Source organism: Staurois parvus, unplaced genomic scaffold, assembly GCF_062004578.1.
Source record: "Staurois parvus isolate SC_StPar_1 unplaced genomic scaffold, SC_StPar_1.0 ptg000011l, whole genome shotgun sequence".
NCBI classification, from domain to species: domain Eukaryota; kingdom Metazoa; phylum Chordata; class Amphibia; order Anura; family Ranidae; genus Staurois; species Staurois parvus.
In genome coordinates, this window is record NW_028317807.1 from 27,727,145 (window position 1) to 28,015,502 (window position 288,358).

The 288,358-nt window shown below is 42.2% G+C and overlaps 1 protein-coding gene and 1 pseudogene across 2 annotated transcripts; one reads left to right on the forward strand and one right to left on the reverse strand.

The window, feature by feature from the left end:
- Nucleotides 1-36,559: 36,559 nt before the first annotated feature.
- ADARB1 (adenosine deaminase RNA specific B1) lies at nt 36,560-203,191 on the forward strand. 2 transcript variants are annotated; one of them, XM_089671932.1, is made up of 12 exons: nt 36,560-36,905; nt 90,087-90,139; nt 146,473-146,499; nt 160,925-160,999; nt 167,864-168,792; nt 171,009-171,123; nt 172,005-172,173; nt 173,346-173,494; nt 177,193-177,361; nt 198,688-198,869; nt 200,328-200,506; nt 201,258-203,191. In XM_089671932.1, the coding sequence occupies exons 3-12, from the start codon at nt 146,490-146,492 to the stop codon at nt 201,432-201,434; spliced, it is 2,154 nt and encodes a 717-aa protein (XP_089528058.1). In that variant the 5' UTR covers nt 36,560-36,905; nt 90,087-90,139; nt 146,473-146,489; the 3' UTR covers nt 201,435-203,191. The 2 variants fall into 2 exon arrangements, with proteins under 2 accessions (XP_089528058.1, XP_089528050.1); XM_089671924.1 differs by lacking the exons at nt 36,560-36,905; nt 90,087-90,139 and adding an exon at nt 110,674-110,937.
- On the reverse strand, nt 192,318-192,433 carry LOC149474131 (U2 spliceosomal RNA; annotated as a pseudogene).
- Nucleotides 203,192-288,358: the final 85,167 nt, after the last annotated feature.

Sequence of the window (288,358 nt, forward strand, 5' to 3'; positions counted from 1 at the left end):
CAATGGCTGGTCAGGGTGCGGTAGACGTGGCGCACAGATCTCAACACCACATGACCCCTGTGGGGGCAGGACAGGAAGAAGAGGAGGAGGTAGAGGAGGACATTGGTGCTCAGGAATTATTGAGTGAAATGGGTGGTTTTTCCACTCAGCGGACAGGAGTGGAGGAGCAGGAGCATCTGGTAGAGGAGGAGGAGGAGACAGAGGACCCAGACGCACCGTGGCAGTATGCTGTGGAGATGGAGGCAGGGAGTCCCTCGCATTCCTTGGCACAAATGGCCCATAGCATGCTCGGTTGCTTGCGTAGCGACAGCCGAATAATAACCATCAGACAGAGGGATGACTTTTGGCTGTCCACCTTGTTGGACCCTCGCTACCGTTCAAAAATGGTGGCCTTTTTCACACCTGCTGAGAGGGAGGCCAAAATAAAGTACTATAAAAACCACCTATGTAGTCAGTTGGTCTCTGCCTTTCTGCGCCAACGTCCATCCTCAGACACTGTGGGCCCTGTGCGCTCGCGTTCCGCTGCCATGGCAGCAGGGGAGGGGTGGGGTGGTAGGAGCAGTGGCAGCTCCACCAGCAGCGGCTGCCTCAGTCTGCAGTCGATGATGAGTAGCTTTCTTCACCAGCGCAGTGAGGAAACTACTAACCAGCCACAGCAGCAGCAGCATCAGGTGGACCTGGAGCAGGACCTCAAACAACAGGCTTGGGCCTACTTGGACAGCACCCTGCCAACCGAGGTAGACAATCCCCTTGACTACTGGGCAACGAAACTTGACCTTTGGCCCCAACTAGCTGAATTTGCCCTTGAAAGGCTGTCATGCCCGGCCAGTAGCGTGGCATCGGAGCGCGTGTTTAGTGCGGCAGGAGGTATTGTAACTCCGCGGAGGACACGACTGTCCACCCAAAGTGTGGAGAGACTCACGTTTGTGAAAATGAATCAGGCGTGGATTAGTCTGGATTTCAAACCACCAGTTCCTGACACAACTGACTAAATCCGCCATGAATCATGCCCCAAACATGTTATTAGGGACAAATGGAAGACCTCCACCTGATCCGTACATTTGTATATATATTTTATTGAGAGGCTGCTGGTCGGCCGACTCATGTTTTGCACATTTTTAATGACTTATACTCTGCAGGTCGGGCCCCTCATGAATTGGGGTTTTTAAATTATTTATACTTCGCTGGACGACCGTCACATGAATTGAACCTTTTAAATGACTTATAGTCTGCTGGTCGGGCCCCTCATGAATTGGTGTTTTTAAATTATTTATACGTCGCTAGACGACTGTCACATGAATTTAAACTTTTTAATTATTTATAGTCGACCAGTTCCAGACCGATGGAATAGCAATTTTTTAAAATATTTATTTGACACGTGTTGTCCATCTCATCATATGTACTTATTGTCCGCTGTCCGGACAGCTCATGAATTACTTTTTGTATATAGCCTTCCAAACCACTCTCAGAATAAGTCATGATATTCATGCTGTGTATAGCCTTATAGGCCAATGGTCAATCAAGTCATGATTGTTATAGTGTGTATAGCCTTATAGGCCGCTGTCTTTACAACTTTATAATTCCATGCAGTATATAGCCCTATCGGCCACTTTCTGGCATCCAGTTGCTGTAGCCCCCATCACCACACTGTGCCACGGGCCCCTGTACCGCCTTCTCATACTGCTGCCAGATCCATCCTCTGCCATGTGCGTCTTTGTCGTCTGCTCACGCTGCTGGGTTCCAGTTTTAAACCTAGGCCTGTGTATGGCTTCCGAATACTGCTGCCTCCACCGCCACCCTGCGCCATGTGCCTCTGTCGTCTGCTCACGCTGCTGACGGCTTCCGCTTTGTAACCTAGGCCTGTGTATGGCTTCTGAATACTGCTGCCTCCACCGCCATCCTGCGCCATGTGCCTCTGTCGTCTGCTCACGCTGCTGACGGCTTCCGCTTTTTAAACTAGTCCTGTGTATGTCTTCCGAATACTGCTGCATCCACCGCCACCCTGCGCCATGTGCCACTTTCGGGTCTCCTCACACTGCTGCCAGGTCCATACTGATTCATGGCCCCCTGTACCGGCTCCTCATGAACGTGGTTCAGTGGGTTTGCATCACTTAACGGCAAATCGTTGACAAATGCTGGGACGTTCAGTGTTGTGCGCATTAAGCCAGACACCAAAGGGCAGCACAGACCTGTTATTACTCGCTCAAGCATGGCTGAACAAAACCAGTCTCTACCACAAATTGGACCCAGACCTGCCCAGGGTCTCGTAACTAGATTGCACGGAGGAGTAGAGTCCGTTATCGGAATTAAATAGACAAAACGCCACACCAAAAAGAGTGGCCATTTCCAACACTTATTCCAGAAAGAGGAACAACCCGTTTCATATACGGCCCGTAGACGTTTCACGTCTGCCACATTCAGTCGATTTAAGACGCAAGCTCCACTTCCTGTGGTCTCTGACCGTCGATATACCTTTAAGTGTCAGCTTTGAAGCTATATTCCCTCCGGAGCACTGACATTGGTGCCCTTCCGTCAACATGCCTTTAAGTTTCAGTTTTCAACCATATTCCCCACACAAACTCTTGGGTATCCCAGAAGCTGCTCAGCGGGTCAGGGCAATAAAGCTCCCGGTTCGCAGGTTGTTCCGTCTTATGGATGGAAGTACGACGGTATATGATCTTCTTCGCACCCACGGCATTACCTCATAAAATTTCTGCATTGCATCTGCAATCACAACGCTGACTTCCCGGATCGCCACTCAGCCATTGGACTCTTGATAGTCGTCTCCCCACACTGCTGCTGGGGGGACTTTTTAACCTAGGCCTGTGTATGGCCTTCAATTGAAGCTGCTTCCGCTCCGCCACTCTGCCATTGGACTCTTGATAGTCGTCTCCCCACGCTGCTGCTGGGGGGACTTTTTAACATAGGCCTCTGTATGGCCTTTAATTGAAGCTGCTTACGCTCCGCCACTCTGCCATGGGCCTCTTGGGTATCCCAGAAGCTGCTCAGCGGGTCAGGGCAATAAAGCTCCCGGTTCGCAGGTTGTTCCGTCTTATGGATGGAAGTACGACGGTATATGATCTTCTTCGCACCCACGGCATCACCTCGTAGAATCTCTGCATTGCATCTGCAATCACAACGCTGACTTCCCGGATCGCCACTCAGCCATTGGACTCTTTATAGTCGTCTCCCCACACTGCTGCTGGGGGGACTTTTTAACCTAGGCCTGTGTATGGCCTTCAATTGAAGCTGCTTCCGCTCCGCCACTCTGCCATTGGACTCTTGATAGTCGTCTCCCCACGCTGCTGCTGGGGGGACTTTTTAACCTAGGCCTGTGTATGGCCTTCAATTGAAGCTGCTTCTGCTCCGCCACTCTGCCATTGGACTCTTGATAGTCGTCTCCCCACACTGCTGCTGGGGGGACTTTTTAACATAGGCCTCTGTATGGCCTTCAATTTAAGCTGCTTACGCTTCGCCACTCTGCCATGGGCCCCTGTACCACCTCCTCTTGCTGCTGCCAGGTCCAGAGTGTGTCATGGGTCCCTGTACGGCCTCCCATTGCTGCTGACTTCATCGCCAGACTCTGCCATGTGCCACTTTCAGGTCTCCTTACACTGTTGGTGGGTTCCATTTTGTGATAGGGTGCTGTATGGCCTTCCATTGCTGCTGCCTCCACCGCCACCCTGCGCCATGTGCCTCTGTCGTCTGCTCACGCTGCTGACGGCTTCCGCTTTTTAACCGAGGCCTGTGTTTGGCTTCCGAATACTGCTGCCTCCACCGCCACCCTGCGCCATGTGTCTCTGTCGTCTGCTCACGCTGCTGACGGCTTCCGCTTTTTAACCTAGGCCTGTGTATGGCTTCAGAATAATGCTGCCTACACCGCCACCTTGCGCCATGTGCCTCTGTCGTCTGCTCACGCTGCTGCCAGGTCCATACTGATTCATGGCCCCCTGTACCGGCTCCTCATGAACGTGGTTCAGCGGGTTTGCATCACTTAACGGCAAACCGTTGACAAACGCTGGGACGTTCAGTGTTGTGCGCATTAAGCCAGACACCAAAGCGCAACACAGACCTGTTATTACTCGCTCAAGCATGGCTGAAAAAAACCAGTCTCTACCACAAATTGGACCCAGACCTGCCCAGGGTCTCGTAAGTAGATTGCACGGAGGAGTAGAGTTCGTTATTGGAATTAACTGTGAGGGACTTTTAAACCTAGGCCTGTGTATGGCCTTCAATTGAAGCTGCTTCTGCTCCGCCACTCTGCCATTGGACTCTTGATAGTCGTCTCCCCACGCTGCTGCTGGGGGGACTTTTTAACATAGGCCTCTGTATGGCCTTCAATTTTAGCTGCTTACGCTCCGCCACTCTGCCATGGGCCCCTGTACCGCCTCCTCATGCTGCTGCCAGGCCCGTAATCTGCCATGGGCCCCCGTACCGACTCCTCATGCTGCTGCCAGGCCCGTAATCTGTCATGGGCCCCTGTACCGCCTCCTCATGCTGCTGCCAGGTCCAGAGTGTGTCATGGGTCCCTGTACGGCCTCCCATTGCTGCTGTCTCCATCGCCACACTCTGCCATGTGCCACTTTCAGGTCTCCTCACACTGCTGGTGGGTTCCATTTTGTCATAGGGTGCTGTATGGCCTCCCATTGCTGCTGCCTCCACCGCCACACTGTGGCTCCACACTCTGGTTTTGGCCCCGTGACTGCCCAAATGAGTGAAGTGTGCGGTGATTCTAAGATCGACGGCACTCATCTGCATGTCATACTGACTGACAGTATTATTTCTCTTCCCCAGCAGACTCCAAGGGCATTTAAATTAAAGGTACAGTGTTCTGCACTAATATAAAGGCTCTCTGAAGCCTAGAAACACCCTTTTTATAAGTTAAATTCGCAGCGAATATATTCGGCTCGAAGCGAATTTACTCGGCGAATTCGGCGAATCAGCCGAACCGAATTTTTGAATAATTCTCTCATCTCTAATTATTTGTAGAAAGCTATACAGCAGCCCAGCTATTTTGTGCAGCAGATCTCTTCCAGAAGAAGCAGAATGAAAAATGTATTGGTATATTGGAGGATCATCAGCTATTATCTGAAGACTCCAAGCATTTCTGAAAGCATTTCTGGAGCTAGAGCTTTGTTTCTGGATTGGAGATATAAGTAACGCTTTCTCACATTTCACTGAATTTCTCTGTATTTTGCTTCTGTGATGTTTCTATCCAATCCATTTTAAAAATTGATTGTAATTTCTCCTTAAACTGTCTCCGGATAGGAGGGTGGGGTAAGTCTATTGTTGTAAAACATAATTCCATTTTACAGTACTGCAAGTATAAAATAAATTATTGCAGTCTGGCAATTTTGAGGCACGCATGTGCCATAGTGTAAATTTAGCTGTGTCTAAACCCCTGTTCTAAGAATGACACATTCAAGTGTTTGTGCTACATAAGGCTTCAAGTGACAAAACTAACTACTTGCAGTCAAAGCCTGATATAACTACTTTTCCAGAAATTATAAAATAAATTTGCAATGTCTATGCACATCTCATGCACACTGAGAGTTTGCTCAGCTCCTCTGAATGCCTTTTTTCCTGGCAGGATAAAAGCTGCTTAAAAAACACGCATATTGCACATGGGTTATGCATTTATGCACATTAACACAGTCTATTGGCCTAGCTTTAAGGTGTGTTTAGGTTTATGAGCGTATCAAGTTTTTTTTTTGCCCAAATGCCCCTCTCTTGAATGTTCTGGTGGTTTTTCTGCCCTTAAAATAGGGATGTACTGATACAATTTTTTTTTACACCCAGTACGAGTGCCGATACCTTTTTTTTGCACTTGGCTATACCAATTACTGTACCTGCCAGCAACTGTTTTGTGGGAACCCTGCTGACAACTGAATGATGAATTCCAAAGGACACGGCTGCCCCGCACCTTAACCACTTCGACTCTCACACCTGTTCACTCCTTATGGGCCAGAGCAATTTTTTCATTTCTGCTATGAAACTGGTTATTTGGCGATAACTTTGTCATTATTTAAGGTAACAACATAACACAAATATGTTTTGTTAAGGACAAACAAGGCTATCTTTTCGTGAATATTGTCTTGCAACAATGATATTTTTCACAATTCTTAGACAATTAAATGTAAGAAAACAAAAAAAACTTCATCATGGAAGTTCATTCCTTTGATATGTAGATGAATAAACAGAAAGATACAAAATTAAACAATGTTTCTTTTTTTATCTTTATGTTTTAGCTGAGCAATGATGTTGATAAACATTGTCAAGCTGCTTTTTTACTGACAGTTCCACTGATTTAGGCTTCATGTGCATGAGCCTACCTTGACCACTGGCCATGGGAAAAATGCAAATCGCGTTACCGTGGTTTTACTGCATTTTGCGGTTTCCCGTGGTTGGCAGTCAAAACTTTACTATCATGAACACAGTTCTTCCACGTTCAGGACAGGGAGGTTTAATCTCACCTAAACACTGCACCTCCTAAACTCTGCTAAAAGCCTATGTGTAAATGGACACATAGACTTTTATGGAGTTGAGTTTAGAAGCTTTGGCAAAAAAATTCAAAAAGCTCCTAAACTCAAGTTTAGGAGCTGCTAGTGTACATGAAGCCTTACACTTCAGTTGTCAGCAGGGGAACCCAGCTGAATGTGTCATAGGTTGTTAAGAACATGTGTCAGGAATGGACTCGCCAATGGTGGTGGGACTCACCTGCCTTGTGGGCTGCAGTACCAAGGCTGGCCAGCGGGTGCTCTCAGCAGCCAGAATCTCACTCCTGCAATCAGGCCATCACCTGAGGTTGATTGCAGGAGGTGTATTTAAGCAGGACCAGGCCTGTGAACAGTGCCTTGGTGTATGTTTCTCATGAACCCCTGCACCTTGTATCCTGTGTCCTGTTCCTCTGCCTATCTGATTTGTTGCCGACCCTGCCTGATCCTGACCTCTGCTGACTTCTCCTGCTTGATCCCTGGCTCGTTTGACTACTCTCCTGGACATCCCTAATCTGATCTGAACTCCTGTTACCGACCCCGGCGAGTGACCTGACTACTCTTCTGCCTGCTGCCTAGTACCACGCTGACCCGCTGTTACCGACCCGGCCCGTCTGACCACACTAACTACTCTGCCATCCATCCATCCTGCACAAATCCAGCCATCCCTGCTCACACCTTCTGCCTCTTCACATCAGGCTTTCTACCTGCATATACCTCTGGCAGATCCCTCTACCACAAGCAGGTGTACTCAGGGGCCACGACCTGGTTCCTGTCTGCTCCAAGTCCATCCCCACCATCAGGGGCCCTGGTGAATAAGCAGACTGGGACTTAGACTCCGCGCCCTGGGGAATCCTGTCCCGAGGACTGCTAGAGGTACCACCAGACGGTCGTTAACAGAACCATATGGCCGGCCTGACCATTCCACCTCTCCAGCCCTGACTATGCCTGTGTTCCTGCACATACTAAGATTAGTGGAAGGTTGGTTTGTTTACTGTGCGTTGTATATTTGGGTGGCTAATAATAAGTATATTTTTATTATATCATTCCTGAAGCCTGTTACTTCCCTGTGTCAGTCCACACATTTCTGATCATACCCGGATCCCTGACAACATGGCTGCCCCTCTCCTTACCAAGAGGTAAATTCTGGCTTTTTTTTTGTTTTTGCTGGCTTTTTTTGTATATTCAGCTGTCAGGGGGGAATCCCGCTGACGGCTGAAACAACCGATCAAATACTTTTTTTTTACAAATCAGGAGTGCTTTATTTAAAACAAGAACAGTACAGTGCAAATAAATACATATACAATGTAAAATGCCATATATAAACACCAAATCCGATAGAGTCCAACTGTACAGTACATCAGTGTAGAAAGCATGCATGTATGGAAAAAAAATCATGAAGTCACCGCTCGATCAAAGAGACCTTGAGTTAAACTGTGGGAAGACACCAGAGTCCCATAAGGGAGTAGCTGTTCAAATGAAAAGATAGATGAAGGTAGTGGGGAAAACAAGGAGAGTAGGACAAGGGAAGGAAATAGAGGGGAGAATTAGGGAGAAAAAAAAGGGCAGAGAAGGGAACGATATTTCGAGTTTAAGGGGGACCACACTTTATCATACTTCCAGGGGCAGCCTCTACTGTTATATGTAAGTTTGTACATGGGCTGGGCAGCATTCATCATCGCCTCCCAGGAAGACACCGTAGGAGGAGTGGGAGAGGTCCACCGAAAAAGGATTTCTTTGTTGGCATAGAAGAATAGGAAATAAATCAGTAATTTGGTATGATGAGAATGTTGATCATCTTCCGATCATCACCGAGATATAGCACGGCATCGTCTATATATAGTGATATCTTCTCCTCCAGCATCCCCACCCACAGACCCCAGACCTCCAAAGATCCCCGAATCAAAATGGCCAGGGGCTCCAAGGCCAAAGCAAAGAGATGCAGGGAAAGAGGACAGCCTTGATGTGTACCATGATATAAAGGAAAGGAGAGAGAAAGAGCCAGTTGCTGGTGCGCACATATGCTTTAGGGGCACAATATAGCAGTTGAAGCCAGTGTAGAAATTTCAGCCCAAACCCATATCGACGGAGAACGTCCCAAAGGTATACCCATTCCACTGAATAATTTTTGGCATCCAATGAGGCAATAACTCTAGTACCCATATTGTCATGAGACCAGGGGCGGACGGACAACTCATGGGGCCCCCGGGCAATAGAGGATCATGGGGCCCCTGTGTCCTTGCATAAACTCAAAAAAGCCTACGAAAAAGGTACCAGGGGTGTCTCATGGGGCCCCCTACTGACCCCGGGCCCTCGGGCAGTGCCGGGTTTCCAAATAGTCAGTCCGCCCCTGCATGAGACATAGACAGATTAAGGAATAGATGCCTGATATTAATGTCAGTGCCCTTGCCCAACATAAATCTAGTTTGATCCACATCAATCAAGTCTTCAATCACTTTAGAGGGGCGCATGGCCAAAATCTTAGCAATCTTAGGCATCAACGTTCAGTAATGAAATAGGATGATAGGAGGCCCAGTCAAATGGATCCTTACCAGGCTTAGCACCAACATAATAACAGCCTTCCCCAGTGTTTCAGGCAAAGAGGACCAAGAATCCTAGATCCCTGAAGACGGGTTTCCTGGAGTATATAAACATGGGGGCCACACTTCTGCAGAAAGTGGAAAACCAGCAAGCATTTTACTGCAGAATTCAGGCCCCAAACCTTCCCAGACACGATAGTAAACTGAGACATAGCAGGGCTATAAGATAGAAATGCAGCGAATGAAAGCTCATGGGCCCAATCCCACAGGAGGACCCAACCCGAATGATCGACAAACACTCTGACACATAGAACATACATGAGCAAGAATAGAGCATAATAAAGGCATAGGTAGTATGGCAATATAAAGAAAGAAAATCAGTAAAATGTGCACATCCTGAAAACATGAACAAAATAGTCCAAGAACAACCTCCCAACCCCCCAGCAGAAAAACCTGAGGTTTGTACATCCCTCCTCCATTCCCACATTTCCAACCCCAACACTGGAATGCTCTCCAAACATTTCAACCTTAACAGAAAACAGTAGGGAGGCGTAAGCCAGAAGAATCAAGTCCTGAACTAGGCGCCTCAGTAAGTCTAGAGATACCAGAATGGCCTGTATAGTAACTGGAGAAGAGTATATTCCATAGACAAAGGTATAAATGTCCAGTAGAGGCGGGGACACTGCTGAATATCCTATAAAACAAAAAATTGCGCCCCCTCAGGATAATGTCAAAAGGCGCCAGGGCAGATGTAGAGGGAAAGTATTCTGCAGACATGAACAGCCATCAGTAGTAAGGCAGGGGAAAAGCTTTGCAATACAGAGCTCCTCCAAGCACGGGAGCCAAGGCAATCCACCAGACTCCTGTAGGCAAAGAAAGGTTCAAGATACTGTAAAGATGGCCAGTGATCTCTGTTGTGCACTTCAATAAATGAGTCAGTTCAAGCATATATAGAAAACAGAGGCAAACGCTCAAGAAGTTCTGGGGTGACCAGGGGAACACACTTAAGTACAAATAAACCATTGAACAGGCACAACTGGTGCAAAAAAATCAAATTTAGTTGGGGAATGGTGATGGTCACCTCTCCCCTACACAGGTAGCAGGACATCAACAGCAATATTCCCGGACATAGGCTGGGACGAGGAGTGAAGATTGTGCAGTAGGGACACTCACGGAGACTTGGTCAATGGTGTGGTGGATGTGATTCAACCTAGGAGGAGGCCTTATAGGGTGAGGTAAAAAACCTGACCGTCTCCCTGTCCAGAACCCAGAGCCGAGCTGGAAAAAGGACACTGTACTTGATGCCATGTGCGCAATGGCTGCCTTCACTTGATCAAAGGATTTCCTGACTTTCTGTGTCTCAACCAAATAGTCAGGAAAAATAAGCAGCTTACTATTCTGATAGCAGAGCTCATCCTGCAGTCTGGCAGCACGGAGGACCTCATCTCGGTCACAAAAATTGAGGAATCGCAGGATAAAAGTGCGAGAAGGGCTCCAGACAGTCCAGGCTAGGCTCACTCCACTGTGTAGTAGAGGGAGAACTGAGCCGCCGGCAGTAGATCTCGTAATATACCTTCTGCAAAAACTACCCGTTTGTCACCATCTGCACCTTCAGCCAGCCCCACAATCCTAAGGTTGTTCCTCCTGTTCCGATTTTACACATCCTCAGCCTTATACTCCGAAGCCTGGATTTTAGTTTGGAGTGGACCATTGAGTGGTCAGAGACAGCACTCTCCACCTGGCCCAGTCTCTGTTCTGCAGTACAGAGCCGGAAGCGGATCTTATCCATGTCCTGCTGCAGAAGTCCGACATCCAGTTGGACGACCTCAATTTTGGAGGTAAGGGTGGCTTGACATGTCACTATGGCCACCACAACATCAGGAATATCTGGAGGAGCAGAAGCTGCTGTCTTCTGCTCTGTCTGCTGCGCCATGTTTGCCACTGTTTTGGCATGAGGCTGTACTAGGCCAGCCGAGGCTGGAGGGGTTTCCTCAGCTATCAGCAGGAACGCTGGAAGTACGTCACCGTGTACCGGAACTATGTCACCGTGCACCTACATGTTACGTCACATTCGTCACGTGACTTCCTCAGGGTAAACCTATAAAATATATTCCCTGCAGCCAACAATAGACCCCCCGACACAAAATAGATCCCCCAGCAAGAACAGACCTTACCCAGCAAGAACAGACCTCTCCCAGTAACAATAGCCCTCCCCCAGCAACAGTAGACCCCTCCAGAAACAATAGACCCCCATCAACACTAGATCCCCTCAGCAACAATAGAATCCCAGCAACAATAGACCTCTTTGGCCACATTAGTTCTCCCAGCAACAATGACCCCTCTCAGCAAAATACCTCCCAGCAACAATAAATCCACCCCAGCAACAACAGACCCCCACCCTGCAAGCAACAATAGATCTCCTAGCAGCTAGCATCAATAGACCCTCCAGCATCTAGCAACAATAGACCCCTCTCTCAACAGTAAATCCATCCCAGCAACAACTGACCACCCACCAGCAACAACAGACCTACCCAGCAACAGTAGACTCCCCCAGAACAATAAATCCCTCCCAGCAACAATAGATCCCCCAGAAACCAAAATTAGACCCTTCAGCACCCCATGCCATTCAGTGCTGGAGGTGCTAGAACTGCCTTCTCCTGAATTCCCACTGAAAAGAAAAGCCTTGAGTTTTCACATATACAGTACATTTGTTAATGTTAAGTGGATTGGGCAATTTAGAATTTGGTGACTTAGTTATCCACCCTTGAGACAATGGTGTTCATGTTGGGACCAAAGCAGGAGTGATAGTTTTGAACCGCAACCTACCTGGAGTACCCAGAAGTACAAGGTGTTCAGTGCTTAGAGACATTGCCAAAGTAGGGAGGGCTGAAACCCAACCACCACTGAACAAGACACTTAAGTTGAAAGGGCCATTTCACTGTGAAGATTCCCTTAGCCTTCTTAGGTGTGCTCAAATTCCTCTTTTCCAAGCTCTAGCCCCCACCTAGGAAAACTTCCCATTAGTGACCACTCATCTGGTAGTCACTCTACTGCACTCTTTATGGATCCAATCAAGAAGCACCAGAAAAGGCCTTCCTTACAATTGCAAAAGGGAGTGTCATAGTTAAAATATAAGACGAATGAAGGGGGGTGTACAGTATTGTTACAGTCTCAGGCATTTGAGGGAACTAAAACACATGAAGACATAGTAAAGATGTAACAAGAGATTCTATAAGAACTGTAAGAAGAGAAGGGGGGCCTTACAGACCTGGCAGCAACCTAAAAATCTACAAAAGAAAGAATGTACTGTACATGTTGGTATGCAAGAATCAGAAGGCTGAGGCAGTAACAAGTCTTTTATAGTGCCATGGTGGCTGTGTGTCCTTTCTGGTAGATGGATCCATCTCTACTGTCGTTTACTGAAAGTTGACTTGAAAAAGATTTCTGTAAATAATTCCATGTTTGCATTTCAGGAATTCAAGTTAAATGTCCAAACACTGAATTCCGGGGGGGGGGGGGGCCTGTGCCCGCATTGCATGGGTTAACTGTTTGTTTTTGTCTAGAGGTAAGGAGAGCAGAGATATACTCACATAATCCACACATCCTCCAAACACAAGACCGGTCCCTGCCGATCCTGTCCCCCCCACCCGCTAGTGGTTTTGTGTATGAACTGTTCCTGATGTTATCATGACAATAGACCGGCTCTGGACTTGAGGATGGCAGGAACAGTCCACTGCTGGATTTGGGGGAGCACTGTTTTCCGGAGGATCGAAGGATAGCATAAGTCTAGCCTTTCTGTGTGCCTCTGGACAGAATGAGCAGTTACCCCTGCAGTGAGGGCACAGCCCAACTGCATGAGGAACAAAAATTCTCAAAGTTCTCCTTTACGTGTTCATGAGTTTTTCTAAATTAGATCACTGACCTCTCGGGCTCATCAGAACAATCCTAGTATTTCTGGACAACAGGTGAAATTCCAATGTGATGACATCATTATTAAACAAAGTACTAGAAGAGACTTCATGCAATATTCCCTGATTTGCATGCAACATGCATATACATTAGATAGAGTCAAGCCACAATTCCTAATCTGTATACTTGTTCCCAATCACTGACCAGGAAAATATTACAGTCATAGGATCACCATGAAAGCCAGCCAACTAGCCTTTTTAAAGGAGAGGTTAGTAATAGTATCCTAAATATTCATTTAGGTTTCCTTAAAACGTCAGAATTTTCTAGTTTGATCTATAGTTCTGTGCATTGCTCTTAATCTTTGGTGACCTGATAATCTAATAAACTCTTCTTGCTCCAACATAGGACTAAAGCAATACAAATAGAATTAATCATTGCTTCTAAGGAAAGAAGGAAAAGACATTATCTTCGTTCAATGAGCTAAACCCACAGATGCCTATATTCTGTGCTTTAACTTGACACAGGGTCACAGCTGCTCTTTCTGCATGATAAATTTCCGGCCCATTACCAAAAAGTCACCTTCTGGGCTTCCGAGTTCTAGCACAGTGACAGCTTCAGAATGTATAGCCATTTAAAGTACACCCAATCTTTATAAACTGACTGCTAATAGAGACTGTATGCAACTGACGACAGAGAAACTATATCTGCAATTAAAAATAGGTGATAAGAGTTGTGGCGTTTGGTTGATGGTGGACACACACTTTTGGTAGGAGCTGGACAGTGGCAAACTGCTTGTGAATGTTCACATCACCATATGGCATGCAGGCATCCTCAATCTGCTTTGTGCATCCCTGCAGAGCTTTTCCTAAGCTGCATATGTACACTATTTTACTCTACATCCTCCCAATCTCCTGTGAAGGATGAAGGTCCTAGACCCAACCATACCTGTAATCCACACTTCACAGGGGTCCCACAGTGTCAGTGTTAACTTTTTTTATCTCTCAGCTAGTTGCAGCACTGAACACCAGTTTCAGCACTAGTTATCTTCTTATCATCCAGTCTCTAATGCTCCCAGTACCCAGTACATTCATATAATATAGAAGGATGCCAAATATTATTGTATCTAAAGTGGTAACACTAATTAGCCCTCAGGATTTCTTCAAAAGTAATTAAACTCAAACCAAAATGTAATCTATTGCAGTGAACTAGTCCTCAGTGTGGAAACAGTATTCTTTTTCTTTTTAAAAGGTTTACTTTATTTTTGCATGGTAATCCTACAAATAACTCACATTCTTTCCCTGGGTGGCTACATCACTCCTCCTCATATCTATGGAGAGAGCTATGGTTGTCATCCTAAACTGCTCTCCTAATACAAACATGTCTGTGTCATCATCCCTATCACATGGGGAACAGGGCAATTAGTAGATTACGGAAGATAGCTAGGAATGATATTCATCTGTGCAACTCGCAAGACAATGACACTGCATTTCTGGCAAGATCAACAGGTATTTTCTGGACATACCTTGGAAAAAAGAAAACATTTTTAGATGAAATATATTATGTTTTTGTTCTTGGGTATAGTTATCTATTCAGTTTTATCAGTCCAGCACATGCTATGTGTCAGGAATGGATTCACTACTGGTGGTGGGACTCACCTGCCGTGTGGGCTGCAGTACCGGGGCTGGCCAGCAGGTGCTCTCAGCAGTCAGAAGCTCACTCCTTCAATCAAGCCACCACCTGAGACTGATTGCAGGAGGTGTATTTAAGGAATGGCCAGGCCTGCAGTCAGTGCCTTGGTGTATTGTTCCCATGAGCCCCTGTACCTGCATCCTGTCTGCTTCCTGCCTTATCCTGACTCTGCTTGTACTCTGCCTGCACCGACCTCAGCTACTCCTGACCAATCTTTTGCCTACTCCTTGTACCTTGTCTGCCCGTTAGCTACCGACCCGGCCCGCCTGACTATGTTGTGCTCCATATATATATATATATACAAATATATATATATCAGTTTAGGTTTGTTTCACCTTGTTGTATGTATTTGTGTTAGCTTTGTGTCAGGGATCCCCGCGGCGCTGGTCCCGGCGCAGGCGCAGTGCGCCGCCCCGTGCAGGGATGCGGGCACTAGGTCCTGGCCGGCCGCGGCGTCCGGGTTCGCACATGCGCAGTAGGAGCCTTGGGCGCGCGCCTGGCACCAATGACAGCGCAGGACGCGATATTTAAACGGCCCTGAGCTGTCATTCAGTGCCTTCTGGTCTTTCCTGTATACCTGTATCTGCGAACCTGTGTATTGTAAGTTGCTGACCCGGATTGTACCTGACCATGCTGTATTCTCCTGCTCTGACCCTTGGCTTGCCTGACCTCTCTCCTGGATGCCCCTTATTAGATCTGACCTCCTGTTGCTGACCTGGCAAGTGACCCGACTATTCTCTGCCCGCTGCTTTGTACCGCACCGTCCCCACGGTTACCGACCTGGCTTGTCTGACCTCGCACCTGCTCAGCCATCCATCCATCCATCCCATCGGGATCACCTGACCTCCTCATATCAGGCTCTCCCCCGTGGGAGCCCCTGGCGATTACCCCTACCACTGACAGGTATACTCAGTAGCCACGACCTGGTCTCAGGGTACTCCAAGTCCATCCCCACCATCAGGGGCCCTGGTGAACAAGTACTCTGGGGCTTAGATTCCGTGCTCTGGGGACGCCTGATCAGTGGGGTGCTAGTGGTACCGCCAGGCGGTCCCTTACAGTACCAGTAGGCCATGACTGAGCCTAGAGGAGGGCCCTCCCCATTGGAAGATATTTGCAGGCACTTGTCAGCCCTGACACAGGCCGTAGTGGCCTTACAGGACAAGTGCATGCATCTGGAGAACCGTTTCCAGACCCTCTCTGTATCTGACCCTACCCCACAGGCCCGTTTCTGCGCCTCCGGCTGGAGAGGCTCCTGGACCAGCCATGGGGGCTTCTGCGCCGCCCCCTATGGCGGAACCCCGAGTACCCTTACCGGAACGGTTTCGCGGAGACCACACTCGCTTCCGGTCTTTTCGCAATTCGTGCCTCCTGTTTTTTGACTTACAACCCCGCACCTTCGTGACCGAGTCGGTTAAAGTGGGATTCATAATCTCCTTATTACAGGACGAACCCCAGGACTGGGCTTATCGGTTAAGGGAAAACCATGACCCTCACCTTGAGACGGTGAATTACTTTTTTGAGGCTATGGCCATCCTATACGATGACCCACAGTGGGCAGCCTCCGCCGAAGCAACGTTATACGCGCTAAGACAGGGCCGCCGGGTGGCAGAGGAGTATGCCTCAGAATTTAGGCATTGGATGGGGGACACACGCTGGAACGAGGTCGTTCTGCGGCACCAGTTTCGTATGGGTCTTTCAGAATCCCTAAAAGATGAGCTGGCCCGAGTAGGGGTACCAGAGTCTCTAGAAGACCTTATTGCACTGACGATTCAAATTGACCGGAGACTGCGGGAACGCAGATTTGAGAGGTCCGGTCAGGGCCGCGGAAATACATGGGCTCCAATCCAAGGCCCCGGTCAACTAACCAGACTGAATACCCAGAGCCCACCGCCCGGAGACACTCAGGAACCGATGCAGCTGGGTCTGGCCCGAGGAACGCCCGAGGAACGCCAGCGGAGAAGATCCCAGAACCTCTGCCTTTACTACGGTGAAGCCGGTCATATGGTGCGATCCTGCCCTCTGAAAATGAGTAAGTCAACCTCCTTTTCTTCCCTATCTATTGGCAGTATCAGCCCTTCCCAGTACTTAGTTGTGCCCCTCTCCTTTCAGCTTTCAGAAAGGACCATGGAGGTGACAGCCATAGTTGACTCGGGGGCATGCAGTTGTTTTCTGGACTTAGACTTCGCTCACCAGCAGGAGATTCCCCTTCAGCCCAGAAAGAGGGGTCTTAACATATTTTTGGCAGATGGCTCCCAGATTAAATCAGGAGTGGTTAATCAGGAGACCCCCCTCATCGCCACCACAATCGCCAATCAGCATCAGGAGTTCCTCCACCTAGATGCCATTGCGTCACCCCTTTTCCCAGTCATTCTGGGGCTCCCTTGGTTGCGGGCCCATAGCCCCCAGATTGACTGGGAGACCGGGTCTATCCTGTTCCCTTCTCCATACTGTCAGGAACACTGTCGCACTTCGGGCCCAGCAACCCCCCAGGTCCTCCTGTGCTCCGAAGGGGACTCTAACCTAAAACAGGTTATTCCCGCAGTTTATCATGACTTCTTGGACATTTTCAGCAAGCAAGGGGCAGATACCCTGCCCCCCCCACCGCCCCTATGACTGTCCCATCGACCTGTTGCCGGGCGCCGAGATTCCTTTTGGGCGGATTTTTCCCCTATCTGAGCGTGAATTGTGGGTCCTTAAAGAATATATTGAGTACAGTCTCCAAAAGGGGTTCATCCGCCCCTCCACTTCACCAGCAGGGGCGGGAATCTTCTTTGTGGAGAAAAAAGACAAATCTCTGAGACCTTGCATCGATTATCGCGAATTGAACAAAGTCACGATTAAAAATCGTTACCCTTTGCCCCTGGTCCCAGAACTATTTCAGAGCCTGAAGTCTGCGGCCATATTTACCAAATTAGATCTAAGGGGGGCCTACAACCTGGTTCGCATAAGGGAGGGGGACGAGTGGAAGACGGCGTTCCGTATCCGGTTTGGGCACTTTGAATATCTGGTCATGCCATTTGGGCTGTGTAATGCCCCAGCCACATTCCAGCATTTCGTAAACGATATCTTCAGAGATTACCTCAACATTTTTGTAATCGTTTACTTAGATGACATACTGATCTTTTCACCCTCACTTAAGGATCACAGGATACATGTGGCAAAAGTGTTAGGTCGGTTGCGCCAGCATGGGTTATATGCCAAAGCTGACAAGTGCAGCTTTGAGCAGTCTAGTATTACGTTTTTGGGTCTGATTATCTCCACCACGGGGGTCGCAATGGACCCTTAGAAGGTCTCTGCCATTTTGGATTGGCCTGTGCCCACAGATAAAAAGGGCATCCAGCGTTTTATTGGGTTCGCAAACTTTTACCGAAAATTCATTAGGAACTTCTCGGGTCTGGTCTCCCCCATAACTCAGCTAACCAAACTTGGAACCCGTTTCAGATGGACACCGGAGGCCCAGAGAGCCTTTGAGGCCCTGAAAAAACTATTTACCACGACACCCATTCTGGGGCATCCGGACGCTTCCCTGCCATACATTCTGGAAGTAGGTGCGTCGGAGAATGCAGTAGTCTCCATCCTGTCCCAGCGAAAAGGCACCAAAGAACTCCTACATCCCGTAGCGTTCTTCTCAAGGAAGCTTACTCCAGCCAAGAAGAACTACGATATTGGCGATCGAGAATTGTTGGCCATCAAAACGGCATTAGAAGAGTAGAGGTACTTGCTGGAAGGAGCCGCACACCCAATCTTGATTTTCACCGATCATAAAAACCTTGAGTACCTGAGAACTGCCAAACGGTTACGCCCGCGGCAGGCGAGATAGGCACTGTTTTTCTCCAGGTTCGCATTTCATATTACGTACAGACCTGGTTCCAAGAATACGAAACCCGACGCGCTGTCACGCATGTTCGAGGACCCCAAAGAAGAACCAGTACCTGATACCATTCTGTCTGCAGGAAACTTCTTGGCCCTCTAGACAGACCTTCGGTCAAAACTAATGGACGCATCCACGGCTATGTCCGCCCCATCTGGGGTGTCCCTCCAGAACAAGGGGGGACTCCTATGGAAGAAGGGGTTGATCGTGGTTCCTGAAGAGGTCCGAACCCTAGTCTTGGGACATTGTCATGACCATCCGATGGCAGGACACTTTGGCCCAGCAAAGACCCTGGAGCTTCTCCAACGTTCATTCTGGTAGCCAAACATGGCTAAGGACTGCAAACTTTACGTGAGATCCTGCACCATCTGTCAAAGGAACAAACCATCAAGGAACAAGGCTTGGGGACTGCTGCGGCCACTGCCGATACCCGAATGACCATGGCAAAGGATCGCAATGGACTTTATAGTCGAGCTCCCTCCGTCCCAAGGCCACACCGCTATCCTTGTGGTCATCGATCGACTGTCTAAGATGGCCCACTTCTTACCATTGAAGAATACTCCGTCGGCATCCGAGACTGCACGAATTTTCATTCAGGAAGTTGTAAGACTACATGGAGTCCCAGAAGATATTGTATCAGATCGAGGGGTCCAATTCACATCTAAATTTTGGAGGGCTCTATGCAAGGCACTGGATATCAAATTATCCCTCTCCTCCGCATTCCACCCACAGACCAATGGACAGACAGAGAGGACTAACCAGACCCTGGAGCAATACCTGCGTTGCTACACGTCCTTCCTACAGAATAATTGGCTACCACTTTTACCCCTGGCAGAATTTGCCTACAACAACGCAAACCATTCAGCAACGGGGCAATCCCCATTTTTTTCAAACTACGGTTTTCACCCTGTCTTTCTCCCTGATCTGGTCCCTGAATGTCCAGTTCCGGCAACACAAGACACACTTGCTTTTTTCTCCTCCAACAACAAATTACTGCAGGAGGCCATCGCTCGGGCCCAGGAGGATAACAAGAAGGCGTTTGATAAGAAACGAAGGGGGGACCTGGTGCTGCAGCCTGGGGATAAGGTTTGGTTGGCAACGACAAATTTGAAAATGTTATGTCCGTCAAAGAAATTAGGACCAAAGTTTGTAGGGCCTTTTTGTGTGAAGCGAATGATCAACGAGGTGGCATATGAGCTCATCCTCCCTGAAACGTTCAAGATTCATACAGTATTCCACGTGTCCTTGTTAAAACCAGTGGTCCCAGATTCCTTTCCAGATCGAGAGTCCAGACCTCCGGAGGCCATAACTTTTGAAGAACAAGAAGAGTTTGAGGTTGAAGCAATACTGAAGTGCCGAAGGAGGGGGGGTCAGACCCAGTTCCTAATTAAATCGAAGGGTTATGGTCCGGAGGACAATTCCTGGGAACCTGCCCAAAATGTCCATGCACCTAGACTTGTCCGGGGGTTTCTTCGTGATCACCCGTGGTGGAGAGATCGGGTGGGCATCTGGAGGTTGCCCGTAGGGGGGGGCAGTGTCAGGGATCCCCGCGGCGCTGGTCCCGGCGCAGGCGCAGTGCGCCGCCCCGTGCAGGGACGCGGGCACTAGGTCCTGGCCGGCCGCGGCGTCTGGGTTCGCGCATGCGCAGTAGGAGCCACGGGCGCGAGCCTGGCACCAATGACAGCGCAGGGCGCGATATTTAAACGGCCCTGAGCTGTCATTCAGTGCCGTCTGGTCTGTCCTGTATTCCTGTATCTGCGAACCTGTGTATTGTAAGTTGCTGACCCGGATTGTACCTGACCACGCTGTATTCTCCTGCTCTGACCCTTGGCTTGCCTGACCTCTCTCCTGGATGCCCCTTATTAGATCTGACCTCCTGTTGCTGACCTGGCGAGTGACCCGACTATTCTCTGCCCGCTGCTTTGTACCGCACCGTCCCCACGGCTACCGACCTGGCTTGTCTGACCTCGCACCTGCTCAGCCATCCATCCATCCCATCGGGAACACCCGACCTCCTCATATCAGGCTCTCCCCCGTGGGAGCCCCTGGCGATTACCCCTACCACTGACAGGTATACTCAGTAGCCACGACCTGGTCTCAGGGTACTCCAAGTCCATCCCCACCATCAGGGGCCCTGGTGAACAAGTACTCTGGGGCTTAGATTCCGTGCTCTGGGGACGCCTGATCAGTGGGGTGCTAGTGGTACCGCCAGGCGGTCCCTTACAGTACCAGTAGGCCATGACTGAGCCTAAAGGAGGGCCCTCCCCATTGGAAGATATTTGCAGGCACTTGTCAGCCCTGACACAGGCCGTGGCGGCCTTACAGGACAAGTGCATGCATCTGGAGAACCGTTTCCAGACCCTCTCTGTATCTGACCCTACCCCACAGGCCCGTTTCTGCGCCTCCGGCTGGAGAGGCTCCTGGACCAGCCATGGGGGCTTCTGCGCCGCCCCCTATGGCGGAACCCCGAGTACCCTTACCTGAACGGTTTCGCGGAGACCACACTCGCTTCCAGTCTTTTCGCAATTCGTGCCTCCTGTTTTTTGACTTACAACCCCGCACCTTCGTGACCGAGTCGGTTAAAGTGGGATTCATAATCTCCTTATTACAGGACGAACCCCAGGACTGGGCTTATCGGTTAAGGGAAAACCATGACCCTCACCTTGAGACGGTGAATTACTTTTTTGAGGCTATGGCCATCCTATACGATGACCCACAGTGGGCAGCCTCCGCCGAAGCGACGTTATATGCGCTTAGACAGGGCTGCCGGGCGGCGGAGGAGTATGCCTCAGAATTTAGGCATTGGATGGGGGACACACGCTGGAACGAGGTAGTTCTGCGGCACCAGTTTCGTATGGGTCTTTCAGAATCCCTAAAAGATGAGCTGGCCCGAGTAGGGGTACCAGAGTCTCTAGAAGACCTTATTGCACTGACGATTCAAATTGACCGGAGACTGCGGGAACGCAGATTTGAGAGGTCCGGTCAGGGCCGCGGAAATACATGGGCTCCAATCCAAGGCCCCGGTCAACTAACCAGACTGAATACCCAGAGCCCACCGCCCGGAGACACTCAGGAACCGATGCAGCTGGGTCTGGCCCGAGGAACGCCCGAGGAACGCCAGCGGAGAAGATCCCAGAACCTCTGCCTTTACTACGGTGAAGCCGGTCATATGGTGACCCGGATTGTACCTGACCACGCTGTATTCTCCTGCTCTGACCCTTGGCTTGCCTGACCTCTCTCCTGGATGCCCCTTATTAGATCTGACCTCCTGTTGCTGACCTGGCGAGTGACCCGACTATTCTCTGCCCGCTGCTTTGTACTGCACCGTCCCCACGGCTACCGACCTGGCTTGTCTGACCTTGCACCTGCTCAGCCATCCATCCATCCCATCGGGAACACCCGACCTCCTCATATCAGGCTCTCCCCCGTGGGAGCCCCTGGCGATTACCCCTACCACTGACAGGTATACTCAGTAGCCACGACCTGGTCTCAGGGTACTCCAAGTCCATCCCCACCATCAGGGGCCCTGGTGAACAAGTACTCTGGGGCTTAGATTCCGTGCTCTGGGGACGCCAGATCAGTGGGGTGCTAGTGGTACCGCCAGGCGGTCCCTTACACTTTGGGTTTGGTTTGTTGCACTGCGTTTATGTTTGTGTTGTCCTTAATATATTATCTTGTTTACACGCTATACCTGAAGTCTGTGTTTCCCTGTGTCGGTCCACACACCTCTGGTCATTCCCGGAGCCCTGACACTCTGTTTGATCAGTAAGACTAATAGAGGGGGACCATTTGAACCCCCCCAAAACATTTGGCTTTTTATGATACAAGAATCTGAATAAAATTAAATCTATACATTATATGTTTTACTTTTGGCACTTTCCTCCTTGCATGCTCAGGCCCAGGACATTCTTTTACACGTGCAAACATCTGCGCTGCATATATCATGGTCTTGCCTCCATGTGCTCCAGGCCATAGTTACAGATTACGTATGTCTACACTAGCCTAAATGCCTTCAAACATCTCCGAGGAATTATATCTAACTGTCCTCATTCACTTCAAGGCCATTGCCACTGCCATATTTTATGAAGGAATGCTAGATACCACTGCCTTGCTTTCATCTATTGTATAACACAAACCCTTGGATGCCTGCAGAAATTGAAATGCTTTCATCATTTGCAAGGTACACATTTATAACCATCCCCACATACTCCAGGCACAGTGCTAACATTTTTTGCAGGAAATTGTTATTTAATCATGGTAGTGGGCATCCTATGATATATAGCGGCAAGTATCACAATTCAATAACAGCTCCTGTAATAAAAATGACAGCTGAACATCTATTTGATATTTATATTTGTGAACTGGACATTTTGATGGGAAATATATTATGAGACAAGAACAAATGCAGTTAAAGTATTTCATACATATTAGCAAACTAATCCTTATTATTGAAATACTGCAATTCATAAGTGAATACCTTGGGACAAAGAGGTCTAAGTTTTGCAATCCTTTTAACATAATTTTGTATGATTCATGTTTCAACACCAACAAAACCAAACAATGGGACTTTTCAGGTGCTGTTAGCAAATAACAACATACACAGTATATCAATATATGAATACAAGTGTATTTTATTATCTCTTATTTATGCACATGTTAAAATGAATCAGCAGGGGTAATAAATACAGTATGTCAACCAATGTAATGACTTTGTCCACCGTCAATACTTTTAAAGATTACCCCAGAACAGCCATTTTCAACCAGGTTGCCTTCAGGTTTCTCCAGCGGTGTCTTGACAAAATGCCTAAAAATTGCCCAAAAATTGTATACAAGCCAGCAGGTGGATCAAGCTTGATTTTTAGTTACACAAAACCACGGGTTTTCATTGTGCACCATTACAACTTTCTAGCTGCTGGTGACATAACCAATTATGTCATCAGTTGATAAGAAGCACATCAGGCACCTGTACAGCATCCTTGCTTTTCCCTTCCCTGCCCCTCTCCGTAAGCACTGGACTAACACTAGCTGAGTAAGAGAGAGAAACAGAGAACAATGGAATACTAGTCAGTACCAGTGAGCAAAAGTGTATTTGCTTTGGAAGAATCAATCACCTCTAACTTTGGGTGGCCTACATGTCCAGATGTTGCTGCATTTTGTAAAACTATATGTTTAGTTTTTTACATTTTGTAATGGGTGCCTTAAGATTGTGCAGAATTTTAAAGAGTGCCTCAAGATTGTGCAGCATTTTAAAGGGTGCCTCGAGATTGTGCAGAATTTTAAAGGGTACCTTGAGATTGTGCAGAATTTTAAAGAGTGTCTTGAGATTGTGCAGAATTTTAAAGAGGTTGAGAAACACTGCCCCATGGATACTTTAAACAGTAAATACTATATAAGAAGATCATTATTTTGTCCTTATAGTGGCCACTGTGTTTGGACCTATGGAGTGGTATCTTGGTTCTTCAACACATTTCATAGGCAATTTATCTTGCTTCATCAGGAACTTGTGGACCCATTTAGATAACATAAATTGTATTCCAATATTCCACAGCAGGGGGACCATATTGACCCAGCTCCAACTCATTAGGGTATAAAAACAGAGGGGGATAAGAAAAACTCCAGCTTACAGAGACTAAGAAGGAGAGACAGGGGCCACGAAGGGGCCAGTTCACTGTTGCAAAGGACTGATTTGCAATTACCAAATTAGAGCAGGTGCATACCTGCTTAAAGTGGTTCTAAACCTATCCATTTTATTTCTCTTAATGCTTCCCCTGCTTTAAAGTAAAAAACACCCACTAACTGTACCCCCCCCCCCCCAGGAGACACAGGCTGCAGCTAAGCCATTTGCTACTGCTGCTGTCAGTCAAATCCTGTAAGGAGGTGAGGAGGGAGTGGGGATGTGTGGCTGTGCTGTGTGTATCTACAGATACACACAGTCCTGCTCTGGAGTGCGCCTGCCAGGGTGCCCTCTTTGCACAGGGCTTGCTGTGGGAGCACCTGCAGGAGAGAGAAGAAGTGGTGTGGGACCACTGACGAAGTTAAGGGGTTGCTTTGTGCACTATCCTTCCACAGAGGAGGTGAGTAAAAAAACTCTTTTTATTTTAATTTAAAAAATATTAGCCTTTACAATCACGATATTAGTCAGTAGTTGTCATATTAGGCATGTAAATTGGTGTTACCCCTCTGATCATCATATTTGCCTCAACAGAGAATCAGGGAGAAATGCTGCTCCCAAGAGCGGCACCTGCTCTAGTTTGGGGATAGCAAATCATCCCTTTGCAACACACACTGTATTCATTACTCCTGTAGATTCATTTTTAACCACTTGACCTCCAGAGGATTTACCCCCCTTAATGACCAGGCCTCTTTTTGCTACTCGGCGCTGCACTAATTCAACTGATAAATTTAATTTATGTACCGTATTGCATGACCGGACAATTGCGCGGTCATGCAATACCGGTACATAAATTAAATTTACATCCTTTTTTCCCACAAATTGAGCTTTCTTTCAGTGGTATTTGATCGCCTGTGCGGTTTTTATTTTTTGCGCTATAAAAAAAAAGGCTGACAATTTTGAGGAAAAAAAACAATATTTTGGACTTTTTGCTATAAAACATGTCCAGTAAAAAAAAAAAGTAAAAATCAAATTTAGTCATAAATTTCTGCCAAAATGCATTCTGCGACATGTCTTTGCTAAAAAAAAAACCCAATACGTGTAAATTAATTGGTTTACGTGAAAGTTATAGCGTTTACAAATGGCGGGAAAGATACTGGGATTTTTAGGTTTTTTTTATACTAATAATGGCGGCGATCAGCGACTTATGGCGGCGATCAGGGACTTATGGCGGCGATCAGCGACTTATGGCAGGACTGCGGGACTGCGGCGGACATTCTGACATTGGGGGGTACTGACTTGGGGTCACTGACATCCCCAGTGACACCAATGCAGTGATCAGTGCAAAAAAAAAAACACTGACACTGTACTAATGTCACTGGGGAGGAAGGGGTTAAGTTTATTTTTCAGGGAAGGGTTATCTGTGTGAGGGGGAGTGTTTTACTAGGGGCCGGGGGTGTGTACTGCAGGGGACACCGCTGATCGGGAGAAGCTCTTCTGTCCCGATCAGCTTGTCCTGAAGCTGTCAGGGAGCTGACAGAAAGCACAGCTACTGCAGCTGTGCTCTCTGTCAGCTATTGCCGCTGATCGCCGGGACACAGCCGGTAACGATTGACTGTGACCCGGCGACTGACATCCGCGGCTGTGATCGGTGGGACAGGTAGGGCGGCGGCGCGCCTTGCGCGCGCCCCCTACCTGTTTACAAAACACACGTTTTAAAACATGGTTTTGCCTGCCCATGCCGCCCTGCCGCCGTATTTCTACAGTGGCTGGGCGGCATATGGTTAATACAGCATTTTTATTGTTATAAGATAATAAAATACATTTTTATGCATATATTGATTTATATGTTGTAGATTTACTAGTAGCACCTAAAAAGTCCAACTGTTGTATCAACTGTTTTTGTTGGTGTTGATATAACTTTAGGGATGTGGTGCAACCTCTTTTAAAAGCTGGTCATCCATTTAGTTTATGATTAAAGCATAACTAAAGGCAAAACTTTTTGTTAGCATTTGACAGAGTAGAGATGGATTGGAAAACCTGTCAGATTTTATTGCTGTCTGTTCCCCCGATAAGGAGATTCAGCTTCTCTATTTGTCCTGTTTACCAATATCATTGAAAGTGAAAGTAAAAGAAAATCCCAAATTTTGGGTTGTCCCCAGAAAAGTAATGGAGGAGAAATCATCAGATGGGGACACTAGTTCTGGTAACTTGTGGGTCTCCAAGGAATTCCCTTAATTTTCAGGGATTTCCTATCACTTCCTGTTTGGCTGCGGGACAAGTAAAGGGAAATCTTTGCAAGGGAAACACAGATTAAAAAACAAAATCGGAAAGGGGTTATAACCCTCCCTTACTCTATCCAAAATTAAAAAAAGGTTTGGCCTATAGTTCGATTTGTGTTTGTTATGTGTTTGATAGACATTTGCTATGATTTCCAAGCGAATGCATTTAAGGGGAGTGGGAGTATGGTTTCACTTTCAGTTTCTAAATATGTGTTTATGGATTGTTCTCCCACTTTCTTGAAAATTAATGGTTGAGAACCAAAAACAGTAGGTTATCAGTTTTTATTGTATTTAACTGTATGGTAAATAAGGCAGGTAAAAAATGACAAGGGTAAAGCTGGCCATACATGGTTCCGTTTGCTCAGCCAGGTATCTGAATGAAAAGAAATGAACCGATTTCTCCATCCACACACAGGTGGATGGGGAAATCCTCTCCGCTGTGTAACTGTATTCTGACAATGGGACTCCCCTACCATGAGAATATACTGATCAGTGCTGCAACTGATTAGCTGCATGTGCTGTGTAGCAATGTAGGCCCCTCAGCTAGCCTAGCTTGAGCCCGGGTGAACAGCAGACACATGGCAGGCTTTCCCAGGGGGCAAACAGCCCCCCCCACCCAGGCTGTGATCTCCTCAGGAACAAGAAACCTCTGTTCTAGGTCTCAGATGATTTATACACCTTCCCAGCAACTATCTGTGCAGTTTCCCACAGGGATTGGCTGAGACAGTATAAATATTCACGCTGCCCATTTAATATTAACAAAAAAAATGTGCTAGTGCTCTATTGGATCTTAAAAAAACATAGCAACAAGCACAATACCATAATACAAAGCATAATAAACATCACAAAACAATAGTGCGGCGCTAACATAAATTCAAATGTATGTGCAATACAATAGTGTAAAGCAAATATATCAAACTGTTATGTGTCACCACAAATTGAAAAAATACAACAAAGGAATCCAAATGTGAAGCCAAAAACTGTGAATTCAGTGGTTCTTCGATTATTAGGGAAATGACAGATGTGGATACCAAATCCAAGATATCCAGCTTTCCCCAAAACCACATGTCAAACAATGGTACTGCTGTGGTATAATAGATTGCTGTGCCTATATACTCAGTTGGACATAGTATCATGAAAAAGACTTACTCTCCATAGTGTAATCTTGATTAAAACACCAATTTAATGTTGTAAATGCACTTATGATGAAAAGATGATCACCAGGCACTTCATACAATATAAACAACTCATGCTACAGAATCCAAGATGGCCACAGCGGGATTGCATTTGCGTAGTGGCGTGTGTTTCGTCTCTGCTCTACTAGTTTCATCAAAGATTGCATCATCAGGAGCACAGTGCGTTATATGATCTGAAATCCCTGATTGTCATCTGTTCATTTTCCACATGAAATTGGTGTTTTAATCAGGATTACACTATGGAGAGTACGTCTTTTCTTTTTTATGATACTACAGTGCCTTGAAAAAGCATTATTGTGTGTTACAACCAAAAATGTAAATGTATTTTATTGGGTTTTTATGTGATAGACCAACACAAAGTGGCACATAATTGTGAAGTGGAAGGAGAATTATAATGGTTTTCAAAATCTTTTACAAATAAATATCTGAAAAGTATGTCGTGCATTTGTATTCAGCCCCCCTGAGTCAATACTTTGTAGAACAACCTTTCGCTGCAATTACAGCTGCAATTCTTTTTGGGAATGTCTCTACCAGCTTTGCACATCTAGAAAGTGAAATTTCTGCCCATTCGTCTTTGCAAAATAGCTTAAGCTCTGTCAGATTGGATGGACAGCGGCTGTGAACAGCAATTTCAAGTCTTGCCACAGATTCTCAATTGGATTTAGGTTTGGACTTTGGGCCATTCTAACACATGAATATACAGTACTTTGATCTAAACCAGGGGTCTCCAAACTTTTCAAACAAAGGGCCAGTTTATGGTCCATCAGAATTTAAGAGGACCGGAGTGTGGCCAGTGGGGGTAGAAAATGTTCCGGGCTCAGCATCATTGAGAATAAGTATGGCCTCAAGGATAGTGGTCAGTAGGAGGAAGAGTAGTGCCCCATCATTGGCATTATTGGGAGGAATAGTACCACATAAGAGTTATCAGTGGAATAAATAATGCCCCATTGTTGGTGTCAGTGGGAGAAATACTGCTTCATATCATTGGGAGGAATAATGCCCCAAGGGCCGGATAAAGGCTAGCAAAGGGCCACAGTGTGGAGACCCCTAATCTAAACCATTCCATTGTAGCTCTGGGATGGTGTGTTCAGGGTGATGTTAACTTTCCGCCACACATAGCGTTTTGCTTTTAGGCCAAAAAGTTCAATTTTGGTCTCATCTGACCAGAGCACCTTCTTCCACGTTTGCTGTAACCCCCACAAGGCTTCTCACAAACTGCAAATGGGACTTCTTATGGCTTTCTTTCAATAATGGCTATCTTCTTGCCACTCTTCCATAAAGGCTAGATTTGTGGAGTGCATGACCATTATTATTATACAGGATTTAAATAGCACCAACAGTTTGCTCAGTGCTTTACAATATAACGGGAGACAATACAGCAACAATACAGTTCAATACAATATGGTTAGGAGGGCCCTGTCCTGCTGGAGCTTACAATCTAAGAGTTGTCCTCTGGACAGATTCTCCCACCTGAGCAGTGGATCTCTGCAGCTCCTCCAGAGTTACCATGGGCCTCTTGGCTGCTCCTCTGATTAATGCTCTCCTTGCCCGGCCTGTCAGTTTAGGTGGACAGCTATGTCTTGGTAGGTTTGCAGTTGTGCCATACTCTTTTCATTTTCGGATGATGGATTGAACAGTGCTCCATGAGATGTTTAATGCTTGGGATATTTTTTTATAACCTAACCCTGCTTTAAACATCTCCACAATTTTATCCCTGACCTGTCTGGTGTGTTCCTTGACCTTTATGATGCTGTTTGTTCCCTAATGTTCTCTAACAAACCTCTGAGGGCTTCACAGAACAGCTGCATTTACACTGAGATTAAATTACACGCAGGTGGACTATTTACTACTTAGGTGACTTCTGAAGGCAATTGGTTCCACCAGATTTTAGTTAGGGGTATCAGGGTAAAGGGGGCTGAATTCAAATGCATGCCACACCTTTCAGATATTTATTTGAAAAAAATTTTGAAAAACATTTTCCTTCCACTTCACAATTCTGTGTCACTTTGTGTTGGTCTATCACATAAAATCCCATTGAAATACATTTACGTTTTTGGTTTGTAGCATAACAAAATGTGGAAAATTTCAAGGGGTTTGAAGACTTTTTCAAGGCACTGTATGTCCAACTGTAATGCTACCCCCCCAGGAGCCAATTGTATCTTGCTCAGGCTTTCCCCTAGATCTTCTCCCACAGCCAAGCACACAGCATTTCCTTTAGCTAGGTGCACACAACTTCCGCTCGTTACTCGGATGTTCAGTGTAGGGGTTGTAGTTTTTGTTGTTTTTATTTTGTTTTAGAACTGGGATAGGGAAGGAATATAGTGGGATACTCAGAATCAAACTATGCACAATTGAGGACAGCAAAGTCCCTCTGTAGATATGCAGGAATTAGTGGACAGGTGCTCTACTGGACACCAGCCGATGTCCCCTCTAGCTTACACCCAGCAGCTGACTATATATAGGTCCCGAGGGGGGGTTAAGCAGCACAAGTCCCAGCATCCATGTACAACAGTCTGTACTCACAAGGCCCTTGCTGCAGTTCACCTGCCTCCGTGATACCAGACAGGATCTGTAGACATCTGCTCACAGAATATAAATAATAGTAACTAGCATTCTCTGGGACAACACTCCTTGTATTTGTCTAGAACTGCATCAACATTCATGCTGCTGATCTGTATGGGTCACTCCTGTTCACCCAGAACTTTCCAAGGTCTCCTGGATACAGAGGAGCCAATCACAGCAGCAGCACTGTGAGCCACACAGGATCTCTCACTTAACCTCCTTAGTGGTTTTCTCGAGTGTAGCTCGGGGTAAAATTTGAGTACCAAGAGCGGTAACCCCGAGCTACATTTGGGCTTACCATACGGTGTTGCTCAGGGGGTCCCTGCAGCACTTACCTTGTCCTTCACTCCCGCGATGTGTCCCCTGCAGCGTCCCCAGCCATCTCCTCCGGCCGATGCCAGCATCCGGCTTCCGTGTTCTGGTCCCTGTGACGTCGGGACGTATGGGCGCCGGAACCGGCGGGAAATTTTTTGAAATTTTTAAAAAATGTCATTTTTGCTGTCATTGCTGTTTCAATGCATTTCACATATATTTTGTCCCTACTGCTTTGCCCTGTGCCCTGCCTGCATTTTGACTGTTCTTTCTGCCTGGAAACTTAGAAAAGTCCATGGCGTCCAAAAAGCGCCCCTTTACGTCAAAAGCGGTTTTAGAACAGCGATAGTAAATCAGAACCACTTGCAGAATTGAGTGATAATGATTCGTGGGGAAATTCGTCATCAGACACTGAAAACGATTTTGCAACTTTGCTCAGCGATGTGCGAATTTGCCTCTGTATTTCAAATTTCAGTGTTTTTGGTTTGATTATATTATTGAATTAAATTTATTATTATTATATTATTATTTTTTATGATTATTTATTAAATTATAATTTATGATTTAGTGTTTCAAGTTTTATCATATCTGGAATGTTTACTAGACTCTTGTTCGGACAGATTTCAAAGAGTTATTCCTAAAAATTACAGCCTACAATAAAAAACTACATATTTCCATGCAAAAAAATGGTACCACTTTCAGCACAAAAAATCGAAAAGAATCATACCGCCAAGGAGGTTAAAGGAGAAGTACAGCCAAAGCTTTTTTTGGCTGTACTTCTACTGTGGATCACAGGACTGCAGTTTGTTCTGCACTCCTGTGACCCGTTTTCAGCTGACAGTGGACTGAGTCCGCTGTCGGCTGACGTCACTCAGCTGGTCCAGTCGGGATCCACCTCACAGTCTAGAGAATCACCTGGATCAGCCTCTCAGCCAAGCGCTAAGAGCCTGAGCCAGCTGCTCCCTCCCCCTCCACACCCCAGCGCTGCAATGAGGGGAGGCTGAGCAGACAGCGGTGACTGACAGTCCCACTCTCTGCTCAGAGCGGCTGTGAGAACTCAGTGATCAGCGATCACAATTTGGTAGAGCCCTACCAAACATATTATTTACAATGCACCCCCCTTCCAAAAATATGAATTATTGATGGTGGCGGGCAGTTAGCAATCACAATTTTCTAATTAGTCCTAAGCTAGCTAACATATTTACATAGTTCAGTAACAATCAGCAATGACAATGAAGTGGCTTTTTCCAAAGGTGGGATCAATCCTTGCAGTCCTGCAAGAAAATATATGCAAGAAAATACACATCAACAAAGAGATTGCCCATTCTGCTTGTCAGGTAACCGTGGGAACATCCTCTCCTAAGAGTCGACCCTCCTACATGGAAAAAACAAACACATCCTAGATTTCTATATTACATTTATGCAGAAGTCCTCCATGGACTGCTCCCTTAGGACAAACTCTTGCCATGTCTTCTTCCAGAGCCCTGAAAGAAAGAAAAAGAGGCAGACAGTCCTATCTAACCTAGCTTGCTTAGTCTCATATCCTTTTTCGTTTGAGGCACACAAAAAAACTTTAAACCCCCTCTTTCCCTTTTTTTAGAATGGAGGCCAAATCTGGGCCTCAGTAGCATCAAAGCATATACTCAGGCACCATCTCCTCACTGGAGTGCAGTATTACTTCTTAGCTGGGCAAACAGTTCCATCATGGAACTGATTCTAGATGTGAAAGTGGAGCTCTCTTTATTCTCCTGTTTGCAAGAAGTCATAAGGAAGTGGCGTCACTTCCAGTTTCCCCCTGGAACGCACGCAGGCCCCGAAAGGGATCGCGGTACCTACTTGGGGTGTTTACAACTGTACTGGTTTAGGCACAGTATATGTGAGTGCAATATTTTTGCCTTTATGTATTTTAATGGAAAATAAAAATACTACACTTTAGTCCTTCTTTGGTTTTTGGTGCTTTGGTTCATGTCCATGGAGATGAAGTTCTACATTATACAAGAGAGTGGAGAGAACTGAGATTACCATAGGTTGGAGGAGTAAATAAACCCACGTGATGTCTGACCTTTAGTAATATAAGGGTCACTGGAGTGTCGGTGATTGTTTTTCTTATGATGGTGTGGAGATTGTTGGCACAGACACAAGATTTTACTTTGAAACACAAGGAGTATTCGAAGATTTGTTGCACTTTGGTACAGAGGACTTTATAAAGAAAATATATGTTTCACATGTTAGTTTTATGTTGTGGTAGCTCCTGTTAATTTCCTATATTTTGTTTCACATATAAATATATATACCGCTATAGCAGCGGTCACTTAATGGCGGTCCCAGATCGGCCACAGCAGCGCTCCCTTCTAGACTGCCAGCCCACCATGACAGATCCGCCGCTGAGCAAGCCGTTCGTCATGGCAAAATAACATCACGTGTGCGCCCCACCCCTTGCAGCTCACTGTCTCTCCGGCTCTCGCTCCCTGCCTGTCCACAATCATCCTTCAGCAAGAATCCTGGCACAGATCCTGTCTGCCCTCAGGGTAGGGTGTAGTCTTACAGGGGCACTCTGATGGGCACATTTAATGTTAAAGGGTCATGCTGATGGGCACATGTAATGTTAAGGTGCACTCTGATGGGCAAAACATAGAATGTGCCCATCAGAGTGCCCCATAACATAAAATGTACCCATCAGAGTGCCCCTTAATATAAATGTGCCCATCAGAGTGCCCCTTAATATAAAATGTGCCCATCAGCATTTTAGGTTAAGGGGCACTCTGACAGGCACATTCTATTTCCGGGGCACTCTGGCGGGCACATTTTATGTTAAGGGGAACTCTGATGGGCCCATTTTATGGTAAGGGGCACTCTGATGGGCATCTTTTATGTTAAGGGGCACTCTGATGGGCATCTTTTATGTTAAGGGGGCACTCTGATGGGCACATGTTATGTTAAGAGGGCACTAATGGGCACATACTGTGGAAAGGGCACTCTGATGGGCACATGTGATGGAAAGGGGCAGTCTGATTTGCGCATGTGATAGAAAGGGGCACACTCTGATGGGGAATATGATGTAAAATGGCACTCTGAGGGGAATACCTGATGTAAGGTGGCACTGTGATGGGGATACCTGATGTAAAGGGGCACTCGGAAGCGGACAACTGAGGTAAAGGAGCACACTGATGGGCACACCTGATGTGATGGGAATACATGATGTAAAGCTGCACTGTGATGGCGACATCTAATGTAAGGGAGCACACTGATGGGCACACCCTATTTGGACCTCGGCCAGAAGAAAATTTTAGTGACCGGACCTCCTCGAATTTTAATTAAATACCCCTGCGCTATAGGAAGGCAGCATCACAGTTTAGATATTGTATTTTGTTAGCAGGCGCCTATGAGATATAACAACTGCTTAAAAGGTGTCTCTGTTCCACAGTGTAGGCACCCTAATACAGCAGGTACAGTATGTTACTGGGCAAATCATCAGGTGAAAACAGATGGTAAAAACACCTAAAAAAAAGAATATGAATCCAGCCACCGCATCTAATGTTTTTTAAGCTACAATATACTGCATTTCTGCTTTTGAGTTTAATACCGCTTTAACAAAGAAAAACGTTTGTCCTGTGTTTTTGCACATTTAAGTCGTGTGTTTTTTTGTTTATTACTTTTACTATTCACTGCTAGGGGTAAGCAAGAAGCTGTACTACCCTTTAAGCAGAACTACACTGCTTATGAGCACCACACACCAAAAATGCTACTTAATTCATTTTTAACCACTTGCCTTCCAGGCACTTATACCCTCTTCCTGCCCAGGCCAATTTTCAGCTTTCAACGCTGTCGCATTTTGAATGGCAATTGCGTGGTCATCTGACACTGCACCCATATGACATTTTTATGATTTTTTTCACACAAATAGAGCTTTCTTTTGGTGGTATTTAATCGCTGCTGGGTGTTTGATTTTTTGCACTATAAACAAAAAAAAGCAAACAATTTGAAAAAAAAAAGTTTTTCTTAGTTTTATTAGTTTATATTAAAACTTTTGCAACCAGGTAATTTTTCTCCTTCACTGATGTGCGTTGATGAGGGTGCACTGATAGGCAGCACTGATAGGAAGCACTGATGGGCAAAAATGAGGTGGCACGGATAGGCAGCACTGATAGGAGGCACTGATAGGCAGCAATGATAGGCTGCACTGATGAGCTGGCACTAATAGGCAGCACTGCTGGGCAGCAATGATGGGTGGCACTGATGGGCACAGGTGGGTGGCACTGATAGGCAGCACTGCTGGCTGACACTGCTGGGCGGCACTGCTGGGCACAAATGGGCAGCACTGCTGGGCACAGGTGGGTGGCACAGGTGGGCGGTACTTCTGGACACTGATTATCAGTGCCCAGATGATCAGTGCCGATCACTTCTCTGACAATTGCCAGTTATCGGCAGTACTTTCCTCATGCTGTGACAGTGATGCAAAGTTCAGGGGTCAGTAGTAAGAAATGCAGAGTTCAGGGGTCAATGGTAAGTGACAAACTGTTCAAAGGTCAGGAGTATATAATGCGGATTTCAGGAGTCAGTGACTCAGAGTGTAGGGGTCAGGAGTAAGTGATGCAAAGTTCAGAGGTCACATGGTTAAGGGGTCAGTAGTATGTGATACAGAGTTCAGAGGTCAATAGTGACCCAATGTTCAGGGTCAGAAGTGATGCAGGGTTCAGAGGTCAATAGTGACACATGGTTCAGAGGTCAGTAGTAAGTGTTGCAGAGGTCAGTAGTAAGTCATCTCTTATTAACCCCTGAATAGGAGCCCCATGGTCTGATGTTGGGCCCTGGCCCCTCCAATGTGCCTCCACAGATATTGTATCGTACATTCCTTATTCAGCACCATCTCATTCTATACTATGTAAGTCAACTCAGACCAGGGGCGGACTGACAACTCATGGGGCCCCCGGGCAATAGGGGATCATGGGGCCCCTGTGTCCTTGCCTAAACTCAAAAAAGCCTATGAAAAAGGTACCAGGGGCATCTCATGGGGCCCCCTACTGACCCCGGGCCCTTGGGCAGTGCCCGAGTTTCCAAATGGTCAGTCCGCCCGACTCAGACTCTCTGTAAGCACGCCTCTTTAATTAAGCCACACCCAAATAGAGACATGCCAATGTTTGTACACTGCATTTTGTCATTCACAACCTAGAGAAAAAGAAGGCAACCACCCCAATCTCTGACTGGCCTTTGCAGGAAGGTTCACATGGAAGAGCAATGCACATCACAAAGAAACAAACATTTCCCGGCACACTTATCAGCTAGCCTACAAAAGTAACCACGTTCAGCCCTGGTTCACACTGATGTGCGGAATTTGCAGCATTTTCAGCACGAATTCCGCACATCAGAATCGCACCCCATTCATGCTAACCGTTGCGGGTGTGTATGTTAACACCCTGAAAGCAGTCCACAAAACGCAGTGCGATATGCAGAATCAGATTGCAAAGATGTACCCATGTGATCCAATTCTGGTGTGGACCCAAAAAAGGGTCCTGCACATTTCTGGTGCGGGTGCAGTGCGAATAGAGCCGTACAAAATGTATGACTCCAATCACACCGCACACAAATGCCGTTCCTGTGCGAATCACATGCAATATTCCGCACCACATATATGTGAACCCAGGATTCCAGGTGAACTGGGAAATGTGTCTGTGGAGGCCACCCTCTAGTCTCCCACACAGACCACCTGCTTTCAGAAAACATCCCAGGTGTGAAGGGATTCCAGTGCACAGTAATAGGGTGAAAGGGTCACAGCAGACAGCCCATTGTGTATACAGGACGAGAACCTCCCATGTCTCATACATCTGGGAACACAAGGTGAGGTCGTGCTATGGGCGGAGTGAAGGGGTTAGAAGGCGCGAGAAGACGGCGCTAACTAGAACTCCCATTGGACAGTAAGGGTGAACGCGAGCTGACGCGGGAAGGAAGGGGTTACAGTGAGCCGTAGGCGGGGACAAGCGACACGGCCACAGCAGACAGCGGGAGAACATGATAAAGCGCTCGGGCACTAGGGAGCTCCCGTGACGCGAGAGGGGGCGTGGCCGGGGCGGGGTCACATTCCCTAATCTTCTCCCGCACAGGCAATCGTGAACGTGCGAAGTGAAGGACTGAACGTGCGCAGTGTAGGCAGGGGGGCTGCGGGGAAGCGCATGGGAGCGTGCACGCACATAGGGGATGCTTGTATTCGTCTGAGAGCACACACACAGCACCGAGCTCCGGTGTACAGGCGGCGTGCACCTGATTGGCAGCCTGAGCGGCCGACTGCTGAACTAGAACCGAACCAGTCTGGGGAGAGGCAGGCACCCGTGGCTTTCCCGGCTCCGTCCCATCACCCCCGGTCTGCGAGTAGTGAGCGCCCAGTGTGGAGCCGAGGACAGCACTGTGATAGCCCCGCATACCCTGACACCGTGCAGCACAGAAGGTGAGGAGCCTGTGCAAGGGTGTCATCCCTTGTCGTGTTACCTGTACATTGCATTCTATACAACACATACCTACATACAGGGACGGTGTACTGCCTGCTGCTACTCTCCCTCTAGGTCGGGGGTCCTACCCATCCCAATATGGGGTCCTCCCACCCATACCTCTCTTTATTTGGTTGGATCATTGAAGATCACAGACCAACATTGTCCAGGATGACCCTTGTTCTTAGGCATGTGCTGCCTTTTAGATATTGTTTTTGTTCTTCCCAAAAGAGATTTCACACCCTAATAATCTATTCCAGCTGTGATGAAATGAATGACAGGATAAAGCCCAGATGTGGGGCCATCCAGTATGATCAGAACAGATGACCTCCCTTGGTACCAATACACGTATGACACATCCACACTTAGAGTTTTCATAGAAAAATGACCACATATGTTAATGCAGCCTTTCACGAACTTTTCACCCCAGGGGAACCCCTAAATTCATTTGAAGGTCTTGAGGAACCCTTACTGAAACCAATTCATTTAGGGTCAGTAGGAGAAATGCCCCGTACAAGTCATGGTCAGAATGTGCCTCTTTTATATGGCTAGAAAAGTCATTGGTGTCATGCTGCTGGCTCTGCCGAGTGGTGTTGATCCTAGAACTTTGTAGACACCATGAAATGGGTCAATCAGCCTTGGCTCAATGAAATCCTAGCAACCTCTGAGGAGGACCTAAAAGGTTCCACGCAACACTGAATGAGAGTGGCTGCATTAATTCATATTGTTTCAGAGACTTTGTAGGTATCTTTGGTTCATCTGTCAATGTTCTTAGTGATTTAGGTCATGGTTTAGCTAGTATTGGTTAGCCACATTCAACTGGACTTGTTCTGTAATGTCAAAATATTTTAGCACTCAAGGAACTTTTTCAATTGAAGATCATTACAGAACTGAAGAACTTTGTCCTGCTGCTGGCTCTGCCAAGTGGTGCTGGTCCTAGAACTATATAGGCATCATAAAATATGAAGTCTATTGGTCACAGTTCAAGGAACCCCTAGCAACCTCTGAGGAGACCCTAAGGTTCCATGGAACCCTGAATGACAGTGGCTGCATTAATTCACGTCTGAGTAGGACTTTGGAAGTATCTTTGGTGCATCTGTAAATGTTCTTCTTGATTCAAGTCATTGTATAGCTAGTAGTGGTTAGCCACATTCAACTGGACTTGTTCTGTAATGCTGAAGATGTTTTGCACTCCACGAACTTCAACTGAAGATCATTACAGAACTGAAGAGGCTACTTGGTTGAGTGCTGAAACAACTTCTAACATAACAGGACATGTTCAGGTGAATGTGACTAACTACTGGTGGTGATCACTAACCAGCATTTCAAAGTGAGAGGTCTGGAGACATGTTGGCACTCATTTAAGTAGCTGCAACTGAAGAACATTGCAGAACTGACAAAGCTACTTGGATAAGTGCCGAAATAGATATCTTTGACATTAGAGAACATGTATAGGTGAATGACTAACTACAGGTGATGAATGCTCATTTAAACCGCTCTTCACAGTGGCAGAGGTCTGGAGGATCAGTCTGAAGATGTGTTGGCGATAATTTTAAGTAGCTTCTTCAAATGAAGCACATTACTGAACTGAAGAAGCTACTGTGCTTAGTGTGGGAAACGAACATTTTTTGAAATTACAGAACATGTCCAGGTCAATGTGATAAAATATCCACAAACCAGCATTTCAGATTGACCCACAAGAATTTCCTCATTCAAAAGGCTTTCTAAAAGTGATTGTATATCACTGTGACAAAACCACCAATTCCATCAAATCCCAAGAACTTTTCCATGCACCACATATTCAAACATCCATTTTTTTACCATTATACATGCTTACTAATGTGACACTTGGCCAAGTCATAGGATTAAACCTGTCACCGTTTAAAAGAGCTAAAAGTCTTAGTTCTTGGTACTGGTCTATCTTTACCAGCAGCCTTTGTCAACAAGGGTTCTGTGGAACCTTGGCATTTGTCAGGAGGCATTCCTTGGGGAGAGAGCAGTGGCAGATTGATGTCTTGTCCACACTGACCACCAATTTAAAGGGTCACTAATATCATTGCTTGTGTTTCTTTACTGCTCAGTTTTCACTTCAGAGTTATTACTGAAGTTTTGTCATATAAAGTGTGGTGGGTGGTTAAGTAAAACCAATTTTCTTCTTGTTCTTCACAACCTATTGATTGAAATGTACTGTAATATATATTGCACTGTATACTATAAATATATACACTATATTCTATACTGAATCTCAATTAAGGTGGTGGTTCCCTTACACCTGAAAACTTTTTCAGGGGTTTCCTCATGGTAAACGGGTTGAGAAACGTTGGTCTACAGAATGGGTTGATTTGGGGATTTCAGTATTGGATGACTTTAGATTAGCTGTTTTAAATCTTCCTGTAGAACGTGTTTGAACACAATGTTGCTAGGTGGAGTTTGAAGGGCAAAGTGACTCTCGGTAATTTGGTAGATGGTTAACTGTTCTCAGGATGAAAGTACAAGATGTTGCAGCAAGCACTTTTTATCCACTGTATTTCATTTCTAAGGCTGAAGTAACTTCTTTCTTTTTTTTTTCTGGTTGATAAAATGTGGCTTTTGGTTTTTTGTTTTCTTTGCATTATTTGTAACATGAGTGTTTAGTCTGTGAGGAACCCTCCAATTACAAGCACATTGGCACTAAATACATGTGTTTTAAGCGTGTTCCTTGTTTGTTTACACCTTTTTTTTTTTTTTTTTTTTTTTTTTTTTTTTGCATATGTTTCAGGGGCAAGCTATTTTGTGTGTAATTCCATACATAAAATTGCAAATAAATTCTTGCCATTTATTCCTATGGAAGAAACCGTTGTTGAAAACACAGCAAAGATGCAACCAGCGGAAATTTAATGCTCATTACACTAAAATGCATAAATGAGAGGCTCACCATTTAAAAATAATAGTAGGGAACTTCCCATTGACTTTAGGTACAGTTTAGGATGTCACAACATGTCTGGATTGCAGAGTTTGAATAGGACCTACCATCATTTTGTGCGAATTTTTAAAGAAAAAGACAAAAAGGAATAATTTACATAAAATCCTAGTGTGTAATTTCCGGGTATTTTATATTAAAATAGTGCTGTAATTAGTCATGTGCTGTAAGAACTTGCAGCCAATTATGTTCAACCTTTTTTTATACCTAAAATCTAGTGGCTTATTTTGCTGTACTTTGTGCGCTATCATTTGTTTGCACTGCTTTATTTAACAAATGCCATATACTTTTTATATTTATTTATGCTTTCTGCAGTTTACAAACTAGTTGACCAATTTGGGTACTTTTAGATTTGTAAGTAATTTTAATGTCTGGTATTTTTTGTCTCACATTTTCTAGCAATGATTGTGGCATTGCACAGGGTATTTATAAACAATAGTTTTAATTAGTGGACTTAATTTATAGCCCAGCTTGACCATCTGCTTCTTCGTTTCCAGGGTCTGTTCTGATTGGCACGCATTAAATGACCTTGTGTCCCCTACCATGTGAGAACTGGTTGGCGATGCAATGTAAATGAATATAGCTAGCGTTCGAAGCTGCTGTACAGTAATCAGACTTTAGGGTGCAGGGCCTATAGTACAGTTTGTTGAATATGGCTTTATAGTAACACAGGGAAATCTTTGAAAATGTGGTACATGGAAAGGTTCTTGGGATTTGATGGAATTGGTGGTTATATTTGTCACAGTGAGGAGGCTGTACAGTAAACCTATGATTGTGAATTGAGGAGCAATCTAAATCAAACTGATGTCTAAATTGCTGTACATCCCAAAAGCCTGCTGCAGTAGTCTTGACCCATCCCCCACGCATGGATCCTGTCATTAGAAAGCTGATCACAGCATCCTTTAGCACCATGCTAACATATTCCTCTGTATCTTATAGCTAGCATGCTTCGATGGTGCAGCGACCAGCTGAGAAGTGAAAATAGGACCTCTCTACGATTGAAAAGGACTGTTCCTCATTATGTCTTATTATAGATAAAACAAATACTTTGCCAGGACTTTCCTGTACATCCTTTGCAGTGCTGTGTACATTTCTTTTGTCAGGTAAGCAGTAAAACTGCTGCTTAGAATGTCTCTTTTTAAACACTGTAAGATGCTACAATCCATCCTTAACTGTAAGACATGACAAACGGACATTGCATAGAGACCGTAAACCATTCTGTCAATTTGATGGATTGGTTGACTTTGTTGAAATGAAATCTTTTGTTGCTGTGAAGCGTTAATTGTTCTAATATCTTAGGTAAATCTATTAATACATTTTAATGAAATTAGAATATATGATCTGCTTGAAAACCAATTTTATGTTAATGATCAGAATGATTGTGGTTAGCGAACAATAAAGCAGCTTTTTCAGGCATGTCATTAATGATAACAGAGTATGCTAATCGTATGACTTGAACCTGCTAGTTAAAAGTCTAATGATATCTCTTATTATTCCTAGGGACCACTTTAAGTCTTTACTATAAATGGTTCATAGTTGTGTGCACTTCTCCAATCCTTTGATTATTAGAGCTCCAAATTTCTATCTGCTTTTTCGGGGGCTGAGCAATTTTGGCTTTTAGTACAGATTATAAAGGATTTAATGTTTGTCACTGTAAAGCCTAACTACAGGTTTCTTGTGACTTTAAATTGTTTGAACCTATTTGCTTTGCCGGCAGATGTGCCAACTGGGAGCCTTCTATGAATTGTACGTACAGCACTGTGTTCCAGCAGTGGCATTTGGACTTCCATTGAGTTGGGCTGATCACTGCTGAGCCCTTCACAAGAATCTTGTAATCCACCAATAAATACAGAGCTTTTATGATTGGCTGAGTTGGAGAGGCTGCCAGATGATGTAATGTGCATCTCATCAAATCGGAGGAAGCTTTGCATTCATTGATAAAATACAAAGCTTCCTGTACCTGTCTGAGCAGTGTTCAGCTCGACTCAACTTTGTTGCCGGATGGGGAAGTCCCCATACTGCTGTGGAAACACAGCTTTGAATGCAGCTTACATATGGTTTTTATATACCATGCAAAACAAATAGTTTGTTTGGACCAAGAAACTTGGGGTTAGGCTTTAGGGCCAGTTCACACCATTCTTGCATCCAAGTCGCACAGGAACACACAGAGTTCCTGTGCGATTCAAGCCGCATGCAATACGTACTACATTTGCGGTCGGCAGCTGGTGTCAAAATGTTAATGACACCCCAAATGCAGTGTGTTCGCCTACACCGGATTGTATGGTACTTATACCATGCAATCCAGTTTCAGTGCGGTTTTAAAAAGTAGTTCATGCACTACTTTTGGTGTGATGCGATTTCAGTTAATTCAAGATGAATGGGATGAAATTGCACTGCACAGAACCGCATTTGAATCGCACTGGATCACCCTCTTCCTCCATCCTATGCTCCCTCAGATCTTTAATCTTTCCCTCTACTGGCACCTTCCCCCTCCCCTCTAAAGCACGTGCACATCACCCCCATACTTAAAAAAACCCTCCCTGGATCCCACCAACCTAAACAACCTAAGACGCATCTCCCTGCTGCCATTTACATCCAAACGCCTAGAGTGCTTAGTCTATAATCGCCTGCGTTCCCACCTCACCGACAACAACCTCCTTGATCCCCTACAGTCTGGCTTCCGCCCCCCCCCCCCACTACACTCCACCGAAACTGCCCTACTCAAACTCACCAACGACCTGCTATCCGCCAAAACTAATATCCACTTTTCAGTGCTCCTACTCCTCGACCTTTCTGCGGCTTTTGACACTGTTGACCACCCCTTCCTCAAAAAAAAAAAAAACTACTCTCTCTTGGCCTCAGACTCCGCTCTCTCCTGCCTCTCTTCCTATCTATCCCAGCGCTCCTTCAGCGTTTCCTATAACGCTGCCACCTCCTCTTCACTCCCCCTCTCGGTTGGGGTCCCACAAGGGTCTGTTCTCGGGCCCCTTCTCTTCTCCATCTTCCTTGGCCAATTGATACATTCTCACGGCTTCAACTACCATCTCTATGCGGACGACACGCAAATCTATCTCTCTACCCCTCAGCTCACCCCTTCAGTCTCTGCCCGTATCACAAGACTACTGAGCGACTTATCGGATTGGATGTCACTCCACTTCCTCAAACTAAATCTTTCCAAAACTGAGCTCCTAGTTTCCCCCCCCAGCCTGCGCTCGCCCCCCCCCCCCCCCCCGCCCCCGACTTCTCCATCAAGACCAACAACACTACCATCAGTCCCACCCCTTAAGCCAGAGTACTAGGTGTCATCCTAGACTCCAATCTGTCCTTCCTGCCCCAGGTCCAATCGTTGACAAACTCAAGTAGACTCCACCTCCGCAACATCTCCAAAATATGTCCGTTCCTAACCCCAGAAACCACTAAGCAACTCATTCATTCCCGTGTCATATCACGCCTCGACTACTGTAACTCCGTCCTCATCGGCTTACCTCACCGCAGGCTATCCCCGCTTCAGTCTATCTTGAATGCTGCGGCCAGACTCCTCCACCTTCCTAACCGCTCCATATCCGCCACCCCCCTCTGCCAATCCCACTGGCTTCCGATTACCCAACGGATAAAATTTAAAATGCTAACACTGACGTATAAAGCTGTTCATAATACTGCCCCAAACTACATCACCGTTCTTGTCTCCAAATACCACTCGAAACGTACTCTCCGCTCCTCACAAGACCTCCTACTCTCTAGCTCCCTGGTCTCCTCCTCCCATGCTCGTCTCCAGGGCTTCCCCCATCCTCTGGAACTCCCTACCCCAATCCATCAGACTATCACCTACTCTGCTCACCTTTTTAGGCGCACTCTGCAAACCTATTTCTTCAGGGAAGCCTACACCGCCGTCAGCTAATTACTGAACTCCTCCACTCTTCCTACCACTCCATCCCCCACAGCTATTTCCTCCTGTACCACTATCCCCTCCCTCTTAGCTTGTAAGCTCCAAGGAGCAGGGCCCTCGAACTCCTCGTGTATTGAATCGTATTGTTACTGTACTGTCTCGTGTACTGTCTCCCACCATAATGTAAAGCGCTGAGCAAACTGTCGGCGCTATATAAATCCTGTATTATAATAATAATAATCATAATAATGGTGTGAACAAGCTCTTAGGGCTAGTTCACACCAGATGTGGTCTGTGTTTTTAATCTGCATGGTGTTTTGCATGTATTCCAGTAGCCCTAGTTAATACCAGTGTGTTGTGTTCCAGTGCAGTCAACAAAAGTACTGCATGCTGTGTGTTTTGTTTTTGTTACTTGTGTTTTTTTGTTTTGTTTGTTTTTCTCTGTATGGAAGGCAGCAAAACACATAAATGCATTGGATCCAGATGTCTTGAATTGAGTTGGGGGAGCTAAGCATCAGAAATGTGCTTGCAGAAATTGTGATGTGATTCCAGGTATGGCATTTTATAGATTTATCCAGCGTGGACCAATGTAACATTGTGTATATACTATACCTGTGGGATCCATAGAAGCTGGAAATCACTGGAGTGGACACTATAGTGACCTCCACTTGCTTTCTGGTACCATGCCGAGCAGCTTTCTGAACCCAGGAGGTTGGCTGCTCTGCACAGATTTTTCAGGGAATTTCTTTGCATTTTCTCAAGAATGCAAGGAATTCAGTGATAGGATTATGTGGGGAACATGATGTCACTGCCAAGCCTCTTCATCTCCTCCAAGCAGGTTGGGGGGGAGGGGGGGGTTCACCCAACTCTTTTAATTTTCAGATCAAAGAATGTGAGTCAGTAGGGTGCTGATAGGGCTACCCTGTATTTTGGCCATTTCATCAGGTACCTATTGAAAATCACGCCATGTATGGCTAGCTTTAGGTTGGATGAAAGGTTGAGGGGATTGAATACTGTGAATTTAGGAACTTTTTAGAGGTATTGGTAGAAGGGTACATTTTTTTTCTTTTCTCCTTTCTTTTCTCCCTCTTCCCTTCTTTTTTTTTTTTTTGATAGGGGAAGCAAGAGAAATAGGAAGGGGGGGAGATAAAGACTTTTTAATGTGGTTTAGGAGGGGAACTGAAGGAAGGATGGAACCTACTGCACCTTTGTTTCCATGTCTTTGAAGAGGCTATGCAGAGTATAATTTCGAATAATATTTGCTAGAGTTTGTAAGGCCAAGTTCACCTTTAGAACATATGACATAATCCATTTTTAGCGTGTATCATGTTCCTGCCGCCCCGTTCCCCCTTCCCATGTGACAGTGAGCGGGGGATCCTCTCCCCAGCAGCCACTGTCACATTTAAAATTGGCGCATATGATTGGTGCTCCACATACACAGCAATCTGTTGAATATACAAACCTCATCTATCACAGTGGCAGATGAACTTGTAGCTCTCAATGGACTACGAGTGAGCTGATCAATGCACTGATCATCCATTCACTCTTTCTCCAGCTTTCTATCGGAGAGTGTGCAGAAGCCTGCCATCATACCCGCCATCCACTGATTGTGGATGTAATGCTTTGTAGGCTCCTGTAGAAAAAGAATTATAAATGCACATTTTTATTTAAATTTTTCTAAAGGTAAACTTTTTTTAAATCCAATCCATTGGTAACAGATTTTCCTCAATATCTGTTGCTCACTGTAGGCAGGATATGTGTAATGTTTTTTACCTGGATTCTTATTTCTGTGCCGTCAGTCTTGTGATCCAGCAACACATTGCTGAAGTCATCGATCTGCTCACTCCTCCCATTGTTATGACATTTGTCAGCATGTGTGCTGTGCTGTAAGCACATTGGCTATGATGAGTTTGATGATTGAAAGATGTATTCCATCCTATGCCATCTTTATACTGCATATGCTTTGCAAATATATTAGCTGTGACAAGATGCATCAGTTTACCGAAGTTCAGGATCCTTAAAGTCCAACTCCTGGCTAATTTTTATTCTTTAAAGGTTGCCCTCAGCATCTTAAATAAAAATAAATTGGCTTCAGTACTTGGCTCCTCTCTAGCTCTGGTCCCTGCTGTAAATTTCTTTTATGCAACCTAGATATCCTCATTCTTCCAGGTAAATGACACCCAGTGGACTGAGAACATCCTGTGAATGCAGGACATCACCATGTTATTCTTCAGAGCGCTTTGTGAATTGAGTACTGCCCAGTGCAGGTGGAGAGGATCCTATACTTTTACCTGGCCAACCACATATTTTGAAAAGGTGTGTCCATCCCACGTTTGGGGTGGGGTGACTTAGTGGTGGGCTTAGTCTGGATTTGGGCTTTAATATTCAGTGATGCATATAAGCTGTGTCTGGTCAGACCTTGTATATTTCTAAAAAAAAAAACAAAAAAAAAAAACACTGTACTTTATAAAAGTGCACAAGAAATATGAATTGTTAAAGTGCACAGAAATGGGTTATCAGTCTGTACTGACAAAATGAGTAACTTTTATTGTATATTACAGTACTTGTGTAGTGCTGTCAATTTCCACACTGCTTTACACATATATTGTACATTCACAGTCCCTACCCTCAAGCTTACAATCAAAGATCCCTAACTCACAATCGTACATATACTAGAGCCAATTAACTTACCAGCATGTCTTTTGGAGGGTGGGAGGAAACCAGAGGACCCAGAGGAAACCCACACATGTACAGGGAGAACATGTAAACTCCAGGCAGGTAGTGCCATGGTTGGGATTTTATATTGTGTGTGTGTGTGTGTGTGTGTGTGTGTGTGTGTGTGTGTGTGTTGGTTTTGTTTGTGTGTTGTTTTTTTTTTTTGTTTCATACATTTTTTCATAGTAAATGCCTGTAAATAAGTTTACTATTCTCATAATATATTGTCTAGCAGTATGTAAAGTAAGGAGAAATTGAGTGGAGCCCTGGATAGCCCTAAAAACCTAACAGGTTCTAATCTTTCCCCATTCTGTCCAAAACCGATAGAACCTTGACTTGAGTGACACTAAAGCTTCATTTGTATGTTTTTATTACAAAAAAAAAAAAATCTACAGTGGTTTTGCACAGAGCAGCCCCGATCCTCTTCGGTCCCTGACAGTGTCTGGGCTCCACTATGTGCTCATTCCTGAGCCACTGCTTTGCGTCCACAAGATGCACAGAGCCATATCTCTGCGCCCCCCGCTCTCGCCTCATTGGTTCACTGGCTGTGATTTGACAGCAGCGGGAGCCAACGGGCTCCTGCTGTCGTCTCAGCCAATGAGGAGGAAGGGTCCCCAGACAGCAGAGGCTGTCCAGAATGTCGCTGGATCAGATGGGGCTCCGGTAAGGATAGAGGGGGCGCTGGGGGGCCTGCTGCACACAGTTTATTACCTTCTTGCATGAAATACATGAAGGTAAGAAAACATTGAGCCTTTACAACCACTTTAATGTCAAAATGAGTAGATCTACAGATATAGGCAATTGTAGGTATATGTGAATCTAAAACCTTTCTTGTAAAAGTCAAGCTTGGCCTACTTCTGACCTAGAAATCGATGCCTGTCACATTTAAAAGACTGATAGTGAGCCTTGGAAGGTAAAGGGGCTTTTATAGATCCAGCTTCACTTTCGTGTTTTTGTTATTGCATTTAGGGTCTCACACCTGTGCAACGCGGTTTGTGGTGTGTGTGGTTTTTTTTTTGTTTTTTTTTTTCCTCTCTACCTGCATTTTGGGAGCCATTAGGAAAGAATGGCAATGTTTTTTCTGCCTGTGTTCCCAGGGCACTGGGGTTTGAATGTAGCCTTAATGAATTGCAGATTACCTTTCCTTAGATATGTTGGCTGAATTTTCTTTTCATCTGATCATGCCAGGTACATACTTCCTGCCCTAGGGTGACAACTGTACTGGATCTGGGAGGAGCAGGTTTGTTTCCCTAGAAAGGGAATTATATGGGGCTATATAGTAATTGTCCACACAAACAGAGAAACACGGGAAGTTTTCAGTGCATCCTTGTGGATGCACTTTGTCCATTGAGATGTATTGCAGCCTAGTAATTTAGAATTGGCTGCCTAATGCAATGTCAACGCATGAAAACATACTTTTTGGCATTGTAGTGTGAAACCTGTGGAACTTTGCACACCTAAGTATTTGTGTTGCCAAGCACTTTATCAGGTGCACAAGGTTTTAAAGGGGCCGTAGAAGTCCAGTTATGTATATAGGTCCTGTAACCTGTATCTTGAAATTACCCGCTCACTTTGATATTTGGTTTACGGACAATAACATCTTTTATCTTTTTTTTTTTTTTTTTTTTTTTTTTAATTTCATAATATGCTCCATTTTAAATTTTCCAGTTTTGTGACGGTTTCATTTAATGTTCTATTAAGTGTATTTAGAATTTGCTCAATCTATTCTATAGTTTCTTTAGTTTGTTGCAGTGCTTCAACTGTGGTTTTTTAATTTTTGTTTTAAATATTACTTTTGTACTCTCTTGATATACCAGATCTTCATCTAGCTGCTCGTTCACAAACTTGGCTGGGGGTTGCTCTGACATGTTTGGTGAGCAGTACTACTGCCAAACATGACTTGCTCACTTGATGCAAGCTTTTAATAATTAAAATAGGTGCTGAGGAGGCAACATGTCGCCTTCCAGCCACCTCCTGGCCAACCTCAATTTTCAGGGGGGCAACAAGGGCTACTGCAAATGTAAACAAGCCCTTAAAGAATTTCTAAATCTGAAGGATTCACCTTTTTTGTTCACAGAATATGAAAGCCTGCGTGTATGCATTTAGGTACCAGGCCAGAACAGTGGCACTTGTTAGTCAGTGCACATGTGCAGGGATTTTATCTGAATCTCCATACGATTGTCTAGCAAAAGATGAACCTTGAAAGTTGTTCTTTGTTTCAGAAAGCTGGAACACTAGAAGAGCAGTCTTGAGATTTGTAAATTCTTTGATATAGTTAGGTCAAGGGGGTAACGTTTTTGTGATTAGAAATGTTGGCTACATGGAAAGTAATCGTACACAACATACCGTTCCAGATGGAGAAAACTGATTTCAAGTGTGTGGGCTTTTTTTTTCTATCCTTGCCAAATGTCTTTATTTAGGTATTTTTTTTTAAGGTAATTCTAGGAGATTTGTGCATTAAAGTAGATGTCTAAAATAAAAAGCTATTTATTTATTCTTTGTATGGTTTGTGTTGGCTCCAAGCATTGATTAGGGATTGCAAGGTTTGCAGTTTTGGTAAACCCTCTACAAATGCTAACGCTACCGTTTGGAAGATATAATTAATGAATTCATATTTGCAACAAAAAATAGTTTTGTGTGTGGGTTATTTTTTGGCAAAGGAGCCTGCAAAGCATTGCAACAGTAATTGGTGTGGATTCAATGCATGGGCTTCTGCAGACTCTTCCTCTGGCTCTAGGTCTGTACTGTGGTACAGACTTTAAGTTGGATGAAGTGTCAATCATTGCACTTGTACTCTTTAGAAAACTACAAGTCTGTCTGCTATGATAGGATGGGGACACTTGCAACCAAGCAGGCTACATATTGCTTGCAACCATGTTTTATCCTAAATTTGGGTGTAACATAGTCCAAAAGGTTCAGTTAGCCTTTAATAGAAACTTGCCATTAGATATTCGTTGTCATGAGGCATTACCTTTTTAATATTTGGAGTCTAACACAGAACACATATGCAGGGAACTGGTATATAAGTCAAAACTCCCCCCAATTTTTACTGGCGGAGGCTGGGGATGGGAATAAGAATTAAACCAATGTTGGGGTGTGGGTTTTTTGGTTTTTTTTTTTGTCTAATTGGGCAGATTTTTCACTTTCTGTAAACTTAACAGGAAGTGAACAGACCTCTTTCTAATGTGAGTGAAATCCCGTTAGACAGTTGTCACATGAAAAAATGTCCATTTTGTCAAATTTCCCTCTATCCCTGCTCTAGTGGTATTTACCCTCATTTTCGTTCCCTGTGACCCTAGCAATCAGAACAGTTAGGCTGCATTTGCTCAGGTATTAACCACTCCAAGTCCCAATGGCACGAATTGGATTCCTGATCAACAGCTGTGTCGATGGCTGCACACACAGCGCATTGAGCCATGATAACCACAGGTAAGCTCCTGGCTGTGCGAACAGTCACTAATAGTTACAGCTGCTGACAGACTGTCATTACACCGTATGAACTCCGCTATCAGATTCTTGCTGCTGGGGTTCACAGGGCAGTTAATGCAGCCTTAGAGAATCTCCAGTGGGGGACATACAGTGGCAGTGGCTCTATTCTCTCTCCACTCCAGTCAAATTTTAAATAAGTTACTGTATGTGTTTCATTATACTTAAGGCCCTTTCACATGGGCTTTCCAATCCGGTCCGCTTGTCAGTTTTTCAGGCAGACCCGTGCAGAAGCTTCACTTAAGTGTGGGGGCAGGTGGATGTAAACAGATGCATGTCCGTTTACATCCCCTTATCTCCGAGTCCGTCCAGGCAGGAAAAAAAAAGGAAAAAGGTGTGCATCCTTTAATACTTTTCTCGGCCTAAACATAAAAGATTGGAGGTAGTGTGATGTACAATATCAAAGTCCGTTTTACATCTGGCCACCGAAAGATCTAATCTAGGCCTGGAAAGCTCTGATTTGGAGCTAAACACTAAATTAACATGAACATCACAAAAGTAGTATCCATGCCGTTCTGCTCGGATTCAGCAAGGGACCTATTCACAGATCTGCTAAATGGATTGGATGGCAGCTGTGTGAAAGGGATCTTGGTGTATCCAACCTGATCTCATACAGCTTTCTAAATACATTTGTACAAAACGGGCAAAAGGAGAAAATGGTCAATTTTAATTCTATTTGCCCTATTCTTAGTGACATTTCTTGTCCATGCGAGTTTCCTCCTCACTTTTCTTGCAACACCAGGTTACCTATTTTCAGGGATATTATTTTAGTGACTGTGGGTAGTCTTTAGTAAAATCAGCATAAAGTAAATGCAGTTATAGTTGCTCTATGCATAGGAGCAGAGACATTGACTTGGCACCACATGACAATCCCTGGGCTTACTGATTGGGTAGTTTGTGCAGTGGGCATTGAATTTTGGGGTGATCTCCATTGCCAGAAAGGAAAACTGCGGGAAGCTGAGGGCCATGCAGAGACTAGACATGTGCTGAAAATCATTGGGTACTTGTTGCTATTTCAGACATTTCAATTTAAATATAGCCTAATTTTTAAATCTAAAATAAAATGCCGATGCATTTTTAAGGGGGGGGAGGAGGGATTCCATTTTGACTCTGACCATTTTTCCATTTTGACTCGATTAGTTCAGATTACAGGGTTTGTGTTTTTTTGTTTTTTTACTCATTAATTTCAATATTATCCAGGAATTGTGTGTGTTTGTGTGTTTTCTCAAGTACATTTTACATAATGTCCAACATCAGCAATGGCATTCTTACAGCTTTACACATGCTATTAGTACAATTAGTGGTGATAAGCTGTAATCAAGGGAGGAAAAAGAGGAAACTCCACTGCCAGCTCTATTGTATTAGGACAGCTGTGGCTGCTTTAATATACTAGTGCTGTCGAACAGTGACTGCATCTGATAGGATGCAGTCACAGTTTGGCCAACTATTTGCCAGCTGACTCAGTCGATTTTAGAATCAACTTTTGTCGAGCCGTGAGGTGCATTGCCACCATCAGCTTGAATTTCCACAGATTCCTGCTGAATTCAAACCATTAGGCTCCATGCACACTAGTGTTTTTTTTTTTTTAAGCTCCTAGAAGCTATTAATAGTTGTTTGGGGTTTTTTTTTTTTTTTTTTTCTGCTCCTAAAATCTAAATGGTGTTCTCCTATGTGTCCATGTACACTGCTTTAGGCTATTAGCATGTCCTGAGCTTCAGCGTCTATCAGCAGCAAAAAAGAATTGTTTTTGCAGAGTTTTTTTTTTTTTTTTTTTTTTCCCCTATACATGTACTGTAAAAATGCTAATAAAATGTGAATGGTACTAAAAACCGCTATTACCAGCGTGTTTTATTTTGTTCAGCTTTTTTTTTCCCCAGTGGGTTTTTTTTTTTCTTTTTTTTAGCTTGAAAACGCCAGTGTGTATGGAGCTTTAATGTTCAGTCTGTTATTTTTTACTTTATGTACTATTGTGAACTTTCATTGCAGCTATCAGGTGTTAAAATACTTTGTATTTTATTTAAAACATAAGCATACATACATAAATCCGTGACAAACGGTTTTAAATGGAATTCTATGGAAATATGTATTTAAAAAGAAAAAAAAAAAACTATTGCTGTCAGCCCCTGGGGTTTAAGGGATTTGTAGCTGGCATAAATGTTTCTCTGTGCCTGTCTATTATATCAATATAATGTACACTGAACCGAACAGGCGCAGCTTGGCGCACATATACTGCTTCCTCCTCTGTGCCATACAATCAGCCAAATGGACCAAACTAGAAAGGAGACCTGGAGAAGATGGAAGGTCCCGTGATAACCGAGTGCTAGCAGTGCAGCTTTGGAGGAAATGTTTTGACAGGTAGATCTACCATAATGGTGGTGCATACATTATAGCATAAAAGGGTGTTTTAACTGCACTTTAAGTATTGGATGTATATCAATTATTTTTGGAGGATAAGGCTTTTTTTTTTTTTTTTTTTTTTCTTTTTCCAGCTGGACCTGATTGGACCATCCATTCACTCCTTTTTGAACAGTGGGTGGAAACAGACTTGTGTCCGTTTACACCTGTCTACCTCCAAAAAAACCCCCCAAAAAAGTGGAAGGGGCTGCGATTGCATTGGAGGGCGGTCATGTGTCTGTTTACACCCACCCGCAGAGCCGGTTGTATCCGTGCCCACTCTGCAAAAACTGGGCAGACATGGACCTGTCCTCTGCCCGTTCTGCTGGGATCAGGAGACCGATTCCCCTGCTGATCTAAACAGAGCCAGCCCCGTATGAAAAAGGCATAAAGATATTGTTTAGTGTTACTTTTATTTAGACTTCAGAATATAAAGTATACAAAGTTCACCATGAAGACTTTATAAGTAAGCATTCTGTTTGGGGACATGGTATAGAAGTGTCTGTTGTTAAATTTGCCATTCATCTTAAAACAATCTTCTCCATTGACACAGTTTACAGAATCCCTGCCAAATGAACTTTTTTGCTTTTAACCAACTCACTGGTGCATAATTGGTAAACATTTCCCAGAGACCTAGTTAATCTTTAAGTGAATAACGCCATCTCGCCTCTCAAAGAGCATAGAGAAGAAGAAACCAGACTGTCAATCACAGCCTGCACATCAGAGACCCTTGCCCTTCCTCTGACATTCATGTGCCTCTTTGCTTTGCATATGTCAGCTGCCAAGGAAAGTGCTTACAGATGAAGGGCTTAGCTGCTGACTTTGACTGTCAAAATTTGAATATTGGTAACCGCATTGTCCATTCTGCTTAGACTGCATGAATTAGGAGCAGAGTGCCTTTTAAAATGGCTGATGAAGGAAATTATCAAGGTTCTGCTAAGTCTATTTTTTTTTTTTAAATGGAAATATTCAGCTTAAATGGGAGGATGAGACGACTTCTAAATCTGTTGTTGCTTCTGTTGTGTGGGTTGTTGGGTGTTTTTTTTTTTTTTCTTTCTCTCTCTTCCAGGTCTACTTGACTAGTTCCCTCTCTACCTGCACATTCCCTTCCCTTTACTTCTCCAACAGTCCATTTTTACTTAAAATAAATAGGTGCAGCGCTATGAAAATGACAAATAATAACGTTCATGAGTATGCCAATAAAATGATAGTCAGTTAAGATCTAAGTGCACGTAAGCTGTGGATACTTCAATCAGTGCTCCAATAACGTATGGAAGAATTACACACTCACCAGATGCGTAAAGTAAATATGCATTAAATATCACTGCAGGGGTCTCACCTAGGTGTTGGATGGGGTCCTAATCCTGGGCAGTCCTCCTTCTGAGTATGGTGGTGCTTTTCAGGAGCTCATGGATGGGAATATGGTCCAGCTGGCCAAAGACCCCTTAAAGGGATGGGCGGGTTGTAGAAGCCTGCTTAAGGGACTCCTCTCTCTGGATACTGTGTTGGCTGGATCATGGAGGGCTCTAGAAATAAATCGCTTAGCTCCTTTAACATATGCAGGAAAATATAACCAGCTATTTTTTTTCTGTCCACTTAGAGCTGCACTAAGATACTCTGCCACCAGTCCATTTTTACTCTACGGGAGTGAAGAGAAACACCTGGTACTTCTGGGTATGGGAATTACTTGACTCATTCCTTCTATGTTGAGTGGAAAGGATGAAGTGAAAAGAGATCGCTGGACCCGTAGTGTTCTCTCGCTGGTATTATCTTAAAGAATTTAACGTACCGTATATACTCGAGTATAAGCCGAGGTACCTAATTTTACCACAAAAAACTGGGAAAAACTATTGACTCGAGTATAAGCCCCATCATTAGTATCAGTGGGAGGAATAGTGCCCCATCATTGGTGTCAGTGGGAGGAATAGTGCCCCATCATTGGTATCAGTGGGAGGAATAGTGCCCCATCATTGGTGTCAGTGGGAGGAATAGTGCCCCATCATTGGTGTCAGTGGGAGGAATAGTGCCCCATCATTGGTGTCAGTGGGAGGAATAGTGCCCCATCGTTGGTGTCAGTGGGAGGAATAGTGCCCCATCGTTGGTGTCAGTGGGAGGAATAGTGCCCCATCGTTGGTGTCAGTGGGAGGAATAGTGCCCCATCGTTGGTGTCAGTGGGAGGAATAGTGCCCCATCGTTGGTGTCAGTGGGAGGAATAGTGCCCCATCGTTGGTGTCAGTGGGAGGAATAGTGCCCCATCGTTGGTGTCAGTGGGAGGAATAGTGCCCCATCGTTGGTGTCAGTGGGAGGAATAGTGCCCCATCGTTGGTGTCAGTGGGAGGAATAGTGCCCCATCGTTGGTGTCAGTGGGAGGAATAGTGCCCCATCGTTGGTGTCAGTGGGAGGAATAGTGCCCCATCGTTGGTGTCAGTGGGAGGGATAGTGCCCCATCGTTGGTGTCAGTGGGAGGGATAGTGCCCCATCGTTGGTGTCAGTGGGAGGAATAGTGCCCCATCGTTGGTGTCAGTGGGAGGGATAGTGCCCCATCGTTGGTGTCAGTGGGAGGAATAGTGCCCCATCGTTGGTGTCAGTGGGAGGAATCATGCGGCACTATTCCTCCCACTGACACCAATGACACTTGCTGACCCCTGTTGCAGTATGGTGCTGCTGCAGCCAGCATATGTGGTTGCAGCAGCACCTCTGCACTGCACACTTACCGGCTTTTCCCTCACTCTGTTTTCGCGGGTCCGCTCGGCTCCTCCTCCTCGCCCGTGATTGGCCGCCTGTGTACCTTTCCTGAGCTACAGTTCTGGCGGCCAATCACCGGTGAGGAGGCGGAGCCGAGCGGAGGGAGTGGCTGGAGTGACGGAAGGAGCAGCGCTTCTTGGATGGATCATCGTGGGAGCCAGGTAAGAGACAGCAGCCCTCTGCCCACCCCTGTACACGCCCCCCTTGATGGAGCCTCGCGCCCCCCCTGACATCTGCAGACGTTGACTCGAGTATAAGCCGAGGGGGCCGTTTTTCAGCACAAAAAATGTGCTGAAAAACTCGGCTTATACTCGAGTATATACGGTAAGTGATCTGGTTCCTGGGCAGGCAGCTTCTACACGCCAGAGGATTTCCACAGTCTCCTTGGCTTGTAGTGTAATGGAACAAAATTTTAAATTGAAACTCTACACCACTGCTGAGAGGTCCAGGGGTACAATTTGAAAAGGTAGCCAGTGTTTTTCAGGGTCCAAGAGTGCCCCTTCATCAGGACTTGATTGACAAAAGTGTACAAACTAGAAGTGAACTGGACTTACAATAGTGTTTTTTTTTTTTTTTTTCCTCCAATGTGCATTACAACTACAGGCCTTGTCAGCAGCTTGTTTGTTTGCACAGGACAGCTTCTCCAAACTGCCGATGGACAAAGTCATAACAGAGAACTTTCACATGCTGCCAGAGTGGTAGGTGAGCAGAAGGCACGTCAGTATGTGTAGCTAAGAATAGTAACATTTTTGGTTTGAGTCACTTTAGAGCAGCCTTTCTCAACCATGGTGCCTTGAGGTTTCTTCAGGGGCGCCTGGCAAAATGTCTAAAAAATTGCCCAAAAGTTGTATACAAGCCTGCCTTTTAGTTACACAAAGCCACAGGTTTTCATTGTACACCATTATGACCTTCTAGCTGCTGGCTTCCTGACAACCAATGACATCAGTTGATGAAGATGTCAGCTGCCTGCACAGCATTTGATCATCCCCTGCCCCTCTCCATCAGTGCTAGGGTCACATTTAGTCAGTTATGGAAAAAAAAATGATGAAGAGAAACACTGGGATACTAGTCAGTACAAGTATGCAAGTGATTCATTCTTCCAAAGTAAATACACCTCTAATGCTGGGTGTCCTACATGTGTGGATGTTGCTGTGTTTATATAAAACTATTCACATTTAGAATGGGGTGCCCTTTTAAAATTTATGGACAGTCTTGAGGCACCCCATTTTAGAATGGGGTGCCTCAAGACTGTCCATAATTTTAAAGGGTACCTCGGGATTGTCCATTTTAAAGGGTGCCTTGACTGAAAAAATGTTGAGAAACACTGCTTTTAGAGACACTGTCACTTTCCCATCCAGGGCACAATGACCGTATCTCCATATAGCTTCCACTGCCCACAGCCCTCTCCTCTCCACCACCCTGATTCTTTAGAACTCTCCCTTGCTCTTGGGCTGCATTTACACTCAAACTTCAAAAAATCAATTGTTCTCTAAGGTGCCTATTCACACATGATCCTAGGAAAAGGTACCATAGAGAACAATTGATTTTAAGTTTGAATGTTTTTGGAGCTTCAAGCTACACTCAAGTGTGAATGCAGCCTAATAGAGTTGGGCTTCAACATGTGAGGAATCCTGTCGCCTGCACAGGACTGACAACTGGACCTGCTCGCTAATTGAATATACCTTGAGGAAGGAGCAGGTGTTTGGGCAAATCTCCAGATCATCCACAGGGCCCATGAGTGTAAAAAAAGACTGCGTTTTTTTTTTTTTTTTTTTTTTTTTCTTCATGCATTATCCTTTCTAACAATGAGTAGGAAACGTACCTGCAGGCATTGGTTTGGGGCACTTGTCATCTTTTTTTCGGCTACATTTGCCAGCATAAACATCAGCTGATCGTTGTGACCTCACATATAAGGGATGACATTTTCTAACATTCTCTACTAATAGCACAGAAATGAGCAAATTGCTTGGATTTTTCTGATGCTCAGATATGTTGCAGTTGGTTTTACTTCATGCGCAGTCAGTTTCTTGATTGCTGAAGAATAATTTCTCTCATTGGCTCTGCATTGGTTTCAGATGTTGAGGTTTCATCGCTCAGCAAGGGGTATGCACTCTGCAGTTTCCTGACGAATGCACCTGTCTGTGTTCACCCGAATTGCAGGATGAAGTTTGAACACCAAGCTATAGCTGGGTATTCTTGGTTGATGATGCGTGGTAAAATTTTGCTTAGATTTTAGGCTAGCAGGGAACTCACAGGTTAATGTCCTCTCGGACTTTTAACGCTCTGAGCAGATTAGAATGAGAAATTAGACTGAATTACTGTATTCTCAGTGAGATGCAGGGAAAAGTCATTACACGTCTGGCTCTTGTTAGATATTTATGGCTAGATAATTAATTTAGGTTTTGCAATACAAATGAGTACCAGTACAACAAAAGAAAATCTATTGAAATATTTATGTCTGTTGGAAGATGCTTGTTGGATGTCTAATGTGCATTCCTTCAGATCCATAATTTCTTTTGTTTTAAATGCCACATATGGTTTTTTCGTGCATTAGTGTATTCTGTTGGACTGTCTTTACCAATTTTGGTACTGTATTTGCTTTTCTTTAACGTCAAACATTACTGTGCTTGACTGCCATCCAAACCTCAAGGTACTACACATGCAGTCTACAGCCAAATGCTGTTGCAAGTCCAATTTTTTTTCTTTTCTGTAATTTGTGTGGGTGAGCAGGATCTATTAGGTTATTGAATAACAAAGGACGTCACTGGTGTTGGGGAAAGAATGACAGCTTGTGTGCTTTGTTCTTGCATGGTCATGATGTGACATTTCCCTGCAGCATTGCCATCTGCTACCATTTAGACTGTATAGTCTGGTGTGTATGCAGTAGTGGTTTATAAATCTCCTTACTGGATTCACTGTGATCCTGAAGAGGTGCGTCATCCAGAGACAAATGAGAGCATGTGGACAATTGTACGTTCTCTACATTTAGTGATTCACAAAGATTTTCATATTTAGAAGCAACAGAGTAAAGGTGCTTTTTAGAAGAAATGTTTTGAGTGTAGACAAAATTATCTCACACTACAAAAGGATAGGTTAGCTTTAAGTTATCCAGTGTGGTGTTTGCACAGCATCCTGTCAAAGATCAGTTTTTCATTTTTAGATGTGTGTTGTTGGGTTTTGTTTTTGTTTTTTTTTTGTTTTCTGTTTTTAAGATCTAAGTCATTGAAACCCTGCCCAGGGGGAGAACAAAGGCTAGTCACCAGTATTGCTTGGTCTAGCTGTAGCCAATCTTTTCTACATTGACTTAACATGTTCTGCGCTGTCTCTGTGCAGCTATATTAGTAGAAGCTGTTGTGGAGACAGGGATTTGCTTCTCTACAGTATGTCAAATCTACCTTCCCCCTTGACTTGTGGGAGAATTTTGAGGAAGCACAACACAAATGAATCGGAAGCAGGCAGATGCTTGACATACAGAACCTGTGGTACAACTTTCTCTTCAGCAAGGAAAACTGAAGCCCAGTATTGGTGTCAGTCTCATGAAACTTGCAGCCAGAGGCAGCAGTGTCTCTTAAGGCAGCTCTACAGCTATGAGGCTGGACCTGTTCCAGAGGCATTTAAGACCTAAGATATGGGGTTTCTGGGTAAGTTTCTAGATGTTCCTTAAAAAGGGGCTCGACAAATCCCCAGGCAAATTGCCATGGCAACTGGAAATTGCATCCTGGCCCCTGGACTATACTGCAGCAGTGGTCTGGACTCGGTCTCTCCAGTAATTGAGGCCGTGGCCTGCAGGAGTGGGATACATCTCTCGTTTGGGGGAACTGGCGCTCTCCTCTGGGCAGGGCTGTGATGTGTGCAGCACGCTTGCAATTCTTAATGATGGCTTCCCCTTGCTTGCTGTCACTGCTGGCTCGCTTCAGACATCTACTTACAAGTTCGACTGCTGGGATTGCAATTGCGGGTGCCAGATTCTGCCGGTGAATGGATAGGGAGTGTGGGCCAGCTGGCTATGTCTTAAGTTCCTTTTTATCCACCTCCCCCTCCCCCACTAAGAGGGAAACACAGGTTTGAGTAACAGAATAGATCCAACCTGATTATCTGTGCGGCTCCATCAGTGCTTCCTCATCAGTGTTTCCTATCAGTGCCACCTATTGGTACCTCAACAGTGCCCATCAGGTCATAGGCAATTCCTGTTGCCCAATGCCTCAGTCATGCAGTTCTGGACACCAAGCAACTGATATAAAACAAAAAACAAAAAAAAATGGCTCCTACCTTTTAGCTGGCAAAAGCAAATTTGTCAAGCCCTGCTTTAAGACCTGACAGATCATCACTTGTTTTTTAGTTCAGGTTGACTTTAACAGTAAAGATCATAGTAGCGGCAATAGTGTATTTTAAGGATCTAGACACTGCAAAAGTATCCAACACACTAACTGAAATTTTATTTAATTCTTTGTACAAAATCCTTTGTTGGTAATGACAGCTTCAAGATGCCTCCTTTATGGAGAAACTAGTAGCATGCATTGCTCAGTTGTGATTTTGGCCCATTCTTCCACACACACAAACAAGCAATCTTCAAATCTTGAAATTTCCGTTGGCCTCTTCTATGAACTCAGATCATTAGTTATTGCCATAGTTTTTCTATTGGATTCAAGTCAGGTGATTGGCTGGGTCATTCTAGCAGCTTTATTTTCTTTGAAACCAATTGAGTTTCCTTGGCTTTGTGTTTGGGATCATTGTCTTGCTGAATTGTCCACCCTTATTTCATCTCTTCATCATCCTGGTAGATGGCAGCAGATTTTTATCAAGCATGTCTTGGTACATTTTTCCATTCATCCTTCCTTCAGTGACATGACATTTGCCAGTACCGTATGCTGAAAAACAGCCCCACACCATGATGTTCCCACCTCCAAAATGTCACTGTTGGTATGGTGTTTTGTGGTGATGTGCAGTGCCATTTGATCTCCAAATTTGGTGGGGATTATGGCATTGAAAGAGTTCAATTTTGGTCTCATCTGACCAGACTGTTCTCCCAGTATTTCACAAGCTTGTCTAAATGTTGCGCAGCAAACTTCAAACAAGCTTCAACATGCTTTTTCTTCAGCAATGGCGACTTTTGTGGTGAGCATGCATTCAGGCCATGGTGGTTGAGTGCATTACATTGTTATCTTAGAAAGACCTGGAATTAGCAGGTACAGTTGTTTCAGACGTTCTCCACAAGTGGTCATTGGCTCAATTGCTCTTCTGATTAATTCTTTTTACTCCTCTGAGAAATGTTGTTAGGAGCACCTGGTCATGGCTGGTTTATGGTGAAATTATGTTCTTTCCACTTCCAGATTATGGCCCCAACAGTGCTCACTGGAGCATTCAGAAGTTTAGAAATCCTTCTGTAACCAATGCCATCATTTGCAACAATACAGATTTGAAGGTCTTGAGTGAGCTTTACTTTTTACCCTATCATTATTTAAGACTAACTCAGCTGATTATTAATTTGCACGTCCGGGCAGCAGGATTGCTTTCTAACTCCAGATTTCAGCTGGTGTCTTTGCTTTCCATGCCTTTTTTTTTTTTTTTTTTTTTTTTTTTTTTTTTTTTAAATCTCCCTTTCTTCATGTATTTAATAATTTTTTTTTGTAATTCAATTTTATTACACATAGCTTAATTTCTGAACTTATTTGTTTTGGTTTCTTTGTATGGGTTGTTATCAACATGTGAAAATTTCATGACCATAGAACCTTTGGTAAAATTAAGTATTGAACATGTCACTATTTTTCTCAGTAAATATATTCCTGTGTGTTTTTTACAGTGGGTATGGTTATGAAGTTTAGCAGGAGCAGTAGCCATTGGCTCCTGCTGTTGTCAGTCAAATGCAGTGAGGAGGAAGTGGGGGGGGGGGGGCGATGCTAAGTCCCTTTTGTGTAAGTATGGAGCGCAACTCCATAGACACACAGCTTGGTAGCATGCAAACACCTTGTGCCTCCATAGCACGCAGCTTGCTATGGGAACACATGAAGAGGAGGTGCACAGAGCAGGTGAGTATAACAGGTTTTTCATTTTAAAAACTGTTTGACTTTAACACTTTGGCTACACTTTAGCTTGCATTCACCCTACTTTTGCACATTCTTTAACCCTGGTTCAGAACAGTACAACTTTTCATGCGACTTGACAGTTCAAAGTGTCAAGACAAATCGCACCCAATTTACAGCAATGGAGCTGTTCAAATCGTTGCGACTCAAGTTGCAGTGAATTTGAAAAAAGGTTACTGCACTTTTTCTGTGCAACTTCATTGTGACTTGCATTGACATCTGGTAAATGAAGTTGCACAGGTTTCAGCAAGCCGCATTTGAATTCGCATTGATAGTTGGCTTTGAAGTTGCACTGAAGTAGTACAACTTCAAAGCCACACAGGTGTGAACCAGGCCTTGGTACAGGTAGCTCTCCCATATTAGGCCTGTGTACAAGACTATGAATTCTAATGTAGGCCCTTATGGTTGTGTATGGGGTTTTTTTTTTCACAATTTTGGGAATGTTCCTATGTAAACATGTGGCTCATCACCAGGTTGCACAGATTTTTCTTTCTTTTTTTTTTTTTCCTTTCTTTCTTTCTACAGCCAGACCATGGTTGCTGGAAAGTACCATTTTTAGTAATATGTAATACAGCAAGTAGTAAGCATGGTAACACTCCTGTTCTGCTGTGTAATTCATTGACCTATCTGATCTTTTTTCAGATAACTTTGTGCAGATCATCCATTTACAGCCTGTAACAAATCATGTGAAGTGATTCTAAAGGTTTGGGGGAGGGGAATGGATATGGATTTTTTACTTTTTTTTTTTTTTTTTTTTTTTTTTTAATTTTTTTTAGAGCGGGGAGTTGGGCATTAAGTTGATGTGGTTTTTGTTTTGTTTTTATCACTTACTGAACCCTGAAAAAATGAAACAGAAAATAGTTTGATATAAATGCTGCATTTAGAAATTGACTTGATAAGGGTTATCACTTTGATCAGTGGTTTCAACTTTGTACATATAGGGGTATATAGGGTATTGGCCAGTTCACTCATATTGCAAACTGCTTTTGCGGTCTAGGAAACTCTGCAGCTGTACAAATGTTTGCCTGGATGAGTGATATTTTTTTTCCCACTCTTTGCTCATTGTCTGTGTGACCTTCAACAGGTTTAAGAGTGAAGTGATGTAAGTTAAATGCAGCTTTCAGAAATTGCTAGTACCTCCTCATAAAAGTTTCTCCTAAGCACCTCAAGAACATCTGAATCCAAGCATGCTCTATACTCCAATAGCAATTACATTTCTGTGCTGGTTATGGCTGGTGATTGGTGGTTATGGGTTGTTTTATTACACAGCAGACTACATTTGGCGAGAGTGGCCCTAGTGGACAATGCTATAGATGGGAAAATCCTTTTTAGATTGTACACCCAGGTGTCATTTCCAGTTGGGTAGCACCAGCAATCAATGTAACTATAGCAGAGGGTGATTTAAAAAAAAAAAAATATATATATTTTTTTTTCACTGAGGACTAAGTGGGGTGGTGTAGCAAGCTATAAACTGCAGAGAGACTTAGTTAGCCATGCTATGTAACTGCATGTGCACGATGTTGGCAAGCTGGCTTGCGGACTGGTGGCTTATTTACTTTTTCCCTACAACCCCCCCCCCCCCCCCTTCCCCCTTTAGAAATGGGGCATATGTGCTGAGAGGGCAGTACTTCAAAGGATAGATGAGCCTGTGAATTGATGCCACTGTAAACCAGGAAGTTAGTTACTTACAAAAAAAAAGAAATAGAAAATATATCTCAGCATAAATGAGTGCACCCCTTTTGAAAAGTAAAATTTGAATCAATATCTTGGTGAACACGAACAATTTCCAAAATTCTGCCAAAACTGAGTTTTATTCAACATTTGTTTTGTTTAGCTCATTACATGAAAGTAAGGTTAATATAACTTTGGATTACAAATCTTCAGTTTTACTCAAATTAGTTGATGCAAAAATGAATACACTCCAACAAAAAGTATATCCTAGTATTTTGTATGACCGCCATGATTTGTAATGACCGCACCAAGCCTTCAAGGCATGGAATGAACAAGTTGGCAACATTTTGTAACATCTTTTTCCATTCTTCAAGAACGACCTTTTAGAGCCTGAATGCTGGATGGAGAGTGATACTCAACTTGTCTCTTCAGAATTCCCCATAAATGTTTGATTGGGTTCAGATCAGGAGACATACTTGGCCATTGAATCACTTTCACCCTGGTTTTCTTCAAAAATGCAACAGTGAACATGACAATGATCCAAAACACACATCTAGGGCCAAAGTGCATGCTAATGTCTTCTTTCAATATAGAGCAGTACATCTGTGAATTCATGAAACCATTAATGAAATGCAGCTCCACAGAAGGACACTGCCACCACCATGTTTCACTGTAGGCACCATACATTTTTCTTTTTACTCCTCACCTTTGCAACGCCATTCAGTTTTTGGAGCCATCCATTCCAAAAAACATTTATCTTGGTCTCATCACTCCATAGTTCGGAGTCCCAGTAGTCTTTATCAGCATGGGCCCTGGAAAATTCTTGTAGCCTTCACCTTTTTCTTGTGTAAAGGAATGATTTTCTTTCTCAGGACTTGTGACATTTCCCTTCCATGTGGTGCCATTGATAGCATGAAATGGGAAGGGGTTTTCTGTAAGTAAACTTTTATAATCAGCTGCCTGCTGGACACCTGTTTAATAATTCCTCATACTAAACCTCCCTCAACACTTTTCTCTTTTGACCTCGCTACTACCAAAGAGGTGACTAAGGTTTTCTCAGAAACCTGCCTCACCACCTGCCCCCTGGACCCTGTCCCCTCACAACTCCTTCGGTCACCCTCCTCTTCCATCCTGTGCTCCCTCACTCACATCTTCAATCTTTCCCTCTCTACTGGTGCCTTCCCCTCCCCTCTAAAGCATGCACACATCACTCCCATACTTAGAAAACCCTCCCTGGACTCCACCAACCTGAAAAACCTAAGACCCATCTCCCTGCTGCCATTTACCTCTAAACTCTTAGAACGTTTAGTCTACAATCGTCTGAGCTCCCACCTCACCGGCAACAACCTTCTCGACCCTTTACAGTCTGGCTTTCGCCCTCCTCTGGAACTCCCTACCCATCAGACTATCGCCTACTCTACTGACTTTTAGGCGATCACTGAAAACCTATCTCTTCTGGGAAGCCTATCCCGCCCTCTGCTAATACTGGAATCCTCTACTCTTCCAACCAGTTCATCCCCCACAGTTATTGCCTATTGTACCATTAACCCATCCCTCCTAGATTGTAAGCTCCAAGGAGCAGGGCCCTCAATTCCCTCTTGTATTGAACTGTATTGTTACTGTATTGTCTCCCACTATAATGTAAAGTGCTGAGCAAACTGTTGGCGCTATATAAATCCTGTATAATAATAATAAACTCACCTGTAGTTGATTTCTTGTTAGGATTTTGTTGTCTAAAATTAGATTTGCTCCTAAGATTTTCATTGGGGTGTATTCATTTTTTGCAACGTTGTCTTCTTTTTTTTTTTTTTTTTTTTTTTGTATGGGAGAGGGCACAGTAACACAGCCTCTAGGCATATTCTCCCGGCCTCCTAATTTTTCTTTGTTCTAAAACAGCACAGGCTTTACTTTAAATTAGGAATGGCTAAGATAGTGGAAAATGGCTCTGCTCTCCATTCATTTGTCGTCATCTGTCATTCTTTTCTTGGCGCTTCATAAAATGATGCACTTAGAATGTATAAAGTGATTTTGAGCCTTACATTTTTGTCTGCTTGTGGACTTGAATTATTAAAAACCGTGGGAATCTTGCTATGTTTAGGCTAGTATTTGTTAGTGTATGCATGCTAATATCTCTGCCGTTGATGATGTGTTTGCTATTACAGTCATACATTGAATATGCAAACATATGAGGACTTGCTGTCTGTGCAGTGCCTGAAGCCTAATGATACTGCAAGAGAGAATTGGGGTGGATCATTATTCAGCTCACACAGAAGTGCTGCAGCAGAGAAGAAGCCTGTTTCTGATATATATAATCTAATATTTTTTTTTTTGTACAGTTCATTTTGTTTTGCAGGTGTCAATGGATAACCCAATGGGTTTATTTATTAACCGTCTATAAACCAGTCCTCTTATTTGACCGCATGTGCAGTCAAAGTGCACAAAAGCTTCATTTGTGCTCCACCATGTCATTCCACTCCACCATGATACAACTGAAGGCTTACCAGAAAGGTTTGACCCTAAAATCATGAGATGTCAATGTTCCTAATGGATGAATTGCAACACAGCCACAGCGGATAAAAGGGTTGCCCAAACCTAAAATGTGCCCTAAAACAGACTGGTTTGCTAACCTTTAAGGGGGAGAGAAACCCTACCTTCCAATTTAGGAAGCAAAAGGATACAAGACCCTGTGGGCTGCCCTATGCTGTTGCAGTTTTCTGTAAAATAGCAGTTTGAATATCTTGACTCATTTGAGAATGGCTACCTCCAGAGAGATTCTAGCACCCCTAACAATATTGCAGAGGGAATGGATTATGTGAGTGATGTGTTGGATGAATATGTTCATTTGGCAGCCCATTGCACTGTTCTAATTAATTCAGCAAGAAAAGCAAATTGGCTTAGAAATGCCAATGGAGATGGAGGATTTTAAGTCTGGCTCTCTGTTCCCATTTGAAGTTTGTTTGTATTTTGGGGGGAGGGCTTGGCCTAGGGAGTATAAAGGCCTCAGGAGATATATAATATTTATTGGCAAACGTATAACCAAAAAAAGTGGTCTCATGGCAGAATGTAGCTTGAATCCAGTTCCATGTTTTTTTATCCAATCCCAGTTCTAGGCTTACTTTTTTTTGTCTGCATCATGATTTGAAATATCTAAACAAGGTTATACTTTATGGAAAGTTCCTGATACTGGGTATTACTGGATAGTGATTTTTCTAAACTCCATACATTTTTACTACGCCTAATTGATATAAATCATAATGCTTGGCAGTTAACAACTCTATACTGGACGAGGGTGCGTATCCCTATGCACCAATTAGTTAATTTAAAATATAACCTTTTTTCATTAGGATTTTTATAAAAAATGTATGTGCTAAACTGTATTCCATTCAAAACCTTAGACCGAAATGCACTGTGCAACAATCTAATTGAATTCAGGTATGAGTATCAGCATGGCACATCTTGACTTGGCAATATTTGCCCATTCTTCCTTGCATAAACACTCCAAATCTGTAAGATTGCGAGGGCATCTCCTGTGCACAGCCCTCTTCAGATTACCCCACTGATTTTTGTTCAGATTCAGGTCTGGGCTCTGGCTGGGCCATTCCAAAACTATAATCTTTTTCTGGTGAAGCCATTCCTTTGTTGATTTGGATGTATGCTTTGGGTTGTTATCTTGAAAGATGAAGTTCCCCTTCATGTTCAGCTTTCTAGCAATATTGACCGGTATTTGGATCTGTTAATAATTTCCTCTACCTTGATTAAGGCTCCAGTTCCAGCTAAAGAAAAACAGCCCCAAAGCATGATGCTGCCACCACCATGCTTCACTGTGGGTATGGTGTTCTTTTGGTGATGTGCGGTGTTTAGTTTTTGTGCCAAATATATCTTTTGGAATTATGGCCAAAAAGTTCACACTTGGCTTTATTTTTCCCACTTGCTTTTGGGAAACTTAAGATGTGTGTTTGCAGAATTTAGCCGCGCTTGGATGTTTTTCTTCGTAAGAAAATACTTCCTTCTTGCCACTCTACCCCATAGCCCAGACATATGAAGAATACGGGAGATTGTTGTCACATGTACCACACAGTCAGTACTTGCCAGATATTCCTGCAGCTCATTAAATGTTGCTGTGAACCTCTTGGCAGCCTCCCAGACCAGTTTTCTCATCTTCATCAATTTTGGAGGGACGTCCAGTTCTTGGTAATGTCACTGTTGCGCCATATTTTCTCCACTTGATAATGACTGACTGTCTTCACTGTGTTGCATGGTATATCTAATATCTTGGAAATTATTTTGTACCCTTCTCCTGATTGATACCTTTTAACAATGAGATCTCTCTGATGCTTTGGAAGCTCTCTGTGGACCATGGCTTTTCCTGTAGGATGCGAGTAAGAAAATGTCAAAGACCTACTAGAACAGCTGAACTTTATTTGTGGTTAATCAGAGGCACTTTAACCTCCCTGGTGGTCTAATTATGTCAATATTTTTGAATATAAAAGCGGTACATTGTTTTGCATGGAAATTTTGTTTTATATTGTAGAAGGGTGGATTTGATTTAAATCAAACTGATTTAAATCACTAGTCAGGCTTGATTTAAATCCTAGTTTTCTACATAAAGACTAATTCTTGCTGGTATAACTTTAATATGCAAGTAGATGAAGATTTTTAGAATAACAACTTTTCATATTAGTTTTTTTATCCCCAGTGTAATAGGTTAATCATTCATATTTGGACAACTTTTCTGTTGTACTTAGGAAGGAGAAAAATAATTATTACCTTAATAACTATTTAAATAGATTTATTCAACTGAAACAATAACATTACAGCATATGTTATTTGCTTAAACAAACATCCATGTTTGTTAACTAATTTGGCTAAACAAAATATATATATTTTAAGAAAGTTAGACTGTCAGCCCCTTCCTCCTCACACTTAGTTTCACTTTCTTCTTGTGCAGATCTATTCCACTCCAAACAATCAGAAAAATATTGTTTCTATTCTATTCACTGAACTTCTTGAAACTTGGCACTGAAGGGGTTGATTCTGTATTCATAGGTTTGTAGAAGTTAGGATTAAGGTCTTTTTCTTAACTCTGTTCATGTTATAACATTTTTGCTGTGAAGAAGAGGCATGTGATCTCCGCTGAGTCAAATTCAGTTTTGAGAACTGCAAAAGTAAACCAAGCATCTGTGATAATATCTTGTAGGTAAAGAAACTGCCCAATAATCTTACAAAAACCTCTGGAAGAGCATGACATTGTGAATGGACTAATAAAATTCATTTACCAAAAAAATTAAACATATACAGCCTTTTTCTACATAATTAAAAAACTAATGTTTATTTCATGATGGAATGACCTTTGGATGGTAATATATTTTCCTCAAAAAGCATTTTATTTAAAAAAAACGATTTAAATAAAAACTGATTTTTTTTTTTTTTTTTTTGTTTAAATCATTGATTTTTATCCACCCTGTATTGTAGACCTGTAATTCTTGGGAATAACACACTTAAATCTGTCCAAACAAGAGTCTAGTAAACATCCTGGGTATGATAAAGTTTGAAACACAAAATCCTAAATTATAATATACCGTATTTGCCGGCGTATAAGACGACTTTTTGACCCTTGAAAATCTTCTCAAAAGTCGGGGGTCGTCTTATACGCCGGTACACATGTTAGGGGGGCTGCGGCATTAAGTACAGGGGTTTGCAGGGGCTGACGTCTCTTACCTGGATCCAGTCCCACGACGATCCGGTCCAGGAAGTGCGGCGTCTCCTTCAGTTCGGCCACTGGATGTTCGTGCGGCTGCGCGGCTCCGCCTCCTCACCGGTGATTGGCCGCCAGAACTGTAGCTCAGGAAAGGCACACAGGCGGCCAATCACCGGCGAGGGGGCGGAGCCGAGCGGCCCCGCGAAAATTGAGTGCCGGAGCAGCAGGTAAGTGCTCTGTGTAGAGGTGCTGCTGCAACCACATATGCTGGCTGCAGCAGCACCATACGAGAACAGGGTCAGCAAGTCTCAGGGGGAGGAATAGTGCCCCATCATTGGTGTCACTGATATCAATGATGGGGCACTATTCCTCCCACTGATACCAACGATGGGGCACTATTCCTCCCCCCCACTGACACCAACGATGGGGCACTATTCTCCCCCCCCCCCACTGACACCAACGATGGGGCACTATTCTCCCCCCCCCCCCCCCCACTGACACCAACGATGGGGCACTATTCCCCCCCCCCCCCCCACTGACACCAACGATGGGTCACTATTCCTCCCCCCACTGACACCAACGATGGGGCACTATTCCACCCCTCACTGACACCAATGATGGGACACCATTCCTCCCACTGACACCAATGATGGGGCACTATTCCTGCCACTGATACCAATGATGGGGCACTATTCCTGCCACTGATACCAATGATGGGGCACTATTCCTGCCACTGATACCAATGATGGGGCACTATTCCTCCCACTGATACCAATGATGGGGCACTATTCCTCCCACTGATGCCAATGATGGGGCACCATTCCTGCCACTGATACCAATGATGGGGCACCTATTCCCCCCACTGATACCAATGATGGGGCACTATTCCTCCCACTGATACCAATGATGGGGCACTATTCCTCCCACTGGTGTGCATTGGAAGAGGGGTAGTCTTATACGGCGAGTATAGACCAAACACTACATTTTAGCAGGAAAAGTAGGGGGGTCGTCTTATACGCCCAGTCGTCTTATACGCCGGTAAATACGGTAGTAATTATAAAAAAAATATATAATTTAATTCAATAATGTAATCAAACCAAAAACACTGAAATTTGAAATGGAGCACCAAGTTTGCATGTTACTGAGCTCAGTCGCTGAATCGCCACTGTCGTCACTTTCAGTGTCTGACGAATTTCCCCACGAATCACTATCGCTCAATCCTGCAAGTGATTCTAATTCACTATCGCTGTTTTCTAGCTGGTCTAAAACTGCTTTTGACCTAAGGGGATGCTTTTTGGATGCCATGGACCTTCTCACGTTTCCAGGCAAAACGGTAAAAGTGGACAAAGCACTAGGGACAAAATTGAGGTGAAATGGTTTGATACAGTAATGTAATCCTAACAGATTACAATGTATTGTATGTCATGTTTTAATCTCCTGCCGGTTCTGCCCCCCACGTCCTTGCGTTCGCAGGGAAGGGGACCCGTATGACTGATACCGGCATCGGCTGGAGGACATCGCGGGATTGCAGGACAAGGTAAGGATCGGGGGATCGCAGGACAAGGACTACAGTGTAATCCTGAGTGTGGCTCAGGGTTACCGATTTTGGTACTGTAAATTAACCCCGAGTTGCACTCGGGATTACCTCTAGGGAGGTTAAATGATGGCAGATGTGTACTGACTCCTATTTAACATGATTTTTGAATGGGATTGCTTAATTCTGAGCACAGCTACATCCCCAGTTATAAGAGGGTGTGCACTCTTATGCAACCACATTATTTGAGTTTTTTTTTTTGCATGTTTTTCAGTTTGATTTTCAATTGAGTTGTACAGTTTATAGGTCACATTAAAGGTGGAAAAAGTTCTGAAATGATTTATCTTTTGTACTTGCTCCCCTTTTTGGAGTGATTTGCACTGCGCATGTCAGCGCAGTGTTTGCATTCCTCAAGATAGTTGCTCCTGAATGTTGTATTTTTGTTCCCCCAATGCATGTCTACAGTAACCCAATTTGCAGGGACAAATGGGGATAAACAAAGTCTCATTTCCCTCAACTAAGTAGCCTTTTCCCCCAAAACAAAAACCTGTTTTTGCTCACATGCACACAGGCTTTTTCCAGAGTTTTGGGGCAGGTAAATGTCCCTCTTCTGAATGTGGAAGAATCGCATTCAGGAAAGGAATGTTTTGGCCAAACAAAAAACACCAAACCACATGTATTATTTTTAATTTAATGTTCAAGTACTCTGGCCAATGAAATTATTAAACGTCCAAGCGCTAAACGTGTTTTTGCTGCGTTTAGCGTTTTTCTGCTGCTAGTAGTTATCGTCTATGGCAGGCCCATTGTACATGTAGCCTTATAATTGTCCACAGATTGCTCTCTAGCTACAGTTTGAGTTACAGATACAGAGTAGACACAATGTCGGATATTTCGAGGTTTGTGTGTGTGTTGTGGGTTTTTTTTTTTTTTTTACGATTTATTTTGTGCTTCCAATATTAGTTTCACTTTATCTAGAGCCTGATTTCCCTTTTGGGAATATGTTACATGTTCTATCTGCCTGTAGCCTTCCCCTGGTTATCCCCCCAAACTCAATGTCAGAATTTTGAAAAGAGCGCTGTTGTGTGGGGCTTCACCCACACGGCCCTGTCATTCATTCAGAGTTTTGTGAATGCCTACAAGCACTGTCTTGTATTTCTGAATGAGCTGCATGTGCTTCCTGGACTTAAGTACCTGCCTGTATTGGAGGTACAGGCAGAAGGCTACCATTACTGTCTACAAGAACTTGACACTGCACCCACAATTTTTATTAAAGGTAAAATTATCCTTTTGTTGGCTAAGCTCCACCAACTGATATTCTTCTGTCCACTGTGGGCTCATTCACACAGGCACAGAGACCCATGCAGCACACAAAAGCCATTTGTTGTTTTGGAGCTGGCTTCAGGCAATCTGCTAGTCAATGGGGGTGCAGTGGCTGTAAGGACAAAAGTTGGACAGGCATGTAGGGCCAGGTGTTGTGCACCCATCCTTATGTACCTGTAAAACATGGATATTCATAAAGCAGCTGTGCTTCCATTGATTAATATGGCCTGCCCACATGCAGCTTCATACTGCACTGAAAGGATAATCAAATAGCTGTTGCATGCTGTACGGCCTCCGCCCCTGTGTGAATGAGCTCTAACCATGCCCTTACTGACCACTGAGTCGGTTTATGATTAGAACATGTTGGATGCTCAAATGAACTATGCTATTCCTTTCTAAATGTGGTCCAGTAGTAATGCCTAAAGTGGTTGTAAACCTCACACATGAAATATGAATAAATCCTATCCCTCGATGGTGTGTACTCCTCAATTAAAAATACGAAGTGTCATTTCTGTCTGCTATCTCATTCCTTTGCTGACCTCCAGCAGATTGACAGCCTCAGCTCTGTTGCTATGAGCTGTATGTAGTGGGGTGTGTCCCTCTCCTCCAGTCAGCTCTGAGTTCTCACTGAGCTCTGCAGTGTAATGTCGACTCTCAGACAAGCTTTATAAATTCAGCACTTGAATGGATGTAGAAAATACTGCAGATAAACAGGTACGTTTTTATAGGAGGATTTTTTATCTCTGTATATCACCGGAGGCTAGTCACTTCAGTGTATATGTAAGCATTTACAACCACCTTGAGTGTGAAACAGTAAATTCCCTCCTAGATTGTAAGCTCCAAGGAGCAGGGCCCGCCTGTCCCTCTTGTATTGTTGCTGTATTGTCTCCCGTTCTATTGTAAAGCGCTGAGCAAACTGTTGGCGCTATATAAATCCTGTTTAATGATAATAAATGGATAAACTGAAGTTTAGCTAAGATTGTAATGGTCTGTTTTGATCATACTCTTCTACAGAAGGTTCTCAGTGGGGGTGTGATTGTAATAATTTATTATAATTCTACACAAATTTGTTTCCACAATCATTTTGGTTGCACAATATTTGAAATGTTGAAAAGGCAAAAAGGGAAAAGACATTTTAGAATGGGATGCAAGAATACAGCTAGTAAGTAAAGGGTTGTGGCAGTTAGGCGTGTCGTGATCACATGGGTTTGGAATCGTTCTGGTCCCTTGTACCCCTATCATTCTAGGCTTCCTATGTTATTTTACCTATTGTTTAAATAGGGTTGGAATCATATTTTTGTCTTGCCCGTAAAGTTAATGTAGATGTTTTTAGATTAAATTCTCTAAAGTATTGAATACCGAAGACATTATTAAATATTAAGTACCAATCTGTACAGTCCAAAGACACTTGCTTTAATTAGATGCATAAGCACAGGAAGCCTCTAATTCACCCAGTCTTGGTTGTACAGTATATGATCGTCTTAACCCTTTCTTAAATTTGCAAATTGGAAGATATGAACACAAAATTCACATAAGCATTAAGGAACTTCTGATCTTGAAGTATACTTGAAATATAGATACATACTGTATACACATCTCAGTCATAACTTTGACCACTGACAGGTAAAGTGAATAATATTGATTTTCTTGCTACAATGGCGTCTAAAAATGGGTGAGATATATTGGCCAGAAAGAAAGCATGTTGTCCCTGAAGTTGATGTTCTGAAAGCAGAAACATGGGCATTGCAGTTGTGCATGTTTCTGCTGAACCACTGCTTAATTTTGTATATAATATACTTTGGCAGTGCAGTACAATGTTGTCATATGACTGGTGTGGCAGTGACCAGGGACCCCAGTTTGTGTGTGTGGTTTTTATTTATTTATTTTTTTTCCTTCTTTCCACACTTACTGCTTATACAGTGAAGATCACTTTTTATAAGCAATAGTTTTAGCTGTCACAAATGTGTTAACCATTCATGAACAGCTTTCTTTTTGGTTTGTGATCTGTGATTTGGCTACAGCTAATCACATGGTACAGGTAGGTGGGTACCATGTGACTGATTTGGTGAAATGACAGATCACAACAGTAAGCTGTTAATGAACGGAAAGCCATTGATGACTGTTTACATTATGTGACCAGTCATAGCGATCCCATGATACCAGGTTACCCATTACCAGTGACTGTAATCACAGGAGAGGCATATAGCAAGCTCCTAACTTGGAGCACGTGCAATGATGCACATGTACATCATTGCCCCTGCGCATGCCACCCCTCCACAGTATATGTACTGTGGCGTGTCGCCGAGTGGATAAACTGGGGATGACATTGGTTGCATAGTGGCACAGAGTGTCAGCTGTCTTTTTTTTTTTTTTTTTTTTTTTTTTTTTTTTAAATTTATTATTTTTTTTTTTAATACCTTTCCGGAGGGGTCTCTCGCCAGTCATGCAGATGTTTTAGATGCTCACCAAATTTAGTAGTTTTAATTTTGTGAAAAGAAAAGGGGGTAGGGAATGAAAGGGAGAGAGGAAAGAAAAAAAACAAAACACAGGGCCAGGCATCTCAGGGTGCCTTCCCTAACACAGTGGAGTGGAGTTGAAAGTTACTCAGTATTGTAAGTATTCATCGGACATTAGAAATTGTTTCCAGTAGAACCATCTAGTTGTATGTTCTGCCCGAAGGTAAGATGTAAGCTGCTCCATACATTGTGCATTGTTCACCCTGGCAAACCATTGTGTAATTGTTGCTTCTCCATGCTAGGCACACAGCCTCTCGCTGCAGTCAGATGCTTAAGCAGTACTTTATGGTAGGGTTTTCTGGAGAAAGCTGTAAGTTTCAAGAGGACTGTGGCCAGGTTGTCAAAGTGAATTATCAGTAATTGTTGGATTATTGGAAGGGCTTGTTGCTGAAAAGGATGTATAGATGGGACGTTCCCAAAATCCGTTTAGAAGCATCCCCCTGTGAATCTTGCATTTCTAGAACAAGTTGCTTTGTTGTGTGGAAAATTTAGCAAGGACAGTTGGGGTCTTATACCACCTTGTTAATCTATTGGAAGTAGTTCCTTGAGATTTGCTGCAAATCGAACTTTTGTTGTGTGCAAAGAAGGGACTCTCTGCATATCTGAGAACATCGTATTCAATACCTCTTCTTCTCCCCCCCCCCCCCCCCCCCTCTGTGAGAAGGTTAGCTGAACAGGTACTTTTCGAATGAGACATCAGGGGTCTGTTAGACTCCTAATGTCTCCCCTGCCCTCTGATTCAGCCAAACAAACACAGGACTTGATCAGTGGTTTTAAGTTTTTCAGCTTTTCAGCTAGGATTTTGACAGCTGTGAACTGGGACTCAGCTGAGCGCTTTCAGTTCACTTTCTGCGGGGGAGAATGAGGAACAAAGTTACCAAGACCCATTCAAAGAGCTCAAGTTGTTCAAGCCAAACTGGTGTCACATCTTTTTAATTCCAGAACTGTACTTAAACGTGTTTGATTTTGTGACTTTTTGCTTGAAAACTTGGAAAAAATCTTTCTATGTGGTCCTTTTTCAACAGGATGCTGTATTCATAAACTGAATAGAAACCAACAAAAGGCTAATGTGTCACCAGCAAAAGAAAATATTTACATGTACAGTTGAAATTTCAGATTCATTCTAAAAACAGTTGACACTTTTGTGGCTAGCATAACAGTATATTATTGGCAGATGGCCCAGTAGTGTAGGCATGCTAACATTATTGATGATTTACTAAAAGTTAACTTTTTTCACTTCTTTTATTACCCAGTCATTATTAACCAGTTCCAGTCTGCGCCAATTCTGATATTTTTCAGCATTTCTTTGCTAGAAAATTACTAAGAACCCCCAAACATAATATAAAAAAAAAAATATATATATATATATATATATATATATATATATATATATATATATATATATATTTTTTTTTTTTGTGTTAAAAGATGCTTTTCAGAGTGAACAGATACTGTACATGTCACGCTTTAAAATTTATATATACCTGTGGAATGATGCCACACTACGGTACCTGAACATCTCCATAGGTTATGCTTTTAAAAGCCTTTACAGGTTACCAGTTACGCAGGAGCTCTGGCACTAGAATTATTGCTCTTGTTCTGAAGGTCACGGCAATACGTCCCATGTGTGGTGCAATCAGTTTACATATATGTGCAGGACCTGCGTTCGCATTTGCGCTTGAGCACAGGGGACATGCTCTTTTTAAAACTTTTTTTTTTTTTTTACACTACCTTCAATTTTTGTTTTTCTTGTGTCCACTTTATTGCAATTATTAGCAATGAACAATATCCCTTGAGATAGCATGGGATCGGTTTGATCAGATGATCTCACAAGCCGTTAACATCTTGTTTAGATCCAACTGGAAGTGATGTAATCCTTGTCACGACCATCAGTTCCTCACTGTGTGCGGGGAATCCAGTGCCGCCAGTCACTTCATTTTCCGGGCTCCACCGGGACAGGAGAGCCTGGTAAAGATGGCAGTAGGAAGGGGGACTCAGTGATTCTCTTTTACATAAAAAGTAAAACAAGTGAATATACAGCCACTGACTGAAAGGAACGGTACCAGGATTGTAGCTGCAGTCATGATCCTGTATAACCACTTCAACCTAAGGCCATTTTATAAACTACCTAAATGAAGTAAAATAACAAGTTGTTTTTCTTTTTTTTTTCTAATGTCTGAATATGTGTTTAAAAAAAGTAAAATAAAGTGAGATATATTTATTCAGTTTCTAAGCCATTAATTACCTCCTGACCGGGAAAATTCTGGTGAATTGAAATGAAAATATCAGGCCGTTTTACAGGTCCTCTCTGAGAAAGTGGCACTTAAATAAATTTTTTGTTTTTGCATGCTAATTATAGAAGAAACTCTTGGTCAACCCATTTTCTTCATTGGGCATTGCAGGACACAAAGCTTTCTAATCATTACTGCTGAGTTGTGTACTGCCACCTTTGGAGGAATGGACACTGGCCCTATTCCATGCTTGCAGTCCTGTTTATTATTGCCAGTGTCTTTAGGCAAGTCACCCAGTCGTGTGCAGCTGCAGCCATGATCCTAGTATCACCACTTGTTTCGAGGACATACGGATATGTCCTAAGGATGGTCTTTCAGTGTGATGGTGCAGAGGATGGGGAGGGAGGGAGTGCACTGAGAAAGGAGGGTCCAGTATGGACCCTCCTCCCCCAGTGTTGGCCTGGACAGCATTAATTCATTCTTGTCTCTGATAGATATGTGAATCAGGGGTGTAAGCACTGTCCCTTTTGGTGCTGCTTCCCAATGGAATTCTATTGTCTATGACATCCTTTACAAATTCCCCAGAATGTTTGCGGTTTCTAGCTCTTAGTGACATTCATCCTCAAAGCCCCAAATATAACGGTGCCCAAGTCACCTTTTCTGTTTTATGAGTTGACAGTTGATGCAGATTGATTCTGAGTGATGCTCGGTGGAAACCTGCAGCAATTCATCTTGCAATACAAGTGTCCTAATAATAGTAACCAGTTGTCACTACGGAAGGACATTTCTGTAGTTTTATGCGTGGTTTGTGCTGGGAAAAGCCGTTGCACAGAAAACAAGATATTTATAAAACCATCTTTGAGAAACGTGGCTTATTTGTTTTGGTTCAACAGTTGATAACGCAGTAATGGGAAATGTATCAATTTTTGTAGTGTGTGTAATACATAAATTATTACATTAGTTTTTTTTTTTTCCCATTTATCTGCTTTTGTTATCTGTAGATATGAAATGGTAGATCACATTGGACCTGTAGTGCCACCTGCTGCCAAAATAGTTTATTACATTTCTATGTGTAAACCCCCAGACCGTTTTAGAACTTTATTTACTGTGTTCTAAATGATGATAAAACGCTATTTTTCTTAGTAAAACACTTTAATTTAAAATATGATTAAGTGAGTTTGTCTACCACTTTTCCATAACCACCCCAGTGATTTTGGCCCCTGTGTTATATGTTTGTAGAATGATTCGATTAGTAGAATTTCTTCTATCAATGGGGTGTTCTTCCTTAATTTAAAGTAGAAGTTTGTCTATTCCAAACTTGGCAAAAAAGCACACAATCATTTGAGCATTGTGTAATTAGTAATATGTTGTAATTGCTGAGTATTGTAGCAAATGTATTTTTAAACATGAAGTTTGAACTGGCCGGTTAACTGCATTTTGTTTCCAGCCATTGCTAGTACAATGGATTCATTTATTGGGTTTGTTGACTCAGAACACCAGCAGAAAGTTGGCTACATGTTATCAAGATATACAATAGAATTCATATGGGAGCTCTTCCTTTTTTGTTTTTTTTGTCACAGAAATTCTATGCAAATAGTGACTTTTCTGAAGTGTTTGCTCATTATAGTTGTGCTCCCCCACATGAAGGTCCTTTGACCTGGCTATTGGCCATTCGAACATTGAGCATTGTATAGTCCGATGACAGGGTTTGCATGCATGTGTGCAGTATACTTGCAAGTACCATAACTTTCAATAGAACTACCACATGAAGTGAATGGGAGAGCTCTGTGTAAGCAGGGATGATTAAATGAGAAGTGCTAGGTCACCGCTTTGTTCTCAAAGCTGTATTAAATCCAAAACCAAAAATGTAATCTATTGCAGCTTACCAGTCAGATGTGGTTTTCTTTTTTAGGCTTTTTTACTTCTGGTTTCACCTCCTGATCTGGCCAGTAACACCTCCTGTATTATTGTATGCCTACAAGCTGGATAAAAGGGCACAAGGGAACCTTTGGACAGCAGCATTGTCAGTCTAGGGGAGGGGAGTGTTTAGATGTACTTGCAGATTTAAATACACTAACACATTGAAGCCCAAATCGAGCTAACATTTTATAAGCCTTTAAAGAAACTATATTTTTTTCCTTTTTTTAGGGATAAAGGTTTTACACAAAAACGTTGATCATTGTAAGCACCCCTGCTAGTGTTAAATGGTTTCTCATCTTTGCAACTGATGCTTCCTGCTGGAGAGCTTGTGAACAGACTTAATGGCTGGATCACAGTTGAAAAAAGAAGTATGCAAGCCAAATAAATTAAAACAGCCATCGCCTCAAAGAAATTGTAAGCTGCAATATAATTTTTCTTTTGGGTTTAATATCACTTTATTTGGTTGTAGATGTGTCTGATTTGATGAGAATGGAACAATTTTGTGGCCCAGCCCACCAAATCTTTTTTTGTAAATTTTTTCGTATTTATTGTTACACTGTTGGGGCTTCTTCCGTTCCATTCCATACATAAGGTCTCCAGAATTTAATTTTCTGATTGAGCAGATTTGCATTGTTTCAGAAAAAACTAAAGCACATGCAAACATTTTTTTTTTTTCCAGAGCAACATATAGATATTAATGGGAGTAGCCTATAAATGTAAACTCAGTGTGGGAATTATATGAAAATAATTTAAATGTTTTCCATAGATTTGCTTTATTGGTGCCTGCTCCTCCTATTTAATTGGAAAATCCTATTTTTTGTTTGGAGTAAAGTAGTGGAATGTTTATGCATGGTCCAAAACTACATATTTTATCAAGGAATGCCAATTTTTTAAAATAACCTTTCAACAGGTTTCTCATGTTAAAACTATTTATGCTTTGTTTTGGATAATGTATTTTTTTTTTCTTCCAAACTTTTTCAATAAATCCATATATGGATATGTAATAGAAGAAAGCAGTTTGAAGGAATATTGTCAAATGCCAAACATTCTTTGTGAAAGTAGATTTTTTTTTTTCCTTGTCATTGTATTGATTTAATAACTGGACAATAAAATATCTCAGTTCCAGAAGATATTGGAATAGTGTCAGCTGTCTTAGGGAAAAAAAAGTTTACTCAGGTACTCAGTGTTACTAAACCCACAACCGTAAAATTAGTCTCTATGTGCAGTAAAGTATGCTTGTTATACTCACTGTGGAACCGAAGGGGTTAATCCTCTGCAATGTGTAAAAAGGCTGTTTGATCCTAACTTCTCTGATCCTCTCATTCCAGTGTCCCCCTCCTATCTCCTGAAAAGACATATGGTGTGGAGTTGCTCTGCACATGCTCATTTTGGTGTGTGTTGCTAGAGAGGTTTTTTTTTTTTCTTGGGATGTTGCATGTGACCAGCACAGGGCCAATCAGCACTGTCCAGACAGAGGTCAGGGGTTCTGCATCATCCTAGAGCAGATTGAAAACTCCTACAAACTTTACCATGTGCTCTGCTGGACACTGATAGAAGTCATGAGACTGCTTTAACTGCTGATGAGAAAAGGTATTTAGCAGCTTATACACTTCTTAAAAAAAAATTAAAGAAACTTTTTTTTTTTTTTTAAACTGAGCATAGCATCAAGTGATTTAATCTGGGATATTGATCTGGTCAGGTAAGTAGCCGAGGGGTTGTTAATTAGTTTCAGCTGCTTTTGGTGTTAATGAAATTAACAGGTGCACTACATGGGCAACAATGAGACCACCTGCAAAACCATTCCTGTTTTGGGGTCGAGACCACTGATATTTTTTCCCTACTCATCTTTTCTGACTGTTTTTCACTAGTTTTTGCATTTGGCTAGGGTCAGTGTCACTACTGGTAGCATGAGGCGATACCTAGGCCTTAGAGAGGTTGCACAGGCAGTCCAACTCCTCCAGGATGGCACATCAACGTGCCATTGCCAGAAGTTTTGCTGTGTCTCCCAGCACAGTCTCAAGAGCATGGAGGAGATACCGGGAGACAGTTACTCTAGGAAAGCTGTACAAGGTCGTAGAAGGTCCTTTAAAGCAGAGTTTCAGCTGAAAAAAAGTCATCCGCTACAAAAACTGTAGCTGCTGAGTTTTAAAATAGTCGCTTACCTGTCCCTCGTTCCAGTGGTGTCCTCACCACTGCTGGTTTCACCAGCCATCTTCTCTCCCTGGCGCTGGCATCTTCAGTGTGGGCACCCGTCTGTGACAGCTTGTGGCTTCACGTCCGGGTGCCCACTGCGCATGCATGAGAAGCGCTGCACTTTGTGAATGGCCCCATAGTCTTCTGGAATCTGTTACGTGCCCCAGAAGACTACGGGGAGGGAGGGGGGAGAACAGCGTCCGCTTCCGATTGCCTTAGCGATACAGGTACCTGTCAAATTCGGGTACCCACTCCCCAAAGGTGCCAATCCTTAATGGGGAGCGGGGGACAAAGACTTAAAGCGGAACTTCCCCTTTTGGGTAGAGCTCTGCTTTAACTTATCAGCAGGACCGGTATCTGCTTCTTTGTGCAAGGAAGAACAGGATGAACACTGCCAAAGCGCTACAAAATGACCTCCAGCAGGCCACTGGTGTGAATGTCTCTGACAAAACAATCAAACACACTTCATGAGGGTGACCTGAGGGTCCAGCATCCTCTACTGGGCCGTGTGCTCACTGCCCAGCACCACAGAGCTCGATTTTGCATTTGCTATTGAACATGAGGGTTGGCAGGTCCGCCACTGGCACCCTGTGCTCTTTACAGATGAGAGCAGGTTCACCCTGAGCACATGTGACAGATGTGAAAGGGTCTGGAGAAGCCATGGAGAACATTATGCTGCTTGTAACATCGTTCAGCATGACTGGTTTCGTGGTGGTTCAATGATGGTCTGAGAGGCATATCCAGGGAGGGACACATAGACTTCCTCCTGTACCACTATCCCCTCCCTCCTAGATTGTAAGCTCGAAAGAGCAGGGCCCTTGAACCCCTCGTGTATCGTATTGTTACTGTACTGTCGCATGTTCTGTCCACCTTTGTAATGTACAGCGCTGAGTGAACTGTTGGCGCTTTATAAATACTGTATAATAATAGACCTATACAGGCTAGACAATGGCACCATGACTGCCATTAGGTATCGGGATGAAATCCTTCAACCCATTGTCAGACCCTACGCTGGTGCAGTGGGTCCTGGGTTTCTCCTTGTGCACGTCAATGCCCGGCCTCATGTGATGAGCGTATGCAGGCAGTTCCTGGAGGATAAAGGAATTGATACTGCTGAATGGCCCCCAGGCTCACCTGACCTAAATCCAATAGAACACCTCTGGGATATCATGTTTCAGTCTATCTGATGCCGCCAGGTTGCACCTCACTGTCCAGGAGCTCAGTGATGCCCTGGTCCAGATCTGGAAGGAAATACCCTAGGACACCATCCAATGTCTCATTAGGAGCATGCCCCAATGTCAGGCATACATACAAGCAAGCATGTGGAGTCCATACAAACTACTGAGTACCATTTTGAGTTGCTGCAATGAAATTTCAGCAAAATGGACTAGCCTGATGCCTCATTTTTCCACTTTGATGGAAATTAACATTCTCAACCTACAGAGGACTGAATTCAAAAAGACACCCTGAAAATCAAATGATGGGGCATCCTTATGTTCCTAACACATTATCGAGTCCATATCAGTATAGATACAGTCATGGCCGAAATTGTTGGCACCCTTGATATTTCTCCAGGAAATCATGTATTTCTCACGAAACGTATTGCATTAACACATGTTTTGCTATACACATGTTTATTCCCTTTGTGTGTATTGGGACAAAACAAAAAAAGGGAGGAAAGAAAGCAAATTCGACATAATGTCACACAAACCTCCAAAAATGGGCTGGACAAAAGTATTGGCACCCTTTCACAACTGCGGATAAATAAGAATGTTACAAGCATGTGATGCTCCTGTAAACTCACCTGGGGCAAGTAACAGGTGTGGGCAATATAGAAATCACACCTGAAAGCAGATAAAAAGGAGAGACGTTCACTTAACCTTTGCATTGTGTGTCTGTCTGTGCCACACTAAGCATGGACAACAGAAAGAGGAGACGAGAACTGTCTGAGGACCTGAGAACCAAAATTGTGGCAAAATATCAACAATCTCAAGGTTACAAGTCCATCTCCAGAGAACTAGATTTGCCTTTGTCCACAGTGCGCAACATTATCAAGAAGTTTGCAACCCATGGCACTGTAGCTAATCTCCCTGGTCGTGGACGGATGAGGAAAATTGATGAAAGATTGCAACGCAGAATAGTCCGGATGGTGGATAAGCAGCCCCAAACATGTTCCAAAGACATTCAAGCTGTCCTGCAGGCTCAGGGAGCATCAGTGTCAGCGCGAACTATCCGTCGACATTTAAATGAAATGAAACGCTATGGCAGGAGACCCAGGAGGACCCCACTGCTGACACAGAGACATAAAAAAGCAAGACTACAGTTTGCCAAAATGTACTTGAGTAAGCCAAAAGCCTTCTGGGAAAACGTCTTGTGGACAGATGAGACCAAGATAGAGCTTTTCGGTAAAGCACATCATTCTACTGTTTACCGAAAACGGAATGAGGCCTACAAAGAACAAAACACAGTACCTACGGTAAAATATGGTGGAGGTTCAATGATGTTTTGGGGTTGTTTTGCTGCCTCTGGCACTGGGTGCCTTGACTGTGTGCAAGGCATCATGAAATCTGAGGATTACCAAAGGATTTTGGGTCGCACTGTAGGGCCCAGTGTCAGAAAGCTGGGTTTGCGTCCAAGATCCTGGGTCTTCCAGCAGGACAATGACCCCAAACATACGTCAAAAAGCACTCAGAAATGGATGGCAAAGAAGCGCTGGAGAGTTCTGAAGTGGCCAGCAATGAGCCCAGATCTAAATCCCATTGAACACCTGTGGAGAGATCTTAAAATTGCTGTTGGGAAAAGGTGTCCTTCCAATAAGAGAGACCTGGAGCTGTTTGCAAAGGAAGAGTGGTCCAAAATTCCGGGTGAGAGGTGTCAGAAGCTTATTGATGGTTATAGGAAGCGACTGATTTCAGTTATGTTTTCCAAAGGGTGTGCAACCAAATATTAAGTTAAGGGTGCCAATACTTTTGTCCAGCCCATTTTTGGGGTTTTGTGTGACATTATGTCATATTTGCTTTTCTGCCTCTGTTTTATATTTGTTCCAATACATACAAAGGGAATAAACATGTGTATAGCAAAACATGTGTTAATGCAATACCTTTTTTGTGTGAAATACTTGATTTTCAGGAAAAATATCAAGGGTGCCAACAATTTCGGCCATGACTGTATCCAGCATATTTTTCCCTGGGGGGGAAAAAAAAAGCAAAAGGCGCACTCTCCTCGTGCATTACCATGATAAAAAATAATTTGACAATGACAAAAGTGTATACTCACAAACCAAGAGTCATAAATAAAAGCAAGGAACCAATGCAACAGTCCCAGCAAATAATGGTCTTGCGACAGGGTGTGCTTATGCGCTTCGGGAGACTAGCTCCCTTCCTCAGAGCTCTGGGACTGTCACATTTGGTTCCTTGCTTTTATTTATGACTCTTGGTTTGTGAGTATACACTTTTGTCATTTTCAATAAATTCTTTTATCACGGCAATGTGCCCTTTTTTTGCTTTTTTTCCAGTATTCTCAAGATTCTCCGATCTTGAGAGGGCTACACCCCAGCGATGACTGACTGGTACCAAGCTCCTAGGAAGTGTATGGACCTGAGCTCTGGTTTTGCTTTTCTTTCATGTATGATTTTTCCCTATTGAGATCTGATGTGTTTTCACAGGGTTCCTTTAATTCTTTTGAGCAGTGTATTTACTAAAATATTTGCACTTCCATGTTCTGTGTACTGTGGGAGACCAGATATAGGTAATGCAGGGACCTGGGTTTAGTAACACTTTAAAACTCTAAAATGTATTTGTGTATCGTAAACCTGGGGAGCAAATAATGGTTTACATAAATTAGAGTAATTTTGTATGTATAGTACACCATATACATTATAGTGTCTGTCATGATTTATTGGGGTCGCCGCCCTAATGTCATAAATACTGGTGGTACAATATACTGTATTTTATACATCCCAGTAAACGACTCTTTATGTGGTTAAATCACTTAAAAGCTTTTTACCAGCACACATTTCTATACAGACTTTTATGTTGAAAAGTAATTGTGAAGCAGTGTGAGTGGCCAGTGACTGATTTTTATACATGAATGAGTAAAATTGCAAACAAAATGTGTTGCGTCTCAATCTGATTTGTTCCATAGTTTTTCATTCATACGGGTAATACATTGAGAGGTAGAATTTGAAGACCTGGTATAGTGACCTGATGAGAAAGGGAAACTTTTGAAGCGAATAGTTATAGGGCTTCTTTTGTTGAAGTTTGGCCCAAAAGAGGCCGTCAAAGGGCAAAAACCGAATAACAAATATTGGCTTTTTACATTTGACTTACAATGCTTTCATCACTGTGTCTGTTTGGAGTCAGCCACCATGGTAAAGTAGCAGAGCTTTGCTTTCTGATGTCATAGCTATGATCCCATAACTGGTGGGGTAATGTTAAAGAAACAGCAGGAAATGTGAGAGTACTAATCCACAAACTTTTTAAAGTAGGAGCAGAAACTCTTTCAGTTTGACCTTCTGTCCTATGTTGGCAATAACCCTGATCTATCAAACTGTGCCAGAATGGGTATAATCCATTAAAGAGGATCCCTCCGCTGTGGGGGTAGGCCCCTGTTCTTCAGTGCTGGCACATGTCTGGAGCCTTGTGCTTTTAGTTGTGGTTGCTTTACGTTTCAGAACTGGTGTCTTGCTTGGGACTGATGTCTTTGGAAATGCATAGGGCACTCTGGCTATGTGCATGGGATGCTGATGAGGTAGGTGTCCAAGGAACATAATTTGCTTACCCTTCAAGGGACGTCTATGGACCTACTTTTAACAATCATTTTGAAATGCCATGGGTGGGTGTAGTGTGCTCCTGTTTCAGCTAATGAGATTTGTGTAAGAGACAAAGGAATCCTATGGTTTCCCTCAGCTGCTCAATCAGTTAGTACTTGTAGGCCTTCTGAGCCTAATTCCTATTCGGGCTGTAGTGTGAGCTGTGTGTACTTACAAATGGGACTTTGGGTAGCTTGTCTCCTTGACATTTGAGTGCTGTGTACCTTTACCCCCACCCTCATAGTCAATAGGCTAGTGTGTTTTGTGTGTGTTTGTGACCTCTTTCAGCATCCAGCAGTGTGGTGTTTTTTTTGTGTTTTTTTTTTTTTTTTTTTTCTTCCCCCCCCCCCCCCCCCCCCAGGCTTTTTTAGGTTTCTTGCACCCCAGGGCACCCATTGTTCCCATACAGATAGAGCATTGGCTTTGGGAGTTGTATATCAGCACGAATTACACACCCTTCTTCAGGAGAAGATTGTATCCTTGAATCCCTTGCAGCAGTTGGTACCACTCAGAAATCCCCTTCTCTATAGCAGCCCTGTAATTTCCAAGGTTGGCTGGGACCATTTCCTTCTGCTTGGTTTCTTAATGAAGATCCTACTGTTTTCTTGGCTGTGGACCTTTTTGTCCTTCCCCAGAGACTTTTCCATTGATTCCTATTGTGAAATTCTTTGACAACCATAAAAGCAAAGTTCACCTTCGCAGGCAGAATTTCACTTTTCATAATAGAAGCCTTTTACTAATGTCTTCTGCCCAAGCCATCCCAGTGTGCTTATGCAGTGGTCTGCGTGGTGTGTGTGTGTTTTTTTTTTTTTTCTTGTTCATTGACGACACAGGAGTTCTTGGGTCTTACTTGCACCTACCAGAGAAATGGACACTGGCAACAAAAAAATTGTTGGTCAACACAAGATAACCTTACCCACAATCATAATGTCTGGAGTTTTTTGCTAGTGTCATCAGTAGAATATAATGGATGGGTTTTCATAATTGGAAACCTTTTCCGCTATTATTCAGCCAGTGTGTGTTTGTTTGTTTTTTTTGTTGCTGGTGGGAGGGGAAGGCAGGAATGATGTACAAAGCTTGCTGAAAACGTTACAGTACCCTCTCCCAGTACTCCTCCTAAACGTTCTCAGCCCTGATGGAAACAAAAACTAGGTGGAATTATGCAAGCCTCAAAACACCTTGATTTGAAGATGTCAGTCTGGAGGAGTAGGTGTCCCTAGGCAGACTGGTTGCTTTTGCATGCAGAGCACCCTGGGTGTCTACATGTGAGGCTGCGTGTCTGTAACTGAAACCCTGTGAACGAAAGGTGTGGGCCAGGGACGGTGAGGCTAAGGAGGAAAGTGCTTAAATGTGTTGTATGCTCTCCATCCAGCAAATGAGTTGAGCTCTATCTGACTAACTTAGAAATAATATGGTGTAGCGCAACTCCATGTGGTACAAACCCAGTTCTCACTCCTTGTATGGGTTTTTTTTTTTCTATTAAGTTCTAAATAAGGTGGAATGGGAGTAAATGAGAATGGGAGAAGAGCCCCCTCTGCATTTTGAATACTGGCTGTGTTCCAAACATTTGTGACATTTGTACATTGTTCCTGGTGGCTGATTCTTTTAGTTACAAGTGGTTGTACATTTATAGGGTCAGTTAGTGTTTGTTATGCTCAGATGTATTCAAGGGACTTGTACATAGTGCTTTACTCTCTGTGGCAGTTGAGCACTGTTGTACATATAGTTACTTGGTTACATAGTTAGTTTTGCTGAAAAAAAGACCAGAGTTTATCCAGTTCAACCAAAAAAAAGTTATAATCCTATACCCACAGTTGATCCAGAGGAAGGCAAAAATAACCCAGCAAAGCATGATCCAATTTGCTCCTGCTGGGGAAAAAAATTCCTTCCTGATCCCCCGAGAGGCAATTTGATATTCCCTGAATCAACTTTACTTATAAATGTTAGTAACCAGTTATATTCTGTGTATCTAGGAAAGAATGCAAGCCTTTAACCTCTTCCCGTCTGGCCCATGCCGATAAACGGCCAGATGGGAGCATTGCCGATGCGGGGGGACATTTCTAAATTTCCCCCTGCATCTATTCCCTGGGGGCACGCAGCTCTGCAATCTGTGTCTCGCTGCACGGGACTGCTGTGTGAGGTCCCGATTCATGTGATCAGTGATTGGCCATTCAGTGATCACATGAACAGTAGTAAACAAGATGTCACTTCCTGACATTGTTTTACTACTTGTGAATTCTGTGATCAGAGGTCACATGGTACAGGGCCATTCATAACAGCCTTGTACCATGTGATAAGCTGTGACCAATTACAGCTCTCACAGTATTCCTCAATGACTGTGGGAGTGCAGCCAGAGAGAAGGAGAAATTATTGCTTTTACAGCTCCCCCCACAAGCAGTATATAAAACATTTTAATAAAAAAAACAAAAATTTGCAAAATTAACTTTATAAAATTTCATCTGGGTACAATGTTGCATGACCACGCAAATGTCATTCAAAATGTGTCAGCGCTGAAAATTGGCCTGGACTGGAAGGGAGGTTAAAGTGTCCTGACTTGAAGTGGTTAAAGCAATCCACTGAGCTGGCCAGAACTAACTCTTGAGAGAGTCTTTCACATTTTCAGAGCTTACTGTGAAGAAACCTTTCCGTATTTGTAGATGAAATATCTTTTCCTCCAGATGTAAAGAGTGCCCCCTTGTCCTCTGTGATGACCTTAGGTTGAACCTTTTTACTATTAATATATTGGAAGAGTTTTTTGGGGTTTGTCCTGCTATCTTTTGCAATCTGTCGTTTGTTTTCAATTTTTGTGGCCTTTATTTCCTTTTTTGCATATGCTGTTATATTCTTTGTAATGTTTAAACGATGATAGTGTTTCTTCATTTTTAGTTTTAATAATTTATTTTCTTACTATTTAACTTTGGTTGTAAGCCACATAGGTTTGATTTTTAGCCTTTTAAACCTGTTGCCCATGGGAATATATTTTGCAGTGTTCATTCACTCTTTTTGAAGAACTCTCATTTTCTGTTTGTGGTCATTGATGCCAATATTCCCTCCCAGTATAAGTATTGGAGAGCAGCTCTAAGCCTTCCAAAATTAGCTCTCTTAAAATTGAGTGGTTTTATTTTTCTAGTATGTGCTTGTTTACAGCTAACAATAAATGAAATCATGTTATGGTCACTGCTACCCAAATGGTCTTTTATATGGACATTCGTAATAAGCTCTGCATGGCTTGAGATTGCCAGGTCAAGCAGAGCATCATTCCTAGTTGGGGCATCTATGAACTGTACCATAAAATTTGTCCTGTAGTTGCTTTATAAATTTTTGCCCTCTTAACTGTTCCTGCAGTACAATTACTCCAGTCAATTTCCGGGGCGTTAAAATCCCCCATTATTATCTCTGTCCCAGGCCTTGCAGCCCTTTTGATCTTTGTAAGGAGCTGAGTCTCCATATTTATTAGGGAATGGCTATTGTGGAAGGGCCTCTGATTTGAAGCTCTCAAGCACAATAATGTTGCAAGTTACCTCTTGGCTTTTGTCACATATTGTAGCAGTAGTATGATAGGCAACTCATTATTCCATTCATGCCCTAGAGATCACTTTTTTTTTTTTTTTTTTTTTAAAGATACTTGCAGTTTACCCACACAAGCTCAAAGCCCCCTCTGGCTGTTGTTTTTTAGGTACATTTCATCTACCCTAGAGATTGGTAAAGCTGGCCATACATGAGTCAGATTCCGAAAGAATTTTCTTTTAAAAATATTTTCTAAGCATTTCCGTTTGAATTTCGCACCATTATTGCGTCAGATATGAATGATTTCTATGTGACCATCGAATTTGAGTGATCGGGCATGTTGGAAATATTTTGAAAAACTAACGAATTTCTAATCAATGATGGGGAAATTGTGCGAGAAATATAATAAAAGAAATGACCATGAGCTGTGACCTGGAAAGATGGCTAATTTCAGCCTTACTGGTCTCTCTACTCATGTTTCATCACCCTTGCTAAGTTGTTGAAGTTCAAATTCTTGAATCAGAAGTTGTTAGCTCTGCATGGTCTTCAAAGTTCATTACATCTTCAGACCAATGCTGGATACTATTAGGATGCTGCTGGCTGCAAACCTTTCCCAGTTTGCAGGGTTACCACCTTGTCTTTTGTTTTAAGTTATACCAGGTGGATATTCATACATCATCTGCTCTTGGACATCCAGACAGTCTAAGAATTCCTCTGTCCTTAAATGAGTAAGCAACTAAATTTTCTATTGTAGGATCATTCTTTCAATCCAGCGAGGGACCCACCCTATTCATTTTTTTTTTTTTTCTGGTTCTGCCTTTTGCTATGATACTTAGGCAGGGTTAATGCTGTGCTGGCCGACAGATGTTATTGCCAGCGTCCATTTCTTCTGTTGGTGCCATTATTAAACAATAGTATAAGAACTCTGTGCCCTTCAATGGGCTCCAAGAAATGATTTTACAGTGAATACAATACACCTTTTTAGTTTAGCTATTTTTTTTTCTTTTTACAGAGAAAAAGTTAAAATAAAGGTTAAAAATGAGTAACCTTTCTACCTTGCAAAAAGAATGGATGGTTGTGGGCATAGGGATGTTTGTTTGGCCGATTTAGAAAAATCTGAAGTTAACCTTATCAAAGCTTTAAAGAATTCCTTCAGGGAAGACTGATTGGGTATTGGGACATTTTAGCATTTGTGTAGCCAATAAATAAGCAGATACCTTGGTATATAAAAACTTGTGTGCTGATGTGTTTTTGTCCTTTTTGTTTTGTTTAATGATATGGTATATTGTAGTTTTCAGTGTTTGCATATTTACAGGTCCTCAGTGTGTGGTAGAATGATCTCATTTCATATGTAAAATAGTATTGAATCAGCCAGCTCTTCTGTGGTCTGTAGAAGAGGATTACTGCTCTAGAGCCATCTGCTAACAAATTCCAAAAATAGATTTCTTCTGATAATTTTTTTTTTTCTTTTTGTAGGCTACACTTGCTGAACGTCTTGTGAAAGCAGGATCTACCTGAAAACTTTGCAGGTATGCCCCCGTGTGTGTGGTCTTTTTGTTGTTGTTTTTTTTTTTAATAGTTTCATTTTCGCTAACATTTAATTTTGTTGGTATTTCTGAATGTCATTTGGACATTTTATGAACACTTCTTCATTTCAGAAAAAAGAAAAAAAAAAAAAAAACAGTCCTTTCCCCCAAATATTTCTGTAGATTCTGTTTGGTGGTTTTTATATAAAATGCAGAAAGCCTTGCCACACTATAGCTTCGAGTGCAGTGTCTGACTAAGAATACCTGTTTTTCACTCAGACCCAAAGCCAAAAATGTTTTGAAGCTTACCAGTTATTAGATGTGGTGGCTGCATCACTCTTTTCTTTGGCTTTTTTTTTTTTTCCACCTGGTGATTTGGCCAGTAACACACCTGTATTATTGAGACACCACTCTGGAGAAATGAGCCCAGGATACAGCAGCATTGTCTGTCAGTCCCGGGAAGGGAGGGGGAATGTGAGTGTTAAATGTATTAGCAGATTTGAATACAATAAGAGATGGAAGCCAAACTCCTGCCCACACTATAAATCCGTTACAGCAACCATTTCCTGCCCCTTTTGGAATTCATCTGATTTTACACGAATTATTAAAAGCTGATCATTTTAATCACCCCTGTCAATGGTAAGTGGATTCTCATCTTTGAAAACTAATACATTCTGCTGGAGAGCCTGAGCTTCTGAAAAACAGCAGACTTGCTGGCTGAATCAGATGAAAATGGAGACTAAAAAAAAAAACTAACATGGGCATCACATCTAAGAATTGGTAAGTTCCAGTAGAAAACATGTTTGCTTTTGGGTTTAATACTGTTTGAAACTGTATAATACAGGGCAATAAATGGGTATGGTAGGTTGAAAAGCAGAGGAATGGGGTGTGCGGGGTCCATTTGTGATTTAACAAACAAGAATTTTCTAAAAATAAACACTTAAATGGCGTTAGAATGTTAAGAGATTTTCAGAGCTTAGTAAAATTAAAAAAATAAGCGAAAGCACACAGAATTTAAACAATCGGTGCATAAAGAGTTGATTACGTCAATAAGTGTGCTGAAACCATAGATTTTCCTCAAGAGAAACCCAGGAATTATATACTCAATGCTCCAGATGGCTAACTTTTCTGAGTTTATATATTTATAAAAGGAAGCAACAGATAAGAGACCAAACTGTAAATTGTAGTACACATGGCAAGATCTCCCCACAGTTCCTCTGGACAAGTGGCCACATGCAGACAGGTGGATCTCACTTGGGGAAGGGGTTTGTACTCAAATGTTGATTCTCACTTCCACCTGAGTGCCTGCATGCCTACTGAAGTGTGTATTGTGGTGGTTTTTTTTTTTTTTTTTTTTTTTAATTATCTATCCATGTGTTTTTTGATGCTTTTTAATTGCTGTCCTTTTAACCTGGATCTCTTCCCTGTTCTAGTGCAAATGTATATGATGCTTGAAGCGGAGTTACTTTAGAAAGTCTGTAGAACCCTGATCTAAGCAAAGACCAGATTACCATCCTTAAGATTTTAGGAGGGGTCAGACTGGCCAGTGGGAGTAGAAAATGCTTCAGGCTTGGTGGTCAGTGGCAGGGAAAAAAAAAGTACATGGCGCTTGTGGTCAGAGGAAGAATAGTTCCACATTGTTGGTGTCAGATGTAGTTATGCCCCAGTGTTGGTGTCAGTGAGTGGAATAATGCCCAAAGGGCTGCATCCAGCCTGTGGGTTTGGAAACCACTGGTCTAGATGGGGGGGGGGGGGGGGGGCTTTGGGGAGATCTTGCACATATAGTAGGTCTTTTATATGATGCTTACTTTCATAAATAGGTAATTTGAAAAAATTACATATCTGGAGTGCTGCCTATTTAGACTGTCGGTGCTTTCCAACAAATTCTAGTTAAGCCTGTTTGAGGTTGCAGACATTTTAAATTCGACAACCCCCAATCTTACAGAATTTTAGTACAGACCATGGTTATGTTCGGTTATGTTTAGTCTTCAGATGACTATAAGATGCGGTATAAATCCATGTGTTTATATTTCAGCATACAGTGTTTTGTGTGGCATGAATAACAATAGCCATGCTGTTGCAAAGCATCAATATTTAATCCATAGATACTGAGATTTACAGAACAAGAGAAATGGTAACATGCAGGGGCTATACTTGTGGCATGCAGTACAGGAACGATAGTCTTTGGCCTTGCCCTGTCCATACATGACAAACTAGGAAAGCTATTGAGAGGTATTACCAAGCCGTGGTACTGAACCATATACTGTAGACTGATGCAGAGGATTACTTCAAGCATGTGAAACAAGCACAGTAGCCCTGAGCTGCTATCTGTACAGAAGATCAAAAAAGACAATCACATTCAGAATATATAACAGAGGATTAGTGTCAGGAATTATTGGGAATATCAAGAATTTCAGTATTGCATTTACCATATTGACTGCCACTTCTTTACAATTACCAGTGGAAGATAAATAATGGTGCATAGTCTGAAGTATTGCGTCGCCCTTTTTTACCTTTTGTCTCCATTTGTGTGGTGAAATGGTTATACCGTGGTGCATGTGAGTAACATACTTTGCCATGCCTTGCAATGCTGCATAGTCTGCTGGAGCTAGGATGTAGTTTCTTGCATCCTTACTGCTGGACGGACAACTGGGGGTTTATTTACTAAAGCTGGAGAGTCCAAAATCAGACTCCCTTCTGCATAGAAACCAATCAGCTTCCAGGTTTCATTGCCAAAGCTTCATTGAACAAGCTGAGGTTAGAAGCTGATTGGTTTCTATGCAGAAGGGAGTCTGATTTTGGACTCTCCAGCTTTAGTAAATAAACCCCTTGGTGTCTGGGTGTACCTTGTTGTAAACTCTCTGGCTTAGATTTCAATTTTCTGTTTTACCCAGGTTTGTGTTTTTTCACTGTGCTAATAAAGCCTGCACTGTTATGTCTGGTATTTGTATTCCATCTAGGGTAAGTCTGAGTAGAAAGGTCCTGATAGCAGTAATATGAAGAAGCAAAGGGATTTACAATGTTTCCTTCTTTTTTTTTTTTTTTTTTTTTTTTTTTTTTTTTTTTTAATATGAAACACTTCAGGAACACCAACATTCCCCCTCCCCTAAGTCTTTTCTAGCCTCTCAATTACACAATGAAAACAGATGCTATAATAATGAAATAGACCAGGGCTTGAAAAAGCCGCTCGCCAAATGCGAGGAGAAATTCTTGTGCAGCGAGCACAGATGATGGAGCGGCTGCACCTGCGCTCCAAGCCTCATTGTGAAGCAGAGTTCCGGTTTCCAACTTCTGGCTTCTTCGGCACCGCCATTACACTGGCAGCGCTGCTGAGGGGACAGGTGCAGGAGAGGTCCGCTCTCCTCCACTGAGAGGAGACACCTGTGACGATTGCGGCGTCAGACCCCAGGCCTTCTCACCAAACTCGTGACCGAAGGACTAGCCAATCTAAAACTGTGCTGTCACCTGCGTAACAATGCCATACCCAGCTTCACCCTGCACAACGATTTTCCAGTTAATGAACCACAATCGATGTACCTGCAGCCTGAGCGTGATTGTTACTGGGTCAGGTTAATTACGCAATTAACCCTTCACACTGCCACTACCTCCTTTTTGTACAAAGAGAGGAAACTCGGCAATATCAGCAATACCACTATGATGTTTGAATAATCGTCGGTATACCACTTTCACCGCAGGCAGCGATATACCGAAGTTTAAAACGCACACACAGTAGCACTTTTCAGAGGCAGGGGTTCTGCGTTTGCATTAAAGAGCTTTAAAAACAGTTCAACACTTTAAGAAAGTAAGATGCATTACTAAAAGGTCAAAAGGGTACAATAAAAATATTTACAGAAAAAGATGTAGCGCATATGTATGTGTGTGTGTGTGTGTGTATGTATATATGTATGTATGTATATATGTATGTATATATGTGTATATATATATATATATATATATATATGTAATGTGTATATATATGTGTGTATATATATGTGTGTATATATATGTATGTATGTATATATATATAAAGCAATAGCACAGCAAAGAGATAAAGTACTTGCCTTGGGTTAAGCAGCTTTCAAGTTTTCTGAGAAAAAGGGCGTTTTCTCACAAAGTTGGTTACGATGTAAAAAAAAGGAAGGGAGAATTCTTCAACTTAGCTTACCTTTTCTAGGAACTCCACAGGGTGTCTCCCTGAATTGGAGAACCAATCACCTCATTTGGATAGGGGGTTGTGTAGGCGGTGAGCTCAGGCTTTGACCAAAGCCTTCCCAAATTATACTATGGCCAATAACTTTTTCCTGGGTACATATAACATTCTATCCACGAGTAGATTAATACCCAGAATCATCTGCTGAATGGTTAGATATGAAATATCTGCTTGAATGGTTAAGGAGATATAATTTTCTGCTCTCATGTGTATGTCAGGGGGTGTAAGATACCTGGCGACTTGTCTTACAGTGAGCCATCCAAATATGTGTTCCTTGTTTGTGTAATTTCCTATTTGGAGATATAAAATTATATGGAAAACTGGGTTTTAAAGTTTAAGTCTGTTTTTATGACCACCTGGAGTGTCTTTTGAAGCTCAGTGAGGGCTGGTTTATGGCTTGATGACCCCTTCTCCAGCAAGGGTCTTGCAGACAGAGGGGCACCTAGCTAGTGATATACATCCCTGGAGCTCTCCCACTGGGGCCTGTTGCCTTTTGAACTCCGCAAACACACACACAGACCACATTCCTGAGGGAGGGGGGAAATTGGAGGAGGAAGCCTGATTTGGGAGCGAGAGATGATACAAAATGGAAGATTCTTAACTAGATGGATGACCGCGTCCATCTCGGTGTGCACGATTGCTACAATACCCTCTCCCCCGCCACGGGGGAATCGAGGAGAGGTCTGCTCTCCACCGCCTTGGGGGGGTCACTGTAGAGAAACCACTGCACTGCCCTCACACAGAGCTCAGTGGCCTTAGTATACGGCAGCATACCTCTGAGCATAGGGCTACAAAATAAACTGTAAGACACTTGTTATTTACTGTTCCAAAACACATTGATTTTCTTTGTATAATTTTCTGCTACAATATGACTGGACTTTAATAAATGAATAATAAAAATATTATTAAAGTATTATACAAAAATCAGTTTAACCACTAGCCTACAGGGCACTTATACCCCCCTTCCTGCCCAGGCCAATTTCCAGCTTTCAGCTCTGTCACACTTTGAATGACAATTGCGCGGTCATGCAACACTGTACCCATATGACATTTTTAGCATTTTTTTTACAGAGTTTCATTTTGGTGGTATTTATTCACCTCCTGGGGTTTTTTTTTTTTTTTCTTAAACCAAAAACCACTTTTGAGAAAAAAGTGTTTTCTTAGTTTTTGTTATAAAATTTGGTAAATAAGTGATTTTTCTCCTTCACTGATATGCGCTAATGAGGCTGCAGTGATGGGCACTGATAGGCTACACTGATAGGTGGCACTGATGGGCCATGCCAGGCATCACTGGGCGGTACTGATAGGTGGCACTGACTGGCACTGATGGGTGACACTGAAAGGCAGCTCAGATGGGCACTGATATGTGGCATTAGTGTGCACTGGTAGGCACTGATACTGATGGGCACTGGCATGTGGCACTGTTCACTGACAGCTGGCACTGATGGACACTGACAGGTGGCGCTACTAGGGCTACACAGATCAGGGCACACTGATCATCCATGCCCTGATGATCAGTGTACATGTCCCCTCCGCGGAATGCTGATTACCGGCTCTCCTCTCCTCACGAGCTGTCAGCGTGACAGCTCGTGAGGAGGGAAATTCCCATAACCGGTATCTCCCTGTTTACATGTGATCAGCTGTGATTGGACACAGCTGATCACATGACAGAGCCGACATCTTCGGCTCTTTCCGTGGATTGGTGATCCGCTGTGTCCGAGGGACACAGCGCACCGCCGATCGCCACGCTCCCCGAGCTGCGCATGCACGGTGAGAATGGGAGGACATCATATGACGTCTTCCCAGAACGAGAGAACCATCTTGCGCCCGTCATCGGACTATATGGCGGGCAGGAGGTGGTTAAGGAAAAACTGCAATAATAACTGAAAATATGTGCTCACTAACAAAAAACATTTTGTCCTTTTTAAAAAGTCTTTTTAAAGATGCAGGAGATATACAAAATGTTCACTACAGGTTTAAAGCTGTAAAACTTGATATTTTGATTGCACCCTATTGCTATTAAGCTATTGCTGTTATGTTTGAAATTGACATAATAAAGCTATGTTCTAATTGTAGTTATACAATGGGGTTGGAGGCAGACCTGGGCAAAGTTTGGTGGGGCAACTGGTGGAGAGTGAGGTTTGTGCCTGGCTAGTAGGTTTAGACTCAAATTTTAAGCCCTGATAGACTAAAGTTTAGCTCTGCAGCTGCTGGTGAGATTACTTTATTTTGTTGTATACAAAAATGTATTATGTGATAATATAAACATCCTGTTTACACTGTAGTAGGAATTTTACTTGTTAAATGTCTCTGCTAACCCTAATCCACAAATTTAATTCACGTTTTATATACCTGCCTCACTGTTCTGTAGAAATGAGGCACTCCTCCTCCTTTTAACATACAAACATATGCATAATAAATATAAAAATAGACCATATGAAACCCAGAGCAGTACTCCTACGTCCCTGCCACCCCCATCACATGTCAAATAAGATCAGAGTTCTTAGATACAAACAGGCTAGTCTGCTCCGTGCATCTGCCTGTCAGTGCTCACCTTGTGCTGTTCTCTTTGCAGCTCTCTGATAAGTTGTTCATATACTGCTCCCAATACATAATGTAGAGAGCCACTGTTCTCCATCAGTGCATGAGCACAGGGTAATAGTTGGTACACAGTGATAAAAAAAGTGTGGGTTTGTGGAGGTAGGTATGGGTTTATTGGTGTGACCTATTTTGGTGAACTTGGTAAATATGCTGGCCCAGCGTGGCCACTTTGTTTGCTGGGAGCTGGGGGAGGGCAGTATTGGGCTGCACTGGCTTTTTTGATACAGTATGTGACTGCAAAATACAGAACATTGTGAAGCGCAGACTTGGAGGCAGGATTTTTTCTCTGGAACAGATGCACTAAAGGACATTTCTGGTGAAGTGGTCAGTGAATCGTGTAGCTTGTGCCATCATATCCAGGTGGGTCTCATTCTAAGGCTCTGTGCACATTGGCATTTTTTTAAGCTGAAAAAATGCTGTTAAAAGCATTTTTAGTAGTGTTTTGGGGAGCATTGGTATTTTTACAGTGCATGTAAAAAAAATAAATAAACTTAGGAGCATTCAGCATTTTTTTTTTTTCTGCTGGAAAAACACTCCAAAAAAAGTCTACAAAAACAGGAGCTTAAATGCTAGTGTGCATCGAGCCTAAAGGTTCAGCTGCCTTCCCACTGGGACATTCGGGTCAAGTATCTTCTGATCCTGTATTTTCTTTTCCTGCCCCAACTAAAGTTAGTTTTGGTTTTTTTTTTTTTTTTTTTTTTTTACTTCTTGTGGGCAAAGTAGCAAATTTTACTAAGTAACGTGACCTTGGCCCTGTAGGCACTTGCCTTCCCATGCTTCCCTGCCATCCTGATTTTCCAGTTGCCCTTTAAAATACCTGGCTGTGGGTGAGGATGACTTTCTTTTCCTCTTACATCAATTCAGTGTTCCGTGTAGGAGCAGCCAGTTACAAGAATGGTTCATAGCTCTGTGTAAGCTCCGACACACATTGAGCAACAGAAAAAGTATGCATGCAGTAGCAGAGGAAGAAGGCTATCTGTTTTTATTTTTGATTTTCTCCACTGTTTAATTTCTATGTCCTGTAGTGGTGTAGAGGCTGATGGGAAGGAACCTCTGCATATGGTGGGGACCTCTGAAGTGTCTAGTACCAGCAGCGGTCAGATCTACAACACAGCAAAGTGTTAAGATACCACCTGCTGGAAAGAGATTTCTTTTACAGCGGGGATTTTTTTTTTCTTGGTAGCGGTAGGGTTGCTTTAAGATTTGGAGGGATAGAGCCATCAACTGAACACTGATAGTGTTGAATCCTGTTTTAATTTTCTTGTAAATCAACCATGATGACTGCTTCCTACTATTCGAGTAGAAACAAACAACGAAAATCAGAGAAAGCAGATGTGGAAAATATTCCAAAGACTATGTCCAGAAAAATGAGTTTCGGAAAAGCATTCAAAACTTTGAAATGTGTTTGAATTATTTTCCTGGCCAGACAGGATTTCCGGGAAACCTTTTGCAGTAGGCTGAGTTTGTAACTGTTCATTTCAGCATTACGCTGCATGTGTCCAGCTTGGATTGAAAACTGATATTGAATTTGATGAGCTGGGCAGGTAATCAGTGAAAGCTGACACTGCTTATTCATTTGTAGATCTTGGGGGTTCATGCTGAGATCATGGAGTAGGCAAGGCCTGCTGTTTTGTGTATTTGAGTGTTTTTTTTTTTTTTGTGCTAGGTTGTTTAATGGCTACGGTTGCTTGTCTAAGGGCAGGTCCTGTGCCACTGTCGGTAACACATGGCATGTTATAAGAATTTATATGCAAAATGTCCTATATAAGAATGTACTGGCTCAAGTGATTGGTTTTGATGGAAGGCAGAAGTTGGAACTTGTTGATTTAGGGCCCAGTCACACCTTTCCAATTTTGTGCTTTCGCACATTGTTTCATGCTTTAACATGCATTCTGTTAAGGCAGCCCATTCATTTTTATTTGCCACCATGCAAAAACTGACAAAGCATATGTAGCAAGGTACGGCATTGTGGTGCACTGGAAGATGTGCATTGGAGCTATAGTGACTTAATATGTTGGGGTGCTGTTCAAAATGGCACTACATTGCAAAAGTGTGATTTAGCCCTTAAAGTACATCATCTGTCCATCCATACAAGCACTCCAAGTGCCCCAAAACCAAGGCTTACTAACCTTTTGGCTGATCCCCTTTTTTGTTCCATAACCCTAATAGGTGGCTTTGCTGGCTACAAAGAGGGTGTAGGTAGGCCAGCTCTCAATATCAAAAAGTGTTTTGCTTACAAGTGTTCAGTATTAAGACAGCTTATTTTGATATGGTTTGGATTGCCAAGATTTCAGACTTGTACGGTCTAGAAATCTTCCTCTTGTAAGTAGGAAGGCGCAAAGGGAGAAAAACAATCATGCATACATTAGATTTATAAATCCACCTAGGAACGAATCTTACACCTGTGTAAGCAATGCTGGATTTTCAGTGAATGCTGCCACATGCATTATTTTAGCACAATGCTACGTGAAACCTTGTATGCAATGGGTAAACCTTTTTCCGGCTATGTCAGCAACATGTCCTAATTTCTTTTTTGAGGTATGATATATCTTTATTTCTAAAACATTATGATAAAAGTACTTAAACACCACAAGGTACCTGTACTTTAAAGTGGTTGTAAACCTCAGGCATGCAAATTACATCCCTCTATAGTGTCTACTTGTCTCAAACTAGAACACTAAGGTCATTTCTGTCTGCTTTGTTCCTCTATCCATATAAGTCGCTTCTGGCAGCTTTTCCTGACACCAAGAGAAAAATGGTGACAGGGGAGGGACCTCCAGCAGAGTGACACTCAGCTCTGTTCCTGTGAGCTGCTTGGAGGGGGGTGTCTCCTCCCTCCAGTCAGCTCTGAGATCTCCTGAGCTCTGTGAAATATAACATCAGCTCTCCACTCCCCTTCTAAACTCTCAGATAAGACCTATAAATATAGCACTTTGCACAGATGTAGAGAAGACTGTAGATATACAGGTACAACCTATTTTAGGGAGACTTGTTTCTTCTCTGTGTATCACTTGAGACCAACCATGTCCCTAGGTATATGTAAGGGTATACAACCACTTTAACAATCCTCATATTTTTTGTATTCACTGGGTAACCACTGAATCCTGGTTGAAAACCATACATAATACATAGGGCCTAGGCTTTAATCCTACTTGGACTGAAGCTCCACTGCTGCTGTTTAATGATGGCTCGATGTGAGAATCTCCACTGGCCACTAAGGTTTTGCACTGAACCTTTTTACTTTAGGTCCAAGTATTCACATGTGTTGCAATCTCCATTAGAGCTTCCAAAAATGATAGTGTGAGAGTTTGCTTGATTGAAAACAAATTGAATGTATTGTTTAGGTAGGCCCTTACATGATTATGATTTTGATAAATTTTAAGAAAAGTGTACAGAGTTTTTTCTAAAGTGTCCACAATCAAGGCCTTGGTTAGAGCAGGCACCTGGGATCTGATTAGAGGCTGCACGAGCACACAAACTGATCAGTGAATGGACGTTGTGCCAGATGTCAAGTGTTGGTTCTGGTAAAACTGGGGACTGTTATAGAGGGCACACAGGTTACAGTTTGGCAATAAATGATTGCAATTCTAATGTTCATCCTTTCCCAATCCTGACTTTGGAGTACTGTACCCAGACTAGCCTGGAACATGACTTTTCAGGCACTGGTTTCTGCGTTATGGTGCTATCCAGACCTGAGTGTACTGTGACCATCATCCAAACTTATGGTCAAAAGGATTGGCAAGGTACGTTCTACTAGGGCTGTAAATGCTTTGGTTTTCGTCATTCTCTTTTCTATTCCCCAGATTTTCAAAGTTGCCACCTGGTTCTGTTCCCCTATTCTGTTCCCCCAGGTATTCAGTTGATGATCAGAAATCTTTGATGCAGCTTCAACCACAAGGTCATTTAGACAGTCCCCACACAGGCAGTCAGTCCCCAGTTGTATTTTTCTTTTCAGTTTGTTAGTGTTTTGTTGTTGTTGCCCATCTCTCAGCAGAACTGCTTTTGTACAACACAGTCACTGAATTCTAATGTCACTCAATAGATGAGCAAATCCATTTCCTGTTTGATTGTCCTTTTTGTTACTGCTTGGTAGGAATGCTTGAGGGGGTTAACATTTTGTTTCCTTAAGAACAGCCAGTCATCCTGTAGACAGCCAAATAACACAGCCTCTGCATTTCTGTGCTCCTCAATGGACTTGAATTAACTTTTACATAAAAAGAGGAAAAACACATTTCACTTCTCTGGCTTCTGCTGTAAACAAAAAAAACAAGCAAAACAAAAACACACCCATGCAATACATAAAAAAAACTTTCAGTGCAGTATGGAAAAACAGATGGCCATGCACTTCAGGAGCCCAAGAGCAATTGACACCTGTATGCCAACTACAGCTATGAGAACCTTCACAGCAACCTTGCTTTATGCATTGCTTTTGAGTAGATAGTGCCCTCTTGTGGTAGATACAGTAACAGCAGTTCAGCATCAATATTAGACCCTGATTTGCTATTTATTTTGTACACCTCGTTTTTCTTGTAAAGAGTGCACTCCGCCATTCACATCTGTATATGCGTGCGTGTATGTATGTATGTATGTATGTATGTATGTATATCTATCTCTATCAGCTCAGCCCTTTCCATGTGCTCCCAATTCCAGTTACCTGTACTCTAACATTCCCTAATTGTTTTAGGATCCATTGAGTCATGGCTGAATCCCTCTGACTATTCTCCCTGACTTCACATGATACCATCTCATATGGAGATTAACATTTCAGTCATACTCAAATACCCTAGTAATTAAAGTGATACTAAACAGAAATATTAATTTTTGCAATTATAGAAATATTCATGCCACTGTATTTTGTGTGGGGTTTTTTTTTTTTTTTTTTTAATCCTCCAAGTACCTCATTCCTGCAGCGCTGTTGTGTGGTCCCATGGTCTTTCCATGTTTTTATTATCTGCAGGGAAAGGTCCCTGGGAGGGACTTCTATTCTGCTGATAAATGTTAAGTGTGAGTCTGTGCCTGGCCACCCTGATTGGTTCTGTGCCAGTCACATGACTTTTATAAAGTTTCAGAAGAGCAGTTCAAATTAAATTTTAAATATCAAACTATTTTATAGCTCCCTATAAGTCTTTATTGAGCATCAAAAGTGTGTGTTTTTGAGTTAATATGGTGCAGGTGGAGTCTCAACTATTGATAGGAACTCCTTTTCAGACAGCATCTGCATCCAAGGCTCTTCACCCCTATAGCGTTTGGCAAGCGTTGGTCCGGCGTTGGCGGAGCTTAGCGGCGTTTGCTAGGCATTTGCCGAGCGTTAATAACGCCCCACAAATGCCTATAATGCAATTTGAGTGGTGTTACCGCTCCGCAAACACCCCGCAACCGCGTCGCAACCGGGCGTTTGCGGAGCGGCACCATAGACGAGAATAGGAGGCTTCAACGCCTCCTGACTTGACCAGAGGCGTCCGGTTTGCCGCGACGCAAACGCTCCCGTTAGAACAGCACCTTGTGCTGTAATGTGCAGAATTGGCAGAGGTGTTTGGGAAGCTGTAAAACCCTTCCCAAATGCCTCTCTGCCGCCTGCACACAACGCTAGTGTGAACGTAGCCTAACCGTTTCAATTCTTCTGGGAACGCTGTCCACGAGGTTTAGGAGTGTGTCTATGGGAATGTGTGACCATTCTTCCAGAAGCGCATTTGTGAGGTCAGGCACTGATGTCGGACAAGAAGGCCTGGCTCGCAGTCTCCGCTCTAATTCATCCCAAAGGTGTTCCATCGGGTTGAGTTCATGACTCTGTGTAGGCCAGTTAAGTTCCCCCACCCCAAACTCACTCTTCCATGTCTTTATGGACCTTGCTTTGTGCACTGGTATGCAGTCATGTTGGAACATGAAGGGGTCATCCCCAAACTGTTCCCACAAAGTTTGGAGCATGAAATTGTCCAAAATGTCTTGGTATGCCGATGCCTTCCCTGGAACTAAGGGGCCAAGCCCAACCCCTGAAAAACAACCCCAAACCACAATCAATGAGCTGAGAGTGACCCATTCTTTCACAAATGTTTGTAGAAGCAGTCTGCATGCCTAGGTGCTTGATTTTATATACCTGTGGCCATGGAGGTGAGTGGAACACCTGAATCCAATGATTTGGAGGAGTGTCCCAATACTTTCGGCAATATAGTGTATATTTAATATTGATTTATATTAAAACTTAGTGGTTTTTTGTTTTTTGTTTTTTTTTTTTGTTTTTGTTTTTGTCTTTTTTGTTTTGTTTTTTGTCTAATCAATCAACATACCATGTCCTACCCACGTGTGACTCTATACTCCACATGGGTTGCACAGATAAGAAAAAGGAAAAGCTTAGAAGGGAACTGGAATATGAGCATGCTCAGAGGACATCAGCTGGTCTACACAGTCTCAGGCTGCAGTGGGCACACAGAAGATGTAAGGGACAGCTGAAGGGAGGATCAACCAGGTATAGCTGACTGTACACAAAATGAATGCTTTAGTGGCTTTGTGAGTATGCATGCTCTGTTATATAGTAGTAACGAGTTTTTCATAGTTTGGGTTTAATAACACTTTAAAGTGGGCGTAAACTCCCTTTGTGTTGTATTTGCAGGTAAGCCTATAAGAAGGCATACCTGTACATACAGTAAGTATCTCCTAATGTGCACTGCTGAAGCAGCTGGTGATGTCACCGGTGCATGCACACTGTGCTGTCAATGGACGACAAATCCTTGCCACGGCCGTGACTTCCAAACGCATGTGCAGGGGTAACAACATCCTCTGCTTGGCCAGTCAGGTGGCCCACGAACCCGGAGGAAAGAATGGGTGAATGGATGGATTACTTGTCAGCAGTGACAGCACGCTGCTGGAAGGATCCGTTTCACAAATAAGCCTGTTATAATGTGCAAGTACGCGCATTCTAGCACATTACGACATTACTCTGGGGGGGACCAGTTTTTTTTTAAATGTGGTTTACTACCGCTTTAAGAACCTTGTGATGCTTGGTGAGGGATCTTCCATCAGACCAATATTCCTTTCAATCCAATCAGTCCTGTATCTCCCCCCCCCTTCCCTTTTTTCAGAACTTCACTCTTTGCACATATACTTAACTTCCCAAAACTGCAGTTATCACCAGTCTCAAGGAGCACCTTCCTTCCTTTTTTCCTTTGCTAAGCTGCAATATATTATATTGTTGGCAGAACAAAACTGGCCCTTTTTTTAAGTTTTCATACTTGTACTGGGTTCTTCTCTCACAACGGTTGGGGGCTTTGCAAAGGGCTTACATCTTTAGAGAACAAGTGGGAATTGGGGTGTTCTAGAATATAAATATTGAGTGTTTGAATTGTGCAAGCTTACTTATGAGAGAATTTTTTTTTCCACCTATTTTGCTTTTCTTACTTTGCCTGCATTTGACTCTTCAGTTTGCATCACCAAAATTGAGGTCATACATGCTCGTGAGAATCATTTGATGGTAGCAGTTAAAGGACACCTGGTGACTTCTAGCCCCAATGCTTGAGGTGATATATTGGCTATCAAGTACAAAAAGCTAAATAAAGAGACATATGCTCCTATGAGCAAGCCTACATAATTGTCCTTCAGCAAAAATTTGCAGATTTTTGCATTGACCATTTGTGACTGTTTCCCTTTTTTATATTTTTATCCTGCGTCAAGTGAGTTTAATGGTAATTAGCTGTTTAATTTAGAATGGATGTTGATTTTGTATTTTTCTGCTTGCATGAAATGAGCTTGCAATATGAAATTACTTTTTGGAAGTGACCAGTAGATGGTGCTGTAATATCATTTTGTCAATTTGTCACAGCTCTGTGCAATCAGCTGATTTGTAGTTCTCCAAATACTTGTTTGATTAAGACCTTGTTAAAGCATTTGGGTATGTGGTGATTTGGAATAAAAGGGATCCTTAGAAGCATCCAATGGCCTGCAACTGATTTATAAAGTGCTTAGCGGAGAAAATCTTTCCTGTCCCTGCAAATCCATTTTTATTTTTATTTTTTTTACCTCGCCTTCCTCGCTCTGGTGATATCAGCCTTGCAGTGTTCCCTGCTAAAATCCTGTTACAAATTAGGAACATTTTGAAATTGTTTCCATAAACGGGCATGGAATGTCAAAATCAGACCTTCTTATAACTTCTAAAGCGTAGTTTAGACTTCATTTCAAAAGATGCTAACAAGTCAGACAGAAGTGTTTTATTTGGTCCCCATTCTTTGTTTAAAGCTGTAAGTGAATGTCTGTGTGGTTAGCCAACATATTTGTCTAGAATTTTTAGGAATGTTCATTCAAGAAGTTATTTTTGTTATAGAGCAAATACCTCCAAAAGAGCTGTTTGTCCAAAAAATCCGAATAGTGTCTGAACTGTCATTACTGACCTACATGGGAGACCTCTATCAAGTAAACTAGACACAAATCAGACTGCCTCTCATTTAGCAAAGTATATGTGGGGCAGCCAGATAAGACAGAATTTCACTGTAAACAGATTTATAATTAAGAAATGGTTGGGCAGTATTTATTCCATTCATAGAGTGACTCTAGTGGAGCAGAGGGAGGAATTTAGGAAGTTTTAAAGTTGCAGTTCAGGGCAATATAGGACATAAAACTGAATTCCAATGCAAGCACTTTAAATAAGGCAAATGCCATAGGCACTTTTTTTTTTTTTTTTCCTTTTTAAACCTCTAGCTCCACTTTAAAGGAAAGGAAGCTAAGTAAATAGGAGCTGCTGTTTGGGGGGGGGGGGGGGGGTTGGTTATGACTACATTATTCCTCTTAGAAATTGTAGACATTGCCTCGGGAATAAAGTATTAAACCATCGCCCTTTTTTGTTTAATTTTTGCACATTCAACAAAAGAAAATTACAGTAATCCATTTTGTTAAAATTCTTACCCCAGTACTTGCAATTTAGTTTGCTGTTCGAATAAGACCCTCAGAATTTTTTAAATATTTAGTCTGACAATTCCTGGTGCACCTTGTGCTCCCTCTGTCCATTGTGGGGGGTCCCTGAAAGCTTACAGACGTATCATTTTTTTATTCTTGCCTGACTATTTGTATATTAGTTGGCAATGTAAGCTTTTGTTTGTCTCGTACTTGTGCGGTATATCTGAGAAATGTTTTTTAAGTATGAATTTATATAAGACATACCAACTATCTGTCCCTGACGAAGATTCTCTTGAGTTTAAAACACATTGGATCCACAACCAATTGTTACATCAGTAAGTGTTACTTATGTAACAATTGGTCAAAGTCTGGTTGTAAAGAGTATATAAACATGTGTGATTTCATAGATACTATTGTCCATCTATTTCATCAGTTAATGGTTTTATCAGTGTTTTATGGAATGCTTAATAAAATGTGTTTTTTGTTTTTGTATTTGTGTATGAACATTTCAGCATTTATAGTAGCATACATAAGCTAATACTCCAATTTTCATTTTTAAATTGGTTCTAAAGGCTTAAGTCTGTGTGTGGCTTTTTTTTCTCCCTCTTTTCATGCATTCTATGCATGAAGATAAAAAAAACTTCTGTATACAGCTCCCCCTTATACTTTCCAAAGCTGACCTCGATCTAGCGCTGTGCGTAGAAGCCTCCGCTCTCCTGGGTGTCTCTGTGCTCATTGGCTGAGACACGGCAGCAGGTGCCTTTTTGGCTCCCACTGCTGTCAATCACAGCCAGTAAGGTGGGAGCAGAGGGCAGGGCCAAGTCATGGCATGTGGGTGCAGACACCAGGGCTCGGGAGAGAACCCACATGAGTACCCCCATCAAAAGTGGCATCTTGTGGGGGCATTCGCTGAAACCGAGCCAGGAGCATCGGCGGGGGACCCGAGAAGAGGAAGATTAGGGCTGCTTTGTGCAAAACCATTGCACGGAGCAGGAAACTGTTTTTTTGGGGGTTTTTTTTTATAGAACCTTTTTTAGAATTACTTTAAGCTGTTCTCTACAATGGGTTTCACTGCTTTTTCAACAAAGCTGGAAATTGCTTTTATATGTTTTTAAAGGCTAAATTCACACAGAAAAAATAATACACACATTTTTTACAAGAACAAATTGCATTTATTTCCTGCAGGAGCTTGGAAAACATTGTACCCATAATCAGTAGATCATAGATTCAATGTTGGCTCCTGCAAACATGTCCTCTGCAGGAGGACATGGCAGTGGACTATGAAAGCATTACAACAGTGCCTTCACAGCACATTAAAAACTACAAGTGCATCTGCCACTGTGGAAGATGGTACGTGTAGTTTTAGTTTACAAGAATCTGTTTATGAATAATGTGGCTATGCCAGCAGAGTTGTGCTGTTTTTCAAAAAGATAGAGGAGCCCATGTCACAGCCTGCTGTGACATGGAGGAGGGGATAGGGAGCAGGAGGTGAAATGTGTTTAAATGTTCCGAAGGGAAACTTAGCCTTTCATTTTTTTGACCTTGAACAAGTATTAAGCTCATTAAAGTTAGAGAAGTCCTTATCTGCATACTTGACGTGGTTCTTTGATTCAAAGTATTGAAACAAGTGGATCAGCATAACTGGCATGGAACTAGAAATTGAAGGACAGGTGACTAATGACACTTTCTGTGTTTTTGTGACAGGTTTGCTCTTAGTGTAAGGTCTGTAACCGTTATTGATTAGATACTCCTCTATTTCAAACTGCCCTATTGAAGGTATTATGTATTTCTGTTTTGGCTGTGTCTATATGAACCCAGAGCTGCTTTGTCTTGAGGGTAATGCTTATCCCCCAGAGACTGATTAAGGCAGGAAGGGGCCCAAGGCATTGATCCTCATCAATGTCCCTTCATTTGACATTGATGAGGATTGCAATAGGCACAACCAAAGCCGTCCTATTTGCACTGTCTGCACTTCCATGGTCCTCCTCATCAGTGCCAAATGTCTATTGTCTTAGGAAGTCACAAGCAGGTGGCAAACTTTTACAGATTCTCTAGTTTACTGCATGACTGTAACCTTTTTTGAAAGTCTATCACTTTGGGGAAGCCTCTGACTTCACCTCCTGTGATTTATGACTTTTGTTAAAGAAAATTTAATTCTTCTGCTCTTCCTATGCTTTGAATGTAGGAATCTTTGCTTTATCATCATTGCCACCCTGACACACAGCCACTGGAACACAAACCCTTGAAGCATTGACCACTTTCAGCGTACATATTCATGGAAAGTTTATTTTATTTGAGGCAGCTACATTTTGCCCAGCAAAGTTGTCTTAGCATTGGTTTAAATAGGGTATGTGTAATTGTGTTTCTGGGTGAGTGTATATCTGGCAGGCTGCCCTTTTGAGCCTAAAATTTGTTAACTTTGTAGATTGTTACTGATGATACCATGCTAACTTTAACTCAAAGCTTAAATAACAGCCACATTTCTTTCCCTTATTTTATATTTACTTACCTGACCTAATATTTCATCACAAAGTATAAAAATGAACCGCAGTTCAAATAAAGAAATGATTGTTTCCAGCTGTAGGTATGTCAAGTGATATTTGTTCATTTTTAGGGCTGGTTCACACTTTAGTTGTACACTCACTGGCCACTTTATTAGGTACACCTTGCTAGCACCAGGGTTGGACCCCCTTTTGACTTCAGAACTGGCTTAATTTTTTGTGGAATAGATTCAACAAGGTGTTGGAAACATTCCTCAGAGATTTTGGTCCATATTGACATGATAGTATCACGCAATTGCTGCAGATTTGTTGGTTGCACATCCTATGATACAAATCTCCCATTCCACCACATTCCAAAGGTACTCTATTGGATTGAGATCTTGTGGCTGTGGAGGTTATTGAAGTACAGTGAAATGAGTTGTCATGTTCAGGAAACCAGTTTGCATTGACCTGAGCTTTGTGACATGGTGCATTATCCTGCTGGAAGTAGCCATCAGAAGATGGGTACACTGTAGTCATAAAGGGATAGACATGGTCAGCAAGAATACTCAGGTGGGCCTTGGCATTTAAATAATGCTCAGTTGGTACTAAGGGGGCCCAAACTGTGCCAAGAAAATATCCCCCACACAGTTACAACACCACCTGACTGAACCGTTGATACAAGGCAGGATGGATCCATGCTTTCATGTTTACGCCAAATTCTGACCCTACCATCTGAATTTCGCAGCTGAAATCTAGACTCCTCACACCAGACAATGTTTTTCCAATCTTCTATTGTCCAATTATGGTGAGCCTGTATGAATTGTATCCTCTGTTTCCTGTTAGCTGACAGGAGTGGCACCTGGTGTGGTCTTTGGCTGCTGTAGCCCATCTGCTTCAAGGTTCGATGTGTTGTGCGTTCAGAGATGGAATTCTGCATACCTTGGTTGTAACGAGTGGTTATTTGAGTTACTTTACTAGCATACTAGCACATTTATATAGGACTTGCCTTTAAACAAAGCCCTCCAGCGGCACCCTGTCATTGCTGCAGATGCTTTTTTTCGGGTTCGTGAGCTCCGGCCGTCTGACAGGCCGGGCCACGGTGAACGTCGCTCATGCGCGCGGGATTCCCGGGCTAGGCACACAGCTCTGAAGGAGTGGCACAGGTACGCTATTCCTTCATAGTGCATGTGTCCACTTTAGAAAATAGAATATCTCCTAAATGGTGCACGTTTAGGAGATATTCATTTTACCTACAGGTAAGCTTTATTATAAGCTTGCCTGTAGGTAAAATGTAAGAGTTTACTGCCACTTTAATTTATATCCAACTTGCCATGCAATCCACCTAGATTGGGGGGGACAGATTCCTTTCCTTTGTAGTTTGTTGCCCCCCCACCCCTGGCTCATTGGGGTGACTGAAATATCTGACAGGCGGACCTGATCGGACCCTTCGTGTGAAAGGTGCTTAAGAACCTGAAGAGATGTGTCCTAAAACACACAAAGTGGCAGTTTTCAATATTTTAAGAGGTTCCTTTAGGTTGACTTTACACCTATTTTTGTAATGCTTTGGGAAGGAGCATTGATAGTCGCTGCCATTCCTAGCAAAATATCTTTTTAATGCATACCAACAGACTAAAAACCAAAAAACAGACTTTTTTTTTTCCACTAGCCTTATTAAATACAATGTCAATCCTCTACACATGTCGATGTCTTTAAAATGTGTAAAGTAAATTTTCCCTAAATGGGATTTCCTCTTGCAGACTCTAACTTGTTCTGCCACCCTGGTAAAACCAAAAGCTGGCCATACACTGCATTTTGTCTAGTTTATAAGGAATTCAGTACATGGATGGCCATGTTGTCTCCCTTCCTCGATTGAAAAATGGCCAGATAGAAACGTTTGGCTGAACGGGGGGCTGCAGCCAGTTGAAAAGTGCTCGGCACTAACTCCACTGCTTTGCTGTATTGCAGAAATGCGGAAACAAAATACTCAATCCTGTATCCAGGTTTTATAATGAATATACTATGGTTCTACATTATCTCAACTCCTCAGTCAAAATTTGGGAATCTAAATATTTAGGAATTTTAATACATTTTAAAAATATGCTGTATGGGCTGTGGAGAATAAGATGGTGTTGAGGACAGTAGAGAGAGAACATATTGGTGGAATGTTATAAAATGTTGTCTTTATATCTCCCTACCATGTGTCACATCAGACATTTGAGAATTGCAGGCTGCCTTTTTCTCTACATCTTTCCTGTGAATGCTTGGTACTTGAATGATTGCACAGGAGGGTTAACTGTCACATGTGCCTCTAGTGGCTAATAGCAATGAATTTCAGTTACCAGCACATTTTGCAGTTAGGTAACTGGAATGGGAAGAGTGAGACCTCTTACAAAAGAGGGCATGTGTGCTGCTTGGCATGTTAATAGAGGGTTAACTGCTTGCTGTGCTCTGGTGCTTCCTATAAAGAGGCAGCGTTACCCAGATAACCGGGCTGTCAGAGTTTTAGTACTCTGACCTTCAGCTTGCCATGGCATCTCTTCTGGCTGGTACTGTGAACATGGAAAACCTTTTCAGCCTCATGAGGCGTCGTTTTAAGAGAAGACGAAAGAAGCGTTCTGAAAGAAAAGGTATGGCTTGGTGTTCAAAAGTGTGCAATTTTTTTTGTTTAATATACAAAGGCAATTTCATTGTGAGTGGCTATTTATTTTTCGTGTTTTTTTATTTTTTTTTCTTCAGGTTTTTAACAGCCTGCCAATGAATTTAAAACTTTATTTTTAATTTTGGGACAGTAATTAAAACATTGCTTGTACTTATCCTTTTCCAGATAGCGGTGTGGGGAAAAAAAACAAAATATGGACTTTATGTAATACTTTAGGTGGTAGGCATCTCAAATGATGTAAATATTCATGTATTTGAATTTTGAAACTGTCTGTTGCGCATATATCTAGGCATTCAATGCCTGCCTGAATGTAATGGAACCATTCATAGACTTTTAAGTTGTCATGATTATCGCAATCAATATAAGGATCACTCTAGCATTGTTTCCTTAATGATCTCTGATGATTTGATCATTTCTGATCAGAGATACTTAATGGAGCCTGGCAGCTGACTCTTAGGATTTTATTTTACTTGCAAATTGTTTTCTGTTTAGACCCCCCCCCCCCCCCTTTTGATGCATGTGGAAGAATAATTTGTGCTTGTCAAAACCAGTATGAGAGACTATTATCCCAATCTTATTCTTTTAAAAGAATATAGAACTGTAGTGTGTTTGATTACTCACTACCATCTATAAAAAGATATATTTAAATGTCTCACATCAAAAATGTATTTAATTGGCAATTACCTGACATGAAAGCTAGAGAAGTGTCAATTTGTGATTGCTGTCAATTTTTAATTTTTTTGTAATATAATCAATGTGGCACATCTGGAGTCTATATGTGACCTTTTAGTACTTGCATCCATTTTTTAAATGCTTTAGCAGCAGTGATTGAATGGTAACTATTACATCTTCTCTGTGTACAGTGGCCACAAAAGGCACTTTGCCCCATTGGACCTTTAACGTGTCAGTGACAGCCAGAGAACTTGATTGTGTATTTATTGTCTTGGGAGTCAAATCTACCCAAAGGATTGAGGATCAAGGTTCATTCATGCTATATACCTCTTCCTACAGTAGGTTTGTCTACTAAAAAGTACATTTTCTATTACATTTGCAGTTAATGGTATTGCAGTTAGGGTTGAATTAGAAATGGGAATAATCTCAGCTGCCTCTGGACCGTTAATTTGAAAATGCAAGGCTTCTGAAGACCCATTAGCATGACAGATTCAGTATGATAAACCGCTGTCATTTGTTGCCATTTGCTGGATTATAAGTGATAACTATAGCAAATTGGTTGAGGGATTGTGATTCCCCTTCTCTGCTGCCTATCTGTCACTGAAAGTATTATCTCAAACCCAATGTCTCTGGTGACTGTAAGAATGGGAAGCTCTACCTCCTCGTCTGCTTTTCCCACTGCTTCTTCACTCTATATAATGTTTACCACTGGAGCACACAGGTTTCACTGCATTTAATCGAGAGCTGAGCAATAAATTATAGGTCTCAAGATGCATTGCTAGACGCTGTATTGTTTGCAATAGCTGGGAACTTTATTTTACTACTTAAAGCAATATTAAACCCAAAAATTGTAATGTAGTGCAGCTTACCATCATTGCATCAAGCGATATTAAACCCAAAAATTGGAATGTATTGCAGCTTACCATCATTGATTCATTAGATGAGGTGGTTGCATTAGTTTTTTTTTTTTGTTTTCACTTGGTGATCTGGCTGGTTTCACACCTCCTGTAATAGTGCCTAGACTCTGGATGAAGGAGGACAGCAGCATTGTTAGTCTCGGGGGTGGGGGAGTGTTAGTGTATCAAAGTCTGCTAGTACATCTAACAAATTGAAGCCCAACTCCAGCTCGCACTGCGATTACAGCAAAAGTTATTTTTTTTTTAAATTAAGTTTTACATGAATTAATAAGCCGATTATTGTAAGCACCCCTTTCAGTGGTAAATATTTTGTCTCAGCACACATGCTACATTTGCTGGAACTTTTGTTCTATGTTTGCGTTGCATGTTTAGACCATTTAGTAAAATAAAATGTATTCATTAGAAAATGAAACTTCTGCATTGTTCTTCATGACACTGACCCATTGCTAATCTTTCCCAGGCTGATATGTAATTTATTTTGGGTAGATGTACACCTGTTGTATGAATGCCACACTGGATTTCCTGACTACATGTCTTTTCAGCGATCATAAAGCTGCTTTCTGCATTTTTTGTAATAGAAAAAAACACACTAAATGGGGAATCATGTATTTTCTGGGTGTGTGGCCATTGACAAAGGGTTCCACCTAGGTCCTGTATGGTAGAGTCCACTGGTAATGGGTGAGTATATGTTTTAGGATAATTGCAGTATTTAAATGTTGCTTTATTGAACATATAGACATGTAAAGTCTACTGACTTGGAAAAATCAGTATGTAAATGGATAGAAAACTGGCTAAAAAATCGTATTCAGAGAGTAGTGGTTAATGATTCATACTCTGAACTTTGGGGTACACCACTAACAACCCTAGACCATTCAGTGTTGGGACCCTTACTTTTTAATATATTTATAAATGATATAAGGTCTGGGATTAAAAATACCATTTCAGTCTTTGCAGTTGACACCAAGCTGTACAGTGAAATAACATCCTTGCATGATGTGTCCAACTTACAAGTCGACCTCAATGCACTGTTTAATTAGGCAACTATGTGGCAAATGTATTTATTTCAGGTACTTGTATAGCGCTGTCAATTTATGCAGCGCTTTACATATATATTTTACATTCACATCAGTCCCTAACCCTCAAGGAGCGTTCAATCTAAAGTGAGGTTTAATGTTGATAAATGTAAGGTTATGCACTTGGGGGCTAAGAATATGCATGCATCATACATACTGGGGGGGGGGGGGGGTAAAACTGGGGGGAGCAATGGTGAAGGATCTGGGAGTTCTGGTAGATCATAAGCTTAATAACAGCATTCATTGCCAAGCTGCGGTTTCTACAGCAAGCAAAATCTTCTTTATTAAGAGGTATAGACTCCATAGAGAGAGATATCATATTATCCCTGTACAAATCATTAGTAATACCTCATCTGGAATATGCAGTTCAGTTTTTGGCACCAATTCACAAAAAGAATATTGGGGAACTGGAGACAGTACAGAGCAGGGCAACCAAACTGATAAGAGGCATGGAGGAGCTCAGCTATGAGGAAAGATTAGAGGAACTGAATTTGTCCTCTCTTGAGAAGAGGAGATTAAGGGCAAAATATGATCAACATGTATAAATACATCAGTGGTTCATATAGTGAACTCGGTGTAGAGCTATTCACCCTGAGGTCATCTGAGAAGGGGGGATGCTTTACGTCTGGAGGAAAAGATTTAATCTCCAAATACAGAAAGGTTTCTTCACAGTAAGAGCTGTGAAAATGTGGAATAGACTCCCTCAAGAGTTGGTTCTGGCCAGCTCAGTGGATTGCTTTGAAAAAGTCTTGTGTTCTTTCTTGAATACACAGAATATAACTGGTTACTAACATTTTATAGGTAAAGTTGATCCAGGGAATATCCAATTCCCTCTCAGGGGGTCAGGAATGATTTTTTTCTCCTGCATGAGCAGATTGGATCATGCTTTGCTGGGTTTTTTGCCTTCCTCTGGATCAACTGTGGGTATAGGATTATAACTTTTTTTTTTTTGGTTTAACTAGATGGACTTCTGTCTTTATTCAGTCAGACTAGCTATGTAACTATGCATGAAATGTCTTAAAACACTGTTCTCGGCTTTATATTAAATATTTTAATGATGGATGTCCTGGGAATATTCCTAAGGCCCCAACAGTAGGGGAACTTTGATTTATAAACGTACTATAATGGCAGTAATCTCTAGCAGTCTTGTGTGTTATGTGCCCAGTTTGCTGCAACATGTCTCCTGTATCCAATCATACCTGCAGTCTGACAGTTTCCTGTAGCATTACATATACTGAATATTTTATGTGCACTTTCCTTGAACATGTCAGGAGCCACAGTTGAAGCCCCTTATATCAAGCAGGTTGAGCACCAGTGCCCTAAAGCTACCCATAGACTTCAAGGGCAGACGATTCATGTAGCATTTACTTCCTATAATCCTTCTGCCCTTAGCTCAGGCAATCGGACAGGAGGATGTACTTAGTTGAGAAAGCCCCTTCATCCTTCCTGAAGACTCCTGGTATGTATAACATTTGCCTTCTCTTGGAAACCTGAATTTGAATCTTATCCCCCTGAGGAAGCCATGTGACCCTATGGTGTACCGTGTAGTGGAGGGGCTTGATGATGTCACAACTTTTGTGGTACCAGGTAGAGGATCCATGAGAACGCTGACAGGAGAGGAAGTTTAAACAGGCTGACTATATCTGGTGCGATTGAGCACCAAAAGAATGTGAGTTGCTCTTTTTTTTTTCTTTCTTTAAATAAAGGTGTTTTTAGCGATAAAGCACTATATTTTGCTAATCTTTATTTTCATGCTGAGTGAAATTCGAAGGAAAAGATGGTCTACAGTTGATGTGATTGACCCAGGAGGAGAAATATACCTCTGAATACGCCTCTACTAAGTCCATTTTAAAGGGACACGTGTTGTTTGACCAAACATTATATATGTGAGGTCAAAAGCTCCAAGTGAGAGCACATCGGGTGTATTGGTGGTGGCACACAATATTGAGACAGTTGTGTGTATAGATGAAATATTCAGAATGATGCTTAACAAGATGGCTCTATGAGGGACTGTGCAAATCAGTGGGACTTTTAAAGAACTTTTTTTGTTCTGTGTGCATTTATATTGTGTATAGTAAAACTTATAATTTATGGGGTAATTCATGCAAAATGGTGTAGTATTATAGTTGGATGTGCGGCACATTTGTTCACCCCTTCTTTTTTTCTTTTCTTTTTTTTTTTGTACATCAGTTTATGTAGGGTATCTGCAGCTTTCAAAGTGACACTTTTAAAGGTGGAGAATCCGATATTGGTTACGTTTTATTTATTCAAACCGTTTTTTCTTTTGTACTGCTCACAAGACTTTATTTTTTTTTTAGGCAGTAACTGAAGAAATGCAAAAATTGTATAAAGATTGAAAATGGTTAATGTTGACTGAAAGAGTGAAGTTTCCCTTTAAAGGATAGCAGAATAGAGAGAGGATATATTGGGTGGGAGGACAATGTCTGATTTTGTTCACAGGATAAAACGTTTTTGTTTTAACTTTTCCTGCTAGCCTATAAGTATCTGTGGGTACCCCTAAATATTTGTTGCCTGATCTAGCAGTTTTCAGAATTAACTTTCAAAAGAACCACCTATGGATGTGTGTTATTTTCTGGCACACACTGATGTGTAAATATGGTTGTCTCCAGGGCCTTGAAATGAAACCTGATCGCAAAAAATGCATGAAATGCAAAGGCTTCACTACTTTTGAGCCACTGCCCCGTACGTGTATAGATCAGTTGCGACTTCCCTATGACTTCAGTAACTGCATATGATTGTCAATGTCTCCTGCTGAGTCCAGAGACTGCTAGGCAATGAGCTTTTTTTTAGAAGGGTAGGAATGGTAGCCTCCATATTTCTTGGTACATGTTTCCATTAAAATACATTGAGGGAAATGTATTAAAACTGGAGCAGCCAGAATTCAGAGCAGCTGTGCATGGTAACCTGTCAGCTTCTACCTTTCATTTTCAAACTAAGGTGTCCTTTTATGACACAGAGAATAGCTGTGATTCAGAGGATCGCAGCTATTCTCTGGTCATTCACAGTTTATAACACTCAGGAGAACATGTTCAGCCCTTCTCTGGAGATCTGTGTTCTCCCTCCAGATTCTCCAGCCCAGAGCTGGAGAATCGGAGGAACCGCAAACTAAGCAGAGATAATTTACCTCTGCTTAGTAAACTGATCTTTTACTGTAATCTCTCGATTATAGTAAAATCAGCCGTTTTCCAGCATTTGTAGACCGTTCTCCCTTCGTTTGGAGAACTGATCTACATATGCTTCATAAACGGCATTCACAGGAGAACTGTGTTCTCCTAGAATGCCGGAGAACTGAGCAGCGATCTATTACTGCTGGTTCATAAACGGACACCAATACATGCTGAAGATAAGATACTGATTGGTTGCCATGCACAACTGCTCCAGATTTTGGCTGCTCCAGTTTTAATTCAAAGAAATTTTTTTTGCTACATGCACTGGGGCTGTGCCTGTACTGGATGGGCTTACTGCTCCTTTTTGTCTTTGGGTGAAGAGCGCAGAGATGTCTAATCCGCTGATCCTCCGCGTGCAAGACCGGTCCCTGTCGCTCCTTTTTGTTTTTATTTTCCAAACACTAGAATTCAGCAGCCTAGCACATGCACATTTAAAGTGACTGTGAAGGTTAATTTTTTTTTTTTTAATGTATTCTCTGCACAAGGTACAAAAAACTTTCAATAGTAGTTCTCCCCTCAGACCCCCCCCCCCCAAATACTTACCTGAGCCCCACCTCAATCCAGCGCTGTACATGTACACCTCTGTAGCAGTTTTTATCCCCTTTCCCTGCTCTCTCAGGCTAGGCTAAGAGCAGCGGGAGCCATTTGCTCCTACTGCTGTCAGTGAAAATCTGGTGGCAAGGCTGAGCCGTACTGTGTGTCTGAATAGAAGCACACTGCATAGCTTGGGGTCGTTCCTGAGCCACTTGGCACTGAGGAGTAAGGAGGCCAGAGTGTGGCAAGGGACCCCAGAACAGGAGGTTCACAGCAGGTCAGTATATCATGTATTTAATTAAAAAAACAAAAAACAGCTTTTATAATCCCTTTTAAAAAGCCAGGCATTTAAATAGGCTTCTGAACTGAGATGTGAAGGAGTAAAATGAATCAAAATTAAATTTTTTCCCTTTTTGTGAAGATGAGTTGTTCCAAGTATTGCTGGCAACATCTGGGTTGACTGTGGCTAGTTTGATTTCATTGCTCCTCCCAGCCAGGAGATCATATAAATGACCTGGCAGACCACCACATGTTGATATGCAAGTGCTGGATATAAAAACTGGGCAGACCACTATATGATGACATGTAGGTGCTGGATGTGTTTGTGCTTCCACCTGCTATCTGAACAAAATCATAGGGAGCAGATACTGAGCAAGAATTCACTGCTATACAAAAGGATTTTAGGGCTTGTGTACTACCTAAAAAAAAAAAGTTAAAGGTTATATTAAAGGATATTTTATTTATTTATTTTTGCAAATTAAACATGTTACACTTATCTCTGTGCAGTGTTATTGTATAGCGCATTTGCTTCTGCAGTCCCTAACCGACGTCTGCCCCTTTTTACAAGTATCTCCTCAGCAAGCCGTGTGCTGGTGCTCTCCCAAGCTGGGCTGCAAGTGTCTATATCTCTATCTATCTCTCTTGATCTCTCTCTCGATACATAGCGCCTGCACTCCTATCTATGCTTAATCATTTATTAACATTGACTGAACCCAGCTGCTGCTTCTGGATGTACACCCTGTACATCAGACTGAAGATAATTTAATCAGTAGAAAGCAGTGCTGCTTATTTGTGTCTCTGAGAGATACCACTTCAATTTAAAATATTAAATATATATATAAAAACGGCAAACCATATACCTGTATCTTAAACCAATAAATAAAGTGTATAATAAACAAAGATGTACAGTGGGTATAGAAAAAAAAATCACCCCCTTTTTAAAAATTCATATTGTTGCTTTGCAGCCTGAAATGAAGACAGTTTGTTTTATCCAGCTGTATTTTCTCAGTGCAACTTATGTCCAAGTGAGATATAACACCAAAACTTCAAAAACAGAACCGCAGAGTTGGGGGGAAAAAAGGATCACCCCCTTGTCAGTATTTTGTTGAACCACCTTTTGCTTTAATGATAGCCTTTAGTCTGTTGGGATAGGTCTCTACTATCTTTGCACATCTAGACTTTAAACTTGAGCAGTTCTGCAAAGAGTGAACAAATGTTGCAGTTAAATTTGGTGACCATTTTGGAGACTGCAGTCTTCAAGTCATTCCCCAGATTTTCAATGGGGTTTAAGTCTGGGCTCTGTATAGGCCATTCAAGGACATTCATCTGACCAGAACACCTTTTTCCATGTGGTCTCGGAATCTTCGTGGTGCGTTTTTGGTAAAGCTCAGTTGTGCATGTGGCCTTTTTTTTGAGGAGTGGCTTTTTTCTTTCTTGCAACCCTCCTATACAAGCCACATTTGTGGAGAATTTGTGATATTGTTGTCACATGCACGCAATGACCAGTCTTTGTCAGACATTCCTGCAACTGCTTCAGGGTTGCCTCTTGGTAGCCTCTCTGACCTGATTCCTCCTGGCTCTTTCATCCAGATTGGAGCGACTTCCTGATCCAAGGAGGGTCTGTGTTGTACCAAATACCTTTTCACTTCTTAAACTGTTACTAAACCCAGGACCCTGCAGTCACTATATCTGGTCTCTCACAGTACACAGAGCATGGAAATACAATTATTTTAGTAAATATAAACTACTAAATACCTTTTTCTCATCAGCAGTTAGAGCAGTCTTGTGACTTATATCTGTGTTCAGCAGAGCACTGGTTAAAGCTTGTAGGAGTAGTTTTATTTCTGCTCTAGGAGGATGCAGAAACCCTGATCTCTGTCTGGACAGTGCTGCTTGGCCCTGTGCTAATCACATGCACTCCCAAGGAAAAAAAAACCCTCTAGCAATACACACCAAACTGCACGTGTCTCCACATGATATGTCAGGAGATAAGAGGGGGACACTGGAAGAAGGGAGGATCAGAGAAGTCAGGATCAACAGCATTTTTACACAATGTAGAGGATTAAACCCTTAAGTTCCACAGTAAGTATAACAAGCATGCTTTACTACATATACAGACTGATTTTACTGTTGTGTTTAGTAACTCTTTAATAGTAGACTTCACTGTGCTTCTAGGCATTGATAAAGCATTTTTAAATGTTTTTGGATCCATCTCCTGACTTGTGCCTGTCCACAACTTTAACTTGATCCTTTTTTTCCAACTCGGTGATTGGATGTTATAAGTGGACCCAGGAACCTTAAGATCTGTTAATTGATACAGGTGAATTTTTTTTCATTACAAATTAGAGGAGCATTACAAACCTTGGAATGCAATTATTTATTACAAATTTGAGAAGGCGCCAATCTTGTCCAGTCCATTTTTGGGGTTTTGTGTGGAATGTGTCAGATTTGGCTTTTTGCTTCTCCCCTTTTTTGTGTCCTACCAATACAAACGAAATAAAAAAACCTTAGAATGCCTAAACATTTGTAATTGCAACAATTTTCTGGGAGAAGTAGTGCATGATCTGACAGAAGTGCAGGGGTGCCAATATTTTTGGCCATGATTGTATGTAATGCGTGTGTTTCAGACACAAATAAGTACTGCTTTCTACTGCTATGAAATGTAAGTGTGTGTGTCCATAGACTGTGTGGCTAGGCCATGCCCCCTGCTCCCCCTCACAGGATTGACTAACATCAGCAGGAGACTATTTCTGTTCATGTACGGAGTCTTCTGTGGGACCAGATAGGAGCAGTGGTACAGCGTGGATTGAGAGGTGCTAGGTAAATGTTTAAGGGCAAGGGGTGCTAGGACTTGAAAGCAGAACTATGGGGAAAAACTTCTTGACATGTCCTTGTTGCTGATTTCCTACCTTCACTGAAATGTCATCCATCTTCTGGTTCACTCAGTAGTTGCTCTGAAATAACCTATTCATTTACAAGTCAAACTGTTAATTTTCTTTGGTTTCCTGTTTGTAAGATCGGTGGCTGCTATGCCTGCTAATCTCCCAGCCACTGGTCTTGGCACATCTCTTGTGTAGTTCTTTTTCCAGGAAGCAGTGTTGTAATTCAGCCCTACTTACAGTGGTAGGCGGACTGAGGTTCTGACATATTCAACATGTACAAGTGTAGTGTACTGCCCACATTCACTACAATTCCCTGTGGTTGATGGGGACTGTAGTTTCCTTTTACTGCACAGAGGGAGGAGATATGATGTAATCCCTGCTCTTATTCCACCTCCTTGGCAGAACAGATCCTGTTATCTTTTGAATTACAGAGATGAGATCATGAAAACCCATTTAGACTTTTCTTCTAAATAGTAAGGATTTTCAAAATTATATTAACTGTTTGGTGTTTTGTGTAGGGGGTGTACTAACGGATATTTTTTGGCCTATCCCGGAGTTCTTTAACCCTCCTTGGTGGTATTCCCAAGTTTAGCTCAGGGTTAACTTTCAGTACCAGAAGCGGTAACCCCAATCTACACTCGGGATTACCCTGCAGCTTTGCTCAGGGATTCCCTCCAGCACTTAACTTGTCCTGCAATCCCGCGATGTCCTCCCTGCAGCGTCCCCAGCCATCTCCTCCGACTGATGCCGGCATCAGTCTTCCGGGTTCTTTTCCCTGCAAGGGTCGGGACGTATGGGGGACGGAAGCGGCAGCTAATTAAAAAAAAAAATTACATTCACTCAATACACTAAAATCTGATAGTATTACATTACTGTATCAAACCATTTCACATACATTTTGTCCCTAGTGCTTTGTCCTGTGTCCTACCTGCATTTTTACTGTTCTTTCTGCCTGGAAACTGAGAAATGTCCATGGCATCCAAAAAGGCGTCCCTTTAGGTCAAAAGCAGTTTTAGACCAGCTAGAGAACAGCGATCGAAAATTAGAACCACCTGCAGATTTGAGTGATGATTCGTGGGGAAATTCGTCATCAGACACTAAAAACAATTCTGCGACTGAGCTCAGTGATGTGCGAACTTGGCGCTCTATTTCAAATTTCAGTGTTTTTTGGTTTGATTACATTATTGATTTACATTTATTATTATATTGTATTATTTATGATTATTATATAATTTATGGTTTCGTGTTTCAAATTTTATCATACGCGGGATGTTTACTAGACTCTTGTTTGGACAGATTTCAGTGAGTTAATCCTAAGAATTACAGGCCTACAATAACAAAAAACATATTTCCATTGAAAACAATGTACTGCTTTGAGCACAGAAATACTGACATAATCAGACCGCTAGGGAGGGTAATGCAGGTAATGCATTAAAGTAAACTGATTTTAGTTTTAGAACCACTTTTAAAGGATACGTTCACCTAAAAAAAAAAAAATGAAAAAATATCTTGTTGGTAAAAAAAAAAGTGATAGTGTTCAGCATAAATGAGTACACCCTTTTTGAAAAGTAAGATTTTAATCAATATCTCGGTGAACACAAGAACAATTTCCAAACTTTTGACAAAACGAAGTGTTTTTTTTTTTTTTTCCTAGAACATTTGTTTAGCTCATTACATGAAAGTAAGGTAAATGTATAACTTAGATTATGAAATCTTCAGTTTTACTTAAATGGATGCAAAAGTGAATACACCCCACAACAAAAACTACTACATGTAGTATTTTGTATGCCCCCCCATGATTTGTAAGGACAACACCAAGTCTTCTAGGCATGGAATGAATAAGTTGGCGACATATTGCAACGTTGATCTTTTTCCATTCTTAAGAACGACCTCCTTTTAGAGCCTGAATCCTGTATGGAGAGTGAGACTCCTCTTGGCTCTTGTCTCTTCCCCATAGGTGTTAGATTGGGTTCAGATCAGGAGACATGGTCACTGATACTTTCACCCTGTTCTTCTTCAGATATGCAACAGTGGCCTTAGATGTGTTTTGGATCATTTGTCCTGTTCAAAAACTGCATGATGACCAAAGGCACAGATTGATGGTAACCTCTTCTTTCAATATAAGAGCAGTACATCTTTGAATTCATGAAATCAATGAAATGCAGCTCCCTGACATCAGCAGTACGCATGCAGCCCCACAGAAAGACACTGCCACCACATGTTTCAGTGTAGGCACCATGCATTTTTCTTTGTATCCTTCTCCTTTGCAATGCCATAGGTTTTGAAGCTGTCAGTTCCAACAACATTTATCTTGGTCTCATCACTGCAGAGTACAGGATCCCAGTTGTCTTCCTTTTCGGCATGGGCCCTGGTAAATTCCAAGTGGGCTTTAGGAGATGCTTCCTTCATGGAAGATACCCATGCATGCCATTCCTCTGCAATATATGCCATATTGTGTCATGGAAAACAATCACCCCAGTTTGGCTTTCTACTACTTTAGCTACAGTCAGGTCCATAAATATTGGGACGTTGACACAATTCTAATATTTTTGGCTTTATACACCACCACAATGGATTTGAAATGAAACAAACAAGATGTGCTTTAACTGCAGACTGTCAGCTTTAATTTGAGGGTATTTACATCCAAATCAGGTGAACGGTGTAGGAATTACAACAGTTTGCATATGTGCCTCCCACTTGTTAAGGGACAAAAAGTAATGGGACAATTGGCTTCTCAGCTGTTCCATGGCCAGGTGTGTGTTATTCCCTCATTATCCCAATTACAATGAGCAGATAAAAGGTCCAGAGTTCATTTCAAGTGTGCTATTTGCATTAGGAATCTGTTGCTGTCAACTCTCAAGATGAGATCCAAAGAGCTGTCACTATCAGTGAAGCAAGCCATCATTAGGCTGAAAAAAACAAAACAAAAACCCATCAGAGAGATGGCAAAAACATTAGGCGTGGCCAAAACAACTGTTTGGAACATTCTTAAAAAGAAGGAACGCACTGGTGAGCTCAGCAACACCAAAAGACCCGGAAGACCACGGAAAACAACTGTGGTGGCTGACCGAAGAATTCTTTCCCTGGTGAAGAAAACACCCTTCACAACAGTTGGCCAGATCAAGAACACTCTCCAGGAGGTAGGTGTATGTGTGTCAAAGTCAACAATCAAGAGAAGACTTCACCAGAGTGAATACAGAGGGTTCACCACAAGATGTAAACCATTGGTGAGCTCAAAAACAGGAAGGCCAGATTAAAGTTTGCCAAATGACATCTAAAAAAGCCTTCACAGTTCTGGAACAACATCCTATGGACAGATGAGACCAAGATCAACTTGTACCAGAGTGATGGGAAGAGAAGAGTATGGAGAAGGAAAGGAACTGCTCATGATCCTAAGCATACCACTTCATCAGTGAAGCATGGTGGTGGTAGTGTCATGGCGTGGGCATGTATGGCTGCCAATGGAACTGGTTCTCTTGTATTTATTGATGATGTGACTGCTGACAAAAGCAGCAGGATGAATTCTGAAGTGTTTCGGGCAATATTATCTGCTCATATTCAGCCAAATGCTTCAGAACTCATTGGACGCCGCTTCACAGTGCAGATGGACAATGACCCAAAGCATACTGCAAAAGCAACCAAAGAGTTTTTATAAGGGAAAGAAGTGGAATGTTATGCAATGGGCAAGTCAATCACCTGACCTGAATCTGATTAAGCATGCATTTCACTTGCTGAAGACAAAACTGAAGGCAAAATGCCCCAAGAACAAGCAGGAACTGAAGATAGTTGCAGTAGAGGCCTGGCAGAGCATCACGAGGGATGAAACCCAGCGTCTGGTGATGTCTATGCGTTCCAGACTTCAGGCTGTAACTGACTGCAAAGGATTTGCAACCAAGTATTAAAAAGTGAAAGTTTGATTTATGATCATTATTCTGTCCCATTATTTTTGGTCCCTTAACAAGTGGGAGGCACATATGCAAACTGTTGTAATTCACACACCGTTCACCTGATTTGGATGTAAATACCCTCAAATTAAAGCTGACAGTCTGCAGTTAAAGCACCACTTGTTCCTTTCATTTCAAATCCATTGCGGTGGTGTATAGAGCCAAAAATATTAGAATTGTGTCGATGTCCCAATATTTATGGACCTGACTGTAACTGTAGTGAACTTACATGGTGATTTTCTTCAGCCCTTCTAATCAGAAGATGCTTCTGTCAAGGTGTTAACTTCCATGGACAGCTTGGACGTCTCTATGAGATGGTTGCATTCCATCTTTGTTAGTTTTTTGTATCACTTTTGCTACAGTATTCTGACTGATGAGTAAAGCTTTGCTGATCTTGTAGCTTTCACCTTTCTTGTGTAAAGAAATTGTTTTCTTTCTCAGGCTTTCCATGTGGTGCCATTGCTGACAGCATGAAGTGGGAAGGGGTTTCCTTTATAAAAGGGAGTTACTTAATAAACTGTCTGCTGGACACCTGTTTAATGAATAATTAAATTCACCTGTAGTTGAATTCTTAATTAGGATTTTGTTGTCTAAAATTTAGCTTTGCTCATAAGACTTTCAGTGGGGTGTATTCATTTTTGCAACATGGTCTTGAATGAATTTGTTAGGAAAAATACTTTTTTTGTTTGTGCTAATTAACAAATCTTATGTTCATAGTCATAGTTCTCCCATTCACAGGACTTGAATAATTGATGTGGGCGGAGCCCTGCACAGCTGTGTGTTTTTTTTTTTTTGTTTTTTTTTCCTATATTGTGACAGGGGTGCAGGGAGAAGATCCCCCACCCAGCCGCTGTCATAACTGGGTGATACAAGGAATGCCTGTTTAGTAACCTATTACACCCTGGATGTTACAAAACGTAAACTTATCCTTTTAAACGTTCCCTACAGATATAGTTTTAGGTCAGCAATTCTTAGCCAGGGTTCCATGTGGTACCCTGGAGTCCTCCTTTCGGGTAAGTAACCACTGATAACAATGATCGTCCTACCTACCTGTAAGGAGGGGATTCTTTTCAGTGCCCACAAATGTAAGGCACATTCTTCTCACTATCCGGCTAATGTTCTGTTCTCTAAAGATATAGTAAATATTAGCAGGGGTTTCCTGAGTCTGGAAAATGATGGTTTCTCCGTGTTAAATAGGTTGGGGGAGGCATTAAGATCATGGATTTGTATTTGTCAGCCCACATCTGCTGCAGCACAAGTGCTGGCACCTATATTTCAAGTGTATATAAAGGAGACGCTGCTTACTGGAGAAGTGACCACATCTAAAGAAACAATCTATTTAGAAAAAAATGCTGAATCAAGTTTCCAATTTCATTTTTGTATTACATGGTTAGTTACCACAAATTGAACTGTTTGTGATTTATTGCACCGTTTTTCTGTGGTCGAGTCCATTACATACAGATTTTTTAAATAGACTGTGTAGGCAATATCTGAGCATTTTACAGATCAGAAAATACAGCATTTCTCTCTTTAAATCGGGTTAAATATTTAAAGTGTCACTAAAACCCACAACAGTAAAATCAGTCTGTATATGCAGTAAAGCATGCTTGTTATACTCTGTTTAACCTAAGGGGTTAATACCCTGCATTGTGTGTAAAGGATGTTTTGATCCTGTCTTCTCAGATCCTCCACTTCTTCCACAGTCCCCAATCCATTTGCTGATGAAACAGAGCCTTGGGGGCAAGCTGCACATACTCAGTTTGGTGTGTATTGGAAGTTTTTTTTTTTCCTTGGGAGAGTGCATGTGATAAGCACAGGGCCAATCAGCGCTGTCCAGACAGATCGTCGGTGGTCCTCCAGCCTCATGGGACAATTGGAAAAATGAAAACTCATTGTCCTATAAGCTTTAACCAAGTTGTTTTGTTTTTTTTGTTTTTTTCTCTTTGTAGCCTGTAAAGCATTACACCAGCGATGGTGCCATGTAGGTCTCCTGACAACTATCAGTTTAATCTGTGTGCTCCCTACATCATACAGGCAGACAGTTTAACACTGAGAGGAAGACTCTATGAACTACCACAGCAATGCACAGTGCTGTGATAGCTCATTGAGAACTTAAAGCAGACATCCGCAAAGCATGTCGGTACAAAACGGGTGGAACATGCATCATTTTCCCAAAGGTGAACCTATTCTTTAATTGTATAGTGCAGGGGTCTGCAACCTTTAAGACATAAAGAGCCACTTGGACCCGTTTCCGAAGGGAAAAAAAAGACTGGGAGCCGCAAAACCATTGCAACATTTATAACAAATCCGACACTGCATATATTGCAAAAAGCACTCTGGTCATGAAGGGGGTTTAAGGGCCCAGTAAGCAAAGGGTTAATCAGGGCCACAGTGTATCTTCATAATCACAATCATAGCCTTAGGTCAGTGGTGGGCAACCTTTTTTTTCAACTGAGCCAAATCTCGCCAAAACCACGATTGAAATTTATTTTGACAGCCACATTTTTAAAACTGAAAATACATCCCCCATATAGTAATTCATCCCCCATAGTAATTCATCCCCCATATAGTAATTCATCCCCCATATAGTAATTCATCCCCCATATAGTAATTCATCCCCCATATAGTAATTCATCCCCCATATAGTAATTCATCCCCCATATAGTAATTCATCCCCCATATAGTAATTCATCCCCCATAGTAATTCATCCCCCACAGTAATTCATCCCCCATATAGTAATTCTTCCCCCACAGTAATTCATCCCCCATATAGTAATTCATCCCCCATATAGTAATTCATCCCCCATATAGTAATTCATCCCCCATATAGTAATTCATCCCCCATATAGTAATTCATCCCCCATATAGTAATTCATCCCCCATATAGTAATTCATCCCCCATATAGTAATTCATCCCCCATATAGTAATTCATCCCCCATATAGTAATTCATCCCCCACATAGTAATTCATCCCCCACATAGTAATTCATCCCCCACATAGTAATTCATCCCCCACAGTAATTCATCCCCCATATTGTCTCAATTCACTTACCTTTGCTCCGCGCGTTCCTCTCGCTGTGTTCCCGCGCCGTTCTGGTCTTCAGGGCGGACTGAGAGAGGAGTTCGTCACTCTGCCCCGCCTACATCCTGGCTGCCCCACCTACATCCTGGCTGCCCCACCTACATCCTGACAGCCAATGTTCCACACTCCACGGGCCGGATTTTTGAGGAGGGAGGGGAGCGGGCGCCCGGCACACAGAAGAGCCGCATGTGGCTCGCGATCTGCGGCTTGCCGACCACCTGGTGGGCAGTGTGCTCCGGAGCCACAGCAAAGATGAAAAAGAGCCGCATGCGGCTCTGGAGCCGCAGGTTGCCGACACCCGGTATAGTGCAAGTACGTAAAGGCCACATCAGCTTTTCTTTTTACACACTACTCGTTCCATTTTTTTAATCTTTTAAACATTATAATAATAGTGATTATTTTGAGAAATAGCATTGTGGATTCTCTAACTACATTAGAATAGTTTTTTTTGCTTCATAAAAATTAAAAGGTGTGGCTAATATGTACAACTCTGGCAGGTGTGCAACATTAAGCTAATTTTGTCTTAACGTATATGTAAACCCATTCAGTTTAAAATAGAAATGAAAGGCAAAACGTTTATATAAAAGGTATTTATAATTTTTTATTCCATATCCTCTGTTCTCAGCTGCATAAGGAGCCAGAGAGTCGCTGGTCTTCCCAGAGAATGGCTGTGCAGAGGGTTGGGTGTGTGAGCACAAGCCTGATTGCAGGGGAGCAGGCTGATTCCTCAGCAAATAAATAAAATGCTCAGTAGTGCATCTATACCTTAGTGGAAGTAATCTCCTACTGGACATTTGCCTACAGGTAAGCTAATAATAAAGCTTACCTGTAGGTACAAGGAAATGCTCCTAAACATTCACTCTTTAGGAGATATTCAGTGTCCCTGCAGCCGATTATGTCACTGGCATATGCCCTCTGAAGGAACGGCATAGCCTTGCCATTCTTTCAGAGCTCTGTGCTGCGCCTGAGACTCCTGTGCATGTGTCATCGCAGCTTTGGCCAAGCTGCAGTGATGTCACATTGGCAATCAGGTGGTCAGAGCCTGTGACTTCGGAATAAAGACCGGGTGAAGATGGAAACCCTGTAAGCGGTGACATTTATGCAACTGGAGGGCTTCGTTCTAAGGTAAGTCTTTCATAATGTGCTAGTATCTGATGCATACTAGCACATTATGACATTATTTTACAACTGTTTAACAACACAACTTGGTGTCCATAAACGTCCAATAATGTGATAAATCCAATCTTTGATATCCTCATTAAAGTGATCCATGCGCAAGTAAATTAAACAAAGTGATTTGGTGCTCATAAAGTGCTTGTCAGTCGGTGACCCCTGTTGTGACCATACTCACCAGAGTAGGTGGACTCATTACTCTACGTAAAAGGTTCAAACATCGCTTTTGTCTGGTGAGGGATTTCTCCTTCCCTCTCACTCCTTGTTACTCTCCATTTCTCTCCTTCAGAGCATAACAATGGATAAACTGGTGACTCAAATAAAAAATCGAAGACTGAGCCCTCCTAGTGTAATATTGACTTTATTAAAAGGTTGTAGAATTGTACTTACAGTATAAATAAAAACATTCTGCCTTGTGTGTAAAACCTGATGGACAGTAAAGTTGTGGTTGCGGAAAGCCACTGTCCACGTGCGTTCCAACCGGACGTAATGTCACCGGAAACTGAAAGCTCCAAACAACGCGCTTCACCCCTACCAATGGGTGTCTTCAGAGATGGGACATACAGTGGGGAAAAGAAGTATCTGATCACCTTCAGATTTTGTAACTCAATTTATAACATTTGTATCTGGATTTGTGGCTGATATTCTATCATTTTGAATACACTTATAATAAAAATGATAGATCCTTCAATTCTTTGTAAGTGGGCAAACTTACAAAGTCTGCAGGAGATCAAATAACTTTCCCCACTGTATGTGCCACCTTTTTTTTTTTTTTTTTTTTTTTACATTTTGATTAAACAAAAACAAAATTCTAATTGTGGTTAGGGAACCCACAATACGATTTCTCAGAAGAATATATGTTCTTATAAGTACATAGTATAGCAGGCACATATCAGGAATATGAAATGTTGGGTTTACATATTCTTTAATGCCCTCCTGGTATTGTGTGAAGATAAATTTTTGCTGTGCACAGACCTGGGTATCTTGACAGGCTGCTAAAACCAGTGTCTAAGGATGTGGGATGCTTCAAACAATCAGTCTCTTTCTGGAAAAAATGTATCTGCTTGTCTGCAGGCAGCTTTGAATAGAATATTCCTCCTAGTTTAGAAATGTTACTTAAGGCAGTCATAGCATTAAAAATTTCTTATGGAAATAAAGTTAATTCTTTGGTATCAATCTGTTCTGCAGTCTGATATATTAAAAGTAAAGAGACCTTAATCAATAATGTGTAATTTTTTGCTACAGGTTTCACTTCCCTTGTAGAAAAAAATGGGTTAAATTTATATGCTTGCCATATTGTCAAAAGCTATCAGGTTTGGCAATATTTTTCCCTTTTAACCTAGCTCCATTTCTGTCTTGAGTTAGAGAGTGAAATTGAAATAATGTGGTACATTGCTGGAAAGACACATGGGGACGTGGCACAAATTAGAACTGTCACAAACATTTTACAGCAGCTGTGGAAAATGAGGCTGGATAGTGCACACTAAATGTCCTTGAATATCTGCCTAAATGAGTTTTATTATTAGAATTGCTTTCTGAATCATTACCCAAAGTATGAGATTTTTTTAAACTATATTTTAAATATGTATTGTCTTTTTTTTTTTTTTTCCCTTGTTACAGCATTTTAAAGTGCGCGTGTACACAATCTATTGCACTTCTTTTTTTTTTTTTTTTCTTTTTTTTTGTGGATTTAGTAACTAGTAGCAATGTGTAAGTAGTAACTAATGTAATTTGGCTAATATGTGGGCAAATTGTGTTTTGAACAATATATTGTAATATTTTACTATTCACATTTGTCAATTTTCTGGGAAAATCTAGCATTTGCACTGGAGCGCTTGCTAAATGCACAAACGTATAGCAAACCTCTGAAATGATGGTAACTCCTGAGCATGTGCACTGGAGATTGCATTATACATATGTTGTAGCTGTGTATCTGCACCCATTTTGTCTGTGGATCGTTCAAAAAATATAGATGAAAGGACTTTTTTTTTTTTTTTTCAGCAAGGGGCAGCCATCTGAAATCTTTACAGAGCTATCAGCTCTGAACCCTGATTTGGAGGGAAGGGACCCCCCTCCCCTCATTCATGCAATACAGGGAACACATGCAGCTGTTTTTTTTTGTGGTTTTTTTGTTCTTCATATTTCATGTCTGAGGTTTACAACCACTTTAATATTGATCATTTATTGCCTTCGGAATTAACTGTCTGGAGACCATGGCTTTCTGCTTTTCAGGAGATTGATTTTATTGAATATTACAATATGCATCATTTATATATTGCTAACAAATATGGACCTTAGACTGCAATTTCCTTGAGGGCAAGGGCTGTTTTAAAGTGTTCAGTATTGGAAAGTGCTGCATAAATTAACATGAGCACAATACTGGGTCCAATTTATCCAAGAGCCAGTTAATCTACTAGTATGCCTTTCAGGTTTGGGGGGGGGGGGGGGGGGGAAGTTGGATCACCCAGAGGAAGCCCACACAAGTTCATTGAGAACATACAAACTTAATGCACATAGTGTCCTGGCTGGAATGCCAATAGAGGATCACAGTTCTACAAGGCAAAGTTGTAACATAGTCACTGTGCTGCATTCTTTATGCCATATACAAGAGAAATAATACCCTCTGGAGTTGCCAAATATCAATTGGTGAATAGGGGCACCACCTGGATATACAACAATCTCCTTCTCCAGTTCTCAACTGGTAGTGTAGATGTACCCCATTGTATAAAATGTTGCACCTGCACAGCAATTATATCCATGGACTATAGGTAGCTATACAACAGTTACATGTTGTAATATTTCTATACTTTTTTTTTCTTAACCCCCCCCACAGATCTCTAAAATACTATTATTCTAGAGGTATTCTTTACAATACATGCTGATGAATTTATAAAGTACATAAGTAAAAATCCATATTCTAGGGCTGGATCTGCCAGCTAATCTGCGATCCACTGTAAGCAATAGTATAAAGAGTCAATAAGCCATGGCTTGCATCTATATTCTGAACTGAAGGACAAGTTCATGTTTAACAAAAAATAATAAATGCACCTTTTTTTTTTTTTTTTGGCAGGTAAAAAAAATTTGCATTTAACATTTTTTTTTTTTGTTTCCGGAGCCTCTAAAGCATTGCACCAGCAAACAGATTGCTAGTGCCATGCGGGTCTCCTGCAGACCTCTTAGTATATCTGTGTGCCCGTGCATTGTACTGGAAAGCAGATGCGTTCTGACAGACTCTGTGAACTACCAGTGTTCCTCAGTTCCATGGTAGTTCACTGAGAACTACAAGCCAACAACCCCAAAGGCTGCCAGGACTTTGTAATTTTCTCATTCACAGAATACTGTTTAAGCTGGTCCATTCTTAACATGTTACATCATGGGCTCAAATTGCACCACAAAGTTATCAATTTCAGGTATCTGAGCATATGCACGAGTATTAGTAGTTGTGCAAATGCTTACTATCTGCACCGATATTGGTGCAACCCTTGTTTTGTGTCCTGCAAGGCACTGTTAATTGAAATCAGTAGTTATTCACCTTTTACTTTCTCTAGCTCAGAACTTTTAAGTGTTTTTTTTTTTTTTTTTTTTTTTTAAAGTATGCTTAGTAATATTTCCAGTATAGTTTACTAATGCATTCGTATTTTGACCCCTGTAACCCCTGCAGAATTGCACAAATGTGCACATGCTTTGGATTTCTGTGAAATTGCCATGTAAAATTTGGTAAAATGTAGCTTTGCAAATAGAAAGTTATACCAATGCTTTGAAGTACTTTATAATGTACTTTCTGAAAAGGAACATAAAATCTGAACCCTTTTAAACACATTGATTCCTATTGGCATTTAGCATTAGATTTACATGTGGTTAAATATTAATGAATTGGCAAAGTGTCATTGGAAAAGGGTCGTGTAGAGCTATAGAATGACACAAGATTTTTGTGAACAATCAGTTACTGATGTCAGATGAACTAATATTTCTTTAAAACACAAGTACTTCCTAGACATGAGATTAAACATGACATATTTCTCCTTCAATCCCTTTTGTCACAAAGTGACAGCATATTCGTTGATTATAGTTTGTCTCCAATATAAATTAGTCTGCCAAAACCAGATGAAAAAACACATGCATAGTTTTATCACAGTATACACCATTAACATTGCTACTAGGCATAATAGGAAAAGCATACCAATTTGTTTGAACCAACCAAATATGGACCCAAAAAAATCACCAGCCCCCCACAGAACTTTGAATGGATTCCAACCATCCTGTGCTACAGTAAAGGGAATAAGTATTTGATCCCCTGCTGATTTTGAATGTTTGCCCACTCACAAAGATGGTCAGTCTAAAAATCGAAAGGTAGGTGTATTGTAACAGACAGAATAGCAACAAAAAGTTCCAAAGAAATGCATGTCTAACAAATTATGCACTGATTTGCATGTTCATGGGGGAAATAAGTATTTGATCCCCTTCACAAAACATGACTTGGTACTTGGTGGCAAATCCCTTGTTGGCAATCAGAGGTCAGACGTTTCCTGTAGTTGGCCACCAGGTTTGCTTACATTTCGGGAGGGATTTTGGTCCACTCTTCTTGGCAGATCCTCTCCAAGTCATTCAGGTTTGGTGGCTGACATTTGGCAACTTGAACTTTCAGCTCCCTCCACAGATTTTCAATCGGATTAAGGTGTTGAGACTGGCTAGGCCACTCCAGGACCTTAATGTGCTTCTTCTTGAGCCACTCCTTTGTTGCCTTGGCCGTGTGCTTTGGGTCATTGTCATTCTGGAACACCCATCCACGACCCATTTTCAATACCATGGTTGAGGTAAGAAGGTTCTCACCCAAGATTTGATGGCACATTGCCCCGTCCATCGTCCCTTTGATGCGGTGCAGTCGTCCTGTCCCTTTTTAGCAGAAAACCCCCCCCCCCCCCCCCAAAGCAGAATGTTTCCACCACCATGTTTGACAGTTGGGATGGTTTTCTTGGGGTCATAGGCAGCATTCCTCCTCCTCCAAACACGGCGAGTTGAGTTGATGCCAAAGAGCTCAATTTTGGTCTCATCTGACCACAACACTTTCAAGCAGACCTCCTATGTATCATTCAGATGTTCAGTGGCAAACTTCAGACGGGCCTGGACATGTGCTTTCTTGAGCAGAGGGACCTTGCGGGCACTGCAGGATTTCATTCCTTGTCGGCGTAGTGTGTTACAAATTGTTTTCTTGGTGACTGTGGTCCCAGCTGCCTGGAGATCATTGACAAGATCCTCACGTGTAGTTCTGGGATGATTCCTCACTGTTCTCATGATCATTGACAGGTGAGATCTTGCATGTTGCACCAGACCTAGGGAGACTGACAGTTGTTTTGTGTTGGTTTCTTCCATTTGCAAATGATTGCACCAACTGTTGTCACTTTCTCACCAAGCTGCTTGGCGATAGTTTGGTAGCCCAGTCCAGCCTCATGTAGGTCTACAATCTTGTCCCTGACATCCTTTGGCAGCACTTTGGTCTTTGCCATGTTTGAGAGTTTGGAATCTGATTGTTTGATTGCTCCTGTGGACAGGTGTCTTTTATATAGGTAACAAAATGAAATTAGCAGCACTCCCTTTTAAGAGAATGCTTCTAATCTCAGCTTGTTATCTGTATGAAAGACAACTGGTAGCCAGAAATCCTGCTGAATGATAGGGGATCCAATACTTATTTCCCTCATGAACATGCAAATCAGTGCATAATTTGTTAGACATGCATTGCTTTAGAATTTTTTTTGTTGCTATTCTGTCTCTCAGTGTTACAATACACCTACCGTTCGTGTTTAGACTGATCATTTCTTTGTGAGTGGGCAAACAGTCATAATCAGCGGGGGATCAAATACTTATTTCCTTCACTATATTTACCTATCTTCATTTTGTAAATCTGAAACTTCCTTTCTGTGTTCTTATTACATCATAATAGTCTAGTATTTCCAGGGATGTGTTGTGTATCCAGGTACCACATTCATAATCTTTGGCTACCTCACACAAACCTGTTTATACAGCTTCCATACGTTCTATTGCCAAATCGTGTAGCATTAATTATTATTATACAGGACTTGTATAGCGCCGACCGTTTGCTCAGCGCTTTACATTATGGATTGTTTTCTTATTTCCCTAAGCTCTCTATTAAGCAGTCATACTTCTTGGTCTGTATCATTCATGACGGCCCATGATTATGCTGTAGTTATTTAACCTGTTCATCACCAAAATTCCCCAGCCTGTCCAGGATGGGAACGAAGTCCAAGCCTTGTCTGCGGTCTCAAATAGTTCCCTTCTTTTTATGTTTGATGGGATATTTTGGGTGATTGCTAGCTTGCGATAGGTGTTTAGAATCTCCTCCCACTACATCCATGAGTGGGACCAGGGAGGCTAAATAACACCATCCTCTTTCATATTTTGGATAACATGCCTTGCCACAACAAATGTACAAATTATCATTTATCAAAAAAGGTACAGTCGCTGTACCGGCAGTCACATCATCCCAAATTGGAATTGATAATCTTCCCCCCAAAAAATAAAGTATTGTTGCCCAAAGGATGATTTGAGTTTAGCCATTTCGAAAATAGACTGATTTAATTTTCTTAGTGGCAGTCCACACAGAACTCAACCTCCCCCTTTTTTTTTTTTTTTTTTTTTTATTTAATTAGAGCAGACATGTTCGTTAATGATCTGACATATTTCCAGGTAACGATTAGAGCTGTTTCTTACTTTAAAACACCAGTCAGGCGGATACACTTGGGCTATTATGGGAGATGGATTTGTTTGCCTCTGCACTGGATAACTTTTGTACATTTACTTCAGATGTCCCATTTAAAAAAAGGGGTAACATTTACAGGGACAGCCATTATGGGAATTCTCATTGTACCAGGGTGCAATTTAGTGCATACACAACATTTTTCATACGCTGATGTCTGTGCATAATTGTATTTTGTCAGTAAGGGAGGTGGTATCTACTGATAAGTTTTTTTTTTTTTTTTTTTTTTTTTTTTTTTCCTTTAATTCAAAAATACCCTGAATGGCATGGGTGCACTTCTATGAGTCCACTTCTATGAGTCCACAGGGAGATAACATATTGTTTCCACCAATATCAGTAAGAACACTACCAGTGATATCAATCCTATCAATGGGAAGAGTTTCCAAGATGTCTGGGGGTTCAATACTGACATCCTGTCCTAAGTTCTTCTTCAAATAAGAGTTTGGCTGACGAGTTGTTTCCTTGGAGGCTTGTACATTTTCTTCATTCTCGATGGTCCTTCCAGGAGAGTCCAGGACTTGTTTCACTCTTGATGCATGGATCCAGGCCTGAGAATTGGCTGCCAGCACCGCTGTACTGGTCACTGCTGTTACCACAGTCTGTTCCTCAGAGTGTATCAATGGTCTTGTACCTGTGTAGCTCTTTCACAACGACATGATCTCCTGGCTTAAAAGGGTGGGTCTGTCTGTTGGGAGAGTAAACAAGTGAGACATCTCCATATAAACTATTCAATGCACTAATCAATTGTTTTCCCTGCCATAACTACCAATGGTACCCTAGTCCATGGGGTAGGGAATGGCCTACCCATTAATATTTCAATGGGTGATAACTTGGTGATCTTGTTGGCTGCCATTCGAATATCTGCTAGTACTGCAGGTAGATAAGTTTCCCAATTTTTTTTAAATGTCCCACCAGTCGCTTTCCTCAGCTTGTCCCTAAAGTCTTCTTCATTCTTTCAACCTGGGCAGAGCTTTGGTGGTGGTAGGGTATATGAAATTTCCAGTTAATGGCCATTAATATTGCTACCTGTTGAGTCATCTTGGATACAAAGGCTGGTCCCTTGTCTGAGTCAATACTTATCAGGCATCCCCACCACGGATTTTGGCCACCGTGTTTGCATCCTCTTTATTGATCACAAACGCTTCCAGCTATCTGCTAAACCTATCCACTACTACCAGGAGATGCTTATCTCTGGTATGATTGGGTATATGTGAAATCAATTTGTAGTTCTTGAAATGGACCACTATGTGGCACCAAGGGATCATAGTTTGCCTGACCTGGATTGTTTGAGTTGTTCCGGAAACATATAATGCAGCGTCCTATTTACTCCTGTGTGCGTTTTTAGAAAAATTGTGTATACAGAAACTTTTTCTTTTTTCCTTTTACCACCTGCCTCCCTCTGTACCCTATACCATGAAACTGGGCAGTGAGGAGGGGAGTGCTGTGCTGAGGGATACCTACAATTGTCCCTCCTTTTGACAGGCCATTTTATGTCCAATGTCAATCCTTTCCTTTTTCAGTTGTTCTCCTCTGTGGCAGTATACTGTAGTTCAAGAAGCAGGGACTGCTCCGGTAACATGGGTGGCTCTAAATGTGTCATCTGGAATGTTGTAAGTTGCGGCAAATCCTGTGTGATGACTTGTTTGGCCACCTTTTCAGCCAGTGCATTGCCTTTAGCAATGGGATTAGAGGAAGATGTGTGAGCTCTACACTTAATTACCGCTATTGAGTTGGGCTTGTGAATGGCCTCTAAAAAGATCATTAATAAGGTCGAAGTGAGATATGTCCTTACGCTCTGCCATGGTGAAACCCTCTTCTCTGCCAGATATTTTATCAAAATCATGTACCACCTCAAAAGCATACCTGGAATCTGTATAAATATTGACATCCTGTCCTTAAGAGTTAGCAAGCTCTAGTGAGGGCAATTAACTCAGCAGCTTGTGCAGATGTATGAGGTAGGGGTTTGGCTTCATGAACAATATCTGGTAACTGGACTACTGCGTAACCCGTCAAACATTTCTCATCAGTGGGTCAAGAGCAGGAGACCTCTACAAATATATCGATCCAGCAATTGGATTTTGCTGCTTGTCCGCTGTAGGGGTGGTATCCTCATGAATAACCTGAACACAATTGTGTTCCTCCGGAGGTATGTCAGTTTCACCTTTCAAACAAAGCATAGAGTTTAAAAGGGTCAAGGGGTCAGAGTTTGGGCCAGAGTATTTAATTTCTAGATTGGTAGTAGTGGCTCTTTGGGCTGTCATGTGTTGGATAGTAAGATTCTTTAAAACATGTAGCACATGATGGGAAGTGTGCAAGATAGTCTTATGTTCCAGGGTCATACTCATGGAAGCCTCCACTGCCATGGCACCGATGGCCAGGGCTCTGACATGCTGGCATGCCCTGCACTGGACTTTGTTGCCTCTTTTGAAAAATGGGCTGCTGGCCTCGTGCCCTCCATGATCGTGAGTGACCACAGCTGCCATAGTTTTACAATGTAATGGGCATACGCGTGAAAATCAATATTGTAATTTGCTGAGCCCAGCGCAGGAGATTAAGCTAGTGAGGACTTCAAGGTTTGGTAGACATTGGTGGATTCTTGGTCCCATTAAATGAAATTCTAGCCTACATTTTAGCTTGCTGCCTGAGTATATTGTCATAATGGGAGCAGTCAGGTATCCATTGGCGAAAATAATTTACCATACCAAGGAAGGAGAGCATTTCCTTTTTAGTTTTTGGGTGAGGCAGACCCATAATGGCTTGGATCCTTGACTGGCTCACCATTCTGGTGCCTTGTGACAGAGTGAAGCCCAAGTAATATACCATAGTTTGGCAATATTGTGCCTTGCCACCTTGTGTTCCTCTGTACCAAGAAAATCTAACAGAGGTATATTCTTTCCTACAAGCCTCCCTGTCTGGTGAACAAAGTAATAAATCATCCACGTACTGGAGTAACATGGAACCATGGAAGGTTGCCCAACCCTTCAAAGCATTCTTGGAGGGCCATGGAATATACAGCTGGTGAATTTGCGTAGCCTTGGGGCAATCTGGCCCAAGCAAACTGTCTGCCAGCCAGGGTAAAACTTGGCAGTAGCGGTCTCCTCGTCAACGGGAACGGAAAAAATAAACTACTTAAATCGATCACAGTATAATACTGTGTATCGTGTGGAAAGGAGATGAGCAATGAGGGTACATCATGTGGGACAATGGGTGCTATCAGAATAATGAGGTTGTTTATGGCCCTCAGCTCTTGCAGTAGGCGGAAAGTACTGTCAGCTTTCTTCACTGGATTTACCGGGGTGTTTTATGGGCGAAATCAGATTTTAAAACTCCCTCTTCAAGGAGCTTCTTTACTATTGGCATAATACCATCCATATTTTCTTGTGACATGGGATACTGCTTCTGGTATAAATCGGACCAGTTCCAGATTTAGGTCTGGCTTTTTAAGGTGTACAGGGAATATAACCTACGTCAGCGGTCACTAAATGGTGGCCCACGGACCGCTATCCCGCAATGACAGATCTGCTGCTAAGCAGGGTGGTCGTCACATCAACCGATGACATCACGTGTGCACTCCACTCTTTGCAGCTCACTGTCCCTCCTGCTCCCACTCCCTGCCTTTACACAAGCATCCTTCAGCAAGGATCAGAGCACAGCTCCTGTCTGCCCTCAAGATAGGGTGTTGTCTTACAGGGGCACTCTGATGGGCACATTTAATATTAAGGTGCACTGTGATGCGTAAAACATAGAATGTGCCCAACAGTGTGCCCCTTAATATAAAATGTGCCCCTTATTTATTATTTCAGGTACTTATATATAGCGCTGTCAATTTACGCAGCGCTTTACACATATGTATTGAACATTCACATCAGTCCCTAACCTTCAAGGGGTGTACAATCTAAGGTCCCTAACTTACATTCATACATACACATACTAGGGCCAATTTAGACAGGATCCAATTAACCTACCAGCATGTCTTTGGAGTGTGGGAGGAAACCGGAGCACCCGGAGGAAACCCATGCAAGCACAGGGAGAACATGCAAACTCCATGCAGGAGGCGCCATGGTCGGGAATCAAACCCATGACCCATTCACTGCAAGGCAGACGTGCTAACCACTAAGCCACTATGACGCTTCTTAACAAAATGTGCCCATCAGAGTGCCCTTTTTATATTAAGGGGGACTCTGATGGGCCCATGTGATGGAAAGGGGCTCTCTGATGGGGAATATGATGGAAATGGGTACTTTGAGTACAAGGGGGCACTCTTAACGGGAATACCTGATGTGATGGGAATACATGATGTAAAATTGCACTCTGATGGCAACACCTAATGTAAGGGAGCACACTGTTGGGCATATCCTATTCGGACCTCGGCCAGAAGAAAATTTTAGTGACCGGACCTCCTTGAATTTTAATTCAATACCCCTGCCCTACATCTAACTTACTGTTGGCCCAGACTTCACTTCATCTAGATCTTCCATGCTCACAATAGAGTGTGGTGACTCCATTTGTATTCTTTCCTCCTCATTTTACTTTTGATTGCGGCCCTGAACAAACCTCAGCCTAAAAGATTTACAGAGCATCCCGGTATGATTTACAATGTGCCCATTTCCATATGGGTTTGCTACACTTACTGGGGGCGTTTCCCATGTTTTGACCTGGATGCATGTTATCCATACAGAGGGTTCACATCTAACTTTAAATCCTTCGTAGTAGTCCAATTTCAAAGAAAACCTAGTGGTCCCCGTGGAAATACATTAATAATCTTTTAATTCTAAAGGCAACTTCAGATAACGGTTTATAATATCTAGTAAGCTGGGGAGAAATGAGAAAGCGGCTATCCACAGCCATGCCTTTTTGTCCATTGTCATAATTGTTCCTATCTCACAGAAAAAAATCACTCCCTAAAACAATTACAGAATGTCCGGGAATTATACAAAATTCATGGCACAAAAGGTTGTCAATTCCTCCTTTTTATAGGAAACGGTGGAGTTTTCTTTATTGCTATCATTGCTCCACCAATCCCTATTGAGGGTTCACATTCAAAAAATGATCCCACATAATGATCCTCCCTTTAAAAATTTTAATTTGGCTGCACTGATATTGATGACGAAACACACCTCATCTCCTACTGTCATAATTATTAGTGGATTCTGTTTAGATGTATGTAAGGCCACAGGACATGAGGGAGCTTTCACCTTCAGGGCACCCCTATTGGGGATTTGATTCCCTCCAATTAGGGGGGTATTTTATTGGTCAGTTTCTGCATCTGGTTTTCTCAGGAGTTCTGTTTTCACTCATTCTGTTACCCACGTCCCTGTCCTTAAATGGGCACTCACCTTGTCCTTCCTCTCCACATGCAAAACACCTGTCATTTCTTCACCGGTTTCTACCTCTTCCACCTTTTAAATCCTCTATACCTACTATATTCTCTGTCTCTCAGATAATTACTATGTTGCAATCCTTGGAAATGGGCCTTGTTACTAGGCTTGGGAACCTCAAGACATCCAGCAGAGTCCTTTTCTAGTACCCTCTTCTCAAAGTTCTTTGCTGTCATTTCTGTCCAGTATGAAATCAACGGTTTCACCAAGAGACATATCTCTGGTCTAAATTTCCTCATTAATGCCTGAATATATATAGTGCCCATTTCTTCTGTACCTAAACTCATGCCTGCTTCTTCCTTCCACACTTTCCTAAATCGTTTAACAAAAGCAGTCACTACCTCCTTCGGATTCTGTTTACCTGCTACAGCAGTTGCTAGGGACTTCCTTCCCTTCTCTTCCATAATCTGTTCATTTCAGTCATTAATTCCTCCCACATATCTCGTCTGGCCATGGTCCCCCATGCATAATTAGCAGCAGTCCTGCCAGGTGCCTCCAAAGTGTCAATAGTAGGGACCTTTTTGCCCAGTCAAAACCTGAGTCCATATCATTACCTAGTATGTCGTCTATAATCCGTCTCATGTCTTGTGGCGAATGTTGTCTCCCTCTTGCAGCTTTCTTCAAATAGGCTACACATGCTTCCGGGTTCCGTCTGGGGTCTGGACTATTCTTTATAATGTCATTCATTTCTGCCATATCCATGGGCTTAATTACCACCTCATTTTCCATTACAATATATGGACAAGCTAAATTTTATCCACTGTCACTCCTTCCTGCTTCCTCTTTTGCCTTATTACTTCTCAAAGTCCTTTCATTGGGAACTACAGTCCTTTTAGATGTTCTAACAGTCATTGGTTTTCCTGTTGGACTGGTCACTTCCCACTGGGTACTACTCTGTCCCTCCAGTATCGTCATCCGTCCTGTCAGTCTGCTGCGGTTGGTCCCTTTTGGTCTCCCTTTTCTCCTCCCTCTGCCTCCCGTTCAGTAAGTACTGTCTGGACTCTGTATATTTTCTACCAGTAATGGACCTATGGGAGGTTTTGGTGGTCTGTCCATCCTCGGAAATCTGAGGAAGTAATCATCCGCTATTTTGGGCAAAGCTGGATATACTTGTGTATAACTTCGCGGGGCAGATGGTGGGGCTAAAGAGTAGAAATTTGGGTCACTGAGATCTGGGGTATATCCAGGCGCATATTGCAGCCAGTTAAGACCTACCGCCTTCATATACTTTATATCCCATTCAGGGTCCCCTGAAAACCACGGGAAAGCTTCCTGATCTCCCAAACACAGTCCCCTTTATGTCCATATGACACGTATCATTAGACCTGTCTCTGGGAAAGGGACTACTGCTTTTCATGCCCATGGACCACTTGGTCATATTTTCCACAAAAAGGTCCACATAATCATCCAATAGAGATACACTTATCACATATTCTTTAAAAGTTATTCTGGACATTTCAGAATTTTCTTGTCTGTCTTACTTTCTCTTAGCAGTATCGCCTAATCCATTACACGGAGGCTTGGGTATTCCGGGCAGAGGTCTCTTACCATGGACAATCCCATCTTAAAGCAAATGCAGCAGTTAAGCAAAGCTACTAAATATTACAGTGCCTTAATTTATGCTCTGACCGGAGTAGCTGTACTGCACTCACGTAGAGCGCTGACAAAACTTCTCAACAAAAAGAGCGCCTTACGGCTTAAAAATACAGGCACTATAATAACCCTAATCTGTTGCTTTCAAGTACCCCTTGCATTCACCAGTTCCCGGTCACAGGGCGTTGACCCTCGCAGGGTGGTGGAGTGGCTGGTACCTTCCGGCAACACAAATAATCTACTGAACTGTTTAACATACAGCAAATAAGCATTACACTTCTACAATAGACGGGAAACTAGGAGTCTTGTGAATTCACAGTAAAACAGTTTGTGTTGGCTAACACTTTTCCCGCGACGTTCCAAACCTCAAACAGTCCCCTGCGAGACACCCAGTCTCTAGCAGTTTCCCTGAGCTACCAATTTGGAAACCCTGAGTTCTTACAGGATAAAAATGTACAACCTAGGTAAGTCTAAGGCGCACACACTACTCTGCTTACCTGATTTGACCATCATCTCACTTTGACACCAGACTAAAAGGGTTAATTGGTAACATGTCCTGTCTTTGTTGCCCCGCTACCTCAGGATCCTGGGAATAAGGCAAGTGACACACGGGTATCGTTCAAGCAATTATTCAGCCTTTACTACGGCACGTTTGTTCTTTAATACATAAACATAGAAAACGGGTGGACTATCAAAATGACCAATAACAAAATTACTCCATTTACACAGGGAATGAGAAATCTGAAATTTACCTGGTACATTTTATACATCAAATGGAGACAGCATAACAAAATGAATACAATGTATGTACATATTTTTCCTTCAGTTGGGTTTAAAGTTGTGTTAAAGTTTTAAAAGAAGAAGAAAAAAATCTTGTCATGTTAATCCTTCCTTGTATAGGAAAAAAGGTCCCTTGTGGTTTGCGTGTAATCAAAGTATATGTTTCCATCTGGCATTTACATGACCCTGGGAGCCAATAAAACTTGAAAGGTGTCCCTGAAATGCTCTCTGTGGCCATAGATCTTGTAAGAGTCATCCAATGAATCATTTAAATTTTGCAGGGTAGCCTTGAACACGTTTTATTCCACATTGGAAAATGAGTCTTGAAAAATGTATTCATTACAGCAAAATTTAGCCAGGCGTGATAGCAGCCACTGCTATTATTCTCATCTGCATTTTAACATGATAGCAACTGGCTGGTAATCAAGTCTTCCGCTCACACAGAAAATGCTTACCCTTTTGATATTGTTTGAAGTTTCCTTAAGTGGTGATCATCATTTCATTGTCTTTTTTTTTTTTATTTTCTTCCCGGTCTTTTCATGGCAGTTCAGTTCAGTTTAAGACTGTTCTAGACTTTGTGGGAGTTTTAATCCAATTAGCAGTGAAATCCATGCACTCTCCAGGCTTTTTGTATGATTTCAAATTTAAAAAATATAATTTTGAGCTTTAAGTGTATGTATTGTGACTAAAGTATTGGGGTTTCTCTAGACTTCCGAGGGCTATCAGAAATGGACGCCCAATCAAATTTCACCTGCCCCTGCTGAGAAACTTAAAAGTGGTGTCTATATATACTGATGCTTACTTGAAGGAGGTTTATCAACCTGGATGACTACCCAGGACTCTGGCCTGTAAACCCTGGGCGAGAGACCCTGCTCTCCTATATACTTGTAGTTATTTCACCCCTTCACATTACTACATTTTTATTTTTTTTTTCTTCTCTGTACTTTCAGTTTCCCATATGTGTACCTTTTTTTTATGTCAGATACATATGGGTCTCCCATTCTCCCTATTTGTGTTTACTTCACTCTCCTTCCCCATCCCTCATCCCATAAATTTGGCCCAGTTCTGGGACATCCATACGGTCATACTGACCCTCCCATATTTGATTTTTTTTTTTTTTGTCCTTCTTGGGTCGCATTGGCCACAGGGGTGTCTTGTGCACCTCCTGTATTTTTATGATATCTGGTTGCACTTTTTAAGCACTTAGATGTATGTTAAAGGTCTCTTCTCATACTATCTTATGTGCTTTCTATGTTTTGCTGTATGAGATCAAACTTGAAGTCTGCAGTGTTTTGCGTGATCACCTTATATATATTTTGCCTTATTGTAATCTTTTGCACCTGATTTCACTGTAAAATGCTCACGATTACCTCATTTATGTTGCTTTCACATATGCATGTAAGCTTCAACTTTTCTAAAATAAAGGAATTACAAAACAATAAGATAAAATGGAAAAGCGAGCGCTCTCTAATAAGCAGCTAGAACACCAAAGGCAACCAATATAAAAACTTCAGAAAATCATACAAAGTAAATAGGCGGTTCTGGAAAATATGGAGCCGCTACAAAGGCTGCTGGACAATCTGCGCGCTGTGCTGGGGAAACTGCAAGCAATTTATTTGTAGATCCCATCCGATCCAGCCATCCTTAAGTATCCAGAGAAGGGAGTCCCTTAAAGCAGGCATTTACACCCGTCCATCCCTTAAAGGGATCTCTGGCCAGCTGGATCCTGTATCTATCTGTGAGCTCCTGACAGCACCACCTTACCTAGAGTGAGGATTATCCTGGATTAGGATCTTATCCAACTCCTAAAGGTGACCTCTACAGAGTCATTTAATGTGTATACATTACGCATCTGGTGAGTGCGTAATTTTACCACACGATTTGGAGCACTATTATTGGATTCTACTGCTTATTCGCACCTAGACCTGCACAGACTGTCACTTTTTCTGGTATTTAATTTTAATATATTTACGGACATTGTTTTTAGAGCTGCACCTAATTACAAAACAAGCTTTGTGTCTTCATGTCTTTGTAGAGGGGAGGGGATGGAGGAGATTGGTGCTGCCTACAAGGAGGAACAATGGCAAGGTTTTCTAACCTACTGGATAAATTTTTCTTCATTAGCATTATCATTGGTGAAGCCCCTTGTACCTTAGGCCCGGGCTTTATAGGAGCCTCTACCTAGATTAAGCCCTTGTTCCCATATATACATACCAAAGCCTTCACTACCCACTGAAGTCTTGGCATTTCCCAGTTGAATGGGAGGGGTGAAGCTAAATCTCCACATGGGCAAAAGACGAGGCCTTCTGCTACCCTAGACCTAGGATAAAAGCAGCCACATGGGACACAGGACTCAAGAAAAAGGTGGTCGAAGAGGCCATTTTCACTTTTTCAGACTCCACCCCCCCCCCCCCCCCTTTAACTACCTGCCTTAGCCTAATCTCAATCCAGCACTGTGCCCAAAAAAAGTGCTGTTTTGTATCTCTCTTCTCACAGGATCAAGTCAGAGCAGCGGCAGCTATTGGCTCCTGCTGCTGCAAATCAAATCCTGTTAAGAGGGAGTGGGGGGCGGGGCCAAAACACAGGGGGGGGTGTCGATAGACTGCACATCTTCCCCCATAGCCAATGCTTGCTACAGGGCAGACACTGAGGAAGAGCTGGCAGGGAAACCCCAGAAAAGAACGTTCAGGGCCACAGAGCAGGTAAGATATATAGCTTGTTTTTTGTTTTTTGTTTTTTTAAACTTTGGCTTTAGCAATACTGTAGTGCTACCTTGGAAACTTATTGTGCCCAGTGTGGTTTTCATTATTAGGTGATGCTTGTTAACTGAACTGGCACTGAGGATGGGTCTGTCAAATCACTGAATAGATAATTTAACAATGTAGTGCCACTTCCCAACATAAGTTTTTTACTAATTGTTAGTTTGCATATTCACATCCTACAGAATGGCTGCCTCACGGTTTAGGATGATGGCCTGACAGGACAGGAGTAAACTACCAATGTGCCCAAAAACATGACAACCCACATCTATCTTTTAATTAGGCAGTGTTTTTGTCAACTGAAACACATACTGCTTTACTACTTACACAATTGAAAGACTGTGGCAAAAATTGCATATGGTTTTGGTTTCTTATCTAGAAGCCATATGTGATTCTACATTGTCAGTTTGCAGATGTAATGCTCTTAAACATGTGTAACCCTCTATACCAGCTAATGTACTGCTTCTTTTCCTCTAGGCATCACCACGAAAGCAATGGCAGAAGGTAAGAATTGATTTAATATCTTATCTTGTGACTTGGTAGATAAAATTAGTAGCTAATATCCTTTCTTTTAGCTATTCTGTTCCTAACTATCCATATAAAGTAGCTTTTGAAGGCTTACTGGTACCTAAAGTGATTGGCGGGGATGGTGAGGGTTTTGACAGTTCAGCAAAGGATGTATGGGGACATACTGGACAACTCATTGGTGAACTGTAATAGTTAAATGTCAAGAACCTCTAGTTCAAGAAATCACATAGATCTTCCTAAAAAACAAAAATGCACATTTCACATGTTCTCACAAGTCATATATAGGGCCAATCCCCAAATACGCAAAGCTAGCTAACCCACAAAGAATATTTACTTTCTAGACAATTAACCACTTTCCGTCCTGCCCACAGTACTTTTACTGCGGGTGGCATGTAAAGGCACAATGACATACCTGTATGTAATTTTGGGTATGCACTCCCTGGAGTTTGCTGCAGCGTGATCCTCTGACCACTGGTCCCCTGGACACAGAGTCTCACATTGATCTGTATCCAGACACTTTGAGCGGCCGGAGATGTGATCTCTGTGGCAAATCATAGCGACCACGTAATGACAATGTAAACAAACTCTCATGAATGGATTTAATTTATGAGCAGCTTGCTTATTATTGTGCTATGATTGGCCCACAGCTATCACATCGTACAGGGCAACTCACAGCAGCCTTGTACCACATAACTAGTAGTAAGCAAGGCATCCACAGTTAAAAGGACTGCTTATCATCCATGCTATAAGCAGTCAGTGTCTACTCCTCTCCACCAGAGTAGTACAGTGTCAATATGGTGGCACTAAATTACTGATGAAAGTATGTAGAAAAAAAAGTGTAAAAAAAAAAATAGAGAAAAATGTTTAAAATATTGAAAAAATGTTTTAATACGGTCATCAGTCAGTATACCTGTTGACCTTGTACTGCACTGGTGACAGTAAGTTAAAAAAAAAAACTAAACCTTAAAATATCTCACCATGCCTCTTGCTGTATACAGGTGCATCTCAATAAATTAGAATATCATCAAAAAGTTAAATTTATTTCAGTAATTCAATTCAAAAAGTGAAACTCCTATATTATAGAGATTCATTACACAGAGTGATATATTTCAAGCATTTCTTTCTTTTTAATTTTGATGATTTTGGCTTACTGCTAGTGAAAACCTAAGATTCAGTATCTCAGAAAATTAGAATATTGTGAAAAGGTTCAATATTGTAGACTCATGGTATCGCACTCTGATCTGTTAATGCAAAACATCTGTAAAGGTTTCTTGATCCTTTAAATGGTCTGTCTGGTGCAGTTGGTTACACAATCATGGGGAAGACTGCTGACTTGACAGTTGTCCAGAAGACAGTCATTGACACAGTCTGCAAGGAGGGTAAGTCACAGAAGGTTATAACCACTTGAGCTCCTGTGGATTTACCCCCCTTAATGACCAGGCCTTTTTTTGCTGTTTGGCACTGCACTAATTCAAACGATAATTGTGTGGTCATGCAATGCTGTACCCAAACAAAATTTACGTCCTTTTTTCACACAAATAGCTTTCTTTTGGTGGTATTTTATCACCTGTGCGCTTTTTTTTTTTTTTTTTTTTTTTTGCGCTATGATCAAAAAAAACAATTATTTTGAAAAAAACCCCAATATTTTCTACTTTCAGCTATAAAAAAATATATCGTAAACTCAAAGTTAGTCATAAATTTAAGCCAAAATGTATTCTGCTACATGTTTTTGGTAAAAAAAATCCTGTGCATTAGCGTGCAAACTGGCGCTATATGGGAGGGGCGCTAACACTATCGGAAGTCACCAGTGACACTAATACAGTGATCAGTAAAAATCTGTTCACTGTAATCAATGACACTGGTGACAGGGCAGTGAAGGGGTTAACTGGGGGGGGGGGGGATCAAGGGGTTAAATGGGATTACTGGTGTACTGGCGGGCAAACTGGCGCTATCTTGGAGGGGCGCTAACACTATTGGAAGTCGCCAGCGACACTGATACAGTGATCAGTAAAAATCGATTCACTGATCAGTGACACTGGTGACAGGGCAGTGAAGGAGTTAACTGGGGGGGCGATCAGGGGGTTAAATGTGTCCTAGAGTGTTCTAACTGTTAGTGTAGTGCTTTGTACTCACTTTTTGTATGTCTTCTTCTCTGTCTGGAACGGAATGTGTCCAGGCAGAGAAGAATGACATCAAATCCTGTCCTGTGTAAATGTCAACACAGGACAGGCTAGGACAGAGACCGATCATGTGATTTCAGCCAGACATCACTGGCTGAAATCGAATGATTGATCCCTCCGGGATCGAATGGTGTCACCCGTGGGTCGGCGGGAGCGCGTGCGCCCCCTGCTGGCGAAAACGTCGGGAGCGCGGAACCAGTTTTAAAACATGGCTTTGCGCCCCAGTGCCGCCCTGCACACGTATATATACAGTGGCAGGGCGGCAAGCGGCTAAAGAAGTTGGCTATTCAGCGTGCTGTATCCAAGCATATTAATGGAAAGTTGAGTGGAAGGAAAAAGTGTGGTAGAAAAAGGTGCACTGGTATAACCGTAGACTTTAGAGGATTGTGAAGCAAAGGCCATTCAAGAATTTGGGGGAGATTCACAAGGAGTGGACTGGCTGGTGTCATTGCTTCAAGAGCCACCACACACGCACGTATCCAGGACATGGGCTACAACTGTCGTATTCCTTTTTCCAAGCCACTTCTGAACCAGAGACAGCGTCAGAGCCTTACCTGGGCTAAGGAGAAAAAGGGCTGGACTGTTGCTCAGTGGTCCAAAGTCCTCTTTTTGGATGAAAGTAAAATAAAGGTCCCAAACTCTGTAGGAAGATTGGAGAGGCACAAAATCCAAGCTGCATGAGGTCCTGTCCAGTGTGAAGCATCCACTGTCAGTGATGATTTGGGGAGCCATGTCATATACTGGTGTTGGTCCACTGTTTTCTCAAGTCCAAAGTCAGCACAAGTCGGGTTAGGTTGTGTCCAGGCAGGTAAGCGAGACCTGGGGAGTGGAGCTGCAGGCTAGGGTTGGGAGGAAGGAGCCGCCACCGCCCCTCGGGACAGAATAAACCGCTTTGACATTGTTGGCATAGAATGGACTGCAAAGATACATGTATCATTTGAGTTCATACTTTGATCCAAGAGGCTTGAGAAATTCCTGATTTGGGTATGGCATGGAGAACTGGATGATATCCTATATTGCAATGCTGGTTGATACCCCCTATAATTAAGGGGTCTCTGCTTCTGGTAAGCCTCCATTTATTCACTTGGTGTTGGTGCAAATAATGGCGAATATTCGGAGTAATAGAATTTGACATCAATATTACATTCACGGTATTGAAATACGGCTTCACTATTGGTCGTGGAACTTTATATTCATACGGACTGTACTGTGGGTTTGTATAGACTACATGTCACTGTTTGTTTTGTTTTTTGCTGATATGATCACTTTTCATGGATATATATGATCTCATAGTGATTTATGTATGACAAGTGAATTTGTGTATTATAGGTCACTATTTTTTGTTTTTTCACAGATTCAATCACTTTTCATAGGTATGAGTTACTTCATAGTGAATATGTTTTATAAGTGAAGTTTATATATTATACATAGCGCCATATTTTATTTAACAGTGTCCGCACAGCCCCCTCCAGGAAATTCTAGAGCACTTCATACTTCTGTCTGCTGAGCAGCTTTGTAGAGTTACTGATTTAATTTTCCAGCAGGACTTGGCACCTGCCCATACTGCCAAAAGTACCAATACCTCAAAACCTGGTTTAATGATCATGTTATCACTGTGCTTGACTGGGCAGCAAACTTGCCTGAAGAAAACCCCATAGAGAATCTGTGGGGTATTGTCAAGAGGTTGATGAGACATCAGGCCCAACAATGCAGACGAGCTGAAGGCTAATATCAAAGCAACCTGGGCTTCCATAACACCTCAGCAGTGCCACAGGCTGATCACCTCCTTGCCACAGGCTGATCACCTCCTTGCCACTACGCATTGATTAAGTAATGCAAAAGGAACCTGACGAAGTATTTTTTATTGGTCTTATGTGTAATTCTAATTTTCTGAGATACTGAATTTTGGGTTTTCACTAGCTGTAAGCCCTAATCATCAAAATTAAAAAATGCTTGAAATATGTCACTGTGTAATGAAACTATATATTCTGACTTTCACTTTTTTAATTAAATTACTGAAATAAATTAACTTTTTGATATTCTATTTTGGGATGCACCTGTACATTGGACTGTCTACTTTCCAAAAATAGGTTATTTGGTGGGTATTTTTAGTGTCCTGGAATTTTAGGGCCTCAAGAAATGGGATAGGCTGCCAGTACATCAGGATTGATCTGTTTTCTGGTACAAAATGATTTTTTTAAATATCCAAGACCAGTACATGCAAAAAATATTTGGCAAGTGTGGTAATAATCAAATCGTAAAAAAAGTTTACAAAGTCAATGGAACCCACGCAGGGGTCCGTAAACCAACACATTTGGTCAACAGTAGTGTAACAACGCATATATATCAAGAGAGAGAGCTACACAACGTAATATTAGCCTCAAAAAGCACGGTGGTATAAGCTGGTAAGAGTCGTGCAACTTAGCCCTAGACCTGTATGATTAAAATCGTATGCAATGAGGAAAAAAAAATGAGGACAGGTCGGTCCCCATGTGTATTGTTGCGAGCAAATGTTCTCCACTAGGATATCCGTGACAGTTCTGGGGTGGGGGTGGGAGGGACATCCCCTGAAGATGAAAATGGAAATGGAAAAGAGGGAGATAGAGAGGAGGATAGAGAATAGAGAAAAAAGAGAGGGGGAAGCTGGGAATATGGGAAAAAAAGGGAACGGAGAGAAGGGGGGAGTTTTGCCACAGTGGAGTATAAGCCATATGAAAAACAAAAATGGAGGCATAAATATTCGCTGGTACCACTATATAAAGTAGGTATTGTCCAGTAACCAAAAAAGGAGTGTGAACATAATGTTCACAAAATAGCGGCCTGGGACCGCCTGGGACAGGGTGTGTCAACCCCATGAACGTGGCCAACCATGACATCACTGATGTGAACGCGTTTTGCCAACGGGCATATCTTACTCAGCTTCATCAAACCCTCCCTGGATCCCACCAACCTAAACAACCTTAGACCCATCTCCCTGCTGCTATTTTTATCCAAACTCCTTGAGCGCTTAGCCTATAATCGCCTAAGCTCCCACCTCACCGACAACAACCTCCTTGATCCCCTACAATCTGGCTTCCGTCCCCTACACTCCACCGAAACCACCCTACTCCAAATCACCAACTCCTGCTAACTGCCAAAGCCAATGGCCACTACTCAGTGCTACTACTCCTTGACCTCTCTGCTGCTTTCAAAACGGTTGACCATCCCCTCCTCCTCCAAAGACTATACTCTTTTGGCCTCAGAGATTCCGCTCTCTCCTGGCTCTCGTCCTACCTATCACAACGCTCCTTCAGCATTACCTATAACGCTACCACCTCCCCCTCACTCCCCCTCTCTGTTGGGGTCCCTCAAGGCTCTGTCTTCGGGCCCCTTCTCTTCTCCGTCTACACCTCCTCTCTTGGTCAACTGATACACTCCCACGGCTTCAACTACCATCCCTATGCCGATGACACGCAAATCTATCTCTCTACCCCTCACCTCACCCCTTCAGTCTCCGCCCGAATCACTAGCCTTCTGAACGACATATCAGACTGGATGTCACTCCACTTCCTCAATTTAAACCTTGCCAAAACCGAGCTCCTAGTTTTCCCCCGCGCCCCCCCCCCCTCCCCCGACCTCTCCATCACGACCAACAATGCCACCATCAGCCCCACCCCGCAAGCCAGAGTACTGGGTGTCATTCTAGACTCCAATCTGTCTTTCCAGCCCCGGATCCAATCGCTGACAAATTCATGCAGACTCCACCTCCGCAACATCTCCAAAATACGTCTGTTCCTAACTCCAGAAACTACAAAGCAACTCATTCACTCCCTTATCATATCACAACTTGACTACTGTAACTCCCTCCTTGCTGGCCTACCCCAACACAGGCTATCCCCACTTCAGTCTATCCTGAATTCTGCAGCCAAACTCATCCACCTTACCAACCGCTCCGTATCCACCACCCCCCTCTGCCAATCCCTCCACTGGCTTCCGAATGCCCAATGCATAAAACTCAAAATACTAACATTGACGTACAAAGCTGTTCATAACACTGCCCCAAACTACATCACCGACCTGATATCCATCTACCACCCAAAACGCACTCTCTGCTCCTCACAAGACCTCCTACTCTCCAGTTCCCTGGTCTCCTCCTCCCATGCCCGTCTCCAGGACTTCTCCAGGGCTTCCCCCATCCTCTGGAACTCACTACCCCAATCCATCAGACTGTCACCTACCCTCCTCACATTTAGGCGCACCCTGAAAACCCATCTCTTCAGAGAAGCCTACCCCGCCCTCACCTAACTGCTGATCTCCTCCGCTCTCCCCACCACTCCATCTCCCACAGCTATTTCCTCCTGTACCACTCTCCCCTCCCTCCTAGATTGTAAGCTCCAAGGAGCAGGGCCCTTGAACCCCTCATGTATTTTATTGTATTGTTACAGTACTGTCACATGTATTGTCTCCCATTGTAATGTACAGCGCTGAGCAAACTGTTGGCGCTATATAAATAATGTGTAATACTAATAATCAGGACCAGAGTATAAGCCATAGTCTATTCCAGGGGTGTCAAACTGTAGCCCTCTAGCAGTTGTGGAACTATAAGTCCCATGATGCTTTGCAAGGCTGACAATTACTAGCATGACTCTAAGGCATGATGGTTATAATTCCTTGACAGCTCAAGGGCTGCAGTTTGACACCTGTGGTCTATTCCCTCGATCAAGCCAGGGCTGCCAGACAAAAAAAAATTTGTTGCGGTCCTCCAACACCACTGTAAATTTTTTGTTGATCAAGAATCCCGGAATTTATGGATCTGACTTCCTCAAATTGAAGCGAGGGTGTCCCCCACGCATATGCTATAGTCTGCTTTGCCGCATTGAAGAAAAATAGGTGAGCCTATGGGAATATCTTGGGAGCTCTTGAAAAGGCTTATGGAGGAGGGTCTCCCCTGGATTCTTCCAGAGGTTATACTGTGTAATGGAATGGATCAAATTTTAGACTCTCATCCATAAGCAGTGAGCTACAGGGCACGGCCACCTTATGTGGAACATGTCTCCTATTCCTTCTGTACTGAAATGTACTGTATGGTCTCCCTTTATATTGTAAAGCGCTGTGCAAACTGTTGGCACTATATAAATCCTGTATAATATGCCCCCTCTGAGGATTGATCAGTTTTCAAAGAAATATATATAAAACAGTTTGTAGACTATAACTTTCACACAGGCTAAATAATAATATACACCATTTTGGTTATTTTTACCAAAGAAATGTAGCAGAATACATTTTGGTCTACATTTATGAAAGATTTGTTTGCAAAAGTTTATAAAGGAAAAATTTTTTTTTTTTCCCAATTTCGGTATTTTTTTGTGTAGCAAAAAATAAATAAATGATAACTACCACCAAAAGAAAGCTCTATTTGTGTGAAAAAATTAAAATTTAATTTGGGAAGTGTTGCCTGACTGTGCAATTTCCAGTTAATGTAGTACAGTGCTGAATAGTAAAAAAATGCCCTGGTTGTGAAGGGGGTAAAGCCTTCTGGAGGTCAAGTGGCTAAAAATTTTGTGTTTTACGCTTGGACAGAAAAGAGATGGAGCTACATGCTAGAGGTTTTGCTGCTGGCTTATCTTAGGAAAAACCAAAGTAATTGAACAAGGTTTCTATTCCAACCTAACTGGTGGTTGTTTCTCCTTTTTGAAGTGTTTTCTAGCAAAGTCTGTGATTACCTGATCCAACCAATGCTGTCAACTTATGTTTATGGGTATATTTTAGTTGAGATGAATAAAGGTGTGGGAGGGTTTTGAGACTGTAGCAGTCGTATGACTGCCCTATAACTAAATTAGATATAGCAATTTTTTTTTTTTTTTAAAGTTGAATTACAAAAAAAAAATCAATGTGGATTCATTAGCTTAGAACTCTGATTTCAAGAAATTTGATGTGCACTTTTTTTTTTTTTCCATCTGTCACAGAAATGCATAGCTTCAAGTATACTCGGCCTGTTAGGGGTTTATTATCCAGAGTAATATTGTAAGTCCAAGGGAAGTGGGCAGCTGCTGAGCATTATTCTAAGGTGAATGGGTATTTTGCAAGGGTGAAATACCCCTTTAAATGACTTTTGGATTTATGCCTAGATGCATAAGTCTTTTAGCTTGTTTCCCCTATAATGACGAAGAGATCCAGTTTGTCAAATCTTCTGTCACTGTGAAATTGCAATGCTGAGCTCTATAAAATTTGCATTCATTAACCTGTTGAAAAATTGCTGAGATAATGAAGTTGAAATTCATTTCTCAGCAGTTAAATGGGAGTATAACATAGTTTTCTCAGCTTCAGTAGTTGAAGACTGTTAGATGAGAAGGCACTGCAAGCCACTGAAGAATTGATGTGTAGCCAAAAGACCTTTTTGTCTATTTTAGCAGTTTCCTGTACTTCCAAAACATATCTCACAGTATATACAGAGTGTGACAAGTTAATCGCGCTTGCCTGTGTTTCCATAGGACGACTTCTAAGGACTCCCCAAGTTAATTTTAGGATATGCGTCTACTCATGATTTTCTTTTGCTTTAAATGTGTTTTTGTGCATATATTTTAAAAACCGCGAAAACCATTCACACTGGAGTGAAGAATAAAAAAAATGTTATTCTGTGATGCGACTATTGCATTTAGACCAGGGGTCTCCAAAATGTGGCCTGACCGCTACAAGATTTTATCTGACTGAGAGCTAGAATCAATGGCTTATTATCAACATGTGCAGATTGAGAATTCAGGGCAGCAGAGTCACCCCTGTTAACCTTACAATGCTAAGGGGGATCCCGATGCAAGGGGATGGGGAGAGGACTCTAATGGGTTTTTTTTCCTTCTGAATTGTATCATGCTGATTTACAAAGGGATCAAAGTAAAATCTTGTCAGACTTGGTTTTGACCGTTCGGCCCACCTCCTTTCCCCTGCGGTCTTCTGGGACACTTCACAGGTCCCAAAAGACTACGTGACCAATCACAAGGCACGGTGCAGCTCACGCATGCGTGGTAGGACACCGGTTGTGATGCTGCAAAGCTTCATTTCCGGTTTCACTTACTTGCAATGCCTGTGCCGGGAACCCAGAGGATAGTGAAGAACTAGCCCGGGTGACAAGAGTGCTGGACCCCTGGACAGGTAAGTGTCCTTTTATTACAATTTTTTTGGGGGGAGCCTGGAACTCCTCTTTAATCTGTCATGTGAATTGGAGACACTTGTTACGAGTCTGCCTTTTTCAGAGTGCCAGGTTGTATGTTACTGAATTTTGACCTACCCAATGCGTAAAAACACTTTGGTCTGATCTGTTTTGCTGTCAAGAACCAACTCTAGAGGCTCTGTATTCTTCTATATGTGGAACTATGTTTTCCATGGCAGTAGTTATGCTGCTGGCATGCTACCACAGTGACATCATCAGAGCTAACCAGCTTGTAAACGGAACACTCAAATGGGAAGTAGGGAAACTGTATACAGGAAAAAGCATACAGACAGAAATCATACTGCTAGTGCAAGAACTTGTATAAACAAGCAAAAGAGTAGTTATGGACTCTCTTAGATTGACAATAACTGCTCAGCATATTGAATTCAAGTGTCCTTAAATCATCTTCAAGGATAAACATCTCTTGTATACAAATCAATGCAACCCAGAGGAAAATATATTTGGTTAGGTCCCCATATGGAAAGTGACAATATGTGGTATAGAGGACAATGCCGTGTAAAGAGCATATTCATAATAACCTCCCTCTTGCACTAAAATTGTGGCTATGTAGGTATCTCAATGAAGGCAGATATTAAATGGTCCCAGAGTAGTTTCCAAGCTTGATGTAATCCAGAAGAGGAATTGATTGAACTGTGTAAATTCTTACCTCCCTCCAGCGCCTATCAAATAAGAGCAATGTCCAGGCGAGAATTAGTTTTTAGATGAATCACTGTAACCTCGCTCATACATCAATATGCATTGTTTGTAAGGAGTTTGGTCCAGACAAACTCTTGGGTAATCAATTGGATGACATTTCCATAGACGAAAAGAGGCAGTCCATATATGTATCATGAGCAGAAGATACCTCAGGAGTAGAGTTCAGAGCAGTAAGATGGGGTCATGGTAAAATTGATAACACTCTGTGAAGCAAGGTAGATATGGGTACTTAAAGCTACCAGAACCCCTGGCCTTAATGATAGTCTAAGCTTTGTACCATTTTTAAGAACCTGACTGCTCTTTGTCCTCCTTGTTGATAGAGCGAGAGAGAGATTTTTATTTTTTTTTTCCCCCTTAAGTGGGCCACCCATGGCTTGGACTAATTGGGTTTTTCTTCCCTACTGTTTTCTATATGGATTGGACAACACTGGTACCTTTTTAGCACATATTTTGGAACTATCCTTGTTTTTTGTGATCTACTTTAGTTTTGTTTCGTCTGCCGTGTATTGGGCCCTAATAATTGATCAATTTACCCCATGATTGAATACGTTTTAAAATATCAAATGTTTTACATTTAAATTAATTGTACGTGTGGATATTATAGCGGCCACTAGGTGGCACTTGAGGGGTTTTCTGCTATTGCAGTTCGTTCTTAGGTACTTTTTGTTCCTCCATAGATGGTGCTCGCTGTATCGTGCATGCGTGACGTCATTGCATACGTTGTGATATCATGGCTCATTCCACGTGGGGCGGACATCTTAAAGGCCCAGTCCATCAGGCATGCCAAACAAACCTGAGCCTACCTCTGAGGCAGCCAGGTGCCCTGGTGAAACTGGTCAGGATAGCTATCCTTGATGTTTATCCTTGAAGATGATTTAAGGACACTTGAATTCAATATGCTGAGCAGTTATTGTCAATCTAAGAGACCTTATGTTGATATAGCATTGATTAGCACCCACTGCGAGGAGCAAGTGACACTTATGGAGTGTGGCTTTCTTTTATATTTTGTATGTCTTTGTATAATTTAAAGGAATTGTTCATGTGCTTTGACTACCAACTTCTGATCGATTTTATTACCAACAGTAAAAAAAAAACACTAATCTTGGTTGAGTCCATAACTAATCTTTATTGCTTGTCTATAGGTTTGGATTAGGAGTGCCCAGATTATCAATACATAGACTTTGAGGCATTTGAATGTTTTGATTACATGTGTGTACATGAGTGCAAGAACTTACACATATATATTAATGTAGTATATCTTCTCAAGTGGCAATCATTGAAAACTACAAACAAAAGCAAGGGAATAAATTGGCAGAATGTGAGATGGCGTAAAGGGGACTCTCATTTACATGTTTATCTATACACTGTCTCCTACAGGTACCTGTAAATTACTGCTCCTCCATTTTGTAATTTGAGGGTCTTTTGGTAAAGTGGCACTAAAGCTGAATCAAGCATTACATTTCAGTTTGTCTCAATTTATCATTTATTATATGGCCTTCCCTTGCAATCTCAGCAAAACTTTAAAACTGTTACACTTCTTGGATGCAAACTAAGCATACACCCACTGCAGGCTCCTATTGTGGTAGCCTGTAAAAAGGGCACCTATGTGTAGTGTTCAGCCATAGAGAGGAACAATCATCTGGTCTCAAGTCTTGGCACTCCTTTATTCTCCATGATCTGTGCATGTTTGTCCGTTTTTTGGCTTCCACAACGAACAGGGTGGTCAGGGGTAGGATAAACTGAACTGGTACATTCTAGGAAAGTTTGATTGGGAGAGGTCAAATACCAGTTTTTACAGTAAATTATATTTAAAGCCAAAACAAATGAGTTGGGAATTGTTAAAACCCATGCCAGGTTATTTTTGTATTCTCGGTCAAATTGGGCAGATTTCTCTGAATATTTCCACTCTTGCTTTTCTGGCGACAACTCAAAATTTAAGATATTCCTTCAATTTCTGCCCTGATGATAGTGTCCTGGTCATATCAAATGTATCCTCCACTTGATACAAAAAGCCGTAAAAGCAATTCTCCCAAACACTATGGCTTTAGATGCATGTTAAAATTGTTTTTCATTTAAAGGAGAAGTGCAACGAAAGCTCTGTGGATCACAAGAGTGCAGTTCGTTCTGCACTCCTTTCACCGATTCTCAGCTGACAGCAGGCTGAAGTCTGCTGTCGGGTAACGTCACTCAGCTTGTCCAGACTGGGGAAAGAGGCCAACTTTAAAGTCTGGATCCATCCCAAAGTCTGAAGCGGCCCCTGGCGCAGCCTCTCAGCGAGGTGCTGAGAGCCTAAGCCAGCCACTCCACAGCCCCACACTCCACTGAGTGCGGGAGGGGGCAGAGCACAGAGCAGTGACTGACCTTTCTCACACTTGGAATCGGCAGGGGATAAATGCAGCATCAGTGCGATGCTTCATCCACCTAGGTAAGTATAAATGGAGGGGGTGGGGGGGTGGATGGAGCGAAAGGCTCTACTTCTCTTTTAACTTTGTTGCAACATTTGTTTATGGGTCATTTAGCAGACCATCCTGTACTGGATTAGGGCCTTGTAACCTTCTAGCCAGTTACTCAGTTTTCAGTAAGGTCAATCATTCAAAAGTGATATAACTGGATCCCAATGGGCTAAGATTTGTAAACTCAACATATCTCCCTACAATAATTTGCTCTATTAAGGAACTGTATTTAAACTGCATTCAGCCTTGACCAAAAAAGTGTTTGAGGCTGCAGGAGGTATGCTAGCAAATTTTTAGGTGCCTGCACTTCAAACCTACAGCGATATGACCCCTTTCCCCGCAGTAACAGTCTACCAAAAACAGATACGTTTTAGGTGGAACGCTCTTTTAACCACTTCAACACTAAAGGAAATGCCCCTACGTCCTCTAGTGGAAGCGGGAGTATCGAGGATTTCAGCCAGCAATGCTGTAAAAGCAATCTGAGCAGCTAAATAGCCGCTGGACTGCTTTTTGTTTTTACAGGTGGCAGAAGGGGGTCCACAAACACACACACCCTCCCTTAATTTGGCTGCAAATTGCATTGGACTGCACACAAAACAGTGCATGCACTACTTTAAGAAAAAAAAAAAACACGCCACACCAAATGACATGGTATTCCAGTACCTTGGTGGGCGACATTAACATACATGGAACATGTCTTTTTCACGCTGCGTTCTGGTGTTACTGGCCCTAAGCTTTCCTGATATGTGTATTTATGCTGCCATGACTACACACTGGAGATCTCTAGTCAACTAATTATGTGACTTTTTAATTTGCCATTTTAATCACTTTGTACATATCTCTTCAGCATTTAGAGTGTACAGTATCTCTGAACAGTTTGTGTATGTATACTGTATATATCCTCTGTTATAAAAAATTTTAATTAACTACAGTAAAACACAACTTTCTAAGGGTTAGGATAATTTTTATAGGCACTATGTTGTATTTGTACTTGTACCCACTTGAAGCAAATCACCAATGTCTTTGATGTAATACAAAATTGGATAATGTATTTGTACAGTAGCGACTTGAGGGGCATGTGTATTATTGTGCTGTATTGGATGGTCTGGGAGCACGGTCTTAAATCCGGTAGTGAATACTGACCGTATGCAGTGTAAAATTGGTTTAATAAAATCCCGTCTTGGCTTTTGAAGCAGCTGAAAAGCTTGATGGCCGTGTTCATCTGTCAGGATGGATTGTACTTTCTGCCTTTATTCCGAACACGTGTAAGCAGATCCAATTGGATTAAAATGTTAGAATGCTGGAGCGGGGTTGTAGTGGAGGTAGCAAGGTGTTAAGTTTAATATCATATAAATGTATTCATCGTGTATACAAAGAGAGGAGTGGTGTTTTTTTTCCCTTATCTCACTTTCCTTGTTTGGTAATTATTGGGAAAAAATGTCAGCTGTACATATTTCAAACAGAATTGCTACTTGCTAAATTTATGCCAGAATAGATTTGTAAGCATAATAATTTAAAATGTTCTTTCATGCTGCCAAATATTAACTTATTAAATGTTAAATAATGTCTTATCTGCAAAAACCACAGGTCTTCTCACATAGTACATTCAAACAATCATGTGTTTGCTTGTTTAATATATTTAGAACATAATCATAGCTATAAAGGATAGCGAAGACACTGAGTAAGGCTTGTGGTTGTGCTAAAATATTAAGGCTGTTGCCTTTAAAATCATTTCAGATTTGAAGCTGAAGTTCGGTCAGGTACCAGAAATCATATTTGTGTGTGTTTTATGCAAGTAATTACAGAAGTCATTTGTTATGTATGTATAAAATCTCCATAGAAGAGCTAAATATTTCATCTCGTTTTAGAGAGAGGCGCCCTTCGGCAAGCTAGAAAGCAGCAAAAGTATTTCACCATGGATGTGGATGATGAAGAAAATATGAGTAAGATACAGTTGACTGATGTTGTGTGTGTTCTTGTCATTTCATTAACAAAACTGTGCTTCTTCCCCTGCATCAACCATATTGAAATTTGTTACACTACATAAATAAATAAATAAATATATATATATATATATATATAATTACACACACACACTACAATATAGCTTGCATGACAGTTTTTTTTTTTTTTGTTTTTTTTTTGAGAATTCTTAGCATAAATCCATTGATTTTTTTTTTTTTTTTCATGAAGTAGTGATACTTTTCAGATTCTCCCTGAATTGGCTGCTTGTGTGAGGTTCAGGAATCATGTTGGCAAAAATTACTACTTGAGATTAAACAAAGTATAAATTGCCTAGATATGATAGGTTTCAGTCTGGAAAGGCTGAGACCCTTCATTGAGAGAGAATCAATACAAACATTTAGAAAGCAAATTGGTGACAAATTAGCACATCTACTGAATTGTCTTTAGCCAAGTATTTTGGATAGTATTTTGTGTATTTGCGGCCTCTGGACCTGCAGCTGTCCTGGGCAGCCAACTGAGACAATCTTGAAAGGTCTAGGACAGATTTACCACTGTATATGAAACTGATCTGATCTCCAAAACACATGCAGAAATAAGGTGTGGTTGGGCAGCAGAGGTTAGAATATTTACGATGAAGCTGCAGTCATATACTGTAGTAAATCTGTCTGTTACATTGGTTTGCTGTTTGACAGGCTTGATAAATCTCTGTCATGCACAATGACTGTGTTTGGTTGTTTTATATAGAATCTGTTCTAACTAATTCAAGCTGCTTTCACACACATTACATTCAGTATACATTTTATGTATACATTGACATTTACCTTATAGCATTAAAACTAACAAGCTTTTAAGGCTGTATGCACACTAGCATTTTTTTTAAGCTCCTAGAAACTTATCATTTTTTTTTCCTGCCTACTAAAAGCTAATTGTGTTTATGCTATGTGTCCATCCACTTTATTTAGGTTAGTAGTGTTTTTCAAGCTTCAGTGTTTAGGAGCAGGAAAACAATTTTGTCTTTTGGGAGCGTTTTTCCAGCTACTAAACTGTTCCTAACAGCTTTTCCTACATGTTCTGTAAAAACACTACTAAAACATGCTTTTACCAGCGGTTATTTATCCAGCGTTTTTTGAGCTTGAAAAAAAAAATTGCTAGTGTGCTTGGAGCCTAAGAATGTAAATTCCTTTTTAACAATTAGGCTTTCCACTACCCATTGCTGTTTTTTCAGACGTACTTTCAGTGGCTTTTTTTTTTTTTCATTCTATTATACTTAGTGTTTACTGATCTGGCTAGGACCTTTACTAGAATATTTCTCAAACAGCCTTTTTATTAGTCTCTGGTTGATCTGTATCATAAAACAGTGGTTATATCCATGAACCCTTAGCATTTTTTATTTATTTCAGGTACTTATATAGCGCCATCCATTTACGCAGCGCTTTACACATATATATTGTACATTCACATCAGTCCCTAACCCTCAAGGGGTGTACAATCTAAGGTCCCTAACTTACATTCATACATACACATAGTAGGGCCAATTTAGACAGGATCCAATTAACCTACCAGCATGTGTTTGGAGTGTGGGAGGAAACCGGAGTACCCGGAGGAAAACCACGCAGGCACAGGGGGAACATGCAAACTCCAGGCAGGTGGTGCCGTGGCTGGGATTCGAACCAACGACCCTAGTACTGCCAGGCGGAAGTGCTAACCATTTAGCCACTGTGCTGCCCTTAGCATGCGTTAAAGCAATGCTGCTACAGAAATTGTAAATAAAGCAACTCTGCTACATAAACTGTTACATGCATAAAGTGAGGGCACCTAGAGGGGTGTTCACAAATACCTGCAACAGCCCCCAAAACCTTTCTGTTGCAGCTAACTGTACAGTCGTTCTGATGTCTTGATGTAAAAGCTCCAGCACTTCTATATTCATGTTGGCCAGGGAGGTAGCCTATAATGATAATAGGCCACCAAGAATGTGTAGGTCGCAGGATGTGGGGCAAGCTCAGACTCTCTGCTTTCTCTTAAATTTTGGCCTTAATAGCATGGTATTATTGGCAGTTGTGACCTTAAATTAGAACTAAAGACAAAACTTTTTTTTTTTTCCTCATTTTTGAGTGTGAGGTTACAAACCTTGACTGTTTTTATCTGCCGGTTGTGTCCCATTGGGAAGATTTCCATTCACTTCCTGTCCTATAGCCAATCAGGAAGTGCGACGGATTTCCTGGTTGTCACCAATGTGTCCAGAACGACTAGTCCTACTATAGCTGCTTGCATTTTTTATTTATTTTTTTTCCCCTCTTAGAGCAGCCTATCTTTATTACCCTGCTACAGTACTGAGCCGTACAGATTTTTAGAGTGTGTTCTTGATTTACCATTATTACTCTTAATTCTTTATGAACTATTTTTGGATACATTTTTGTTTATACTGTAAACTAAAAGCTGAACTCCAGGAATTCAGCCACTTTGTAAAATGTTCTGGATTATCATGGATTAAGTCTAATGAGGTGAATACCAGCTCATAGACTTTTCTTTAATTTTAAAATTGACCTGTATACTGAGCTCCGGGAGCATAGTTATTCCTATACTTCTAGTGCTATGATGCTGGACCTTCTGGTCTCCGTTCCAGTAGCTGCAGTTTTATGTAGCTGCTGTTCCCACCCCTCCTCTTTCTGCTACCCAATCACAGAACGCTTTGTATGATGGGGATTTCATTCAAAGACAATTCAATACAAAGAGTTTTTTGTGAATAAATGACAGAGGGCAGGGAATGGCAAAGATGCTGTGTGTGAGAAGATAGTGCCTCACCTCTCAGAGCTCTGGGAGCATAGCGATAGTTGTATTCCTTGCGCTTCATAAAACTAAGTTGCAAATAAAAGATATGTCCCTGAGAGGACATGCACCTGGTTGGACTTAACTCATATTCAGACAGTATATTTTACATTTTTAAATTCCTGGAGTTCAGCTTTAATTGCCAACTGAACTGTGTAAAATGTCAATGCATTCCAAGTGCAATAGAAAGATAAGTAATTGCAGTCCTTTTGTTCATTTAGTTTATAAAGCAGCCACAGCTATGGCAACTAGAACAGGGTGGTTCCATGACTTTCTCAACTCCCTTCCTGTGCATGGACAGTCATCATCTGCCTTTCAATGGAGATTGGATTAAGGTGTCTCTGCTACTTGTGTAGATTTAAATACTGGAGTATCTCCTTGAAACTAATCAGAGCTGAAGAAGTGGCTTAGAAAAGTTATGAAGCATTTCCAGTCCAGTTCAATGTGACAGACTCCTACTAGCTATGGTAATAGTCAATTTCTCCCTTTATTCCAGTTCTGTATGAGAGTTCTGAGCTGTCAAAGACCTGGAGGCTTCAGTCTAGTACCCTTCCTAGAGAGAGCTAGAGTTCTCCAGCTGGGAAAGCGAATACCTGGTGCACACATTCAGTTTGGTTTTTGGTGTTTTGGGGGGTTTCAACCCAATGGGCTGAACAGAAAACAGATCGCCGTACTAACTAAGTGATATTATTACAGTGACTTCTCCCACTGTGCCTTTGTGTTCTGACAGGGGGCTGTGAGCGCTTATTGCATGCTGCTTTTCCATCATGTCCTTTTGACAAAACCGGTCCTTGGACTGGCTTCTGTTGGAAGGACAGCTGTACACAGGGTTCAAATGTTAGCCGATTCTGTCAAAGCGGCTAATGTTTGGAGCATGCATACCCAGCTTAACGCTCCCTGCTGATTTAGAGAGTTCTGATTCACAGGGTATATGCTGGGACTACTGCTCTACCTCAGAGCTCAACTGTCTTACATGATGGAGACAAGGTGTGTGTGTTTTTTATTGCTTTTTTTTTTTTTTTTAAGCTGTGGCTTCTTAATGCACGAAGTGAATAGTAAGACAGTACATGGAATATATAGATTTTTTTTTTTTTTTACTTATACATTCATTTCTGCTGTAAAGTCAGCCTGTTTTTTGCCTATCTGGGGCAATGCAACGGGTTCACTTTAATGTTGGCCCCTTATACTTAAGGCATCTTATACTTTCTTCCATGTTAAACAAAAGCAAAAAGGGCGTACTCTCATCGTGCATTACCGTGGTACACCACGTGTTTATTGTGAAATCAAATAGATATATATACTCACAAACCAAAGGAAAATACAAGCAGAATAAGTGGTCCGCAGTGGCAGTCCAATACAATGCTGTGCCCTAGAAAGGGATAAGCTGATGCTTTTCGGGAGACGAACCCCCTTCTTCAGAGCTAAAATGACCCTGCTGTTCCAACTCTTATATACCCAAAAATGTGAAGGAGGTCAAGAAAACCATCGCCCCCCCCCCCCCCCCCCCCCACTCACGAAAAGGCCCAATCACAGAAAAGTCCGAATGGACCCACCTCCAAAAAAAAAAAACCAGACCACACACAACTCAGCCAAAAAAGTATTAAAGTATTATGTGAAAAAAATAAAAATAAATATATATATATATATATATATATATATATATATATATATAACCATATTAAATAAATTGCTTCATGAATGAAAAGTAGAATGCAAAAAGTAAATAATTGATTAATGGACCTTACTTACTTAGTCCCCGAATCTGAATGCATGCCTCTAGTGTAGCACATGGATAATCCCTGCCCTAAATGATAATGGTCTTGTAGTACTTATATGTAATGATAGTATAGGTAAATAAATGTATTTATTTACCTACACTATTACATAGAAGTACTACAAGACCATTATGATATGATCTGGGACTAAGAGTAAGTAAGGTCCATTAATCAGTTACTTTTTGCATTCTACTTTTCATATATATATAATATAATTTTATTTATTTTTTTTTTTTTTACATAATACTTTAATACTTTTTTGGCTGAGTTGTGTGTGGTCTGGTTTTTTTTTTTTTTTTTTTTTTTTTTTTTTTTTTTTTTTTTTTGGAGGTGGATCCATTCGGACTTTTCTGTGATTGAGCCTTTTCGTGAGTGGGGGAATGGTTTTCTTGACCTCCTTCACATTCTTGGGTATATAAGAGTTGGAACAGCAGGGTCATTTTAGCTCTGAAGAAGGGGTTCGTCTCCCGAAACGCATCAACTTATCCCTTTTTAGGGCACAGCATTGTATTGGACTGCCATTGCAGACCACTTATTCTGCTTGCATTTTCCTTTTGGTTTGTGAGTATATATCTATTTGATTTCACAATAAACACGTGATGTACCACGGTAATGCACGATGAGAGTACGCCCTTTTTGCTTTTGTTCATCATATATCCAGATTTCCCGATCTTTGAAGGGCTGCACCTCCTTGTTTGGCATTCTGAAATCCTTCTAGTTTGCATGAAGATTTGAGCGCTGGTTTCGTTTGTCAGTTTTTGGATTGCATTTTCTTCCATGTTACCAGGAGCAAGGAGAGAATGTTTGACACTTCAGTTAAAGGGCACATGACTCCTTCCATTCTTCCTACATGACAGCACTGGTGCTTGTCAATTGGCCACTAAAACATGAGCTTTTGCATGGAGGCAAAGGCAGTACTCAGTCCTGTGTAAGCTCTGAGTTGTTTCTCCTCTCTCACTGGCAGATGACAGGTAATACACTGCAAAGGAGGCTGGCCTTAGTTATTGGAGTGTTTTTTTTATATGATTTTTTTTTTTTTTTTTTTAAATGGACAGGCCAATAATCGAACTTCATAGTAAACTTGGACCTTTTCCTCGGCAATAGCAGTTGACATATTTATATCTTTGCAAGTTCCTTTTAAAGCTATTGAATTCCGCAATCAACTACATTTAGTTTAATACTCATGCATCTACAGAAGTTATTTTGGTTTTATAATGCTACACAAAATGTAATTTTCTTAGGTAATCTTTTTTTTTTTTTTTTTTTTCCCTCTTTTGAATAAGGCTAGAGATTTTCTTTTTTATATTTGAATCCTGATCATGAGAATTATGTGGCTTTGCTAGCTAAGTACTCTAAGAAGTCAGTCAATTTCTCCATTTATTACAGTTCTGTATGAGAGTTGGCACAGCAAAGGATAACTATATAAACAAGACCCAAGAAGCAAAGAACATGTCTAACATTTTTAATCAGCAGTAATATTTTCTCATTTCAAAGTTATTTTTTTTTTCTTTTCTCTTTGGTCTGTTGAGCGCCGAAAGGAGTAACCTATCGAGCTTTTGCTGGAGGATGTTATAAATGAAAATTTACCAACCATTCCGTCAGCTTTGTTAGCTGGGTTAAGTGGTGTGTGTTTGCTATAATAGGAGAATGTTCCAAGGGTTGGAACACTTGGTTTTGTTTAAAGTCAGATTTATTATGTGAAAGAGGACCTCAAAGTCTCATGATCTGTCAAACATTTCCCCCTTCCGTTTTCTCCTAATTTTATTTACAAAATGTCATATTTTCAGATTACAATTTTTGCCGTAAGCTTTTACATTTAATTAGCTAATTTCTTTCTATTTTCTTGTCACTTTCCTTGTTTACTGTGATTTCATATAAACAAAACTGGCAAATTTTGATCAAAGTCCTTTTCCGTATGATTCAGTCTTCCCAAATCTAGTTTTATATCTTAAAATAATTTAACGGTAAGTTTTACCTGCTGTCAGTATAGACTCCATGCAGATTTTACACATGAAATGGCTTCCTACAGAGAATTTGTGTTCAAAAATTTTAAGTCTCTAATCTTTAATTTTGTTAGGCATAGATTAAATGTAAATGGCAACTAATATTTGCCATGAGTAGGTATTCCGTGACCACACATCACTGAACCAGTGACAAAGATAGATAAAGGAATCTATAAATTTTGCATTTACAAGATCCTGCAACGAAGGCGTTGTAAGTTACTCTTTCTGGGCACCGCAGGTTCAAGCAGCACTGATGTTAAAGAAAATCGTAACGTGGATGGAGTATCGGCAAAGGATGGGAATGGCCAAACTACCGGGGAGGGGGCTCAGCTCTCCAATGGGGGTGAGGGAAGCAACAGAAAAAGACCATTGGAGGAAGGTAATAATGGACATTCCAAGTTTCGTCCAAAGAAGAGGAAGAAAACACCAGGACCCGTGTTGCCAAAGAATGCTCTCATGCAGCTGAATGAAATAAAGCCTGGCTTGCAGTATAAACTTCTCTCTCAGTCTGGACCAGTCCACGCACCTGTTTTTATCATGACAGTTGAGGTTAATGGACAAGCTTTTGAGGGTTCAGGACCAACAAAGAAGAAAGCCAAGCTTCATGCAGCTGAAAAGGCATTACGGTCCTTTGTGCAGTTTCCAAACGCATCAGAAGCCCACATTGCTATGGGGAGAACGCTGTCTGTAAACACTGATTTCACTTCTGACCAAGCTGACTTTGCTGACACACTGTTTAATGGATTTGAGAAGCCAGAACAGTCTGATCATGCTTTTTTCTTGGGATCTAACGGAAATGAAGCTTTTAGTTCATCAAGCGACTACAGCATGACATTGGTTGGATCTGGTAATTTAGCCCAATCTCCCCTTCCCACCCCATCTCTTTTTCCACCAGCAAGTGGAAAAAATCCTGTAATGATTTTAAATGAACTGCGGCCTGGTCTGAAGTATGATTTTGTCTCAGAAAGTGGGGAAAGTCATGCCAAGAACTTTGTCATGTCAGTCACAGTGGACAGTCAGACATTTGAGGGCTCTGGAAGAAACAAGAAGCTGGCTAAAGCACGGGCTGCTCAGTCAGCTCTGGCATCACTCTTTAACATGCAGCTGGATCAGACCCCCTCCCAACAGCCTATTCCAAGTGAAGGACTTCAACTGCATTTACCTCAGGTAAGGGAAAGTACTAATTTCACTATTCGTTTTACTCATTGCAGTCCACTTGAACATGTAACAGTCTTCAAATGGCCTGCCAATTCATAATTACATTTTCTGTTACATGACTGATAACGTTGAAAAGAGACGGGTCCATCTGTTAAACATGTTTGTGTAAGTGTCTGAAGTCCTGCATAGCCCCAGCTCAGACCGTTCAGGTAGATATTGGACGCCGCTACATCTTCCTTTCCAGTCCTTCCTTTCTTCCCCCTGGCATAAAGCCCAACCAAGAACTCTTTGGTCCCAGCTCAGAGGGAAGCTGAGATTTCTATATAGTGGTATATTAACTGTTTTGTGAAAAGAAGTGATTGATGGCTAGATGTCCAGGCCAAATTTATCAGTATCACCATGTTTCAGTTAACCAGGTAATCACTTCTTTTATAATTTTCACACCTAATTTTTTTTATATATATAAGACTTCTATTTATTATATTGTAATAAAACACCTGCTCCTTTTTTTTTTTTTTTTTTTTTTTTTATTGGAGGTTGACTACTTAAATATGTAAACTAAATCTATATAATTGACAAGTGTTATGTCTGCTTGTAGTGTAAACTTTGTTAAAGGTGAGCTTTGTGTCACCGTAGAAAACAAAAAAATTTAAATGTATAAACCAATGGGATGTGAAATGGGCCAAGATAGAAATATTTGAGCACCACAAACCATAATCCCTATTTAATTTGCGAAGAAATCACTTTGAAAAACACCCCCTAGCATTTCTGGTCGTAGTAATCTTGAGTAAGGGCAGATGATTCATGTAGCAACTACTTCCTGGAATCCATCTGCCCTGCTCAGGCATGCAGGCAGGAGAGTGTGCTTAGCTGAGAAAACCCCTCCTAAAAGATTTCTGGGATGTATGACGACATTTGCATAGGCATGGAAAAACAGGAAAGTATATCATATATTTGCTTATGCTAGCAACATAAGTATTCAAAATAGTCAATGATGATTGAAAGAGTGAAGTTCCACTTTAAGTCATAGGTGTGTATGGATTATTTTTTTTTTTTTTTTTTTTTTTTTTTTTTTTGAGTATAATGATATCATTTAGTGTTGCTTTTAAGGTTCAGCAAATATAATTAGTTCACTGATGCAAAAAAGTATTCTTAAAGTATAACCTAAAAGCAAAACTTTTTTTTTTTTTCCCCTAGTTTTGGATGGAAGGGGGATTAGAATGCTTGTCTGTTTTTAGTGCGGTCTGTGCCCCCGTTAAGGAAATTTGCCCTATTTGTCCTGTTTACCATTATCATTGAAAGTGAAAAAACCCAAATTTTGAGTTGTCCCTAGAAAAGTAATAGAGGGTAAATCTTCCATTGGGGAGACTGGTTCTGGTGACCTGGAGGTCCCCAAGGAATTCTCTTAACACCTAGACACTGACCGCACACAAATATGTGGGCACTGTGCCTTATGTTGTGTGGCCACATTTACGTATCTCATTTTGTGCTACGGAGCGTGCCGCATTGCGCACTCCCAGCACAGAGACTGGGGTCTCAGCGTGAGCCCTGGGTCCCGGATGAACGATCAGGACTCAGAACGCCCAATTCCAGGTTACCTGATCTCTGTCATAGCCTCTGATTGGCTATCACAGTGATCAGTCACTGTGAAGCCCGCCCCTGTGTTTTCTCTCTGAATGGAGGAGAGATGCATTTTATTTCTCTGTCCTTTTCAGAGAGAAAAAAAAATACCTAGACAGAGGTTTGATCTGGGTCAGTGCCAGGGTTAGTTTTTGGGTCAAAGGTTAGGGTCAGTATATTTCGTGCCTTCAAGGGGCTTACAATCTAAGGTCATTCTCTTTCTTGCATGCATGCAAATATAAGGCAAGCTTGAACAAAAGCCTGTTAACCTACCAGCTTATCGTTTAAGTGTGGGAGGAAACTGGATATCCAGAGGAAACCCACATGACGCCAGAGAGAACATGCAAACTCTATGCAAATTGTGTCCTGGCTGGAATTTGAACTGGTTAACCCAGTGCTGCAAGGTGGAAGCGCTAGCCACTAGGCCAAAGTGCTGTTCACTGTTAAAATCTAAAATGACACACTTGACATGTAAAATGTGATGAGTTTAGCCTGAGATGTTGTAAATATAGAATCCTGCATTTCCAAACATTAAATTTTACTTAAAATATATGCTTATGCAAATCACTGTACACTGACATTTTTACCTTTTTTCTTGTTTGTAGGTTCTGGCTGATGCTGTTTCACGTTTGGTTGTAGATAAATTCAGTGAACTAACAGATAACTTCACATCCCCGCATGCACGGCGGAAAGTCTTGGCTGGCGTAGTCATGACAACAGGTACATATTTTGTGTGTGGAATTTTTGATGGTTACTCAAAGGAGAAGGCCATTTGGAGAAAAAGGATATACAAAGTGTCAAGCATGACGACAGTTGAGCATGTTTCTTTAGTTGGTGGAGTACACATGATATAGCATTTGTATTGTTTTTACGGTCCCCACATGCGAGTTTTCCCCTGACTTCCTATTCAACACAAACAGGAAGTGATGAAATGTTGTTCTAGTGGGCACATTATGTATTTCATCAGGATAGACCCTAAATTTATATCTCCTAGTTAATACACAGATGGTAATGAAAACCTGACAAATTCGAACCTTCCTCTTTTTACTGATAAAAAGTGTTATTGCTGTTTGTTTCAGTTGGAGAGATTTCCTCTCACTTGACACTTCTCATTGACAGGTGAGCAAGAAGTCAGACAGCGATAAAAACATTCACAAATTCATGTCCTTTCCACTTTATCCAAGCAGTAAGGAAAAAAAAGTTTTGGCTGGAGTAGACTTTAAAATGCGATTTAATGCATTTTCAAGTAACTTTGGCTCCCTGGGTGTCGGAGGTTTTTTAGTAGATTTGAGTCAACGCGTGCTATGGTCACACAGAATATTTTGATGTTATATTTAAATATGAAGAATACATTCTGATGAGTAACATGTAGCTGTTTAAACAGTATTCAATAACGACTGTAAAAGTGTATTCAAAACCAAAGAGCAAAAATTCATTAATACAGACATCACATACAAGGATTGGTAAGTTGCAATATAGTTTTTGTTTTTTTCACAAGGTAATCTTGCCAGTAACACTTCTGTCTATGTAATGGTTATGTTTGGTATCTCTTTACATTTCAAATTTTAAATCTTGAAATGAACATTAAATTTGCCTCTTAGGAACGGATGTGAAGGATGCCCAGGTCATCAGTGTTTCTACTGGAACAAAATGTATTAATGGAGAGTACATGAGTGATCGTGGTCTTGCGTTAAATGACTGTCATGCTGAAATCATAGCACGCAGGTCACTACTTAGATTTCTTTATACACAGCTAGAGTTCTTCCTAAGGTGAGTGAAAGACCATGCTTTAACTAGTCTCAAAATCTGTTGTAAAACTTGCTTATATTTTTTTTTAGGTTCTTGTATAGGGCTAACAATTTACACAGTGCTTTGCGCATGTGTGCGTGTGCGTGTGTGTGTGTATTTTAATGTACGTTTACATCAGTCCTTGTCCTCAAAGAACTTACAATCTAAGGTTCCATACACATACTAGGTCCAATTTAGAAAGGAGCCAGTTAACCTACCAACATGTCTGGAGTGTGGAAGGCATCTGGAGTACTTGGAGGAAACCTACGCAGGCACAGGGAGAATATGCAAACTCCAGGCAGGTAGCGCTGTGGTTGGGATTCGAACAGATGACCCAAGTGCTGCCAGACAGAAGTGCTAACCACTTGGCCACTGTGCTTCTATTTAACGAAGAGACATGGACAGTAAACTGTCAGTCACTGCTCTCTACTCTGACCAAACCCCCTCCCGAACTTTCAGTGGATCACTGAGAGGCTTAGCCAGGTGCCAGTTCAGGCTCTTGGGTCAATCCTGTCCATATAGTCATGATCTTTCCCCAGCCGGCCCGGCTGAGTGACCTCAGCTGTGAGGTGGGTCACAGGGAAACCGGTCAAAGGAATGCAGAACAAATTGCACTCCTGTGATCCACAGGAGAAATACAGCCAAGCGAACTTTGTGCGTTTCCTTTTTAAGAATCTTGAACTGTTAATTTAAGAATTACATTGAATGTCTTTAGCTGCATTTGAAGATTTTAAATAAATATGCTAATGTATGTACCTGAATATGACTCTGTATTGGCCTCTTGCAACTCCTTTCATGGCAAAATTCAGGCTGGGTGAGGGAGGCGCATTACCATTGAACTTACTAGAATGTGCATTTTGATTAAGGCACATCAAAGATGTAGCAAAGCATACTCTGTTTTGTGCATCTCACCAAGAACGCACTGGTGTGAATGGGATCTCACAGTTTCAGCAAATGAGATGAAACAAAAATTGCATTTCTAGATTATAAAATCTGTCATTGGTGTTTGATGAAGATGTACCGTAGTATCACAAAAGCACTGTGTAAGAAGTTGCTCCTCCTTTGCTTTTCGGATTCTGGGTACAGTTTAACGTAATAACATTTTTTTAAATTAACACAGTTCAGTATTTATTTGGGTTTTTATCTTTTCATAGCACTAGAGAAGATCATCCGAAGTCCATTTTTATGAAATCTGAGCGTGGTGGATTTAGACTAAAAGACAATGTGCAGTTTCACCTGTATATCAGCACATCGCCATGTGGAGATGCTCGTATATTTTCACCCCACGAGGCTGGACAGGAAGGTATTGGAATAACCTGCAACGTCCACATTATAGCCTGATGGCAGATAATGAAAAATCTGTTTTAGAATAGCTTGCTACTCTTAGGCTGCATAGGGTTTAAAGTACGCTTGTCATGAGAAGTTTTGGGCTTTTTCCCTTCAAAAATGCTAGTTTATTGGCTAGGTCTGGCTTCAGTATTTCTGACTCCCAGACCTGTATATACATGAGGAAACCTGACTTCTCATTGGCTAATACACCTGCTCTAGGTTGGTAACTCGCTCGGTGTTGGAGCAAAAACACAAGCATGACAGGCGAATCCTGTGAACGATAACGGAAGCCTGCATATATTGTACTTCTCATGTCCAGCAAAGGAACTGACTCTAGGAGCACCTTTTCCCCCCCCCCCCCTTCAGTTTACAGTTTTACATAGCAAGGTTACAGAAAACTAAAATCCACCCAATGACAGCTTCACAGTTCTCAAAGTCAGAGATCTTACCCTGCTCCGTGACCTCCTTTTTGTCTCCTGAGTTGATAAGAGTCCTAACTGTTAAAATGATTCTGAGCAGGTTTTTCCCTACACAATCATCTTGTATGTAAATATAAAAAAATTGAAATCTATTGTGCTTTATTACTTTCTTATGAAGCCAGTTTTTTTGGGGTGGTTTTCTGTGAGTGTAAATATTTTATTGCATTTCTGCACAATATAGAGGAATGCGGTTCACAGTGGTACCAAATGTCACAAAAAATCCAGAAACCATAGCGGCAAGTGTTTCACAAACTATATTGCCTTGTGAAAGTATTCTGCCCTTTTGGTGTTTTTGTTGCATTACAACCTGGATTTAAATTTGGATTTTATTGAGTCTTTTTACCATGCAATGTACACAGCATGCCTTTTTGAAAATCCAAAATATTTTTATGTAGTAATAGTTTATTTTGAACAAGTGGGAAAAAAACAATCTTGTGTGCATAGGTATTTATTCTGTTTTCTATGAAACCCCTAAATATGTGGTCTAAACAATTAACTTCAGAAGTCCTAAATTGTTAGCTGATTACATAAGGTCCTGCTGTGTGTATTTACTGTCCCATGAGGTCAGTGTAGAAAAAAAAGCTTAACTCTTTCACTGCCAGGTCCGTACGATGTACAGACCTACAGCACTGCTTCTAGCTGGCCAGGTCTGTACGCGGTACGGACCTGCATCCTGCTTCTGCTGTAAGCTTATGGTCAGTTTAGTGGCCATGAGCTTATGGCAAAACTGTTCAGCAGATTCTGCTAAGAGACATATAGCTCTGATTAGCCGCTAACGAGCTATTCACCTCAAATAATCACATTTTGTTGCTTTGCAGCCTGAAATGAAGTTTGTTCTATCCAGCTGTATTCAGTGCAGCTTATAACATCAAAGTGAAAGATATAATACATGTCAGAAAATTTTTTTAAAAATCAAAAACAGAATTCCTGATTAGGAAAAAGGATCACTCCCTCCTAAAAGACTTGTAATCAGGTGTAGCTAATGAATAAAAAAGCTAGTGCAGCACTGAATATATCAATTACATAAATTGTGGGAAAAAACAATCCATATATCAATAATATATAATAATATATATTATATATAATAATATATAACATGTATATTATAGTGATTATATCAGTGTAATTCAGAATGTCCAAACAATAAAGTACATGTCAAATAATGAATAGTGTCCCAATTGAAAAAGAAATGGCCAGGTTCTTTGTCCCAGTAACACCAACAGTGTGCACGCCTCCACCCATATGCACTCACCAGAGGCTAAATGGTAACTGTATAAAACCTGTTTGTCGTGATCATCTCTGCGTCTCAATTCTTGGTAATTCCCAAAGTCCTAGGTGAAAAGAGCTCACATAACAGAGCCCAGACAGAGGTATATAGTGCAGTATGTTTATTAAAACAAAAAGGGGCGATTTTTAATATTTACAAATATTTTTATTAACTCAATACCATTTTAGCCTTCATATTTAGTAGGAACTTAGCAGGAATTTTGTAAATTTTGACATGTATGTATCCACTAATAATGATTTTAGTGTATTTTAAGTGAAAATAGTGATTTTGATGAACATTTGTACAGCCATTGCGGGGCCTAAAAAAAATCCATATCAATTTTTTTTTTTTTTCTACAGGTCATGTGCTTTCAAAAAAATATATGGTATAGGGCAGGGGTCTCCAAACTGTTTAATCAAAGGGCCAGTTGACGATCCTAAGGCTTTAGGGGGGCCAAACTGTGGCCAGTGTAAGTAGAAAATGTCCCAGCATCAGTGGGAGTAAACACTGCTCCACCATTGGTTTTTACAGAAGGACTAATGCCCTGTTGTCGGCTTTAGCAGGAGGAACAGTGAACCATGGTTGGTATCAATTGCAAATATAGTGCCCTATGAATGGTGTCAGTGGGAGAAATAGTGCCTCATCATTGGTCTTAGCATCGATAATATCAGTGGGAAGAAGAGTGTCCCATTAATGGTGAAAGTGGGAGGAATGGTACCTTCTCATTGGTGTCAGTTGGAACAATAGTATCCCAAGGGCCGCATCTGGCCCCCAGGCTGCAGTTTGGAGACCACTGGTTTAGGCGGTCTTTTACAATTTCTGTAAGTTGTACGTAAAAAATGATACACGGTAGATTTTTAGAATAAATTGTATTTACAGTTTTGCCTACCTCTTGCTTTTTCCCTTTTGTACAAAAAAGGCACCATTTTAAAATGCACAAATATTTATTAACTCAATATAGATTTAACTTTTTATATTTAGAAGGAATTTTGTAAATTATGTGATTCATGTATCCACTAATAATGATTTTAGTGTATTTTTAGCAAAAATATTGTTTTGATAAACATTTGCGCAAATATCACAGGGCCTAAAAAATCAGTAGTGTCTTCCTTTTATTCTACTGATCCTATGCTTTCAGAGAATATATGGTTTGGGGGGTCTTTCACAAACTTCAAAAGCTGTAAAGGTAAAATAAAAAATCATTGGAAAAATTCCAAAAACAGCCTAGCCACTTGAGTTTAAAAGTGGAGCGCACAGCTTGCCAGCGAAAAAAGTTAAAGGAAGGAGTACTACTACTTGTTTGGAGCTCGCCAAACATGCAGGAAACTTTTTTTTTTTGCTGAGATGAGTGGCCTCAGCAACAGTTGCTTCTTGAAGTCACTAGAAGCCTTTAAGTGCCCAATAAATCAATGGAAAGTTGGCATGTTAGTCATTGGGCCAGACGTTGTCACCTGCTCTGGTGATTGATCCTCCTCAATTTGGTGTTCTATATACCTTATATCTTTGATCATTGCTTACAAAAAAAGTTGGCTTGACAATTGTCATTTGTCTATGGATTGCACGAAGCAAAAAGATGCTAGCTGCCTTGGCTACGCTGTCTTGTGTGTGTTATCAAGATGCTTTGCATGCAATAAAGGCAGGGGTGTACACTTTGGATTCAGTTTGATGCATACAAAATGCATGGCCCTAGACCAACATGGAACCTTTTTGCAGCCTTATGAAATATAGGTGACTTATAAAGTGTGTCCTGATCTATTTCTGGAGGGAGGTGATTTTTTTTTTTCTTTCTTTCTGAGATGTTTTATTTATATATATATATATATATATATATATATATATATATATATATATATATATATATATATATATATATATATATATATATATATAATGTTATATATAATTTTTTTTTTTTTTTTTGTACAGACCAGGGTGATCGTCATCCAAACCGAAAAGCCCGAGGACAGCTTCGAACCAAGATAGAGTCTGGAGAAGGTACTATTCCAGTGAGGTCCAGCAGTACCATCCAAACCTGGGACGGTGTTTTGCAAGGAGAGAGGCTACTAACAATGTCTTGCAGTGACAAGATTGCAAGGTTAGAACATAATGAACAATGGCCGCCTTGAAGAATTTCTTGTTAAAATCCTTTCTGCAGGAAATTCAACTTGCATGCTTTATAATGAACTCTCAAATCGAACATTTAATCTTTAAATATGTTAAACATATCTTTAAATTGGGAAGTAAATTCCTAAGCAAACAATGAATTGTTTTACTGTTTTTTATAAAGCTTAATTATGAAATGTTTGTAAGTATTTAGGATCAAAAGAATTTTACATGAGCACTTTATTGCACCGTTTAATTCTTTATTTTAACATTAACTTAGGGCTGCAACTAATGATTTTTTTCATAATTGATAGTTGACTGATTATTGTTGCAGTTAATTGATTCATCGTATAAAAACCTGAAATGTAAATTTGTTACTATGTAAAGTTTAAAAAGACAATTTAATCTTGAACATATATATGAAGTGGTAAATATAAATAACCAGCTATATGGTTAGGAAACAAAATATCAAATCCACTCTGAGAATAACAGAAGATGTACAGTATATATACTATTAGAGGTTGCATCTGTTACATGTCATCAGACTCGGAGATCAGTATTTTATTTATTTTTTTAAAGTGTTACTAAAGTCTTACTTTTTTTTTTTTTTCTTCTTCAATTAACCACTTCCAAACCGGGCACTTTTACCCCCTTCCTGCCCAGGCCAATTTTCAGGTTTCAGTGCTCACACTTTGCATGACAATTGCGCGGTCATACAACACTGTACCCAAACTAAAATTTTATCATTTTCTTCACACAGCTAGAGCTTTCTTTTGGTGGTATTTAATCACCGGTGGGGTTTTCATTTTTTGCTAAATTAACAAAAAAGACCAAAAATTTTGAAAAAAAACCCCACTTTTTTCTTTTTCTGTTATAAAAGTTTGCAAATAAATTGTTCATAAATTTAGGCCAAAATGTATTCTACTACATGTCTTTAGTGAAAATAACCCAAATTAGTATTTATTATTTAGTCTGTAGGAAAGTTTTAGAGTTCACAAACTATGGTATATATCTGAATATTGATCAATCCTGAAGTTCTGACAGCCAATCTAATTTCTTGAGGTCCAAGAATGTCAGAACAGTACAGATATCCCCCAAATGACCCCTTTTTGCAAAGTAGACAGTCCGACGTATTGCATAATAGGCATGGTGAGTTTTTTGAAGTTGCAATTTTTTTGTCATTTTTTGGAAATTAAGCAATAAAAAAAAGATTTCACTATTTTTTTTTTTTTACATACTATCACCAGTGCAGTACAGTGTCCTCATATAACTGGCATGGCGGTGATCAGGGATTAATTTTTATTTTATTTTTTCCTTTTTTGTTTTTTTGTCATTTCACTATGACCAAAGTAGTACAATGTTACCATAGTAACATTGTACTACTTTGGGGAAGTGATCTATATATTTTTTTTTTTTTTACACAATTTGCTTATAGCAAAGAATTACTTTGCTATAAGCAAGCATTTACCTGAATGAAATCGATTCATTCAGGATTTTTTTTTTCTTAACTGTGATTTGGCCACAGCTAATCACATGACACAGCTTGGCTGTGATTGGCCCAGCTTGTGCATGTGATCGCTGTGACCATTCACAGCTAGCCACACTTGTATACAATAGATGGCATGATAGGAAGCCATCCATTGTATACAACTGTCGTGACCTGCTTTAATTGGTGACAGCAGGTCACATGGTACTGGCAACGGGGCCAGTACACAGATCTGTCATCTGCCGTATCCAAGGTACACGGCCGGTGACAGATCTCGTATGCGCATGCCTAAAAGGATGTGGCGTCCCCCCGGAGGGCCAAGGGTTTTTGCCGGCTGCCATTTGGCCATAGGCCAGGCGGGAACTGGTTAAAATGATAAACAGTCTACTCACCTGCTCTGTGCAGTGGTATTGCACAGACTGGCCCCAATCCTGCTATTCTCAGGCCCCCTGACGGCGGTCTCGACTCTCCCTCTTCTTTGTGTATCCCCCATAGCAAGCTGTTTGCTATGGGGACACATGCTGCTTGCTTGCTCCCGACCTGTGTGTCTACAGAGCCAGGCTCCACAGAAATACACAGCCGGACTTTGCCCCGCCCACCCATTTCCTCTTCACTGAAGTGAATGTCTCCTGCTGCTGTTCCAGTCCCTGTTTGAAGAGGAAGCGAGGAGAGAAGAGATGCAGTTGTGCACAGCACTGATCTCTTCTCCCCTCTTTCCCTTCTTTTTTTTTTCTCTTTAAAGTGATAGAAAACCTAAAGATGCAAAACATTGTTTTGCAGATCTTCAAACCGTACGGTAATAAATTATGCATGACCGAATCCCTTGTCATGAACAGATTTAATACAAGCTATCTGTGCCTGCTATCAATGAGACATTTAGTAGCAGCAGCATGCATTTTGTGTCGCCTGTTATGATGGGGTTAACCGTTTCAATACCGTGCAATTTTACACCTTCCTGCCCAGGCCATTTTTCAGGTTTCAGCGCTCTCACACTTTGAATGACAATTGCGCAGTCATACAACATTGTACCCAAACTAAAATTTTATCATTTTCTTCACACAACTAGAGCTTTCTTTTGGTGGTATTTAATCACCGCTGGGGTTTTTATTTTTTGCTAAATTAACAAAAAAAGACCAAAAATTTTGAAAAAAAAACACATTTTTCTTTGTTTCTGTTATAAAAGTTTACAAATAAATAATTGTTCTTCATAAATTTAGGACGAGATGTATTCTGCTACATGTCTTTGGTGAAAATAACCCAAATTAGGATGTATTATTTAGTTTGTAGGAAAGTTATAGAGTTCACAAACTATGGTATAGATCTGAATATTGATCAATCCTGAAGTACTGACAGCCAATCTAATTTCTTGAGGTCCAAGAATGTCAGAATAGTACAGATATCCCCAAATGACCCCTTTTTGCTGAGTAGACAGTCGGACGTACTTCATAAGAGGCATGGCGAGTTTTTTGAAGTTGTATTTTTTTGTCATAATTTTTCCGAAAATGAAAAAATGAAAAATATTATTTTCACTATTTTTTTTTTTACATACTGTCACCAGTGCAGTACAGCGTCATCATATAACTGGCATGGCGGTGAACAGGGACACTGACTGGTGACAGTATGAAAAAAAAAAAAATATATATTTTTTTTTAATTTTTTTTTATTTTTTTATTATATTTAATTTTTTATTACATTTTTTTTTATTTTTTTTAAGATTTTTTTTCATATTTTACTATGACCAAAATAGTACAATGTTACCATAGTAACATTGTACTACTTTGGGGAAGTGATCAGTATTTTTTTTTTTTTTTTTTTTACACAATTTGCTTATAGCAAAGAATTACTTTGCTATAAGCAAGCATTTAGCTGAATGAAATCGATTCATTCAGCTTTTTTTTTTTTTTTTTTTTTTTTTTTTTTTTTTGTGCTTAGCTGTGATTTGGTCACAGCTAATCACATGACATGTGCATGTGATTAGCTATGACCATTCACAGCTAGGCACTAGTATACAATGGATGGCATCATGAATGAAGCCATCCATTGTATACAACTGTCATGTGACCTGCTGTGATTGGTCGCGGCAGGTCACATGGTACCGGCAACGGGAGCCGGTACTCGGATCTGTCATCGGCCGTGTCCGAGGTGCACGGGCGGTGACAGATCCCGCTGCTGCGCCGCTCTGCAATACCGCAAACGGCGCATGTGCGGGAGCACGCCAAATGGCGTGGACCCGGAAAGCTGCAGCGCTTTTCAAGCCGCCAAACGGCTATTGGCCGGGCGGCTAATGGTTAAAAAACAAATTAGCCCTTTAGCCTTGGTTCACACTGATGCAGTGCGCTTTCTGTGTGCTTTCAAGTGCAATTTCAAGGAGCAAGTACGGTGCGATTCTGATGCGATTTTACACAGCTACGATTTTCTGTTCTAATTTAGTAACATTAGAAATAGGTGCATCTCACACTGAAATCGCATTGCATTTGGTGCAATACGTTTTTGAGCCCCAAAACTTGTATGGAAACAGCAGTGAGAACGCATACACATTGAAACATGCATAGGACCCTTTTGGAAATCCAATTGTGTTTTGGAGCACATAAGTGTGAACGACCTCCATAAAAAGTCATATCTCCCTTAACATGCAATTCTGTGCGTTCCGTAATGCATCCAAAATCATATCAATGTGAACCAGGTCTTGTATTACAAAAAGAGCAGATAATGACTATTTATAAGGTGTTCATTTATGCTGTGAAACAGTGAAAGATAGATATAGTAACTTATACAGTATAATAAAATACCCAGAAGAAGGATTTACAGAGTATTTTAACTTGGAGTCAGACATGAAGCTATATGAAGGGTAGAGGGAGGATATAAATATTTTTTATATTAAAGTAGGACTAAAGGCTAAGACTTTTTTTTTTTGCATGGATATTAAAAGTTTAAGTATAGTGGTATACTGGTAACTTTTTTAAATGTTATTTTAATGTCCTATATTGCCTCCAGTCTATTGGCTTCCAGCTCCTCTGGATTCAGATGCTGATCTTCCCTGCACAGAGCTCTTAAACTGGCTGTAAACGGATGTTTTTTTTTATAGCTAACATGTCATACTTACAGGTTCTGTGCAATGGTTTTACACAGAGCAGCTCCGATCCTCCTCTGGCATCCCCCCGCCATTGCCCCTGGCTCCTCCTGCCTTCAGAGTGCCCCTATAGCAAGCTGCAAATTATAGTATAATTTAGCAATGTAAAAACAATTCTGCCTTTTTAGAATCACTTTTAAATCGCTTTCTTCTCCTGCCCAAGACTACATGTCCCATGAGGCATTGCTCCTCACATTCACAATTTCTCAGGCACTTACTGCCATGTATGGATGGCGTACTGAGCTGTATGTTTGCTGCACTGTGTATACTGACATGTATGAACTGTGTACTGAGCTGTATGTGTGCTTCACTGTATTTTCTGATATGTAAACCAACAATGCATTCTGTATGCAGGCAAACGAATCGGCTGATCAACTAATCAATAGTGAAAATAGTTGACAACTATCTTTATAAACTATTTAGATGTCTCAGGTCTACATTAAATCCCACCTTCACTCAAAATATTTTTTTTATTAATTGTGCATTACAGCACACAAGATAAAGATTCAGGATCCAATGGGTTACACTGCCATCTTTAAAGAAATGGTCACTGGCTAGACAAGCTGTATGGATAGCACAGTATAACCCCTCCCACTCCCAGCAGGCCCCAGATTTGTTATATTGTCCTTCTAGTACAGACAGCTCTGTGAGAAGGAAAACTTATTCCACTGTTTCTCAAGACAATTTTTCTTCTATTAAGATTATTCACTTGCTTTGCTGTGTCCTGGGGGGAACCACACCGGAATCCAACTCAGAAGATGCAGGACTTCCCTGTAATGTTGACCTCCAGGCACTACCCCCATGTTTGGTGGTCACCTAAGCACATGCTGTAACATGATGGGTTAGCCACAGGGTGCTTTACAGGTCCAGGGCTGAGGTTCATAAGTCTGGTGGAACCCAGTCCTTTAAGACCCTTTGGGGCTATGCCCACTAAATGGGCAAAGATTGTGGATGGTTCTGGTCTCTAACACTCTGCCCATTTGCCTGGGGGGAGCCCTGGACTTGAAGATGACTATTGTGGTTAAGGGCTGTTACCTTTAAATGGGAGCACAATGTGCTGCTCTGGTTCGCCAAGGATTTGTAAACAGAGCTGTGGGAAAGGATCGTTTGTGGTTTCAAATTTAGCACCATTTTTGTTTGTTGCCTGGGTGCCCCACTTAGAATATGCAGCCTCCCTTTAAGTTGGTCTTGCTGCACATGTGCACAAAACAGCCTCAGGCTCTCCTGCCTTCACCAGCCACACTGACAATTCCTCATATCTTCTAGGCTCCCTGTTTCCTTCAATGAAGATCACAGGTGGCAATAACTGCTTCTTCCCAGCAGTGTATTGTGAATAGCCCTCCAATTTCTCATACCTATACCATTGCAAATTATAGGCACAAAGGGATAGCCCTGGGGGCCCTGCTCACTCATGTTTGGCTAACAACATAGTGGGCATCTATGGTGTCTTCCCTGAGGGTTCTTATAGATGTTGGTTCAAGCTGCTATTCTCAACCTTTTCTGGGGTGGTGTGAAGGCCCTCCTTAACCCTTTCTCTGGTGGCCCACTCCTTTGTCAAGGGAGGAATTTTTTAATACCATGTCAGAGGCCACAAGCTCTGTTTCCCATTCGGATGTGAAAGATGAGGATGATGTCTTGTCAAGTTCTGAGGACTGTGCTGCAGGTTAGTCAGAATGGTGACCTATCTCAAAAGCTTAAGAACACCATTTTTGTACTTAATTGATGCAGAAAACTTGTGCATTGATATAGAGCTGCCTAGGTTTATTTTACCAAAGGTCCCCTATCTGGGCTCTTTCAAAATCTCTGCCTGCAAAAACTTTCCATTTACACTGTCTGTTATCTACATTGACTGTCCTTTTCTCTGAGAAGGTCTTTGCTCCTCCAAAACTTTTGCTCAGCAGTATTCTATTAAAAATTAAATAGAAATCATTTTTTAATATATCCCTGTTGTGGACCCAGCCATCTCTTGTCTTAACAAGATTTTAATGGTCTCTGTTGAGGATATCCCAGTGATCAAGAACCCCATGGATAAATGTTTGAAAGCCCTTTCTAAAGCTCTTTGGATGATGAACATGGTTGCATATGCAGGGCAAACTTTGGCTTTTTGGTCCAAGGTCCTGTTTCAGCATCAGGGTTCTATAATTAAGGATTCCTTTGTCCAACATCTGGTGCTTCCGCCTGTGGCTCTGTAATATTGTGTAGACTGATTAGTGGATGTTCTGCTTCAGCAATATCAGCACTGAAACTGATCTCTAACTGATCCAGTTGTGGAGAGATAGCTTAACTTAGTCTAGTAGCTTTGGCAGTCGGTGACTCGATACAAATGACATCCTGCAGATCATAGAAGGCTTTAATTGAAAACTTTTGCATCCTCCGATGAACAGCAGATAGTTAAAAAAATAAAAAAATAAAAAAAATTAGTGTCTAGCTCCAGCAGAATACAGCACATGTGGTGAATGTGTGGTGAACTAAAGCATAAAGAAGGGTGAGATTAACTACATAGAGTATCCCCTAGATATTGACGAATAAAGGCAAGCAAACAATTCATGAGTAACATGACACTCCCTGTTCAAATATTAAACAATTAAGAATCAAGTCCAAACATTAAGTGAAGACTCTATTCCAGGAACACCTGAAAAAGAGGGGGAGAACAAGGGAATAATAAAGCAAACCATAAACATTGTATAAAACTTGAACGTCACTACTTGTGGCTGTAAAAGGTGCACAGAAGACAGTCCATGAATCCATCTTCAGAGGGAAAGGCAGCAACATGCACCAGTCCCTCTTACCTCCCTTTTTGAATCAAGTCATTGGTTTAGAAGATGAATCCTCATTTGACAAAGGAAGTACCAGTAATTTGATTGGGCCGGAGTAGAGTGTCAAATCCTTCCTAAAGACGACTTGGTGAAAACTTAACCTCCTTGTTTTCACAGTGGTGTTGATTGTAAAGATATTCATTCTGAGTTCCTTGTCACACTCAGTATCAATCAATTCAAATGTAGAATCCATATGAATTGCGATGGGGTCATCATTCAAGAAGTTGAGTGGGGTTGTCCAGAAATGCTGCAGCTGATACTGTACAGGTGCCTCAGTGAGCTGGATTGAGGTCCGTAGGCACATAGTGTCATATCAGGATTGGAGAACCTTCTGATGCATTCTATGGTTACTGACCTACAAATAGAACTGTTTTGCTTGGTTGTGTATGTATCCCAACACCATTTTGTTATCTGTGTAAAAGAGAAAAAAAGTCTTTCATGTTTTTATAAGCTCAGCAATTTTAACAGCCAATACGGCTGTACCGAATTCAAGCCTAGGAATGGTATGTGCTGGTTTTGAGATCAGCTTGGCCTAACGAAGGACAAAACCCACACTGTCTCTTGGATATATAACTTTGAGGTAGTCTACCACAGCTATCGCTTCAATGGAACTATCAGAGAAAACCTGAATCTCTCTTCTGATGGCATTCGTTAGGAATGCTGATATTGAAGAGTGCTTTGTCTGAAGTTCTAGTGCTTTCAGGGACTCTTTCCGTGATTCCCATCTTTGTTGTTTCTGCTTTCTGCATGTAGCATGTGAGAGCTGTGGGCCAATCACAGCCCTCCAGGATCAAAAGCAAAGCTGTTTTGAATCAGATTGTTTCAGAACAGCTTTGTTATCCTTGTGATCATGTGATCTTCATTCCGCAGATGTAAGGAGGGGGTGCGCGCGCACCTGCCTATGTTGTTACAACACCAGCAGCGTAGGGGTACGTCGCTGGTCCTGTACCTGCCGCCCGTTTTGCAGTACAGTGCGGGTGGAGAACAGATATTTAAAGCGCATGTAACCCTAAACAGGAAATTTTCTTGTAGGAATCGTTTCTACCCCTAACATTGCCATTGTATTTTTTTTTTTCTGGGGGGGGTGGGACAGGTACTTAGTCTTGGCAGGCACCCACTCCCACTGGAATCGCCTAGGTGAGTCTGCTGGAAGTTCTCACCTTCCCCCCCCAACAGCCTGTTGTGACATGTCACAGTTCCCAGGAGGCTATGAGACCAATAACAGGGCACAGCATAATGCGTGCATGTGCAGTGTGAAGCTACATGGAGTCACAGCCAGCTTCCCACAGTAAACATGCCAGCGACCCGAAGACTGGCGAAGAAGTAGCCCTGGCGAGGACAGCGCTGGATTCCTGGACAGGTACATGTCCTTTTACTAAGTCAGCAGCTACAGCATTTTATTTCTCTCTTGTGATCCTCTTTAAAGGCACGGCCTTTGAGAACTCTTATAGGTAGCAATTGTTTGAGAGCACAGTCTAGTTGCAGAACCTCATGAAAAGGTTGAGAAAGACATGATGCAAACAATTTTAGACCATAACTGATTGACATTAACTATCAGTTATTTATCAGCCTACCCTCTGGGTACTCCGGTTTCCTCCCACACTCCAAAGACATGCTGGTAGGTTAAGTGGCTCCTGTCTAAATTGGCCCTAGTATGTGTATGTTTGAATGTGCGTTAAGGGCCTTAGATTGTATGCCCCTTGAGGGTTAGGAACTGATGTGACTGTACAATAAATGTATGTAAAGCACTGCGTAAATTGACGGCGCTATAGAAGTACCTGAAATAAATTAAATAAATAATATGGCAATGCAGGCAGCTTTCACTGGATAAATGTACAAATTGACTTGTAACTGTCCCATTAGAAAAAGAACATTGGACTATTGCTTTCTTGTCGGCTACTGTTATTAGATTGCAGGCATATACAGGCTTGCATGACAATGGCTGCACTGTCCTAAGCTGCTGTAAATCCAGGGTGATATCACATTTCAGTGTATTCCAGAGCTATAGATGATTTTTAGACTCAAGCAATAAAGGATGCTTTTGGCTGGGTTTTTTTTTTTGTTTTTCTTTTTTTTTTTATACTGTTCTGCTTCAGCGATCTAAGCACTAAAAGTGTGATCTCTGTGGCTGATCCATTTGTGAGGTAGCTTAACTAAGACTTCATGCACACTAGCCTTTTTTTTTTTTTTTTTTTTTTTTTTAAGCACAATAGCGGTTTTTAGTAGAGTTTAGAAGTGTCAGCATTGTATTAGCATTCTTACAGTACATGTTTGGGGCAAAAAAAAGCTGTTCGGAACGTGTTAAAAGCATTTAGCGTTTTTCTGCTGGAAAAACATTATAAAAAAACTCTAGATCCTAGATGCGGAAGCTCAAAACACTAATAGCCTAAAATAGTGTGCGTGGACACTTAGGATAACACGATTCTAGGAGCAATAAAAAAATGCTAATAGCTTCTAGAGTCTTAAAACAAATGCTAGTGTGCATGGAGCCTTAAAGTCTAGTAGCTTGGCAGGCAGCAACTTGGTCCAAATGGCATCCTACAGATTTGTAGAAATCTTTAATCAATAACTTGTGCAGATCTTCACAAATGAACATCAGATCAGTGTCTAGCTCCAGGATAATACAGCACATGTTGATAAATGGAGACTAAAGCATGAAGAAGGTTTGGACTAACTACATAGAGCTTCCTCTAGCTATGGAGTGAGGAAAGGACAAAATTACTTAAAGGCAGACAGACAAACAATGCATGTGTAATATAATAGTGGATACAATCTGCCAGTTTTTCAGAATTGCCTCCTTATGGTGCATATGCAAGGAACCATTTGCTTTAAATGTTGGTCTGCTGAGCTTTAGTACTAGAAGCATCTTTTGAGAATGCCTTTCTCCAGGGAACGCTTTTTTGGCAATTTTCTAGACACCTTTATCAAGGAAATCACAGGAAATGTGCCTTCATTTTTTTTGCGGTAAAAAAGGATAGTCTCATGCAGCTAAAGCCTCTGTTCCTGAAACTTAAGAGCTCCTTTTTTGTTTTTTAGGCTTTCAAATCAAGCCTGGAACCATGTTCCCTTGGGTGCTCAAATCCACAAAGTCTGGTAGCAGGTCATTACAATGAAGGGATGCCTTCACAGCCATCTGAACCCAAGTCATTTCAGATGCTTGGGTCTTGAAAATTGTCTTCAGGGCTACAAACTTGAATTTTTATTATACAGGATTTATATAGCGCCAATAGTATGCGCAGCACTTTACAAAATGAAGGTAGACATTACAGTTACAATACAATTTTGTACAAGAGGAAACAGAGGGCCCTGCTCATTAGAGCTTACAATCTAGGAGGAGGGGTTGAATGATACAAAAGGTAATAGCTGTGGGGGATGAGTAGATGGAGGAAATAAAAGGCAGTTTACTAGTTAGAAGCAGGATAGGCTTCTTTAAAGAGAACGGTTTTCAAGGATCGTCTAAAGGTGGATAGATTTGGAGATAGTGTGATCGATTGGGGTAGTGAGTTCCATAGAATGGGAGAAGCTTGGGAGAAGTCCTGGAGGCAAGCATGGGAGGTGGTGACATAGGAACTAGAGAGCAGAAGGTCGTGGGGTGGGGGGGCGGATGGAAGAGAGCAGTTTGGTAGATCTTTTGATATCCGGTTAGTGATGTAGCTGGGGAGAGTTGTGGATGGCTTTCTAAATTCATATTTTGAATTTTATTAGTTGGGCGAGTGGAAGCCAGTGGAGGGATTGGCAGAGAGAGGTAGCAGACACTGATCAGTTGGTAAGGTGGTTGAACCTGGCAGCAGTATTCATGATGGACTGGAGGGGGATAACCTATGTAAAGGTAAGCCAATGAGGAGGGAGTTGCAGTAGTCGAGGCAAGAGATAACCAGGGAGTGAATAAGAACTTTGTGGTATCATTGGTTAAAAAGGGGCATATTCTGGAGATGTTGCGGAGGTTGAGGCAGCATGTTTTGGACAGGAATTGGATGTGGGCCTGAAAGGATAGTTCAAAATCCCAGGGTTACCCGTAGCACTCTGGCATGCAGGGATGGGTTGATAGTGGTGCTATTGATCCTGACGGAGAAATCGGGGGTAGAGGCATGTAGGAGAGGAAATATTATGAGCTCAGTTTTGGATAGATTGAGTTTTAGGAAGTGATGTGACATCCAGTCTGATATGTCTGTTAGTAAATCGGTGATACGGGAGGAAACTGGTGGGGTGCGTTGAGTAGAGAGATTTGTGTGTCATCAGCATAGAAATGGTATTGGAAACCATTGGAAGCTATCTGCTGACCCAAGGAAGAGGATAGGAGAGATCCAAGGACAGAACCTTGGGGGATCCCAACAGTAAGAGGAGTAGGAGGGGAGGAGGTATTGTAAGTGACACTGAAGGTGCGGTGAGATAGGCAAGTTTCGAACCAACGGAGAGTACAGTCACGGAGACCAAGTAAATAGTTTTTTGAGGAGGAAGGGGTGGTGATCTGTGTAAAAGGCAGTGGAGAGGTCCAAGAGTAAGAGTATGGAATAGTGGCCATTCGTTTTAGCAGTTAGCAAGTAGTTTGTGAATTTTAGGAGAGCAGTTTCTGTGGAGTTTTGTGGGCGAAATCCAGACTGAAGGGGATCGAGAAGGTTCTTCTCAATAAGATGGCAGCTCTGCCAGTTGTAGACCAGACGTTCATGGAGTTCGGAGGCAAAAGGGAGTAATGAAAGAGGTCTTAAGTTGCTAAGATTGGTGGTGTCCAGTGAGGCCTTTTTAAGTATGGGGGTGACTAGCTCATGTTTTTACAGAGTTTAAGATGCCAGTAGAAAGGGAGAGATTGAAGATGTGAGTTAGCGTGAAGGATAGAGCCAGAGGGTGACCGTAGTATTTGCAAGGGGACAGGGTCCAGGGGACAGGTGGTTAGGTGGGCTTCAGAAAAAAGTTTACCAACCTCCTCCTATAGTAGCTGGGTTAAACAAGGGAAGTATAGATTGTGCAGGTGGACAAGGAGTGTAGGGTGAGGGAGTTACCTGTACAGTGGAGATCTCGTCACGATTTGTATCAATCTTATTTTTGAAGTGATTAGTGAACTCCTGGGCAGTGAGTTAGTGGGTGGAGGTAAAGGATGAAGTAGAGAGTTAAAGGTAGAAAAGAGTTGACGGGGATTGCATGAGATTGTGTTAATGAGAGTGATAAAATAGGTCTGTTTGGCAGTGTGGAGACAGGAGTTGTATTTTATAAGGGCAGATTTATATTGGTCGAAGTCCTGCTGGGTCTTAGTCCTGTGCCATAAACGCTTCCAGAGCATAGCTACGTTTTTTTTTTTGAGCCATCTGGTATTGTCTGTTTTCAGGGCTGTAGCAGTCGGGGCCTAATTCTGTGTGTAGTAAGGGGGTCCAATGTGTCCACGATGGATGACGGTGAACTGTTGTAGACTGAAGTGGCCAGGTTGCTGCAGGACAGGGCTGATATTTTGTCATAGAGACAATCTGTTGCTGAAAAAAGAGGGGTTAAGATAGCGAATGTTTCTACGGGTAACTTTGGTAGTTGGAAGCCAAGGAGAGAGTGAAGCTAATAAGGGAGTGATCAGAGAGAAGAAAAGGAAAGTCGGTGAGGTTGCAAGGAGTGCATAGGTAGGAGAATACAAGGTCGAGGCAGTTACCATTGGAGTGAGTAGAAGCCTGTGTCCATTGTTAGATCAAAGGAAGTGGTTAGGCTTAGGAGTTTAGAAGTAGCAGGAGTGTTAAGATTAACAGGGATGTTGAAGTCACCAAGAATGATTGTGGGAATTTCAGAAGAGAGAAAGTAAGGCAGCCAGACAGAGAAGTCATCAAGGAAACTTGATACCAGTCCAGGAGGCCGATAGATCACAGCAATTCTTAAAGAAACTGGAGAGAATAGATTAATAAAGTGAACTTCAAATGAGGAGAGGGACAGAGGGAGATGAATGAAGGACCTGAAAAGTGCTTTGTGGGGATAGGATTCTAACGCCACCTCCTTTCCGTCCACTAGGCCTGGGAGAGTGAGCCCAGAGGAGACCACCATGGGAGAGGGCGACAGGAGAGGGAAAGTCAGATTCATGAAACCAGGTTTCCGGAATTGCAAGCAGGTTAAAGGAATTTGTGATAAAAAGGTGATGGACAGAAGTGAGTTTGTTACAGAGCGGGCATTCCAAAGGTCACAGGAAAAGGGGAGGCTGGTTCTAGGAAGAAGAGGAATAGTAACCAGACTGTGTGGATTGCAGCCGCTGTTAGGGTGTATTGATCAACGGAAAAAGATGGTGCTCCAGGATTTAGGGAAATGTCTCCCAGATGTTAGGAGAAGCAGAAGGTAATATGGGAGTATGGCTTTTATGGAGGGGCAGGTCCCAGTGTCCTGGAGGTTTTATTAGTATGTGGGCTTAGAATTAGCAGGAGTTGAGTACAGTAATAAGGTGAAGAAAGGAGTGAGTGGGATTATATATAAACTGTGGGATGGAGGAGGGGGTGAAGGAGAGAGAGTTTGAAGAGAGGATACAGCTGTGAGAAGGAGTAGGGAGTGCATGTTAGAGTGGTGAGATGAAGAAGCAGTCTGGGTAAGAACTGGATGGGGAAACAGGTCACCTGTAGTCTGATTAGTATTTAAAGTTGTCTGCTGTGGTTTTTCGCTTTGTTCATTTGCTGACGTGCAGAACCGAAGTGCAATGCTCAATACTTAAGCCACAATCCATTTTTTTTTTTTTTTTTTTTTAAAGTCCGCAAACGTGCAACTATAACGAAAAAACCCGTAAGTGTTCACAAAAAAAGTGCAAAACGCCACACGAAAAAGTGCACTTAGGGGTGTTATTTTGTCCTACCCCTAAAGGGGCTGGACCGCTACCCTGATCCCCCGGGGCACGAAGCTCCTGACAGGGACAAGGTTCCCATTTGGTCCTCCTAGCCAAAAGGCCTGGTGGACCACCGTTCCTTGTGTCCAGCCGAAGCCAGACACCCAGTACTTGGTCAGGGGGCTCTCCCGAATAGAAAACCCCCCTAGGGATCCAGGGAGGAAGGAACCAAAAGGCCACACATCCTCCCCCTAGACTTCAGGGCAGGTCCGAGGATCCACACCCTCCTTCCTGTGGAAAACACACACAAAAGTAAGAAAAAGTGACAAAACGTGGGAGTGATAATAAATTAAATAAATAGAAAATAAAAAAAAGTGGACCGTGCCTAATTGTGCACAGACCAGGCCCTGAGGCCTGTAGCAAAAATTGCCCTGGTCCTAGCCAGAAGGCCTGGTCCTAAGGGCGCTTGTGAAAAACAGTGACCTTGTGCCATCTTCACACTGTGGGGTCCCACACCCAGGTGTCACTAGTGGCACCCCTGAGGGCGTCTACTCAGCGGGCACTGAGTTTGCGGACTTTTTACCTTCCCGACCCCTGGCCAGACAAGGTAGATCCGTCCAAATCAGGAGGCACTGGGTCCTTCCGGTCTTCTCGGGGGAATTACTCACGGGCCCCAGCTTCTACTCGTGGGCACCACGCTTTCTGTCCCCCCGGTATTAGCCTTCCAGACCCCCATCATACCAGTGAGGGTACTATACAACAGCCATCCCCGCAAAGCTAGTATGGCCGGGAGCACCCCCACTGGACACTGATAAGAACAGATACTACACTTGATCTTAGCCAAAAGGCTGAGAAGCGATAACCACATCCATACTTTAGCCAAGATAGTTGCCAATGCTACCCCTGGCTGTGCCTCCCCTAAGGAAGGCCTAAATTTATATTGAGTTGGGTGGGGCTATTGCCAATTAATCAGGAATGCATAGCAGAGAGGCAGGGCAAACTTCTCACACCAAAGGAGGACAATAGAGCAGGAGGGCAGAGTTGTAAAGATTAGGATCAGCTCATAAATTTGGTTAGACCATAAGAGCAAAATAAACACCACAGTAATATGGACAGTTAGCGATTTTGGAAGCAGTGAGAATTACCAATAAGAACACTGATAGTTATGAATCTGCTTCAGTTAGTGGTGGATTTTAAAAGCAGTATAGATTACCATATGGCATGGGTGGTAGTACAGATGAATATTGCTCGCAGACCTTTACCTGTGATGGGATAGAGAAGTTATTCAGATGATGCAGAGCTGAAGTGCAATGCTCAATACTTAAGCCATGATCAATACTTTATCCAAGATGATAGTTGTCAATGCTGCCCCTGGCTGTTACTTGCCTCCTCTCCACTTCATGTTGTCAAAATGGCCAGGGTCTCCCAGAAGTTTAGTAGATTTCCTCAGCAGGGAGAGCAATTTACTAGTTTCTATTCAAACCTGTTGACCCACTCAAAAGCAAAAGGAAGTATCTGTCCCTTACTGAATCTAAAGTTTCTCAAAGTTCTAAGGTTTCACATGGAATCTGCCCCATCAGTCATTACGTCCCTCCACCTGGGGGGTTTTCTGGCCTTGTGGACATCAAGGATGGATATTTCCATACGTCCATTTTCCTGAGGCATCTATACCACCTGCACTTTGCTGTGGGTGTAAGGCATTTGTGGCCTCTCCACTGCATCTCAGGTCTTCATAAAGATGCTAGCCACTATTTTTTGCTCTGCTTCGCTCTGAGCTTTCCCATTGTGGTCTATATGGCATGTCATGTCCAAGTACAGTTGGTGCAGGTTCTGTTAGCCCGCATCCTTTGGGACTGTTTAGACCCTAGAAATTGGTGCTGGAACCATCTCGTCACTTGGCATATCTGGAACTGCTCCAGGATTTGGTCCTGTCCAAGGTCTTCCTTCTACAGGAAAAGCTTCAGACTCTCCACTACCATGCTTGTCTCTACAGTGCAGAAGCTAACCAACCCTCCACTTTTGCAGAAAGGTTACAAAATGGGGCAGTCCCATATGTCAAGTGTCATGCTGGGCCATTGCAGCTCAACATTCTGGCAGCATGGGGCAGGCAGGCTCAGTTTCTGGACTGCTGCAGTTGCCTGACTCCTAAAACTGAGCTTTGTTTAGCTTGGTGGATAACAAGTCCAGCACAGGAAACGAGAGCCTCCTTCCTGATGGTGTCATAGGTTCTCACCATGGACGCCAGACAGGCTGGAGTGGAGTCCCTGACACTCAGTGCAAAGGACTGGGAGGCAAATGTTTCTGGTGACAATGTTCTGGAGTTCATAGTTATTCAGTTGTGCCCTAAACACTGGGTGACTCATCTGCAATGTCTCTTGACCTGGGTTCAGACATTGTCATTGCAGTGATGTACATCAGCCATTGGAGCCAGAGGTCTCATGGCTGAAAAAAAATGCAGTTTTGATCCACACTCAGACAGAAAGTCATGTTTCCAGCCCTGTCAATTTTCCATGTTCAGCATGCATCCAATGGACAGCTGGACTTCATCAGTGTTTGGACTCCACCGAGTGTTGTCTCTCCCCCCCCCCCCCCAAAGGTGGTACTCTGTTGAAGGTGGGGGACTTCAGATATCGACCTTCTGCCTTTCCTCCCCTGAAGCTCCCACTTCATTTGCTTTGCAATATCAAAATTAAGGGAATATGGTGATTTTGTATTGTACCGAACTGGCCCAGGTGACTGTATTTGGACCTCATCAGGCTCTTGGTAGATAATTGATGGGTTCTTCCAAATTGTTTGACCCTTCTGTCCCAGGGACTGGTTTACAGCCATTTTATTTGGTTGCTGGCTTTAACGGCTTGGCTGTTGAAATCCAGGACCTGAGAATTACATTGTTAAAGGCTAGGAAGTGAGCATCTAGCAAAGTCTACCATCCTATCTGGAAAGCATATTTTTCATGGATCAATATCTGGCCTCGATTACCATCATGAGTCAAATCTCAGCCATAGTAATTCTTTTGGTTCTCACTTCCCTTTTGAAGGCCTTTGTGTTCTTCCTGTATGCTCCCCATTCTCTTTTGGATCCTAACCTGGTTCTTCATTTGAAGTTACTGAGGATTTTATTATTTTTTTTTTTTTTAATCTATCCTTACTGACAAGTTTGCCTTTCTTGTCACCATCACCTCTGAGGTGAGTTTCTGATTTGTCAGCCTTGACCTGTAAAGAATCCTTTATTGTTGTACATAAGGGCAAGGTTGTTTGGAAGCCCAGAGCCTCTTTCATTCTCAGTGTGGTTTCTTCTTTTCACCCTAACCAAGACATTGTTCTTCCTATTCTGTCCTGTTTCTAAACCTGCTAAAAAGATTTTCCTCAGTTGTCTGGATGTGGTGCGTGTTTCTCAACTTCATCTCTCCGCTACAGCTTCATTTTGTCATGTCAGTCCTCATTAGTCCTAATGATCCCCTAACACTAAGCCCTGTGGGCGTGGTGAAGGCGTGGCCTGGAAGGAGTTTGGTCAAAGCCACTCTTACTCCTCTCTTCACCTGGGCTGTTTTTTTGGAGTGTGTCCTTTCATCCTCTTTAAAAAAAAAAAAAAAAAAAAAAAGTAGCAATTATATTAGTTTTAACAAAGAATAGCTCATGGAAAGGAATAGAATTGAACTAATAGTAAATTAGATTTTGATTTGGCCAATATCTTGAATTTCCACTAAACTTATTTTGACGGATGTAACAAATGCTATATAACAATGCTTCATCTGTGTCAAAAAAAAGATCCTCTGATACAGTTACTATTAAAAAGTGGTTAACATTTGTTTCAGCAATGCAGTACCAGCTGCTTCAATCTGCATAAAATAAAATGGACAATAACTTCAAGACCAGTGAGCTTTAAAAGTAGTTAACCTTGATAGAGGAAACAGGTGTTAATATAATAATACAACAGTTAAAAGATCTCTAGAAATCTGGAGGCGATAGATGTGTTTACATTTTGAGAGCAATGATGTGCAGCTGACTTTAACCTGTCACTCAGTGTTTGCTAAAGAAGGCTCGATGCTACTGTATGCTTCATTGAAATCCAGAGAGAGAATGAACTGCAGGAGATTCTCACCTCAGGACCAGTGCTATAAGCTAAATACCCTTCAACTCTCCATACACTAAATTTGCTCAGTACATTTATATTCTTAAACATTTTCTTCCTAAAGGTGAACTTCAGGTAACGTCGATGTATACATTGAAATAAATCATTGTGTATTTTTGAATAGCCCTAGTATCTGAATCCATAATTTTATCAGTGATCATCCTGCTGTACTGGGCATTACCAGATGGCAAGGGAAGGCACTAAACCTCATTCAGGTTTTGCTTCAGTGCACAATGATGTGACAGTATGAGAAAGCGTGTTCTTTCCATCCTTCATTGTCCAAATGGTACAGGGCTATGTGGTGTTAACCAAGCTGTACTGATGCGGAGGAGTTGGAGAACCTGTCTGTGATTTCTGATTCAGTATCATAATTCATAAAAGTGGATGCACAGAACTGCAATTTTGCAGGCAAAATAGTGTATATATATATATGGGATCGAAAGTTTGGGCACCCCAGCTACATATTTGTATTAATGTGCATAAAGAAACCAAGGAAAGATGGAAAAATCTCCAAAAAGCATCAAATTACAGATTAGACATTCTTATAATATGTCAACAAAAGTTAGATTTTATTTCCATCATTTACACTTTCAAAATAACAGAAAACAAAAAAATGGCGTCTGCAAAAGTTTGGGCACCCTGCAGAGTTAATATCTTGTACTGCCCCCTTTGGCAAGTATCACAGTTTGTAAACACTTTTTGTAGCCAGCCAAGAGTCTTTCAATACTTGTTTGAGGTATCTTTGCCCATTCTTCCTTACAAAAGTCTTCCAGTTCTTTGAAAATCTATGGATAGACCTTAAAAGAGCAGTGCGTGACAGACAGCCCAGAAATCTCAATTATGTTGAGGTCAGGAGATTGTGAAGGCCATGGCAAAACCTTCAGTTTACGCCTCTTGATGTAATCCCCCGTGGATTTCGAGGTATGTTTAGGATCATTATCCATTTGTAGAAGCCATCCTCTCTTTAACTTCAGCTTTTTCACAGATGGCATCAAGTTACCATCCAAAATTTGCTGAAATTTTATTGAATCCATTTTTCCTTCTACTCGTGAGATGTTCCCTGTGCCACTGGCTGCAACACAACCCCAAAGCATGATTGATCCAACCCCATGCTTAACAGTTGGACAGAGGTTCTTTTCATTAAATTCTGTGCCCCTTCTTCTCCAAACGTACCTTTGCTCATTCCGGCCAAAAAGTTCAATTTTAACCTCATCGGTCCACAGAACTTGTTTCCAAAATGCATCAGGCTTGTCTATATGTTCATTTGCAAAGTTCAAACGATGATTTTTGTGGTGAAGACGTAGAAGAGGTTTTCTTCTGATGACTCTTCCATGAAGACCATATTTGTACAAGTATCTCTTTATAGTGGAATAGTGTACCACAACTCCAGTGTCTGCCAGATCTTTCTGGAGGGATCGTGCAGTCAAACGTGGGTTTTGAATTGTTTTTCTCACAATCCTGCGAGCTGTTCTGTCTGACATTTTTCTTAGTCTTCCAGATGTTGCTTTAACTTCCACTGTTCCTGATGACTGCCATTTCTTAATTACATTCCGAACAGAGGATATTGACATCTGAAAATGCTTTGCTATCTTCTTATAGCCTTCTCCAGTTTTGTGAGCGTCAACTATTTTCAGTTTCAGTTTTCTAGACAACTGCTTAGAAGAACCCATGGTGCTGATTTTTGGGGCAAGGTCAGATGAGTCTGGGCATTTAAAACCTTTGAGCTTGACATCACCTGGTCTTCCCAGACGATGATTGAGAACAATCCATGACACTGGCAGGTCTCAGCTTGGCAAAGGGGGCAGTGCGTGCTATAAATTCTGCAGGGTGCCCAAACTTTTGCAGATGCCATTTTTTGTTTTCTGTTATTTTGAAAGCGTAAATGATGGAAATAAAATCTAACTTTTGTTGACATATTATAAGAATGTCTAATCTGTAATTTGATGCCTTTTGGAGATTTTTCCATCTTTCCGTGGCTTCTTTATGCACATTAATACAAATGTTTAGCTGGGGAGCCCAAACTTTCGATCCCCACTGTGTGTGTATGTGTATATATGTGTGTGTGTATGTATGTATGTATGTGTGTGTGTGTGTGTGTGTGTGTGTATGTATATATATGTGTATATATATAATTTATTTATTTCAACTCTGTATTTAACTGATGGCTTAAAATCAGTTTTGAGATTTTTTGTATTAGGCCCTTTCTCACAAAGGGTTTGATCAGGTCTGCCTGTCAGTTTTTCAGGTGGACCTGATCAGGCTGGTCTATTCAACCTTACATACTGATGGATTGGTGGGTGTAAACGACTTGTGTCTGTTTTATACCCGCCTACCTTTTGCTAAAAAAAAAAAAAAAAAACGGTCCTGCTCCTTCTAGGCCGATCGGAAGGCAGTTGGATGTAAACACAGTGGAGTCAGTTTACTTCTGGCCACCCATATAGCAGAGCGGGTCTTTGTCTGCTCTGCATAAACTAAGCAGGCACGGACCTGTCATCCACCTGCTCTGATCATCAGACATATCCCCTGCTGATCAAAACTGAGTCTGCCCTGTGTGAAAGGGGCCTTGCTGTATAAACAGATAAAAAGACATAGCATTTAGGAGCCTGCAAGACAAATAAAAAGCACTGAAGCCAAATGTCTAGAAAAGTTTTCCTCTAATAAGGTTGTTTTGAGTTACTGAACTATAACAAGTATGCAGATTCAGCTTTGCTGTGTTCCTGGAGAGATGTCTTATGTCAGAAAGGAGACCTGCTGTTTGATTATCCTCAGGAAGCAGCTATTCTGTAAGTCGCGCTGCTTTTTAGTTCCAGGGCAGTCATTTTCTGAACTGGTATAGCTTAATTGCCCTAGAATTGGCATACAAGCCTTGGTCTGGTTGCTTTTCTCAGTACTGTCTGTATTCATATTGCCAAATATTTTGTTTTTGTAACGTTTTTTTTTTTTTTCCTTTCTAATTGTGAGTTTAACCTATTATTCAATACAGGTGGAATGTTGCAGGCATTCAAGGATCCCTGTTCAGTCTGTTTGTAGAGCCAATTTACTTCTCCAGCATTATCCTGGGCAGCCTGTATCATGGGGATCATCTCTCAAGAGCCGTGTACCAGAGGATAGCCGATATAGAAGACTTACCATCATTTTATAGCCTCAACAAACCATTACTGAGTGGTAGGTTTGAATCCCTTCTATATACAGACATAGTATTTATAGATTGCAACTCTGCTGAAAAAAATAAATGGTGGTTACATCTCCGGGCAGATATTCTTAAAGCCTAATTTCAGCCAATGTGTTGATTTGAGATTTGAGTTGGAATATGTGGAGAGCAGGTACATTTTTGGAGATTTGGGGGAGGGGGTGGTTCTGTCATCAATAGGGATAGAAAGGCACAGACAGTTATTTCACCACACTGCCTAAAATGTTTTGGTGTCCCCAATGGTAAAGTCTCACATCTTCCATTAGGATGGGAAGTCAGGTCGTGTGAAAAATCTCAGCAATAGGGACCACAGTTGGTACTGTCATACTGGCCTTGTGGGGCAGAACTACTAAGGTTATTTTGCTGCTACGGAGTCCCTGGGAAATAATCACACATTATTGTCCAGCCACAACTAAAATATTATTTTGGTTGACCAACAAAAAGTGGTTTGCCCTGATAAAAAGATCTTGTCAAACACCAAACCCAGTGTTAGTTATATATCAGTAGATCAATGTTGTTAAAGTAATACTCGAGGCAAATTTTTGTTTCCATTTTGGATAAAGTAAGGGAGTTTTATAACCCCTGTCATATTTTTTTTTTTCTTTGCTATTTGTGTCCAATTAGGGAGATTTCCTGTCCCATAGCTAAAATGAGGGAGTCCCTGGTTGTCACCAGATCTAGTACCCCCAAAATTTGGGGGGTTTGTTTTGCTTTCAGTCTCGGTGAGCATGGTAAACAGTTACCTCATTCCAAACCCAAGAGGCTAATCCTACCACTATAATCTTATAGCACAATGTATAAACACTCTCCACTTAAAGAATATGTAGATCACTATGAAAAGGTAGGGATTTTATCCCATGTACAGTAGATCACTCAGCAGCAACAGACATTTTAGCTAAACAGATAACAGTAGCTCTCTGTTATACATTTTATATAACAAACACTTTAGTAATCCTTTGAGCTACATATTCCGCTAAAGACATTGGCCAGTTCCTTAAATGACCAATTGTATGTTGATGATCTGGATGTAAAGCACCTGAACTGGTTCCCAATTCCTTGGGGTGCTTATTAACCAGAGGGAGATGCATTGCCACACCCAGCAAGTCTCCAGCAGTATCTGACACAAAAATCCATAGCCTTTATGTGATTTACGCTCTGATCTCAGGGATTAATCCCTATATCGCCATGGTTTGTACACTCTACGATTATGGCGGTAGGATTAGTCTTTTGGATTTGGAATGATGTAACTTTTGAGTAAAATGTAATGATCTGATACAAGAGTTTGATGTAGGGAGAAAGCGAGTACTTAGAACATTTTTTTTCAGTTTGACTTCTCTTTCCAGATAACGCCTTAGCAGCCTTTACCTTCTCTTTCCATCCCCCCCCCCCCCCCCCCCAAACAAAATCTCAAAAAGATGACTTTGTTTCCTTAGGTATTAGCAATGCTGAAGCCCGCCAGCCAGGAAAAGCTCCAAGTTTTAGTGTGAACTGGACAGTGGGAGATACTGGTCTTGAAGTAATTAATGCTACTACTGGCAAGGATGAGATGGGTCGAGCATCTCGTTTGTGTAAACATGCTCTGTACAGTCGGTGGATGCGTCTTTATGCAAAGGTGTGTATTGGGGTTTTTTTTTTTGTTTGTTTTTTTCGTGGGGTTTTTTTTTTAATTTTTAAATGTTCACTGATTTAACCACCTTCCACCTGCCCTATAGTACAATCACAGGCGAAAGGTGGTTCTCTCGTTCTGATAGGACGTCATATGACGTCCTACCATTCTCACTGCGCATGCGCGGGTCAGGGAGCGCACAGCGATCGCCGGTGCGCTGTGTCCCTCGGACAAAGCGGATCAGAGCCGAAGATGTCGGCTCGGTCATGTGATCAGCTGTGTCCAATCACAGCTGATCACATGTAAACACGGAAATGCCAGTTATCGGCATTTCTCCCCTCTCGAGCTGTCAGCGTGACATCCTGGTATTACCATTGGTTAAAGTGATTGTACACTGGCAAGCTTTTGAGAACATGCCTTGTGTTGCATGTGCCATTATAACACACTTGAACAGGTGAAAAGTTGTTTAGCGAATGAGCTGCCTTTGCAGAGATTTGAATCCCGGCACACTTCTTATATACATGCCCATGAGGTTTCAATGCCAGTACATGCCTGAACCCTGCTGACATAATTTTGGTTGGGTTGTTTTATGTTTGATATGGTTCTTTGGGTCTCACATGATCCATTTTAAGGCTAACCGTGAAGGATGGACATAGACAATTTAGATAATCCTTTACCTGATTCATATCACATATTGGATTGTATATTAATAGAAAGGGTTCACAAGAACTGATTAATGATGGTTTTATGTTCACAGCTTTCTTCCAACTTGAGAACAAAGATTGGAAAACCGAACTTGTATTATGACACCAAGCAGTCGGCCTCAGAATACCAAGCAGCAAAAGAATGCGTTTTCAAAGCCTTTCAAAAGGCTGGACTGGGAGCCTGGGTCAAGAAGCCTATAGAACAAGACCAGTTTCCTCTTACTGTTTAAACCCATGAACATGTTTTAATTTCTGTAACAAGGCAGAGGTATATGGACACTATTTGAGAACCTAGTTATGATTTCCTTGTATCTCTGATGTGCCAATCATCCTCAACTGCTTTTTTTTAACCTCCCTTTTTCCTATATCAATAACTTTTAGGTCATTCCAAGATTGTTTTATAGAGTCTGGAAAAGTGTCGATTTTATTTATTCCTTAGTGACCAAAGGCAGTATATATTTTTGTTTTTGTAAACACCTGCCTCAGTTCTTATTTTAAGTAAACTGTATCTTCAGCTGGATATCTATCACCTCTGTAAATTGTATATAATTAAAACCGCACCAGTGTGCTAAACGGGCAGCTGAGATGAACTAGGAAAAGTGATTATTTTGATTTGTTTTTGTTTCAGATGTAATTGATAGTGGTTTTACACTGTACTTTTGAAGTTCGGAGTATTTCATTAGCTTTTTTTTTCTTCCCTGTCCTCTGGTTTGTGAATTTTAGCCTGCTGTTGACACCAACGTAGCCAGCAATACTCAATTTTGGGTTGGTAACTTCCTGTTCTACCTCTCCCAGAAGTGAGGGAGTCAGTATATAGTACCCTTCCTCCTATAGTAAAAGGGTTTAAAACCAGCTGCTGAACATTTAGTGTCCTGTGTGTCTATTTATTAATGTGTGGCTTATGATTTTATTACTCCACTTTACACATGTTGTGAAGTTATATTTTAACCATTGCTAACTGGAACACATCTATATTTGTATTTTCCTTGATCTCTAGACTGTGGTTGTAAAGCAGAGTCTACATAGATGTAGCCTGTTTTCTGGAAGTGCAGCCAGTGTGTACAGACTAAAGAAATTCCTATTTCATGCAAAGGTGTTAAACCAACCTGATACAGAAAGCTATTAGTTGGAAAGGCACATCACATTTGTATGTTTTGTGATGTCCTTTTACCAAAGCATTTTGCTTTGCTAAACTGTAGTGTAAAATTAAATGAGGTGTCTGCTTATTAAGCATGCTATTACCACTTAAAGTATGTATATATTGACTTGAGAAACTGGCATATAGGATCTAGGTCTCATCGCTAATTTGACCATGTCTATATAGCAGGTGTCTCTGTTGTGGTCAGTTTATGCTGTACCTGTTTCCTCTAGCTATGTCCAATATGGATGAATCCATAATTGCCTTTTGTTTTCACTTTGGAGCAGGCAAGCATGGATAGGTTGATGTTGTACAGCTAATAGATGTTAGATAGCCAGCAACTGTTCTTATTCCACTTTATCCTGGTTAAATGAGAATAAACTGTTCAGACATAACTGGTAGAATCTCACTGCGCACAAATATCTTAATGGCTCATGCTTCATATAAAAGGCTCTAACCTTGTGAGCAACTTTATGAACCACAGCACATTAAGCAGCTCATTGTGTTTCAGCAAGTGAGGTCTGTTTTGGCGATGTCTAACACTATGAAATATATAACTTATGCCAGTCAATTGCTTCAATGCCTGCTGGTCACAGTTCTTACAATTTACAATGCATTCCCATCCTTTTTGTGAATGGTTATGTCCTCTGTTAAATAGAACATGAAGGCCAAGTCATCTACAGCTCTAATGCAATCCCTTCCTATCATCTTGTAGGTGTAGCAGTTTCTCAGTGTGTGTGCCCATCTGCTGCACATTGTACTTGGAACAATCAGAATAAACATTTGAAGGTTGTACAAAATAAAGCAGGGACTGTTTTTGTATATATAAAAAATATATCTATACCTTAAGCTGGTATGTGGTCATTTTTTAAATAATTTTTTACACTAAATTGGACTATAAAAACAAGTGTGTATTCACTTCATATTTATAGTGTGAGCATGCTAATTGCATATCCTTAATTGTATAAGAAGTAAGAAGGTTTTAGCGGGAATGTGAATGCTGAGGCTTCATTCAGCCAAGTCATGTGTTGAATGCAGATAGTTTTACCTGTTTAAATATTTTTTAAAAAGTCAACATTTAAAGCTGAACTAAACACATCAATTTCAGTTTCCCAAAATGGTTATATTTGAGGCATGGTGTGAAAACTTGTCACAAGTGCTTGTGCTCTCAGCCGAACTATCATGCCTTCTGACTGGTGTCATTACTCACCACATGTGCAGTACTACAACAGCTACAGATAAAAAAGAGGCTAAGGCAGTCCCATGACTGTAAAAGGTAGTAGGTTTTAATTCTGTTTTTAAATCTCCATTCAAACAGTGCCTGCAGATCAAAATAATTTACTTTAACCACTTCTTGTCTGCCCTATAGCAGAAGTACTACTACAGGGCGGCATATGTGTGTAATATCACGTGTGTGTATATACGTGACTTTGCATTTGCTGCTGCTGCTGTCAATCTCCAGGTCCCGGCCAGTGATTACTTGCCGGTGCCTGGTGATTGCGGAGCATCTCCAACTGGGGAGAGAACTGTTTAGTAAACAAAACAGTTCTCTCCCCTGTCAGCTCCTGCACACTGCTTTGCATGGCTGTGCACAGCCATGCAAAGCAGTGTGCTTACAGTAAAGCACACAAACAGCCCCTAGTAAAAGAGCACATTGCTAACCCTTTGATCACCCCACATGTTAACCCCTTCCTGCCCAGTGCCATTAGTACAGTGTCAGTGCTTTTTATTAGCACTGATCACTGTATTGGTGTCACTGGGGATGTCAGTGACACCAAGTCAGTTACCCTCAGTGTCAAAATGCCCGCCGCAGTCCCACTATACGTTGCTGATCACCGGCATTCCTAGTAAAATTAAAAAAAAAAAAAAAATCCCAGTATATATACTGCCATTTGTAAACTCTGTAACGTTCACATAAACCAATTAATTTACATATATTGGGATATTTTTTTTTTTTTTTTTTTAGCAAAGACATGTCACAAATGTAGGCCAAAATGTATTCTGCTACAACTTTGATTTTTTTTTACTCAACATGTTTAATAGCAAAAATCAATATTATTATTATTTTTTTTTTTTTTAATTATACCATAAAAAAAAAAACCACACAGGCGATCAAATACCACTGAAAGAAAGCTATTCGTGGGGGAAAAAAACGTAAATTTCATTTGGGTGCAGTGTTGCTGGACTGTGCAATTGTCAGTTAACGTAACGCCATAATGCAAAATGCATGGTCAGGAAGCGGGGGGGGGGGGGGTAAATCCTCAGAAGGGCAAGTGGTTAACAAATGATGCATAACATTTACATGGTGTATTCATCCTTATAATCTAAATATGAGTATACTTACTTATCACATGGAAAAAGTTTACAACTACAAGACTTACAATTAGATTTGGGTGTTCTAGTTTAGGTTCCAATAATAAACACCACTTCCTGTCTTGTTTCTCATGTCGGACCTCCAGGGTCTGGTGCTTTTTGCTTTTGACATGTGTGGTGTCGTCATGCCAAGATCAAGAGCTCACCAATCCCTCAGAAAAAAGATGTGTGCTGGTGAGTCTGGCAAGTAATTTTAAAACAACAAATATCAAAACACTTAAATTTAGTGCTCAATGGTTGTTGCTAAAAGTCTCCAAGAACCTCAAAACTTAACTCTGGGAATTGCAGGTAATTGTGGCAACAGTTGATGTCCGAATGTAAGCATCTACAATTGGAAAGAGATTGCACCTATTTAACCTACAGTGAGTGTCCCAGGATAAAGCTTTTGTTGTCTAAAACAGTGTTTCTCGAGCTTTTTTCAGTCAAGGCACTTTTTACAATTATGGACAGTACCAAGGCACCCTTAAAATTATGGACAGTTTTGAGACACCCCATTCTAAAATTAGAAAAACTATTCTAATAGTTTTGTAAAATGCAGCAACATCCACACATGTAGGACACCCAACATTAGAGGTGATTTATTTTTCCAAAGAAAATACACTTTTGCATACTGGTACTGAGTAGTATTCCATTGTTTTCTCTTCTCCATCAGTTTTTTTTTTCCTCAATCACTGAATAATGTGACACCAGCACTGATGGAGATGGGCAGGGGGAGGGTCAAACTAGGATGCTGTGCAGGCAACTGACATCCTCATCAACTGATGTCATTGGCTATCAGGAAGCCGGCGGCTAGAAGGTTGTAATTGTGCACAATGAAAACCTGTGGCCTTTGTGTAACTAAAAGGCAGGCTTGTTCCACCCACTGGCTTGTATACAAGTTTTGAGCAATTTTTAAACATTTTGCCAAGGCACCCCTGAAGAAAACTCAAGGCACCCTGGTTGAGAAAGGCTTGTTGAAAACATTAGAGCAATACTATACTCTGCCATTAAACATATAGGCAAAGACCAGGTTTTCTAGAACAAGTGCTGTGAATTGATAAATCAAAGATTGTTGTTTGGCCACAGTAAAAGTAGACATGCTTGGTGCAAGCTGAAGTCTGCATTTAAAAAGAAACGTGTATTCACTGGAAAGGTCAGTGGGGGGAAAGTTGTGATTTGGGGTTGCGTTATTGCTTTAGAGCCTAGGAAGCTTGCAATCAACATGATGATCTGAAGCACACTAGCAAGTCCAGCAATGAATACCTCTGGAAAAAAAATAATACAGGTGTATGAGCAGCTCTACAGTGATATGATAGCTGGAGTTCCTGGTTCTGGGACATTGTCATATGACGTCCTCCCAGTCGCACCTCCTGTGTCCACTGATGACCGATCGGTGTATGAGGCTGGACCTGGTGTTATGTGATTGCTGTGACCAATCACATCACTTGTACAAAATGAGTGGCTTTCATTCCTAGGCCATCATTGCGTACTATTGTGATCTATTGATTGGTCAGACAGGGTTAATCAATGTGCACTGTACCATGTGATAGCTGTGGACAGTTATAGCTATAAGAATAGTACACGCTGGCTATGAATGGATGTCTTTCATAAAAATGATTGCTTATAAAACAGTGATTATCACGGTTATAAGCAGTGCTAAAAGGAAAAAAAAAAATCCTGATTACCTCCCTAGAGTAGTACAGTGTCACTATGGTAAAACTGCACTGCCCTGATCACAGTATGTAACAAAGAAAAAAAAAATAATGTTAAATTGAAAATATTTACTTTTGTTTTACTGCATGCTCTCAGCTGTCAGCGTCCCTGATCACAGCCACACCAGTCATATGATGATGCTGTACTGCCCTTGTGACAGTATGTTTAAAAAAATTTATATATATGAAAAAAATTGTGTTAATTTATGAACAGCTGTGATGAAAAAAAATAGCATCTTTAAAAAAAAACCCACCATGTGTCTCAATAAATACCTTTTTAGGGCATCAATGTTCCAAAAAGGGTAATTTTCACTGTTCTGGCATTTTAGTGCCTCAAGAAATGAGAGATCTTCCAGTACATCAAGACTGATCAATTTTCAGATATATATCCTATAGTTTGCAGACTCTACAGGTTTCACACAGACTAAATAATATACACCGATTTGGGTTATTTTTACCAAAGAAATGTAGCAGAATACATTTTGGTCTAAATTTATGAAGAAAGATTATTATTTTGCAACATTTATAACAGAGACAAAGAAAAAATTTTTTTGTTATATAAAAACAAAATACAGAAAATTTTGTGGGAAAAAAACTGGTGATTAAATGCCACCAAAATAAAGCACAATTTGGCAGTAGCGGATGTTTGTTGAGAGGCACATTCACTGCTATATAAGTTTTTTTTTCTTTGTCTACTAAAAAAAAAAGTTAAATATGAATTGCTAAAAAACAAAACAGAAATAAATTAATTGGTTCTATTTTCACTTCTAAGGGGAAGAAAAGAGGTAATTGAGTTGATTAAGGTTAACGATGGGTTGGTTATTAGTTTGCATAGGAACACATTTTACAAAAAAACTTAGTTTCTACTTGTAAGGTTGCTTTACCTGATGACTTATGCAGGTCAAAGGTCATCCCTTTGTGCTTCATTTGAATATGACAGCGTAAACCAGGGGTAGGCAACCTTTTTGAGCATGGTGTGCCGAAAAATGTTTTTGAAGAAATTGAGAGTACCAGTTATATAAAAAAAATTTAACTTTACACACAATCATGAAAAATGAATTTTTATACAGTAAATGCTGTAAACTATTTGAAGTTGTAAGAAAACATTGAGCTTTTAAGGATGGTAAATGGTAACTTGCCCTATTTCCAGAACACATGTGCTGTGAGGCAAGTATGGTAAGGTTGAAATAATTGTCAACCGAGGACTTAATATACAGTTGGAAATGAAGTGTGAGGTGATATTGGTCACCCTAATAAAGTTCTCGCAGATCAAACACAATCTCTGCACCTTCAGACCCTAAATCAGCCCTCATTCCTGAACCCTCCCATCTCAGATCACCCTACTACCTGCAACTTCACACCTCTGTTCACTCCAAATCCTGCACTTTTGCATCCCAAATAAGACCCAAATCATGTTTCTGCATATTCACATCCCAGACCGCCCCAATTCCACTTTCCTCAGGCCTCAAATCAGCTCCAATTCCTTCACCTCCACATTTCAGATTAGCTCCAATTCCTGCACTTTCACACCTCAGATCACCCCAATTCCTACACCTCCGGACCTCAGATCAGCTTCAATTCCTGCATCTCCAACCCTCAGATCAGCTCCAAATCCTGCATCTATAGGCCTCAGATCACCCCAATTCCTGCACCTTGACCCATCAGATCACCCCAATGTCTACTTTTACACCCCAGTTCCTGTACTTTCACAAACCAGATCAGCTCCAAATTCTGCACCTTCACACTTTAGGTCTGTCCCAATTTCGGCACCTTCACATCTAAGCTCACTCCAATTACTGCAACTTCACACTCCAGTCCCCAGTGACAATTCTTGTGCCTTTAGGCCTCAGATTAGCCCCAGTTCCTGAACCCCCAGAACTCTGATCACAATTTCTGCACCTTCACAACTCTGATCACCCTAATTCTGCACCTCCAGATCTCAGATCATCCCCAATTCTCACTCCTCCCAGCCTCAGATCAGCCCCAGTTTGTGCATATTCATACCTTAGATCACTCCAATCCCTGCACCTTTTACACCTCAGGCCAGTCCCAATAGCTGCACCTTCACACTTCAGGTTACCCCAATTTGTGCACCTCTGAAATCAGGATACCCAAATTCCTGCATTTTTACAACCTAAGTCAGCTCCAAGTCAATTCCTGTTACTTTCGCAAATACCTGCATCTTTACACTTCTGATCATCTCCAATTCCTGCACCCTTACAGCTCATATTACCCCGATTCCTTCAGCTCAGCCCCAATTCCTGCACCTCCAGACCTCAGCTCAGCCCCAATTCCTGCATCTCCAAGCACAGATCAGCCCCAATTCCTGTACCTTTATACCTCAGATAACCCCAATTCCTGCACCTTCACACCTCCGCTAGCCCCAATTCCTGCACCTCCAGACCTCAGATCAGCCCCAATTCCTGCTCCTTTTGTACCTATCAACCAAATTCCTGAGTTTTTAACAACCTATATCAGCCCCAATTCCTGTTCCTTCAGGCCTCAGATTAGTCCTGATTCCTGCATTTTCGTACCTCAGATCTTCCAAATACCTGCACCTTTACACCTCTGATCATCTCCTATTCCTGCACCCTTACAGCTCATATCACCCCAATTACCGCACCTTCAAACTTCAGCTCACCCTAAGTCCTGCACTTTCACAGCTCAGATCACCCCCATTCTTGCACCTTCAATCAGCTAATTAATGTGCTTTCACACCTCAGCCCACCCAATTCCTGCACTTGTTACTCAGAAGAGTTTGCTGTGAAAGGGGTTAATATCAATTTGAAGATAAAGCTCTCCGGCTATATCCCCTCCAAACTGAGCCAGGTGGACATTGAGGGAGAGAAATGTTTGAAGTGAGGGCTGGCACACTGATTGTTAACCTGAGCAGGCTCATGGCCAGGCTTTTACTAACAGGTTTATACTTACCTGATCTGTGCAATTCCATTGCACAGAGTGGCCCTGAACCTCCTTTTCTCGGGTCCCCCACCAGTGCTCCTCCTCTTCTCTTTGTGCCATTTCTTATGGTGGCACACCTGCATGCTTAATCCCAAGCTCTGCTGCCTGTGTCCATTGACACGGACAGCTAGGCTCAGCCCCGTCCCCCCCTTTCTTGTCACAAGATTTGATTGACAGCAGTGGGAACCAATAGCTCCCCGCTGCTCTCTGCCAAGCCTGTGAGAGTGGGCAGAAGAGAGTGCACAGTGCAGGATCAAGCAAGGGCTTAAGTGAGTGTTGGGGGGGGGGCAATATATCAACCAAAGCATTTTTTTTTTTTTTTACCTTAATGCAAGGAATGCATGAAGGTAAAAAATGTTTAGGCTTTAGCAACATTTGAAATACAGTTTGGAACAACTTGACAGAGAAAATGGGGTAAAGTATCTAGGATTCACACCCCATTGTCATTTTCTTACCTCTTTGGAAAGCGTGTATCACAAGACTTCTGCAAACAATCAGGGAGCTTGGCCTATGGTCACCTGAGCTCTGGCAGGGCATTCTGATTGGTTGTAAAAAGCCAGTACCACTCTCCCTTCTACGGGTCAGAGAGGAGATCCTTCTTATCTCCCTACCAGCACCTTGGAGAGATTTACTAAAACTGGGGAGTGCAAAACCTTCCATGTTTTATTGTCAAATCTTAACTAAAGCTGAAGTTAGAAGCAGATTGGCTACCATGTACAACCGCACCAGATTCTGAATGCTGCAGTTTTAGTGACTCTCCTCCATTAGCTCCCTGCCTGCAGATTCAGAGTTAAATAGAAGTTTTTCCACTCTTCTCTTATAAGCAGAGTGAGTCAGTGGGAGATCCTTCCCACCTCCCCCCCAGCACACAGAGCGATCTACTAATGTGGACGGGGTGATTAGGGTGTGCCCAGGCATACCTGGCATACTCTTTGCACATGACCTTGCTAAAACTAAAATATGCACCGTAATGCAATCATTAGGAGTGTCAAGCTAAATGTCATTTTGCACATTCACTTTTCCGTGTTTTTTCCTCTGCTGTCCCTGCAGGGTAGGTTCTGTCCGGCACCCAGACAGTTACATAAATTGTTTTCCTGTCGACCTTCTCTCACTATTGACATTTGCTGATATTTTTTAGCTAAGCTGCTTAACTCTCAGTCTGGTGTAAAAACAGATATTGGGTCTTTGAACTCTTTATGAATACTGAATAGATAACAACAAGGCTGCCTGTTTGGGGCTGTAAGTCTATTTGTGCACATATACAATTTTATAAAAGGGCAGAAATGTTTTTATCGCCCACATTAACCTGACCTAATGTTAATGTCACTGTAATATTATCCTCACAGGCTTCATTGGACCAATGTTATACAAGTGGTTCTTGTTAAAACAGCTTCCATGAAAATGTGTTACAAATATAATTTGCAACACAAATACAGGGGTTAGACAAAAAAAAATGGAAACGCTACATGATTTGCAGGTGTGAAAGTGACAACATGGTTAACATTGAAAGTGGAAGTGATGTAATATTCTTTTTCTTCTGCTGTGTGATGAGACACCTAGCTAACTGGTGGGAAGCCTCACTTTCGTCATTCACTGCTTGCGCCGGTGTTACTAATATGGCGTCATATCAGAGCTTACTGAGCTTCAAAGAGGGCAAATTGTTGGTGCCCTCTTTTGGTCAACTGACCAAAAGGACATTGCGCTGGTTTTTTGACCAGAATTAGAAAATAACTGCTGCAAAAGTGATTTCAGAGCTCAATCTTAGTCCTGTGAAAACTGACATTGCGCTCTACAGTCACTTTTGCAGCAGTTGTTTTCTTATTCCAGGTCACAATCGTGCAATGTCCTTTTGTCTCTTGTGGTCAGTTGACCACGCTTATCAGATGACATTTTTCCGGAAACTGCATATGCTGTCATAACCTTTGATCCTGTACCTTGCGACACGGCAAATAAATTGGCAACTTCAGTCACAGAGGCACTAGTTGGGCGCCATCAATTTCCCTCTTTGAAGCTTCGTAAGCTCTGACATGACTCCGTATTACTAGCAGCACCCAGTGAATGCTGAAAGTGAGGCTTCTCACCTGTTAGCTAGGTGTCTCATCACACAGCGGCAGCAAGAGAATGTTATATCAATTCTGCTTTCAACGTGAAACATGCCGTCACTTTCACACCTGCAAACCATGTAGTGTTTCCATTTTTTGTCCATCCCCTGTATGAAATCACACTTCAGAAGCAGGAAAGCAAATTCAAGTTTACCCAGCATCATATATGTTTACTTGTTCAACCTGAACTCTGGCTACACCCCCCCCCCCCATATAACATCACTGGCATAATAAATAAAATAACTACGATCTAATCCAGTGTTTTTCAACCTTTTTTCGCTCAAGGCCCCCATTAAAATTCTGCACATTCTCAAGACACAACATTCTAAATTGTAAAAAACGAAACTACTGGGTTTTTTTTTAATCTCCCAAAGCAAATGCACCTTTGCACACTGGTACAACTAATACTTCTAATGTTTCTCTTTTCCCTCACTCAGCTAATGTAACCCCCATGCCGATGGAGAGGTGCAGGGGAGGGGAAAACAAGGCTGCTGTGCAGGCGCCTAATGTCCTGCTTATCAACCGATGATGTCATTGGGTGTTCGGACGCTGGCAGCTAAACGGTTGTAATGATGAACAATGAAAACCTGTGGCTTTGTGTAACTAAAAGGCAGGCTTGATCTATCCTCTGGCTTGTATACAGTTTTTGGGGAATTTTTAGGCATTTTGCTAAGGCACACCTGAAGGGACCCTGTTGAAAAAGGCTGATCTAATCTATGTGCTCTTTTTCCTTGCCTAAATCCATGGTCATGTGATACGTCTCTGTCTGCATGTCATAGAAAGTTCCTATTTATGGAACATCAACAGTGCTGAATTACAAGTCACTTGCACCCAGAAACTACACTGGCGAGGGACACTGATGGTGTACTTAGGTAATTAAAAAAACATGGCAAATGGGTTAATTTTGCTCCAAGGAAGGCTTTACATGGCTGCATACTAAGTGATTTTTAAGTGGGTTAATTTTTCTCTGAGGAGGGCTTTACAAGGTTGCATGCTAAGTAATTTGTAAGTATAACACTTACATGTATTTACAGTAATTCATCTTACAGCTTCTCAACCCGGGCATGTCATGCTGGTGGTGTTTGGGCTGCACTGGACCACCATCATCCATTGAAGCCTTGAGTGGTTTCGAATTTTGATTGAACGGCCCCATCTGGCTGCTTCTGCTTGCTAAAGGCTGCAACCTACATCACTTTGTAGCTAAATACTTAAAGCAGCCTTTCCCCAACTGGGTTCCTCCACAGGTTGCTAGGGGTTCATTGAGCACTTTGTGACTTCCAGGTAGGTCACCACTGCAACCAATGATCTTTTTGTCTGTAAGCGGGAATCCTTTCCAATGGCCACAAATCTATGGGGCATTCTTCCCAATTGCCATCATGCTAATGCATAGTGAGCTGAAGATATAGTAATTATTACACAAATGAGAGAAGAGTGCACAGGCTCTGGTGCAATGCCCTTTATTTTATAATAGAAACTAGATAAAAATGCACTCACAAGCAAAAATGAATCAGAGCTTTCCAATCACATCTCCCCACCATGGTACTGTGCACCACAATCCTCTCCCTGCCCATGATAGGAGCTCCAGCTGACAGTGTGGTTATGGCTAGAGATGAGCGAATCGAACTAGGCGAAGTGGAATTCGTTTCGAATATTAGGAAAATTTCGATTCGCGACGAATCCGAAAATTAGCATACTTCGGATGCGCGAATCGAAATTTTTCCTAAAATGGCGGCGACGGAGCGGGGATGTCTGGGAAGGCGCGCAGACAAGGTGCGCTGACCCATTATGCATTCATTCATGACGTGATCGCATTAGCCAATCAGCAGCCAGCCAGCACTGTGTAATGGTCGAGCTATAAATGGCGGCCATTTTAGAATTCTCCATTTGCCTCCAGTCATTCAACAGAGGCAGACCTGGCTGTATTGAGGGAGAGAGTTAGGGACACAGAAACGTTAGTTAGGGACACAGAAACGTTAGTTAGGGACACAGAAACGTTACTTAGGGCCACAGAAACGTTACTTAGGGACACAGAAACGTTACTTAGGGACACAGAAACGTTACTTAGGGCCACAGAAACGTTACTTAGGGCCACAGAATCGTTACTTAGGGCCACAGAAACGTTACTTAGGGCCACAGAAACGTTACTTAGGGCCACAGAATTGTTACTTAGGGACAGACACAGAATTGTTACTGAGAGACACAGAATTGTTACTGAGGGACACAGAATTGTTACTGAGGGCCACAGAACCGTTACTTAGGGCCACAGAAACGTTACTTAGGGACACAGAATTGTTACTCAGGGACAGACACAGAATTGTTACTGAGGGACACAGAATTGTTACTGAGGGCCACAGATCCGTTACTTAGGGCCACAGAAACATTACTTAGGGACACAGAATTGTTACTCAGGGACACAGAATTGTTACTCAGGGACAGACACAGAATTGTTACTGAGGGACACAGAACCGTTACTTAGGGCCACAGAAACGTTACTTAGGGACACAGAATTGTTACTCAGGGACCGACACAGAATTGTTACTGAGGGACACAAAATTGTTACTGAGGGACACAGAATTGTTACTCAGGGACAGACACAGAATTGTTACTCAGGGACACAGAACCGTTACTTAGGGCCACAGAAACGTTACTTAGGGACACAGAATTGTTACTCAGGGACAGACACAGAATTGTTACTGAGGGCCACAGAACCGTTACTTAGGGCCACAGAATCGTTACTTAGGGCCACAGAAACGTTACTTAGGGTCACAGAATTGTTACTTAGGGACAGACACAGAATTGTTACTGAGGGACACAGAATTGTTACTGAGGGACACAGAACCGTTACTTAGGGCCACAGAAACGTTACTTAGGGACACAGAATTGTTACTCAGGGACAGACACAGAATTGTTACTGAGGGACACAGAATTGTTACTGAGGGACACAGAACCGTTACTTAGGGCCACAGAAACGTTACTTAAGGACACAGAATTGTTACTCAGGGACATACACAGAATTGTTACTGAGGGACACAGAATTGTTACTGAGGGACACAGAACCGTTACTTAGGGCCACAGAAACGTTACTTAGGGACACAGAATTGTTACTCAGGGACAGACACAGAATTGTTACTGAGGGACACAGAATTGTTACTTAGGGCCACAGAAACGTTACTTAGGGCCACAGAAACGTTACTTAGGGCTACAGAAACGTTACTTAGGGCCACAGAATCGTTATTTAGGGCCACAGAAACGTTACTTAGGGCCACAGAAACGTTACTTAGGGACAGACACAGAATTGTTACTGAGGGCCACAGAAACGTTACTTAGGGACACAGAAACGTTACTTAGGGACACAGAATTGTTACTCAGGGACAGACACAGAATTGTTACTGAGGGACACAGAATTGTTACTGAGGGACACAGAACCGTTACTTAGGGCCACAGAAACGTTACTTAGGGACACAGAATTGTTACTTAGGGACAGACACAGAATTGTTACTGAGGGACACAGAACCGTTACTTAGGGCCACAGAAACGTTACTTAGGGACACAGAATTGTTACTCAGGGACCGACACAGAATTGTTACTCAGGGACACAGAATTGTTACTGAGGGACACAGAATTGTTACTCAGGGACAGACACAGAATTGTTACTCAGGGACAGACACAGAATTGTTACTCAGGGACAGACACAGAATTGTTACTCAGGGACACAGAACCGTTACTTAGGGCCACAGAAACGTTACTTAGGGACACAGAATTGTTACTGAGGGATACAGAATTGTTACTGAGGGACACAGAAACGTTACTTAGGGCCACAGAAACGTTACTTAGGGCCACAGAAACGTTACTTAGGGCTACAGAAACGTTACTTAGGGCCACAGAATCATTATTTAGGGCCACAGAAACGTTACTTAGGGCCACAGAAACGTTACTTAGGGCCACAGAATTGTTACTTAGGGACAGACACAGAATTGTTACTGAGGGCCACAGAACCGTTACTTAGGGCCACAGAAACGTTACTTAGGGACACAGAATTGTTACTCAGGGACAGACACAGAATTGTTACTGAGGGCCACAGAACCGTTACTTAGGGCCACAGAATCGTTACTTAGGGCCACAGAAACGTTACTTAGGGTCACAGAATTGTTACTTAGGAACAGACACAGAATTGTTACTGAGGGACACAGAATTGTTACTGAGGGCCACAGAACCGTTACTTAGGGCCACAGAACCGTTACTTAGGGCCACAGAAACGTTACTTAGGGACACAGAATTGTTACTCAGGGACAGACACAGAATTGTTACTGAGGGACACAGAACCGTTACTTAGGGCCACAGAAACGTTACTTAGGGACACAGAATTGTTACTCAGGGGCAGACACAGAATTGTTACTGAGGGACACAGAATTGTTACCGAGGGACACAGAACCGTTACTTAGGGCCACAGAAACGTTACTTAGGGACACAGAATTGTTACTCAGGGACAGACACAGAATTGTTACTGAGGGACACAGAATTGTTACTGAGGGACACAGAACCGTTACTTAGGGCCACAGAAACGTTACTTAGGGACACAGAATTGTTACTCAGGGACAGACACAGAATTGTTACTGAGGGACACAGAATTGTTACTGAGGGACACAGAACCGTTACTTATGGCCACAGAAACGTTACTTAGGGCCACAGAAACGTTACTTAGGGCCACAGAATCGTTATTTAGGGCCACAGAATTGTTACTTAGGGACAGACACAGAATTGTTACTGAGGGACACAGAATTGTTACTGAGGGCCACAGAACCGTTACTTAGGGCCACAGAAACGTTACTTAGGGACACAGAATTGTTACTCAGGGACAGACACAGAATTGTTACTGAGGGCCACAGAACCGTTACTTAGGGCCACAGAATCGTTACTTAGGGCCACAGAAACGTTACTCAGGGACCGACACAGAATTGTTACTCAGGGACAGACACAGAATTGTTACTGAGGGACACAGAATTGTTACTGAGGGACACAGAATTGTTACTGAGGGGCACAGAACCGTTACTGAGGGGCACAGAACCGTTACTTAGGGACACAGAAATGTTGCTTAGGGCCACAGAATTGTTACTTAGGGACAGACACAGAATTGTTACTGAGGGCCACAGAACCGTTACTTAGGGCCACAGAAACGTTACTTAGGGACACAGAATTGTTACTCAGGGACAGACACAGAATTGTTACTGAGGGACACAGAACCATTACTTAGGGACACAGAATTGTTACTCAGGGACCGACACAGAATTGTTACTCAGGGACAGACACAGAATTGTTACTGAGGGACACAGAATTGTTACTGAGGGACACACAGAATTGTTACTCAGGGACAGACACAGAATTGTTACTCAGGGACACAGAAACATTACTTAGGGACACAGAATTGTTACTCAGGGACAGACACAGAATTGTTACTCAGGGACAGACACAGAATTGTTACTGAGGGACACAGAATTGTTACTGAGGGACACAGAATTGTTACTCAGGGACACAGAATTGTTACTCAGGGACACAGAATTGTTACTGAGGGACACAGAATTGTTACTGAGGGACACAGAATTGTTACTGAGGGACACAGAATTGTTACTCAGGGACAGACACAGAATTGTTACTCCGGGACAGACACAGAATTGTTACTCAGGGACAGACACAGAATTGTTACTCAGGGACACAGAAACGTTACTTAGGGACACAGAATTGTTACTCAGGGACAGACACAGAATTGTTACTCAGGGACAGACACAGAATTGTTACTGAGGGACACAGAATTGTTACTGAGGGACACAGAATTGTTACTCAGGGACACAGAATTGTTACTCAGGGACACAGAATTGTTACTGAGGGACACAGAATTGTTACTGAGGGACACAGAATTGTTACTGAGGGACATAGAATTGTTACTGAGGGACACAGAATTGTTACTCGGGGACAGACACAGAATTGTTACTCAGGGACAGACACAGAATTGTTACTGAGGGACACAGAATTGTTACTGAGGGACACAGAATTGTTACTGAGGGACACAGAATTGTTACTCAGGGACAGACACAGAATTGTTACTGAGGGACACAGAATTGTTATTGAGGGACACAGAATTGTTACTGAGGGACACAGAATTGTTACTGAGGGACACAGAATTGTTACTGAGGGACACAGAATTGTTACTGAGGGACACAGAATTGTTACTCAGGGACAGACACAGAATTGTTACTCAGGGACAGACACAGAATTGTTACTGAGGGACACAGAATTGTTACTCAGGGGGACAGAATTGTTACTGAGGGACACAGAATTGTTACTGAGGGACACAGAATTGTTACTGAGGGACACAGAATTGTTACTCAGGGACAGACACAGAATTGTTACTCAGGGAAAGACACAGAATTGTTACTGAGGGACACAGAATTGTTACTCAGGGACAGACACAGAATTGTTACTCAGGGACAGACACAGAATTGTTACTGAGGGACACAGAATTGTTACTCAGGGACAGACACAGAATTGTTACACAGGGACAGACACAGAATTGTTACTGAGGGACACAGAATTGTTACTGAGGGACACAGAATTGTTACTGAGGGACACAGAATTGTTACTCAGGGACAGACACAGAATTGTTACTCAGGGACAGACACAGAATTGTTACTGAGGGACACAGAATTGTTACTCAGGGACACAGAATTGTTACTGAGGGACACAGAATTGTTACTCAGGGACAGACACAGAATTGTTACTCAGGGACAGACACAGAATTGTTACTGAGGGACACAGAATTGTTACTCAGGGACACAGAATTGTTACTGAGGGACACAGAATTGTTACTCAGGGACACAGAATTGTTACTGAGGGACACAGAATTGTTACTCAGGGACACAGAATTGTTACTGAGGGACACAGAATTATTACTGAAGGACACAGAATTGTTACTCAGGGACACAGAATTGTTACTCAGGGACAGACACAGAATTGTTACTCAGGGACACAGAATTGTTAGTCAGGGACACAGAATCGTTTAATTAAAGAGTATGTCAGACAACATGCAGAGGAGTGGCAGAGGAGGCAATGTTTTAGGAGCGAGCAGACGTGGCAGCAGAGGAAGGGGTCGAGGCAGCACTAGTCGCAGCCAGAGGCCATTGCTCCCGGTGTCATCCAGCGGTCGTGTCTCCACCGACAACCCTGCCGTCATCGATTGGTTGGCTCGGTCGTCTTCCTCTTCCCAGGTCACCTCTGACACCTACAGCCAACGGTCGGTGGGTACGTCAGACACAACCGTTAGTTGGCATGGCCCGGGAGCAAGCCCACTGAAATCACATGTCCTCGACCTGCCCCTGTCCTTTGGTGTTCCCTCACCAAGCGAAGTATCGCATGCTGTGGGCTCAGCCCCACTGTACAGTGAGGAAGAGCTAACAGAGGGCGGTCAGGAACGGGGGGAGACATCCGCCTCTTCAGCAGCCAGGCGAAGAAGTAGTGCCGAGGAGAGTGGCTCGGTAGCCGGTCTAGAGACAGGTCTGTCTCCTGACCCACACGCAGCCGAGGGGGCTAGTAGTGAGGCGGAGACCCTAATTGATGATGATGAGGCTGATCGCACTTGGCAGCCTCGTCGTCATCAGGCTATTGCTTCCGCATCATCAGGAGAAGAGGGTGCCAGCTTGGCAGCGAGCAAAACAGTCGGTGGGTTGCCCAGGAGGCAGCAGGGTCGCAGCAGTGTCAGTGGAGGCAAACGGCCACGGAGTAGAGCACCAGCTCCACTGCAGCCTACCACCACGGCCAGTAGTGGTGCCGGTGTGCACGGAGGAAGTAGCAGTCAGCCAGTGAGGAGTATCGGGGGCAAAGTTTCCTACTCGGCGGTGTGGCAATTTTTCGTCAAGCCGCCCGAGGAAGTAAACGTAGCCGTATGTCGACTATGTGGCCAGAAAGTCAAGCGTGGCCAGGGGGCCCATGTTGGGACTACAGCGTTGCGGCAGCATATGCAGCGTCGCCATTTGGTGGCCTGGGAAAACCGTGATAAAGATACGGCGGTTCTGCCTGCCCCAGCCCCCGCTCCATCACCCGCTCCGTTACTTGCTCCGTCACCCGACGTCAATCGCCCTCTATCAGCCAGTCAAGGCTCCAACACCTCTGCTGAGGGGAGTTGTCGCTCGTTGGCATCTTCCGCTCGTTCAGATGCTCCTTCTCCTGCTACTCCTCTTCACGGATTCCGTCAGCAGTCTTTCTTGGAATCCGTTTCCAGGAGACAACAGTTTGCGAGCACGCACCCGACGGTGCAAAAGCTGAACGTCCTCCTGTCCAAGTTGCTGGTGCTGCAGTCCCTCCCTTTCCAAGTGGTGGACTCAGCACCTTTCCGAGAAATGATGGCTTGTGCCGCGCCGCGGTGGAGAGTGCCAAGCCGTCATTTCTTCGCCAAAAAGGCAGTGCCAGCCCTGCATTCACATGTAGAAGAGATGGTGGGCCAGTCTTTGAGCATGTCGGTCTCTGCCAAAGTGCACGGCAGCGCCGACGTGTGGAGCTGTAACTACGGTCAGGGACAGTACATGTCATTTACGGCCCACTGGGTGAACGTGGTGCCGTCACAGCCGCACCAGCAACTTGGACAGGTCACGCCGCTTTTGCCTCCACGTTTGCACGTCCTTGGTCCACAAAAGATGTCCGCCTCTACCACCTCTTCTTCCTTCGTGTCCTCAGCCGCCACCCCCGTGCCAAGTCCCATTACCCGACCGGCATATCACATGTGCAGGGCGCAACGGTGTCACGCTGTGCTGCACCTGGTATGCCTTGGCGAACGTAGTCACACAGGGGAGGAACTTCTCAGTGTAATGAACAGAGAAATCCACAGATGGCTGTCTCCGCGCAAACTGAAAATCGGAACCATGTTGACCGACAACGGAAAGAACATGGTGTCTGCTCTGCGTCAAGGAAGGTTGTGCCATGCGCCATGCATGGCTCACGTGTTCAATCTGGTTGTCAAGCGGTTCCTAAAATCCACCATCCCACTGCAAGACATCCTTAAAATGTCACGTAAACTTTGCATGCATTTCAGCCATTCCTACACCGCAAAGCACACCCTCCTTGAGCTGCAGCGGCAGAACGGAATTCCACAGCATCGCCTGATCTGCGACGTTGCAACAAGGTGGAATTCAACCCTACACATGTTAGACCGCCTTTACGAACAGCGAAAGGCCATCACCGATTTCCTGATGTTACAAGCGGATAAAGGTACTCCCCTGTGTAACTTCGATGTCAGCCATTGGCAGCTCATGCGTGACACCTGCCGCTTGCTCAGGCCCTTTGAGGAGGCCACGCTATTCGTGAGTCGGCAGGACTATGGGATGAACGACGTCATTCCTCTGTTGCACGTCCTGGAACAAATGCTGTTAACAATGGCTGGTCAGGGTGCGGTAGACGTGGCGCACAGATCTCAACGCCACATGACCCCTGTGGGGGCAGGACAGGAAGAAGAGGAGGAGGTAGAGGAGGACATTTGTGCTCAGGAATTATTGAGTGAAATGGGTGGTTTTTCCACTCAGCGGACAGGAGTGGAGGAGCAGGAGCATCTGGTAGAGGAGGAGGAGACAGAGGACCCAGACGCACCGTGGCAGTATGCTGTGGAGATGGAGGCAGGGAGTCCCTCGCATTCCTTGGCACAAATGGCCCATAGCATGCTCGGTTGCTTGCGTAGCGACAGCCGAATAATAACCATCAGACAGAGGGATGACTTTTGGCTGTCCACCTTGTTGGACCCTCGCTACCGTTCAAAAATGGTGGCCTTTTTCACACCTGCTGAGAGGTAGGCCAAAATAACGTACTATAAAAACCACCTATGTAGTCAGTTGGTCTCTGCCTTTGTGCGCCAACGTCCATCCTCAGACACTGTGGGCCCTGTGCGCTCGCGTTCCGCTGCCATGGCAGCAGGGGAGGGGTGGGGTGGTAGGAGCAGTGGCAGCTCCACCAGCAGCGGCTGCCTCAGTCTGCAGTCGATGATGAGTAGCTTTCTTCACCAGCGCAGTGAGGAAACTACTAACCAGCCGCAGCAGCAGCAGCATCAGGTGGACCTGGAGCTGGACCTCAAACAACAGGCTTGGGCCTACTTGGACAGCACCCTGCCAACCGAGGTAGACAATCCCCTTGACTACTGGGCAACGAAACTTGACCTTTGGCCCCAACTAGCTGAATTTGCCCTTGAAAGGCTGTCATGCCCGGCCAGTAGCGTGGCATCGGAGCGCGTGTTTAGTGCGGCAGGAGGTATTGTAACTCCGCGGAGGACACGACTGTCCACCCAAAGTGTGGAGAGACTCACGTTTGTGAAAATGAATCAGGCGTGGATTAGTCTGGATTTCAAACCACCAGTTCCTGACACAACTGACTAAATCCGCCATGAATCATGCCCCAAACATGTGCCACTTTCAGGTCTCCTCACACTGCTGGTGTGTTCCATTTTTGTCATAGGGTGCTGGCAGATTACGGGCTTCCCATAGCTGCTGCCAGGCCCCTAATCTGCCATGGGCCCCTGTACCGCCTCATGCTGCTGCCAGGTCCACAGTGTCTCATGGGTCCCTGTACGGCCTCCCATTGCTGCTGTCTCCATCGCCACACTCTGCCATGTGCCACTTTCAGGTCTCCTCACACTGCTGGTGTGTTCCATTTTTTGTCATAGGGTGCTGGCAGATTACGGGCCTCCCATTGCTGCTGCCAGGCCTCTAATCTGCCATGGGCCCCTGTACCACCTCCTCATGCTGCTGCCAGGTCCAGAGTCTCTCATGGGTCCCTGTACTGCCTCCCATTGCTGCTGTCTCCATCGCCACACTCTGCCATGTGCCACTTTCAGGTCTCCTCACACACTGCTGGTGTGTTCCATTTTTTGTCATAGGGTGCTGGCAGATTACGGGCCTCCCATTTCTGCTGCCAGGCCCCTAATCTGCCATGGGCCCCTGTACCGCCTCCTCATGCTGCTGCCAGGTCCACAGTGTCTCATGCCATGTGCCACTTTCAGGTCTCCTCACACTGCTGGTGTGTTCCATTTTTTGTCATAGGGTGCTGGCAGATTACAGGCCTCCCATAGCTGCTGCCAGGCCCCTAATCTGCCATGGGCCCCTGTACCGCCTCCTCATGCTGCTGCCAGGTCCACAGTGTCTCATGGGTCCCTGTACGGCCTCCCATTGCTGCTGTCTCCATCGCCACACTCTGCCATGTGCCACTTTCAGGTCTCCTCACACTGCTGGTGTGTTCCATTTTTTGTCATAGGGTGCTGGCAGATTACGGGCCTCCCATAGCTGCTGCCAGGCCCCTAATCTGCCATGGGCCCCTGTACCGCCTCCTCATGCTGCTGCCAGGTCCACAGTGTCTCATGCCATGTGCCACTTTCAGGTCTCCTCACACTGCTGGTGTGTTCCATTTTTTGTCATAGGGTGCTGGCAGATTACGGGCCTCCCATTGCTGCTGCCAGGCCCCTAATCTGCCATGGGCCCCTGTACCGCCTCCTCATGCTGCTGCCAGGTCCACAGTGTCTCATGGGTCCCTGTACGGCCTCCCATTGCTGCTGTCTCCATCGCCACACTCTGCCATGTGCCACTTTCAGGTCTCCTCACACACTGCTGGTGTGTTCCATTTTTTGTCATAGGGTGCTGGCAGATTACGGGCCTCCCATTGCTGCTGCCAGGCCCCTAATCTGCCATGGGCCCCTGTACCGCCTCCTCATGCTGCTGCCAGGTCCACAGTGTCTCATGCCATGTTGTGTTCCATTTTTTGTCATAGGGTGCTGGCAGATTACGGGCCTCCCATAGCTGCTGCCAGGCCCCTAATCTGCCATGGGCCCCTGTACCGCCTCCTCATGCTGCTGCCAGGTCCAGAGTCTCTCATGGGTCCCTGTACTGCCTCCCATTGCTGCTGTCTCCATCGCCACACTCTGCCATGTGCCACTTTCAGGTCTCCTCACACACTGCTGGTGTGTTCCATTTTTTGTCATAGGGTGCTGGCAGATTACGGGCCTCCCATTGCTGCTGCCAGGCCCCTAATCTGCCATGGGCCCCTGTACCGCCTCCTCATGCTGCTGCCAGGTCCACAGTGTCTCATGCCATGTGCCACTTTCAGGTCTCCTCACACTGCTGGTGTGTTCCATTTTTTGTCATAGGGTGCTGGCAGATTACGGGCCTCCCATAGCTGCTGCCAGGCCCCTAATCTGCCATGGGCCCCTGTACCGCCTCCTCATGCTGCTGCCAGGTCCACAGTGTCTCATGGGTCCCTGTACGGCCTCCCATTGCTGCTGTCTCCATCGCCACACTCTGCCATGTGCCACTTTCAGGTCTCCTCACACTGCTGGTGTGTTCCATTTTTTGTCATAGGGTGCTGGCAGATTACGGGCCTCCCATAGCTGCTGCCAGGCCCCTAATCTGCCATGGGCCCCTGTACCGCCTCCTCATGCTGCTGCCAGGTCCACAGTGTCTCATGCCATGTGCCACTTTCAGGTCTCCTCACACTGCTGGTGTGTTCCATTTTTTGTCATAGGGTGCTGGCAGATTACGGGCCTCCCATAGCTGCTGCCAGGCCCCTAATCTGCCATGGGCCCCTGTACCGCCTCCTCATGCTGCTGCCAGGTCCACAGTGTCTCATGGGTCCCTGTACGGCCTCCCATTGCTGCTGTCTCCATTGCCACACTCTGCCATGTGCCACTTTCAGGTCTCCTCACACACTGCTGGTGTGTTCCATTTTTTGTCATAGGGTGCTGGCAGATTACGGGCCTCCCATTGCTGCTGCCAGGCCCCTAATCTGCCATGGGCCCCTGTACCGCCTCCTCATGCTGCTGCCAGGTCCACAGTGTCTCATGCCATGTGCCACTTTCAGGTCTCCTCACACTGCTGGTGTGTTCCATTTTTTGTCATAGGGTGCTGGCAGATTACGGGCCTCCCATAGCTGCTGCCAGGCCCCTAATCTGCCATGGGCCCCTGTACCGCCTCCTCATGCTGCTGCCAGGTCCACAGTGTCTCATGGGTCCCTGTATGGACTCCCATTGCTGCTGTCTCCATCGCCACACTCTGCCATGGGCCACTTTCAGGTCTCCTCACACACTGCTGGTGTGTTCCATTTTTTGTCATAGGGTGCTGGCAGATTACGGGCCTCCCATTGCTGCTGCCAGGCCCCTAATCTGCCATGGGCCCCTGTACCGCCTCCTCATGCTGCTGCCAGGTCCACAGTGTCTCATGCCATGTGCCACTTTCAGGTCTCCTCACACTGCTGGTGTGTTCCATTTTTTGTCATAGGGTGCTGGCAGATTACGGGCCTCCCATAGCTGCTGCCAGGCCCCTAATCTGCCATGGGCCCCTGTACCGCCTCCTCATGCTGCTGCCAGGTCCACAGTGTCTCATGGGTCCCTGTACGGCCTCCCATTGCTGCTTTCTCCATCGCCACACTCTGCCATGTGCCACTTTCAGGTCTCCTCACACTGCTGGTGTGTTCCATTTTTTGTCATAGGGTGCTGGCAGATTACGGGCCTCCCATAGCTGCTGCCAGGCCCCTAATCTGCCATGGGCCCCTGTACCGCCTCCTCATGCTGCTGCCAGGTCCACAGTGTCTCATGCCATGTGCCACTTTCAGGTCTCCTCACACTGCTGGTGTGTTCCATTTTTTGTCATAGGGTGCTGGCAGATTACGGGCCTCCCATAGCTGCTGCCAGGCCCCTAATCTGCCATGGGCCCCTGTACCGCCTCCTCATGCTGCTGCCAGGTCCACAGTGTCTCATGGGTCCCTGTACGGCCTCCCATTGCTGCTGTCTCCATCGCCACACTCTGCCATGTGCCACTTTCAGGTCTCCTCACACTGCTGGTGTGTTCCATTTTTTGTCATAGGGTGCTGGCAGATTACGGGCCTCCCATAGCTGCTTCCAGGCCCCTAATCTGCCATGGGCCCCTGTACCGCCTCCTCATGCTGCTGCCAGGTCCACAGTGTCTCATGCCATGTGCCACTTTCAGGTCTCCTCACACTGCTGGTGAGTTCCATTTTTTGTCATAGGGTGCTGGCAGATTACGGGCCTCCCATAGCTGCTGCCAGGCCCCTAATCTGCCATGGGCCCCTGTACCGCCTCCTCATGCTGCTGCCAGGTCCACAGTGTCTCATGCCATGTGCCACTTTCAGGTCTCCTCACACTGCTGGTGTGTTCCATTTTTTGTCATAGGGTGCTGGCAGATTACGGGCCTCCCATAGCTGCTGCCAGGCCCCTAATCTGCCATGGGCCCCTGTACCGCCTCCTCATGCTGCTGCCAGGTCCACAGTGTCTCATGGGTCCCTGTACGGCCTCCCATTGCTGCTGTTTCCATCGCCACACTCTGCCATGTGCCACTTTCAGGTCTCCTCACACACTCCTGGTGTGTTCCATTTTTTGTCATAGGGTGCTGGCAGATTACGGGCCTCCCATTGCTGCTGCCAGGCCCCTAATCTGCCATGGGCCCCTGTACCGCCTCCTCATGCTGCTGCCAGGTCCAGAGTCTCTCATGGGTCCCTGTACGGCCTCCCATTGCTGCTGTCTCCATCGCCACACTCTGCCATGTGCCACTTTCAGGTCTCCTCACACACTGCTGGTGTGTTCCATTTTTTGTCATAGGGTGCTGGCAGATTACGGGCCTCCCATTGCTGCTGCCAGGCCCCTAATCTGCCATGGGCCCCTGTACCGCCTCCTCATGCTGCTGCCAGGTCCAAAGTGTCTCATGCCATGTGCCACTTTCAGGTCTCCTCACACTGCTGGTGTGTTCCATTTTTTGTCATAGGGTGCTGGCAGATTACGGGCCTCCCATAGCTGCTGCCAGGCCCCTAATCTGCCATGGTCCCCTGTACCGCCTCCTCATGCTGTTGCCAGGTCCAGCGTCTCTCATGGGTCCCTGTACGGCCTCCCATTGCTGCTGCCAGGAGGCAGCAGGGTCGCAGCAGTGTCAGTGGAGGCAAACGGCCACGGAGTAGAGCACCAGCTCCACTGCAGCCTACCACCACGGCCAGTAGTGGTGTCGGTGTGCACGGAGGAAGTAGCAGTCAGCCAGTGAGGAGTAGCGGGGGCAAAGTTTCCTACTCGGCGGTGTGGCAATTTTTCGTCAAGCCGCCCGAGGAAGTAAACGTAGCCTTATGTCGACTATGTGGCCAGAAAGTCAAGCGTGGCCAGGGGGCCCATGTTGGGACTACAGCGTTGCGGCAGCATATGCAGCGTCGCCATTCGGTGGCCTGGGAAAACCGTGATAAAGATACGGCGGTTCTGCCTGCCCCAGCCCAGGGTTCCATTTTGTCATAGGGTGCTGGCAGATTACGGGCCTCCCATTGCTGCTTCCAGGCCTTAATCTGCCATGGGCCCCTGTACTGCCTCCTCATGCTTCTGCCAGGTCCACAGTGTCTCATGGGTCCCTGTACCGCCTCCCATTGCTGCTATCTCCATCGCCACACTCTGCCATGTGCCACTTTCAGGTCTCCTCACACTGCTGGTGTGTTCCATTTTTTGTCATAGGGTGCTGCCAGATTACTGGCCTCCCATTGCTGCTGCCAGGCCCGTAATCTGCCATGGGCCCCAGTACCGCCTCCTCATGCTGCTGCCAGGTCCACAGTCTCTCATGGGTCCCTGTACGGCCTCCCATTGCTGCTGTCTCCATCGCCACACTCTGCCATGTGCCACTTTCATGTCTCCTCACACTGCTGGTGGGTTCCATTTTTTGTCATAGGGTGCTGGCAGATTACGGGCCTCCCATTGCTGCTGCCAGGCCCGTAATCTGCCATGGGCCCCCGTACCGACTCCTCATGCTGCTGCCAGGCCCGTAATCTGTCATGGGCCCCTGTTGTTGCTTGTTGGCATATTCCGCTCGTTCAGATGCTCCTTCTCCTGCTACTCCTCTTCACGGATTCCGTCAGCAGTCTTTCTTGGAATCAGTTTCCAAGAGACAACAGTTTGCGAGCACGCACCCGACGGTGCAGAAGCTGAACGTCCTCCTGTCCAAGTTGCTGCTGCCAGGCTCGTAATCTGTCGTGCGCCCCTGTACCGCCTCCTCATGCTGCTGCCAGGTCCAGAGTGTGTCATGGGCCCCTGTACCGACTCCTCATGCTGCTGCCAGGCCCGTAATCTGTCATGGGCCCCTGTACCGCCTCCTCATGCTGCTGCCAGGTCCAGAGTGTGTCATGGGTCCCTGTACGGCCTCCCATTGCTGCTGCCAGGCCCGTAATCTGCCATGGGCCCCCGTACCAACTCCTCATGCTGCTGCCAGGCCCGTAATCTGTCATGGGCCCCTGTACCGCCTCCTCATGCTGCTGCCAGGTCCACAGTGTGTCATGGGTCCCTGTACCGCCTCCCATTGCTGCTGTCTCCATCGCCACACTCTGCCATGTGCCACTTTCAGGTCTCCTCACACTGCTGGTGGGTTCCATTTTGTCATAGGGTGCTGTATGGCCTCCCATTGCTGCTGCCTCCACCGCCACACTGTGGCTCCACACTCTGGTTTTGGCCCCGTGACTGCCCATATGAGTGAAGTGTGCGGTGATTCTAAGATCGACGGCACTCATCTGCATGCCATACTGACTGACAGTATTATTTCTCTTCCCCAACAGACTCCAAGGGCATTTAAATTAAAGGTACAGTGTTTTGCACTAATATAAAGGCTCTCTGAAGACTAGAAACACCCTTTTATAAGTTAAATTCGCAGCGAATATATTCGACTCGAATCGAAATTTTTTCACGAATTCGCCGAATCAGTCGAATCAAATTTTTGAATAATTCGCTCATCTCTAGTTATGGCAGCAGTTCTGGACCGAACGCAGTTGCCACTATGCTTCATCTCACGCATGCTGACAGTTCACATGCATAGGAAGCCATGCTTGGGGTCATGAGATGCGAGCAGCTAGCTGCTGATGGGGTGTGTAAGCTGTTGCTACACCAACATGTTTCAAAGGGTGAATTTTTATCAAGTTTAATGTTCATAACTGACACACACCATCAACAATTTTAATTAGAGATGACAATCTTGTGTTTACAGGTAACAACAGAGATGCTGGTTAACCCTCTTTCTGTTTTGTTTTTTTTACTATATATTTAAACTATGATCATGTCTGCAGCAAATTCCACCAAGTACTATAGTATAATAGGATCCTTATAAGATTTCTCCCACCATATTGGAAGACCTAAATGCTCTGTTTGATTGGGCAGCTATACGGCATATGAGGTTTAATGGTGAAAAACATGCATGTATCAACTAGGGGAGTCAATATTTTAGAAGGATCTGGGAGTTCTGGTAGATCATAGACCTAAAGGGATATTAAACACAATTTTTTTTTTGAATTACTATGGATTCTGACATTTTCCATCTTTCAAACTGAACAAGCATGCTACTACTCAAAATCAGACACAACCAGGCACTTTTCAGAAGAAAGCCAGCCTACTAGACATGCACAGAATGAAAAGTTTGTTAAGTTACTAATTTTGTTTTGTTACATTTGTAAAAAAAATTTGCTTTTCTTCATCTATTCAAAATATCTGATCCGAATTGTGAACAATAGCTGGTTTTATTCTAAATGACAATAATGAATCTTGTGCGCTTCTATGAATCACCAAACTTGCCCTTAATGAGCATGAGAAAACATTAATTATTAATAAATATTACTGTGACTGTAGCAGCTATTGCACACTCCCCCTATCTCATAAAGGTGAACACAATGATATTTTGAAAACCAGTGCAGCTACAAATCATGAAACCAAAGTGTATAAAAATAAAATAAAGGGTTCAGAATATTTAGTGTGCATAAACCAAATATGCACAAAAAATTAAAAGTCCAAACTGATTTCTTTGTGGTGTCCCTCCTTATGTGATCACCAAGTGCTTCAACCACAATAGTGCATAATTCTACCACCAGATGTCTGCTCAACTCCAGCACTGTGACCTCACATTATATTATGTTTTGTCTAACTGCACTTTTGGTCCCACATTGGACACTGAAGATCAACTTGATGGATTAAGCTGTTGTCCCGGGTTCAGAGTACACTTCTCACCACCATAATACCTCATAAATAAAAAGCTTTACATAAAGCGTAAACATTAAAACATTTTATTGTAAACAAAACCATAGCCAAATGCACACTCACCTGAAAAAGGTGTAAGAAAAGTGCAGCGCTAAAAGGTATATACACCAGTCTGGTAATAATGTATCAATATAAAACGATAAAATGATAATAATATTAAAATTAGTGATAGTTCGTGGTAGGTGATTGGTACAGGAGTTGATAGTGACTTCATGATCCAGTGGTGTGATAAATAGTAAAAATACGCACTCACCAGATGCGTATCTTTCAATACGCATATAATCAATAAAACCAGAGGTCCCCCTCATGGGATGGGATAGATGAGCTGAGCTGTCTTAACGGACTCTCCTCCCTCTGAATAATGGGCAGCCAAACGGTCGTCTCTCTCTGGAAAATGTGCAGGGAATTCGGCAGCTTACACTGGAACCAACGTCCTCCTCTGGAATGGTGTCATAAATACTACAACTCCTTTGTCTTGAGACATGGGCTCTGGAAACGAATGTTAGCTCACCAGGGAGCCAACAAAAAATTGCCCATAGTGTAGTAATTTAAAAAATAGATTTATTATTCCACGTGGTTAGAGAACATAAAATAAAGTTAACAAGTGTACAAACAAATTGTATACTGACCAATGTACGGTAAAAAGATGGCCACCGGACCTGTGATAGGTACCAGTGTCAAGACGTCACGGCGTAATGGCCCCTTTAATGCGTTTTGTGCGATTGCACTTTATCAGAAAGGATGGCCAGAATTGCAAACCCACAAAGTCCTTATTATGTATGTCTGAGAAATGTTTAGGTACAAATATTACGAACATGTTCCTTAACCCTTTTTTTTAATGTCCTTTTTGTGTGTCCCACATATTGAAATCCACATGGGCATGAAAGGGCATATACAACTCCTTTCGTATCACAAGACACAAAATCTTTAATAGAACACTCCTTCCCTGTAACAGAACTAGTGAAAGTTTTCCTTCTTCTGTGGTTATTCTTAACCCTAGTACAGCTATAACACCTATCACTGGCAAAAAAAACCTTTCTATTCCAATCTATTCTATTTTTTTCTATTCTCTTATTTTCTATTCTATTCTTTTATAATCTATTTTATTCTATTCTTTATTACAATGTCGGAAGATGGCTATATTCTTTCTATTCTATTTTTTTCTATTCTAATCTATTGTATTCTTTTATTTTTTATTCTATTTAATTGTTTTCTATTCTTTTCTAAATTGGAATTTCAGAAAACAGATATATTATTTCTATTCTATTCTAATCTATTTTTTTATTCTATTCTCTTTTCTATTCACTAGTTTCTATTCTTTACTATTCTATTCATTATTTTCTATTCTATTCCTTTATTTTCTATTCTATTCTGTTTTACTCTATTCTTTTCTAAATTAGAATTTTGGAAGACAGCTATACTCACTAGCCACTTTATTAGGTACACCTTGCTAGTGCCAAGAAAATATCCCCCTACACCATTACACTACCACCACTAGCCTGAACCATTGATACAAGGCAGGATGGATATATGTTTCATGTCATTTAGGCCAAATTCTGACCCTACCATCTAAATGCTGCAGCTGAACCAGCCTGTCTATTCTCTCACCTCTGACATCAACAAGGTATTTTCTCTTTTTTTTAACCATAACCTGTAAACACTAGAGATGGTTGTGTGTGAAAATCCCAGTAGATCTGCAGTTTTTGTGATACTCAGACCAGCCTGTCTGACACCAACAACCATGCCACGTTCAAAGTCACCTAAATCCCCTTTCTTCCCCATTCTAATGCTTGGTTTGAACTTCCGCAAGTCGTCTTCACCGTGTCTACATGCCTAAATGCATTGAGTTGCTGCCATATGATTGGCTGATTAGCAATTTGTGGTACCAAGCAATTGAACAGTGTCCAGGCAGTGTATATTCTTTCTATTTTTTTTCTATTCCATTTGAAATTCTAAGCTAGAAAAACGGCTGCATTCTTTCTATTTTATTCTCTTTTTTTCTATTCTATTCTGTTTTTATTCTATTCTTTTCAGATTGGATTTTGAAAGACAGCTATATTCTTTTATTTTATTATATTCTATTGTAATCTATTATTTTACTTTCTATTCTATTCTTATCTAGTTTTTCTGTTTTAATCTATTCTATTCTTTTCAAAAACAGCACTAGTCAGCAATGTGTTTACATTCTGAAATCTGTGTTCGAATTTGATTTCAACTCCATTTAGAATTTGCTTCTATTCTAATTTCATTTCATTATTACAAATTTGTTTAAATTCATTACTATTGTAATCCGGAAATTCAGACACATCCAAATCTCTTAATAATGAAAATTGTGTCCGATTTTCGATTCGGAACTTAATGAAACGCACATGTCTACAACCTACATATTTCTCTTAAGATGGGTTTGCTTTACAGTGACTCCAATGTCAAATATGCAGATCATGCAGGGAACAGTGGATATTGTTATACACCATAAAATACAATAATAAATGTAATACAATAACAGCAAAGCCAAACATATAAGGTCGCCACATCACTTTTCATCCTGTCTGTTTGACATTCAGTATGATCTTGATTGATACATACGTCATAGGAAATCTTTAATAACATAAAACAACCAATGATATGTTTAATGAATCTCTATTCTTCCTTGTAACTTTTACTGGTTTCTAAGAATGGATAGAAAAGCATTAACATAATTGTTTTTTTTCTGCTGATTAACTGACCTATATACTGTAGCTGCATATGTTAAAAAGCCACCCCACTGTGTTTAACCAAAAGACACAGTTTTCAAAACCCTAAGGCATAAAACGCAAACTTTGCTTTAACTGGGTGACAGCCTTTCCTGATATCAAAAAGCAATCAAACATTCCCTTAATCAACAACTTACAGTGAACCAGAACTAGCTTCTTTGGAAAACTATTCCACATTTTCACAGCTCTTACTGTAAAGAACCTTTTAAAAAGTAATTCAGGTAGTGCACTCCACTCATAACATACAGTAAGTAAGCACCCAAACCAAGGATAGTTTTATGTGCAACCACACGCTTTCTCGAGGTAAATAGGAAAAAAATGATATTTATGTATGTATTATTTTGCCGCTTACAATGTAAGATCATCCTGGATGTACTGTGGTACAATTAGTGAATTAGTTCACCTCAATGTACAAAAAAATAGGTCCTGCACAGGATTTCTAAAATGCACAACTACAACAAAATGCACAGAGCATTAGCAAACATGCATAGTGGTGCGCTAAAGTGCATTGTAGATAGGCATACACAGTACATTGCTGTAGTGAAGGTTATGGCATGTAGAAGCCAAGCAATTGTCTCTTGGCTAAATAATGTGTGATCAGTAGACGTGTGTGGTTTATTTCGTTCAGAATCAAAATTTGGATGCAATTTTCATTATTCAGAAATTCAGATGTATCTCCAAATACAATGGATTTCAACTAATCCGAAATAAATATTAACGAAATTCATTTGTTTCATTCGGATATTTGAAGCATCCAAAATGAACTGAATGATTAGAATTCATGCAATAATAGCAAGTTGTCAAGGAGTGGGGCGGCTGACCGGGCCTGCTGCATCCTTAACCATGATTCATTTGCTGTCAGCGGGAGTACCAATCCCCCTAAAATAATGTCAAAAATAAATAAAAAAGGTGAACACAATTTTTGACAAGACCTTTAATATTAATAAAAAAAAAAATCCAGCTGACAGCAGATGAATCATGGTTGCTAAGGACATGGCGGCCGGCAAGCCATCCCGCTCCTTAACAACCAGCTATTATTCACAATGAATTTGAATGGATTTGATATTTTTGAGTAAAATACTTTGAATCTGTTGGAACAAATTGGAATCTTGTCAAAAATTAATAAACAAAATGAATTTTGTTACAAATGCAACTAATTGAAATTAGTAACTTAATGAATCTATCCAAAGCAAAACACATTTTTGCATTCTGCACATGTCTAATGATCAGGAAAGGGAGTGAGCTCAGGCGTGTTCAGATCCTAGTATGTGGGGGCAGCACAGTGGCTAAATGGTTAGCACTTCCGCCTGGCAGTACTCAGGTCGTTGGTTTGAATCCCAACCACGGCACCACCTGCCTGGAGTTTGCATGTTCTCCCTGTGCCTGCGTGGGTTTCCTCCAGGTACTCCGGTTTCCTCCCACACTCCAAAGACATGCTGGTAGGTGAATTGGATCCTGTCTAAATTGGGCCTAGTATGTATGAATGTGAGTTAGGGACCTTAGATTGTATGCCCCTTGAGGGTTAGGGACTGATGTGAATGTACAATATATATGTAAAGGGCTGCATACATTGACGGCGCTATATAAGTACCTGAAATAAATAATAAATAGTATGTATGCAGGGCTGGGAATGTCTCCGCCACTTTTGATTGGCCCAGTACAGTTACAGTTGACTGGTGTAGTTGCTCAGGTGGGTTTGGACTAGGATCCAGACACGCTTGAGGTCATAGCTAATCTCAATAAGTGAATTGAAAAAGTGGCGGGGATGGATTATCACTCTAATGCAGGCCATAGACGGTCCATTTATCGGCAGAAAAAACAAAAAATCAGTCATTCTGTTGCCACCAATGCTTACGAAAATCAGCCGTTTTTTGTAAATTTTCCAGCATGATAAAAGAAACGAGGAGGAACCACGAAAATTGGCCGACGACATTGCCCCACTAACGTTGCGAATATCGGCCGATTATTCTTTCGGATGAAAATTCGGCAGATAAACGAACCGTCTATGGCCTGCATTAGCCTCCAGGGGTCATAGATTAAAAAAAAAGATTCTTCCATTCACACATGGGAGGTGGGTCAAGGAATCTTCCACGCTGAGACATTGTATTCTGACAATGGGACCCTAACAACCGAACGTTTTCCATCCTTCTCATTTAAATTTTTTCATCACTGCCTTTGAAAACAAATGTTGAGTTAATCCCACTACCTATTTAAAAATCAAACAAACGTTTTGAAAGCAAAAATGTTCAAACTCAATTCTGCTGGTGTGTGTCCACCAGCTTAACGACTAACCACCTTTTGCAAAAAAAAAGTACACATGTGCCAGACAAAAAAAGTGCATTTTGTTTTTCTTGCAAATAGGCAGTGGATCATGGGTGTAATGTTCTTGTCCCCTGCAGTCTCTGACTGTCAGTCATTCACAAGGAACTGTGAATGAATGGAGTACAACTCCCATTTGCAACAGCTTCAGGTGAACTTGTAGTTCTTGATGGAACATGACTGTGGTAATCACTACATCATAGGTCATTGACACCTTCTCAAGCTCTGCAATGGAAAGCTGTACCTCTGTAAGGACAGATAGTTGGAAGAAGGGTCTGCATGTGAACGGGATCTATACACCCTGCATATGGGGGTGTCTTTTGCATGTGTGTCAATGCCCGGGACAGGCAGGGCCATATTCATGTGAAAGTCAATATTATGGAGGTAACCCCGGCGTAGAGATGAGCTGTACACTGTGAGTAGCTATATGACATACAGAGTTCCTCTGTGTAGCATTCCGTCCCATGTTGCTACACACATTCCTCGTTGTATCATGCATTTAGGAGGGACATTGCTGAGCCTATGTCCTCTCCATCCATTCAGTATACCTCTCTCATCTCACTCGCAGTGACAGAATAGGATCTTGCTGTGCATCTAGCCCGGACCTCATGGTTACAGTTAGCTCTCTCCTGCTCTCCTGTACCATGTGGCTAGGTTGTGGGGTCTCTGTGCTGTGGGTTTGGTCCCAGATACGTTTGGGGGAATCAGCTTCTAGCGAGGAAGTCAGATCAATGACCCCTATGCTAACAGAGAACCTGTCACCATGGCAGGTACCACACTTCATGACGGACCACTATTTGCTTTCCACCAGTACTTGGTTACCCATGTAGCTGTTCTATTCCTCCACACCTACTGCCGAATTAACCCGTACCCCATATGGGCTTTGCAGGCCCTCTTCTTGCATACACCAGCAACCACCATGCACTCCTTTGAATGACTTGACTTAGAACAGTTTGGAAACGTTACTTGAACTTTTATAGCAATATAAATACAAACGCAAATAGTTTCCACCCTAAATGACTAAGTTGTGGCTGCCCAGGGATGCCTGAAATGGTATAAGTCCAAAACTGGTGTCCCCAAAAGCTGGTAGATTCCTCTAGGGTTTCTGTGGGACTACATTCTGCAGCAGCCCTTGTTCAGCAGTCCCATGTGCAGACTTCTCCTCTGCTCGGGCTCAGCTTTCCCCCTCCTTATATGTGAACAGGGAAGGAAAGCAAGACCCAAAAAGCCTGGGAATCTGGCAACCCAGCACTTAACCCCTTTCCAGCCTGGGCAGACCAGCTAACTACATTACACACAGAATTCCCTTTGTAGGAACCTGCCTACATGCAGGAGCCTGGCATTACACCCATAATCACTTTGTAGGCTCTTGGTAAAAAAAATAAAAATAAAAAGAACATTTTCCTGTAAGTACAGTATATGTGCTTTTTTTTTTTTTAAAGGTGAACCTAGCCTTTAATGATGTGGCTATGTGGACGGAGCTGATTTAAAATCTGATAGCTGCTGTGGGAATAACCTCCACACTCTGTCAGAGGGGTGCTCTGCTTGTCAACAGGTTACCTGTTACACTGTAAATATGTGTAAACATGGTCTTAAAGGTGGTTTTAGCCTTTAACCACTTGCCTACTGGGCACTTATACCCCCTTTCTGCCCAGGCCAATTTTCAGCTTTCAGCACTGTTGCACTTTGAATGACAATTGCGTAGTCATGCAACATTGTAACCATATGAAATTTGTATAATTTCTTTTACACAAAAAGAGCAAAAAAAAATAGGCAGCACTGATGGGCACTGATGAGGTGGCACGGATGGGCATCACTGATGGGCACTGATAGGAGGCACTGCTAGGTGGCACTGATGAGCTGGCACTGATGATGCTGCACTAATAGGCGGCACTGATGGGTGACACTGCAGGGCACAGGTGGTTGGCACTGCTGACTGGCATAGGTGGGTGGCACTGATGGGCACAGGTGGATAACATTGCAGGGCACAGGTGGGTGGCACTGATAGGCACAGGTGGGTAGCACAGGTCGGCGGCACTGCTGGGGACTTATCATCAGGACACTGTTCATCAGGGCACTGATCATCAGTGCCGATTCCTTCACTGACAATTGCCGGTTCTTGGCAGTACTTTCCTCATGCTGTGAGAGTGTGAGGAAAGTGCAGCTGATCACCAGCAACTGTATTTACCTGGTGTTCACTGTGTCATTGGAAACGTGGTAAAAGGCCACTGTGATTAGCCAATTACCATACCTCGTGATCAGCTGTGTCCATAGGACACAGTGATCACTGGTGGGGATGGATGCGTGCCGCTGGGGGCGTGTCCTGGAATGACGTCCATGGACTTCATCCCAGGATTACACAATCACGCTGTAGCCATCCTTCGGCTATAGCACGGTTGGGAACCAGTTAAGCAGAATTCAAAATCTATACTAAAAAGTTTGTTGACTGATTGACTCATTATAATATATAAAATTGGAGCTGTTTCCCCAGGTGACCAATCATATATTATCCTTGGAAAATAAATTAAAACATCTAAGTGGTCACATGAGCAAGTCAACCTCTTTTCCTCACATTTCCTTTAAATAGCCCCCTAAAGTGACTAGATACGTATCTTAGAGTACATTAATATGAACATTGCATATATCATCCACGTATCAGTGTAGAGCCTTCTACTGTATTTACTTGGGTGATGCAGAAAAGTCCTTGCAAGACTGGGGTTAAGTTCTCAGGTGACAGCCGAAACATTTCTAAGAGAACATTGTGGTTTTGAAGCTATGCCTCAGAAGTGTTGTGCGACCGGACACGCTATTAATTCTTATCTGTTTTATCCATGTGCAGCCCTGCACTTGGCATATGAGGAAAAGTGACGTTGTCATATCAGCTCTCTGCACCTGGGCTGCATGAAGCACAGAAGAAATAATCTCTTCAGGATTACCTGTCTGTGCAGCACATTTGAGACCAACAGAAAAAAAAATAGAAAAAAAAAACATCGGGCAAGGAGGCTGATTTTCATGTGACAAAAAAGTCGTTTTTAATGCTGTTTGCTTTAATGCTTTCAACTGAAGTTATTTGGCTGGAAAACATTTTAACCCTTTAGCTCTCCAGTCTTTTCTTCAGTGAAAGAAAAAAAAAACTCTTTAAACCGCTTTTCTCGCTGAGATTTTCCACTATTTAAACGTAAATGTATTCATTGAAGAGTGCGAGGACAGAGTGGCCTCCAAAGAATTGCAATAAATGTTTACTAAGTAAAATTTAGCAAACTAAATTTAAAATGCACAGTTCAATATAAATGGAAATTGTGAGCACAGGAGAATAAAAGTATGACAGTGTGCAGAGGTTTTAATGCAGCCACTGCCGCTAGCAGTGATGGGCCTTGCCTTAATCCAGTGAATGAAGAGATCACAGCTTTGTCAGGAGCAGAAGTGAGGTGCATTCTTGTCTAAGGTAATTGAAAGACACTTTCGTGCAAGTATTGGGCGAGGACTGAACTTAGGTCTCTCAGGAAATACTTAACGCAGAACTTTACACATAACAACTTGATAACAAATAATGTTCTTTAGCAAGGAACATACATTTCACCTTTATATTTATGCTACTAGTGTGTGCTGTAAATTGCCTCCAGCCTTGTTTCTGTTTCTTCTTGCTGGAGGCTGCCATTTTGCAGAAGCCCAGAGCCCCTGAGAAACAGTAAATCTGTGCCGAAAAAGAAAGAGCAACTGAGCATGGGCAGAGCAGGGTGAGACAGTGTATTGCTGGATTTTAAACACTATAGGCACTTATTTTTTGATGTTTTATATAGTTATATCTGTAATTGAGCCAGCCTGAAGAGATCTAGTAGGACCTATTTTTCTGACTAAAGTTTTGCTCTGTTACTTTTCTTTCAGAACTGGTTTTAAACAGCCAGCTGATGACTGATGGACTGGGTTACTGTCATACTATCATTGTCATTCAGCGTTTCCTCACTCATCTCTTACACCTAAAACAATTTTTTAGAGTACCTTAGTGGAAGTATTGGCTGGGGCCTTTTTTTTAACAACAACTGAACATGTCCTGTAAAAAGCCATGAGAAGTAATGTTTGCTCCTTAAATAATAAAATTATAATATTACAGAATGAGAACCCCTCGGTTTAGGTCATCGTGACCCCCAACTGTATGTTTATAAAATGTAGGTATTTGAATTTCTATTTCTGTGGACAGGCATTCATCTGCTTCATGTCAACTCTGATCAAGTCTGAAGCAGGAAAAAAAGGCTCAGCTCTTGAAATACATTGAGAACTTTCCTTAACCGTTTCAATACCGGGCAATTTTACACCTTCCTGCCCAGGCCATTTTCCAGGTTTCAGCGCTCTCACACTTTGAATGACAATTGCACGTCATACAACATTGTACCCAAACTAAAATTTTATCATTTTCTTCAATCAACTAGAGCTTTCTTTTAGTGGTATTTAATCACCGCTTGGGGTTTTTATTTTTTGCTACATTAACAAAAAAAGACCAAAAATTTTGAAAAAAAATCCATTTTTCTTTGTTTCTGTTATAAAAGTTTACAAATAAATAATCGTTCTTCATAAATTTAGGCCGAGATGTATTCTGCTACATGTCTTTGGTGAAAATAACCCAAATTAGGATGTATTTTTTAGTTTGTAGGAAAGTTACAGAGTTCACAAACTATGGTATAGATCTGAATATTGATCAATCCTGAAGTACTGACAGCCAATCTAATTTCTTCAGGTCCAAGAATGTCAGAACAGTACAGATATCCCCCAAATGACCCCTTTTTGCAGAGTAGACGTACTTCTTAAGAGGCATGGCGAGTTTTTTGAAGTTGTATTTTTTTTGTCATAATTTTTCAGAAAATGAAAAAAATTATTTTCACTATTTTTTTTTTTACATATTGTCACCAGTGCAGTAAAGCCTCTTCATATAACTGGCATGGAGGTGATCAGGGACACTGACTGGTGACAGTATGAAAAAAAATATATTATTTTTAATTTTTTATTACTTTTTTTCCTTTTTTTTAAGATTTTTTTTTTCATATTTCACTATGTCCAAAGTAGTACAATGTTACCATAGTAACATTGTACTACTTTGGGGAAGTGATCAGTATTTTTTTTTTTTTACACAATTTGCTTACAGCAAAGAATTACTTTTCTATAAGCAAGCATTTACCCGAATGACATCGATTCATTCAGGGGTTTTTTTTTCCTTTTTTTTTGTGCTTCACTGTGATTTGGCCACAGCTACTCACATGACATGTGCATGTGATTAGCTGTGACCATTCACAGCTAGGCAGTAGTATACAATGGATGGCATGAATGAAGCCATCCATTGTATACAACTGTCATGTGACCTGCTGTGATTGGTCACAGCAGGTCACATGGTACCGGCAACGGGGCTGATACTCAGATCTGTCATCGGCCGTGATCGCGCCGCTGCGCGGCTCTGCAAGCGCGAAAAGTTTGCATGTGCGGGAGGACGCCATTTGGCGTCCACCCGGTAATCCAATACATTTTTCCGCCCGCCTTTTGGCTATTGGCCGGGCGTGTATTGGTTAATAAGTCATCATTATGTCATAATGAGGTAGATGGAAACTTCTCAGAGGTCTAAGTCGTTTAACCATTAGCCGCCTGGCCAATGGCCGTTTGGCGGCTTCAGAAGTGTTGCTGCATTCTGGGTGCACGCCATTTGGCGTGCTCCCGCACATGCGCAGTTTGCGCTAATGCAGAGCGGCGCAGCAGTGCGATCTGTCACCGGCCGTGTACCTCGGACACGGCCGATGACAGATCCGAGTACCGGCTCCCGTTGCTGGTACCATGTGACCTGCTGTGACCAATCACAGCAGGTCACATGACAGTTGTATACAATGGATGGCTTCATTCATGCCATCCATTGTATACTAGTGCCTAGCTGTGAATGGTCACAGCTAATCACATGCACATGTCATGTGATTAGCTGTGACCAAATCACAGCTAAGCACAAAAAAAAAAGAAAAAAGCTGAATGAATCGATTTCATTCAGGTAAATGCTTGCTTATAGCAAAGTAATTCTTTGCTATAAGCAAATTGTGTAAAAAAAAAAAAAAAATACTGATCCCTTCCCCAAAGTAGTACAATGTTACTATGGTAACATTGTACTACTTTGGTCATAGTAAAATATGAAAAAAAATCTTTAAAAAAATAAAAAAAAAGTAATAAAAAATTAAAAATAATAATAAAAAAAAAAAAATTTAAAAAAAAATATATATATATTTTTTCATACTGTTACCAGTCAGTGTCCCTGTTCACCACCATGCCAGTTATATGATGATGCTGTACTGCACTGGTGACAATATGTAAAAAAAAAAATAGTGAAAATAATTTTTTGAATTTTTTCATTTTCCGAAAAATTATGACAAAAAAAATACAACTTCAAAAAACTCGCCATGCCTCTTATGAAGTACATCGGACTGTCTACTCTGCAAAAAGGGGTCATTTGGGGATATCTGTACTATTCTGACATTCTTGGACCTCAAGAAATTAGATTGGCCGTCAGTACTTCAGGACTGATCAATATTCAGATCTATACCATAGTTTGTGAACTCTATAACTTTCCTACAAACTAAAGAATACATCCTAATTTGGGTTATTTTCACCAAAGACATGTAGCAGAATACATCTCGGCCTAAATTTATGAAGAACAATTATTTATTTGTAAACTTTTATAACAGAAACAAAGAAAAATGTGTTTTTTTTTCAAAATTTTTGGTCTTTTTTTGTTAATTTAGCAAAAAATAAAAACCCCAGCGGTGATTAAATACCACCAAAAGAAAGCTCTAGTTGTGTGAAGAAAATGATAAAATTTTAGTTTGGGTACAGTGTTGTATGACCGCGCAATTGTCATTCAAAGTGTGAGAGCACTGAAACCTGAAAAATGGCCTGGGCAGGAAGGTGTAAAATTGCACGGTATTGAAATGGTTAAACCAGTAATAAACCCTAAAACAGAAAATGTAATATAAGGCAGCTTACCAATCCTTAAAAAGGAAGTTTAAGGTTTTAAAAAAAATAAACATTCATCCTCCCCTCTATGCTTCAGCACCAGTGTGATGCTGAAGCTACCTTACATCGGATATAAGCCTGAGAACTGAGCAGTCACATGACTGCTAATCACTCTGGTCTGCTCAGAATGGAGAACAGTGACTGTCAGTCACCACTCTCTGCCCTGCTCCTCTAAAACTCACTGGATTGGTGGGTAGGAGGGGGGGAGATGCAGTTGGCACTGGTCTCAACTGTGCGCTGAGAATAGTAGCAAGCTGTCAATTGTGCAGTATTGTTGGGATCCTTCCAGAGCCTGAGAGTGACTCTAGGCCACAGGAGAGCAAAAGTAACTGAAGCACTCCTGTACCCACAAGAGAATCATGGCCATACTTCTGTTTTAAATATGGTAGCTGATTTCATTTAAATAAATAAATAGTTACAATACCTTTACAGTTTCTGTTTAAATCAAGAAAGTTGAGCCATTGATAACAAAATACAAACAAGACAATAAAGGAGCACAAAAGGGGCTTATCTGGCTTTCAAGGGTAATAGCAAGCACCCCATATATTTACTTCTATATTTTGTACTAAATTCCCTATAATTTTTTTATTTCCTGTTAAGCCAGAGTCTTTCCTTAGCTAGATTGCTTTTGGCATACAGAAGATACGTTCCTTTGTTACTGCCATGCTTCATACTGTAGCTGTATATTTGCACTGAAGCAGAAACTACAGAGAATCAAATAGCAATTTCTTTGTAGACAACAGAGGGTTAGGCTCTATGAAGCTTTCATCCACCATTGACCTGATTCTGCTGAAGTGAGATTGTTGGTGTTCTGTAGGATACAATGTTTCCCCATGGAATAAGCCTAACTATCACAGGCGTCACCTCACAGTGCGGTGGAAATGAACAATCCTCCCAAAACGCACATTTTGCCTTCTTCTACACAGCTGTCATTGCTGAGCTGTATCTAGATCTACACCCTGGAGTACTGGCCTAAAAAAAAATCATTTTGACACAGTCCAGTTCTTTGCATAACACGATCTTTGAGCTTTTGTGGTTTAGTGTTTATGTGGCCCCTTACTGTGTATTTGGTGGCTCTCTAGGGGTCACTGTACATTGTATTATGTACTTAGATATCATTTATAAGACTTTGTGTCCCAAATTGGTCATTACCAGACCAAGAGCTTGATTTCTTTCCCTGAAATAGAACAATGCTATTAGGAAAAGTATGCTGAAACATAATATACCCAATAACAGAAAAAAAAGCATTTTCTGTAAATGCTGTGTCTATTATTATCATTAGTAATATTATTAAGTTCTAACAACAATTATTACCACTGTCCAATATATGACCACCACTTCCAAGCCTAGAATGAGCCTACCCTGCATTAGCTGAGGGTGTATCCATCTTTATTCAATTTGGGTTTTAACACATGCACTCCTTGGGAAATATTCTCAGTCCAGACATGTTGAGTCTTGTACGGTACAGAGGTGATTTGCAGGTATGTGGTCACCAGAGAGGCCTCCATGTATTACATTTATGTCAATGTCTGTACAATTACTTGAGAAATAAAGTATGCAATGTTCTCAACATCCACCTACAGAAGCCCTAGTAACAGCATCAAAGAAGGTAAAACCTTTATCCCATAAGAACATAAAATAAATATACTGTGCGACCAAAGGTATTTTTTAGCTCTGGGTAGACTAGGTAAGGATTCAATCCCCTATAAGGTAATTGCTTGCTGTCTGTGTTCTTCTGGGATTTTTCCGTGACCTCTTGCCTTGGAAACTAAACAGAAGAGGTAAATTCCTGTCTTTTTTTCCCCCAGAATATTTGTCCCCATTTCCAATCTTCCCCTTCTTTGCCTCCCACCCGATGACAACAATAATATTTTGGATCTCCACTCACTTCCTGTATCAGTGGTAATGGCCACTAGGATGAATAAAAACAATAACTCTTACTAGTAGGACACAACAACAATACAAATTTGGGTGTAACCCCTCAAAGTACTGCATGGCATAATGAGGAGGTGTGATAAAAAAAAATAAAAGTCTATAGGGTGACGCATTTTAAAGCATCCGCTTCTTTTTCAAACCCGATTGGATGCCATACAAGCAGTCTATTAAAGGTCCCGGGGGAAACGGGACAGGGCCCACAAAGAAACTACTCTAACTAGCCATCCCAGTAGTTCCTCAGTGGGCATCTAGTCGGGTTTGAAAAAGAATGGATGGATGCTTTGAAACACGTCACCCAATTGGTTCACTGCACTTCTGGCCTGGTGACCTCTATGTTCCATGCTGACTAACACTGCATTGGGTGTCCCCAGGAGACATCTGCCACTAGGTACATGGAGCCTTACAGAGCTTGGCAGAGAAAACTGCTAGATACCAATAACATCGTGCTGCAGGTTATCAGACATGCCTGCTTGACTTTTTAGACATGTGAGTTGCAAACTCGCTTAATACTTCTTGGTTTCTTTTATACTGCACTTAGTCTGGTGCTCCCTTGTGTTCTTTTTTTAATGAGGTGGGGAATAGGGAATATAGAGCTTGGCATCCAGAATGAAGTGATGCACAATAGGGAATGTACAGCAAAGTGACAGTGCACAGTGATTGCAGAATATATCAAGAATTGCTTACTAATGCTGGTGCATAAGCTGACCTCACCCTGATCTCTAACCATAGAAATACAGACAGAAGCACCAGACCAAAATCTGATAAAAGAGTCCAAGATAGTTTTAAATATTAATTAGAAAGTAATATAAAATCAGACACCACTTTTTGAGGGCAACATCACTTCCCCTTCATCAGGGCTCAACACAGGATATAACTAGGATGGAGAAAAGTGACTTCACAGATCTATATTAGAACATGTATTGAACTTTCCTTTTGTAGGAACACCTTTACAGCTGTTTCTGAGCAGCAGTGGAGACCTATGTCACTTCCAACCCACAGGCACTTGACAAGGAGGCAGAGCTTCTAAAATGTGTTGTGCCCACCCATTCCAACCCTCCGTTTTTTTGTCCTGGACGTTGAGGGCGGCAGTGAATGCCGCTGCCGGGTTGTTTTCTTGGCTAATCTGGCACTGCACACTGTCAGTATCTGCTTTTAGCAGTCCTGTGGTTCCACCTTGCCAGGCTGTCACCCTCTAATCCACTTCCAAGCTACACCATCATAACTTTAATGCGTGGATATTTGTTTTATATAAATTGTTACAATGTTTTATTAACTCCTGCGCCCTTGGCTACTTTATTTCTCCTGCTTGCTGTGTGGTAGCCACCTCTCCAGAGCTTGTTTGAAATGTTCCTTTATTTGACTACACTTGCAAATCTAAAAGTTCCCAGCACCTCTTTGATGATGTTGTTCTGGAGCCCATCCAGACCTGTACCATCGTGGAACTTCCCATGACAGCCCACTCAATTGTCAATGTCACTTATAAACACGGAAGCCATGAAAGGAAGTCTTTCTCTACCTACATCCTTTGCATTAGATGACCTCATCAGTCAGAGCTGCAGAGGCGGCAAGTAATGGAAGACTTCTATGTCTACAAGTGGAAGTACCGAATGGGCAAATTGTCACAGTGTATCCTAAAGCTGAAGTTTAGTCAAAAAATAACTTAGCTCCTAGAGCTGCAGTCACATCACATACCTGTATTGAAGTATGTCCCACGTATTGCAGGTGCCCGAATCCTGTAGAAATTTACAGTACAGTGATGACAAGTTCTCTTTCTGATGGTGAATATCTGGTACTGAGGGAGTTAATAGCTTTGAATCTTTTAGCAACCTGCCCCCTCCTTCCTCCTATCTCCATTGAGTAAAATCCAATCATTGTTAATCTGCATTGAGACTTATAGTCAAATGTTCCAACTTTATGAGATAGGAAAGAACACTTTTTAGTGAAAGTATGCAGAGAAAGGGCACACCCCTACCAAACCACAAGATACATGCATCACAAAGAATTATTGTACAAAAATTGATTGGATAAACCCCAGGTTTTCTTACTTCATGCCGGCCTTACACAATAACAAATGGCAATAATTCAGAGGTTGGATGAAAGATATGCTACGGGTAAAACACTTTTGATAATTAACCACTTGCCCTCCTGAGGATTTACCCCCCTTCCTGACCAGGCCATTTTTTACATTACGGCGCTGCGTTACTGACAATTGCAAGGTCATGCAACGCTGCACCCAAATTAAATTTACATCCTTTTTTTCCCACGAATTTAGCTTTCTTTCAGTGGTATTTGATTGCCTGTGCACTTTTTATTTTTTGCGCTATATAAAAAAAAAGTCCGACAATTTTGAGAAAAAAAACAATATTTTTGACTTTTTGCTATTAAACTTGACTAGTAAAAAAATTTTAAAAATCAAATTTCGTCATAAATTTAGGGCAAAATTTATTTTGCTAAAAAAAATCCCAATACGTGTAAATTAATTGGTTTATGTGAAAGTTATAGTGTTTACAAATGGCAGTATACTGTATATACTGGGATTTTTTTTTACTAGTAATGGCGGCGATCAGCAACTTATAGCAGGACTGCGGGACTGTGCTGGGAATTCTGACACTGGGAGCAACTGACTTGGTGTCATTGACATCTCCAGTGACACCAATACAAAGATCAGTGCTAATAAAAAGCACAGATACTGTACAAACGACACAGGGCAATCATAGGGTTAACTGTGTGCTGTTTTACTAGAGGCTGTGTGTTAGTGCTTCATTGTAAGCACACTGTTGAGCATGGCTGTGCTGTGCACAGCCATGCAAAGCAGTGTGCACGAGCTAACAGGGAGGAGAACTGTTTTGTTTACTGATAGTTCTGCCCTCCGTCGGAGAAGTTCAGCAATCATTGGGTGCCGGCAAGTAATCACCGGCCAGGACTCGGTGATTGACAGCCGCGACTGCAAGTGTCCCCTACCCGGAAATACAAAATCATGTATATATACTGTACATATATATATATATATATATATATATATGTATATATACTGTACATATATATATATATATATATATATATATATCCACCCGTGCTACCCTGTAGCAGTATATCTGCTATAGGGCGGACGGGAAGCGGTTAAATCCAGTAAGAAATTTTGCCTTTGTAACAGGTACATCCTGTAATGAAGACCATTTACTGCTGCTCTTTCAGCTTCTGCAGAGTGACTGGTCTTGTCTCCGCCCCCTCCTATAGTTTTCTAAAAGCAGCCTGCTCTGCTCTCTGCACAGATTACATGTAACACAGCAAGGATGTCAGTGCGACTTTTGCAGCCTGGTTGTAATAATTAGCAGGGTTAAATTCAGGTCAGGGTTGAGAGGCTCTGCAGGTCAGTTCACTTATACCTCCCCCTGCTCTACAATCTTGGAGAAGATTCTAGAAGCAGTGGGTGTGGGTGAGAAGGGGCTGGCCTGAACACTTATGGGACACTGGCCAATCCCCAAGCAGGAGACTTGGCATGGGGCCAAGGCAGCCTTTAAATGTGAAATAGCCTACTTAGCAGCAGGAGAATTCAGGTGGGAGTGAGTAGGATGAGGTGCAGGAGCCAGGGAGGGGGCTCAGTTGTGAAGGAGCACATCTCCAGGCAGTGGTGCTGGAGAGGAAGAAAGCTCAGACCTCATCAGCCCCCAAAGCAAGGACCACGTGTGTGGCAGGGAAGGAGCTAGCCCAGCGGAAGGCCTGAAAGCAGCAACCAACCCACCAGCTCATAGGAACAGGACTGAGTAAGTAATCATACACCCCCTGGGCCAGTTAAAAGGGGAAAGGAGCACTATGGTGGAGAACCTGATTAGCTACTTACTAGGGACTGTTCAGCTTACAGTGGCAGGCACTGGATTCCCTTGCCCAGGGATTCCTTCTGACAGCTGGATAGAGGAGGATTATCTGGGGTCTGGGATGGTACACCAGGAAAGGCTGGAGAGCTCTTCAAGAAGAGAATTTTGCTGTGTAAAGACTTGTACATAGTTCCAGGACGTTGTCCTCAGTTGCAGTTCCCTTGGGCATCCCATACACCCCTTACCCCATCCAAGTTATTTACCCCTTAATAAAATCCAAAAAAACAAGCCCACGGACTGGTTACTGTCTCTTGGCTGCAAGTCTGTGAGGAATGCATGTTGCCTGGCAGTGTGGGACTATAGGGGGACCTAAATCTCTAGCGACTCCTAAGGAGGTAGTGCTACATAACATTTTAGAGTCAGGAGTGCAGTTTTAAGAACACATTTTATTTTAGCCATCTATACATCAGAGCAACAACTAAGGATGAAAGATAGGCAAAATAATTTGATTTCAAAGAGGAACAGTCCCTCCAAGTGAGGGACAGTTGGACATTATATACATTCCATATACAGTATAATTCTATGATACTGTGACTTGCACAAAGCATGTTACAAATACTGTATTCCTGCTTTTTACTGAAGGACACACTAGCAACTTCACAATTTAGGTCTTATTTCCTGATAAGATTAAAATCTTAAAATAAGCCACAAAATGTAGACTTAATCACAATTGTCTAACATTGAAAAGAAGATAAGAGGACTCTTATTGAAAATCCATATGGCATGTCTGCTTTTTGTCTGTTTTAAAGGGAAAATAGCATAATAGAGGCTTATAGTGTGAGTTGCTGACATCCTTTCTCCTCATCCGTTTGTATAACTTGGATATTGCTCTGGTTTTTGTAGTTATAACACCACAGGAATGGAACAAGTTGATGTAATCAGTATCAGTAGGTCTCAGAATGTTCATATCGGGAAGCAGTAGCAAAATGAAATAGTAAGCACCACTCTATATGGAAGCATCCTTATGTTACAGCAGAAAAATACCTTTTTTACTAAAACAAGCTAATTTGTAGGCTGAATAAAACACTGTGCAAAAGTAATATTGTAATAAAAATAAGGTACAAAAATGTTTGTAATGTATACTAATAAATGAGTTGAATATGGTCCCACTTGGGTTATTATGGGCATGCAGTAATCAGAATTAGTGTATGGGAGTTGTTTTTGCTGCCTCATAGCAACCGATTTGATTCAAAATTATTTTTTTCAGTTGTAATTTTTATTGTGCAAATCTGCATCTAAAAACATATTTTATTAGTTACTGTGGTGCAGCATATAGGAACCTATTAACAAAAAAAGCAGTGACATTCTGGGGGTCTCCCCGGACTAGCCTTTCACCTTTTATTCAATCATTCATTATTTCCTACAGTATAAAAAAAAATTCCTCTAGTAAGCACTGTTGAGTTTGGGAAAAGGCATCTGCTCTTCCAATCTTCCCATCTAGCTGGGTAAAAATGAAAGTGGTAGGAGGGTAGGAGGCAGGGCAAAACTTGGTGACCAATCTCTCTTGCTTAGCTGCAGTAAAGGAAAGTGGTGTCACCACCCTATCCAGCACAGTGGCTTAGTTTAAACCAGGACACTATCTGCATGGAATTTACATGTTCTGTTCTTGCGTGGGTTTCCTCCTACACATTTGTAGGTTCATTGGTGAAACTGTGTGCTCGAGATGGCTGCCTTAACCTCTAAACACTTTGAGTCCCCAGGCTAAAAAGGGATTAAAAGATAAGTTCACCTTTTAGACAAAAATAATACATGCACATTTTTTTGCAGGTAAAAAATAAATGTGCATTTATTTATTATAGGTACTTCTATACCACTGTCAATTTACGCGATGCTTTACATATATATAGTACATTCAAATCAGTCCCTAAACCTCAAGGGGTGTACAATCTAAGGTCCCTAACTTACATTCATACACAAGGGCCAATTTAGACAGGAGCCAATTAACCTACCAGCATGTCTTTGGAGTGTGGGAGGAAACTGGAGTACTCAGAAGAAACCCACACAGGCATATGGAGAACATGCAAACTGCAGGCAGGTGGTGCCGTATTTGGGATTTGAACCAATGACCCTAGTACTGCCAGGTGGAAGGGTGAACCATTTAGCCACTGTGCTGAATTTATTATTTTTGTCCAAAGGAGCCTGGAAAGCATTGCACCAGTGAACAGTAGATCGTTGACGCCATGCAGGTCTCCTGCAGACCTGACAGTATATCTGATTGCTGTATGGGATGTACACTCAAGCAGATATATTGACAGAAAGCTTCAATGAACTACCACGACACTTCACAGCACCGTGGTAGTTCATTGAAAACTACAAGCCGACAACCGCTAAGGCACAGAACAATGTGAATGAGTGACGTGGCTGTGTGGGCGGAGCCCCACACGGCCATGCAGTTTTAAAATCTGACAGATAGTACGGAGAAATGTCCCTGTACTATCTGTCGGAGGGAGGGGGGGGGGGGGGAGGGCAGCGGGCATGGCTGCAGCTATGGGAACATGTTACATGTTCCATCCTAAAAACTGGTAGAACATGTAACATGTTCCGTGAACTTATCCTTTAATTAAAACCTGCATGTGCTCTCTCATAAGGTTGCTGAAATATTAGGACCAGATGGACAAGATTACAAATTCTTTAGTGTGTAAAACAGTCCCAGTATATACATTTCACCAGTGAATTTAGTTGTTTGCCTGGAATTAAGCTGTAAGTGGCAATGATTGCCTGGGGACTAAACAAGATCTTCCTCATGTCATGACATGGAGTTTACACAGAGTTTCTATTCCTTGCTTTTATAGGTGAACAGGGTGTGAAGGAGTGAACAAAAGTAAGACAGCCCATACATGAATCAGCTTTTTTGGTTCAAGCAGTGGGTTGAACATAAGAAAAACTGACTTGATTCCCCCATTAACACATTCCAATTGGATGGGGGAATTCTCTGCTGAGCTATTACATTCTGACAGCGGGGACGCTTCCCCGATGTCAGAATTCACTGATTACCGTTGTCACCTATAGCTGGCAGCACAGATATAGCAGCAAAAATCCAACAGGGCATTTGTACAGAAGTCGATCAATAGACTTCTGTAAGATGCCCATTCATGGATAGAAATTCCGCCAGGCCCTGCTTTTGCTCCATGTCTGGGCAGTTTAAAAGTAGCTGCAGCGATCATTAACGTGAACCTGCAGGGTCTAGTTTACATTCAAAAGAACATTCATCACCTGTGTTGTTCCAGATAACTTTTGTCCCTCATTGCTTTTGTTCTCCCAGCTTGGTTGAAGCTATTTTATTATTATTATTATTATTATTATTATTATAATACAGGATTTATATAGCACCAACAGTTTGCGCAGCGCTTTACAAAATGAAGGTAGACATTACGGTTACAATACAAATTGTTACAAGAGGAAACAGAGGTCCCTGCTCGTTAAAGCTTACAATCTAGGAGGAAGGGTTGAGTGATACAAAGGTAATAGCTATGGGGGGATGAGCTGATGGAGGAAATAAATGTCAGTTTACTAGGTAGAAGCAGGATAGGCTTCTAAAGGTGGATAGATTAGGAGATACCTGGACAGATTGGGGTAGGGAGTTCCATAGGATGGGAGAAGCTCAGGAGAAGTCCTGGAGGTGAGCATGGGAGGTGGTGATACAGGAACTAGAGAGCAGAAGGTCTTGGGAGGATCAAAGAGAGTGGTTTGGTTGATATTTTGAGACCATGTTGGTGATATAGCTGGGGACTATTGACGTGAATATTATAGTATGGCCTGAAAACAATAACATGCCTCACTGTTTTGCTCAATATACAATCTCTTGAAAAGGTATTCATACCCCTTGAAATTTTCCACATTTTGTCATGTTACAACCAAAAACGTAAATGTATTTTATTGGGATTTTATGTGATAGACCAATACAATGTGGCGCATAATTGTGAAGTGAAAGGAAAATGATAAATGGTATTCAAAATTTTTTACAAATTAATATCCAAAAGGTGTGGCATGCATTTAAATTCAGCCCCCCTGAGTCAATACTTTGTAGAACCTCCTTTCGCTGCAATTACAGCTGCAAGTCTTTTTGGGGATGTCTCTACCAGTTTTGCACATCTAGAGAGTGACATTTTTGCCCATTTTTCTTTACAAAATTGCTCACGCTCTGTCAGATTGGATGGAATGCGTCTGTGAACAGCAATTTTCAAGTCTTGCCACATATTCTCAATTGGATTTTGGTCTGGATTTTGACTGGGCCAATCTAACATATGAATATGCTTTGTTCTAAGCCATTCCATTGTAGCTCTGGTTGTATGTTTAGGGTCATTGTCCTGCTGGAAGGTGAACTTCTGCCCCACTTTGAAGTCTTTTGCAGACTCTAACAGGTTTTCTGCTAAGATTGCAATGTATTTGGCTCCATCCATCTTCCCATCAACTCTGACCAGCTTCCTTGTCCCTGCTGAAGAAAAGCATCCCCACAACATGATGCTTCCACCACGTTTCACAGTGTGGATAGTGTGTTCAGGGTGATGTGCAGTGTTTGTTTTCGACCACACATAGCGTTTTGCTTTTAGGTCAAAATGTAAAATTTTGGTCTCACCTGAACCTTCTTCCACATGTTTGCTTTGTCCCCACATGGCTTCTCACAAACTGCAAACAGGACCTCTTATGGCTGTCTTTCTACAAAGGCTATCTTCTTGTCGCTCTTCCATAAAGGCCAGTGGAGTGCAAGACTAATAGTTGTCCTGTGGACAGGTTCTCCCACTTGAGATGTGGATCTCTGCAGCTCCTCCAGAGTTACCACGGGCCTCTTGGCTGCTTCTCTGATCCTTGCCCAGCGTGTCAGTTTAGGTGGATGACCATGTCTTAGTAGGTTTGCAGTTTTGCCATACTATTTCCATTTTTGGATAATGAAATGAAAAGTGCTTTGTGAGATGTTCAAAGCTTGGGATATTTTTTTTTAAACAAACCCTTTAAACTTCTCCACAACTTTATCCCTGACCTGTCTGGCATGTTCCTTGGCTTTATGATGCTGTTTGTTCACTAATGTTCTCTAACAAACCTCTGAGGGCTTCACAGAACAGCTGTATTTATACTGAGATTAAATTACACACCGGTTGACTCTATTTACTTATTAGGTGACTTTTGAAGGCAATTGGTTCCACTAAATTTTATTTAGTGGTATCAGAGTAAAGGGGGCTGAATACAAATGCACGCCACACTTTTCAGATATTTATTTGTAAAACATTTTGAAAACCATTTTTCATTTTCCTTCCACTTCACAATTATGTGCCACTTTGTGTTGGTCTATTACATAAAATCCCAATAAAATACATTTACGTTTTTGGTTGTAACATGACAGAATGTGGACAGTTTCAAGGGGTATGAATACTTTTTGAAGGCACTGTATTGTTTCCTTATTGGCAGTGAGGGGATGCCTGGTGCTTACATTTAGCCATTAAAGTGTTACTAAACCCAGGACCAGGGGCGGACTGACCATTCTGAAACTCGGGCAGTGCCCGAGGGCCCGGGGTCAGTAAGGGGCCCCATAAGATGCCCCTGGTACCTTTCATAGGCTTTTTTGGGTGTGGTTTGAGTGTGGGCGAGGACACAGGGGCCCCATGATCCCCTATTGCCCGGGGGCCCCATGAGTTGTCAGTCCGCCCCTGCCTAGGACCCTGCATTCATTATATCTGGTCTCCCACAGTACACACAACATGGAAGTGCAATTATTTTAGTAAATATAAAATGCTAAATACCTTTTCTCATCAGCAGTTAGAGCAGTCTTGTGACTTATATCAGAGCTTAGCAGAGTACTGGTTAAAGCTTGTAGAAGGATTTTCTTTCTGTTCTAGGAGGATGTAGAACCCCTGACCTCTGTCTGGACAGTGCTTATCGGTCCTGTGCTGATCACATGCACTCTCCAAGAAAAAAAACCCCTCTCTAGCAATACACATCAAACTGAGCATATGCAGAGTGTCTCCATATGACATGTCTTATCAGGAGATAAGAGGCAGGCACTGGAAGAAGGGGAGGATCAGAGAAGTCAGTATCAAACAGCATTTTTTCACAAAAACAGGTTCCACAGTAAATATATCAAGCATGCTTTACTGTATATACAGACTGATTTTACTGTTGTGGGTTTAGTAATATTTTAAGGTAACTTAGGTAGGATATATACATTAACCAATTTTCTTTCCTTCAGTTACTGATTGAAGGAAGTAAAATCTATCAATTTCCCCATCAACACAGTCAATGCTGATGGGGGAATCCGCCCCCTGGAGCTCTTGTATTTTGACAGCAGGAGTTTTCCCAGCTGTCAGAATACAATGATCACTGCTTGTGGTTATAGTGATAATATGAAAAAGAACCTGACAGGCTGGTTGTAATGAAGTTGGTTGGTAGATTGACTTCAGTACAACCAACTTGCCCATACATGGATCGAAATTCGTCCAGTTCCTGCTGAAGCATGCAAATTTTGATCCGGCTATGGCCAGCCTTAGGTCATAGATGCACCCTGCATTTAATGCTAAAATGAATATTTTATACAAATAAATATATTAAAGTAACATAGTGTTAAATGCACTAGCAGATTTAATTACACTAGCAGACAGAAGCCAAACTCCAGCTCACACTTTATGATCAGTTACAGAAAACAGTTTTATTCCATTTGGAATAAAGGTTTTACATGAAAAAATAAAAGCTGATCATTTTAGCCTGGGTCCACACATATGCGGTGCAGTATATTGCACGTGATTTGCACAGGAACCGCACCGCATTCCTGTGCAAATCACATGCGATTTGTGTGCAGTGCAATTGGAGCCATACATTTTGTATGGCTCTAATCTCACTGCACCCGCACCAAAAAAGTGCAGGACCCTTTTTTGGTCCGCACTAGAATCGGATCGCAAGGGTATACACAGCTATGCATTCCGATGCTGGACTTCGCACAACGTTTTGTGGACTGCTTTTCGGGGTGTTATTAACTTAACATACACACCTGCAGAGGTTTGCATGAACAGGGAGCGATTCTGTTGCGGTGCAGAATTCGCACAGAAAACGCTGCAAATTCCGCACCGCATCAGTGTGAACCAGGACTTAAGCACTCCTTCCAGTGTTAAATGCTTTGTCTCATCCATGTATGGATGTAATGGTTGAACTGGATGGACTTTTGTCTTTTTTCAGCCAGACTAACTATGTAACTATGTAAACTGACACAGTGTGCTAGAGAGCTTGACCTTTTGAAAAACAACAGACTTGCTGGCCTGATCATCAGATGAAAACAGAATAATAAAAGACTAAAAAAAGGAAACTAATACAGCCATAACATCTAAAAATTGGTAAGCTGTAATATAATAAATGTGTGCTTTTGGGTTTAATACTACTTTGACTGCAACAGAGGAACATAATGTCTCTTTGATATACTGGACATACAGAAGTACAAATCATTTACCTGGATGTTTACCTGACATCCAGGTAAACAGCAAAATACATATAGGTTATACATATGTATAACCTATATGTATTTTGCTGTGTACCTGGATGTCAGTTTTAAACTTTCACACTTTCCTTTGGGAATTAGTGACATGAAATTAGCCAAACCGAAAATTCTACAAGTGATATCAGTAAGGTAACAGCTGAAATGAATGATGAGACATTGAAGGAAACATTTGGCAGATGAGCTTGCTGGCACAATGTAGTGTATTTTCTGTAGGTTCCTGATGGGAGTCAGACTCACAGTGTTCCTCTACAGTGGCCATTCACCACCGCCAGTAGGGTTAGAAAACCCCCGTATGCTGCCGTCGGTATGAGCCTGGCCTTTAGACCAGCTGTCACAGATGGAAGTTTTCTGTAGCTGGGAAATTGCACAGAAACTAATGAAAGGTTGGACTCGCAGCAGAAAACAATGCATATATTAACAGATTGGGTTATTAAACTTGCAATGCAGAACAGCTTTACCTCACCCTTCAGATATGAGGACCACTGAGCAAATCGCCATTGGTTGCCCCAAAATAGGTTCTTATCACAGGGTTTAATTTGTCACAGGCAGTTTCTTGCAGATTCCAGCCTCCATTAGCTGGTTAATGCAGCAGTCAGAATCAATGCTATGGTCTTTTTTGAAACAGATGGTGTTCTCTTACTTTAGCACAGAAGAAAAAAACTCAGCATTTGAAATACAACTGCACTAGCAGCAAGCAACAATAAGGCATGAAAAGCAAAACTTAGTTTCATTTGAACGTCATGTTGTCTCTTTGGCCTCTGATGATAACTAGAAGCTTTCAGGGTTTATTAAAAACATTAAACTAACCTTAAATCTTCCAGTAGAACTGGTGTAGTATACAGACCCCCAGGAAAGAATAAAGATTATGACAACTTGTTGATGACGAGATAACTCAAACGGCAATGAAGAGAGGTTTTGATTATGGGCGACTTCAACATGCCTGATATTAGCTGGAATTCTCAAACTGCTATTACAAGCAGGAGCAGGGATGTAATGGAGGCAAAGAATGGGGTTTCTCTGAAACAGTTAGTAAAATGCCCAAACCGAGGTGATCATATTCTAGACCTAGTACAGACAAATGGGGATTAATGGATGTTGAGGTGGAAGAAAATGTGGGTTCTAGTGATCACCAATTTCATTTTTAATAAAACAAGAACTGAAAAATCATATACAGAAATAAAGGTTTTAGATTTCAAAAGGACAAATTTTGCTGAAATGGGGGAATTTCTAAAAAATGAATTGAAAGGTTGGAGTAAAACAACAGGAGTAATTAATCAGTGGGCACTTTTAAGTCTACCATCCTGAAGGCAACTAGATTATATGTCAGGCAGATTAGTAAGAATAAACAGAAGGAAAAAACAATATGGTTAACTAAAGAGGTAAGTAGGATAGTTAAGGGAAAAAAATCAGCACATAGGAGATTGAATTAAACAGGAGGTGTAGCGGATAGAGAGGGGTATAGAAATAGACAAATGGAGGCCAAACACATTATCAGTGCTGCCAAAGCACAGAAGGTGGAGGAAACAGCTAAATCTATTAAGAAGGAAAAAGTACAATGGGATCACTAAAATGAAAACTTACGTTAAGGGAGACCTGGATGTAGCAAACCATTTAAACAATTACTTCTGTTCAGTCTTCTCAGAAACAAATTGTACTAGCAATAACAAGTTGGGGAATCATATTGGTTCTAGTAATGATGGTTCTTTTTTCTAGATTTCTGGAGAGAGAGGTAGCAGATGAACTGGCTTGGTTAAAGCTGAATAAAGCAATGGGCCCTGGTGGTATTCATTCCAAAGTTCTAAGAGAACTTTGAGGTATTGTTGTTGGACCATTAGCAGATCTTTTTAACCACTTCCCGTCCAGCATATGTACATAAACGGCTGGATGGGAGAAGTGCCAAAGCGGGTCGCTGGTTATAATCATCTCCCGCATTTACTGCCTGTGTACTCTCCCTGGGAGCACGCAGCACCACGATCCGATGGACTCCGATCGCTGTACGGGACCTCTGTGTGAGTTCCCAATTAATGTGATCACTGATTGGCCAATCAGTGATCACATGAACAGTAGTAAACAAGATGTCACTTCCTGACATCATTGCTTACTACTTGTGAAATCTGTGAATGGTCACAGAGGTCACATGGTACAAGGCTATTCACAGCAGCCTTGTACCATGTGACAAGCTGTGACCAATCACAGCTCTCACAGTATTTATCAATGGCTGCAAGAATGCAGCCCAAGAAAAGGAGAAATTATTGCTTTTAAAGCCTTTATGGGTGTAAAAGCAGTCAGTGTAAATAAAGAAAAACAAATCTTCATCACCCCCCACAAGTAGTACAGTGTCACTATGGTGACACTGTACTGCTAGGGTGATGGTATGTTAAAAAAAAATAAAAAACATAAATAATAATATAAAAATAAAATAAAAATGTAAAACAAAATTTAGAAAAATTATAATTTTTGGTTATCAACTAATTTGGGTTATTTTTTTTACTAAAAAGATAGCAAAATACATTTTGGCCCAGATTTATGAAAAATTATTATATATTGGCAAAATTTTATAAGAAAAACACTTTTTTTTTCAAAACGTTGGAACTTTTTCATTTATATAGCAAACAAAAATAAAAATCCCAGTGGTGAATAAATACCACCAAAATAAAGTTTTATACGTCTCAAAAAAATGCTACAAAATTCATATGGTTACAGTGTTGCATGACCGCTCAATTGTCATTCAAAGTGTGATAGCACTGAAAGCTGAAAATTGGCCTGGACAGGAAGGGGGTAAAAGTGTCTGGACTTGAAGTGGTTATTAATCAATCTCTTCTAACAGCAGAAGTTCCCCATGACTGGCGGACAGCTAATATTGTACCTATTCACAAGAAGAATACATGCTATTTTACTCTGCGTTGTTTGTAAGCGCTTTTAATGGAATAAATAGCTGTTTTTAAATAAAGTAATACACTATGTATGACTATCCATTATGATCCATGCAAGCGTATTGGAAGACTGGGAATACTGTGGATCAGAATCTGCAGTTTCTTCTATATGCTTTTTGGCTGATATAGTCCGGTAAGGTGCTTGGTCTGTGAGATGTGGAGTGATTTATCACATGTCACTGGTGGTCACCATTGATTTAGAGTGGAGCACTCTAAATCAAGCGAGGACACTTTAAAAACATTTTTTTTGGAGGGTATATCTTCCTTGGAAGGGAGTACGGAAAAGAAGAAGGTGTGATTGGAAGAGCTCTACTGTTGGGATCTGCGATAAGGCATTTATACAGTTGTGTCCAAAATTATTCAACCCCCAATGCTGTAAAGGGGTTTAGGGACTATAGTGTACATTTGGAATTGTATTCAGAATCAAATCCTACAAGGACGTTGTAACTACCCAAATGCAACTAAAATGACATCAATTGTTTATGTAATACAGTAGTAAATGGTTCTTATGTGGTTTCTTCATTGCCACAATTATTCAACCCCTTAAAGACTACCACTCTGAAGAACAGAGGTTCATACAGGTGCTTTCCATCAGGTATTGAAAACACCTGTGGATGTCACCGAGCAGCAATCAAGCATAATAAGCACCAATTAGGCAGCTTTAAAATGACTGTGATACTCAGCTCCTTCTAGACATTTACTGGTGTGGTTACAAACATGGTGAAGGCAAGAGAATGGTCCAGGAAGACAAGAGAAGAGGTGATTTCTCTTCACAGGAAGGGCAATGGCTATAAGAAGATTGCAAAGATGTTAAACATACCAAGAGACACCTTAGGAAGCATCATTCGCAAATTCAAGGCAAAGGGCACTGTTGAAACGCTACCTGGTCGTGGCAGAAAGAAGATGCTGACTTCGACTGCTGTGCGCTACCTGAAGCGTAGAGTGGAGAGAAGTCCCCGTGTGACTGCTGAGGAACTGAGAAAAGATTTGTCAGATGTGGGTACAGAAGTTTCAGCCCAGACAATAAGACGCACACTGCGTAATGAAGGCCTCCGTGCCAGAACTCCCAGGCGTACCCCCTTGCTGTCTCCAAAGAATAAGAAGAGTCGACTGCAGTATGCCAAAAGCCATGTGGACAAACCACAAAAGTTGTGGGATAGTGTTCTGTGGACTGATGAAACAAAATTAGAACTGTTTGGGCCCATGGATCAACGCTATGTTTGGAGGAGGAAGAACAAGGCCTATGATGAAAAGAACACCTTGCCTACTGTGAAGCATGGTGGAGGGTCAATCATGCTTTGGGGCTGTTTTGCTTCTGCAGGTACAGGGAAGCTTCAGCGTGTGCAAGGTACCATGAATTCTCTTCAGTACCAGGAGATATTGGATGGAAACGTGATGCAGTCCGTCACACACCTGAGGCTTGGGAGACGTTGGACCTTTCAACAGGACAATGATCCCAAGCATACCTCCAAGTCCACTAGAGCATGGTTGCAGAGGAAAGGCTGGAACATTTTGGAGTGGCCATCGCAGTCACCAGACTTAAATCCGATTGAGAACCTCTGGTGGGACTTAAAGAAAGCAGTTGCAGTGCGCAAGCCTAAGAATGTGACTGAACTGGAGGCCTTTGCCCATGAAGAATGGGCGAAGATACCCGTAGATCGCTGCAAGACACTTGTGTCAAGCTATGCTTCACGTTTAAAAGCTGTTATAACTGTAAAAGGATGCTGTACTAAGTACTAAGATTGAATGTCACTTGGGGGTTGAATAAAACTGATAATGCTGTGAGCACAGAAAAGACATTTGTGGTTATTTCATTATAACTGTTATGTTATATTTGTCTGACCTACAAGTGCCTCTTTAATGTAAATGTAAGCAAGATGACTGAATGATCAAAAGCAATGTCAAACTGGCCAAAACACTCAATTTCAGTGGGGGTTGAATAATTTTGGACACAACTGTATATACATACAGAGGGTAAGGGTAGGAATTATAATTGTTTAGAAGTGATCACATGGTGGAGCGACTAAGCATGGATTTGCTACACATTTTTATGAGTGTAATCCTTTTAGTATAGTTGTGTTCATACTGAGGATAATGCACTATGTGTGTTTATTTAATTTCTTTTGAGAATATCAGGTAAAAGATGGAATAAGATTCACGTGGTTGAACACTGAATAAGAAGAAGGAGAACAATTTTTCACATGATAGAAGGGACATTTCACTGTACAAACTACCATGACAGTTTTACTGAGCCTAAAACTAATATACAGGCAGCTAAAAGATACATTTAAAATATAATTAAAATACAAAGTCCCTTTGACTGCCCTATGATCTCTCTCCAGGATTAACTTTTGAAGATTACCATCCCTGGCACAAATGTGAAAATGACTTTGCAGAAGACTACCCAGATAAGCAGCAGCTTATGGCATTGCTGTCTTTTTATTGTGACTCTGGCCTCCTGGCCTGTCTGCAGCCAGCTTACATACAACCTTGGAAGAAGTGGATTCAGTTACTTTTTAGTTTCTCTGCTTTCCATTTCTTTTACAAGTTTGTAAAATGCTTATTTCAACTTATTCTTCACTATAGGTCACACATCCCACAGCTACAAAAGATTTGGATACTGCACAGTCAAATTTTAGAGATACCCAGATTTCAGCTCTAAAAATAGAAGCTAACTGAAGCTATGTCAAATACAGATATCCCTCTGGTGGCAAATCTAAAAGAATTCAATATTTAAAGTGGTTGTAAACCCTCTCATAAATCATATACCCAATGAAGTAAATAACCTCAGGATATACATAGTGATGTCTCCTATATAAGTTTTCCTTGATTGTCTGCAGTCTTCTCTTTTCTACATCCCTTCAACCCTTTAAAAGGGCTGATTTTAGGTAAAATTCTTCTGTATCTGTCAGTATCACAGAGGTGCAGGCAGGGAGCTGCAGTCAGAGCTGACTGGAGGAAAGGGACACACCCCCATTCAGGGGCGTATTTGCTGCGAGACAAACAAGGCGTTTGCCTAGGGTGGCACTTTTCAGGGGGGTGGAACGACGTGTCCGTGTCTCCGTGTCCCACTTTGATCCGGTCTATGAGGTGCTGCTGGAGGAGGGGTAGAGAGGTTGTCCAGTCCAGTATCTTCATTTCCCTGAATCTTGGATCGCGATGTGGGCGGGATGACATGCTGCCCCTCTCATCTGGCCACACCCCCAGGATCACTGGGCAGCCTATGGCAGCTGTTCCTCCTTCTCCATGCTTTACCTCCTTGCCAGTGATTGGCACCCAGGCAAAGAGGAGGAGCCGAGCGGCAGCATGAAGATTGAAGAAGCTGATCGGAGTGAGGGACTGGCCAGAGCCAGTGAAGAGGAGGAGAGCGGCTGGAGAAGGAAGACAGCTGATCGGGCTGTGCCGGGCCTGTGCGGCCAGGATCTGGACAGAGCAGATGGTGCTGCTGCAGGCAGGTATGCTGGTTGTGAGGGAGGGAGGGAGCCTGGGCTGAATCAGGGGTCAGCAATGTAAGCACCATTGGTGTCAGTGAGAGGAATAGTGCCCCATCATTAGTGTCAGTGTGGGAGGAATAGTGCCCCATCATTGGTGTCACTGACACCCACTGACACCAATGATGAAGCACTATTCCTCACACTGACACCAATGATGGGGTACTATTCCTCCCACCAACACCAACGATGGAGCACTATTCCTCCCACTGACACCAATGATGGGACACTATTCCTCCCACCAACACCAACGATGGAGCACTATTCCTCCCACTGACACCAATGATAGGACACTATTCCTTCCACCGACACCAATGATGGGACACTATTCCTCCCTCTGACACCAATGATGGGACACTATTTCTCCCACTGATATCAATGATGGGGCCCTTTTCCTCCCACTGACTCCAATGATGGGGCACTATTCCTCCCACTGACACCAATGATGGGACACTATTCCTCCTACTCACACCAATGATAGGGCACTATTCCTCCTACTGACACCAGTGATGGGCACTATTCTTCCACTGACACCAATGATGGGGCACTATTCCTAAAAAAAAACCTATAATGGAATAAAAAAAAGGTGGAGCTCTAATAGGAAGAGGTGGGGCCTAAAGAGGAAGGGTGGAGTTTACAGATGAAGGAGTGGACCTTAAACAGGAATGGGTGGAACAAATTTAGATGCGGGGGGTGCCCAATTTTAGTCTTGCCTAGGGCAGCACAAAACCAAAATACACCACTGCCCCCATTAATACAGCACATAGGAGCTACATTATGTATAGACAAGGTGTGTGCTGAGCCCCCCCCCCGCCCAACACAAATTTATCTCATGAGTCGGGAAAACTTCTCAGAAGTGATTCATGCTGATAACAGAGGAACAAAGCACCAGAGAGGAACAAGACTTAGAGCTTTGGAGATAGACAAGTAAACACTACAGATATGTTTTATATTGCCAAAGGTATTGGAATACCTGCCTTTACACACACATGAACTTTAATGACATCCCAGTCTTAGTCCGGAGAGTTCAATATTGAGTTGGCCCACCCTTTGCAACTATAACAGCTTCAACTCTTCTGGGAAGGCTGTCCACAATGTTTAGGAGTTGTATATGGGAATATTTGAACATTCTTCCAGGAGAGAAATTATGAGGTCAGGCACTGGCTCACAGTCTCCTCTCTAATTTGTCCCAAAGGTATTCTATCAGGTTGAGGTCAGGACTCGTGACCTCTGTGCAGGTTAGTCACGTTCCTCTACCAATTCATGTTGGAACAGGAAGATGCCATCCCCAAACTGTTCCCACAAAGTTGAGAGCATGAAATTGTCCAAAATATCTTGGTATGCTTGGTATGCTGGTGCCTCAAGAGTTCCCTTCACTGGAACTAAGGGGCCAATCCCAACCGCTTAAAAACACCCCCACACCATAATCCCTCCTCCACCAAACTTTACACTTGGCACAATGCAGTCAAGCAAGTACTGTTCTGGCAACTGCCAAACCCAGACATGTCCATCGGATTTCCAGACAGAGAAGTGTGATTCGTCACTCCAGAGAACACGTCTCCACTGCTCTAGAGTCCAGTGGCGGCATGCTTTACACCACTGCATTTGACGCTGTGCATTGCATTTGGTGATGTAAGGCATGGATGCAGCTGCTCAGCCGTGAAAACCCATTCCGCAAAGCTCTCTACGCACTGTTGTTTTGCTGACCCCGCTCTGTCATTTTACGTGGCTTACCACTTTGTGGCTGGGTTGCTGTTGTTACCAGTTGCTTCCACTTTATTATAATACCACTAACAGTTGGCCATGGAATATTTAGTAGCAAGGAAATTTCACAGATGGCCATATTGCACAGGTGGCAACCTATCACGGTACCACGTTTGAATTCACTGAGTTCCTGAGAGCGACCCATTCTTTCACAAATGTTTGTAGAAGCAGTCTGCATGCCTAGGTGCTTGATTTTATACACCTGTGGCCATGGAGGTGATTGGAATACCTGAATCCAATGATTTGGAGGGCTGGCCCAATACTTTTGGCAGTATAGTGTATGTTTCCTGATGAAGGTTACAACCACTTTAATACAATAACAAAAATAAGCAAACATGCAGTTAATGGGGAACTCTAGTTAACCCCTTCATGATGGCGATAAAACAAATCTCAATGCCTGAACACAAGTTTGCAACTTTGACATGTAATGATACTACTTAGTACATATGATCACATGAGTACATATGAGCTGTTACCAGAAAAGGAATAGAGGGGAAGTGTTACAACTATCTAAGAGGAAATTTCCTCTTGCTTCCTGCTGTACCTACAGGCAGGGGCGGACTGACAACTCATGGGGCCCCTGGGCAAAAGGGGATCATGGGGCCCCGTGTCCTTGCCCAAACTCAAAAAAGCCTATGAAAAAGGTACCAGGGGCATCTCATGGGGTCCCCTACTGACCCCGGGCCCTCGGGCAGTGCCCGAGTTTCCAAATGGTCAGTCCGCCCCTGCCTACAGGACAGGATGCAAAGAGAAATTCCTTACAACTGGGAGTCGGGTTTTAATTACAACTGTATAAGCAATTATTTATTTACATGACGGAGCCATATTTGCTCATCATCAATGCAAATGACATATCTTGTTTAGTAGTACCGCAGAGGTGCTGTGTTTAGCTTATTCTCCTATCTCACTGCATGTCCTTTGTTATCTGCTGACAGCATTTTCAGCTGACAGTGTCTGTTTGATTAAAAGTGATAAGCCCTGATGTGAGTATGGCACTGTCAGCCTCACCCTGCACAGAAATTTTCCAGCATGTGGAAAATTGAAGTTCCAGCATGTTAGCATGTGGTCACATAGGGGAACTGCATACAGCCAACATGACAATGATTTATGATTATGCTCATGTAGGTTAGCTCCATCTTTTGGCCAGAGGCCATATTATTTCACCAGACCACACACAGAGAAGGATCATGTCTTATACCCTGCCAGTGACTCTTGTCCAAGCACTAACTACAGAGGCATTTGAGAGAGATAGAGGTGAATACTGTTCAGTCTCCACCAGTCCTTCACAAAACTCAATATACGCGTACTGTTGTCCACCCTTAAAGCAAATTATGGATTCACTTTATTCATGTGGTTTCAGGCCCTGTACCCAGGGGCGTATTTACCACAAGACAAACAAGGCATTTGCCTAGGGCAGCATTTTTCAGGGGGGCAGCACATGCACCATAGTGACCAGGTGGGATTTGAGAGAGGCTGCAGGCTTCTCGATGGTGTATGCAGAGCCCAACTCTTGTTCCCAGGGATATCCGGAGCTGTGAAGGTGAGTGTCTTTCTCTCTCTCTCTAGGAAGAAGGGGGTTGTATGTTAATGGCAGGCTCTCTTGGGTGGCGGCAGGGGTGTTTATTGGTCAATGTCAGGCTCTCTCCCCCCCATGGTGGTGGTGGTGGTGGGGGGGTACCGATTTTTTTTTGTTGCTTAGGGCAGCACAAAACCAAAATACACCACTGCCTGTACCTAGGAGGATTCTGTACAGCAGCAGGGCCAATGATAGGGACCCTGCTGCACAGTAGAGTGCTCCATTCCTGGCCAGAATCTCCATCACTGGCCACCAAAGCTCCACGCCAGAACTGACTGCTCCTCCTTCATGACACTCTTTAGCTCTTCATCTCAAGGGCTACCTGTACATTACACCTTGTTTCAAAATGGCAACCAATAACTTGGAATACACTTTAATGCATAACCCAGAGGGATAACTTAGACAGGTACTCTTCATTTCCCAGTTCTTTTGATAGACTACGAATACACTATTAAAATACGCACTTGGTTCCTCTTAACCAAGTAAATCAGACCAGACAGTTCTTCTTAAACAGTAACTGCTTTTACTAAAGGAAAGGTAATATTTACAGTCTGTACATCTTCAGTACAATCACATTGCATAGAAATCCTCATTTACATGTTATCCCCTTCCACAAAGTTATGCTGGGCTATGGCTCTGCTGTACAATGTGGTGTTGTACATACCTTTATAGAATTAAAGTACCATTTCAACCAGCACTGTCCAAAGTCCATTTACCAGAACTTGCAATGGAGTCTCGCTCAAGGGTAACTCTTCCCCAGTTGCAGCTTACATAATGACACAACTTGTCCTCACAGTCTACTTCCCATCCCCAGACTGCCATAAGATTTGGTCTTCTCCTGCATATATCATCTCACCTGCTGGATAGGAGGGGTCGCTGGATGGAATCAGGGGTGGACTGACAACTCATGGGGCTCCCGGGCAATAGGGGATCATGGGGCCCCTGTGTCCTTGCCCAAACTCAAAAAAGCCTATGAAAAAGGTACCAGGGGCATCTCATGGGGCCCCCTACTGACCCCGGGCCTTCGTGCAGTGCCTGAGTTTCCAAATGGTCAGTCCGACCCTGGATGGAACTGGTTGTAATAACCCACATGGAAGAAAAATATATTTGAAATATATTTTTAAAATATTCTTCCCAAATACATTGACATATATTTCAAATGCTACAATTTTGGCCATATTCAATATATTTCAATATATATATATATATACACTGCATGTTGAAATGCGTTTTTATTACAAAATATATGAAAAATATATTTTTAGAAAATGTATGTTTAAAAATATATATATATATATATATATATATATATATATATTTATTTATTTATTTTTAAAGAAATTTTTATTTGAGTTTTGACAATATATAATAAAATACATTATCTGGGTAATTGAGGCAGTAATAACATCCCAAATATGCTTCCATAACCAGAAAAGAAGCAATCACATAATATCGAGACATTAAGATTGAGAATAACAGAGTTGAAACACAGAACTCTTGTCTTGGTCTAGACAAAAAGATAGGGAAAAATCCAGAAATGAGGAGCTGGAGATAGATGATGGAAGAGAGGGATCAGTGGGACTGGAAACAGAATGGGGAGAAAGAAAGAAAGAAAGAAAGAAAGAAAGAAAGAAAGAAAGAAAGAAAGAAAGAAAGAAAAGAAAAGGGGAGATAAAGAAAAAGGAATAAAGGAAGAAAAGAAAAAAAGGAGGGAACAAAAGGAGGAAAGGTAAGTAAAGAAGAAAGAGCACAGAGAATACCGGAATCTCAGATGGCTTATGCTCGACTAAAAAAAACTTTCAAAAGACATTAGTTCCATGAGCAGCATTTGAAAGAGAATCGTCTCTAGTGTAACTAAACACTAGAGACTTCCTAGTATCAAAGGGAGCCAGGTTATGGAATCGTATAAAATCCGCTATGGGTATGAGTTGACTAAAAATATTTTTTTTTTAAATATATTCTTCAGATTTTTTTTTAACTAAAAAAAGTAATTTTAACATATATTTTTACATATATTTGTAAATAAATTCCAAAAAATGTAGATTTGTATTTTTAAAGACATACAGTAGATTTGAAATGTATTTTTAAAAATATTTTTCATATATTTTGTAATAAAAACGCATTTCACCATGCAGTATATATATATTTATTGAAATATATTTTGAAATATATTGAATATGGCCAAAATTGTAGCATTTCAAATATATGTCAATATATTTGGGAAGAATATTTTTAAAATATATTTCAAATATATTTTTCTTCCATGTGGGAAGACACATAAAATTTTAAAATGAATATAGTGTTGCAGAGCTGTGAACACACAGAGTAATGTCCCATATGCCATTTAATTTTTTGGAGTCTTCATTATCATCACATCTGTCTTTTTATCGGTGAAATGCCAGCACAGCAGGTATATACTCAATATATACAGCCCCAGATCCAATTGCTGACACAATCATGTAGACTTCACCCCCGCAACATCTCCAAAATACGACCGTTCCTAACCCCAGAAACCACTAAGCTACTTATTTACTCCCTTGTCATATTACGCCTCGACTACTGTAACTCCCTCCTCATTGGCCTACCGAATCGTAGACTATCCCCCCTCCAGTCTATCATGAACGCTGCTGCCAGACTCATCCACCTTACTAACCGTTCTGTATCTGCCACCCCTCTCTGCCAATCCCTCCACTGGCTCGCAGTTGCCCAACAGATAAAATTCAAAACACTAACAATGACATATAAAGCCATCCACAACACTGCCCCAATTTACATATCCGATCTTATCTCTAAATATCACCCAAACCGTACACTCCGCTCCTCGCAAGACCTCCTACTCTCTAGCTCCCTTATCTCCTCCTCCCATGCTCGTCTCCAAGACTTCTCCAGGGCGTCACCCATCCTCTGAAACTCCCTACCCCAATCTATCAGACTATCACCTACTCTACTTACCTTTAGGCGATCATTGAAAACCTATCTCTTCAGGGAAGCCTATCCCGCCCCCGACTAATACTGGTATCCTCTACGCTTCCAACCACTCCATCCCCCACAGTTTTACCTATTGTACCACTCACCCCTCTCTCCTAGATTGTAAGCTCCAGGGAGCAAGGCCCTCAACTCCCTGTTGTATTGAACTGTATTGTTGCTGTATTGTCTCCCACTATAATGTAAAGTGCTGAGCGAACCGTTGGCGCTATATAAATCCTGTATAATAATAATAATAATAATAATATTCTTGACCAGCAAATCATTCAAGACAGCAGCCCAGCTCAGAAGGCCATAAGACAGCAGGGTCTTTGGTAATCAGCCACTGATTCACCCACTCTCTGAAAGTGAAATGTGTGTCTCTACTCTCCCATCTCATTACGATTATTCACAAACTTCATGATGCTCAGCAGCAAGCGGGTTAAAGCACACTTGTTTTGTAAGCATCTTACTCAAGGAAAGCAACGTCAGCAGCCATACAACAGACCCTAATGTACAATGTGAGCCAGTGACATTGATAAATTTGCACATTTCCTGCATGTCCCCGGGATATACAGCAAATGAGAACTTGACACACTCTGCTGTACAGCAGTCTCCAGCAATGGGTGCTAGCATGTGCCTTGCTGCTGTATTTTTAGCAGTTCTAGAGGTGACCTTCCTGTCTCTTAATGTTGCTGAAGAGGTCTCTAAATTTCTTTGAATCATTCACCCTGCGGCCAGTGCTGCCCTCTGTGTTTTACCAGCAAAAACTGTCAACTTGGCAGCCACATAAATCATTTCATGGGCGCTTTTTTCTCTCACCAGCAAAAGCATGTGTAGCCGTAAAGGTGAAGCAAATAACAGGTCATTAACAGGTTCCACACTGGTCGCCGCAATGTTGTTTGCTTTATACACTTGGCACGAGACAGAGCTCTGCCAACATTCATAAAACATGTATTTTGCTCATATAGAGTCTATAAATTTAAGTGTGAACTGAAATAAAAAAAAAATGGATTTTATTAATATAATTCCTAAATCCAAGAACCGAACATAAAAAAGTAATAAATCCAGGCAACCACTCTAATCTAATAAAATGTGAATAAACTCAAGCGTTTACTATGGTGAATACAAAATATATAAATTGATACTGTAGTCACTAGTGCACACAACCCATGTCTCAGTGGGCTAAATAATGAATAACAACAATGAAAAATTGCTGTGCTACATATAAAATGCACACACCTCTGAAATATATAAGCATAGAATGGTGATAGCAAAAAAACAAAAAAAACTGTGACACCAAAAAAGCAAATATATAATTCAAAAAATAAATAAAAAATATATATCACAGTCCAAAAGTTTGTGTTCTCCCATGAACCCTAATTGGGATAACGACCATCGTGTGAATCTGTTACAGAATTTCAGTGCAAAACATCCTCCACCATATATCTGCTCACCTCCAGCAGTGTGACCTCACATTATACAACGTTTTGGTCTGACTGCACTTTTGGTCCCAGATGTGTGGACTCTGAAGATCAAATAGCTGAATAATAGCTCCAAAGGATGCTCCCTCCAGATAACTGCCTCAGGCTCAGCCGTGTTCCTTGTAATGATGGGCTCAGGTTGTGGCTGCAGTTTGTAGTTCAAGGCTCATCGATTCCCCGATGACCATGTATTAATTCAGCTTGCTTGCCCCTATATGCCAAAGGCACAGGCAACTTCTTGTTTTGGGTCACCACTCTAATCTAGGCTAAAGTGAAGACGAGCCTTCTGTTCACACTACAGCTGTGACTGGTGTGGAGAAGTAGTAAAATATGTCTCGTCTAATTACAAGGGGGATATTAGCCTAAACTCCAGGCAGTTATAAAAACACAAATGAATGCAGTTCTGTATTCCTTAATACATTATTAAAACATTTAGATAGATTTAGGTAGATAAAATTGAATCAGTATAAGCCTCTTGCTGGCTCTCTACAGCAGAGCTCAGTCTGGGAGAGAAAAAAGGAGCACAGAGAGCCAATCAGTTCATGTGATCTTTAACAAACCTTTAACAAATCTTTAACAATCTTTAACAAACTCGTGCAGACTCCACCTCCGCAACATCGCCAAAATCCGCACGTTCCTAACCCCAGAAACCACTAAACAGCTCATCCACTCCCTCATCATATCACGACTCGACTACTGCAACTCCCTCCTCACTGGCCTGCCTCGCCGCTGGCTATCCCCGCTTCAGTCGATCCTGAATACGGCTGCCAGACTCATTCACCTTTCCAAACGCTCCGTTTCCGCCACCCCCCTCTGCCAATCCCTCCACTGGCTTCCGATTGCGCAACGGATCAAATTTAAAATCCTAACACTGACGTACAAAGCTGTCCACCATACTGCCCCGAACTACATCACTGACCTAATATCCAAGTACCACCCAGCACGCACACTCCGCTCCTCACAAGACCTCCTTCTCTCTAGCTCCCTGGTCTCCTCCTCCCATGCCCGCCTCCAGGACTTCTCCAGGGTGTCACCCATCCTCTGGAACTCCCTGCCCCAACCCATCAGATTATCACCTACTCTCCTCTCCTTTAGGCGCACCCTGAAAACCCATCTCTTCAGGGAAGCCTACCTCACCCCCTGCTAACTTTCTGACCTCCTCCACTCTTCCTACCACTCCATCCCCCACAGCTATCTCCTCCTGTACCACTATCCCATCCCTTCTAGATTGTAAGCTCGAAAGAGCAGGGCCCTCGATCCCCTCATGTTTTGCATTGTATTGGTATTGTTCTGTCACATGTTCTGTCCCCCTTTGTAATGTACAGCGCTGAGTGAACTATTGGCGCTTTATAAATACTGTATAATAATAATAATAATGTGATGAGAAGACACCTTTTCAGTACAGGGGAGGGCAGCGTGACAGATGAGCTTATCACTTAGCTGATTCTTCCTGACTGTCTAGTCACATGAAAGGGTGGGACCATGACATCATGGGCTCAGAGGAAGTGGCTGAATGATGCTGGCTGTCATTCAGTCAGAAAAGCTGAGGACATCTTGTGGCAGAAATGTAGTACTGCGAGCGGCTGCTCCAGAATGGTTCTAAAGGCTAATTTTTTTTTATCTTAATGCATTATATGCATTAAGGTAAAAAACATTCTGGGTGCAGCCCCCATTATACTTACCTGTGCCCCATCTTGATCCCCTCTCTGGGGTCTATCTCTCCTCATTGACTCACACAGCAGCGGGAGCCATTGGCCAGTGAGCCAATGAGGAGAGAGTGAGGGGCAGAGCTGGGCTGCGTTCTGTGCGTGAATGAACACACAGAGCACACTTGGTAGCAAGCCTGCTTGAGTGCCCCTATAGCAAGAAGCACTCAGCAGGGGGGGAGTCAGGACCACTGGCGGGAGACCCAAAAAGAAGAGCATGAGGGCTGCTCTGTGCAAAACCATTGCACAGAGCAGGTAATTAAAACATGTTTATTAGTTAAAAAAACAATCTTTCCTTTAGAATCACTTCAAAGTGGTATTAAACCCCAAACCAAAAATGTATTATGTTGCAGCTTACCAATCATTAGATGTGGTGGCTGCATCACTTTTCTTTTTTTAGTCTTTTCCCCTCTGTTTTCACCTGGTGACCTGGCCAGTAACACACCTCTGGCATTTGTAAGACACCACTCTGGATGAATGAGTACAGGAGGCACAGCAGGCAGCAGCATTGTCATACTTAAATACACTAAACAAATTGAAGCCAGACCCCAGCTCACACTTATAATCATATGTTTATAATCAACTGTTACAGCAAACCGTTTTGGTTTTTTTAAAAGCTGATCATTTTAATCACCCATACCAGTGCTAAACACATTGTCTCATCTACTAAAGCTGATACTTTCTGCTGAAGCGCTTGTGCTTTCATAAAACAACTGATTTGCTGGCTGGATCACCAGATGAAAAGAGAAGAAAGAAAGCTTAAAAAAGAAAACCAAAGCAGACATCACATCCCATCAGTTGGTAAACTGTAATATAATAAATGTTTGCTTTGGGGTTTGTTACTGCTTTAAGGAGAGTATTTCAAGAAAAAGCTTTTTTTTTAATCTTTCAATAGCTCTTTTTTTAACTGGAGTTCTACTGTAAGGTGACAGCCTACTATTATGGAAATCATTATGAAAATTAAAAATTAAAAAAATTACAAATCTGATATAAAAATGACCAAATTCCATTATAGTATTCATTTAATATTTATATGACATAAAAAACCCGAAGATTAAAAACATGGGGTTGCAGATCATTTATTTATGCCGTATATAAAGTGATGTCATTTTTCTACTGTCTCAGTTTAACAAAAATAAAGTGACACATATTATTTCAGACACATTTATGTTCTTCTACAACAGCCAATGGGTGCTTTACCAAGCTTTGATACTGTTCCCTTCCGAAAATGTCATGTGATCCAGGTGTATCATGGCAAACTTGCTGGAACATCTTCCTACAACATATGCTTTAGTATTTGTATGCATGTAATACAAGTGATAGCTTGAAAGCCAGTTATTACCGGGTCCAGTACTATATCATTAAGGGGTGGAGAGGTTTCTGTTCACCCAGACCCTGAGCCAGGGCTGCTGATAGAAACCATGGGGCCCCATACAGCCAACCTGACAGGGCCCCTCCCCCAAAAAACATAGTTTACTAGGCTTCAGGTATGAATGAACACAATGAGTGATTAGTACTGATCACTCATTGTGTTAATTCGGGAAAGGAAGGGGCTGGTAAATGTGACATGTTCACCAGACCCTTCCCCCACTCTCTATCTTGAAGGATCCTACTGTGTGCTGGCAGCTGCCGGTGGAAAGGAGTGGAGGGAAGCAGGGAAGCCGACAGCTCTGCAGGGGTGGGGGCACACAGGGAGACCTGGGCAGCAGGGGGAAACATAAGGTGCACAGGGAGGTGATGGGTGCGGGGGGTGCAATTAGTGGAACTGATCTCCTGTATGGCTCTCTCTGCAGCAGCTGAAAGCCAGCAAGAGGAAGAGAAGAAGCCAGCTTTCAGCTGCTGTAGAAAGAGCCATACAGGAGATCATTTCCAGTAACTGCCAACCCCCCCCCACCCCACCATGCTGAACTCCCACTCCCTCCCTGCCCACCTCTGATTCACCCAGCTGCCTGGGCCCCCCTGCTGGCCTGGGCCCCGTACAGGAGGACTGGTGGTACCCCCTTATCCACGTCTCTGCCCTGAGCCCTTAGAGAATCCACAGTGACCCTAGGGACGCCCCTGCGCCTAAGGGTAAAACAAATCTAAATGCCTAAGCACAATTTTGGAACATTGACATGTGTTAGTACAGGAGGACTGGTGGTACCCCCTTATCCACGTCTCTGCCCTGAGCCCCTAGAGAGTCCACAGTCTAAATGAGCGGACTTAGACACACATAAGGAGTCTTCAGAAATCCTTGTTGCTCTCACTATGCAGTTAGAAGCATTTTCTTGATGTATTGCCCTCACTCTATGATAAACCCTGTATACTTCTTGCAGTTTTCTTCAGGTTGTAAAAAACTGCAGTTGAGGTTTGTAGTTTTGCACAAAAAAGAAAAAAACTCTTTAACCACTTCACGTCTAAGCAGTGGCGTCCCGAGGCAGGTGCGGGGGGTGTCCACACCGGGTGACACCGACCGCATGGGGTAACACCGGACCCGCTCCACAAAAAGGTAAGTTGTAAAGCAAGCTGATGATCCTCCCAGGATGGATCCGATCCATCCTGCAGGGATCATGGGCTTTCTTTACAACTTACCTTTTCTTGGAGCGGGTCTGTTGTCACCCCGTATAAGTTGCATGTGGACGATCCTGCGGGGTGACACCGGTGTATCGGCAAGATGTGTCTCCCATGTAGATATGTCCCTCTGAAGCAACTGTGAATGTCCCAGTTTCAGGCACAATCAATTGATGATAGAACTACTGCTATCATCGATTGATCGTGCCTAAAACCGGGACATGCGCAGTTGTCCTGAACCCGCTCCAAGTTGTAAAGAAAGCCGACGATCCCTGCAGGATGAATCGACTCTGCGGATTGAGCATAATGGATCGGAGTCCGATTCATTATGCTCAATCCGCAGATCCTATCCATTTTTTTTCTCTCTATGCCAGGAGAGAAAAAAACAAGGGGGCCGGGCTGCACAGTGACTGATCATTGTGATAGCCAATCAGAGGCTATCACAGCGATCATGTGACCCGGAATTGGGAGTCCCAGGTCCCGATCATTAGAACGGGACCCAGGGCTCTCAGTGTGACACTGCGGTCTTTGTGCTGGGAACGCACACTGCGGTGCACTCCCAGCACAAAGACAGATACACAAATATGCGGCCCCACGGAAAAAAGCCCAGCTCCGTGAGGCCGCATATTTGTGTGACGTCTGCGCCAAGGGGTTAAAGAAGAACTGTCAACTGAAATTAGAAAGGCTTGTTTAATCCCCCTGGAGACCTTGTGCACATAGCACTTATCCCCGTCAATGTTGATGAAGTGGTTTGGAAACAAAATGCCATTTTTATTACTGTCAATGCTAACTGTAGCTCCACCCAGGGCAGAAGCCCAAGTTATGGGCATTGCTTTGAGAGAAGTACAGGCAGCACTGAACCCACAGCTCCCTCTCAATTCTGCAGCCCTCTTTCCAATGGAGTTCCAATGGAGTGGTCCTCCTGTGTCCTTTGGCCTGGATCCCTCCAGCTGTTTGCCTGTGTTACCAGAGGTCTCCAGTTTTTCACTGTATGGGATGCTGTTTATGAGAGTAAGTGAAAGTAGCCATTTTTGTTCTGTACTATTTTACTGAAGTAGTGTTTCTCAGCTATGCTTTCTATTGTTATAGAGTCTTGTAGAGACTATGCTATGCAGCCACGTTATACCCTGATTGAGTCACAGAGACATTGCTGTGAAGAGTTCATGCTTGTGCCCAAGTTGCCACTAACATACAAAACTTTCTAAGGCATTTACCTTATTATTTTAGAAAGGGTATTGCTGATGTGCACCAAGAGAGGGGCTAAAGGGCACATAAGGTTTGGTGTATCTTGCAATTCTGCATCATAGTTTTCATAATATCCATTCTAATATGTGCTGCTCTTTTTCCTTTTATCTCAGGGAGACTTTTCCTATTCCCTGTCCTTTACACTGTGCATTCGCTAATAGATTCTGCTAGTCTCCTAGGTTCTTCATGCTGCACTGCCCAACTTGGAATGGGTTACTCTGGGATTTCCAGCCTTGGCAATTCTTGCAATAATTATCATTTCAAATAGAATTTTTACACCTCGGTTCCTTTTTGATTGAAAAGGTTATTGGTGACAAACCCAAACTCTTTTACAGTGTTGCTTTATTCTGCATTTGCTTTATCTAACGATTTCTACTTAACTAGTACTATGCCAGGCTTTTCTAATATTCAATCAGAGAAAAAGGTAGTAGGTTTCAGTTTTATTGCATAGTTAATGTGTCCCAAAAATAATAAAACCTATTTATAATTAAGTGTTCTTGCATGGCAAGACCACTTACTGTTATCTCACATATATAGTCTTATTATTATAGCCAAATTTACCACCCTAACTCCTCCCACAGTTTTTACACTACGTAGAAAGTAATATACCGAAACGTGCGGATTGTTCCCGATTGGTGTGCTATTACTTTGTGGAACGTTTCACCAAATGGTTCACGAAATATCAGCGTTTTTGTGGTGAAATTGGTCCCATAGGAATGAATGGCGGAATGTTCAAAACTAGAGTGGGAGCTAACAAAAACTAGAGTGTGAGCAGAAAAATCAGGGCATGATTTCTAAACTGCCATCACTCCCTCATTTTCAAGCCCACCTACACAAATCTTATATCAAAACGTTCAGCTATCCCTGCTGCCACTAAAAATATCCACGGCTAAGCCATAGTCCTAATAGTTTTCACAATATGACCATTTGTTTGCAACTCACGCCCCCCATTGACATTCATTGAAACTCCACTCTAGCCACCTCAAAATTTAAGGGCAATTTCTAAACTGCGACTGTGCCTTCATTTTTAATATTTCAGAGACATACTATGCATCAAAATATAGGTCTGGGTCTTGTGATTCTCACAATATAAAGCTTTTCGGTGTAGGATTTATAATTGTTAAACTACAATCGTTTGAAAATGGCAACCACCAGTGAAGTGAGCAAGTTGGAGCAGTTTGTTTTTACCTCTCTTCTCTGCCCTTGCTGTAGAGTGAGTTGCCATAGGAACCCAGGTGTGTGAGCAGGCAGCAGAGTGACAAGCCACTCCTCCCAGTTACTCCGCCCATTCCAGTTGTACACTACAGGTGGAGGCAAGAACACTTCACACACTTTCCCCAGAAATTGTAGCTTTTCTAGTTTAAAAATGTTTTTTAAAAGCTTAAAAACAAATAAAACAAAAGGCAGATATGGTTGTCATCATCTCTTTCAGACTACAGCACATCCCCACCGTACTTCCTTTCCATAACATGATGCCCTCAGCCTGATGGCTAGCCTTATTCAACCGGGTTACTATGAGACCACACTGCCCTGGACCCGTTCAGTTTGGTGTTTATTGCTAGAGAGGTTTTTTTCTTGGGGGAGTACATGTGATCAGCCAATCAGCACTGTCCAGACAGAGGGTCGGGAGTTATGCAGCCTTATAGCACAATCAGGGGAGAATTAAAACTCCTGCTACAAGCTTTAACCTTCTTAGCGGTAATCCCGAGTGTAGCTCGGGGTAAAATCTCTATACCAAAAGTGGTAACCCTGAGCTACACTCGGGCTTACCATGCGGCGCTGCTCTGGGGGTCCCTACATCACTTACCTTGTCCTTCGCTCCCACGATGTGTCCCCTGCAGCATCCCCGGCCATCTCCTCAGGCCGATGCCGGCATCCGGCTTCTGAGTTCTGGTCCCTGTGACGTTGGGACGTACGGGCGCCGGAACTGGCGGGAAATTTGACATTTTTAAAAAATTAAATTTTTGCTGTCATTGCTGTTTCAATGCATTTCACATATATTTTGTCCCTACTGCTTTGTCCTGTGCCCTGCCTGCATTTTAACTGTTCTTTCTGCCTGGAAACTTAGAAAAGTCCATGGCGTCCAAAAAGCGTCCCTTTACGTCAAAATCGGTTTTAGAACAGCGATAGTAAATCAGAACCACTTGCAGAATTGAGTGATAATGATTCGTGGGGAAATTCGTCATCAGACACTGAAAACGATTTTGCGACTTGCGAATTTGCCTCTGTATTTCAAATTTCAGTGTTTTTGGTTTGATTATATTATTGAATTAAATGTATTATTATTATAATATTATTTTTTATGATTATTTATTAAATTATAATTTATGATTTCGTGTTTCAAATTTTATCATATCCGGAATGTTTAATAGACTCTTGTTCGTACAGATTTCAGTGAGTTATTCCTAAAAATTACAGCCTACAATAAAAAACTACATATTTCCATGCAAAAAAATGGTACCGCTCTCAGCACAAAAAATCGGAAAGAATCATACCGCCAAGGAGGTTAAAGTGATACTAAAGTCTTGTTTTTATATTTTCTTAAAATAACAAACATGTTATACTTACCCGATCCTCCTCTCTCTGGTCCCCCGCCGGTGCTCCTGGCCTCTCCCTTCTGTTGGGTGCCCCCACAGCAAGCAGCTTGCTATGGGGGCACCGGAGTAGGCGTGCTCTCGAGCCATGGCTCTGCATGTCCATTCACACATAAAGCCATGGCTTAGCTCTGTCCCCCCTCCCTCCCCTGATTGGCTCATTGGCTGTGATTGACACTGGCTCCCGCTGGCTCCCACTGCTGTCCCAGCCAATCAGGAGTGAGAGTCCTCAGAGAACTGAGGCTCTGGTGGACATTGCTGGATCTGGAGCTGGCTCAGGTAAGTGTTGGGGGGGGGGGGGGACTGCTACACACAGAATGTTTTTTACCTGCATGCATACAGTGCATGAAGGTAAAAAACCTTGAGACTTTAGAACCTTTAACTAATGCTCTTCTGGACACTGATAGAAGTCACAAGACTGCTCTAACTGCTGCTAAGAAAGGGTATTTAGCAGTTTATATTTGGAAAAAAAATTGCATTTCCATGTTCTTTATACTGTGGGATACTGGATATAGTGAATGCAGGGTCCTGCGTTTAGTAACACTTTAATTTTAAGGCCTTATGCACATTGCAGCTGTCAAAGGCCTGCTTTACAAGCATTTCCCATTTTATTTTTCTGTGCCTAAATGCTACTGTATGTTAGCCTATGTGTCTGTGCACACATAGGCTTTTACAGGAATTTAGAAGCAGGGGCATTTAGGGCAGTATCTTAATGCACAAAAATCACATTCAGGAGAGAAGCTTTTGGGCAGAAAAGTACACCCAACACGTCTAAACCTGCCTACACAATTGTCACGTGTAGCACTTAAGCATTTTTTCATTTCAGTGTCCATAAATTAATATTCTAGCCAATTAAATAAACATGCCCAGGTGCATGACGCACCTAAACATGTTTGCAAGAATTGAAGCTGCTTTTCTTCTGCTAGGAGAAAAGCATTTACACAAGCCCAAGTGTGTATGAAGCCTAAGAGCAAACTCTCTAAGGATGAGGGTTGCTTTCCAAGATTTAGACTTGGGGGAAATGTTTTCATTAAAGAACACAGAACAGAAATGGGAATGCTTACAATAAACTGTAAACACCCTGCAAAATATATCTCCATGGACAATAGGTTTAAGAAGCTAAAAATAAAACCACATTCAAAATGACTGGCATAATACCACTGGATTGGCGGTATGTAGGCTAATGTAGTGCCTAAATTTAAAAAGGGATCAAAGACTTTACCAAGTAACTACAGATTAGTTAGTTTAACTGCTATAGTCAAGATATTTGACTCTAGCTGCCTTGTCTCCTCCTCCCATGCTTGTCTCCAGGACTTTTCCAGAGCTTCCCCCATCCTCTGGAACTCTCTACCCCAATTTATCAGACTATCGCCTACTCTGCTCACTTTTAGGCGATCTCTGAAAACCTATCTCTTCAAGGATGCCTATCCTGCCCTCAGCTAATAGTGGAATCTTCTACTCTTCCATCCCCCACAGTTACTACCTTCTGTACCACTAGCCCCTCCCTCCTAGATTGTAAGCTCCAAGGAGCAGGGCCCTCCTTTCCCTCTTGTATTGAACTGTATTGTTGCTGTGTTGTCTCCCGTTATATTGTAAAGCACTGAGCAAACTGTTGGCGCTATATAAATCCTGTATAATAATAATAATATTTGAAAGTTTAATAAAAGATCACATAGAATAGTTTTTGCTAGAAAACAATATTTTAAGCAATAGTTAGCATGGATTCAGGAAAGAGTGAAGTTGTCAAACAGATCTGATTTCTTTTTATGAGGAAGTAATCAACAAATTAGACAAAGGGAGTGGCTGTAGATATAGCATACTTGGATTTTTCCAAAAGTCTTTGACACAGTTCTTCACAGATGGCTAATATGTAAGTTAAAGTTTACAGACTTAGAAAATTGAGTGTGTAAATGTTTAGAAAACTGGCTAAAGGACCATATTCAAAGAGTAGTAAATAATGATTCATACTTGTGTAGCGCTAACCTCCATAGGGGCCACTGGAAATAGACCAGTTCTCCCTTATCTTTGCAGAGGCTGCCAACAGGTGGGCATTTTATGACAGGTTCCCAAGCAAAGTACACCATACATTCTGAGCCTACTTCCTAGGAATTGGCCAAGATCATATTCACAGCCCAGTAACCCAGTGGCTAACACCTCTACTCTTTTTCTGGAAGCTTCTTCCAGAGGCAAACAGGTGTAATCAACTCAGCTGGGTACAGCAGAACTTAAAACTACATTTATCTAGCCTAGGGCAGGGGTGCTACATCCACTTATACCCCCTTCCTTAAAATTGGCCTTGTCCTCATAGGCCAGGAAATCCACCAAATATTTGCTCTTACTCCCAAGAGTGGAGTATCCTGCTTTACAGTGGATGGGTGTTGTAGAAAGGATAGATAGTAACAGCAGTATAACTAAGTGAATCAAGTTACACATAAATCAAAATTTTAGAACACATAGCAATTGAGGCTGTCACAGGCAAATTCGGTCATGCACTGACAGGTACTCTTACAATAGGAGTAACAAAGGAGTACCAGGGGCGGACTTACCATTTGGAAACTTGGGCACTGCCCGAGGGCCTGGGGTCAGTAGGGGGCCCCCTGAGATGCCCCTGGTACCTTTTTCATAGGCTTTTTGGAGTGTGAGCAAGGATACAGGGGCCCCAAGATCCCCTATTGCCCGGGGGCCCCATGAGTTGTCAGTCCGCCCCTGTCCAGAACCCAGGGGAGTGTTGATTCCTTCAGGACATTGGAATATTGAGATACTCTAATACATCTTCCTCACATCAGCCCTGCCTGCTCTTCTTGCTTTCATCCATTAAGTGTCTAAGCATATAAGGATACTTAAGCCTCCTGCTTGGGGATTGGTCAGAGTCCCTTGAGTATGCAGACCAGCCCTCCTCACCCCGCTCACTGCTTCTAGAATCTTCTCCAAGATTATCAGCTAGCTCCCACTAGCTAACTAGGAGGGTGCTACATTCAGAAGAACTGGGACTTGGGAGCAAGCCATGTTTAACCCTTTGGGTTAAGAAGAACAGTAACTATGTAGTAACAAGTGCCACCAAATTAAACCTTGAGGTTATGTATCTACAAGAGAACATTCTTGTCAACCTTTATGGTTGAGAAGTATAGGTGTGTAACAAGAAGGAGAAGCAGCCAGTCGACAGAAGAAGCAGTGATGGTGGCAGGTGGCAGAAGATCCTGGTAGCAATGGTGTAGGTTAATGCACCTCACTTACTGGTAGGGTCTCCAAATTGCAGTATAGAATCTTCTTAGGGACTGAGCCTGGAACCACATTGTACAAAGCCTTGTAAAATTAAGTATGTGGGATTTCCTCTGTGCCTTCAGGTGGATCAAGGTAAGGACACAGTGTGAAGATATAAACTGGTGGAGTAAAGTGCGTGCTTCGTACCACTTTCTCAAAATGACTTTGTAGTTTGGTGTCAGGGCAGGTAGAAACAGACCTAGCAACCAGCTGAAGAGGAGATGCAATCCTTCTGTAGGTATCGTATGTAACTCTCTAAGTGTAAAGTGATGTAGGTAACTTAATTGTAAACTGTTAAGATATTAATGGCTGGTAGTTTCTTCATTCACTCCTAGGGGTCAATTCATGCGTTCAAATGCATATATGCTTATACACAAATTCACATGTGCATTTGGTGCCTGTACATTCTGCTTCTAATATTGTCCCAGGCTACCACTGTCTGTAGCATACCATGATATTCAACCCTTTATATATAAACCCCATCTTCAACCACTTCAGACAACTAAAGCCCAGAAATGTCAACAGAATTGTTTAAAGTACAACTAAAGTCTCCTGTATTACAGTCTAAACAAGTCCCAAATCCAGTTACCATGTTATGCACAAGTCTGATAAAACTAAACAAAAACCTTCCTTTACCTAAGCCAAGGTCCTCCTTCATTTGTGTCTCACTCGCTCCCCCTACCAAACAATACAGCTCTCAATGGGAGTGTTTCAGCAGCAGAGGCAGTGCTGACAATCCATTAAGCAGTGGGCAGGATTAGGTGTATTGACAAATTACAGGCTTGTGAATCAGCAGTGACAATGCTGATAGCCACACCCTTCTGCAACAGAAAACCAGATGCACTTATAAGAAAGTGCCCCGGACCCGGTACATATATTTTTACTGCAAGTCCATAGTTCTACATGAAATCTGAATTTCAGGAAACCTAAAAAAATTCTCTCTTGCAGTGGGACTTCACTTGCATTGCAAAGACTAACTGCTGTTTATGTTTCAGCGGGCTAAGGTCCTCGTGATGAAGACCAATGCATGGACCATAGCCTTGCCAGGTGAGCAGAGGATCAGGTAAGTAAAAGTGCTTTTTTATCCCCTAAACAGAAATAAGCACTTATTTTATAATTGCAAGCATTTTAGGAAAGATTGCTAGTAAATTCTACAGTACAGCTATAGCAGTGTCGCAAAGGGTAGATTTTCTGAGAAAGTTTTCTTCTAGGGGTTATGTGTAATATACTGCTTTTGTTTTTTTTTTTTGTTTTTATCTGATGCCTCAAATTATTGCTCATAATGTTTGTGAGGTATTCTATATTGATGCATGTATGAATTTTTATGGGATGTGCATGTCTGTCCAATTTGTTATTTTCCCGATGGGCTAGGTTCAGCGTTCAAATATTATTGCTTTTTCTCAGAAATGGTTGAGAAAATATGTTAAACTAGAACAGGCTGTATAAAGTGTGTGCTGTTATTTATGTTGCATATTTTCTCAGAAGGATGTTCCCAAATTCTTCTTCATATTCAGAAAATGTTGACCTTAGCAAATACATACAGTAAGGTTTCATGCTAGATTAAAGATTTTCAAAGAAAAATTAACTGGATAGTATAACCCAAATGCAACTTCATGAAAAAACAAATACTTTATTTATGAGGCCATAGTTCTATGACTCTATCACTTTAAAACATGTTTCAGAATTACTTTCATTTAAAACCACTCACCTGAGGCATATTACTTCCAAATTTTACTAAACTGATGGACGGAGATTGAAACAGCTTGTATCTTCCCTGCACATTCTAACTCAGCCAGTGATTTGGACTGAGATGGCCTGTACACATGGATCGCTGAAATGTCGTCTTTTTACTCCTATATCCTTTAGCAGTTTGATTTGGAGCATATGTCAATGGAAATATTCCCTGGTTCCAGCCTGTTCACTTCTAACTAATGTTTTGTTTAACCTAGAGATCCCGGACAATCTATCTTACATCCAAATGCTACCTTGGGGCCCAAGCACATATAGTCCAACGACATCAAGCTGGTTGAAAAGCTACAAACTAGTAAAAAAACTTTCTGTACGATTTGTTTTACTCCTACTTGCAGTTTAAACACTATTTCAACTCTATAAATTATTCATTGACATTGGATAGACCTATCGGGTTTGAAGCTGTGTGTGTTCAGAGTCCCTTCCAACTTCATTTCATTTCTACTATATACAAATTATATACAAATTATTCCATGCTACCTCCTCAGTATCTAGAGACACACACCTCTATATTCAGAAGTGGAAGGTAACCCTCCAATATTCTATTACTTTATTTCAATGGGATAAAAAACATCAGCCAGATCTTCTCAATGTGTGGTATACAAGGATATTACTATATACAGTATACATATTTTAATGTTTTTGTATCAAATCCCTGAGGTGCTTCACTCTTTTAAACCAGAGGTGCCAGAGAAATGTTGGGGATGCAAGTCAAAAGAGGGCACACTATATCACAGTTTTTAGATCTGTACTTTGATAGACCCTTTCTGGGAGGCAGTATTAGAGGTACTTAATCAGTTGTTAGGGGTCCTGCTCCCTCTAGATCTCCTCCATTGCTTGCTGGGAATACCCTTTCCTGGCAGTTCGAAATTCTCCAAACAATTAGTTATACATACTGTATATTAACGCGGCCAGGAGGCTTATTTCCCTTAAATAGAGTTTGACTGTGCCCCCATCTAAGACCCTACTTCTGAACACTATGGCAGAAATTAGGAAAATGGAGCACCTCCCAGCTCTTCAACAGCCAAACCTTCATAACTTTAATCACATATGGGAACCATGGGATCTATTTATTTTGATTTCAGAGCCTTAGTACATTAGTTATTCATGACTCATTTTACCAAAAGCAGTTACATGATTTCCAGAAGGTTTATCCTAGTGTGAATATTTTTATGACCATTGATGTTATCTTTAGTTCCATTTGTTTCTTCTTGAACTTTATTGTTCTATGAGTGTTTTTAACTCTTAAGGTATTGCTATCATTTATACCCCAGCATTCCATGGGAGTTAGGTCTTTTTTGTTTTCATAACTTTCTTTATACTCTGGATAACTTTTTTTTCAAATCTAAGTCATGATCGTATACAACATTAGTTACATATTTCTGGTTAATTAAGTTTTCATCCTTACTATCCTATTGTACATTATTTATTATTACGATGGCAATAGTATGGCGCAAGATATCACTGTGTTTCTGCCTTGTTATTCTGTCTTTTATTGTCAAAACATTAATAAAAATACAGTTATTAAAAATAAATTGTACCCACTCTATTGCACATTGCTTGACCTGGGTACCTGGGATACATACAAAAATTAAGCAGTTGACTAGAGCAAACTGCAAAAAGAGCGGTATTTAAATCCGAAGCAGAATACAAAGTACATCAAAATGGATGCAAAACAATATCTTTAATACAATCACAATGATCCTATGAAAGGTGGGCATAAGACATGGTGAACACACAGTCAATCAAAAAAATAAAAACAGTGCATTAAAAACAAAAACAAAAGCAAAAGGTCCAGCGCATTCACTTAGCTGAATAATGGTAGATTTGCATATGGCTAGAAAACCGGTAGTTAAGAATATTCTGAGGGAAGAAAACTTCTTCATTAGTAAAAGACTGCAGAAATGTATGGAAAGTTCACTTTCAATATTATCTGGGTGATTGAATCTTCATAACTGAAATTTCTTGCTGATTTCCAGTGATAGCATAGCTGAAGGAGGATAAGTCGCTTCACCTCACTTATATAATCATCAATTCTGGGTGTAGAAATGACATGTAGAGTAAATCCTGGAAAATCAATGTGGGCAATGAATAATATGTAGAGAGGCAATCACCACATAAATGTAAAAAATAGATGGTATTCATGTAAGGTCAGATACAAGATACAGTCTAATAGTTAAGGTATATGGGTAAAGCTCATGGTTAAGCTATGGCATATGTTACTTTCACAGTATCTCATCATCATGGAGGTAGCTTGACGATGAAAAAAGTATTAGAGCTATGCCAACCAAAGTCGGCCGATTTCCCTTAAATAAGGTAGCAGCTATAAATAGCAATATACTGCTTGGATCTAGAGTGAATAAACATATATATGTTAATCAAATTAAGTGAGAGGGTCATAAATAAAATACTCAAACATGTGAGATAACAGAATTTATACCAAGATAAAGTTTGTAGTGGACAGACATACGTTGAAGAATGAAGCTATTTTGAAATCAACTTCCAATAAAGGAGATTATCCTCCTGTGAACGCAGACAGTAAAGAATATTCAAATATGGATATATTTAGATGTGAAGAATCTTGATCTAGTTATTCAGTGAACTGGCATTTAATGATATGCCCTTTTGGAGGCCTAGCAGTGAATGAATTCCTCTTCTGATTAAGAACAAAAGTTCAGTTTAGTAAGTTATGAATAAAAGTTCCTGCTCCTTCCCGTATACACTTTTTGAAAGTTTTTTCAGTTTCATATTGCTAGGCACACATATCATTTCTGTAAACATAATATGTACCCCTTGGCTTGACAAACAGTTTCTGGAAATACCGATCTGCATTCCCCTCCTGTGTAGACTTACCTGGTTTCGTGCCACGCTTCATCCCCCATTGATCCTCATATGAATCCAGGATATTATATTAGGCTTTCAGATCAGATAGACATCTTCTGTATGCCCTTACGCAGAGCCCTACACCCAAACCTAGATTTGGATTTGCCCTTCCTCTAATTTGGATGTAATCTCTTGCAGTCTACATCCTCTCTCCACATTATGTATTGATTGAGTATTTCCAACTAATTGTATAGCCTAAAAGCTTGTGCCTTTCTACATGCCTTGACCATTGTGATTTATATGATATCCCCTTAATGCTGTACTCTTGACTTGTATTGTTTTCTTGTTTCTAATAAACGTTATGGAAAAAGAAAAAAAAAATTAACAAAAGTTCCATTTGATATCAAGTATAAAGCATAACGTTATGCATAATAGAGGTTACTTGCCACCAGTGGCAATCATAGCAGTTAAATCGCCATACAATACTGAGAGTACTCCCGGGAATATGAGCTTGCCGAGTAAGGATCCAAGATGGAGGTGTGTGGCGTACATCTTCTTCCTCATGGAAGTTTCAGCGTGGTGATGCATGGACATGATGATGTCACTACGTTAACGCGTTTCGTCCGCCAATCATCGCGGACTTTATCAGAACTAGGAGGGGACATTTTTCCATTCCTTATATAGTGGGATTTTTGCATAATATATTCAGTTTGGCTTCCTCTTGTGTCAGAATGTCATCATTGCAACGTTTAAAAATCTAAAGCAGTTTTTAAAAAGACTGACATATATGGATCATCGGAGAATGGCTAACAGAAAGCATATTAGTCCATATGATGTACAATGGATTATTAGGCCAAGAAAGAACAGTACAGGAGCAGATCATGGGAAAAATTACTGTAACAGTGACAGTATGAAAATAAGGAATCAAATATGAATTATGTTTTGGCGGGGCTCATTGTTTAAGGAAAACCTTAAAATTTTATTTGGTATTTAATCCCTGGGGTATCAAGGTTCCCAACGTATAAATCCAAAATTTCTCTTTCTGTAAAAGAACTCTGTTAAAGTCCCCTCTTCTAGATGAAATATTAAGGAGAAACATACCCTTCACTTTTAGGTCTTCTGTTTTACCCTGATGTACTTCTTTAAAATGTTCCGGTAGAGGGTTTTCCCTTTCTTTGTCAGTTTTACCTTTCTGATCATTCCTAATATCATGTAAATGTTCACCTATATGTACTCTTAGGGGTTTTTTAGTTTTCCCTATATAGATTTTCTCACAGGGACATTCAAGCATATATATCACTCTACTGCTGGAGCAGTTTATGAAGTTTTTATGTTACCAAATCTTTGACTTATCTGCATTGGAGAAACTTTGGTTTTTCTGTACGTAAGGACAGATTTGGCAATGGCCACATGGGAACATACCTGTTGTCTTTCCCATTTTGGTCAGACAATTTTCTTTAGGAATTTTTCTAAATTCTGATTGTACTAGGAGATCATTTAAATTAAAAGTTCTCTTTTCTACCATTTGGGGCTTATTGCCCACTATCTCCTCTATACGTGAATTAGCAGTTAGTATATGCCAATGAGACTGCAGTACTTCTCTTACTTTCTTCCATTGTTGGCCAAATTTAGTTATAAACCTAATAGGTTCATTTTGCTTCTTTGTATTATCTTCACGTCTATTATCAAGTAAGTCACAACAAGCTTTACTTAAGGCCTTAGATTTGGCCTTTCTAAGAGTTCTATGTGAGTAGCCCCTTTCCCTAAATCTCTGATACATCTGTGTTGCATCTGCTTGAAATTGGGTTTCTTTTGTACAGTTTCTTCGTATCCGAAGAAATTGACCTATACTGTAGGTATACCTTGTTTCAGAGATTCAGGGTGGTGGCTTCCCGTATGTAGCAATGTGTTAGCTGCTGTTTCTTTCCTATATGTTTTTGTGATTAAGCTATTGCCTTGAATGGAAATTGACAGATCTAGGAATGAGATCTCCCTATAGTCATAAATATATGTTAATTTAATATTCCTATAGTTTTGGTTCAAAAGGGTTAAAAATTCCTGAAGTTGGTCTATAAAACCCTCCCACAACATGAAGATATCATTAATATATCTTAGCCATTGTGTAACATGACCCAGATATATTGGCGAAGTATAGACCTCTTCTATTTCCCATAGTCCCAGATGAAGACAAGCATAAGCTGGGGCCCAGGGGGCACCCATAGAGGTACCACAGATTTGCTGAAAGAAGGCTCCCAAGAATTGGAAACAATTATGTGAGAGCATAATTTCCAAAAGATCAAGGATTAGCTCATTTTGAGCTCCCATTTCGAGATAATGTAGTTCCAAAAATAGGCTACCCCTCTGAGGCCCCAATTATGTGGGATAGATGTATATAAGGATTCCACATCAATTCCCACCAGGAGGGTACCTTCTGGGACCTGAATGGTTTCCAATTTAGATAGAGCATCTCTTGTATCCTTAACATATGACTTCAAGGCAATAACTAAATCCTTGTATAAAAATCATCTATATATTTCCCAATCATTTCTATGGGACCATTAACAGCTCAGACAATGGGATGACCTGGTGGTTGGAGTTTAGGATGTCTATATTCAAGGTAAAATTTTGACAGGTTAATCACTTTAAGATCATTTGTATCAGGGCTTAAAATTTCAAGTCCTGAGCTACTTGCCAGGCCTTAAGAGTTACTTGCCACCAGTTGCCCCACCCAACCCCTACCCTGCTACACCCCTAATTCCGCCCCTAAACATGCCCTTGTAAATTATTTCATGAAATTACACTGTTAAATGTTACCCGCATTACATTAGGGTCCCCAGAGTCCCCCCACATTACATCAGGACCTCCAATGTCCCCCTAAACACTCCATCATACTTAGACCATGCATCGCATACAACCATAACCCCCCATAATCTTTCACTCACAAAACCATAACTCTACCAAGCATATCCTACCTACTTTCCAACCCAGCAGTACCTCAAGTGCCTCATACTCTACCACCCATAATAACCACATAATCCTGAACCTGACCAAACCACCCATACATGTAGGTTTACATACAGACACATGTACATACACACACACACAAACAAAGACACCTGTACACACACACACAGACATGTACATAAACACACACATACACACACAGAAACGTGTACACACGCACAGAGAAACATGTACACACATACAGACACATGTATACACGCACAGACACATGTACAGACACACATACATGTACATACACACAGACACATGTACACACATACACATGTG

Excerpts from the sequence above, each read along its gene's own strand:
- ADARB1 (XM_089671924.1), top strand. The coding sequence starts at position 110,838 with ATGGCATCTCTTCTGGCTGGTACTGTGAACATGGAAAACCTTTTCAGC. Across the intron at positions 161,000-167,863 it reads GGATGATGAAGAAAATATGA|GTTCAAGCAGCACTGATGTT; the intron begins GTAAGATACAGT and ends TGGGCACCGCAG. Across the intron at positions 173,495-177,192 it reads CCACGAGGCTGGACAGGAAG|ACCAGGGTGATCGTCATCCA; the intron begins GTATTGGAATAA and ends TTTTTTGTACAG.